The sequence below is a fragment of the Notothenia rossii genome (assembly GCF_949606895.1).
Source record: "Notothenia rossii genome assembly, chromosome: 5".
NCBI classification, from domain to species: domain Eukaryota; kingdom Metazoa; phylum Chordata; class Actinopteri; order Perciformes; family Nototheniidae; genus Notothenia; species Notothenia rossii.
Genome location: NC_136903.1, coordinates 86,669,072 through 86,929,071, shown reverse-complemented (window position 1 = coordinate 86,929,071; position 260,000 = coordinate 86,669,072). Strand labels below are relative to the sequence as shown.

The window sequence follows — 260,000 nt, the reverse complement described above, 5'->3', positions numbered from 1 at the left end:
AGCTGATCAGATTCTGGCTACTTCATGACATAACGATGTTTTGCCTTGTGTAACCATTAGCCAATCACCAACCAAGGTAACCGCCCCCCCCCCCCCCCCCCCCCCCTCAGAGGGGCGTGGGGAGGGGCTCCTTATTTTCATCTAAAGTAACAGACAGAAAATCTGCACTTTTGAAGCAGGGCTGAAACAGAGGGGATTATGGGTAATGCTGCAATGATCTGTTTGGTGTTTCAGCCAATCAGAGACAGGTTCTGTATATATATCTGAGACCTGTGATATATTGATGAAAAACAGTTTAATAGGGGACCTTTAAAATATGGTCTTATTTCTCCAGCTAAAAAACACATTTTCTATTCTACTCATACCACTCACTGTACTGCAGCCATAGCAACGTGACTTCACAAGTAATCTGTAAATCATATTTCCAAAGTAACCTTTCCGTTAATACAGCAGAAAAAACACTTAATCTAATGCACAGCCATTCGTAAAGCGGTGGCTTTGTGTATGATTTTGTATAGTAAAAACGTTTTGACTTTAATTGTTGTGTTTGGACTCAGTCTTCATTATAACTTTAATAACTCAAATACATTTTGAACAGCGACATCAGAAGCACTGCGGTGTTTGAACTAACCCATACCCTATGTTCACCTTGCTATGAAAAGTATTTTGCGATTGAGTAATCTTTGTGTTATCTGTTCTTCCCATGATTATCTTTTATATATTAAGTTGCCAAGCTGTCATGTGTGCTCAGAGTCAAAATAAACTACAGTGCCCATGTTCATCAAAATGAAAGTGTCTTAAATGTTTATCCTGATTACATGCGTTAAAGGTGGGGTATGTAATTTTGGAGAAACCAGCTGGAGTGCGTTAGAATTTTTAAATACACAGCCGGAAACTATCTGCCACTTCCTTACAGAGCCCCTCCTCCAACACACACGACCAATGAGGGCACGAGATAAGTTTGTGCACAGATGGAAGGCTGACAGGCAGGTAGGCCATCCAGTTACTTTAGCCGGGCCGGCTCAGATGATTGGTCGGCTTCCACAGATGACATTTTTTATGGATTTGTTGTCAAAGCACTTCAGATATTCATTGCTATCGGGATGTTAAGAGCATTCCATGGAATATAACAACAAGTGTATCTAGAGCCGGTTTCTCAAACTTACCTACCCCACCTTTAATAGGGATGTGGAAAATAATCACTACAGCTTTAAAAAAGAAATCTAATTAAAATGAAATCTTCTCCAACACATCTTTAAGTCTGATTAATATAGTCCCTTGGAAAACGATTCAACCAGCTAGGTGGTGATTCGTAATTTGTCATTACTCATAAGTGAAATCTCTTCCTGTCTGACAGTGGTATGAAAAAACACTACTCAATCCGTATTTTTCCGAGAAATGGAGAAACCAATCATCTTCTTGCATTTCCCTGCACTTCTCTAGCATGCACTTGAAAGTGATCTGCCCTTCCCTTGATCAAAAACCTGCACGAAAGCGAAGGCTGTGAGTGAGTAGAGAAGTGTTTGAGATTATTTCTGTTAAACTCCTTTTAGCACGTAAGTAAGTAAAATGTATTTATAAAGCGCTTTTCACTGACAAAGTCACAAAGTGCTTGACAAAAAGAACAAGTGTCTCCATCTTCATCCCATCAGTGTCCTTTTCATCTCCACTACAAAAGTGGAGTATGTTAATTTATGACAGAAAGTGTAATACCCAGGTTCGCAAATACCAACTTACTACTCTCAAAGGATAATTCCACAACACACAGAAAAAGCCATTATTTGAGTTGTCAGAAAAGCACCCCCCACAACCCCTGATGTGTTACACTGTTGTTACAGTCAGCTGGTGAACAAGCAGGTGACTAATTCAAAAATCTAATTGGATTTTGAGTTTCAACCGGCACATATGTCATTATCAAGCTTTTTTTATTCATGTGTGCGTGAAAAACAAATCAACGTATAACTCCCCGGGCTGAGCAGTGTAGCCAAAGCTGCTATAAACATCTGTACCATCGCTTTCTCTCAGCCCGTACTGCAGGAGGTTTGCTCTCTTTGCAAATATATTCTTGCACTCAGCAGCATATTAAAGCTGTTTTAGGTCTGCATGTGATGCAACGCTCCTGTTTCCAGTTAGTAGTTTATTTCCAGCCACCTCTCTAATCCATATAGGCCACATCACGCTTTGTAAAGTGAGTTTTGTTCCAAACTGATAAGCGGCAGGGTTAGTACAATAATCCTGTTCTCCAGTTTGAAGATGTAAGACTTCTCCAAGATGTACATTTCCAGCTCAGCAGAAAACACATAAATGTGTTATGGAGGTCTGAGTATACGCATCCCTGCAACATTGTTTAAAGCACATGTTCACGCCTAGTGATTTTTGAAAGGAGGATAAACCAATTTTAGTCTGAGGGCGACCCTTTCAAGGCTGTGTTTCAGGGAGTCTGCTCGCACACACTGCTCTCGCTCTGTTCTTTAAAAATGTAGGAACTGTCCTCATTAACCCTGATTTTCCCACGCTGTTAAGCGGCTATGCAGATCTTGTAATAAAAAAGGGTTACACAGATATTCATATAAAGAATATACGGTCTGCATATATTAACGTCTCGTTATGAGCATGAACAAATCGGTTTTGATTCTCTCTCAAGTTAGACTGTCAGATCATTTTGGGGCTAAATCTGTGATTCCCATTGAAAGTAATTCAGAAATATATAACATTTCCCCCCTTGTGTTTAAAAATGTTGTTATTGTTTGTGTCTTTCGGTTGTCCTCATAACTACCAACAGCACAGAAAACACTGCAATTGTTTTGGAGAGAAAACGGTGCAATCGAGACGTTAACATATTTTCTGGTAAATCCCATTGAGATTCATAATATTGCAATTAAATAAAAAAAAAGGCTAGCGTTCTTTTAGCCTCATAAAAAGCCCTTTGGCAGTGAAACATACAGTTTGATTTGTTGGCTCAATTATCACATAAGAAGTTGGCAACATTATTGCTAAGAATCTTTTTTATTGGGAAGTGTCAAATGCCAATGCTACTTACAAGAATTCAAGCCTCAGAGTTAAATGCCTTTGTCAACAAGTCAAGTTGCAGTTAATATTACATTACATTTTTTGGGGTGAAGTGTCTCAGGGACACAACGACATGCTGACTGCAGTGGGGTTTGAAGTGGGGTTTGAACCTGTGACCCCCTGATAATATCCATGCCTGTCCAAGATTTGTGTGAAATTGTCATTGTCAATTTCAATGACGTTGACAAAGGTCATTGTTAATGACATTGACCTTTGACCACCAAATGATATTCTGTTTAGAAAATATTCTGTTAAGATTCCCGCAAACATTTGGAATTCTCAACATTCATCCAAAAAGGTGCACAATGCATACTGTATGCACCAATAGACTTCTGAATTGTGTCAAAATCGTTCCACCCGTGGTTATTTTCTCCAAAACAGAAATAACCTCCATGAGGTGTCAGCTGCAACATTCAGCTACGCTCAAAACACACTGTAATTATCACGCGCCTGCTGCTGCATGATTGTTTGGCATTGTTAGAGCTGGAGACACATAGTGACAAAACCACAAGGCCCATGCAATATAGCTCAGGGTTACCTTAGACCAGGGGTGTCAAACTCATTTTCATCTCGGGCCACATTCGCATTATGGTTGCACTCAAAGGGCCGGTTGTAACTTTGAGACTATATATAAATATACATATTTAATATATATAAAATAATGTATTATATTACATTATTGCCTCTGCATTGGATTATTATCGGATAGGGTAATAACTTCATAATTAACTCGGTCTGAAAGCAGAAGTCTAGGGCAAATAATTGAAAGTCTCTTCAGTGAGAACGTCACAAAATGATTTTAAAAGAAAAGCAAAATAAAAAGTGACATTTTGAGAAAAAAAGTCAAATCTGAGAAAAGGGCAAATTCTGAGAAAAAAATGCATATTTAGAAGAAAAAAATCAAATTCTGAGAAAAAAGTCTAATTTGAGATGCATTGTGGGACATGTAGTTTATGGGCAACGTGCTTCTGTAAATCGCCATGTAACCGTATAACAAACATATTCTTTGCAAGCTCTTGTGGGGCCATATAAAATGAAGTCGCGGGCCGGATTTTGCCCCCGGGCCTTGAGTTTGACACCCCTGCCTTAGACAAATCTGATACATGTGCACAAGAGGGCAATGGGTTCACAACAGGCCTAATGTGTGTTGAGTAATGAGAAAGAGGGTTTGAGCCAGAGCTCAGACCTCATCAATAGAGCCTTTTCAGCGTCTTGATTCGTATAATACCTGTTGATTAAACAGTCTGAGTGATTCAAGGGATGCTCTCTGGTGACCCCTCCTATTTGTAAAGGAGACAAATTAAAGTCCTCCATCAAAATGTGATCAATGCTTGAGAGCCTCTGGCGAAAACGGGCACCATGGTGTAATGAAGCTATAATTCAACTTTACTGCCCTGTAAATGAATGATGGACGTTAGGAATGGATGATTTCCTGTTAACCCATTGCCTGTTGGAAACTGTATATCAACTCGAGAAATAACCTCATTTTGACCCTTTTACAGCATTTCCTGTGACAAATAATTACTTTAGGCACAATATTAAGTATGTTTTCTAGATATGTCCTGATTGAATGATTTATGCGTTGATTTACTGATTGAATGGTGACATAGTGTATATAAAATGGTGGACGATTATTAAAAGGCCTATTAAAACTAACTAACCTTTATTCACTCTGCTCCTCTGCACTACTAATGGGCACGATTCAACAGTGTATGCAATTACTATGGAGCCTTTAAAATCAATGAATGATTTCTTTTTTTATTTTTGCTGACTTGGTTTTGTGTATATTAAGTTTCATTTAGCTACTGATTTTATTTGAATACTTTAGAATAGGACATTTTCCATTAGAAGTCGCTTATAAGGTTTGTACAAAAACATTGTAATATATGCTAAGCAGTTTTTCCACCAGACCAGGGCTGAGAGGGCGTCCACCCCGAGAGCGTGGGGGGGGGGGGGGGTGCTTGAATTTTGACTCGAGCCGTCCCTTATAGATACTGTCTTTTTACGTTAGTGAGTATCGATCTTCAATACTCCGAAAATAATCACACCGAACTCCTTCGCCCCTCCAACAGAGGGATGTCCTTGTCCTTTTTCCTTTTCGTCATTTCAAGCGATAAAAACTCTCGATCTTCTCTCGAATTATTAATATTTTTGGACGCCATTGGCTCGAGATTCAGGGCGCCCCGAGCTGAATAAGTCAAATGACGGCAAGACGCCCCCCTGGCGGAAACGCTGATGCTAAATTGAAGGTAGTAGTTCATCAAAACATTACTGTAGTTCCAACTCATAGTCCAGCATAGGGCCCCCCCTGAGGTTTTAGAACTAGGGTTACAATACGTCACCTTCATTATAACTCACACAGGCTCCGCCCTCTACTATAATCTATGGTAGAGGGTTCAATATGTGCTTAAAGAACTGGGTTACAATACCTCCCTCTTGATTTTCCACTCCAGATAAATTATGCCCACAATACCTGATCTATTGAACCAATTGAAACTGATTTTTCCTCCCACTGTGATGTGTTACACTCCTTTATTTTCATTCAGGCCAAAACCGCTAACCTTTTCCGAGTGCCAACTACGACACGAGGGCAAAACAATCTGTAATATTGCTTGTGCTATGACATCTTTAGCTTTCTTTAACAAAAATGTCCGTGTTGAAACGATGTTGCATTCGAGTTGTCTTACATCGGTGTTAAAAATGTGTTTGCTTATGGCTAATCTTTGGGGCTAAACTACGGCTTTCATACTGTCCCCTGCCCCAAATACATATGAATAAGGTCTGCACAAAGGCAGCTTTGACATGCATCAAAAGTTCTTAATAAGACACTTTACCTGCGAGGCACCCCATAAGTGAATGCAGCACCAGCAGTTTCCATAGCAACATCATCTTCAATTTTGTCGGGTTAAAGTAGTCTCACATCCAATCACGAAGGTATGGAATCCGATTTGCACCTTCCTGGTTCACAATCTGCATAAAAGGTAAAAAAATAAAAAGAACAAGGTTTTCATTAGCAGATTTCTATTTCAAACATCAGTGAGTACAGCAAGTGTTAATTATGCATGTATAGCTCATATACTTGGTATAAACCAATGACTTTATGGCATATTTCTTATCCAGCATTCACAATAAAGTATTGTAATGTTGTAATCATCAAATCCATAGTCCAATTAACTCCTTTTTCCACTTTGCTGAATGTTGTTCTTTAGAAAAAGGGATTTATGTGTGGATGGTGGGCATGAACACAAAACATCACATACACATTCATTTTCATATCTCCAGCAACTCCAAGGAGAGCTACTTCTTTTTTTTTTTTTACTAATATTTGTATTGGTATTTCATTTTTTCAGCATAAGACATTGCACAAGTATATATCCCATAAAGGAAAATCAAAGACATAATAATCCAAGAAAGTACAAGAAAGAAATAAAAAATAAATACAAAGAAAGACATATATACACATATATATATATATATATACATACGCGTGAGTGGACATGTGGTAAATATTGTAATTTAAACATTGCAAGTTACAAGGCCGGTAGACAAGTAGCCATATCACATCCAACCATTATAGAGGACAAGGTCAATTAGGAGGCAGATTTATTTCCAGAAAGTGCAAGAATTCCCCCCATATTTGATGGAACACTTCAGGCTTTCCCTTTATGGCAAATGTCAATTTTTCTAAGGCTAAACGATGAGAGAGATTTTTTAACCAGTGATTGATCGAGGGGTTTTCTGGGTTTTTCCAAAAAACAGCTATTGTGTGTAGAGCTTTGAGAAGAGAGAAGACTACCCCAAGAATACAGAGTTTTGGGCATTCTGGTAATGTGGCGGAAATTCTTTTTGATAATGTCACCAGAACATCTTTCCAAAATGATTTGGGAAGTCCCATAAGCAGTGGAACAATGGTCCCTTATCATTATCACACTTTACACATTGATCTGGAATATTTGCATGAAGATGGTGTAGTAGGGATGGAGTTATATACTGTAGGTACGCATAATCCATTTGTACTGTAGGAGTCTAAACCTGGGAGAGCTACTTTTAAGTCCACATGAAAGCAAAGCTCCTCCTTTAAATTCTCATAGCATTTTTCTTCATAGCATTTATGCTCATAAAAGTGCAGCCCTAATGATGAAAAAGATCGAGAATGATTTCTACAACAGTCGTGAGCTTCTCAACACGAGACATTATCTCCCAGGAGTGAACACATTGAAACTGGAAAGTTTGCCAAGTGTCAAAGTGACGGGAAGGAAGCTGAAGGTACGAGGTGAAGAAAAAACGTGTTGTGTTAAAAGTCTGTCAGCTTATGACAATGCTTTTAATTTCTTTGTCAAAAAAGGAAACCCAAACGTTGTAACATTGTTTTGTTGGAGAATAGATACTCGCTGATACATGACAGTGAGTTTGAAAAACATTTCATTACGTTGATATGATAAATCATGTTCTGAAAAAATAAATAATCTGCAGCACCGTCTTCTAGTCAAGGTGTGCAGATTTCTTACCCGTTTTGGTCAGGTTTGATAGGCCTTTGGCTTGGGAACAGTATTCTAATGTTATTTATATAGGTGACTAAAAGTGAAAGGCTTGTGAATAATAAATGGCACAAATATTCACGTGAAATAATTTGGTACTTCCCAAATTCAAAATGTAGCGATTATTTGAAATAAATACAAAATATACAGTATATCTTATGTTAATGGCCATTTTGGGGGGAATTTGTACTGATATGGTCGTCAAATTGGCTTTTGTGATGAACCCATATTGACATCATTCAACTTCACTTCAGACAAAATATATAACTAGACAACACAGAATACTAGATGTGTGTGAATATACTTATAATATGATACATCACTAATCATCTAAGAAGCATTTTGGTTGGAAATTAGGAATTTTGGAATATGACATTTTGGTAAAAAAACTGCTGTAATTGGGTCAAACAGGAGAGTTCCTGTCATATACATGGACTCTATATGTGAATGACTTTTGACTGATGTATAATCACAATATAATGTACGATTGAATTTCATATGAGCATGTTTTTTCATGTAACTTCTGAAAGGTAAGGACCTTTATTCTCAATGGACATCATTATCACTTTTTCAAAGATAATCTCTGCGGTGTTGTTATCTAATTGGACAGTGAGTGGTTAAAAATAGGGATAGAAGGATATAGCATGCACCAAATGAGCCTTGCTGGTATGGATCCATGAACTTTGAGGTTAAATAGTAGGCGCTGAACCACAACCTGCTTAATGGTTATCAGTGTAAGCTAGCATTTAGACAATAAAGGGCCTTCGTATAAAAAAAAAAAGGCTAAATTGGTTTTGCTTAAGCAAGACATAAGACACCATCTGGTAAGCGCAGTCTGAATCACACATCTGTGAGTTTTAAGTGTTTTCTGCACCTGTATTCTCATAGCATAGCAAGATGCACTGGTAGGACTTCATAACTCTGCTCTAAAGCTCCTCTGGCAGTCGAACGGTACACAAGGTGTGTCTGTTTGCCCATTTCTGGGTTAGGAAACTACATTCTAACACTGGAACCAATTTAATAGGCGTGTGGTTGAAAGGGGATGTTGAGTAGAGGAGGTTGTAAATAGGACGCAGTGACAGGAAGATCTTTCCAGTTTCCAGCAACTCTGAGGGAAGAATAGAGAGAAAGTTTGCGGGAATGTCAGCTAATCCCTCTGAAAAACTAGCCCTGATGTAAGAATTGAAGCCATACAAGCAGAGTGAAATCTACCTTTTGTGGGACTGCTCTAAGAAACAGGGGGCTTTAATTTACCGTCTCCTGGGTGGAAATATATTTAGAGTTGAGGCATGTTCGACACAAACCTCTCACAAACTATTTGTATAATTTTGCTATTAAAGAGAAGCACAAAGAAACTCTATTATCGCCCCCCCTGCTGTGATTCAGCCTAGACAGCTCAAAGCTTTTCAGTGAGTAGCACAAAAACACTGAAAAAACATGTACAAAAAGGCCCCAGAAACTGTTTGAGTATGCCACATTCTCATTAATGTGAGATTCTCTACCTTCCAGCTCTGTCTGCTGTCTCCACCTACAGAGGCCTTTTAACTCCACAGATCTTAGAGAGGGTTGTCAGAGTCTGTCTTGGATACATCAATGGAGCAACGCTGTGCCTCACTTTCAGAGAGCAGTTTTATGCATATTAGAGTGTGTCTTATGAAAGCACCAAGCCCCGCGCCTATTAGGCTAATGCCCGGTTTGTCTGCTGTGATGGTTTCAGTTTAACATGTCACATCAGCGCTAACTTGATAGATGAAATGAGTACAATGTATTTAATATACTGCACAGGGCCACTAGTACCAATGTGTTCACTAAGTTGTATTTCCATGCTGGGTCTCATTTGCTTTTCCACCAACCAGTGCCAGAGAGGAGCGTTGCCATGACGTCACGTTTACGCATGAAAATCCCTCTCAATAACAACAATCTACATTGAAACTGGGCTCATGTTGCTATTAAGATTACATCACATTTCATTTCAAGATTCAAACTCTGAACATCAAAGAAAGTGCAGATAATTCACTTCAAGCAAGCCATACCGTTGAATTGGTTACAATGCCTTTTTTTTGTTTTTTAGAATTTAATTGTCAAGGTACAATCGAAACATATGGGTTTTTTAAGTTGGCGACAGAAGATGTTGGAAGGGGCTGATCCCCTCACAGCTCGGTAAGCCAGTACAAGTGTCAGAAGCGACATATGGGCAGCCGTATTTAACTTAGAAAGCTCGATTGAATTAAAACTACATCTCCAACTTTGTGCTGTTTTCCAGAGTGACAAGGCTTTAAATGATCGGGACACCGCTTGTGCTCCACTGGCATTTAGCCTACCATCTGCTAACGTCAGAAGCTACGTGATTCTCTGCCTTACCGTTACATCAGTAACATCCTTGGATGCATATATTAGCCTGAATTATTATTAATTTGTTCAGTTGTATTTAACCGTGTTTGGGGACATAGTGCTTAAATAACAGACTGCATAATGTGAATGAAGTTAGCCTAAACACCAAAGCCCTTCTAATTGTGTATAGTGTATTTTAAATCAAACCAAGCACAATAATCCACACAGTGATCTGATATATTTTTAATCTATCCCAAAATAACATGAATCAAAATGCTCTGGAAATAACCTGGAAGTGATTTATATAAACATTATGTATGCAAACTAAAAAATATAACATGCAAGTTGGGATTTTAGTAACATCACTTTTGGTCCAAAGAGAGACTATCCTGTCATTTATTTGTTTTTATCTTTTATATTTAGGTTTCATCTTTATTTCACAACTTTCGTTTTAATCACAGAAAAAACATTGAAAAAACAATATATGACACATAACTGTTGTTTTACATAGGCTTCACTTCAAGGTAATAGTATGGATCTCTTACCGTTTGCTTCCATTAGCCATATCCAGTGGTGCAAAGTCACTAAGTATACAGTATTAACTCACGTACTGTACTTATTCACAGTGTGGGATCAGGCTTATATTGTTGCTACTTACTCCCTGTACTATAAAAAGTGAAGATACTTTACGAATATTCCCTTTTTGTAATGCTGATATTTCCTCATTCCTTGTAATACAATTGCTAATTTGCAATTGGCATCCCACTCAACCATCAGATATCACAGATAGTATGCACTCAAACTGCCTTCAGCTAAGGAAAATGACTGATGATGCTTCGGGGTACAATAGGCGGAAATAATCAATGTATTCAGTCAGTAATAAATTACCAGAAAATTGAATGATTGATGGATTTTTGCCCACATGCGGTAAACATCTTAATTTAATTTTCTATGTGCAACATGAGGACAATAACCACAAGTGTACTCAAAGGACCTTTTTTCTCTGGCACTGAAGTTGTAAGGTTTTTTCTGGAAAAAAAAAACCATCCACATATTTGTGGAAAGATATGCAAGCTTATACAAAACATAAAAAAGTATTCATTCAATTAAATTACAATCTAGAATTACCGCATACTAGAAGTACTTTTCCACCAATCAGTCAAGTTGCAATTTACATCCAAGTGTACTCACTTATTTTTACTTTTGGAGGAATTGTCATACTTAAACCATATTATATGATAACATAATTCTTGAGTTGTGCCCAAAAACATTTTTTGTGACTTCGCCGTTGACCACAAAATTCAAATCAATTCACCCTTGGATCAAATTGGATTTTTATGCCAGACGTATTGAAATTCCTCCAAGCATTCACTTCAATGAGAATCGAAAGCATTGAATGACACAGTGGCTTTGACCTTTGATCACCACATTTGAAAAGTGTATCCTTGTGTCCAGCTGGAACCTTTTGCAAAATTTGAAAAAGCTCCCTCAAGGTGTTCCTGAGATATTGCGTTGACGAGAATGAGATGGAAAAGGACAGGCTGACGGACTAATGGATATCACAACAACCTTGTCCACTGCTCTTGGTCAATGTTTTTCAAGATATAAACAACATGTTTTCTCCCCTTGAACATCTATGCACTGCTTGTCCCACAACATTCTGTGGTGCAGAGAATAGTCCAGATCGATCTATTGCAAAAGCTTGTTCCAAGAGGAAACTGATTTCTTTGTGCAGGAGATGCAGAACTGCACCCTGAATTAAATTAGCTTCTGGGGAGATAACACTTGGTTGGTTAATGTACTGCAGTGGTCCAAAGAGATCCATCGTCCAATGCTCAATGGTATCAGGGCAAAATGCCAAGAAAAAACACTGATAAAATACAGCCACCTTTTACGACTTCAATGTACAGATTGCTTAGTTGCATGAAACAAGGGAAATTCAAAAGTTAATTTATGTCAAATGGGACAGAATTTTACACTTTATGGAAGCTTTTGAATGAAATCACAATCATTGAGAGCACACATTCCTACAGCATTTCCCACCATGCATATTATGACAATTATTTCAAGTGGGACATTTTCCAATGCACTGCTTTATTAGAGAACATCATGGAAATGTGGAACAGGAAGTTAAATAATCTCAATATCAGTGGCTCTAATATTTCATCAGTCAATTGAACACAGAAATATTTGTGTACACTGTTTTCAAATGGAGAGGGGTAAGCAAATGATCTAAGAGGCTGTCAAATGTACATTTTTGAAAAACTAGATGTTTTATACTTAAACAAATGTTCATTATTCTTCTCTTGAAGTTCTAACAACATTTTTTTTTGGTAACAGATAGTAAGTTAGAAACATCTAATCTCATCTTGATCTCCAAACCGGAGCATTTTTTATTTCTGCAGTTGTCGCAGCTGAGATACCAAAACCCAGAATCCTCGTTCAGAAAGATTACAGAATCTCTCGGGGAAACATAACATGAGAAAAGTTGCACAAGGACATGTTCTCATCTTGTTTGGGAAGAAGATATGTACCATCCTACACGGTCAAAGCTTGCTGTTGTCCCTTCTATTGCCTCTGTATAGTACTGCCAAGTAACGAGAACTGTCTTTTCTGTGTAGGGTCAGTGAAGCAACCTTACCTGAAGATTACATAGAGACTTACGGTCCATTTAACTAAAAGCCAGACATATATGAGCCATGAAATTCCATTAAAAAGGGGTTGGCTTCTTTTCACATTTGGCCTCTTGACATCAATGACACTCATTTAGGAGGTCAACTCCATCTGAGCTCTTTTCTAAATCAATGTTCAAATTGAAACGCCCACTAGGCAAAGAGTAGTGACGTAGGCTACCAAGGTTAGCTCATCAATAAGGTTAGAATCGTGTGGACGCTGGCTCTAACTGAGTCGAGGTTTGGAAATGACCAAAGAGTTTTTGAGAGTAGGGTTGTTACAGAAGATGGTGGGTGGCACGCTTAAATACATTATTTCTGTATCACAATTGTGGGTATTTTACTTAAAACAACGCATCATTTTGTACCTTATTAACTACAAATTACCAAAATGTTGAAAAACAAAAATACTTTAGCGCATTCTTTTTAGGCTACACATATCACAGCCTTCAATGTTTAATTTTCCTGGAAAAGCACAGTATCCAGAATGCTTCTCTAATCGATATATTGCTTTGAGGCTTAATCCCTCATCATCATTTAAGGCTTGTCAGGTTAACTTTATCAATATAGACTGTTCAAGTCAAAGACATAATCAATAAAATACACACAGTGTCCCTAAGCAAGTAGAGGCAGTTTATTGCTAATACCTACAAAACAGCTTGGTCCATTCAGACAGTTCTCCAAGTCTTACTGAATTGAAGCTCAAGCCTTATAGGGTATATATCATGAAAACACTTTTTGGTGCAGAAATATTTGTCCATTTAGAGAGCCGACCAACTCGAAAGAAAAAAGCATAAAAGTCGGATTTGTTGTGGCCTGGCTCTGTAAGAAAACATCAGATTCAACAGGTCATTTAGCTGCTAATTTGCGTGTTCGTTACAATATATACCGCCCCCATCTGATTATCTTTACCAATGGCTTGAGAACTATCTTTAAAGATGTGAACCATGTTTTTCTCGCAAGCCAATTCGAGCGGACAGGCAGTGAGAGACAGCTGGTATGAAAGAATATGTGCCCTTTAAGAAAACAACTTCAATGTGTTTCCAGTAAAGCACAATTAGTGGCTACTTAATTATTTAGTTTAAAGGGGACCTATCATGCAAAAATGTTGATGTCTTTTATACATAAATATGTGTCCCCGGTGTGTCGGGGAACTCACGCAGCGTCAGAAAATAAAAGCCTCTCTCTTTTCCTCTGTACCCAAATCGCTAAAAACGGGGCTACAATGAAGCTGATCCAGATTTGCGTCCGATATGACGTAATATCGGAAATGTGGGCTGGCTTTACACTCACGGCCCTATCAGAAACGTCGCTATCAGAAACAATGCCCGACTGTTTTGGACCTAAAATGGTCGGTGCATGTTTACATTAGCATCGCTAACACTCAGAGCTAACCTGTACTGCACAGAGCATGTGTGTGAAGAAGCAGGAAATTAAACGGAACTCACCTTGTGGTATAACCGGCAACAGAGAAAGCCTTTGAGCTCCATACTGTTTCATAAACAATCCTTGATAATCCATGATATGGCGTTTCATCACGGCAGTATCTGCCGGTAGAATCTCCCGCATGAGCTCAGCCCCCTCCTTTTTTTCGTTTCACTTTTTTTATTTTTTCAAGCTTTATACCCCAAATCAGCACTTTTGAAACAGGAAGTGAAATAGAGGGATATGAGGCATGTCTAGAATGGGTGACCCGTTTGGTATTTTGATCCAACACTTCATAGACATGTTTTTTATATATTTGTGTATATCTGAGACCTATGCTATTGCCTAAAAATAGCATGACAGGTGCACTTTTAGTTTTCTTGGTCCAGGTCACTTCAGCAAAAAACAAACAAAGGGCAGGCTATCTGGGGACAACATTTTAAGAATGAGATCACAATCAGAATTGCATTTCCAAGAAAACTGTCAAACGTTGTACAATCCATTTCCTTTTGTAAAATAATGACACACCAAAAGTGGGTTGGCTTTGGCCAAGGTTGAGTTGTCGTCAACAGGTCGAAGTGTCCTTTGTAAAAATACTGATCCATAATTGTGGTCAAATTGTGTCCGTTCGCATGGCATGGTGTACGCGTTTGAAAGTTAATCACTATTGAAGAGCAGGAAGCACCTTATCAGTCTCTCCCTCTGTGTATATGAATGGGTGAAAGCTAACATGTAATGTAAAAGCACTCTGAGTGGCCGCAAAGACAAGAAAAGTGCTATATAAATGCCGTCCATTCACCTTTCAGTGACATTATGAACAAATGTCGACTCTGAGTGCAACCCCCCCATAGAAAATACTCGGCACTGATTGACAGTATCAATTTGTGTACTGAATACACATTTCAGTTACAGTAATTATCAACATTTGATAGGGGATCCCTGCAGTGGTAATTAGTAGCTTCCAAAGACCAAGATAAATCGAAATTAAACTGACTAATTGACTAACCTAGATTTAAAAATGTACTTGGAACATGTTTTTACAGATGGCCAGAACTAGGCAAGTAAAATACCACATCATCACTCACAAACTCTGATACTTCAGACATATTTCCGGCAATGTATAGTATTAAGACCTTAAGTCAGGTGATGTCAATTTTAGACAGGATGGCAATGAGTTTTCAGAAAGGTATATGTGTGTAGCATATGCACTGATGTCTTAAAGACGAATGGCTTGATTGACCACCTGTATTGATATATAATTGTCTTTCACAAAGGAAAACGGTCATGAGGTTCAATGGATCATCATTTCTAATTGAATGATACTGTTCCATCACACATCCAAGCCAAACAGTCATTAATTTGTAATATATTCTTAGAGGAAAAACTAATTGCACTCATGACTACAGAATGGCTTTTATCTGATCCACAGACCTCTGACATGGTCCACTAAACAAACAGTGCCTTTCCGAAATGCCTAATTATTACATCTGAGAAAGAGATTAGATTTTTGAATACCTGCTGAACGCTGAGTCATCTGCATGTCTCACCAAACTCAAATGATCATATAAAGATTTTCTCTAGAAATGGCACAAAGGAAAGTCTGTAGGGGATTTTATCAAAACAATGCAAGTAATGGTAATGACAATAGACACCACATCATAATATAGTTTCCTCATTTAACAATTACAAATCATCCATTGAACAGCTGCAACACTTGTTATAGTTTTTTTTAGCCCTGAGCCCAGGATTAGCTGAAAAGAGTCCAGGAAGCCTATTTACAAGCTAACTGCGTTTAATCAAACAATGCTACAATGATACAATGAAACTGCAAAATAGCTGCTGTCCCACATCCGTTGGCTTGGCGATCAGCTGGGAAAGAGATCGATTTCCAGCTGGCTTCTCATTGTATCAGTTGAAGTCTTCTCCTATTGGCTTAGCGTTGACGGGGGCGGGTCCAAGGCACGTCCAGTTGTTTTCTGATGTTAGTTTTACAATATTCTAATATCTGTTGGTCATTTAAATATTCCCTAATAACAGTGTTGCAGCGTCAATAAGTGAGGTTTAAAGAGTAAAGTGTGTTTAGTGTGCAACAACACGTGTAATTTTCTCCTTAAATGTACGTACACAAAACATAATATTAGCCACTTGCTAATGCTAACCGGAACATGATATTTACTCGCGAAAACCGGAAGTTGACGATATGTACTCGCGAAAACCGGAAGTTGATTGTGAACATCCGGTTTTCAGAATAAAGCAGCTTTAAATTAGAACAGTGTATTAATTTAAAGTTAAAGCACATAATATTGATTTTATTTTTCTTACAGTGTCCACTAACTAATCGACATATTACCAAATTCATATTCAAGATAGTTTTGTTGCCCAATCAGGCAACTGGCTGATACAGACCGGATGTTTATTAGACTCTTTCTGTGTTACTTGAGTTTTACAGTAAGGGATACCAGAGGCAACTGTAACATCTCAAATTGCACCAATCAGAACAAAAAATGAGGGGAAATTGTTATTGAATCATATTTTTGAAATAAGCATTTTATCTGTTTAAACCTCCCCAATTTATAGCAATCACAAACAGTTAAAAAGAGGAAACGTTAAACGGAATCCAAATGACTACTGGCTATTCAGACCGCAATATTATCTGTTAGATAATAATGATGTATTTTATTGTATGAAATAATGGACTTGCGGCATGTATAAAGTTTCATTGCACGGAATTCTTCAGGTCTGTTGTGAGACGATGACTGATCTGTTCAACTTAAAGCCATAGATATATCCAAAATATACAGAAACTCAGTGTATCTTGGGACTGAAATATGTCCTTTAGGCACTCTTGTAACATTCTCCAGAGGCCTTTAGTACTTGAATACTTGGCATTGAGCAGGACACTTCACACTAGGGCTGCTCAATTAATCGTATTTTAATCGCGATTACGATTATGGCTTGCAACAATTACGAAAGCAATGTAATCGAAATAAAACGATAATTTTTTTATTATTATTATTACTTTTTTTTTTTTAAATATTTTTTTTTTTTGGGGGGGTTTTCAATTGAATTATACTTAAAGTTCGACCCTAACCCTAACATACTGTTCACATTTTTTTCTCTCCAATAAATGGATTTTTTCAAAGTCAATGAATAATCACATTTAATAATCGCAATTACAATTATTGACCCAAATAATCGAGATTATGATTTTTGCCATAATCGAGCAGCCCTACTTCACACTAGTGGTGCTCAGCGGGTCTTTGTTTGTGTGTGAAGCCACATAGCACTCAAGAATGTCACTTGTAACTTTGGATATTTAAAGGTAAAAATGTGTTTTTAATTCATTTAAATATCTGTACATACATGTGCTGGGAGAGAAGAAGAAACCTGCATAAAAGTAACTGATCCTGCCTCATATGTTTCCCTCGAGGCGACAGAAGCTGTACGAAGACAGTGTGCATGAATACTGAAAGCAGTATGCAGTTGGCAAAATAAATCAGAAGAAAGTGAAACAAATACAAAATCCCCCTTTTTTATAATTTCAAACCCAATTTGAAACACATATCTTGAAAGTATTGTTTAATTTCCACGGAGCGTACTATAGTTATAAATGCGTCTATGTCAACAATAACAAATATTTTTTAAATGTGTTGATTTGTATTGCATTTTGTTCAATGGATTTGATGGCAACTTGCTCACTGCATCTTTACCACTATGAAAGTAGAATATTAAATTATTTTACAAAAGAACATAACACGTTGTGACTTAAACGTTTACCATTGAGGGGTTCAATCGAGTATTGCGCTTGAGAACGAGATATTGAAGTCTTCATAGGTCTAGTTCTAAAATCTCTGAATTAAATGAATAATACGATCAAAAACTGACTGATTTTATAATTTCTCATTAAATTATTGTATATTTGTGGATGTCAAAATGTGTATTTTTGGAAAATACGTAAAAAATAAAAACGGTTCCCTATCAAAAACACTGTTACAATGTCCTAATCAAAATGTGTTGAAACTCATAATGCCATTGTTACTTATTCTAACTGTATGTAGTTTGTTAAATCTAAAAGAAATGTCTTATGATTAAGAAGAATAATTACCTGACAGACATAACAGAAAACTTGTATAATCACCGTGCATAATATAATCTCAATACTTTTCCTTAATTTCTATCTCTTGTCCTATTTTACTCTTTTGACTGAATATAATCCTCTTATTCTTTTAACATGATCTTCAAACACTGTTTAGTCTGGTGCTCCAGTTTTGAGCTCAAAAGTCTTTTGTTTGCTCCAAAAGCTCCTGACAAGGAAGATGGACGGACATTTTGTATTTACAGAGCAAAACAAAGGACCACCTTTTATTACAGAATTGTGTGTGTTTATAAAGTATTATTTTGACAGTAGACTCAGGGTACATCAACATGTTTATATGACATTGAACCTTAATGAGTATGATTGTTTTCTTGGCATGAATTATAAAAGAAAATGTAAGAAGATTCTCCCCCAAAAAGAGATCCATAAATACGTTTGCTTGTATTTTATCCTGTGAAGAATGCGCTTAAATAGAGTGGTGCGTGAATGAGTCCTGATACCCAGAAATAAGTTAACATTTTACAACTTCCGAGTTTTTTAACGTGTTTTATTTAGGGGCCTGAAATAAGGTTGGTGGTCCACACAAGGTGAAGAGATTTTCATGTTTTATTCTACGAAAGTCAGTAAATACCACACCCGTGAATGTTTAAAGCTTCCATGTGTCATAACAAAAACAGCGGTTACTAACGTGATTAAATAGACCACTTCATGTCATCACGCCGACACGAGTTCGCCTTTAGCTTAGCGGTGCTAATGCGCAGCCATGGTTAGCTTTTTACTTCTGGCAATTGCATTTACGCCTCAAAAATCACAAAATTGTGTTTATATGTGGAGATTATCCTGCTGAACAAAACCTAAAGGTATCATAAACATGTGTTTTCCAAAGAGCTACATTTAAGCAATAGACTGAGGTCCAATTGATCGCCGTTTCTGCTATGAAAATGATGGGGGTTAAAAAACACCCATCTCTCCAAAACATATACGAGCAGTCCATCATCAGACAGGCAAAACAAACTGTGTCTGATCCCACCCACATACTCCACCCAGGATTCCAGCTCCCACCTTCTGGTAGGAGATTCAGGGTTCCCAAGAGCAGGCTGAACCGCTAAGCACTCATTCCTACCTATGTCCATTAAGCTTCTCAACATTCACATGAAATGAAATGTAGTCAAATGTACTTTTTGAATGTTGGCCACGAGGGATGTGCAATAGGTCGCCATTGTCAGTCTGTGTATTGTGTTTGTTCAAACGGTGTATGACTGATGATATGTGTATGTCTCTTAATGTCTACTATGCTTGTATATGTACATGTATGCGGAACTGCAGGACGGAGTCCAAAACAAATATCCTTACGGGGACAATAAAGTATATCGTATCGTATCATAAATCCTACAGTTTTTGTCAAGGGAGCCCTTGTGATGCTTACTTCCGGGTCGGCCTAAAAAATACGTCATGACTGCATCACTCGTCTGCATATTGTAAAAAAATGAAATACTTGACATTGCATAGTAGGGCTGCACGATATTGAAAAAAACTGACATCGCAATTTTTTTCCCCCCTGCGATATATATTGCGTTTTTTTTAACTATATTTAACCGGATGAAGGCATTATCCTCCTGTGCCTCGCTCATTTTTTTTTTTATGGTCTGTAAACTAGCGGGGCGGGGCCTGCTGTGATCTGATCAAGAATGATTGTGATTGGTGGTTTGCTGTGCATGCAGAGCCTGCATGTCACTCACTCAAGTACCCCTGACATGAGAGCCGCGCAAGTTTTCCTTTTATAGCAAGCAGCCACTGCAGCCCTGCTGCTCTACTGGCTTGTAGTTTGGATTGGGCATATTGGTCTGCCCATTCACTTTGAATGGGGTGACGTCACGTTGCCTCGCTTTTCGCCGAACTGAATTGTGGGTAGCAGAGTGGAGCTTTCCTGGCGTTTCAGGCTGCAAAAGTTGAGCAATGTTCAACTTTTGAAGCTTCTGAAGCTTTCGGTGGAAGCGTCAGCCAATCAAATCATATGCCAGTACAAGCTCTAGCCAATCAAACCGTGGCTTGTGTGTCAGGGGCGGGAGATTCATGTGATTGGTTGTTGGTCGAGCTTCAGACGCGCCCGCCGGCAAGCTTTTTTTTAAGCTGTAGTGTGGACGGGCCGTGAGAGTGACGCGTAGCCAAAACCGGAAGCTGCATACACTCTGGTGGCTACAGTTAGCAGCTAACTTTCGTGCTCCGATTTTTACATAAAAATTGAATTATGGATTATAAACAATTGCTTCAAAGCCACAGATATATTATTAACCTATGGATCAACCGATTCAGCCGCGTTTTTTCTCGTCTTAATGCCATTGAACACGTCTTTTGATCAGATTGACAGCTACGGTGAGACGATCTCCCGTAAAAGCTCCGTAAAGGTACGTGTTGTGATGTCTGTGTTTGCTTTCCCTGTCGCGAGATCGGATCGCTTAGTGATGATACTATACTTAAATAATATGTGGAGTCTCAGCTTTAATCGGATATATTGTATGTGCAGTTTCGATAAGTAATAAGGGTATCTTTATTTTGAATTCTGTGCAAAAGTGCGTTTGTGAATATCGCGCATGTGCATATCGCGGTTATCGCCATGACACGATATATCGTTCAGCCCTATAGCATAGCAAAATATACAAGCTGCTGCTGCTGCTATGAGACAGTAAGGATATTGAATGAGCCAGGAAACATAGCTCCAACATAAGGACCACATCCAGTGAACCACAGTAGACCCTTTGAAAGAAAACGTGCTCTTGTGGATCTTCAGTAACAACAAATCCTCATCTAGGGTCAGCTGTCTTATTAAGATGAATCATGAACCTTGGCAACATCCTGAGATTGCTTGGAAAGAAGCTGTTTGTAGGCCTTATATAAGTACATTAAATAATGCAGTAGTCCCAGTGTGCATCCCCCATCCTCCCCCCCCTGAAGTCGGCTGCTGTGTGGCGTTGCTCTTATTAAGCACTCAATTAAAGCCGGTCCCAAGGAGAGGCGGCGTGCAACAATGTTTGATTTAGGAAACGTTGCAGGCTGAGACAATCTGTGAAGACTCACCCCAAAGGGCCGCGCTGCCTCGGAACCAACGGTGATGAAGTGACAGAGCATCATAAAGCATCAGGAAAGCAGAGAAATTATTCTAATATGATTGGATTACAAATGGGGCATTTACAGAACCAATGAGACTAGATAAATAGAACAGGAAATGGAGCTGTCGCAATGAGCCTTCTAAGATCTTTTTCTCCTTCAATCTAAATATTAAAAATGTACAGAGTTGGGACTTGGTAAACAACACTGAGGAGCTTTGCAATATTTTAAGTGTACTAATTCCTGACAGTTGTGCAAGGGCTCCCAATTCACAGAAGTGAGCTCATAATTTTTTTTGAAGATTAAGATTAGATATAATGTGGAAGTTAAATTGAAAAATTAGGCAACAATTCTTCAGACTTTTAACAGAAAAGTATATAAAACGTGAGATGTTAACCTGCATTAAATGAAATAAATCATTCAGATAACTTTTTCATTTTATTTAGAACTACTATTTTTATTATAAGCAACATTTTCTATGAATACTTGCAAATGATTTATCTTTGTTATTGATAAAATAATGACTTGTTTCCTCTCTACTTGATGGACCCAACGAAGAAAAGCTAATGCTTAAGCTAATGCTAAAGGAGATCCCAATAAACAGAGGAAGTTGGTGGATAATTTTCAGGCCAGAGATCATTTGTTCTAATATAATCCAGTCTGTGCTAGACAGGAAAACGACAAACTCAAAGCAAATAGTTTAGTTTGTTTATTTAGATGTTTCCCAAATGAAATTCTAATTAACAAAATGATACAAATGTGTGTGGGGGGGGCATAGTAATCAGCAGCGAACCGCTTCAACACGTGTATTTCGGTTTATTCACGGCATTCATTTTGTTAATCTACAGTATTGTTGTTTTATAGTTATTTGTTAATGTAACCCAATTTGTGTTCTTTGAAATTGAAAAGGATATTGCATTGTTTTTGTTACTTTCGTTGCAGTTGTATATGTCTTATGTGTAATTTGGCTTGGCTTCCTATTTTGTATGGACATGCTTTTATTTTGAAGGAGAGGTAGCGCTGTTGACAGGAAGTTGTGGTTGCTATGGAAACAACGTGACGGAGATTAACGGGAAAAAAGTCATATCTACATATAAAGACGGAGAAAGTAAACGATAACGGTTATGGTGAAGTGTTAGCCCCCCCCCCCCCCCCCTGAAGAGGCACAAGCTCTTACATTGATATTGGAGATTTGAAAAAAAAAAAGAATATCCGAAGAACGAAATTAAAACCCAAATAGTACTCCAACGAACGAATATTCGGATATTCGGGTACAGCCCAATTATATAGTTTGCTTTCATGCTGAACATTCAAGCTCCAGTCTCTCTGAGACATAATGTGTATCTGCATCTGCTTGATTATACACATCATACCTTTTTAGAAAGAATAAACATGTACTTTTCCAGTTTCCTGCTTGACAGGCAAGATTTCATCACCACTCAGCTTGTCAAACAACTCTATTATGCCAGATTCAAAAGAGTAATGCATTGCGTACATAAAACCTCGCTGCACTCCGGTAAAGTGGTATCAGGGGTCCGCAGCTTCCTCATCCATTATTGTGTTGTGGAAAATCTCGGAGCACTGTTTACTTTGAAAAATCCAGCAGAGTGAAGCAAACAAGCAGCGCTGCTAAACAACTGACACCAGGCATTTGTTTTTATTTGCTTCTCGGTTGCCGTGTTTATCTGTGAAAGGAGTTTTATCCATCAGCCAAGATGGGTAAATACATACTTTAGATTGTTTATCGGGGTATATGCAAGGATGATGGGTACTCAACTGCAGGGGTAGGAAGACAAATCAAATCTACATGTTGGTGTTTCTTAAACTTCTCTATCAGGTGTTTTTATAAGTTAGTGTTGAATAAAATGTTCCAGTTGGATTAAAATGTTGCTTTTTATCTCTGTGAAAAAGTGAAAAGTTGGCCATCACAGTTTTCCATTGATAGAAAGAAAGGATCTAATTTACTGACAAAGCTATTTCAATAAATCATTTATTGACAAGAAATTGATACGCACATTTACCGGGAAGTAAGAAAATTCTCTTACGATTAATTCAACATTTAAAGATCTTCTTTGGGCCAAAGATTGCCTTAATTGGAAAAATATTGTTAAAATGGGTACAGAGAGGGGATGACTTTGCTTGAACTTTTCCACAGGCTTGGGAAGTCCGTCTGTGTAATGGGTAGCGGACACCATTCAAATGTATGGTAGGGCTGTACCCGAATATCCGAATATTCGTTTGTTGGAGTACTATTCGGGTTTCAATTTCGTTATTCGGATATTCGTTTTTTTTTTTTTTTTGATTGAATTTATTGAAATCTCCAATATCAACGTATAAGAGCTTGTGCCTCTTTGGGGGGTGCTAACAGTTAACCATAAACTGTATTGTTTGCTTTCTCCGTCTTTATAAGTAGATATCAGTTCTCTCCGTTAATCGAAAGTAACAAACATAATGCAACATCCTTTTCAATTTCAAAGAACACAAATTGGGTTGTATACATTAAAAAATAACTATAAAATAACAATACTGTAGAATAACAAAATGAATGCAGTGAATAAAACCAAAATACATGTGTTGAAGCGGTTTGCTGCTGATTACTACGGCCCCGCACCGAAAATCCGAATATTCACTGCTGATTACTACGCCCCCCCGCGCGGGCCGACAATCCGAATATTCGCTTAAAATGATTAAAAGTTGGTTTGGGAAGAATAAAACATGAGGTAGAACTGTTCTGGGGACAGGCAAGGCTTTACTGTACACACAATACAAGTTTAGAACTATAGTTACAGAATTGGAGTTTATTTGCTAAATATTTTTGCTTTTTTCCACAATTTTCTGAAAAAGTCTTAATTGTGTCAAATGTCCTTTTTTGTTTTTTAGCAAATTTAGTCAAATTCAACCTTCAGTCATCATCAACTTTACAGTTACTTACCCTAACCTAACCATTTGAATTTTATGTTAATAAAAGAAAACCTTAACTGTTTTTGTATAGTCCTCTTTAACTGTCAAACACATGTACAGAGCACCCCACACAGTGCAATCGGATATAAGGAGCAGTAGGCAGAACGCCCGGAGCAGTGTGAGGGTCTGGTTCTTGACTCAAGGGCCCCACAGGAGAGCCCAGGAGGTGAACTGACACCAATCAGTGAATCACAGCTTCTCCCCTTGGGTTGGAGGTTAGTAGTCCCAAGGTGTAGAACAGGTGTAGAACAAAGCAATGCAAAAACACCTTTGTTCCAGCAGCCATTGCTCAGATTAATGATTAAAGCACTGATGCAACGGCTATTTGTCTGTTTGATGGTTCATGTTTGTTCTATTGGTTCTAATGTGGTTCTTCTTTTGGGCCAGAGAGTGCCTTTATTGGCGATAAATAGAGAGTTAAGTGTTGAAAGGAGGAGATGGAGATGATGATATTGCCTTAAACATTCGCTGGCTCAGCCGTTGCCCCACATACATGATAGCAGACACTAAATATGGGCCATACCACCAGCTCTAACCACTGATCTATCTTTTTCGGCTCATACAGTATGCGTTGTTTAAACTGTGTGTCATGATGTATCCCTTGTCTTTTAACTACAAACCAAATTGACCGACAGGCAAAGATTAATAACCCGAACCTGATTTTTAGTAAAGAAACACATTTAATGCGGCTGATGTACTCCCAATATAGAGTGGACCAAAATAAACACCTGCACACAAATGTTGTAAAGCAAATCTATAATATTACAATCCCTTTTTGGTAGATTGAACTAAAGATGGATTCAAGTTTTCAATTATAAAACAAGATTTGAATGTATGTTCTTGTTTCAGCAACATTACATGTTAAATCAGTTAGAGTAGTGGGAAATTACGTTGATGCCATCTTGCCATCATTTTGTCTTACTCATCGACAACGTTGTTGACAGGCAAATTGTTATAGTTTTTATTACTGAAATGAACACCTGCTACAGCTTCAGTTAAATATAATGAATTAGAATCTATTTGTAAGTAGTATCATATAGTAAGGGGATGGAAAGCAGCTGGAGGCAGGGTAAAAGATACAGCAACAAGTAGTATTACCTCCAACCTCATCCCAGCCTACGCACTTCAAAGAGCCTCATGGTGATTGTGAAGTGTTTGTGTGGCTGACTTGATATCCTGCAACAAAATAAGTCCACGTGAAGAGTTGTTCTGGGCATAGAATGTTCTCACACACACATACACATAAAACACACTATCCCCTTCTTCTCTTCCTTGAGGTAGCTTGCCTGGAGAGACATGAAATAAAAATGACCTTGGTGACATTGGCGGCTGGTGTGTGTGTGTGAGTGAGTGTGTGTGTGTGTGTGTGTGTGTGTGTGTGTGTGTGTGTGTGTGTGTGTAATACTTGCCAACCCTCCCGATTTTCGCGGGACACTCCCGCATTTCTCCCGATTTCTGACAAAATCAGATTTACTCACGTCTGTTTCCACTCAGACTTTAATACAGCTACACCATTGTTTGGTTTCCATGGTAGCGCGTCTCTTTAGCAGCGCGCGCAACTCAAAGTCTGAGAGGGTGAGGAAGATGAAAACTGAACAAGAATCGACAACTCGACCCTCTGATCACTCCTTTCCTGTAAAATACAGGTCCAGCCCACACATATGCTCCATGGTGCCACAGGCATTGCCTTTACAACTACAATAAGCATGCAAATGTTAATCTAAAGCTCCGGCGATCCACTAGCACCGGAGTCTACACCTGCAGAAGCAGCCATCCCCTACAGTTTACAGATAGCAACAGTCAGCTTGTTGGTTGCAGCTGCTCTGGCTGAGGGCTCTTTTCTACCGCCCGGGCGAGAGAGGGTAATGATACACGCTGCGGCCAGGCAGGAAACATGTGACTTATCAGTAACTTTAGACATCGTAAAACAATTTTAAACGACATTTTATTGTAGATTATACATTTTACTGATACCAACTATATAATATTTACCTTGTTCTTTAAAAATAAAAATAAAAAATATATATTTTTGGGAAATATTTGTTTTAATTAATTTGTAATGACAATCAAACATGTGGTAAGAGGGGGGGCGGCGCCCCTAGCATCACGGGCCGGCCGCCACTGCTTGGTGACACAGTTCTTTCGATACTTCCTGCAGAAACTACTTGATAAAATCTTTATGACGCGCCTCTAAAAGCACCTTCACGGGATATTTGTAATGTCACTACTGTGCTTTGTCACCTATTGCAGGAACGTGGCTTCCAGGACGTCAACCAAGAATTAACGGGCTGTTTTCCTGTCAGTCAGGCTTGCTGGGCTGCGTGACGCAGAAATGTCAACGTGTTAACTAAGCTTCAGTTTGTGCTTAAATGTGTTTTCATGTAGAAACATAGTTAAATCTGCTCCTCAGACTTTAATTCACCCATGTCTTAAAACCTTAAATATTCATGCTTAGATCTCAAGAGAGAACTGTTCTCTTGTCTCAGGCTTTTATCAACGCTCATGTTTCACAAATCAAGACTAAACTGTGGATTAATCCGTCTGGACACTTTTAAGGTGAAGTTGTATCTTGTTTTCCCCCTCCTCTAACCTTTAAAAGAAGTTCAGCTCTTGTCAAGTCCGATGAAAAGTCAATGCAACAGATCACACGCAGACTTTCCGGAGCAGCCTCAGATTTAATGGTGAATGAACAATGTGCGAACACCATCAGATAGATGCTCATTTGCAGCATGATAGCACTGCTCTGACAGGTGATGCTTTTTCCTTCCTGTGCTTGCACACACTAGGTTTACTTTTGTGTTTCCAGAGAAGAAAATAAAATAAAAAGTCCACGGGAATCACTTGATGCTATAATTTGAGTGAGCAGTTTTAACAGAAGTTGGCACGCCCAATGTGCTGAAGCTGCACAGATGCTCATATCTATTAAACATATTAAAGTAGGTTTATATGGCATTTGCTGGCCATCACTCCAGCCCAATCACAGGCTGGCATTGGACACTTTACATAGTGAGTGACAGATGCTTTAATAAACATTAGAGCAGTGGCATGAATCATTATGATACCCTTTTAGGAGCAACAACATAAACAAACTTTCATTGAAATAGTTGAATTTAAGTGCATTAATAAACATGTTGTTTCCTCACATTATTCACTACTTATTTTTAAATATGTCGTTTTAGGGTTGAATCACAAATTTGTTTGTTTTTTTCCCCGCATTTTCCGGTTAAATCAGGCAGTATCCAGGACGATACGGCAATGTGTGGTCAACACTGAGAGACGGTCAGCATAATCTGCTAAATCCGCGGGGATTATTCATGCGAGGGTCAACGCACCAGGATTACTAAACATCTGCACGGATGGGAGACACTCTCCCACACACATACACACTCACAGATTACTTTGCTTCTATCATGATAGTCCCACAACAAAGTAGACTGGCAAATGAGATCAACGCAGGGTGAAATTCAGAGAAGGCAATTTCTGTACAAGGTTTTAATGTAATCTGTGAAAAGTTACTAGACTGGGGCTCATGTGTCTGAAGTGCCGCTGATGGAGATGCCATTTGTTCCCGTATGGAAAATAATAATAATAATATTCTTACCTGTCCTTTCAGCAGTAACGTCTCCAAGGAATTCACAGCCTCAGAATAATCCGTATGTTATCACTGAAGACAATTGTGCTCACAGACATCACTGCCGAGTCTCGGCGACGCTCCCGGGCAAAAAAAGAAAAGAAGTATCCGTGTGACTTGCGCGCAAAGATGCTGCTCTTTCTTTTGTGCAGCGTTACAAGGACGGGCTGTGTCGTTGTGCGCGGTTCCTACTGTCCCTCCATGCTTCCTCTCTTTCTCTCTCGGAGTCAGGAGCCTAGTTTACGGCGTGGCGTCTCGCAGGTTGCATATTGTAAAGTGAAGCCCTGGTGTGCTCACTCTCTCCCGATGCGTCAAGAGGCTCACTCCCTCCCTTCCTTTTACCTCCCTCCTTGAGCCGAGCTGGAGCCCGAGCGGGACGCACGCAGAAAAGAGAGAGACAGTAGAAGAAGAAGGAAGAAGAGAGAGAGAGAGCAGTGTTGTCTGTCTGCCTCCACCCTACCAGACTCCTCACGGCTCCGGTCATCCAAGCGGAACAGACTCCCTCCTCCTAGTATAACTCCTTCCCTTCCCCTCCTCCTCCACCTCCTCCTCCCTCTCCTCCTCCAGCTGCTGCTGACGGGATGTCCAGGCAGTCTGGAGTGTTGATATTGTAAGATATGTCTCAGATGGATTGTTATAGGGGGGTAAACAACCAGTAATTCCTTTAGAAAGTGGAACAACAAGGCACAAGTTTTAGCTATAACAAAGTGCTTGGCAACTTGGAGAAAAACCTAATCTCACCATGTTTGAGTAATATCATGATGTTTGATGACAATATTTCAGGTTTGACTTTAGAGCATCACCATTTGGAGAACAACTATAATTTGTTGTTGGTTTTGGAGTTAAATTATAGGAGGAATTTTTCATTGTTGCCTGATTCATTGATTATGGTGTGATTTCTGGCATATTATGCCCCCAATAGGAACAAAGATTAGATTAGGGATAACTTTGTACACAATCAAGGTTACTAAAACACAATAATAAACATATAGGTAACATACAATTATTTGTTGAGAGCATATTCAAATTGACAAAAAAATATAATTAAAATTAATTGATACATTATAAGGAGCATAATTGAGTTGAGTGATATAATGTCATTTATTGAAATTGTCAAATATATACATAATTTGTTATTATCAGGTGATATTATTCTTAAAAAGACAATCTTGAAATGTTTAAATTACCTGCACTAAACTGTTCATAATACGATCTATGACTAACCCTTTCAACAGGTTGTGATGCCTTTCAAATCACTGGCTCCACTGGCTCCCCGATGTCAACATTTGCAGATGTGATGTTGAAGTTGCGATGTCAATTATTAATAAAGTGTTTTAATTCCCTCTAGAAATGTCCTATCATGAGCTCATTAAAATTAACATCACATGTTTACGCAGTGTGAAAGCGAATCATATTGTGGCAAGCTAATTAACTGATTTGCAGTAATCATGTATAAACTACCACTTTTTTATTCACATAAATATTTAAACACTGAACAGCATTCCTAATCTATCCGAAAAAACATTCTCCATGGCCAAACGTACACTAACACACTAATTAAATTGCTTGTGTTGTGTTTACGACCAACTTTTTAAAACAATTTGCAGTGCATCCATCGTTTAAGCAACAGGATAGCTGTTGGGCTTTTACGTCAAATGTTGTGATTAATATACGGTAAAATTAGAACTTCAGGTTCAATCAAGATGCCAACGGATCCATCAACACTTTCCCATTTGACTTACATTCGGAAAAATACATCTGTTTATCAGGATGATAATTTTTTTTAAATGAAAATCAATTTCCTAGTACAAACAAGTCCTTTAAGTTGTACAATTTAGAATACAGGGTTAATTCCCTGAGCACAATAAACTGTCTTCATGGGAAAGAGCTCAAAATGAAGCAGGGAGGCGGATTAAGGAAACGCTACTGTGCTTATGCTATCTAGATAGTACTAGAAAGTACTTTTCAAACAATAGATTTATTGGTATTCAGTTGCATCAACTTGCACACTAAATATTAGATTCAAGAACGCAGCATACATTTTTACCCAGTTTTCCCACCGTGGGTTTCTATACTTTTATTGCTTTTCTTATGCACCATTTTAGGTTAATGCGCCACTAGGCAACTTTCATATGACTGAATGTGGCTGTGCTTTCAACACTGTATCCAGGTCTGTTGATACACTTGTTTTGTTTTTGAATAAATAGATACATTCCTGTTTTTGCATAGCTTGCCCTGATGAACAGATATGTCGAATCAATAAAACATATCAGGTGGGATATCGGTGTGTCCGGGCAATACCAAAGTAAAGGGCTTATGTGTGTCTGTCAGACGGTCTGAGGGGATATCTCGGAGCAAAACTTAATGCACAGAAGACTACAGGGCAGGTCGATTTTCTTCTTGGAATATTACTTTAGTATCATTAAATTATAACTCTATTCTTCGGATATTACCTGTTCCCCAAAAAGCAGCTTTACACTTGCAATAGAGAGCACAGATATATATTCGATACGTTTTGAATGTGCAGAACGTTTTTTTACCATGAGTGGGAACCTGATGTAACGCCTATGAGCTGTCAGAGTTCATGTGTTCATGAATTATTCACGAAGAAAAGAGGTTTCTTAACACAAACTAAAGACACGCAGGAGGAGGGAAGAGTGAGACATGCCTACATGTGTGTTAACTGAGCAGGGATAACCGAAATGTGTGTAGGTAATCCATAAGACCTTTCTGCATTATAGCTTAACATATTTAACATTAAATTGTCTCTTGGATTCTACATTTAGTGTTTTCCTTTGCATAATTAGATATCAAATATACACCCTTGGTAATGGGTTTATATGAAATGCATACATCTTAATACAGTTTCACTGAAGTAGTCATTTCAGGCATGTATCTTTTTGAAAACTTTGCTCCAGCCTCTGGTTTTCTAAGTGTAGAAAGAGTAGCATACCACTTTACATTTGAAAAAGGTTGAAGCCGTGTGTGGCTCCAGAGGGAGCTGTGTGCGGTCTTGTAAATTACCGGTAGTGAAGCCACTTCAGTCAGAGTCAGTTGGTGCTCAATTGAAAATGATTTTAAAATATCTCTGGATGTGGGGAAAGAAGGAAGTAAACCATACAAAATGCTAGAGGTTTCATTACCAGCAGAAAACACACAAATCTCAGAGTGCACGGTCGAGGGTCGAGGAAGAACAACGCATGGAAAAAACAAAGTCAATTGATTTGGTTCTGCTGCAATAAAGGCCTAAGGTGGTCCAAGTTTGTATTCATGCATTTAGCATTTTCTTTTGCAATTACTTGACTTTTCTTCAAACTTTTGTAATAATTCTTCAAACGGTTGTTGAACCTGAACCCACTTCCTTTTTCTAGGTCATACCTAACAACAAACCCCCACAAAGATACAAAAACAAAATGTAATCAAATGAGGTGGGCCTGTATCCTGATGCATATCTGATAAAAGGTCATATCAAGTATGAAAAACAACTTGTTTGCAAACATATGTTTGAAAAAACCCCAATCTCTCCTACGCTCGTATCAATTTGTATTCAGGACTGACTGTATCCCAGCTGGAGTCATTCAAATAACTTGTGATTGGGTTTTTCAGAGGACCACCCACAGGAGAAGCAGGGCAATTTAAAGGAAGTACTGCATTCCTCTAATAACACATGCATTTAAGGTATTTCTGTAGAACATGATGTGGTTACTACAGAAATAGGAGTTTGCTGTAATGAGTATCATGAAGACGGATAGTAAATTGCTATAATTGGGGACATAGTGTCACCATGACACAGTCATTATGACCTCAGTCTTGAATGCCTCAGGTACAGTCCCTAAAGGGATTCCCAATGGACTAATTCCACCCACTGTTCCCATTTCTGTGAAAACAGAACACATCTTAAGTGAAGTTTTCCCACAAACAACCCGGGCAAATTAACCACTTCTCTCCCCCATGTGGATAATACCACCTCACCATCAATCATCTCTCTCTCTGACCATTCAATAGGAAAAAAAGGGGCTCCCTTCAATCAAGCCGGATTGCTAGAAAGGATCAATGTTTGCCACGAATATTGACAGGGGATGCAGAGGCAGGAGGTCAAACGGGTCCATAACCTCCTTGCATCTCCACCTTAATCAATAAACTGATTCTACTAACACCTGTGAGTCTGTCGGTATTCACTGATTCCAGGCACTGGACTGTCGAAACCGTGCGGTGAGTGAACGCTGGACCGGAGGCCTCCACATAATCACACAGGCTGCCAGAGATAAAGAAGTGCAGTGAATCTATCAGTGTATGCAGGATATATCAGTGTCGGTGAAGGAGTATCTCAGTAGAGTTAGGCTTAAAATGTGTAAAAAGTAGTGGTGTCAATCAATCACATATGTAATAACGTAAATTACCAAAATAGTTTGTGATTATTTATAATGAAAACTACATATTCTGCTAATTTCCAGGTGCTTGTACCACTTTTTTGACCCTCTTTTTGAAACCAGAGCCAAGTCTGCTCTGATTGGGCAGCTGGCTCTGTTGTGAAACACTTAGAGATGTCCCGCCCCTTAAGCTGGCTACACACCAACCCGATTTTGGGAGTCAGAGGCCGTAAGAGGCAGTCGGGCATTCGTGGCGCCCTACTCAGGTTGGTGTGTCCCGCACGTCCCGCACCATTGTCTCTTAACGGCACCTTTTCACACCTCCCACGGCCGATTCAACATGCAGGCGACGTAGCCATACTTGTCAACCCTCCCAATTTTCGCGGGAGACTCCCGATTTCATTGCCCTCTCCCAGTTTCCTCCCGGGGTCATATTTCTCCCGCATTTCTCCCGATTTCTGACAAAATCAGATTTACACACGACTGTTTCCACTCGGACTTTAATAAAGCTACACCATTGTTTGGTTTCCATGGTAACACGTCTCTTTGCTGAGAAATTCTGAGAGGGTGAGGCAGATATTCACAGAAAACAGAACAAGAATCGACAACTACTCTACTCTCTGCTCACTCCTTTCCTGTAAAATACAGGTCCAGCCCACACTTATGCTCCATCAAGGACGGTGCTACAGGCCGCAAGGCAGTGCACTTACAACTACAATAAGCATGTTAATGTTAATCTAACAGCTCCGGCGATCCACTAGCACCCCCCTCCCAATTTTGCATTTTGAAATGCTCCCGATTTCTGAGGTCTAAAGGTTGGCAAGTATGGACGTAAAGTAGCTGACGTAAAAGTCGGGACGCCTTCGGTACGCGTTCTTTGTTGTCAGGAGGGTGTATAGCGGCCTTTAGGCTATCACGTACAATCTGTTGGAGTGCTAGCCAATAGAAGAGTGTGTTCTGGTTTACATGCACACAAACCTATGTAACACACTACAGGAAAGGAACAATCTCAGAAAGCATAGGGCTCAATAGGGCCTCTTTAAAAAAACATGACATTCTGGTAAGAGATATCACAGAGTTGTTTTTACTTCATTATAACATAGTTTCTGAATCATTGGTATGAAACAAACGTACAGCCGCTGTAATCAGCCTATGTACGTATAACGTGCGTTACACAAGGAATATGCTGCTATCATATAGTGAGCACTATCAGTTCCTACAGAGGGGACCGTCTCCTCTGTCGATCACTTCTGTGTAGCTCCAAGAAACTGGTTTGGCGATATTTCTTTCCTCAGTCTACACCACACCAATAACGAACGAGGGCAGTTGCCATTTGTCAAGGATTGGATGTGCCGCTATAGTGATGGTTCTTACTGATGCCTTTTCACTGGCATGCATTTCATGGTAAACATCAGGGCTGGAATTAAGGGAGGAAGTTTGGGTCAAAATTGACGTTAAGGTTTCCAGTTTAATCGCGAGCATAAACGCTGACAGCCTTAGTTAAACGCTTTAAAGGATGACACCCAGCAGCTTTGACAGGTCAATCCTACACTGCATCATTCCTGCCTGCCTCAACAGGATTTTACCGAAACGCTGCACATCATTCAGTATTTTTTACCTAACACAATTCGTGACATCCATTTACTTGCTGAGTCATGCCTTCCATATGATACCAGTGTGTTTCAAAATGCAGTTAAGACACTTCAGATGTGCACACAACTATTTTTTGCATTTTTAAACACTAACATAACACTGTTTGTTTGTTTCGCGAACACTTCATTGATTTGAAAATGAATTCCCTTGAGGCTTCCTTGACCTTAACCATAACTTAACTCAGAAATACAACTTTTTAGCTGAAGTTAAATGCAGTTTTAATGGCCACACGATTATGGCCTTAATTAGATGCTCTGTCCAACTTCCAGCTGGTTTAAAGTCAAAAAATTGCCCAAAAAGTGACATTGTACACACACACACACACACACACACACACACACACACACACACACACACACACACACACACACACACACACACACACACACACACACACACATACATACACACACACACACACACACACACACACACACACACACACACACACACACACACACACACACACACACACACACACACACACACACACACACACACAAAGCAATAACAACACCCAAACCCCTATTCGGCAGTTCCATGTGCATTTCAGAGGTGTGACTTTGCAGAGAAGATGTCTCGCTGAGCCATAATTTATTCCCAGAGGAAAGTATTTATATTGATTTCACCTCCCTCATTAACTAGGCCGGTAGTAAATATATTTATGACTCCCTGGGTTTTAGGCAGCACATATCTTTTTGAGATTTCAGGCTTTTACATGTAGGGGAAATGATGTGTTTATATCAGAGGATTTGTGAAGTTGTAAAAAAGTGAGGCTCTTTAACGCTGTTGTAGAGTGACTTGCCACAGCAGACTCAGCCACAGGTGACTCTAATAAAAAACGTTCATAATATCCAACAACAATCCAGTATCCCTTGGAAACACCATCATGAGGAATATTTGGTAATTTAGTGAAATAAAAACATACTTATAAAAAGTGATGTGCCACACGGGACTTTTGGAAGTGTTATTCCGTTAGCATGGACAGATTTTCCAACAGTTGGACGGCGTCACGTCAGCATTTGAGGCTTGTCTGTATTTTAGTTCGTTAGAGATCAAGCTTCTCATCCAAATCTATAATTGGTTTGACTCGTGATTTATCTACCTATTATGATTATTTTCAAGTTCATGTTGCTTTACACTTTGTCTCACACTGCCTGTGCTGCAGCACCTCTTTTCACCCTCTGTCTGAAACCAGAGCCCAGTCTGCTCTGATTGGTCAGCTGACCGACTCTGTTGTGATTGGTCGACCGTTTAAAGATGTCCCACCTATCACGTACAATGCGATGAAGCGCTAACCAATAGAGCGCGGGTGTAACATAGTGATGTCACAATGTTTCGGAAGTAAACAAAGGAGTCCAATGAAGGTGTTTCAGGCAGGGAGCGAGTGTGTGGGACTTTTTCCTTTCAACCAGCTTGCTTTCATATCAAGGTTCCCTCTTGTATGTCTTTACTCTCAGTACCTGAATTACATGCCCAAGCCTGCAGTTAATTCAACCTTTGATCCACCATTTTTCCATTATCCAGTTATAAGCCTTAATTATAGCGAGGGGGATTTAAGAAGATCTAAAAAAAAAATCAATTTATATGCAAGACTAGTGCTAATTAGTCAGACTGTTTGAAGGGTATTCCTGGTTGACCTGAGGAAGAAGAGACAAATAGAGATTATCTACAGCAGGAATATTAACTGGGGGAAACCTCAAAACAGCAATATTAAGAAATCCATTGATACCTTGGTTGTTCGGCAACGAGAAACACTTTCCACGATGCAAAGGTTTGATTCTAGATCTCTTCTCTATGTGTGCCATCTCCATTGTGAAGCACACTCAAAAGACTCATCCGAGTAGACGGCGTATGTAAGATGCAATTGCTTTTCACCCGAGAGTGTACCAGAGAGTCGTGGAGATAGTGCCAGATGACTGAAAATGGAATTTCTCATTACTGTCTCTCTGATATCTCGGGTCATTTTCTCCCGGAGAACTGTATCTGGAAGCCGGCTGCGAAAAAAAGAGCTCACACTGAGTTTTCAAAGCCCCCCCACCCCCCCGAACACACTGAGCCTCAGAACCACAGAGCAGCATATGATATAGAGCAGAGCTGTCATCCCAGGCAGCCCCGGCTCTCATTACTCAGGCCGTATTTATCCTTCCACGCTCAGGAAGTCCACGCTTATCAGGCCTTTTTATCGATGGCCGTCGGCATCATTACTAGGGATGGTCAGTATTTCCTGTGCACTCGTAATTAAGTCATAGTGCTGCAGTCATTCATCAGTAAGGCAATAGTTTGACTGAAAGCTGTTAACGACCTTATGGCCAGCTTCTCTGCATAGTGTTTTGCAAAAAATCAATCATCAGAGCCGCTTTGTCTTTTTTATAAAGCCCTGCCAACGGGGCGTTAGATTAATTATTTGATGTGCACACACACGTTGCCTGATCTGTGAAACCCCGGTGTATTCATTTAAAGAGGCGCTATTATGCTTTTTGAGGTTTTCTCTTTCCTGTAGTGTGCTATATAGGTTTTTGTGCATGTAAATTGTCTTCAAAGGCTAAAATCCCAAAGTTCCCCCCCCCGCCTAAAAACGCCTCCATGGGACTCCTTTGTTTACTTCCGTAACAGAGTGACATCACTATGTAACACTGGCGCTTCTATTGGATAGCGCTCCAACAGAATGTACGTGATAGGCTAACGGCCCGTCCACACTACAGCTTTGACAGCTTCAAAAACGGTTTCCAACGCTTCTGCCCATTCACTTTGAATGGGGTGACGTCACGTTGCCTCGCTTTTCGCCGAACTGAATTGTGGGTAGCAGAGCGGAGCTTTCCTGGCGTTTCAGGCTGCAAAAAAGTTGAACAATGTTCAACTTCTGAAGCCGGAGACGCCGGAGTAGCCAGCGTCAGCCAATCAAATCCCATTTATGCAAATCTGACAGTTCAAGCACTAGCCAATCAAACCGCGTGCAAGCTGGGAGAGCCAGACCGCAGTTCATTTCCTCATATTTCAAACGAGAAATTGCGGTAGCAAATCACCCGGTTATTTACGACCAGAACTATTTACCGGGATACAAACCAGAGGAACCAGGCATGGAGGGAGGTGGCAGAGACAGTGGGTGAATCTGGTAGGTTTTCGCCTGTTTGGGGAGTTTATATATATATATATATATTGCTTGCATAAAATCCCCGGGTTTTTTTGCTTTGTATACCGGGGGCGGGACATTCATGTGATTGGTTGTTGGTCGCGGTGCTCGAATAAAATCCCCAAGCTTCAGACACGCCCAGCTCCAAGCTTTTTTTGAAGCTGTAGTGTGGACGGGCCGTAAGGGGTGGAACATCTGTAAGTGATCGACCAATCACAAAAGCTAACAAATCAGAGCAGACTGGGCTCTGGTTTCAGACAGAGGGTGAAAAGAGGTGCTGCAGCATAGACAGTATGAGAGAAATAAGGAGCTTTTTGAACATTGAAGCATGGAGACATGTCCCAGTAGAGACACAACTACTAATATGAAACTATAACATTAGCATAATTGGGCCCCTTTCACAAATGTCTTCCTTCCACGTGAATTAACATCATTTTGTCATGCAGTACACCCGAGTCATCACCTCTCCAACCCCGGGGGTTTGGATCCGATTTATAGGCGGGAGAGTTGAAGAACATGGGGTGGCTCGTGCAAAAATTGAAAGCTCAGTATTTTAGAGGCTAATCTCAGCATTACTGTCACATTGATTTTGTCTCTGTTTTGACTAAGAAAATAAATATATATATGTTTTCCAAGACCAGTGAGGTGAAATGGTAGGACACACTCTTGTTAAATACGGTTTCCAGACGTGAGATTGTTGTCAACAGAATGGAGAATGGATCACTGCTTTTAACCTTGCATAGAGCATGAGATGCGAGTGCAACTAAACCCCTATGCAATTCACGGCATAAGCAACGTGTAAATGTACAGTTAAATCTCTATTCATCCCTTGATGGGGGAGCATAACCTTGTTTTATGGGCTGCGCCACAAAGCAGAAAATTAGTTCCTGAAAAAAGTCATTAGCAACTTGCTTGTTTTATAGGGCGACATACCCTCTTGTGACCAATCATTTACATGTTTCTCTGAAGAAGCTTTCAGATACTTAAGCACATGAGAAGTCTATGAGTGGAAAATACTTACAGACACTACCAGATGGTAAATTAGTCTGGTACTGGTCTGTGAAAGTGTTCACTGGAAACAACTGGTTTGACACAAAGGTTCTTTAATTTGCATCAGGGGAATACCATTAGTCCGTTAAAATCAAATTGCTGGGAGCAAAAAAGCTGTGAAAACAAGTGGTCTAGATATGAATCAAAAAATATATATGGAAGCATGTTTTTGTCATTTGGTCAAGCTGAATGTCACTGTGTTGATTGGAAGTTATTCACATCACCTGTTGGTTGCTAATTAAGAATTGAGACCAGCTTTTGTGATTTCCCCCTCTCAGCCAATGAGAGTATGACTACGCTCTTTCTTAAGGGCTTAATAGACGTACTGAAATACACACAAAGGGCTGTTTGCTCCTTCCTCAACTTCATACAGTCCTCATTTCAGCAGATATTGTCAGTAACTTTGCTATTTAGGCCCTTTAAAGACTTGTTTTCTACTTTAGGTTTGATCGTGGGCATTCTGAAACCTTACCATATTGAATATTAAAGATATCCACTAGTTATTAAACCACATTATTTAGCTGTTCTGCTCACAACTTTACTGTTTTGATTCACCTCAAGTGCTCTCATGAAGCATAAAGCCGTTAAACACTTGAGAGTATCCAAACTAGTATTCTGAAATGTAGGTATATTCAGAGGACTCAAAATGAATAATGTTGCTCCAAAACTAACCGCTCTTTTCGAACAAGTATTTTATATATAAACTGTATTTTTTAAACTAAGAAATTTGACTTTCAAAACCAAATTCAGAAAGTCAGAATACCTCTTTAAGATCCAGAAAGGAAGCTCTTTTTTCCAAAATAGTATGAAGCCAATGAAAACATGACACCTTCAGAAGACTTGAAACCTCTGGGTAAATCGAACGTTACAAAACACTGCTCGAAAACAAGGCAAAAAAGATCCTGTAACATGTGTTGTACGCAAGAAAATCAATGCTATAATATGTTCCTCCTCTCAGACTCCGTGCCTTCTGCCCTTATCAACCCACAGAAAGGAAACACTACATCTCATATCAGGAAAACACACAGGTGGAACAAAGTCTGACTGGCCTTGTCGTCACGTATTTATCCAAATGAAAGATAATTGTCTTTAAAAATAAACTTCCCTCTGTTATAAACACATTTGAGTGGATTTGACTACTTGTACAGCTCTCGTGCCCTCGCTGTTCATTAGCTGTTAATGAACAGTGGCGGAGGGATCAGAGATATTACAGACAAACAATTAGACAGGCACTCAAACAGAGGCTGCACAGGTCAAAGTGCGGCACATTAATTACCTCTGTCACATGCAAATGAAAGTGGAAGTTACAAGACGGTCCACTGGCGAAGGATGTGCCTTACAACTCTGTGCCAAGATGTTTCCAGGCAAAACGGGAATTTGATCTTAAAGATCTCCTATCATGCTATTTTTAGGCATATATTACGGGTTTTAGATATATACAAATATATAAAAAACATGTCTCTGATGTGTTTTGCTCAAAATACCAAACAGATCATGCATTTTAGAAATCCTTCATATCCCTCTGTTTCAGGCCTGTGAGAGAAACACTGATTCTGGGTCCTTAGCTTAAAGAGGAGGGCGAGCTAATGTCTGCTCAGAATTCTACGAGACACTCAGCTAAATGCTGTCGTGATGAAACACCATAAAATGTTCCAAACCACATCAAGGATTATTTCTGAAACAGTATGGAGCTCAAAGGCTTTCTCTCTCTCTCAGGGTTACCACAATGTGAGTTCCTTTTTTGATTTCCTGCTTTTTTACACACACTGGGTGTTTCTCAATCGCGAGTAAAGCTGCTCCTATTTTTATTTTTTTAAATCACTATTTCAAGCATACTTGCGTCCAGCATACTTGGAATTCTACCGAGCCCGGCGTACTTCGTAGCGAGAAATTTCGAGGCTGAACATGTGTAGACTCCGTGGTCTTAAAATCCCCACAATGCTTTGCGCACGGACCAATTCCCCCAAATCTAAAAAAAATCTAAAAAATGTAAGACGGGGCCTCGCATATGACGCACACATGCACACTTGCTCTCCTGTTCCACTCTTCGTTTTCCCGAATGCCAGGAAGGATTCTTGCCTCGCTTCTGAAGCAAGTGACTCGGAAGACATGTGCTACCAAGCAAGCGTACTCGACATTGAGAAACACCCACTCTCTCCAGTACAGGTTAGCTCTGAGTGTTAGCGATGCTTGCTAATGTAAACAAAGACAATATTACGTCCAAAACAGTCGGGCATTGCTTCTGATAGCAGCGTTTCAGACAGGACAGTGGGTGTAATTCCAGCCCACATTTCAAATTTTACGTCATATAGGACCATACTTGTCAACCCTCCCGATTTTCGCGGGAGACTCCCGATTTCATTGCCCTCTCCCGGCTTCCTCCCGGGGTCATATTTCTCCCGCATTTCTCCCGATTTCTGACAAAATCAGATTTACACACGACTGTTTCCACTCTGACTTTAATAAAGCTACACCATTGTTTGTTTGGTTTCCATGGTAACACGTCTCTTTAGAAGCGCGCAACTCAAAGTCTGACAGGGTGAGGCAGATAGTCACAGAAAACAGAACAAGGATCGACAACTACTCTACTCTCTGCTCACTCCTTTCCTGCCCACACACATGCTCCATCAAGGACGGTGCTACAGGCCGCAAGGCATTACACTTAGATCTACAATATAAGCATGTTAATGTTAATCTAACAGCTCCGGCGATCCACTAGCACTCCCCCCCCCCCCCCCCCAATTTTGCATTTTAAATGCTCCCGATTTCTGAGGTCTAAAGGTTGGCAAGTATGTATAGGACGCAAATCTGGATCAGCTCCGTTGTTCCCCCGTTTTTAGAGATGCAGGTAGGGAAGAAAAGAGAGAGGGGTTTATTTTATGACGCTTTGTGAGTACCCTGACACACCGGGGACACATCTTTATCTTTATCTTATCTTTAAAGGACATTAAAAAGTGCATTTTGCATGATAGGAGACCTTTTAAGAGTAGAGCCTTTTTAAATAAGTTGTACATAAATGAGACTTCGATGTTCCTTTTTACCCAGATTGGAAAAAGATCATGAAGGGAGGTAGAGAGTAAGGAGAATGTAGTATTTTAAGGCGCACCACCTCATTGCCCACGAGTGACGCAATGATCCTAATTTCCCTGCTCACTGTAGCACATCTCATCTCATCACACCTTTTCCAGAGCGCAGTCTCTTTGAGCTGCTCCCTGGTGTTGGCTACGCCCGCTGAGCTGCCAGAGGACATGCTAACAAGGAGACGTGTGATAATGTGGGGCCTAGTTACTCTCAGGATAAGCTCACTCATACATTTGAAGCGTTCACCCATACTTTGTTATTCTTGTTTAAATTGCATGTCATTGGTATTCAATGGAAGACTTGTATGTACATGTTATATTGCCCCTGTGGCCATGCATGCAGACCACCATGGATAACTCCAGCTTAACTGTGTAGTCAGAATGCTATCATCACTGTAAAAAAACAACTTATTTTGTGAGTCAGATAAAGTTTCTGGCCCATACAACAAAACTATGAGCTGAAAGATGCTCCACGGACCTGAGGTTTACTGAGGAGCATGCTGTGCTTGTTCAGTTATTAATTAATACAAAAAAAGTGTAGAATTTCTCAATTTATTTGTAGTGTAAAAATAAAAATCTTATAAAACTAAAAATGTGATCAGTCAAAATACTTAGCTTTGGTCTTTGTTCAGGGCATGAGATGGGTAGCTTACTGTGACCTAATATATTCACATAGAAAATACTGTGTGAATATATCAAAGTATATTCAGCACAAAAGTCGTTTTGCCTTTCTCCTTTATTTTTCAGAACGTGTGTGAAATACCTACTTGTACATTTTTGAATCTGTAAAGCCTGTGTTTGTGCGTGAATGTATAAATCATCTCATTATCTTGTCGTATTGTTTCTTGACTCCTGTATTTGTCCTTCTAACCACCTCTCTTGTCCTCTTGACATTCTCTTTCTCATTTAGTTTTCAAAGCTACAGTGATGTGTCAGCATCAATAGTTTTCTCTTAATTGGCCAGAATCAGAGAGAGGATGCACACTACTCCCAGAGTAACTTTTGATTCAAAGTATGAGTATCCAGTATGGCCATATAAACATGTGTACACTATTTTATAATGTTGTGGCTGATGTGTTATCGAGAGCAGTACCTTAAGGTGGTTTGAGTCCTGTTCTTCACATCTGTTTCCAGTTTTCCCTTGCTCTTCAATTGCTTCTAATTTACCAAGTTGCTAAGTGGAAGTGGTAAATATGGAAATTAGGCAGCGGTAAAATTAGGTGACATCAACACCTCGGTAAACTGTGTTCATTGTGTCATATACTCTAAGTTATGTTAATTATTGGGGGTGTGACAGCCCAGTGGTTGTCCATTGTAGTAGTGGACTGGTTGCTACGTTACACCAGCCCTCCTCAGTTTGCATTTTGTTATTTGTGACGAGTTTTAAGGTAAATTAATTATTGTTTTTGGCAACTTTGGTTCAAACTTCCTTTCCTTTTGTTGCAAGAAGGACCCAGCTTGTAATGGGTGGAATGCATTTTATTATATTTCAATCCTTGTGTACCTGAACGGCAACCTTAAAAGTTATTTGGCACACTACCAACATCACACTAACAAATACCCTTAAGCAAACGCAATCAATTAAGCAAAGCTAATTAGAGCACATATCCATTAGTAGCATCTTGTGAGGGGGTTGTACAATGTTGTTTTGTGTACTGTAACAATAGTACTTTGTCATTGTTTGTATTATGTTTGACGGAAAGTCTCTCTAGTACAATAGTTGTACACCTCCATTGTGGAGCATCTGAAAGGAGTTAGGGGGATAATGCAGTCTGATGTTTCGGCTAATAGAGACTTTTGTTTGCATGATGAATGAGCTTTGAAAGCAAGAAACTGCAATGGCTTTCCAAGTGATGATTCAATGTGGGGTTAAAATTGTATAATCTTTTTGTTTGAGCGTACACATCTGGCATTACAGATTCTAGGCCAGATTTAATTTAACTCTAGTAATAGTCTAGTACAAGTAAAACAGTTTAAAAACAATAAGACTAAGACTGACTTTTTTCAATTTGAATTAAAGGTGGGGTAGGTAATTTTTGAGAAACCAGCTCGAATGCGCTAGAATTTGAAAATACACAGCCGGAAAAAATCTGCCACTCCCTTACAGAGCCCCTCCTCCAACACACACCAACGCTCACATGACCAATGAGGGCACGAGATAAGTTTGTGCACAGATGGAAGGCTGACAGGCAGGTAGGCCATCCAGTTATTTTAGCCGGGCCGGCTCAGATCATTGGTCGTGCTTTTTACAGTACTACGGCTTCCACAGATGATATTTTTTTATGGATTTTTTGTCAAAGCACTTAAAGTGGACCTATCATGCTATATTTGAAACATATATTGTAGGGCCATACCTATATAAAACATGTCTGTGAAGTTATTTTTTCAAAATACCAAACAGATTACCCATTGTAGCCATGCCTCATGTTGCTCAAACCCCTCTTTTGCAGCCCTGTTAGAGAAATGCAGATTTTGGGTCCTTTGCTTGAAAAATTTTATAACAGGAGGCGGAGCTAATGCCTGATCAGAATTCTACCGGATTCATAGATATTCATTGCTATCGGGATGTTAAGAGCATTCCATGGAATATAACAAAAAGTGTATCTCGAGCCGGTTTCTCAAACTTACCTACCCCACCTTTAAGTAAACCAATATTTCTCATCACCCTATAGGTATTCTTCTTTATCCAGGAAACATGTGATATCTGAATGCACCACGTTTTTAAAAGTAAACTTTGTTTCACAAGAACTATGCTGTAGAGGAAGTGGAAGAGGTCAATAGTGTTTACAAGATAGCAAAGATTGTAGTCAGCTTATCAAATGGATAAAGTTCCTCTGCATTTTTCATTTTGCCCTGATTGTTTCCCAAAGTTTGACTTTCCTCACACCTTTCATGGTTTTGTGCTTCCTTAGTGCTCAGTGGCAGAGATAAGGGTGTAAAAGCCTGTTTTGAACCTCAGCACAAAACAGCCCTAATGGTCCTAGATCATGTTCCCCCTCTGACACACCATTAAGTGCTAAATGTTAGGAATTGCATTACTGCAGCTTCTAAGATTAAGAGTGATAAGGAAAAGCTGTTATTCGCTTTCTCTGTGCTCACCCGCGCAGGCCATAGCTTTCTGCTGATGAATAATTCACACGGCCAAATCATCCGCCGCAAAAAAGATAAAGGCCCTCCAACCACTCCTCAAGTGTATTGATCTTAGTTCCCTTTATGTGACTGAAGAGTGTCAGATGGATAATGGAAGCACAAACTGTCAGAAAAAAAAGTCATAAGCACTTTCAATGACTTATTAAAGGTATTTCTTTCAGACACATCAAGAACGAGTTGCAAGAAAGACGAATGTCTGGTGTAAGATGTGGCTTTCCTCGTTAAAATCAGACCTTTTTGATTCTATTTGGTTCAAAATTGATTATTCAAATGTATTTACTTTACCATACACACATTAAGGTGCTCAGACCTTCTCGAATAATTCTGGTTTAGGTTGCTGTGTCTCATACATTTGGTTTAATCTATTAGATTAGATTCAGATGTTTGCCATTGTCTTTTGTCAATATGTTTATGTTGATTGTATTTCATTTTTTAATTGCATCTTCAAGTTACCTGAAATAACAAAAGTTACAATTCCCTGCATTAAACAAAAACCATGCCACAGCAATGTTAAGGTAAGAATCCATTTGTGCTGAGACCTGTAACATGGATGTATAAATAGAGCTTGGTACAGCACCGCTCATTTGTCCCAGTGGTCACTCAATCGGCTACAAAAAAATCCGCCACGGCCCAAAAATAATTTTCCCAGAGATCATTATAGTAAAAAAAAAAGACATCTTTAAAAAATGTTGACAGGACAAAACTTTTAAAGAACAGCAAACTTGGCAAATTATTATTTTCTTGTCCATTTGTAACCCTAACCTAACTCTGACAACATGAGCATAAGACGAGCACCCAGAGAGTAGATACCTTTCCGGTCTGTTGTTGAGCAATTTGTGTTTTGAATTAATTGTCAACATCTGCCATTCATTTCTTATAACTCAATACATTTGTGGCCAGTAAGATTGGCACATCAACTCGACCTCTATGACCTCTTGAACATAATAATGAGCAAAGCGCATTCAAACGTGCTTTCTGGAGAGAACTGAGGCTAAACATACAATACCAAGCATTCACATACAAGAGAATATCTGCAGTACATCATTAAATTGAATGTTATGATGAATTGATTGATGAACAAATATGAATAGAGTATTCCAAATATTCTATCAAGGTCAAATCATTTTGAATTTACATTTCATCAGAAGCTATCTTTGTGTCTATTAAGAGCTTTAAATAGTGACATTGGCAATGAGAATTTAAGAATATATAAATTGCAGTGGCATCAACGGAGGTTGTGTAACACCCCCGAGTGGGGGTCGCGAGATGATTACAACATAAAAATGGAAAATAAAAAAAATAAAAAATAAAATAAAAAATTGATTATATATTTTTATAATTTTTTTTTTATTATTATGAATAATAACGTTTGCATAGACATTTTCAGGGGCGGACTAGCCATCTGTATAATTTCCCCGTAACGAGGCTCCCCCTTTGACAATCTGAAAGTCCCCCCCCCCCCGTCGACAGGGGTCTCTGGCACTGTTATTTTGGGGGTCGCGGGCTGAAAAGTTTGGGAACCCCTGGTGTAACAGATCAGAACATTTGTTCAAATGCAATTTTCTGTCACCAAAAGTATTTTAATTCGTTCAAAATGTGACTCACTTCACTGCATGTGCAAATTGTCTCTGCAGCGCCTCGTGGTTTAAAAGATGATTATAATTCGATCCTGTGAGACCCAGCTCCAAGGCGAAAAGCCACCTTGTTGGAACATGGATCAAATGGATGGCTCCTCTTCCAATACACCTGCTATACCCTTTGGTTCTTTTAATATCAATAAATACATTGCTTTCGTGACCGTTGATCACCGGCCCTTTCATTCACACTGTTCTACTGCAGGCCCGGGCTATAGGATCCCCTTCAGGAACTAAGTGCTAATGAGACATTTCATGCCATCTATCTCTGGGTCTAATGGGAATAGCGTTGGAAGGGAAGAAGTTTTATATTAAGAACTTTGTCCTTTCAACTTCACCGAGAGTTTGCACAAGTCTGCAAAGAGAGAAGATGAGGGATGCAGCATACATTACAAGGAAGGGAGCAGAACCCTTTGCGGGCTTTGTTACAGAGAGATAACATTTATTGATGAAATAGTGGAGGTCTATTGGATTTATACGCTCACAAGAGGAAGAAGAAGAAAACTTTAGGAAGGCAATTGCAGTACGGACAGATGATATTATTTCAGCATGGCTTTGCTTTGCTAGTTGCTATGGACCTAATACAACGAGGGAGAAGACAGGAGTAATGAAGATATGTGATCAGAAAGGTAACTACTTGTATTTGTATTTGTATTCTATTGTCTTTGTTTTTACTCTGCTATAAATGCCTGAATTTCCCCACGGGGATAAATAAAGTCCCATCTGATCTTATCTCTTATCTTACTTCATTTATGGCCCTAAGAAAAAACACTTTGAAAAAGAACAACAACACAGGGAAACCCTTCAATGTAAAAAATACCTTAAAGGGGACCTATCATGCAAAATGCACTTTTTTAAGTCTTTTTTGCATAAATATGTGTTTCAGGGAACTCACAAAGTGTCAGAAAATAAAACCCTCTCTCTCTTCCTCCGTACCCAAATCTCTAAAAACATCCGATATGATTTAATATTGGAAATGTGGACCCACGGCACTATCAGAAACGTTTCTATCATAAACAATGCCCGACGTGTTTTGGACGTAATATGGTCTTTGTTTACATTAGCATCGCTAACACTCAGAGCTAACCTGTACTGGAGAGAGTATGTGTAAAAAAGCAGGATGTAAAAAGTCTCCATACTGTTTCAGAAATAATCCTTGATGTGGTTTGTAAAATGATATGGCGTTTAATCACAGAAGCATTGAGCTGTATCTGCCCGTAGAATTCTGAGCAGGCACAAGCATGCCCTTCTCTTTTTTCTTTTTCAAGCTAAGGACCCAGAATCAGCATTTCTCCAACAGGCCTGAAACGGACGGATATGAGGGATGTCTAAAATGCATGATCTGTTTGGTATCTGGGTGTGACCCTAGATAACAAACTGTCCTTCACTGCAAACATCGCTGCTACAACCCGCTGCTGCAGATACACTCTTTACAACATCAGGAGGATACGTCCCCAGCTGACACAGAAAGCCACGCAGGTTCTGGTCCAGGCTCTCGTCATCTCACGCCTAGACTACTGCAACTCCCTCCTGGCTGGTCTACCTGCATGTGCCATCCGACCTCTGCAGTTCATCCAGAATGCAGCGGCTCGTCTGGTCTTCAACCTTCCTAAATGTTCCCACACCAAGCCGCTCCTCCGCTCCCTTCCCTGGCTTCCAGTAACTGCTAGAATCCACTTCAAGACACTGGTACTTGCGTACCATGCTGCGAATGGATCTGGCCCTTCCTACATCCAAGACATGGTTAAACCGTACACCCCAGCACGTGCACTCCGCTCTGCATCAGCCAAACAGCTCGCTGCACCCGCACTGCGAGGGGGACCCAAGTTCCCATCAGCAAAAACACGTGGGTTTGCTATCCTGGCTTCAAAATGGTGGAATGAGCTCCCCATTGAAATCAGGACAGCAGAAAGCTTACACATCTTCTTCAGACTGAAAACTCATCTCTTTAGACTCCACTTCGAGCGATAGAATTACTAACAAAGCACTTATATACTAACAAAGGACTGGCTTATCTAAAGCCAGTTGAGTAGCACTTGAAATGTTTTAGCTCTATGAAACCTGATGTACTGAAATGATTCTGTTTTCTTCAAGGTTGTATCTTGTTGGTCGTACGCACTTATTGTAAGTCTCTTTGGATAAAAGCCTCAGCTAAATGTAATGTAATGTAATGTGAGCAAAACATATCATAGACATGTTTTTTATATATTTTTATATATCTGAAACCCATAATATATGCCTAAAAATTGCATAATAGGAGACCTTCACTATAAATAACATTACCATACTGTATAATGTGTAGCTAAACATGTTAAGTAAGGGATAATGTGCAGCGAGGCGGTCATTATGGGGAAAAGAACACCCGACGCGAAGCACAAGACTACGTTCATTTAGTCTTGTGTTAATCGCCTTTGCCAGGTTTTTTGACTTTTTTTCTATTCAAAATATTTAAAATCGTAGGATTGTTCTGTACTTTTGCGTTGAGTTGTTGCATTTAAGTCCAAGTCATGGTTTCACGTTCCTGATACGGCTGAATGAAGAGTCTTTTTTCGGGCTGAGCGCCGTTGCCTTGGCAATGGAAACACGAGTAACTGGTTTGAAGTCGGGCACCAACTCTGATCGGCAGCACTATCAGAGGAGACACAAACTATCTTGATCACTGGATTCCCATACAAAACATATCACAATTGTCTGCTGAGGATGATAAATGACTCGTCACGGTCCATTAAGCACACACCAGTGAATGTTCCATGGAGACAATTTAGACTGCAAACTGTCCATACACTAAGAACCACAGTCAAGCATAGACTATCGTCGGCATTACTGTTGAAGAAAGGGAAATGGAATTGACTTGTGCCCTCACCACATCCTAATCAATCTTTTGTTATTGAAGTGCATAATATGGAAATGCATGTACAGGAAGAGGAAAGGGAAAGAGGAGATCATAAAATATCTAAATGGCCGCATTGACGAGGCTATACAAACACTGTTCCTCATTAGGCATTGTTTGCAGAGGTATTTGTTTACTGACACAATATGAAGAACCCTATTTAAAAAAAGGTGTAGTGCTAACTACAGCACGTCAGAAATGTTTTTCAGACTGCAGGGTCATATTAGAAGCGGTAAAAGAGAGGCCAAGGAAAGCAAGTCTCTTTGGGTTCACTGAAATACAACACAAAATCAATTATATTCCTTATTCCAAATATAAATGGACGTGAGAAACATCGCAATACTTCAGTATATTTGGATCTGTAAGAAATATTCAGACGAAATGTCTTTCCTAAGAGAAATAATGAAATGTTTGGCTGCCCAAAAACTACTCAATAATATAGACATTTCCACTCAATAACTTTCAAATAAAATATATATGCCTATTTGGCCAGAAGCTATAGACATTGCTCTCTCAGACTGCTGCTGTGTAGGAGAGATGCTGTGTCAAAGCGTAGCACAAACAAAAAGTCACATTTTGAAAAGATTTTGCAAGTGTGTCCCTCTGCCCTTTGTGTCCAAGTTATCATAACAATCCACAGTTTGACCATTTCAAAATGTAAACAGTGGCGATCTTTGTAGACATGCAGGGTTTATAAACAGTCCCACAGGCATTCTCAGCTCCGTGTTCCCTCTAGATATAAACTATTCAATCCCAGTTCACTTTCTACAAGAGCTCTCCCAGGCTAGCAGAGAGGCTTTAGGACCACTTATGATACATAACATTGAGAGTTGCCAAAGGCATTGAGAAGAAAGCATTTGGCATTGCTAGGAAAGAAAATGGTGTGGTCAGTTGTGGTCTGCATCACTTGTTAAACGTACACACACAGTTTGATGAGCAGTGGTTCAATTCTTAGAAAGGGCATCACCATTATGCACCTTTTTTCTTTATGTTTTAAGAAATCAAAGTCTATTGATCGTATAGGGTCAAATTCAGAAATGTTGTTCCTCCAACCATTCATGCTGACTATCTTAGAGGTTTTACTTTGTACTCTAACAACACACTATCTTCAACTTTTGTCGGAGATAAGAGATTCAATATTATCAAGATTCTTTAGTAAAGATATATGTATAATTTCAACTAAACAACTAAAGTCTTAGTCAATTCTTTATATGCTAAGCAGCTCTAGCACATAGGGAAATGAGGTGCATGAAATAGACAAAGCAAAGTCATAACAGAGTCTTAAAGGTCCCCTATTATACTGTTTTTCATCAATATATTATAGGTCTCAGATATATACAGAGCCTGTCTCTGATTGGCTGAAACACCAAACAGATCATTGCAGCATTACCCATAATCCCCTCTGTTTCAGCCCTGTTTCAAAAGTGCTGATTCTCTGTCTGTTACTTTAGATGAAAATAAGGAGCCCCTCCCCACGCCCCTCTGAGAGACATTTGGTTACAAATAACTCAATGGTGCTCTGGGAGGAGATTCAGGTGATAAGGTGGGGGGGGGGGGGGGGGTGCCTTGGTTGGTGATTGGCTAATGGTTACACAATCGTTATGACATCATAAAGTGGCCAAAATCTGATCAACTAATTTTCAGACAGGTTTTTATATAAATGGATCAGGACAAAAAGTGAGCAAATCTTTTTTTCCTGAAACTTCTAGAATCTCTTTCCACATAGGGGACACATGTTGATGTATAAAAGACATGAACAAGTGGATTTTGCATAATAAGTGACCTTTAAGTTGTGTACATTCTTCAATTTGACTTTCTCCGTATCCCTGAAGGTGTTGACTACTCTGGTTTCATCGCCAGTCATATAAGAGTGCATCATCACCTTGTGGACTGCTGCTGTTGGACCTAATTGTCTCTGAGTCGGGTCATCTATCTCAGGGTCCCCTAAGGAAATTATACAATTGTCACCTTTGACCGTTGCTGTTGTTTTTCTCGTGAGTTTTCAAGAGACAGCCAATAGGCGTTCACAACCGGTCCAGTTGCTCTGCCGTTGCAGTGGCTCTGGCATATTTGAAATGTTAGTTCACTTCCTTGGAAGAGCATCTATATGTCACTGTTCAGAACTAATAAAGGAAACAAAGCAGCTTTTCAAAAATGTTTTCCCCAGAAGAACTTCATGCCCCAGGAACGCCCTCAGCATTGAGAGAAAAAAGTATTTTGAAAGGTTGTTTCAAGTCTACTTTGTCATAAAACTCAGTGAAAAGTGACAGCGTGGTGGAGATAGAGGGGGTGAGAGGACAGACAGTTCCAGAAGAGATGTACACATTGCAGATAGATGTGTCTGCAGTGCTGTTTTTCAGACATTCAGTCGTCGCTGAATGCTGACTTCAGTTATAAAAGCACTGAAATGTTGCAGTAACTAAAAAGGCGCTTCATGAATGCAGGCCGTTTACCATTTAACTCATATTTCCATTTGGGAGAAAGTCCATGAATCGGAAAGGAATGAAAATGTTCCACAGTGCCTTCATTTTCACTAAATGCACTTGACTGCATTAGTAAAATGCTTTACAATCATTGTGTGCCAAACAGTTAGAAGTACACAAACCAAAACATTCTTCGTAAAGTCAAATAGCTCAAGAGATTTTGTTTGCAATAAAATTCCTCCAAACAAAAGCTATTCTCGCTTCTTCAAGCTGATGCTGAGCGAGAGGCTAAGTTCACCCTGGACAAATGCAATACAAATAATTCAGTACACAAGAGGAATTTGTGCAACGTTGAGCCATTAACAAATTCAGAACGGTATTTTGTAATCTAAGGATACCGAATTAGACTTCATGTGAGAAAAGACTAGGTTTTAATGCTAAGTTTATTACAGTAAGAGCAATTCCAATGTTGTGATAAGAGACAGTAATTTGGCTCTTAATAGACACAAGCGTGGAAAATGCATATTAGTATGCAATGTACAAAAAACAGTTGACAACCAAACACATGTATAGTCGAGACTTTTAAAATAAAAATAAATATTTTATTAATCAGAACTTCTCCCAAACCATAAAGCCTTTGAGGAGCCTAACCTTGAAGTTACGATCTCTTCTGCCAGCAATGACACGTCGTTTTTTATATTACAAGGGCTTCGATAATGGGACCTTGACCATCACCATTGGGTTACCTCTTTTGGATTGAGACGGTGACTTAAAGGACTTGTTTTAAAATAAATATCTCAGGAAATACTTTACTGTGAGCTTCCCTTGACTTTTTCTCAACTAAATGTTCCTTTTCAGACATTGTAGGGAATAAGAAAAACATTGGCGTTCAACATAGGCCAAGATTTTGCTGAATCATCATTATATTTTGCTTATATAACACTCCTTGACCATTGACAGGGATAAGAAAAAAACTGAGAAGAAATAGCAGAGGAGATATTTTGTTTTGCAAAAAGAGAAAACCGAAGGAGGGAGAGGGAACAAATAAAACGTTACTAACTATTTGATAAGTTATCCGGTACTGTGCTGTATTCTGAGTGTCGTTGTGATAAGCATGGAGGACATATTTGTGTAATAAAGTGTAGTTCAAAATATTCGAATTAAATATTTTGCAAATCAATGATGCTGGGCACACAGGCTCTTTCATTTGACCTTAAAAAGTTTCACTTTCACTGAAATGTTTCAAATAATTATGTGGTGTCTCCAGGGCTAAACCTTAAAAAAAACTAAAAACTTTAAAAAACATACGCCCACAGAATTAATAAATCTGTAGTCTTGAAACTTTTTGCATTCATTAGTCAGGTTTTTTCCCTGATAGATGTGCGGCATAACAGAACCCACATTCCTATCAGACCTCCATCATTAATCAGCAAGCAGAAGAGAAAGGGAAATACCTCCCTTCCGTTTCTGAGCAGGTAAACTAGAGCAGACTATTATTCTTCAAAAGCTTTACAAAAGTTAATGTTCTGTGGCTAATTACCTTATTGTCTGCTCTGCAAATATCCCATCATGCAGCCCTAAATAATGATGTTGAAGCAAGGTGGCTGGGCTCTGTCCATGAAGCATTAGTTTATTGTGATTTAACTGAGCAATACTAAATAATTTGTAAATGGTTGTTGTAGAGTCTTTGTCTGATTTTGCAAGAACATGTCTATACCCCTATATAAATGAGTGTCCAAACTTTTGGATACCGAGGGCCACATACAGAAAGATATTTGAAGGGTTGGGCCACTGACTAAACCAATCAAATTGATTGATTGATCGATAATTGATTAAATTATGCTTGATAAAACAGCCTACATGACAGCTTTCCATCAGTTATTTTGTTAGCAGCTCATTCCTTAAAACATAAGCCTCAGATTGCTTATCATAGGAGGAAATAGGAAGGGTATATTTCAAGGTTGTTATATAAATAAGTTATTCAGCTTTTTTTTCTTATCAACTTAGATTTGTTAGAACATATTTTCAACTTGAATTGACTGATAGTGGGCTCATTACCACATGAACACTACTGTGTAATATATGTTTACAGATATATTTAAGAAATACAATACAAGACACTTACTTGTTGAATTTGCCGATTCAAAATGGCCGTAGTTTGGACACCCCTGGTTTAATGGTACCCCTGTCAAAACATCTGATGACATTTAAAAAGCAACATTATTAAATAGGGAGCATCAGGTGATTCAGAGCCTGTTTCCCAAACTGGGTATGGTCACCTTAAGAAAGTCCTGTGACATCATGGCACAGGCTCTCTATAAAGTGACACAATTATAGGAGTGACAGCTTGCCAGACAACGTGCTAACCCTGAGGGCCACCAGCCTTCCAACATGCTAATCTCCAAGATGGAAGAGCTGTCTAAACCGGAATAACACCACTTCCAAGCGGTCAGCAAATAAAGAACCCTAACCCAGAATGAAAATAGATCAAACCATCGCCAATTAACAACAAATAAGTGTAAATTAAATGTAGCGCCTGGGGCTGCTCAGAACATTATGTACGTTTATGAAATGGCATATTTGTAAGTCACTTTGGATAAGTAAACTAAATCTAATAAAATAGTTTTATTATTTTTAAAACAATGATCATCCACTTTGAATAACACACTCACCTTGAAAGGGTTTTATTTCTCCTTCGATCTTTTTCATTCGCTTTCTTCAGTTCATTTTATTAAGTGATTCTTCTAAAGCTCTTCCAAAGGCAGCTAGAAAGTAATAAGAGATACACTCAGCACTACAGTCAAGGTATTCATTCATTCCAACATAAACAGCTTCTTACATCGTTCTGTTCTGTTCTCCGTGGACTTGAACTTGAATAGGTCAAACTCTAGCTCTCATCTCTTTCTTTTAGTGTCAGAAATGTTTGAATGTGTTGGGGTTCATTTAAGTGAAATTGTAATGTCTTCCTCTTTGATGCCATAAGATATGTTGTGACCACAAGGCTATCATTTCAGGTCAAACTTTAGCATAGCATACAAAACAACTATTGTCTTAGACCAACATGTGAGATGGCCTTCCTGAGTGTCATACATATTTGAATAGGTTAGGCATGAACACTATCAATGATATACAGTACTGTACATCCACCCTCATACAAGTCTATGTGGCACAACAAGATGTAGGACTAGGAAATTTTTAGTCAATGCTTTATTGTAAATGATAAGACATGGAATTTTGCTGAACAGGAGCAACCACAAGGGATGATTATGGGATGATGGTCGATCGTAAAACATTATGTGACATTAGCACTTTTACAGAAGATGAACTACGGCTGGTAGCACAACCCCAAATGTTACTGGTCCAAGCAAACATGCATCTTATGAATTCAATGTCCTTTGTGTGAGGAACCTTTACCTTAGGAATTCACTTATGGACATATTGTGTTAGCTAGCCCTGTATGTTAATAGGCAACTTGAACATGATGGACACACGCACAATTAACCATAATCAAGGAAAAAGAGTACGATTAGAAATATAGTCAGATGTTAATGATACCTCATTCACACCAACGCAACTCCGGTTCAAACTCCGTGCTAGAGCTTTTCAGGTTCAGAACCGGTTCTTCGGTTTAGCTCCGGCTCTTTTCACACTGCCCAGAATCCGACTGGTGCTGCGTCATCGTTTGCGTCATGACGTAACCGTTTGCGTGCCTGCTTCATAAAGCCAAACCGCGCGGAAACCCCTCACAGCTGACACCGACAACAACAGCAATGGCCGATTGTGCTCCAGCTTCCTCTGCACCTCTTCGGAGGACCAGATTCCCAGTAGGTAGCTGGTCTCTTCAGTGGACCACTGCTGCTTGTTAAGTTTCTCCATCGTTGTGTACAAACTGGATAAAACGCCGGCTTTTTGTTGTTGTTCAGGAGTTGATCCCGCCCCTACCCCCGCCTCGACGTAAACCTGACGTATGCGGTGCTTTTGCTCTGGCCGGACAATTTTTTGGTGCTCGAAATGAACCGGATTCCGGAGCTAAGAGGCGGCTCCGCTGCGGTGTGAACACGAAAACCCGGTGCTTTTCAAGCTCCAGCTCCGAACCGGCCCTGAAACACCGTTGGTGTGAATGAGGTATAACAGCTACTTCCACCTTTGGTGCCACATTGGTGTCAGCAATTTAGCAGGGGCTGATTGCTTTCAAAAAGGGGTGTCTTCAAAGCTAGAATCACCTATCATACTCTTTTTTTCACAGATCAAAGCTATGCTAGTATTCCCTCTTTACGAACAGTATAGCAATCGTTTGTTTACACCTACCTGGCATAGGCCAAGGGGTCCAAAGTGTCAGGGCCCCCATGGCAGTCACTTGCAATATGTAATTATTAGAGAAATGTACTAACAACAAAGAGATACATAGGACTACAAATCAATACAAAATAACCACAACAAAAGGCAGAAGGACTACGAAAAGAAGCAAAACAACCAAAGCAAGACTCAAAATGGCCGCAAAGAGACACAAAACAAAAACAAAGGGGCTAAACAACTATTAAGTATTTCTTTCTTCGTCCTAGAAGAGACATCTGCAATGTGTTTGAAACCTCAGTCGAACCTTTTTGTTAGACAAAGTATACAGAAAAGTATAAAGAACAACCCCTCCACTTATCCTTTGCCGTTAACAGAACACTGATGGTATCAAAGGTGTAAGTTCTAACAGGGCAGATGTTTTGTGAAACAAAAGATTGTTATTGACATTTCCTCTGGGCTCTCTTTCATACAAAAATTGGAGTCAACAAAACAATATGATGGAAGCCAGTAAAAACTGCAATTACCATTCTATTGTGATAAAAGCAACGAGTCGTCGCTGAGGTCAACACTTTAAGGGCCTTCCTAACAGGAGCTTTGAATTGATTTGTGTCGAGGTATTCTAAGATAACAATTATGCCCACATTGAAATCCTGTGACACGACAGAAACCAAGATCAAATCCACATGTTTCAACCCCAGTGATCCAGTAGACAAGAACATATATTGTTCTTGCTTCCTTGTAGTCTAAATTATTTGTGTATCTGCTGTGTGGAGATAGGCTCTTATCTTATATTGAATACGTTGACAGGAAGCAGCATGGTCTGTGAGGTGGATCCGATGGGAGGGCATATCTGTAAAGCAGACAATTCCCCATGTGTTATTTGTTCCAGTTCAACTCTTGTGCAGTTCTTGTTTTAACCATGTAAGCAGTATTTGTTCTCCTTACTGCTGAACATCAGTTATCAGGCTTCGGGAGTAATGGATTACATGTGACAGGATTACGTAATCAGGATATATAAAGAATCCTTAATCAAATCACTGTCACTGTCACATTTCTAAAAATAGGTGATTACCAGCAGGTTGAAGAGCTTAATGTGATTGTTGTGAAAGGATCATATTTGTATTTCTTCTTTGTAAGCTGTACTGTTCTGTAGGCGGGAAGCTGCAGTCTGGAAATGATGGGACATGTCTTTTTTGAGTTTTCTATTTAATACTGTAAATTGAATCAAATGACTATGTGTGTTGTCACTCTTTGGACTTCGGTGTGTTTTGAGGTTTCAAGGCTAATTGTTTGAAGACATAGTTTAAATAATAATAATATATTTATTTTGTAAGCGCTTTTACAGGTGCTCAAAGTCGCTTTACAGAGATAGTGAAAAGAAAAGAACAACGAATAAATATAGTTTAAGTCCAATTAAAATCAAGCAATATAATCACATCACACATTAAAAGCCAGATTGAAGAGGGGAGTTTAAACTAAACTGTTTGTCTAGTCTAAATACTTTTGAAAGTTTGTTGTGCATGGGTTTTCCTTTGCTTTGTTTTTGGTTTGTGACATCACGAGACACAGTGTCTTTTTAATGAAGAAAACAACCAGAATTTGCATTTTTGTCGAGCATGTGCTGTGAAGTGAAGTGAAGTGCTGACAGGCTCCATTAAAATCTAACATGTACTGTCAATTTCGCTGTGGGGTTAGTTTGGACTTTACCATGGAGTCTTTTCAAAATGTAGCATTTGATGTGACATGACTGTACTCCACGTCAAACTATAAAACACTTCACACCAATATTTCATTACAGCTGCCAATAATTTGTTTTTAAAGGTGACTAAAAACCTTTGAACGTTTGACTTGAACATATCTGTAGTAAATTGCTGCTGCTGAAGCTGCTATACATCTCTGTATTTTCACACTTAGCAGATAAGTGTGAATGTGAGAGCATTGACTCGTATTTACTTATGTGTGAAAGACAGATGAAAAGACAGAGGTGTGCTTGCTATAGGAATATCTGACAATCCCTCAATGTGTCAATTTGCAATGTTGTTCAGACTGAAAATAGGTGTCAAAAGCTGTGAGTTAAATATGCCGTTAGTTCTTAAGCTTACATTATATTTGTTATATATTTCTGCATGCTTCAGACAACTATGTTTCACTGGGTGATGCAGGTTGGAGTTTACAGCTGCTCTCTGCTCACTCCTTTCCTGCCCACACATATGCTCCATCAAGGATGGTGCTACATGCTGCACTTAGAACTACAATAAGCATGTTAATGTTAATCTAACAGCTCCGGCGATAAACTAGCACCCCGCCCCCCCCCCCCATTTTGCATTTTGAAATGCTCCCGATTTCTGAGCTCTCAAGGTTGGCAAGTATGCATAACATACTAGAGCAGAGTAGTTGTCGGTTCTTGTTCTGTGACTATCTGCCTCACCCCGTCAGACTTTCAGTTGCGCGCGCTACAAAAGAGACGTGTTACCATGGAAACCAAACAATGGTGTAGCTGTATTAAAGTCCGAGTGGAAACAGTCCTGAGTAAATCTGATTTTGTCAGAAATCGGGAGAAATATGACCCCGGGAGGAAACCGGGAGAGGGCAATGAAATCGGGAGTCTCCCGCGAAAATCGGGAGGGTTGACAAGTATGATGTTGTGTGAAGATTAATCCTGGGTTAAATAACCAACTATTGAGAAACACAATCTCTCAAAGAAGTTTGTATAGAGATGTAGAATGCATGCATTTAGTTCTCACATGCCCAAACGTTGTAATGTGCTCATCAGAGGTTTCACCAGCAGTAATGAGTCCTAAAACCTGGAGAAGACTTAAAATGTTTCCATTTCTGGTTCCCTTGTCTCAAAGTCAACTTTTATTTTTAACGTGTTTGTGGTTCGAAGCATAAAATAAGGTCTGTGATTAACAAATACTGATGAGATTTTCAAGCTTTTTCCTGCAATTTAAAATACATCAGTAAATAACCAGAACATAAATGTCACAAGCATCTATGCGTCATGAAAAAGACGGTTGCTAACGTGACTAAATACGACTACTTAACGTGTTCGCGCTGACATGAGTCCGACAGTTAAACGGTGGTGACATGCAGCATGCGATCGTGGTAATATTATGTGGAGATTATCCGGCAGAACAAAACGTGTTCAGTATCATAAAGAACATGTATTCTGCATTATACCGAAATCCAATGTGGAATTTATTTTTGCCGAGGGAGCCCTTGGGGGGTTGGCCTACCGAACACCACTCTATTCAGGTGTACAATTCAGGTACATTTATTGAGGATCTTTAGTTAAAGAATGTGATAGAAGTTATATAAGATGTACTTACTCATCTAGCTGCTGCAGTAACTATCTATCTTTTGATGAGAAGAAATCCAAACTAAATACTCCAACTAGCAAGTTCAGCAAGTGGAGCCTCAATACATTGTAATACAAAAAACTGTTTTCAAATGTATAACGTTTTCAAAATGTATTGAAGAGCTTATTTATTTCTAATTCATTTTTTTATTTTTTATTCATTTATTTATTTAATATGAAACCCAAGGCTCAAAAGCAATCGTCATGTCATTTCTAAAGAATAAGCAGCCCCTTGATCTAGTAAATGATCCCATTAACAGTCAACCATTAAGAATTACCAGCTAAATATGACTAATGTTGACGTGTTCGCAACATTATTTACACCTAAAGATTACACCTACTTTTTTTTTTCTTTCCTCTTCTACAGATTCTACTGCGATAACGATGTTGTGGTCTTCCAGGGCTTTCCTTGAGACAGTGAGGCTAATACATCATGTTGCCTCGACCTGCCATCCAGCACTGGTGAGAAATGTGCAGTTAGAGACCGACGAAGCCACATGCTGAAGATTCTTTTTAGCTTGTAAAAAAATGTAATAACTTCATCCCCGTACAGCTTCATCCATATCACGACTTAAGTGCATGCTTTAGCACATTTGCTACATGTATTCCCCTTTAAACTGTTTATGTTTCAACTTAATGTAATCATCAGGCACAGAATCTGGGAGCAACCTTATATAAATGTGTTAAGAGTACCCTCCTGTGAAAAAAAGTTCAGGCCATCAAGTTGTCATATTGTTAACAGGCCTTCCCACATTCTGTATACAGCAGAAAAGCCATTAACAGGTCAATGCTGCACTGTGACATGGATTGAAAAGTGGACTGGCTGGCAGATTGGCCTCAGGTGATACGGCCACATTCTTCCCAGCAGCAGGGGGCTGCATTCTATAATGGAGGACTTGTCAGGGCTCAAAGGAGGATTCATGATGATATCTTTAACAATAGACTGCCTGACTGCCAATGGGCTCCTGCCTGTCAGAGGAGAAGAGCCAAACAAGATGCCAGGGAGGTGAACAATCTGCTTGGAAAATAATGTGAGGTGAGGTTTTTCCAGGCTTCTAAATCTAGAGCCCAAATACTAATTTAAACCTAAAAAAGTAGGCAAAGAGTTGTGCCAATTTTTTTTTAAACGACAGTGAAGCTCCCTCCAGTAATAGACACAATTCTTGATTAAATAACAGGTTTTAATTTTCAACAAGTGAAAAACAAAAAATATATAAAAGTGAACAACACATAATATACATGTTTGTATGTTTTACAAATGACTATTTCACCAAAAACTGTACAACAAGCTAATGCTAACACATTATAGCAGGAAGCCGATCACACAACACATTTACTGTAGCACTTCTCACATGTTAATACATTTATAGTGTGGATGTCGCACATGCTGACAGATACTGCACATAGCATAACACACATGCAAACAGATTATTAGCACATCGCATAAGCTATACAATGCACAGCATGAAGCAAGTTGCACATGTGTCGTGGCGTTTTAATCCGTTTCTACATTTAATATCCACTTTTCTCTATCAGGGTTGTGGGTAATGATGACAAGCCTCCCTTTGCTTCCAAATAAACTTTGCGGAGATCGTTGTAGCGTTAAATCTAGAGATGTCCCGATCCGATCACGTGATCGGGGATCGGAGCCGATCACGTGATTTTCAAAAGATCGGAATCGGGAGGAAAAAAATCGGGGATTTCTTTTTTTTTTTTTTTTTTAAATACTTTTTTTTTTATTTTGTATTCAATGTTACAAAACAAAAATGACCATGTTCAAGTCTTAAAGTCATCCTGAGGCCTTAGTTTTGGTTTCAAATTACAGAAAATCATGTATGTGTTGCTTCTTTGGGGCTTGTTTTCATAGACCTGGTTGCTTATTTCTCTCAAATCTGGCAACAGAGTGGGCAGGGCGCAGTGTCTAATTGTAGCAGTAAGCTAACGAGTACAGATAGCTTTATTTTGTTTTGATCCAATGCTGCACAACTGAACTGATCCAATGCTGCTGTGAAAGAAAGAAGCTATATCCATGTTGGATAGAATATCCAATTTAAATAAAAAAATAACCTTAAGGGACAACTTGAATGCTTTTTTTCTCTTAATGCATTGCATAAAGATCGGATCGGGAAAAATCGGTATCGGCAAATTGTCAAAATCAAATGATCGGAATCGGATCGGGAGCAAAAAAAGGTGATCGGGACATCCCTAAAATCACATCAGATGTATTCTTTGATCAAGGCGGCATAGAAACATGAAGACAAACTGCCTCGCTTCAAAGTAACTAAAACTTATCCGTATCAAAAAATAACAAAAATAACACGGTCAAAATACTGTACCGCTTCCCGTCTAATCACAAACACACACCCAACTGGGTTCCATTGTAATGCCATATATAGGTATATAGAAATGGTCGTCATATCTGACGTCGCACATTTGACAGCAAATAAGTGAGACTTAAATTAATATCGTTAACATGTTGAATCGGTAGGCTGTCGGTAAAAGGCCGTCTAAGTCAATCACTCTGATTGGCTGTTCAGCTTAGTGAATCAGTGCATGAGAAGCGAAACGGAAGTAAGGGACCCAAAGAAACTATTAAGAAGACAAATCTGAGATGTCATTTAACTCCAGCTCTTGACACAGGTTGGGGAAAGCCCCATGACCTTCTCGCTGTAGAGTGAAAATGGAACCCACACACTATTTGTTGTTTGTTTATATCACGCAGTCTGTTCTTCTTCTCTCGGTTATCACGCAGTCTGTCTTCCGGTTGTTGCCTCTTTTGAATGACAAATACACACTACCGCCGCCTGCTGGTAAGGAGAGTTATTGCCACTCACGCATGCGCAGTTCGTACATGCTACTTGGCCGTCGGCTGAAGTCTTTGTGGTGTGTTCCAGTGCGACTGTTGGCCAAGACGCAGGAGACGTGAGAACGTGTTCTTTGGTGTCAGTTTGGTGTGTCGGGGCCTTAAGGCAGTTACAGACAGTGTTTGGAGTGACTTAAAAAAAAAAAAAGCTTTAGGTCTTCTCACTCATTCTTCTCTGTCTGCCCAGAGATGCAAAATAGCCCTGCTCTGCCTTACTTGTGATAACACACCCAAAGTTCACAGCTCTTCCCTGACATTATTATTACACACTGCCAAATTGGAAGAATCTCAGGAGATGGAGATGACATTCAAATATCCCGTCCAGCTGTATTCATTATGACCCGTCTAAATGTTTTCCCAACTGGGAACGGACCAGGTGAAAAACTCTTCTCTGAACCCTCACCTAATCAGCTCTTTAGAGAAAAATCCAGTTTCTGTGGATGTGATGCATCATTAACGTCCAATCTGTTAAAAAAAAGTTCTGTACAAACTCCTGATTAGTGACACGCAGCTTTGGACAGGTCGTTTTAATGGGTTTTTTATACTCTTTCCATTATACTTTCAATAGGAATAGGAGCTATGACAGCTATTCAATACATACCCACTTATGTATTTTTTTTTAGGTAGTGTGATATTACCCTGAGGTGCCATAGCAGTTGTGTAAGTTATTGACTCTATTTAACAGAAGTGCTTTCTTCCGCTGCTTGTCCCCTAAATATCCTCACACTCGCGAACATGGATGAAATTTCATATTTTTTGAAAGAGTACACTTTGCATGTCACTGTAGTGTGCCAATCAAATGAATGGCCTATGGGTTCGGATCCATTTATGGGTTTTCAATTGCCTCGAAGCTAAAATCCCAAAGTGGATGCACTCAGCTCATATTTCTAAATGAGTGTGTCCTTTTTTCGAACGCAGAAAGGAAAAAGCAGAGGATGTTAGAATGCACACGACTCACCCCTTTCCTACGGAGGGATTTTTGGAGCGTATCCCTTCCGACTGGCAGCGAAATAAGTGGGCTACAGTATACTAATTATTTTAAAGTTATAAAAGAGACATTTTTTAAAAGAAGACTCATTTGACCTCTGGTGTCTGAGGAATATGAGCAGCATGTAGGACTCTTTATGAGTAATACTGCCGTGTCTTTTGCAGACAGGGAACGGGCAGCGTCATTATCTCCCGGGGGTTCACTTAAATGTTAACATCTCCGTACTGACCGAATTTCCAAACCACATTCCTGCTCTGTATGCTGGAGGTAAATCAGGACAATGCGAAACACCTGCAGCATGAGTTTTAAACTGTATTTTATTTTTAAACTTGTTATTTTACTGACACTTTTGTCCAAAGCAACTTGCATGCACTTCAAATCTTTAGACATGCCGGCGGAAGCAATTTGGGATATCTTGCCAAAGGACTTTTTAACAGGTTGAAGTGGGGATCAAACCACTGACTCTCTGATTGGTAGATGATTAGTTTTCTCCTGGTGCTTCAGTTTCCCCATCATGTATTTCTCATTTCCCCATATTCGTGTTTATTATTTGTGCATTACATGTTATTTAGCTTACAGTTTCATCCAAGGCGCCTTTCATAAACACCATCAATACCACAAGGATTAAGTAGACGCATACATGTGTAATATGTTTTTTTTTATTCTCTAATATGAATTTCAGAACATATTAAGAAACTACTAATATTTAAAATGTCGCTTTTAATTCATTAATTAATATTTAATTGATACAATATAATTATATTTTTGGGAAGTATACAGGCATCTTCGAAATCTGAGTAAAACCAAAACCCGAAATGCTAAATCGAACCACTATAAAGAATCTCTCACATCGGGCTTTAAGAATCCCAAGCAATTTTGGACTAAAATTAAATCTATTTTAAATAAATCAGGTAAACATTCTATTAATAAAATAAGAACTGCTGATACAATAATTCATGACCCATTATCCATTGCCCAAATATTTAATCAGCATTTCGCTAATGTATGTTCCAAACTAATATCATACTCCTATTTGACGACTGGCATTTCTAATAGTAACTCATACTGCAACAGTTATTTTTCTTTTAAGAATTCAAAATCCAAATTCAAAAATTCAAAAGCTTTTATTGTCATTGTACAGAATACAACAAGATTTATAGTCACTGCTCCAGCGAGTGCTTTGAAAACAGACATATTTAAAAACACAGATTGAAAGGTCTGACAGTTTCGACCAGCAAGTAGTGCACACAGCCTCGGACGGTCCGATTAATAAATAAATAAATAAATGAATAAAATAGAATTATAATAAAATATATATGATAAATATTACAGTGTATAGATAGAGACAGATCATGATTATTGCACAGTGGGGATATGGGGAGTTATTTTTGTGTGTTTAATGTCCAAATGGCCCATGGGAAGAAACTGTTTGTGAATCTAGAGGTGCGGGCTTTCAGTGAACGGCAGTGCCGGCTCGAGGGCAGCAGGTCGAGCAGATGATGGGCTGGGTGGGATGAGTCCTTCAGGATGGAACTGGTCCTCCTGAGGCAGCGAGAGCTGGTGATTTCTTCCAGGGAGGGCAGAAGAAGATTCTACCACACAAAGTTCATAATGCTATCACAGAATTAAAAGTGGATGGCAGTGCAGGACTCGATGGTATAGAAAACAGGTTCATAAAATTGGCGTCCCATATTCTCATGTACCCACTTGCTGATTTGTTCAACCTGTCTTTGTCCACCTGTGAGTTGCCGACTATTTGAAAATGTGCACGCATCATTCCACTGCATAAAGGTGGTGATTTACTTGATACAAATAATTATAGACCAATCTCTATAATCTGTTCTAATAACTATTTTATCTCCGGTTCAATCTGGTTTCAGGCCTAATCACTCCACAACAACTGCCCTACTTACATTTACGAATGACTTGTACTCTGCTGCAGATGATGGTGAACTCACAGGTGCCATTTTTATTGACTTGACAAAAGCCTTTGATTGTGTTGATCGATATCTGCTCTTGGATAAACTTCACGGCATTGGCCTTTCTAATAATACAGTGTTACGGTTTAACTCGTACCTTTACAGTAGAAAGCAATGTGTGGTTGTTAATGGAAAACAGTCTGACCTGTTGATCCAACAAAAGGGTGTACCCCAAGGATCAACTCTGGGCCCACTTTTGTTTTCTATTTACATAAATGATTTATCTTCTTGTCTCATTAAGTGTTGTACTCACTTTTACGCTGATGACACTGTCATATATACATCCACATCTGATTTTTCACAAATTCAGATCTCTCTTCAATCGGATTTTAATATCTTACAGGACTAACTATCACACAATAAACTACTGCTTAACAAAACAATATCTTATACCATGGTCTTTGGTACCAGGCAGAAGCTCAAATCCAAACCTAATGTAGTAATAACATGTAAGGATGGCACTTCTCTGCATAAAGTTGATAGCTTTAAATATCTTGGTGTATGGCTAGACTCTGAACTTTCATTTAAACTACATATAAAGCATGTAATACAAAAAGTCAATTACGGAATTGGTGTTTTACACCGCTCTCGCAATTGTTTTACGCTCAGTGTCCGAAAGAGAATTGCTTCTCAACTTATTCTTCCGATTATGGACTGTTGTGATGTTGTCTACCAAAATGCACATACATCAGATCTTGCTCCACTCAACATAGCCTACAATAGACTATGCAGATTTGTCCTTGGTTGTCCTTTTCGTACACATCACTGCACAATGTATAACCAACTTAAATGGCCTTCTTTAAATGTAAGAAGACACACATTGGCTTCAGCTGATATTATTATTCTTATTTTATACCCTACTCGCCAAATCATCAAGTTAGACATTCTGTTCTGATTTATTTCTCTGTCCCCTCTGCAAAAAAATTGATTTGCAGAAGAGCGTTCATTTTCAAAGCCCCAACAGACTGGAATACTTTACCTGCTGCTATTAGATCTCTTGCATCATTGGGTATATTTAAACATGCATCATCATCTCACTTTCAACTGGTCTGCACTTGTTATTAATGAAACTGATATTGATGAAACTGATTTGCTCGACTGTCTCAAATTGTAATGATTGTATGCATTGCTTGAATTGTACTTAACAGACTGTATGTGGTTTGTCTTGTGTGTCATGTTTTGCATTTTGTATTTTTGTTTATGTACGTCTGTAAATTGTTGCTATTGTCGGGACCCCCTTGAAAACGAGATGGTGCATCTCAAGGGGTTTATCCCAATGAATAAACATTTCTATATATATATATATATATATATATTAATTCAAATACTTTTCCACAGCAATGTTTATGTATAATTTAAACCTGTTATTAAATAATTTCCTTGTTGTATTGTTATCAGTGTAAGAACATAATCAACTAGATTTACCGAAGTACTCAAGTACTAACTAAATGTAGAATCATGAGACATGCCGGTATGGAGACATGTAAAATGGAATACACCCCAATAAGTGATACAAAGCTTGAGAATAGGGGCCCAGACATTAGACGTAAAGTATTTAGATTATACATTATTAGTACATTTAGAATTGGAGAGAGTTCATGTACTGTATAGTATTATATATAAACATTACAAGCCAAAAAAGAGACATACAACTAAGCGAAAACCCTACAAACTAAACTATTCTAACCCTACTAACTCAAACTACTAATTAGTTGCTATCTTTACTAGTTTAAGTATTACATCCGAACAATTCTTACTCCAGTGATTAAACCTTTAAAGGACTATAATCATTGCTTTACTCACAGCTTTCTGGTTTTGATTCCCTGTCATTGCTGTAGATTCTTTCGCTGCCACCATGTGGTAACATATCAGGTATTAAGGGTTAAATAAAGGATATCAGTACTTCAACACTAATAAACAGCACTGTGATTGTGTTTTATAAGAAAAAAGCTAGCTCCATTATGTAATATACCTATTATGCAACTTTCACAATTACAAATGTGTCTCAGAGTGTTATAAATCAGTCTCTGAAGGAAAAGCATCCCTCAGGGGGGGAGCTTCAGTTCTCTGCAGATGTCACAGCGAGACAGCCAAATCCATGCTCAAATTAAAAACACAGTGTAAATCCTCGGTGTAATTTTAAAAACCTGCAGCTGTACTTCCTCTTCGTAGCTCCTGCTTACACTAACCTGCTGACCCCAGGCATTGTAGCTGCTGAAAAGAAAATCTGTCTATCCCGTCTTGAAATGTGCCCCAGCAGCAGATTCACTCTGCATTTAATGAAACACACAACACAAACATTTCATCCCGGGGTCTCAAGGTGATAAAAGGATTTGATAAGTATTGATTTACGCAAGTAATATGAGGCCGTCCTACATAAACTGTGCATCAAAAGTATTTGACATCGCCCTTATTTGTTTGAGATAAGGCTATCCATCATGGGACCCTCAAACCTGAAAGCTGTAAGACTTGGAAAACAAAAATCTCTGGAGCTGAAGATTCATTACGCTTTGACTCCTATGCAATTTCCTTCCCCTTTTTCAGTCTCAGCAGTCAAGGAAGTTTCTATCCTCTGAAGAGCTTTCCTGCTGAAGTCGCGTTCTGGTTTGAACTAACGAAATAAACCCCCAAAATCAGCATATCCTCAACAAATGTGCTTGCAAACGCTCCTCCCTCCTCAACATCCAACACCTTTGACACAAACTATAACAACATCACGTAACTCCACAGTGCGCCCCTCCAAAGGGAACAGCCTATTTCATATTTATACCTAGTGAGGAGATGGTGTACTTTGCTGCGCTTTTGAGCGAGAGATTTCCCTAGCCTCTCACAAAAAACGCTGCCACCTTTTAAGCATTCAAGTCATGGTTCAGTAAGGTGCCTGCTGTCAATTTTATTTATAAACCTCCATGGCCTGTTCTTTCATTCAGACAAGCGCTCCAGCACCCCCTCCGTCCACCCCCTTGTATATTGCCAGGAGGGATGCAGACAGCACCTACAAGGCATCCTCAAAGGCAAAGGGTAAACACGGCTCACAACAGCACTTAATGCAATCACTGGGCGAAGAAACACACGGCTCAGCAACATCAAGCTACAACACTCTGGGAGGTGTTAAGGTGAATAAAAATGCTTCGCTACATCCCGTGGCTTTGGATGTGTATATTTCTTTTGAGAGCCACATCCCAGGAATTACCCCCTTCCTCTGCCCGGTGTTCTGCAGCGGTAGTGATGATGACTCCCCGGTTGTGCGTCTGACAAAAGCCTGTGATACTCACAAACCAAAGTGATGGGTCCCTGTGTGTGAATGCAAAGAGAGGAGCAGCAATGAAAACAGTGATGTGCCCTGGAGGATGCCAGAGGAAAACTCAAAATGTGCGATTTTAATGACATAATGAGGGCAGTTGCATGCATTTCCTATTAATTTGCAGTTTCATGAAACGCAATTGGAATAATAGCAACCATGTGAGCAAGTAACTGTCGGGGTGGGGAAAATAGGACCCAAGTGCAGTTAAAAAAATACAAAAAGATTTGCTAACAAAAAGCCGAAGACATGAAAAACAAGAAACTAATTAACAAAAACAAAACCGGAGAGCACGACAGACAGGAACAAACTTACAGACAGGAACAGGCAGGAGACATGGACACGAAGAGACGACAGGTAGCATGGACATGAAACGACGACAAACAGACACGGAGCACAGGGGAAGACAAGACTAAATACACAGAAGGGCAATCACAGGACAAGACACAGCTGGGCAGGGGAGGCAGAAACACAAGGGCAACAGGTGAACACAATCAGACAATCAGACACACCAGGGCCGTTTCTCAATCGCGAGGATACTTGCTTGGTAGCACATGTCTTCCGAGTCACTTCCTTCAGAAGCTAGGCAAGAATACTTCCTGGCATTCGGAAAACGAAGAGTGGAACAGGCTAGCAAGTGTGCAGGTGTGCGTCATATGAGAGGCCCCGCCTTACATTTTCCACCACAGATTTGGGGGAATTGGTCCGTGCGCAAAGCATTGTGGGGATTTGAAGGACGCGAAGTCTACCCATGTGCAGCCTCGAAATTACCCCCAAACCAAGGATGCGGCCTCGGTGGAATTCCAGCTGGAGATTGGAACAGTCCTTCGGCGGCACTCGATGACGTAGCATCCTTGATATATTGGCTTGGAAGCCAATTTCCTCTTGATTGAGAAACGGCCCAGGGAAACTAAAGACAGGAAGGCAAACACAGGAAGTAGGACAAGACACAAGAAGGAAAACATTTCAAAATAAAAGGTGGAAAATGAAAACATAAATCCAAAACCATGACAGTAACACTGAAGGAAAAACAGAGGTGGCCATTACTGAGGAACTTGTTAGCGTCATTTGAATTATCATTAGTATGTTTTTATGTTAGTTTGCAGCTGCACTATAGTACCTTGTTTTTACCACAGCCAGCTTTGCTCCGATTCCTTCATCGTCAAAACTCTGAGAAATGTTATTCCAAGCCCATGGGTATATGGCTATATGGAGGATCTCCATTTCTCCGGATAACCTTTAAGATCTATGCTGCTGCAAAGAGTTTGATAAATGGGTCTACAATTATGAAATAAACAACATTTTGAGTATTATTTTTGTTATATAAGGACCAGCCCATGAAGTTCATGACATGTCCAAAAAGATTTGTGTTTTTGAATTACTTCTGTCTTCCCAATAAAATACTATTAATTTGCAAATGGCCTCATTCGTGATTATTGGACTACAAATATGTATGTTAGGATTTCTAATGTATGCAGAGAACAACCAGCCTATAAACAACAGCACTATTAGCATATACATCAATATTTCAATGTGTTTTTATATTAATGCCCCCATTACTAGACTATTGGACTGTGTATGTTGGAGATAATTCCTCTCTTGTTGAAATGTATAGACTAGAGAACGGTACCTTTTTTTTGAGGATGTAAATAGAATTTCCATCTAAACTTTTTTTGCATTCACCCAACGTGATCATCTTATGTTCCTGTTGTTTGATGTGAAGAAACACTTTCATGTCTCACTCTGAGGTGAGCACATTTCCCTGTCAGGGCGTGTGTATAGCAAAATCTATCTAAATTCGATTACTTTGATCTTGGATAGTGTGATTAACTTAATGAACAGGGATTTCATTAGCTCAGAAGTTGGTCAAAGTTCTAAGCTTTACATTTTGTGAGTCAGATTGTGTTTTTACACAAAGAGCTGAAGAGTACACTTATGATTGTAGGAAGATGCATGAACTCACATATGGTGAAGATGTCACAAACAGACTGTATGAGCGTTTGATCACAGAGCTCCCGTGGTGCTTGGTTTATGACAGAGTCGTGACAATCTCTGACTGCCTGTAGCACACACGGGGCACGACTTATTGAGTGTCAAAAGTCTCCAGAACTGCCTCTTTTTCCCTGTGTTTCTCGCCTGTTTTTCTTCGCTCTGTGTGATGGGGTTTTATTTATGTTTGTCGTGTTTCCATTTGTGGTAGAGTGCTATGGCCGGCTCAGTACTTGTTACTTTGAGCTCTTGTCAGTTTCGCCTTTATTTACCCTGTGTCTCCTGTCTTCAGATTCAAGAGATGGCAAAAGTACACACATCCTTCACTCAAGTAGAAGTACAGATACTCTTGTTTAAAAATACTCTGGTAAAAGTAGAAGTACTGACTAAACTTCATTACTCAAGTGAAAGTAAAGAAGTATGGGCTTTGAAATGTACTTCAGTAAAAAGCACAGATAACTACCAACAGCTTTATAGAGTACCTGACCTCTGATTTTCTGTAGGTGGGGTTGTATGAGGTGCTACGCAGCGTCCACACGGCGGCGTGCGTTGAAGCTTGCAGGTGGGCGTGTCTGAAACTCGACCAACAACCAATCACATGAATCTCCCGCCCCGGACACACAAGCACGCGGTTTGATTGGCTAGAGCTTGTACTGGCATATGATTTGATTGGCTGACGCTTCCGTCGAAGCTTCAAAAGTTGAACATTGCTCAACTTTTGAAGCGAGCAACGCGACCAACGCGTAGCGACACTCCCACAATGCAGTTCGGCGAAGCCTGACGTCACCCCGTTCAAAGTGAATGGGGAGAAGCCCGGCACGCAGCCGTGTGGACGGGCCGTTAGTGTAGAGGACTAGTCTGAAGGATTGTTTGGGTTATTGTGTGTTTGGTGAATCCAATCCAAACCTTATACCAAACGAATTAAACGGCAGAAGAACTCCAGATTGTGTTAAATGCAAGTGTTTGTCTCTGATGGCTTTAGAAAAAGCAAGGATGACAACTTTAGTTCCCTGTCTGAAAGGGATGTCTGATGGCAAGGTAAAGCAAATATCCTAAACACACACTTCAACTGAATTTTTTAGGTAGGCTTTGTGTTGGATATGTTTTGCTGCTGCATCCATTGTAAACAGTGCATTGTCTTTCTCCATGCTGGTAATCCGTGTGATGCAATCTGGATTAGCACTTCATCTAAACCCATCTCAAATCATCCAAACTTTCCCAATATTTTCCCTTATAATTTGGAGAGCAAATAAGAAATAGCGCAGATTAGGTACAGTAGCTTCAACTGGCTTTAATTTCTGTGCAAACAGTCAGAACGGCACGGACAGAGCACACTTCATTGTTATTTTTTCAAGCTTTTCCCTGATCCGACATGTACATTGTTGAATTGTCAGCGAACCATGGTCTGTGTTCCCTTGAATAAAATATCCTCGACTTGGTTGTATTTGCTCTGTGATGCATCAAGAGCATTAACTGCCCTGGCAGATGGCTGCTCTCCTATAGCCTGGAGGAACATATTCTGGGTTGAGTTAGTATTACAAATGTATCGAGAAGCGGAGTATATTTATCCCCCACTGACAAATATAAAATGAGAGGACCAAGAACACTTGAAATTCAAAGTGAATGCTTGTACGTTTCTATGTAAGAACCTCTGGATGCGCTCATTGGGTTAATAAATCATGATCTGTTATTTTCGCCTATTTTCATCCCACATCGCCTCGCTATTTCTAGTGAATTCATGAAGCAGTCATGTAGAGAAACTTCTGCTTTTCCCCATGAGAGGGATGATGAGACTAATTCAGGACCATTCGATCAAATGAAACTTCTCAGTCAAGCCATTTCTCAAAGTCACATTTCTTTATGTGTGATCCATGAGGTGGGCTTGTCTCATTGGCAACATCTATCATCATCAAGCTGCGCCACCAGGCTCTCCTGACCACGGAGCAGTCGCTCTCGGGAGATGGATGCCTCAGAGGAACATCTGTCAATCAGAGACTCGAGGAGGCTTTGCTGAATTTCCACCTGCAATCAACCGCAGAGAAACTCATGAGAACTATATGCTACAATCTAGTCCTGGTATGCATGCAAGTGATCTGGTATTCAAGCATGGGCAGCTCTCTTTAACCAAGGACGTAAGTAGAATTCAAAGTGTACCCCTTTTCAGCCACTACTGAAATGGCCTTGGAATTGTTTTGAATACAATTTAAATAAATCCGGACAGTGCATTAGTACAAATTAAAAGAAGAAATAAATATAAAAATATAAAAATTACAATAAGAAAATATATTATACATTGCAATATCAAATATGTTGAAAATTATTACAGGTTGTCTTTTCAGAATATTACAATTTCTTAATTTAAATACAATACCTTTTTCTTGTAATATTATGAGGAAAAGATGTGATATAATAACTTTTTTTATCAAAATGATATAATCTACCACAGAACAGGTATATGGTATATTTTATAACTATGCACACTGTTTTGAACATGAACTGAAATATTGCTGAAGCACATACTATATATTAAAGTCCAGATGTTTAGACATGGTTAAACCGTACACCCCAGCACGTGCACTCCGCTCTGCATCAGCCAAACAGCTCGCTGCACCCACACTGCGGGGGGGACCCAAGTTCCCATCAGCAAAAACACGTGGGTTTGCTATCCTGGCTCCAAAATGGTGGAATGAGCTCCCCATTGAAATCAGGACAGCAGAAAGCTTACACATCTTCCGGCGCAGACTGAAAACTCATCTCTTTCGACTCCAATTCGAGCGATAAAAGGAAAAAATAAGAAAAGAAAAGCACTTAAATACTAACTAAGCACTTAAATACTAACAAAGCACTTACATACTAACAAAGGACTGGCTTATCTAAAGCCAGTTGAGTAGCACTTGAAATGTTCTGGCTCTATGAAACCTGATGAACTTATATGATTCTGTTTTCTTCAAGTTTGTGTCTTCTTGGTCGAATGCACTTATTGTAAGTTTGGATAAAAGCGTCAGCTAAATGTAATATAATTCATTTTAAATTAATTAAGTCAAATAGATTTGCCACGCGTTTATATTAACGTTCCCCCAAAAGAGACACAAAAGCCGGAAACAAACCGCGGTAAACAGGCCTGCATGTGTTCTGATTTACAGGAGGATAAATATATGAAGGCCAAACACAACACCTGAGAGCATTACTACATTATAGTTTATTATATTAAGAATGTTCACCTGGGTCCTGGTTTTTGAATTTTCTATTTATTTGAACATTTATTAAGACATTTCCATCCTAAATTGTGGAATAAAAGTTCCTCAGCATGCGGGAAATTAGGTGGTTTTGACTCTAAACATTCCCCTGGGGAGAACTCCCAGACCTCCCGCTTCAACACGTCCCCCCAAATACTTTTCATATGCCTTCACAGATTTGATTCCTTTCCCAAACATTGTTTAGAGTACAGCATCCAGCCCAGATTTTGAAATGAGCCTCTTGGCGTAGAGTCTTGAAGCCAGGAGTGTAAACATTAATTATAGTTAGCATTGACACCTTTGTTTGCAGATGTGAGTTGTGTACTCTGACATCTACATTCAGAAGATTTGTAAGATGCAGTAATTGCTAAAAGATGAATGCAAAACAAGACAAGCCTTCTGAGGCGCCAGGGCAGCAGTTCATCCTGTCGCTTGAGAATCATTTTTTGAGCGGCTTTGAAGGTTAATCAATGCCCGCCGACATCTAACTACAAAGACTTCTGATTTAAGCTGTGTAGTTAGCAGAAATGATCTAAACATGCCAGCGCTGCTCACCTAGATGGACTGACTGAGTCCTTGAAATATCAATGCATCGAACAGCTGCTGATGAAGTGCTGACAGCAAGACTGTAGCAGCGAAAATCCGTGATCGAGCCGTCCCCCGCAGACAGGAAGGACAGGCGCCAGATTTGGGGGTCTTTGCGCCCACCGAAGGCCGTGCACTATTCAGACACGGAAGATCACAACGTTAATTGGTGTCACACCTCCGGGACATCCCCTCCTTTCAGTGTAATTTTCTTGGGTGGATGATTTGCCCGCAGGATCAAAAGGAGAAAGTGGCTTAAATTAGCACATTTTTCATTATTTATTTTTTACGAGTGAAATGGGAAACTGGGATAATTTCATCAAATCACGTCTGTGTTTCGACACAATGTGAAGCACTGCTCTTTTGCCAATAATAATAAGTACTACTTGCCAAGTTGCAGACACCATATCATTAATCTGTTGTGCGCCACACTCAATTACACCGTTTCTCCAAGGAGATAGTGGCCTTAACTGCGGTTTTTACAACATCTATAATTAGAAAAACAATTATTCACTTCCATGAAAATCATGATTCCCACCCTGTGTAACCACCGAATCACTCCCTGTACACAACTACAGTGTCTTTGTCACGGCTCAGTCTCACCTTCAGAGTTCATTTGGGGCTAATGAACACCGCTCATAAGAGCTACATGCTCCCCGATGGTTAAGAAAGATATGCCACTTGTTTATGTTCACCATATGGTTGATGCAATGTGTCAGTGGGGAACTGGGAAAAGGGTTACCTTCAAAAAGGGGTCCCTACACACACATGTCCTGTTTCAGAACCTTTTATTTTTCAATGCTTCTTTTAGGTTGCTTTTAAGGGTAATATTAGTTTTCTTTTGGCAACAAAAACACATTAATCTTTTTTAAATTATTAATCAGTGTAGCAGATGGTGGTTAAAAAAGCAGAAGCAGAAGTCCATGCAAAAGAGGAAGTGATCATTATCAATATATTATAACAAATAGGAACAAATAAAAGTACAAGCATGAAAAATATACACAATAAAAAATACATTTGTTAGATAGTGCTGATAAAATGAGTTACCATCGTGCAGCCACACAGAGTGCACCAGCTTTAATGCCGCCATGATTGATAGTCTTTTAAAGAGCAATATATCACATGACAATGTGAAACAATTTGAAATGGGTCACTCATAGTGATGAACTGTAGGAGCTGAATCTGCAGCAACTCCAGGCTTCACACAGCTTTAGAGTGAGTTTCAGCTCATTGTTCAGCTCTCCAGCACACAAAGTGTTTCTTTTGATACGATCTCATTGTCTTTATAGTGTCTTTATAGCACTTCCTGCTGTGGCCAACAAATCTACAGTACCTGCTCAGCACCAAACTGCAGACCGACACAGTTTGAAGCTAGCTGATAGACCGGAAATTTCCCTCAGGAGTTGGTGGAGACCAAACACAGAAAATGAATATTGGATTTACATTAATCAGGGAACCAAAAACACGACTCCAAATCCATATTTCCATTGCTCCAAAACTGCTAGATGTATGACTGCTCTCAAAAGTTTCAAATTGTTAACTTGCCCAGTTATCAAACTACCATTCTGACCGTTCAGTTTGGAATAAATGGACAACTTTTTTTAACATTGGGCATTGAAACAAAAGATCTTGTAGTATGCGTAGGCAACAAAAGCTCATGGTTAGGTTCAAAATACTTATATTTGACTTACTGTAATGTACGTTGACGTTGGTTCGGTTCCACATGGGATACCTAGACAGTCCCCTGGGTTGAAGTCCTGTGCTTATTAAGGGGAGGTTGTGGCTCACTGGTTCGAATCCGGTTCAAATCCCGCTGCAGTCAACATTCCGTTGTGTCCCTGAGACACTTCACCCCAAATTGCTCCTGTGGGGATTGGCCACAGTATTGAATGTATGTAAGCGTCTAACAAGTGTCATGTAATGTAATGTCATGTAATTAAGGAATCCATCAATTCACGCATATTTACAAATGCTCCCCGACAGTAATTAATTACTATTCTCACTATAGGTAGATGTTATCAACCAGTTAACTCAAACCCCAGGTAAGAAAGTGATAATTTGGGACTAAAATGAATAAATGTTGAAATAGAGAGGAGAGCAGCCTTCATATTATTTACAGTTATTATAAAAAATACAAATATATGTGCAGTTGGCATGGGAAAGTCAAAACTCACCCCACGGCTAACCCTAACCCTATATTGGATTGATGTGTTATCACAAGTAACAACAACTGTTCCAATTAGAAAATTAACAAGAGTGGCTAAAATCAGTGATTAAAAATTAGTCTTTAACAGCCTCCAATTAGCATTGGGTATATGTATGTATTTATTTATAGAAGGACCATGCATACAAATACATTAATCTCAGCAAAGAGAAGAGATGCAATATGCCAGAATATAGCTAATAGCTAATTTTCATCTGTGGTCCTCAGGCAGGTTCATAACAATCAATAAACAAATAATAATATAATGCATTATCTCAATCAGTCAAACAATTTTAAAACCTGATTTAAGTACAGCTCAATAAATTAATACATACACTTGAAATACACTTACATGATCTCGGTCACTCAAATAATTATAAAGCCTGATTTAAATACAGGTTACGAACATAATATTTAGTACACTTCAAATACACTTAAATAAAATATCTAAGATATAGTGTGACAATACAGTTCAAATTTAAAAAACTCAGATTACAGTGTAATTAATGTAATTAACGGGTAGTGCCGACACTGTCCAGATGTCAACACCGTACACACACTGGTTACCTAGGAAACAATAAGCAATACAGTATATGCATTCCCAAGAAGAAAGCCAGGATCAGAACAGAGCTTAAGGACAGGAAGAAGAGAGCTCGGAAATTAAGACAGGGCAGTTAAGGAGTACTGCCAAATGTATATTAGAAAGTGTATTCAAATGTTTTGGTTCTAACGTTTCAAAGTATTATTTTCCAAGTCTACTAAAATGGCCAACAAGCTCAGTTGTTTCTCTAACATCCAAGCATCTTAATGATGTTGAAGCAATTGGTTGTCTCAGTAATTGCATCTTTGAAGACAACTGCTTCACAGAAAGCACAAATGGCAATCTTCAGATTGGTAATTAAAAGACTGCAGTGGAAGCTGGGATGTGATGATTAAGGCAGAACACAGCCTTTACTGACAGATGATGGAATTAAGTTGTATTGATAACAGTGTGGAGGCTTTATCATCGTGGCGCTGTCATTCATCCACAAACAAGTTTTAATAGCTAACGTTCCAGCATACTTTTTCACACAACTAGAAAAGGCAGCCCTACCATTAGCACTCTTTTGGAGCTGCGTTTCTGTCCATCTTACAAACTTTTCCTTTGAGCTTCGTGTTGGCCTCCACCAACTTCAACTTCCACGGTTTGATTTAGTTTTGCAGTCCGGTTCCATTACAAACAGTTGGCCATGAAAGTGAAATGGTTTGTGATCGTCTTGAGAGTTCGAAGGATAATTCACCATTGAATTTAGTTTCTAGAGGTTTCAAGGCTTTTATTTGTCATATGTGCATAACTACAGTGTAGTTATGACGATGGAAATGTTAGGTCACAGGCTCCTCCAACAGTGCAACACAATAAAACGGATAAACACAACAAAATAGTGCAAGTAATAAGTAAATTCAAAAGGACAAATAGATGGAATGATATATTAGATAAATAATTTCTAAGTAGAATCCAGATTAATGTTGTGATATTGTTTCCAGTTCAAGTGTTTGACAGTCTTATGGCCTGTGGGATGAAACTGTCACAGTTTTACAGTCAACACAATCTGAAGTTTCTCAGCCTTCTCCAAGGACCATATTCTTTACATATGTTTACAATGAAAAATGTGTTATTATTATTATTATTATTATTATTATGTAATACAATGTTAGTTTATCCTTGCACACACTTAATGTATTGCATTACTGCCTGTCCTTGGAAAATGATTGATCCTCAACCTGAGATTTCTCTTTCATGTTTTGCCCGTTAAAGGCAATTTAAGAGGGAATTGTTCCTTATCTGATTCAAGGGTGTAGGACAGAGGGTGCTGTTCAGATTGTAAAGTATCTTAAAGAAAACTGTTTGTTGGGCTATATAAATATAATGTACTTGAATTGATTCAAACAAACGGGCATAAATGAAGGAATATGGCGTCTGCTTTTGGTCAGACAGCAAAGTTTGGATGTGGACCCCATGCAGTTAGTCACCATATTACTGGGGGCTACTCTCGGTTTTTAGTGAGACACAGAGTTTGACTCATGTAAAAAACATGTGCATTTCCACACTAGGAATGCACGATATTGAAAAATACTGACATCGCGATTTTTTTCCCCCTGCGGTATATATTGCGTTTTTTTTTAAACTGTATTTAACCGGATGAAGGTTTTGTCTCCACAGATTATTTAAGTATAGTATCTGCGATCCGATCTCGCGACAGGGGAAGCAAACACAGACATCACAACACGTACCTTTACGGAGCTTTTACGGGAGATCGTCTCACCGTAGCTGTCAATCTGATCAAAAGACGTGTTCAATGGCATTAAAACGAGAAAAAACGCGGCTGAATCTGTTAATCCATAGGTTGATAATGTGTCTGTGTTATAATATTTTTCATTTATAATCCATAATTCAATTTTTATGTAAAAATCGGAGTGGAAAAGTTAGCTGCTAATGGTAGCCACCAGAGTTATCGCAGCTTCCGGTCTTTGCTATGCGGCAGTCTAACACACGCACATTACCAAATAAGGACTATGTGGCAGTTCCCCTCGATTCCATTGGCTCTGACGGTTAGAAAGAGATGTCACATCTCAAAATCCAGCAAGGGGGGCCAGAGATATGGAAAATCCACCCAAATGGCCGAAACAATTGCATGGCACTGTCTACAAAGTACCTCTGTTTGGTCACCATCAAGCTTTTTGTATCCAAATAGTTCCAGATGGCAGATGTTGCTTTTCTTCTTGGAAGTAAATCTTCATTTTCTCCGGTATTGTCCTCCTGTGCCTCGCTCATTTTTTTACCAGTGTTTTGATGGTCTGCAAACTAGCGGGGCGGGGCCTGCTGTGGCAGGGGAAGTTCTACACACACCAACACATGAACAAATAAGGAGTGAGAGTGACGCGTAGCCAAAACCGGAAGCTGCATACACTCTGGTGGCTACCATTAGCAGCTAACTTTTGTGCTCCGATTTTTACATAAAAATTGAATTATGGATTATAAATAATTTTCTCAAAGCAACAGACACATTATTAACCTATGGATCAACCGATTCAACCGCGTTTTTTCTCGTTTTAATGCCATTGAACACGTCTTTTGATTGGATTGACAGCTACGGTGAGACGATCTCCCGTAAAAGCTCCGTAAAGGTACGTGTTGTGATGTCTGTGTTTGCTTCCCATGTCGCGAGATCGGATCGCTTAGTGATGATACTATACTTAAATAATCTGTGGAGTCTCAGCTTTAATCGGATATATTATATGTGCAGTTTTGATAAGTAATAAGGGTATCTTTATTTTGAATTCTTTGCTAAAGTGCGTCAGCATTTTTTTTTAAATGAATAAAACCGCACGTCCCTGCGGTGTGAATATCGCGCATGCGCATATCGCGGTTATCGCCATGACACGGTATATCGTTCAGACCTATTTCACACACACATGCATGCATTAACGCCACAGCAAATATGAAATAAACCCATCTAATCTAGCTGTAGAAGCAGCATTATAGTATATGAAGGCTGTGCATTGTCTTCATATATCATTGCTTATCTTCATAATCTTCAATCATACAGGGCATATTAAATAAGCTGTTTGTTTGTAAGCCAGATAAGTCCACAGAAGATCGATTCAGACTGTGTACACAAGTGTAAGATATAAGCCTAGAAACAATATGAACAAATATAAATAGTAAATAAAGATGTACTGTAATTTGTGTTTTTTTAGAATCTGGACTCTAGAACAGAGATAAAGTGTGTAATTATTGATGCCGTAAGAAAATGAAGAAAAATAAATGTGGCAGAATTGAGTGAACATCAACAAAGTAAACAATTATTAAAACTATTATTATCAAGCACAAGTATGGGCACGAGCAAAAAATAGGACTCAAGAGCACAACCAGGCAAAAAGGTCTTTAGTCAAGTGTTTAATCGAAAAGGTAAAAATAAAACAGGCAATGATCAAAAAATATACTGACTGGAAGTAACGAAAAACAACCAACTAAGTTGGCGGAAAACGACTAAAGAAGCAACAAAAACAAAAAAAACTAGGTTGGTACAAATGCTAAGCAGCTAGAACAATAGCTTACGTCAGGAGAGTAACATGGAGCACTTTCTGCTATACACAAGTTATTGAGCCGTTTCCGCTCTACATCCTGAACTCCTCCCTTCGATGCAATGCACTTCCGTTTTGGCGGACTGGGTTTGTTTTGCTAGCTAGCTCCGTTGTGCCGACAAAGCACTGATATCGCAGAGACAAAGAGGATATAACAATTACAACATGAAGAAAAGTGGTTCGGGAACTACGTGTGCGGTAGTTGGTTGCAATCACTCGAGAAAGCACCTGAACGAGTGGTTAGATAGAGAGTGCTACGACCACAAACCAGCACCCAGCACCCAGCCATGTTGTTCATTAAATACAGATAAACACAACAAATACTGCATGCATTGTATTTTTTAATATTATATATGAATATTTTCATAGTGATGTAATTGTGTGGGCTGCTTTTATATTTTAATTTGTAATACCTGTTAGGATTAAACATGTGATCTTTCTTGTTGAAGCCATTTCTTTAGTTTCCTCTCAACAATTAATTAATTCAGTGTTATTTATGTACAGTATGAGCTTAATATGAATGATGAACTGTGTTAAAAGAAATTGTAGCACTCTAAGGAACATATGAAATGCAATAATGCAATAACAGTGCAATAATGAAATTAAATTACATCAAACTTTATTTCCACTCAAACAGTACAGGCACATATGATATATTGCACAGCATAAAGAGATCATGTAAATTGTGCATTATGTAAACAACAGACAACTGTTGGCTCCTGTGGGCATGACCTAAATAAGGCAGTTTATTTTGGTTTTAAAATGCTGAGATATTTACTGCAGAACTGTAACCTTCCCTCAACAAAATCGTCAACGATTTTCGGGAGCATGTGGGCAAAGTAGAATGTGCGCAGCCTTATGATATGCCTACAGACTGTCCATTGCTTTTCCATCTATTGCCATGGATTGAACGAAGTAGGAGCAAATTTTGCTGTACGTTATGCTGGGCCACGTCGTCATGTTATCCTCCCAGTTTTGCACTGAATTCGGGTGGGGGAGAGTAACGCCATCTCCAGTCAAAGAAGTAGAATCGTGTTCCCAAGCTAGCATCACTGTTAGCATCGAAATCGCTGTGTTTACACCAGTGCCCGTCTGACTGTTTACACCGACAGACGCTGTGCAAAAGACTTCCGGCGGAAATGAAGTGCATTTGTGTAGGGTTATGGCGCTACCCGTGGTTTGTCGCGTAAACTTGTCTATAGGCTACAGACAAGACGAACTGGCACTGACCAAGGAAACAGCACCGACTAAATACAGGTGAGGAGTGATCATTAGGGACAGCTGAGACTCATTGAGGCCAGGCAGGTGATCAACAGGGAGTGAAAATACACAGGTGAGGGAGTGAGGCGATCAGCCAGGGCCAGGATGTGACAATTATTATAACTTGCATGAAAGGAAGAATTATGTTGAATATTGCCAAAGCATCAAGAGTGATATGTAAGGCAAGAAGCAACAATGAAAAACATTGGAGAATCCCATAAATCAATGGGTGTTAACGAAATGAAATCACAAATGGTGGATTTAATCAAACTTAAGAGGACATGTGTTGTGTTATAAGAGAGAAGAATTTAGTTTACTCCAAACTGAAAACCTGCTCTTATGTGTATGTACTACAAGCTTCTGTGGTAAGTAAGATGACATATTGGTGATACGATGGCATATAAACTCCTGCTTTGCTGAACAATAATTGACAAAGGAGTGAACAACATGGTGACTTCCAAATCCCCGGAGATTCCCGAGGTTAATGGCATACGTGCAGTATATAACCGATAAGAACACATGTTTGCTCTGTTTCAATTCGAAACCGCTTCAAAGGGCAAAAAGTTCACACTTTGCCTCAGGAAGAAATAAAACATTTGACAGTGGATTCATGAGATTATTGTTTTTTCATAGGGCTAAAGCACTTAATCAATAATGCAGGAGTGAGAGAATATGAATATTTACTCACCAGGAATTTTAAAACGTAGAAGACATGCTGTATTGTTCGACAGCAGGTTGTATAGGAAACATTCAAAACTACAGAATCGTATTGTCAAAGTTAAAATAGGCCACATTCACAAGGCGGACCATTGCTGCTGTTTTGGATGTATTTCTTCATGTCTATTCTAGGATGTAACCAATATGACACCGATGTGAATTGACAGCCATGTTGAAAAGACTTCGTGTACAGTGATATTAACAAAAGATGTCACAGCTTGTTTTGAACCGATTCTGGTTTTGATGTCTGTTCTCTATTTCTGACATAAAATGGATGCTTCTCTCCAAATATCAACCAAGCCATCAATTTCACCTCCTTTCCATAGTCTGTATTGTCCTTCAGGAGAGAGACACACTTGGCTAAACCAGGCGGCCATAGTAATAAGGTCAAAACACTGGTCTGAGCTAGGGCTGAACGATATGCCGTGTCATGGCGATAACCGCGATATTCACATCGCAGGGACGTGCAATTTTTTTTAATTTTTTTTTTCAGGGCGTTCGATATTAAGTAGGTACTCAAACACGTCATGTTACAATTATTTTGCTGCTTGCTACAAAAGGAAAACTTGTGCGGCTCTCATGTCAGGGGTACTTGAGTGGAGTGACATGCAGGCTCTGAGTCTGCATGCACAGCAAACAACTATTTCAGATGCCTTTGCCGGTGTTACACCATACTGTATGAGAAAGGTTCAAAACGGCATAAAGGAGCTGGTGTATAGCTGTTCTTCATTTTATTTTTATAATGTTGTTTAAAAGATGTCCACTACTTTGCTGTTATTTGCACAAAAAAGGTTTTAATTGTGGAATAAAAAGTTAAATTACCTATTTGGTCACGTATGTTAATTCCCTAATGTGATAATGAAGCTTCCTATAGTTTAATGTAATACGTTTAATCTCTTGGATCCCTTCTAGACACCACTCTTCTTCATTCACAGGTGAACCCCCTTATTTGAGGGTAAGCAACCTGCATTATCATGACATGTTAGATCATGACTTAAGGTATGATGAGTCAACCAGTTAAGATCCAGACGTCCGTGACTAAAATCCTTCATCCGGTTAAATATAGTTAAAAAAAACGCAATATATATCGCAGGGGGAAAAAATATCGCAATGTCAGTTTTTTTCAATATCGTGCAGTCTGTCTGAGCTGTATCTCAAATTAAGATCATCTGTATTAAAACACACCTGACATAGATTACTATAAAAACGATACTTCAACTCGTTATATATCGTTCCCACCCAATTCCTTGGTGAAGGTGGTTCAAAGGTCTAAACTCTACTTTTAAAACACGAACAAAACCAGTGTGTTGTTATGGCTACGCATGAGTGTCGATTGAGAATGTGGTTACATTGAGGCAGATACGTTTCTTCTTTTTTATTATTTTATTTTTTTAACAGGATGAGTGAGGGTAAAATGACATTACATTCAAGACTTCATGACACCAAGAAATCAACTGCCAACAAAACCAGACCCAAATGAGATAGTACCAAATAGGCGCTTTCACACCGGAGTGCTTTTCCCTTTTAGTTCCGATAGTTCCTGGGATTTTGTGTTCACACCAAAAAGAGAACTTATTCATGAGAACTTTTCCCCCATTTTCAGTCCCTGCTAGAGAGCAGGTACTTTCCTGGGGAGAAAAAAGTTCCAATTTCTGATTGGCTGGGCGAATTGCAAATCACGCCCCGTAAAGCTCTGAAACGTTTTGTGAAGCCGCCATTGTATTTGCTGGCATTAGCATTATTAGCATTAGCATTAGCCAGGGGCAGACTGGCCATTGGGAATACCGGGAGTTTTCCCAAGTGGGCGAGTACCGAAGTGGGCCGGTCAGACAATTCAGTAGCAAATTATTCTGACTGAATTAAGACAAAATTAAATACTTGATTGTGTTATATCAGCATCCACAGCACAATACCTAGACTAGAGTCAGATTGTTTAAAGAACTGTGGCCATCCATAGACCGTAGAAAATAATGATAGTGATGAGTGCAACGTTTGTCAGTCCCAGCCTTCAACAGTGGTCATCATCCACACTATAGGGCCTTTCCCCTGTGAACCTGGAGGAGAGCTCTCTGCCTGTCAGCTGTCCCATGGTGCTTGGAGAGGGCTCATGGTCTTTTTAATTCCCAGCCAATCTTCTGTCCATCACACCACTTTATCCCTACTTTAGAGCTCAGCTCAGGTCCACACACTGTCACTTTCTGACACACATCGCAGCCTACACCTCCACAATGCCATAAAATGTTGTCAGTTCCTCCCCACCCCCAACGCACTTTCAATATGAACATCATATTATATTTTCAAACTCGATGTAGGAACAGAACGCCCTGCATACCTCCTCACACCAATCCACTCCATATTTGACTCTTCCTAGCTGTGTTTTAGAGTTTGCGTAATGAGAATGTTTCCATGCGCTGACTAAAATAAGAGCTTTTGGGTTTAGTTTATGACAGATCATGCCTCGCTTATCAGGTGACCAAAGCCGTTCCTAGGGATTTTCCCACATGTTGTTAATAATGAGAAAAAGGTGGATTTTAAGCGGCACAACATGCACAGCCCAGCAAAGGTAAAGAAGCCACCCCTCGTATGCTGCCATTCTCAGGAGATGCCATGAATAAGGGATTAGCTTCAAGCTGTGAGTCAAGCTCTGGTTCTTTTAGTTGCTTTACATATTTAAGGCCGAATTTTGCACTAGCAGAACAGTCGGCTTAAAGTCAAAGGAGATTGTGCAGCAGTTGTGTAAAGTAGAAACGAGTTGAAGGCAAGTATATATTGATGTATGTTCGTGGAGTTCTTGACGTTTATCACAGTTAATCATGGACCCTGACCTTGTAAATGTGCAAGTGAAAATGTTTAGTTGTAGTCTTAAAGAAAGCCAAATATATCCCACCATGTTGTATGTTCACAGTAAATGAATTTCTTTATGATATAGAGATGTTGAGCCAAGATCAGGAAGCTTCCGGTGAGCGCCATGGAGTCATATCGCTGCTGATTTTATCTCCCAAGACTAATGCCAGGGATAAACTGCCTAATCCATCATACATTTAATTGCCTCAGCTATGATCTCTGCTACTGATATCAACTTTACGAGCGAATGTACATAACGTTGATTAAATACCCTTTCCCTCGAAATGCCAAGTGATAATATGAGAATGGAATTCTGAAATAAAGTCGTTAGAAAAAAACAGTTTGATAAGATGATGGTTTTCTTGGAGTTATGAATGTTTGCCATATTACTGGCTGTATAAATAAAGACTATTGGTGTTATTAAAAATGCTCCAGCTACTGTCTCTTGTGGTGTTGTAACATCTGAATGTCAGAACCATTGTCCGAACCAAGGATCATGTTTTTTTTTTTACATTTTGTACGTTCGATCCTGTATCTTTTGGTTCCACATTGCAATGATGTGAGAGCTATAAAGAACTCTACTCAATATATCCACGTGATGTTGTCATTACCTACGTCTGTTTGCTATTGGTTGGCTTTGAAACTGGCTTTTCCAAACTATGCACTTATCCATGCGATTACTATTATATATTAATTGACACAGGAATTTTAATTGGATCTTGAGGAGGAGCTGCAGTGGTAATTCAAGGACAAACTGAAACAAAACACTGTTTCTATAGCAACATTGAACAGTAAATAACTATTTTGCTCCAATCAACACACCTAAAAGTCCAAACCATTCCAACAATGCTTTCATACTTGAGAGCTATGTTCAGTTTCATCAGCACCAAGACTGCCACTTTTCCTCAGAGTTCTTTTTGGCTGGTTGGTTTCATAGCTTTTTTTGGGGTTTGGATAAAAGTGCAAAGTCACAAAGCTCGGATAAAACAATGTAGGTAAAAAGTTCCAGGTCCTGTCTGAATGCACTGTATGAAATAACTTTAAATATATCAGTGAGTTAATTGTAAGGGATAGGCTTAGGGGTGTGACATCTCTAGGTGGTCGACCAATCACAATAGAGTCCGCCAATCAATCAATCAGAGCAGACTGGGCTCTGGTTTCAGACAGAGGGTGAAAAGAGGTGCTGTAGCACAGGCAGTATGAGAGAAATAAAGAGAACATTAAAGCATGGACTCATGTCACAGTAGAGACACTAAATACATATATGAACCTGACAAAGTGAATATGTCCTATTTTTAATAACCTAAACCTACGAGTACTGACATATTCCTCTTCTTTTGACAGTTTTACTGTACGTGTGACTGCATTTGTTTGTGACTCATGGAAAAGCTTCTGAGTCTGTGCATTCTCACATATTCCGTTCTTTTGCACATTTATTTTCTGTCCTGAGGGAAAACTTCCTCTTTTTCTCTCACTCATATAGCCTGCTGCAGTCCCGCAGGACGAGGACCCCTCAGCATACTTACTCACCACATTTCGTGTGATTCCCCACTCCGCTGCACAGCAGTCTCAAGAGACCAATCAAACCGTCTGCTCGCTCCCAGCAAGGTGTATGAATCACACAAGATAAAACACATCCAGTGATTAAAGAGTTTCAATGTGAAGAATTTATTCTGTTTGCCATCTCACAGAGATATCTTATAATATTAATACAATGGTATTACATTACTGAAGTAACAAATCGCAGTTTATGTTGAAGAAGCAGGTTAATAAGAAATGAAAGACATCATACACACATTTGAGACATCATATTTAGATATTCAGACACTTTAAATGCTAAAGTTAAACAAAAAAAAAGTAATATTGGTGATAATGAAACAACACAAAGTCAATCCTACAAAGCAACAACATTTCATGAAGACGTGAGGTCGGATGTAGGATCTTCTGAACCATAAAACACACATAAATATAAATGAAATAATAATCATTGTTATTGCACATTTGAATCTATACTCCTAAGTTTGTCAATTCAAATCCTATGTTTCCTCTTTGGGATACAAACTATTATTAATGACAGATGTTGTTTAACGTTTTTTGTGATTAACCTACTGTTAAAAAAGAAATGCCCCAAAACGTCACACGGATTGGTCGAAACAGACAAACCCTTTGAACATGATACAAACACAACAAAGAAAATTGCACAGAGCAAACAAGTGTGAAATAATGAAGTCTTTACATTTCATCACAAACAACAGGAAAGACACCTTGTGTATTTCAATTTGAATAAATCAGAAATGTAACTGAGAACTTGTCTCCTACAAAGTTTGCTCATTAAAACGATTTTGCATCCAGGCAATTAGCCTTTGCTTGAATGTGATAATATTGAAATGTAGATTATGTTCATCATCACATTAGATATTGCTGAATGCCTTCCTTATAAATTATTCAGCGATATGAAATGTTATCCTGTTAAGTTATGTTAAATAGCAAGACTAAAAGCCTGTTTGTATTTAAAATCATTTGTTCAGATACAAATGTTGTCTTAGATTAAATTATATATCAGCAAAGATGGAAAATTCGATTTTTACTGGGTTATAGAGGATGCTAATAGGCGCGTTCACACCGGAGTACTTTCCCCCGTACTTTTCTCGTTTAGTTCCGTTAGTGCCTGGAATTTTGCAAACCACGCCCTGTAAAACTCTGAAAAGTTTTGTGAAGCCGCCATTGTATTTGCTGGCATTAGCATTATTAGCATTAGCATTAGCCCCGCGCACCAACGGAGAGAGACTAACTTATGGCAACACAAAAGAAAACATGGGAGCGGTGGAGATGAGGAGGTGTCGGCGTTCTGGCGATTTACTCGGGAGGCTTCAGTAGAAGCTGCTGGGAGTCCCAGCAGCTTCTACTGAAGCCAGTCCCCAACTCCAGGGACTTCGGTTGGCAGTATACGCCGTGAAGTGGTTTGCGGCCTGCCAGTAAACTCAAAGCAGAAGAAGAAGAAGTGACGTCAGCGGCTTCATTTCATCTTCATTTGTGTAATCTTCCCTTACGGCCTGTCCACACAGCGGCGTGCGTTGAAAGCTTCCCCATTCACTTTGAATGGGGTGACGTCACTTTTCGCCGAACTGCATCGTGGGAAACGACGGGGAGCGTTGCTGGCGTGGCTCGCTGCAAAAGTTGAGCAATGTTCCACTTTTGACGCCTCGGCAGAAGCGTCAGCCTTTCGAATCATATGCCAGTACAAGCTCTAGCCAATCAAACCGCTGCTTGTGTGTCAGGGACGGGAGATTCATGTGATTGGTTGTTGGTCGAGTGTCAGACACGCCCGCCGGCAAGCGTCAACGCAAGCCGCTGTGTGGACGGGCCGTCAGGGACTTATTCCGGTGTGAACGCGTTCTACTCTTTAGTTCCATGGGGGAACTAAGTGCTGGGCACTGAGTACAGCAAAGTACTATTAATGTTAGCGTTTTATGGTAAGGTCAATGCATAAAACAATCCTTAAAAAAGGAGGTAGGGTACACTCCTAGTTTCTTTTTAGATTTGGGGTTATAGTATATAAATAAATAAAATGTTTGCCGATTTATCACACAAAATACAATTTTACAAATAAAGCAATGAAGTAAATAACATATTTCACGTTTGATAAGCTTGCACTTAAGGAACAATTATTACAATTTGTATATCTTAAAGAGTGGTATACAACATTTTTTTTTTTAAATACACTTGATAAGGCAAAACAGCTTTGTTAAACATTTCATGAATTCACATACATTTGCATCTGCCACCTATTTAAGCGGTAAATTCAAGAGTTTCTTGATAAGTGTTTAAAACGCTTCCTCGCAAAAAATCAACAAAACATTCACGGTTGTCTTTAACTCTCAGGATGACGAAGGCATGTATTGAAGTGTTGATGGAGATTGACTGTTCTAATGGATTCAGTGACACACGGTAATTGGGGTTGAAATTAGAAGAAACTAGAACACTGTACAGCTATAACCCCGAATAAACCAGCAAGTACAGAAATGTTAACTAATACAGAAAGCACCGCTATGGGATGTTTCAATCCAGGAATAGACACCCTTCGTATAAATAAATCTTTTGAGGAAGGATGACGCTGCTTAATCAATATTTGCCAATGTGAATTAATTCCATTTTTTAATGAAAATGTCAGGTCATTGTTAACATGTATGTTCCATCCAGAAATAACCCTAGCTAGGTTTTTTTTTTTAAGTTTCTGTTTTGTAAAGAAGTGTTGCTGTGCTGAAAGTAGAATTTGAGATTTTTCGACATTCAACATTCTTATAAATTGGCATTGATGATTTCACTTGAGTCAGTGTATGGTGGGGCTGAAGACAGATTAATAAAACACAAATAAAAAAACGAAAATATGGAGTAAACTTCTGTAGCCTTTTCCAAATCTGCTTTACTAACGCTAAGGCTAGCAGCTTGAAGCTAAAGCAGATTCTACTAGCATACTAGCATAACAAACCCAAATATTTTGCTGAATCAAATATTACTTTGTATCTTTGTAACTCTCCATTGTGACTTAAACATAATAACAGGTGCGATTAAAACAACGAAACCAGTTACACTTTTGAGAAAAACTTCTGTTCTGTTTGTTACAAAGGCTAATGACGAGCTAATGCTTTTAAGATCTATTAGCTTAGCCTACTTGTGATGTGCTTTTTGGTTGTCATCATCAGGTATTTGTTTCATGTATGAAATCAAAGGTTGGACCAGTGTCATTATTTATTTTCCTGACATTATGAATAGAGAGGTGAAGTCCCTCCCCTTTCGGGGGAGCTCCATGGGACCTTATTTCGGAAAATTATGTATCGAAGTCAATGGCGAGAGAAAGATTATCTTTCGATCCCGTTTGAATTGTGCCACGAATTACACATATGATGTTTATCAATTTAAAAGATGATTTTGCAAGTCAACATTTTTTAAATGTGTCGTAAAACTGTGAAGTAACACATTTTTTTGTGTGAAACCGCTCAATGAACTACATCTCCCGTCTCGCACCACACTCCAAGACGGCCGTCACGTTGGCACATTTCACTTCTTTCTTTCAGAATGAGGCGAAAAGTATTAAAAGAGGTGAAAATCACTACAAGTCTGGGCATGTTGAGAGCCGTACATACACACAAGGGGAGTTAGTCGGTTCCGTAACGGCCCCTACACACGGCGGAGTGCGTTGCCGCTTGGCAGTGGGCGTGTCTTGAGCTTGGGGAGTTTACGCGACCAACAACCAATCACACGAATCTCTCCTGTCAATTGCATAAAAGGTTTTACATGTCACACTTTATATGATGAAAATGTATGACATTAATGTCTATGGTGCTATTTTACGCACAATCCATGCTGGCTAAATACTGTCTATGCCTGCTAGCTGTCCATTCAAACGAAGTACACTGGATATAAAATCCCCAAACAGGCGAAAACCTACCATTTTCACCCACTGGCTCTGCCACCTCTCTCCATGCCTGGCACCTCCGGTTTGTATCCCGGGAGGTGAACAGGGACTGATCCTAAAGCACCGGGTGATTCCCTACCGCTACGATTATTTTCTCCTCCATTTTGAACTGCGGTCTGGCTCTCCTAGCATACACGCGGTTTGATTGGCTAGCGCTTGTACTGGCAGATTTGCATAAATAGGATTTGATTGGCTGACGCCTCCGTCGAAGCGTCAAAAGTAGAACATTGCTCTACTTTTGCAGCGAACACCGCGAAAGAAGCTACGCTTTGCTCCCATAATGCAGTTCGGCAAAATGTGACGTCACCCCATCCAAAGTGAATGGATAGAAGCGTTGAAGAGTCAACGCACGCCGCCGTGTGTAGGGGCCGTAAGAGCCAGCATGCGGGACCGGCTTGACAAGGTTTCGGTGAGTAACACGAGTGTAATGTGTAACGTTAATGACATCACTTACGCGACTCTGGGATTTGTAGTCTTTCTAGTTGCGTATTTTTCATAGTCTTATATTTCAACAGTTTTACGACAAACTGACTTTTTTGACATGGAAATTATTTTTTAAGATTGACAAACATCATATGTGTAATTCGTGGCACAATTTTTCCGAAATAAGGTCCCATGGGGCGGAAGTAGAAGGGCGGGACTTTGCCTCTCTATGTATATAGTTTAACGCAGAATAATGTGCAAGTAATGCAGATGAAAATGAAACATAATCTGCACTGTTCTATTCTACTCTGTTTCTTCTTGCACTATTTTTATTCTTTAATCAGTTTTATTGTTTTAAGTCTTATATAACTAGATTGCATTGTTGGAGGAGCTCGGGACTAAAGATTTTCATTGCCATTTCTACACTGTAGCTAGTGTGCATATGACATTAAAGCCTTTGAATCTTGAATCTTTCAATGGTGTTAGTTGCTAGCTTAAGGCTTTCTACAAATATAGACAGAACATTAGATCCTATACCTGTTTCTGATGTTTTGAGTAATATGCTTAAGCCAATTTGGTCTGTAACATTCAGATGTCACAGCAAGCCAATAAATAACTTGGCAAAATAGGTGGAAACAGACAGTGAAAGGGGGAGACTGAAATAAATAAGAAACTCATATCCCCACGTTTATCAAACTCATACATCCTGGAGGGTTGCAGTGGTCCTGAAAATAGGCAGATGAAAATGTTTTGTAACTGTGCTCTTGCCTGTGAGTAGTCCAGACACATTTTGTGGACATTTGACAACCTGTCAGAACACACACATCGTCCAGTTTTCATTTACAAACCAGAGGTTGAAAGACTGTCAAGTTACCTTCTTATTCCATACATCTGACGTGGAGAGAACTATAAACTATATTCATTCTAGTGCCCAGAGCTGGATATAGAGGCATAGAAGCTACATAATGAACATTACAAATACAGGAAACATCATAAAACTGCAAATCTTCATCGGAACTTCACACACGGACCCTTTTGAGTTCAGACCTATAAGAAGAGAAAAAATACACATTAACGGCAAACTGTCCTTTTTGATTAACACTTACATTTGCAATCTAAATGTGTATCATACAGATTACAATATGTGAATGTGTTCTTCCTTTAGGGATGCATTGTCCAAGACAGACTAGAGACCACAGAGTAATCTAAGTAATTTGTTAAATTGCTGTAATCAAATATCCGCAACATGTTGGCCTCACCCAGTGATTCAAAGTCATCTAGATTTGGTTGCAATCTTCACTTAATAAGACTTCTGCTTTCATGTTGATGAGGCCTTGTCTACTTCGGCATGGAACTACAAAAACAATATATGTCTATTGAGTATTTGATGAAACTTGCATTACAGTATACGTGGTAGAAATCAGGTTTTTCCAAAAATGTAAAACGTTAATTTGTTTAGATGGAAATAGACGTGGTGTGTTTGTATAGAAATGAGTTAAAATCAAGAAAATTCGAAAAATAAGTTATCGCCAATTACATGATTAAAATATCATAATGATTTTTTAAAAGTTTAAAGGTCACCTATTATGCAAAATCCACTTGTTTATGTCTTTTATTCATCAACATGTGTCCCCTCTGTGTAAAGAGACTCTGAAAGTTTCAGGAACAAAGATTCTCTCTCTTTTTGTCCTGATCCATTTCTATAAAAACCTGTCTGAAAATGAGCTGATCAGATTTTGGCCACTTTATGATGTCATAACGATTGTCTGGCTTGTGTAACCATTAGCCAATCACCTTATCACCTGAATCTCCTCCTATCACCATTGTGTTCTTCTTTTTAACCAAATCTCTCTCAGAGGGGCGTGGGGAGGGGCTCCTTATTTTCATCTAAAGTAACAGATAGAGAATCAGCACTTTTGAAACAGGGCTGAAACAGAGGGGATTATGGGTAATGCTGCAATGATCTGTTTGGTGTTTGGAGCCAAACACTTCAGAGACATGTTTCTATATATATATCTGAGACCTATGATATATTGATGAAAAACAGTATCATAGGGGACCTTTAAAAAAAAAAAAAAAAATTAACTATGGAAACATACTTTTGTTACAATACCTAATTTAGCCTTAATTGATACTAAAAACTGTTTCTACTTTGACAAAATGTGATTTTATTGTGTGCCCTGGGACAACAAAGTGAAAACCTGTCCTGAATGGAGCAGTCTTATTTTCTACATGTGTATTCTGAAGGTCTTGTTCAAGCTACGCTGAAGCTGATAACAGCATCAGTCACACGGGGGATTAGTTGCACCCAGTGCACCCATCCCTCTGCTTCTCTGCTTGATTCCAACTCTAATCATCTGCATGCTGCCGAGTCTTTACAACTTACTGGACATCTTTGGTATGCGAATGGGCCCGCTGCTGGTGCCATCGCCCCCTTCAGTCAGAGCTTTGATCTCAATGAGGTAGTCCTCTCCGGAGGGGATGTGGAGCTCCACACTGGTCTTATTGGTTTCCAGTACAGAAGTCCTGCTGTGCCAGTTCTGACGATACACCACCTGGAGGGGAGTCGGAGCCTTTCAATTAACATTTCATCTTTGATTTCAGTTGGAAAATACAACTTGATGACCCCATCCCACAGGCCATAAGACTGTTAAAACACCTGCACTTTTGAAAGAACTTACAAAGACACTTGTTTTTACACTGCTATGGACAATCTGCAATAAATGCACATTTTATGGACAATCTTGCACCAAAGATATTGATATTGAAGTGACTATTATTTTGTATATATTGATTTTTTGTGTTTTTTTATCTTAATGTGTGCATATGTGTAAATGTGTCTGTTGATTGTGTATATAGGATATACATACTTTATACATATTATTATACATATCTGTATACTGTATAATTTTACATTCGGGATGGTTGGAAACGTCATTTCGGTCTCTCTGTCTGTAAACACAGACAACTCACATATATCATATCAATATTACAATTACTGTATATAGACTATTCTGCAAAGTTTCTATCATATTCTGTTAGTATTATATTTAAGCAATCATACACGAGAGGCCGTTCTTGCCGCAGTACTGTCGTACCAATAATGACGTTCAAGAAGGCCTCAAGTGTATGATTGCGATTCTATTACACAAACTATCATTGTAATCAACAATATCGTAAAATAATTTCATAATGTGGGCTAATTTGCTCCCAAACCTACACTTTCTGCTTGAGTTAATCTCCGTCAGAAAGTAGTTCCTAGAAAGTAGTATTCAACTCGTCAGTTGAAACAGCCGCAAATCTTTCGTTGGTTTTGTGGTCTGTGTCCATGTCCAACCATTCATCAATAATGAGGCCCCCCAACAAATCAAAATTAACTTTAAAATCTGACATTTTGTAGCTACCGATTTCCAACGAGAGACAATGTATAACAGTGTAACGGCTGTGTGTCGCTATACGTCGCTATGGAAACCACACGATGTAGGCTCATGGAAGTAGTTTCGGTAGGCTAGTGGCGTGTGTAGGCCACTGGATACTTTGTGATTAGGCACGTTCTATTTGATCGTTGTTTGATCGTGGAATCAAACACGCCTATTGACCAATCAGAGAGCTTGCTCAAACCTATGTGTCATAGAATCTATGTTATTGTATTTACTTGTACTATTTTATCTGATTTATTGTGTTGCACTGTTGGAAGAGCCTGTGACCTAAGAATGTCATTGTCATAACTACACTGTAGCTATGCACACATGACAATAAAAGCCTTGAACCATAGCAACTGCATGAAGGACTTAGTTCGACAGTCCCAATATGTGTGTGGGAAATTAATTAATTAGAAATCAAATCAAAAGCAAGAAAAGTATATGTAGGGAAATCTGAGGTTACACAGTCCCTCTATAGGAGGTATTTGATTTAAAATGCCTTGTGAGGTGCAGGTCTGATTGAAAGTGCACAAACATATTTTCATAACTGTCAGGGTTTGAGTTTTTGTGTGTCTAGTTTTGGGGTTATTTTGCTGCTCTGTCCTCCCTGTCGTTAGTTTCCCTGGTGTGTCTAATTGTCTGATTGTGTTCACCAAAAAAAAAATAAAAAAATAAAAATACCTGTTGCCCTTGTGTTTCTCCTCCCCTGCCCGGCTGTTTCTCGTCTCGTGATTACCCCTCCCTGTATTTAGTCTTGTCTCTTCCTGTGTTCAGTGTTGGTTGATTTTTTGTCGTTCATGTCCCCCTTCGTGTTGGTCACAGTCCCTTTTTGTTGTGGATTCTACGTCGTGCATTGTACCTTTTTTGGATTCTTGTTTTTTCAGCTTTTTGTGATTAAAGCTCGCCTTTTGTTCCATTTTGAAAGCATTTGGGTCCTATTTTTCCCCATCCCGTGACAATAACACAATGTGAGGCATCCTTTCTACACATTTTACTCACTTCATTTTCATCAAAATCCAGCATGTTTCATTTCATACTTGATGAGAAACACGTTTTAACAACATGAAGAATATGTGATGTATTTTATTACCTTTGAATCACTGCAGTTCCTTTGCAAAAGTATGAATCTATTTCTGTCAACAGGCAATACTTATCATTAAATAAGCATGGCTTCATTTCTCTAGAGAATAAATGATACATGTTTATGGAAAGCATTATCAATGCTATGTCTTTCCTACAGCAAAGTAGAAAGAGGGAACCAAATAGGATTCATTGTTGTGCGAGTTGGAAGAAGCTTAAGCTGTCTGTGGCATGACGCCTTTGGTTTTATCACCTGGAACAGATCTTTTAATTTTGAAAGGCCAGACAGGGCCAATCCATAATGCACACTGGAGTGCTGAGGTCTATCTTTCCACTGCGATGAGAAAACCATTTATTGGCATGACAGCTGCTGACGCTCTATTTGTTTCTCCAGTTCTGGAGTTTCTGCTTTTATTCTGACAAACTCACCTTGTATCCCGTCACCTCAGACTCATTTTCCATCGCTTTCACATGTTCCCAATTCAGAAAGATCTTAGAGTTGCTCAGGTTCCACTCAATATTCCCCGGAGGCTGACTTGGAGCTACAAGATGTGTAATTATATAGACACAGGGTTCACAAATGAATGCACAAACCACAGCTGTAATCATCTGGTGGTGCAGCCGCAGAATACATTTCAAACTAAATACTCGTTAACCTCCTGGAACTCACCTGGGAGAAACAGAGGTCAAGACGAAGAGGAAATGCATGCTCTTATTTATGTGTGCGAAAACACAGCTAATTAGGATCAAATGAATTGTTCAGCCTGAAGCAGCAAAAGTCTTACTGCGTCATAATCTTAGGAGTGAAGTGATCCTGATTTAGGAAGTATTACTGCGGTTATGTTGAAAAACATCAGATACATATATATAAATTATGAATCATGAAATCATTTGTTTTTCACTGTAATGTTCATACTGTATTAAAAAGTATACAAATGTAACCATTATTATTAGTATTCGCCTAAAAACATCCATAATATCATAATAGTCTGTTACACAATGTAATATATATAGTTTGCAGAGGAGATGACTCCCGGCAAGTACTTTAAATATACATTTAAAATACAATTATTTTCCTATAACTATACCCTCTATAATCACAGATAGTTGAGAGGACATTACCTCAATTGTATCTACCATCTACTCCATGGCCCAGTATAGACAGAAGTATTGAGTCTAGCAACCAATGAGTCCAACATACATTCAGTATGGCATTGGAGTAAATGTATTTAAAAATACCTCTTACTGTGGAACGGGATTCCACTAAAAGGCTAAGCAAGAATAAAGACATAAAGCTTTTGTGGTTGGCCTCACGTGGTTTCTTGGTGGTGATGTTGAGAGCGCGGCTGCAGGGTCCGAGGCCGGCGCTGTTCTGGGCTCTGACTGCGATCTGATAGGCTGAGCTGCCCTTCAAGCCGGAGAGCAGAGCCGTGGTGTCGATAACCCTCGCTGCCTCCGCTTCACTCTGCTCAGACCCTTCCTCCCAGAAGAGAACCTTGACCAAAGATAGGAAGGTTATCAACGGACCTTCAGCATCTTTCAAACCTTTTCCATTTTCCATTTATAAAACACAAGCCGGTACAAAATTGTTGAATCTGTGTCAAATCAAACCTTATTTATTTAGCCAATTTCCTATTAAGAGACACGAATCTCGTAATCTATTCGCTGTCAATTATATGTTTTGGGGGCAACAGGCCAATATTCGGCCAATTTGTTTTCAGTCAAATCAGAATAGAGTTGTGATACGACGTCTACAATTGGATTGTTTCACAAGCAGCCATTTTACAAGCAATTTTGGGCGTTTTAAAAAGTGAAATCATTGTCTGACGATATAAGATTGATTTCAAGATTGTTCTTCAGACAATGTGTTTCTTCTGAATGTGATTGGTCATTACTGCTCTGACTACAAACGGGAAACTACCACTACCAAATGACTGTGTTACATATAGAAGCAGACATTGTTCATAATGGCGAGATTAGGCTGTCGGAAACTGTCTTAAGGAATATGACAAGAAGACATTCTCTGCAAAGCTTATACAAGACTAATTTATTCAAACCAAAGACTTCTGCGGTTTGTCTCAGTTAAGTCTTTTTTAATATGCTTAGCCAGTGTTTCAAGGACCAAAAAACTTCCATACTATCAGCTCCTATACTGTAATTCCTGAGGCAGTCAAACCTGCATTTGGAATGATACTGTATCTAACAATACCAAAAGCATGCACTGGGAGCAAGACATGATAAGGAGCCCTTTCAGAATCTGTATTCATAGGCAAATTATTTATGACCGTGACACGAGACAGGAAACCCAGACAGGAAAATGTCAAACAGATGGTCGGAGAGTAGGTGCTTATTCAATTGGCTGCACACAGGTTTTCAGCGATCTTGCTCGGGAAAGCAGATTAGCGACAGGGCCTGGAGTTGCTGATAACAGATGCATCTAGGGGATTTTTTCTAAAACCAGCAGTTTAATTAAAGCAGTTACACCATCGCTTGGGAAAATACCTGAGCAGAAGGAGTTTAGTCAACTTTGCTACGAATCTAAAAACACCGATAGAGGCATGAAAGAGAAGGACACTTAAGCTGCATCTTAAAGTCTTATAGAGACTGTGGCAGGAAAGTCCATCATACGGTACCTCCAGTGTTTCAACAATACCAAAGCTTGTGTGTATAGTAGAGATATTTAATCGTTATGTTCTTATATCAAGCTTGAATTTATATACACAATCCAGTGGAGATCATTTAGAGATTGGGTGACTTTGCCTACAGTACAGTGTCAAGTGTAGACTTTCAATGTTTTCAGTTGATGGCCTCCTATTATATTTCTCTGCATAGTAGAAAACATCTGAGATGAACTCAACAGAACCCCAAATTATCAATAGCAGCTGAAGCTACCAAAGAACATGCATAAAAATCCGCCTAATCATTTTGGAATTTCTTCCAGAAAGTGTGGGAAACAGGAGCTTTTCTGTTAATGACAGGAATGTTTGCTAAAGCCTTTGTCCAATCAGGAAAATACAGGAGCAAGAGTGTAATGAATTAAGTGGATACTGCTCTAATGAAAGCTGTTAGAAATTGGCTTACCTGGCCAACAAATACATCACAGTAGAAACCTAGTGGTACTTAAGCACCACATTTGTTAAATAACTACATGTTGTGGTTTAGAGTCATGTAAGCGACTCGCCCTGCTCTGTGACATCCATTGATCTAGGGAAGGTTACTGACTTGTGTATAACATGACACACTTTTAAAGAGTAAGTTGGATAAGTCAAAATGTAATACATCTATTTTCATTTTAGCCCAAAGTGGTTTGTTGGCTTAGAATCAGTAGTCTACTTTTCTTCTACAGATAAAAACGATGACCCTTGGTGTAAAAAGCACCGGCCATTTGGAGTAGTAATGTGGAAAGTTGGACATAACTGAGGTTTCAGGGCTTAGTGAAATGTAGGAAGTCATGCAGGGCTGTGCAGTAACATTAAAACCATTACTGTTACATTTTCAAACAGAGACAATGCTGGTGGGAAACTTACCAGGGACCCTTTTAGCCTGGCAGGTGGGAATTAGCTACCTAACATTGGCATATTTACAGAAATAGTGATAAATGTGTGTTAGCCTTTATGAAAATAAATGACAATGCATGGCCACATTTCATCCAATTAGTCTGGTACCTCTCCGAGGGGCGTTATCAACAGTGTGAAAATCAAGTACTATTCTAACTATATAGCACCAGATCGTAACAGAAATAAATGAAAGCCAAATGTCATTATGGGAATGATTAGATTGTTATTTTTGCAGAGATGCAGTGTGAAAGTGTAGCTTTTGCAAACAAAATAAATTGTTTAATACTGCTATCAATAGAAATGTACACATCAGCTTGGTTGAAAATGTCATCCTTCAAACACGCCACATAACATACAAACTTTTCTAATTAACTCTTTCAATCTGAACTTGCTTGAAATCTCTCCAAATAGGAGGAGAACAACTCAAACATGACCTTTTGAGTTTATCTGCGAAAAATAATAGCTCGGTTTTTTTTGTTTGATAAATATTGTTTAGGCAAGGCAAGTTTATTTATATAGCACCTTTCAACACAAGGCAATTCAAGGTGCTTTACAAAAATGAAAGACATTCAGACAAAGGCATTTAAAAACAGTAAATAAAAAGAAAATATATTAAAAGAAACAATACATGAATAAAAAGTTACAGTGCAGTTTCAGATAGAAATAGTTCACACAGAAGTTCCACTTTACTGATGCCTTTCTTTAAGGTTTCTCCGAACATGAGCTGTGTACGCTTGTATGGCACATACGTCCCGAGCAGCATACACAGAGAAAGCAGCCAGGACAAAGTCCCCAGACTCTGATTCCCTGGGGTTACCAGCCCCAAATGTTCATTAACCAAAAACGAAACACAACCGCTCAGTTTCAATTAAAAGCAGCGGCAAAAAGAAAAGTCTTCAGCCTGGATTTAAAAGTGGTAAGAGTTGCAGCGGACCTGCAGGTTTCTGGGAGTTTGTTCCAGATATTTGGGGCATAATAACTGAACAAAAGACATTTAAAAACAGTCATTAAAAAGCCAAGATCAAAAATAATAAACATCAAAAGAAAAAAAATACATGAATAAAAAGTTACAGTGCAGTTTAAGATATGAATAGTTCACACAGAAGTTCCACTTTACTGATGCCTTTCTTTAAGGTCCCTCCAAACATGAGCTGTGTACGCTTGTATGGCACATACGTCCCGAGAAGCATACACAGAGAAAGCAGCCAGGACAAAGTCCCCAGACACAGATCAAGTCTTCAGCCTGGATTTAAAAGTAGTAAGAGTTACTCTACAGTCCAATTATTACACAGCTTAGTCAAATACTTAATTCTTATTGTTCAATTTGGACATTCCAGAGGTTTTGACCGACTGACAGACCGTTGTGAAGGAGGTTCAAGGGACTATGTGCAATCATATCAATCCGCAGGAAGAAGTCCGGTCAATTCGACGTCAGATGTGGACAACAAATATTTGTCTTCTCCGTCAGAAACACCATGGAATACCTGTTATATTTATGGGGAGCACGATACGTTGGATTCATGATGGCTAATCTCTCCCCGTAAAGAAAAGAAAAAGAGCGCAAGAGAAGGAAAGAGGCTGAAAGACAGAGCGATGGACGTCAGAGAAATCTACAGAAGAAGACAGGAAGTCAACAATAACGGGAAAACAGTATGGGCTCTGTCAGTGTTTAAAGTCTGGTTAATGAAAATGTGAAAAGACTTGGACAGTTACAGAAAACCCAGATCCGTCACTTCTGGTTACGTTGCTATCGTAAACAACTTGGACTATTGTTTTGTCTTGGTGGAAGCAATACGATGATTTTTTAAATCAATGCAAAAATGGTTTGATTAGTATTCTGAATCAGTCAATAGTTTATTTAGTAAGTTGCCAAACAAGAGCCCTCTCAAAAGTTAATCCTGCCATGTTCACGACTTTTGTAGTGGTGTTTAGTTCTAGACTAAAGTGTGTGCTTCAAAGTGTTGAGAGGTTGAGTTTCCTGGAGTATTTTATACTTTCTCAGTCTGTTGGAGCTGTACTTAGGTTCAAAGCGTTCAGTCAGTGAAGGGGTACTCTGAGCGCTCCTGCTATCTCTATTCATATATACAGAACAAGAACCAAAAGGTTGGGTGAAGTGGAACGTAAATTGTAGGGGGTGGTGTTGAGTCATCATCCTCTCAGCCAGTGGAGATGCATCTCTCATCACTTTCAAACAGTTGTTCCAATCAAAGCAGTATGTGACTGTTGTGTAATGGAAGCTTCGAATGAAGAACCAAGCGAATCTTGTCCAAACTGAACGTGTTTACTTTATATTAATTTAACAGTTTCCAACAAGAATGGTGGAAGACGGAGAAAATGCACTCAACATACTCTTATTCATTTCCAAATCCTAACAGGAAGGTGTAAGAGCAGGACACATACTAGCAGTTCAAAATAAAAGCATTTCCTGTGACGTTTTTACCCGTAACTTCTCTCAAGAAGCAAATAAACAAATGTGTTTACTGCCCTAAAGGTGACCTATCATGCAAAATGCACCTTTGTACGTCTTTTATACATGAACATGTTTCCCCGGTGTGTCAGGGAACTCACCAAGTGTCAGAAAACACAAACCTCTCTATTTCCGTCCATACCCAAATCTCTTAAAAAGGGGCTGCAACGGATCTGATACAGACTGATCCAGATTTGAACACTTCTATGACGTCACAGAAGTGGCGCTATGGCTATTGGGCCAACTCCACCAATCAGGAGGAGACAGCCACGGACATTGCCGTTGGAAAGCGCTGGAGACGCTGTAGTACATATGCCAGGCCTGTAGATGGTGCTGTTCTCACAGAATCAGCCCATGATGCAAAGACAGTGTTAAATTGAGCGAAATGAGGAATGGCAAAATTGCATGATCTGTTTGGTATTTTGAAAAATGAAAAGTATAAATATGCCTTATATAGGTATGGTCCTACACTATATTATTCAAATATAGCATGATAGGTCCACTTTAAATAAAAGAAGTTACACCAGTGACTGAGGAAATGCTTTACATGCCACCTGTCCTCTACTTGTTTTCAGTGACATGAATGTGTATTTGTCATCTTCTAACACGTCCAGTATGTTAAATTACACTTCTCTAAAATCAAAAGGCAATGATTAAATATGATTTGTTTGCCACTACGCATGGAGAGCCCTTTGGGGCTGATCTATCCTGCTGGGACCGGAGTATTATCCAGGCGCTCGGCTCCACAGGAGAGGATTTTATCAGCTCAGACTGCAGTTTTAATTCTTTTTATTTACCATATCCTTTCTTTGTTGGATCCTTTGTTGAAGATAAATGCATACAGTTTTTTATAGAAATATATGACTAACAAAGCTTTTGCTCTGACAAGGACCAAACTTTTTGATAAAACGCAACACAATAAAACATATTGGCTGTTGCTCATTAGTTAGAGATCAGAATTAGGGTTAGCATACATCCTAGAGCAGGGGTGTCAAACTAAATGTAATCGCGGGCCACATCAGCATTATGGCTGCACTCAAAGGGCCGGTTGTAACTTATATATAAATATATATATAAAATAATGTATTATATTACATTATTGCCTCTGCATTGGATTATTATCGGATAGGGTAATAACTTCAAAATTAAATACGTCTGAAAGCAGAAGTCTGGGGCAAATAATTGCAAGTCTCTTCAGTGAGAATGTCACAAAATGATTTAAAAAGAAAAGCTGGTAAAGAAAGTCAAAAACAGAAGTGACATTTAAAAAAAGTAACATTTAAAAAAAAGAGTCAAATTCTGGGAAAAAAGTCTAATTTGAGATGCATTGTGGGACATGTCGTTTATGCTCAACGTGCTTCTATAAAGTAGCATGTAACCGTATAATATAGAAATATTTATTCATTGGGATAAACCCCTTGAGATGCACCATCTCGTTTTCAAGAGGGTCCCGACAATAGCAAAAACTTACAGACATACATAAACAAAAAGACTAAATGCAAAACATGACACACAAGACAAACCACATAGAGTCTGTTAAGTACAATTCAAGCAATGCATACAATCATTACAATTTGAGACAGTCGAGCAAATCAGTTTCATCAATATCAGTTTCATTAATAACAAGTGCAGACCAGTTGAAAGTGAGATGATGATGCATGTTTAAACATACCCAATGATGCAAGAGATCTAATAGCAGCAGGTAAAGTATTCCAGTCTGTTGGGGCTTTGAAAATGAACGCTCTTCTGCCAATAAATTTTTTTGCAGAGGGGACACAGAAATAAATCTGAACAGAATGTCTAACTTGATGATTTGGTGAGTAGGGTAAAAAATACTGCTTTAAATAAGGGGGATAGTTATGATAAATGCATTTAAATATCAGCTGAAGCCAATGCGTGTGACTTCTTACATTTAAAGAAGGCCATTTAAGTTGGTTATACATTGTGCAGTGATGTGTACGAAAAGGACAACCAAGAACAAATCTGCATAGTCTATTGTAGGCTATGTTGAGTGGAGCAAGATCTGATGTATGTGCATTTTGGTAGACAACATCACAATAGTTCATAATCAGAAGAATAAGTTGAGAAGCAATTCTCTTTCGGACACTGAGCGTAGAACAATTGCGAGAGCAGTGTAAAACACAGATTCCGTAATTGTCTTTTTGTATTACATGCTTTATATGTAGTTTAAATGAAAGTTCAGAGTCTAGCCTTACACCAAGATATTTAAAGCTATCAACTTTATGCAGAGAAGTTCCATCCTTACATGTTATTACTACATTAGGTTTGGATTTGAGCTTCTGCCTGGTACCAAAGACCATGGTATAAGATTTTGTTTTGTTAAGCAGTAGTTTATTGTGTGATAGCCAGTCCTGTAAGATATTAAAATCTGATTGAAGAGAGATCTGAATTTGTGAAAAATCAGATGTGGATGTATATATGACAGTGTCATCAGCATAAAGGTGAGTACAACACTTAATGAGACAAGAAGATAAATCATTTATGTAAATAGAAAACAGAAGTGTGCCCAGAGTTGATCCTTGGGGTACACCCTTATAATAAATTATAATATTCTTTGCAAACTCTTGTGGGGCCACAGAAAATGAAGTCACGGCCGGGATTTGGCCCCCGGGCCTTGAGTTTGACACCCCTTTCGTAGAGACAATGATTAACACTGTAAAGCGGAGGAATCAGTAGTGTTTGCTATATCATTTTCAATAAATAAATCAATTGTACGTGGTTCTAAAAAGAAATCACATCTTTGTTTCCAAAACTACTGCTCTCTGATGAAATATATTTTTGGCGAAGTACTGTGTTCTGGCAGACCATACAGACAGTACATTATGAATGAGCTGTGCTCTCCAGTTTCACCGTCTCACTCTCTCAGGAGGTTCTGGATATCCTCGTCTGGGACATCAGGTAGAACTACAGAAGGAAGCTATTTCAAGATTTCTTTCAGGGGACCATAGATAATAAAGTTTTTATTCCAACTATTTATTTTGAAACTCAGGAACAGCAGGTATTCTTTTCATGTGCTAGCCAACAAGCCATCATTTCACGTTTTAAATGCAAGTCTTTTGCCGTTTTTACTGACGAGCCACTTGAACTAATCCAATGAAGTCGTTGGTACGCCAACTTACTTAAACACCTTTATGTCAGGGAGAGTCTCTTCAATTTATCTTTCTATAGAATAACCTTCATGAACAACACCACTGACCCCTTTGTTAGCAGTATGAAGATATAACAATAAAGTCACTGCAGTCTACATATATACTTTCCAATAGCCCAGCACAGCGAGGGGGTCATGCTTATGGTTTTATTTATCTGTTGGATGGGAGAATAGTAGCAGCTTAAAACGTGATGACAAGTCACTTTTAACAACCCTGTTTCCAATGTGGCAATCAGTTATTGTGTGTATAACTGTCAGTGCCCCCTTTAAACCATTCCGTTCTAGGCAACTAGGAAACTGCAGGGAGAACATTTGAAAATAATTGGCAAATTGTTTACTTATACACTCCACACCTTGAGATTGTCTTCTTTGTATCAGCACACATATATGCCCTCAGTCTAATTGCAACTGCATTGGCCAAGTTCTCACTCTAAGATTTAAATAAATGAAGCCCTACATGAGACATATCTGGAAAAACACATGGGAGCCTGTCTGAGGTAACAATCCAGAGCAGTGTTGGGGCTAAACTAATTTCCTCCTTCTTTCCCAACCTTTAAAAAAACAGAAACTACTATTCATGTCCCTAATGAAACCAAGTCAATTTACCACAGTTCAAATATACAACTGTGACTTTAATAACGTACCAACTGCACTATTTTTACCTATCCAAGTACTTTTGTTGACCAAAACCAATTCGACTCGTCAACCATGTGTTCAAAACTGTATCTGTAACCTGTAGAATTCTCTGTAAAGCTAATACGTTTTCCTCAAAAGCTTATGAAGAATGTTATGGGGACGTCATATTAGAGGAGCCCTTCTGGGTATCAATGAAAAGTAAACTTTGTTGTTTAGTCAAATCAAGTTTTGGTTGTTCAGTTAGCAAAACTTGTGTTTTTTATGTTTGATTCAATGTCAAACTCTTTGTATAAACACTCAATGTTTGAATATTTCTGAAACTAAATACGTTAACTTAACATTAAATTAGTCACTTTCAACAAATTGATTCCGCATATGTTCATTCAGAATATATTACTTGATAACTTGACTAAAATTGGCAACTTAATTGCTGAAAAAAATGCACCAGGTGGCACTGTTTAATGATCCATTGAAACATTATTGGTGAGGCAATTTAAGCTTAAATTAGATAGATAAAAATGTGTAAAAAAAAAAACAATCAACTTTTTTTTAGAGAAGTTTGTTATTACGGAAATTAGAATTAATATCTACCCACAAGACAAGCCTTTCATTATGTCGGATGAAGCTGGTCCACCCAGTTGCAAGAACTGTGTTAAATAGTGTTTTCATTTTGCATCATGAATATTCATGCAAACATTTGTCTCACCTCAGCTAAACTGCTCCGTCTAGCGCCAAAAAACTGGCATTGTCGTGTGTCAAACCCGTTTTATAACAATATGTAGCAAACACTTGCAATGACCTCGAAGCTTCTCAGCGTAGTTCGAGCCACCTGGGCATACCCTACCTTGGAAAGTATCTAGGGTTTTAGCAGAGAATGTTATTTTTATCTAGGTTTTCCACAGCCAAATCCCCCAGGGGAGTGTAAGTTGTACAGGATAGTGATGTATGATGTTCACACTTTCTTTTATTTATTTATTTTTCTGAATAGAGCTCTCAGGCAGCTCTTGGTATCGAGGTGTTTTGGAGACTGGAACGGCTGCCAACAGACTTCTTCATCCCCTAGATTAGCTCACTGCCGCTTCACCACGTGCAGTATTTCAATGTCAGAACATTTCCACGTTGTCGCCACCGGCGGTTCTATTCTAATGAACACCGGCTTATTGTACTGTCAGTCATTCTGGGATTTTTGTCTACTCGTTGGAGTTTTCCTTATGGCACTATTGTTTCAACTTTTATTTTACATACCTCATATGCAATGATCTTCTCGCTGCTGGACCCGGGGGCAATGGGCTCCCAGTACACCTCGATCTCAGACGCTGACACAGCACGGGCCCATACTCTGGATGGCGCCTCCGAGGGCTCTAAAAACATGAATTATGCATGTGTGCAATTAAGAGTGCAGTCACTGTGATCAACTTCTGTTTGCAGCATGTGCAGGTTAGTTCTCTCACCTTCTTCTGCGGATAAAACGGTCAGGATCCGGCTGAACGGCCCCTCTCCCATGCTGTTGTAGACTCCCACCTTCACTTCAAACTGGGACAGAGGAGCGATGCTTTCGTTTCTGTATATATATCTGGATGCATCAGGCGACACCAGCACTGTCTGGATCCAGGTGCTGCTGCCTAGTGGGCGGAAAGCCACAACGTAGCCAAAGTCCTCTCCGCTCTGCTGTTCCTCTGAAACCGGCTGAGAGAAGACAGGAAAGTTACGCCTTTGACCCACACAACTGTGAGCAGAAATTGAATTAGGGGAGTTGTAAAAGAAAGTCAAAGAATAGTGTTTTATGTCTAACAAACTATGGAAAAAATGCACCTACCCAGCAACTTTTTACTTTTAGAAACACATCAAAAACATTGTAAAGTTGTCACCTCATTCTGGATTTACTCGTATGAAATTTGCACTAGCTCTGTGTCCTTACTCTGATTTACACAACAGGGGGGAGTCAGCAGGCAGGCAGCAAATCAGAAGAGCTCTGCCTTTAATTAAAAGCCATTCCACTGAAGCCAGGCCAATGCAGGAACACAGTGACTCTGCCAAAAGTCCTTTCTCCTCTAAAGATTTAAAGAATGCTCTGTCACAATGAATGCCCACTCAGAAATGTTAATAATCCTCTTACCTCCCACATGATGACAAGTTCTCCTCGAGCTCCTCCGCCACCACTCACATTAACTGGTGCAACCTTGGGAACTAAGCAAAAAAAAAAAAACATAATCATCCCCTCGTTTGGGTTGTTAAGTCTCAGGCAGGTGCTGCAGAGCTTTGAATAACAGTTCTGGTTTACAAAAAAACTTGTTTATCCCACGGCGGAGGAATTGGGTCTTTATTGACAGTTGCATTACCGCCCATGTAAGGTGACGCTAATAGCCGAGGCGCCGTATGTCAGCGCCATGTGTGAGACACGGCAGGAAACTTGTTCCCTTGTGATTCAACCGGCGGGATATAATTACTCAGCTAACCAGCTCGAAAATAGACGCTTTCATGTGGACGCCTCATGTGCGGATAGTTCACACATTTCTGTCGATTAACTAAGCGTATGGGCAGACAAACACAAAGTAGTGTTGATATTAAAAAGTGGACCGCAATTTCATGAAAACGAACAACACAGTTGAACAACACATGGAGCACTAAAGGAAACGGTTGAATCACGTTTTCCAAGGAGGACTGATTGTTATAAATAGGGACAACAAACTGAGAGGGTACCTGCTGCTTTGGTTCGGGTCTGTTTTGAAGGCGTGCTGGGTTCTCCAACTCCAACACTGTTGATTGCAACCACCCTGAATTCATAATCCACCCAGGGGTTCAAATCTCTCACTGTTGCACGCATCATCTGTCCAGGCACAGAATCAGGAACTAGGATTAAAGAATTTAAAGTTTAGATGGTTTGTTTCACTGAGGCACATTTCACATTTTGTTTCCAACAAATAGAAAACATTTCACCCAAACTAAAGTACATCACAAATGAAATGGATACATTTGATTATATATTCCAATAGAGTGGTGCAGCGATGATGTATTTGTGAATGCCATAACCAGAAGTTAGCATAGCAAGGGTTCCCTCAATAAAAAGAAATTGGGTTTCCTCATTGGATTTCGATATATTTAATATAAGTTTTGTGGCCAACACACTTTATTTTATACTTTCTATACCACGTTTTGTTCAGCAGCATAATCTTCACATTTTACCAAATGTGTTCTAAAGCGTAAACGCAATCGGCAGATCTAAAAAGCTAACGTTAGGCTCTAAACAAACTACATCGAAGTGGCATGGCCGCGCGTCACACCCACTATAAGTAGTCTCATTCAGCCACTTGTTAGCAACCATCGTTTAGATTACACTTCGGACTCAACTTCGGACATTCACCGGTGGAGTATTTGCTTATGTATTTTATGTCGTAGAACAAAACGGCCAAATCTTTTCAGGAGGTCTTGTTAACCACACATCATGTTTCACCAAAATCATTTAAAAAAAACCTTTGACTTCGAGACGAGGGAAGCTGAAGCGGTAAAATGCTAAGTCTTTTCCGCGTTTTAGGGCTCATTACTGCACAGCTCTATTACAAGAAGCATGGTCATTTTACTTTCATTTGTAGTCTGGTAAATATGGAGCATTAGCAATAGAACAAATGACAGGAAATACATTATTATAAAGGCAATAATACTTCCTATTCCATTATCACCAGAGAATACAGATATATTTTGTTCTAATACTTAGTTCATCTCCTGTATCCTCCTGTGTTTTTAAAGAACCTTTCATAATCACACTTACAACAATCTAAGTTGAAAAGCCTCTGACATACTGTACTCAATAGAAAAATGAATATCATTAATTTCACAAAGGTAGGATTTTGTATACGGTTATATAGTGCATTAGTTGATTTTAATTACTTCATTGTGTCTTTAATGTAATCCAGTCTGTTACCTAACTGTCAGCTGCTGTGTTATTTCTTTGCTTTCCAGCCATCGTTGGTCCTAACGGCTGTGATTGGGAATGATGCTTTTTGTCGTTTTATTTTGAAACACGTAATTGGTATAGCAGGCACATATACTGTACAGTGGCTGTTTCAACAAAAGCTTGACAGATGACAGCTACAGTATATCTGTATTGATATCTGATAGAAGAATAGAAAGTGGGAAACTTAAATAAAGACATTATTTTTGATGAATTGCAGTGTCTTCATAACATACATTTCAATTTTATTTTCAAATGTGCTCAAATCATTGTCAAATATATATTTTTTAAACGTTCAAATTTGAAAATAAGGGGGGACTTCAGGTGTTTACACACAAATATCAGTTTACTTGTAACACAGATTGCTCCTCTAACTGTAAAAGCAGGTGTTAATTGGCCTCTTTAGTGGTGAATGCAACTTTCTGAGAAAATGATATCAGAAATCTGAGGTTTTAAACAGAAAGTATGTGTTACATAGATGGGTTTTGGAGTCTTGAGGCATTTGCATTTACTGTTCAAACAATAGAAGTTATGCGTCTGCGTACACATTTAATAAAAGCTGGTAAATTAATATTATTGGATATCTTTTTGAACCCCTAACCCAAACCCCAATATCAGTATCTCCATAACCCTAACTCTAAATGCAATATGATGAAATACAGAGCCTAAAGCGGGCCACTTTAACACTGATCATTTGTGTTTGTCTATACCAAGCAGTAAGTATTTGTCTTATGTATCAAATTAAAAATAATTAGCTGTTACCTGTTCTCACTGTCTGCCAGCCTATGGAGAAGGGGGTCCTGGCCTGCACCATGTACCTGGTGACAGGACTGTGGTTGTCAGGTCCCGAGCCCCAGGACAGCTGCACAGTGGTATCGGTGATGTCCGTCACCACCAGGCTCTCCGGGGCACCAGGGGGTCCTGCAACATCAAGAAACATCCAGAAACATCCAGAAACATCAAGCAACATCAAGAAACATCCAGAAACATCCAGAAACATCCAGAAACATCCAGAAACATCCAGAAACATTCAGAAATATCCAGAAACATCAAGAAACAGCCAGAAATACCCAGAAACATCAAGAAACATCCAGAAACATTCAGAAATATCCAGAAACATCCAGAAATATCCGGAAACAAGGACAGACACCTGCGTCAGTTGCATAGCAGCTGAATCAAATGAAATCACTTCAGGGTGGCACGGCAGACTCAAGGGTGATTCATAACTCCGATAACAGCCTCCATTCAGGGCTAGTGAATATATAATGGATTCTATTGAGAGTATTAGTCAAATCAATATGCTGATTAGTGCAGTTCACTGAAGTTAGAACATCTACTGTTCGAGTGTTCTTATTTTAGAGGGTTGAGAAAGGTGATGGTACACTAAGAGGTTTTTTTCCTGTATTTGTGTCTTGTCAGTTATACCAACACTAAGCACCTTAAGGGAATCTATTTACTCCAATGGGAGAAGTGAACTTAAGCAAAGATTTGTACTGATTATGCTGCCCCATTGTGCCAAATTGAATATTACACATAGCATATATCAGTATGCAGGTATGAACCGAAGAGATGGAGGGGAGGTTGATTTAGATTTATGTAGAAAATGAAATATAAGTAATGTCCCCCCCGTCTCATCATGTGCAACATAAGATCATTGGCTAATGAGAATGGACAAGCAGAGTTAGCTAGGAGTCAAACAAACAAGCTAACAGTGTTAGCTAAGAGTCACAGAGAACATCTTGACCGCTTGATTGAAGGTTGCTTTGGATTAAAGTGTCAGCTATAAAGCATGTGATGTAATTATTCAGATGGACAGACCACAAGAAAAATTTAGTTTGTGTTAGACACGAGATTTGGCAATTCAGAGATAGCCAAGGAGCACAATCACGTTAACTTGTATTTTTTAATGCTAACCATGTTGTTATTTTGCAACCATATAATGTTGGCTAAAAAAATATATGCATTAGACTGTACCAAGACAGATGAGTATATTATCTAATACCAGTGGCATAGCTCGCAAATGGTCATCTTTTGTTATAGAGCCTATTTGGCGAGTGATTTGTCAATTACACATGCACAGTTGGTTATTCTCCACAACTCAAAGAAACCACAGGTGCACACTTCATGACCGACTTTATGATTAGAGTGCTTTGCAACATGTGAAAATGAACCTCGTAATTTTGAACGAGTTGCACTGTTTCCCCATGCTATATTCCTCTTGGACAATTTGGCACATTGTTGTTCAAAAAGGTTTGCACAAATGTCCTTATTGGAAATTAAAAAATGTTAGAAAATACATGCAGAGAACAGCAGGGTCTCAGCATGAGCTTCAACCATTTTTAAAAAGGAACATCTTACTCATTCTTACTTTGAGTTAAACTGAATTCTAATTCAAGCTGAAAATATTTCACTCTAACAGCAGTCTTTATAGAGCCATGGTTGACAAAACAAACCAACCAAGAGTAGAGAATTAAACTTTGAATGTTATTCAACAATAACACAAGAGGTAATTAATGACCAGGGGTTTAGCCAGGATTTTCAATTGGGGTCTTATTAGAATTAGGGAAAGCAGCAACATGAGACCAAACAAACAGAAGGGACTTTGGTAACTGACATGAGATTTCCTGCTAAGCCCACAAATCTGCAGAAGTAGCTCTGAGCCCTCAGCGGGACTACCTGCTGCTGGAAGGAGATCACTGGGTATCAACAATGCTTGGTTGTAGATTATGCACACAGTAACATACAATTCGTACATAAAAGCTGCACAGTCTGACTTTGGCTGCCAACTCCTGATGTCATGCTTTGCCTTTCTGACACACAGACACACTACAAAAACTTGAAATCTTGCCAAGTACATTTGTCTAATATCTAGTCAGAATGTGTCTTTGCACTTGCTATAAGACAAAATAACTTCAGAAGTAACAATGCAGTGAGATATAGGCTCTTGTTTTTAGACAATGCATCATCTTGTTAAGTCAAAAATCTTATTTTGAGTTGTATCTCAGGTGAAACTTATATTTATTAAAAAATCACCAACTAACATCAGAAAACAGAACACTTCTGAGCGTTTGCGGCTTATATTGTAACACAGAATTTCCTGATTCTGGTCAAATATAGTTCAAAATGAGTTCTCCTGGCTAATTACAGGATCTGATTTATCTAAATATCCCATCTTGTTTCAATAAATCTTACCAAGCTAATTTTCACTTTTTCTACTTATTTCAAGTGAAAACAGCTTGTTTTCATAATTTTTTCAACTTGTTTTTGGAGCAGCATTTTTTCCAGTGTAACAGTATTATTTTGCTCTCCATTTGGTAACCAATTTCAATCGTGGATTGACTGGCTGTGATTTGTGTTTACAGTAAGAAGGATCAGGCCAAATGTGTGACTGGATGAGTGAGAACATAAGCAGACATCACCACTCCCCTCCAATTTATATTCCATGACCTGTTCTGGAGCACTCTGTAGAGCACGGCGCCTCGTGAATGAAAACAGCAGTTGTCCTTGTTTATATGGAGGATGTCTTGGCACTCACAACCTCCCTCTTTCATGACTATCAACATATAATGTTTTATCCATCAAAGTCCTACCTGAACATCAGCAGGAGAGGACTCTTTAAAGTAGAGACACTACATACTGATATGAACCTGAACATCAGCAGGAGAGGACTCTTTAAAGTAGAGACACTACATACTGATATACACCTGAACATCAGCAGGAGAGGACTCTTTAAAGTAGAGACACTACATACTGATATACACCTGAACATCAGCAGGAGAGGACTCTTTAAAGTAGATACAATACATACTGATATACACCTGAACATCAGCAGGAGAGGACTCTTTAAAGTAGAGACACTACATACTGATATGAACCTGAACATCAGCAGGAGAGGACTCTTTAAAGTAGAGACACTACATACTGATATACACCTGAACATCAGCAGGAGAGGACTCTTTAAAGTAGAGACACTACATACTGATATACACCTGAACATCAGCAGGAGAGGACTCTTTAAAGTAGAGACACTACATACTGATATGAACCTGAACATCAGCAGGAGAGGACTCTTTAAAGGCACTACATACTAATATACACCTGAACATCAGCAGAAGAGGACTCTTTAAAGTAGAGACACTACATACTGATATACACCTGAACATCAGCAGGAGAGGACTCTTTAAAGTAGAGACACTACTGATATACACCTGAACATCAGCAGGAGAGGACTCTTTAAAGTAGAGACACTACATACTGATATACACCTGAACATCAGCAGGAGAGGACTCTTTAAAGTAGATACAATACATACTGATATACACCTGAACATCAGCAGGAGAGGACTCTTTAAAGTAGAGACACTACATACTGATATGAACCTGAACATCAGCAGGAGAGGACTCTTTAAAGTAGAGACACTACATACTGATATACACCTGAACATCAGCAGGAGAGGACTCTTTAAAGTAGAGACACTACATACTGATATACACCTGAACATCAGCAGGAGAGGACTCTTTAAAGTAGAGACACTACATACTGATATGAACCTGAACATCAGCAGGAGAGGACTCTTTAAAGGCACTACATACTAATATACACCTGAACATCAGCAGAAGAGGACTCTTTAAAGTAGAGACACTACATACTGATATACACCTGAACATCAGCAGGAGAGGACTCTTTAAAGACACTACATACTGATACAGTATACACCTGAACATCAGCAGGAGAGGACTCTTTAAAGACACTACATACTGATATACACCTGAACATCAGCAGGAGATGACTCTTTAAAGTAGAGACACTACATACTGATATACACCTGAACATCAGCGTTATATATGTCGTCTTTAAACATTCTATTCTTAATGATCAATTTTAAAATAAAAATACAAATTGTATATTGGACATATTTTATGCTGAGTCGCCCTATCAGTAAACTAGGCTGCTTTATTTCTCCTTTTGATGAAAACATTGAGACAACTCAAGTCCTGCTGAGAAGATAATCATGACATCATGTTATCATAAACATGCAAGATGAAAACAATATTGCAAACTTCCATTTCCTAAAAAATATGCAAAGGAAATGTGATTTAAAGTGCATGTCCATCCATTGCTGATATTCAAACCGAACCTTGCAGATAAGACTTGAATAAAATATTGCATTTCTTTTTTTTTCACATGGATTTGAAGAAGGTCTGCTTATCGTTCCCATACCGATATGATCTGATGTCTCATCTGTGAAGTGGAGGGAAAGTTTCAGTTGAAGTTTTTCACATTTGAGATGAATCGATCCACCAAGTCTTGTATTTCAGCCTTACTTCGTAATATTTCACCTATTTTGAGCACTTTCACACTTCTTTATGCTCAAATTGCAATAGTGCATAAAAACAGTAACATCAGGCTGCCAACCACAGTGGATTGAGGGGAACACAGTACTAGGTACATTAGCATATTTTTGAGCATTATACCTATTGGGGACTGTCAACATAGAAAGAATATTGCATATCCAAAACGATGCTGTCAAGATATTTATATTTTTTTAAGTTAGAACTGATGCGTTAAACAGAATAATTCATTTCAAAATGTTCATGTTGTCAACCGGAAAGTGTGTTTAAGCAGTTTTTCTCCAAATCTCTGACATCTTGATGATACAGCTCTAACCTGGCAGCAGTGCCATATGTCTGTTAAAAAAAAAAACACACTCCACAAAAAAAGGAATATAAAACCTCCATCGTCCTGAAAAATGACAAGCACTGTGAGAAAGGAGGAAGAGGCATACCTCTGACAATTAAGTCTGCTGCTGCTGAGACAGTGTCAACTTCAGTGTGCACCATACACACGTACTTCCCAGAATGCTTTAGCTGAATGTTCCTCACCATCAGGTCACCTGCAAATCCCTAAAGGCAAAGAAAATATTCGTATTAGAGTCTGGCAGAGGAAGAAATACAGTCAGGAAAATCACACATACAAATCCTTGCTTAGTCATAAGCAGTAAATCCTCCACATAAGAATCTAGGAGGAATTCAACACCAGCAGAAAAAAAGATTATGTGACAGTCTGGCACAATTAATTCACCTTCTTACTGTAACGAAGGCGACATAAAAATGTTTCTTCTAAGGATCAGTTTTGTTTATTTTTACCCTTACAGCTCGGATAAATGGCTCTAGCCACAATTGTTTGTTTCTTTTTAGCAGTGCGTGTGCAGTGCACCCACACACAGCTGTTTTTATTTTTTCCCAGCAAAATGCAGTGATTCAGAAATCACTCCCTTTGTGTTCAAAGCAAAGGCAAGTTAAACAGCTGTTGTGATTATGTTCACGGTGGAAATGTCAGTGCTGTGCTGCGACTTCAGAGGGCCTGGTGTGCAGAATCACAGGAAGCATAAATCTTGTTATTACAAACATTTAGGCTCCTTTGTTCGGGGAAAAATTGATTGATTTACTCTTAGAGTGAAATCACCTCGGGGAAAGAGAAATGTCATCCCTGTTTGGCTGTTTGGTTTCCCCCTCAGACACAACATACAGTGACATCAGCTGACATCTGTGAACTAAGTGTAGCCAGTTTCTGTCACATGGGCTTAAAGGTAAAATCCGACCTTAAAAAACACATTCCCTCGGTGCGTTTATGTTGTCATTCATCCAGTTTGACCTATACTTACAAGTGGAGCTTGACATTGTGAGAAATACACATATTACTACGTTGCCAAGAAAAACATGAAACGATTGATAACATTCTGGAGCGAGTGCTAGCAGGCAGTTAGCCTAGCTTAGCATAAAAAAAGGAGGCAATTTGATAATGTTCCTGCAGCACCTGATAGCTCACTTTTTAAATTATGTTTCCATCTGTCCAATAAATGTTGAGCTACAGCCAACAGCAACTTATCTTGGAATAGCATACTTATTAAAGAAAACGTTGTACATGTACAGTATAGCTGTCCAACGTAAAGGTTACAATGGGTCAAACAGATGGATCTTTTTTAAAGTGATATAATAGTAATAATATGATAATATAAGTGAGCTTACATTAGGCTGGCAGGTGGATTTTGTCACTTCAGGACAGAGTCAAGCTAGCTGTTTTAAGATGCTTTAAGTATACACAACCACAGAGAAATGTGACGATCCAATTAAGCCGCTAACTGCCTTTTTGTTCTGATCAAGTAAAAAGTGTTAAAACCTGTGTTTTACACGAACTACAGAAAAAGCTAAGTTAGCCATTTCTGCCTGGTTTCAGTCTTTATCCAACTCCACTGGCTCCCTGTTCAATCCCGTATCAAATTCAAAAGCCTACTGCTCACTTACAAAGCCCTACATAACCTGCCCCCCCCCCCCTATCTGGCTGACCTTCTTCAGGAGTACACCCCCTCTCACCCCCTCTGCTCCTCCTCTGCTGGTCTGCTAACCGTCCCCACCCCACGCCTCGTCACCATGGGTGCTCGGGCTTTTAGCTACACTGCTCCCAGACTCTGGAACGCTCTCCCCCCGCACATCCGACAGTCAGACACAATCACCATATTCAAATCCCAATTAAAAACCCACCTGTTCAAATCTGCCTACTGACTGTAGTGCCCCCCATTATATGTTTCATTTGTGTCCACTTGATTGTCTCCTCCATGATTTCCTGTTTCTGTTTTTATCATGTTCTGTTGCCTATTAGTTTTTTCTTTTTTTTTAACACATCGTACGGTGTCCTTGGGTTTCATGAAAGGCGCCTAAAAATAAAATGTATTATTATTATTATGCTAGGCTAACTAGTGTTTGGCCCAAACCCAATACTTAAAGCAGAGGCATGAGAGAGGAATTAATCTTCTCAAGAAAGCAAGTCTCCAAAGCTATTCCTTCAAGATCTTTCCCGATGTCAGTAATCGTCAGTTTTGTTTAATTGAATAACTGGGTGAACTTATTACAGTTCCAGGTTTTGTTGAGGAAATAGATGATTTAGAAGAACACAGATTTTTTTTTAAATGAATAACATTATACTCTCATAGACAGGCACAAAAGCATAGTTCTCAAAACCTTCAATATCAGCTCTAGCTTGAACAAAACCCGATGTAGGTCAAATCGTTGGCGCTGATTTAATTGTTACAAAAATAGCACTGATATAATACATACCCCTCCTATCATCTCAAAGTGCTCCTGCCTGTTGAAATCTATTGCTTTCCCGTTGAAAAACCACTTGAAGATGGGACTCAGGGACGAGTCACTGGAGACCTCGCATGGCAGCACGAGGCTCTGTCCAACGCTGGCATCCAAACTCAAGGGTGGGACTATAATCTTTGTTGGATCTGCAGCATAGTGGAACATAAAAAGAATCATATTTGTAACTGTATCTCTATACAATCCATTAAATTGAAGAAGGTAATAAAGCTTAATTAGCCCAGATTAGCCAGACAGATTCTGCTCTATCGGTGTAATTAAGTGACCTTAAACAACTTCACTTAGCGAGCCAAACCCTCCCATAACTCAGTGATGAATAATTAAACACACTGCAATCACAATGTCGAGGAACCCCGCTTTATAACAATCATCATTTAAAAACCCAAATCTGAAAATGCGACAGCAGCTCTTTTTTAAATTAAATGTTAGTGACAAAATATTCCTCACTCCCAGCTACCAGACGGCGGTGGTTTGCCTCACTCAGCTACATGAACAATAACTCACAGCTGACAAAACCACGGATGACTTATACGTCTGTCAAACCCGCAGGAACATAAAACGGTTATATATTTCATTATCAATTTCATGCTTGAGTTAGAATTTATTTTCCCTTAACAAAAGTTTAAACCCTAGGCTTTAAAAAGGCACAGCAGTGAAAACCCGTGAATTTTTTTTTTTTTTTAAATACCTTTTACCACCAGCGTTCCTGTGCTGCTGGATGTTCCAAAGACGTTTTTGGCCAAGCATGTGTACCTGCCTCCGTCAGATTTGGAGATGTTGGTGATACGTAGAGTCCCATCCTCCGTGATAGCCTGTCTGAGGAGAGGGACAAAACTGAAACAGCCTGTCTTGAGTTTCCATTGGCATAATTAAAGGTGACCTATAATGCAAAAAGCACTTTTGTACGTCTTGTATACATGAATATGTGTCCCCGGTGTTCCAGGGAACTCACCAAGTGTCAGGAAACACAACCCTCTCTATTTTCCTCCATACCCAAATCTCTTAAAAAGGGTCTGCAACGGATCTGATACAGACTGATCCAGATTTGAACACTTCTATGACGTCACAGAAGTGGCGCTACGGCTATTGGGCCAACTCCACCAATCAGGAGGAGACAGCCACGGACATTGCCGTTCCAAAGCGCTGGAGACGCTGTAGTACATATGCCAGGCCTGTAGATGGTGCTGTTCTCACAGAATCAGCCCATGCAAAGACAGTGTTACATTGAGCGAAATGAGGAATGGCTAAAATGCATGATCTGTTTGGTATTTTGAAAAATAAAAAGTATAAATATGCCTTATATAGGTTTGGTCCTACACTATATTATTCAAATATAGCACGATAGGTCCACTTTAAGTAAATGTTTATTGTACAATGTAATGACTGTAGAATAGCCACCATTTAGAATGGTTCCCTATAAGCCTCGTGTTATCCCGCCGGTCACTATTGTTGCCGTCAACATGTTTACTCTTTCTGTTCCCAAATTGAAAAAAGTTAAGTTATTGCAAATGCATTTATCAATATTAGATACCTTAAAGATTATGTTCACCAAAAATCATTGTACTATCTTTACGTTAACATTCTTTACCAACCCTTTTTCTGGGAGCTTTGAGGCAGCCATTCTCTTGGTGCAACCAGGAAGTGAACGGCTCCAGCCATGTGACAATTTACACTAAACATGTGACACTGCACATATTTCATTGAGACCCTTTATTTATCCAATATTTTCTGGAAATACATTGATATATAATTCAGTAACATTTATAGAGCCTTATAAGTGAAAATATGTGTTACGGTCACTATTGTGATCAATAGAGAGGCGAAGTCCCGCCCATCTACTTCCGACCCATGGGACCTTATTTCGGAAAAATTATGTATTGAAGTCAATGGGGAGAGAAAACGTATCTTTCGATCCCGTTTGAATTGTGCCACGAATTACACATATGATGTTTGTCAATCTAAAAAATGTATTTCCATATCAAAAAAGTCGTAAAACTGTTGAAATATAAGACTATGAAAAATACGCAACTAGAACAGTGGCGAACCGTGTCTATCACAACTGGACCTTCTGTAGACACACACACCTTTGCCTCTCTATGGGATTAAATGGGTTAATTAACAATTAACAATTCCATCTGCCTTTGGGTCCCATCCTTCCTTTCACAATAAAAGCCTTCGACAGATTGGGCGACTTTGGCTTTGAGGTCGTCTTTAAATCAGAAGGTTTTGGGTTTGATCCCAAACAATGCAGTCAACATGTCAATGTATCCTTGGGCAAGATACTTTCTGTAAAGCGTTCTGAGGACTGGTTAAGACTGGACAAAGCGCTATATAAATACATACCATTGATCATTACAAACACACTGCATGACTCCCTATCAGAGAGCATTTTGCTAAGGGGCTTCTCAACAAAATAGCCTAGATTAGACGTAACAAAAAATGCCGTGCTGTTGCTTTGAGGAAACAAAAAGATGCATTTCAATAAATCTACTTGAAAACGCTGGGAGTTTCCCCTTTAATTTGAAATGAAAAGTGATAAAAAATATATGTATCTATCTAGCTCAATATAAAGAAACTACTTCATACATGTAATATGATGTATTTCTTTAAGCCGTTCAAACCTTTTATCTTATTTATTTCATTTCGAATGACGGCTTCAGAATCTATTCCAAAAGTATATTTTCACGCCTCAAAAGATAACAATTATGTTATGTGAAGCAGAACAGATGTGCTGTAGGGTCAGCATCAGTATTGACAGCACAATAGCTTAAATGCACATATTAATTGGATACACAACAGGCCAGGATAGGAAAAAGAAAGCAACATAAGAGAGGCAATTTTACCAGGCTCCTTACCTGCAGCGTTATTGCTCTACAACACGTGGAGATGCTATCAACATGCTGAAAGCCTTTTCTTAATAGTCATAACATGGAGACATACCGTATTATATCTGGCTCTAGCTAAAGGAATCATATGTGAGTGTGATGAGCGCTTGAAAGAGACGTGACGAAAGAAACAACGACACAAAGGAAGGTTAACCCTATAGTTGTCTGGTTGAAACAGATTGTGACTTCCTTTCATGAACTGCATTTCCCTTTGTTGTAACATTCGCTAGAGATATTGTGGCCATTTATGGTTGATTCAAAATACAGAAGCATCTTTTTTTTTTTCTATATCATGTTGTTTAAGCGGATGCCAGTTTGCAACTAAGTGCAGGATTTTCTTTTCTTACAGTCCCGACACCCTTCACCAATAAGTAGGGCAGCCTGTATGTAGCCTGAGAGGCCAAACTGAGGGCAAAAAAAACACTGGGATGTACTTGTCGCAGCATTAGCTATCGCTTATTAATCTCATGTATTTCAGTGGTCAGTCAAAATAAGTTTGTATCAACAACTCATATATTTTCTCATCTGAACTTTAGCATGACAATGAGACACTATTCAGAGAGACTTTCTTGAGAAATGTAATCTTAAAGACTAAAATTGAGGCAACAAAAATAGGATTTTGGTACCACTTTACAATAAGACTACCCTTATAAAGGATTCATAAAGGGTTTATAACTAGGTTATGAACTAGGTTGTAAACACTTTATTAATCATTAAGAACCATTTATAAACCAGTTCTAACAGTTTTAAAACATCAATACAGGCTCACTATTTGGCAAGATGACTAAGTCTTATATTGGCTACTTAGCGAGAATCAACTCAGTGAGCAACAGATACCAAGGATGCTAGCTGATGAAGGAGACGAAGTAAGCTAGGTAGCCAATATAAGGCTTAGCAGTACAGATAAATGTGGGCTCACTATTTGGCAAGCAACCGGTCACAGTTGCCCTGTTTATCTCATGTCTTATAAAAGCTTATTAATGATTTATAAAGTGTTCACAACCTAATTAATTAATGAATTACAAACTATCCGTAAACCCTTTATAAGGGTAGTCTTATTGTAAAGTGGTACCGGATTTGAATATTGTGTATACAGTATATATTTATAATACATAAAAGTTGATCCTAGAGCACTTATTGTTCATGCCATGGAAAGCATGTAAACATTTGCATTAATGAGGGAACTAATGCGCTCCTGTGTTGACCTTTGGCTTGAGTAAATCAAACAGAAATGTTGCGAGCAGCCGGCACAAAAATCTAACAATTCCACATTGGCTCTACATTGGAATAAATATGTATTCACTGGGGCCAATCCGAGACGCTGTGAGCATGTCTGACACAGGGTGCTTTGTGCTGATTTATTGACGAAAATATCAAACACTGAGGGATGGAGGCGCACTGAGAACATGACCTGAGGGGCAATGAGCTGCGGAACAAATAGAAACGTGAAGCACTATCTGCTTTGTCGACAAACTCTCGTAATGCGGTAAATTTGTATTCTTTGTCCATGTGCGCTGCCTCGGTAATGCCTGGGTAATTTTTTCTCCCTTTCCTCATGACTGATCCAAGGAGAAGTTGATAACTAATCAATCTCATTGGTCACATGTTGCGAAAGGTCACGTGGCTTACTTAGTCTATGGAAATATGGCTGTACATATTGATCTGAGCAAGAGCCCAAAAGAAAGCAGAAAGAGAATAACAGCAGCTAGCCTTTACCCCTTATCTTAGAAATAAGCAGCATGCATAGCCGGCATTCATATTGAAACTACAAATTAAGAGTTATCATATGCCACTGTTATAAATAAGTAAACTTACTGATAAGAATGTCATTATTTTGTATCTCTTTTATGCATTTGTTAGAGTTGGATCCTGAATACATAGATAATATTTGACAAATATACCACTCGACTAATATACAGTAGGTGCACTAGTATTCAAGTGTGATGATCGTAATTAACTAGGACAACATATGTTTTTTAATATCCAATTCAAGCAATAACTTAAGAAATTGTATTCCTATGCATGTATTCATTCACTCATGAACTGTATTAACCAAATATATGATTATTGTACACTTTGCTCTGAGCTAATACGTTTCATTTTACACATAGGGTACTTAAGTTGATGAATTCCTTTCAACCGTGAAAGACTTATCTAAAGTATTTCCACTCAAAAAAGAAATGTTGTGACCGTGTACAGGGCTGTTTAAGGTAAGACTGTTTCATTTAGAAACACAATTTAGATCGTCAGGTAAAATCCTCTAAAAATAATCTCAATTTTGAGACATTTGAAACTTTGACATGGGTTTCCAAAAGACTATCTTTGGTCGGGTCACTTAGTTCAACAAAGTATCGCTGTGTTTTAAGTTTGTAATACAACATACATTCCCCACAGGAGCATTTTGGGGTGAAGTGTCTTGCCCAGGGACACAACGACATGCTGACTGCAGTGGGGCTTGAACCTGTTTGAGCCCCCCTGATCCTAACACCAACGCGCTAGTCCACACGCCTCCCATACCTTTATGTGTATGGGTTCAGCCCAAAGAGTCTAATGCCTCCTTTCCACTGCCCGTTCATCTCAACTCATCTCGACTGACTCACTTTACGACTGACTATTAGTTTCTCCATTTTGTTTCCAGCTGCTGATAATATCCCCACAGACAAGATGTTCTGTGTTGACCGAGTGACAATTGTCTGAAGAGTTTTAACTCCACCTTTAATATTTTTTAATGAAAGTGGCTACAGTTTAAAGTTATGCCAAATACTTCAGTTTTTCAAACATATATTTCAAAGCTTTCTTCCAAGATGGAGGCTGCAAGTTAATCTCGCCCTATAACTAAATGTCACAAGGCTGATGACTTTTCACATAGTCTCATTGGTTCCGTATTGATATTTACAACCTTGTCTTAACTGTGTGTTAATAAACCATCTAACTCAGGGGTGTCAAACTCAATTCAATCGTGGGCCACATCAGCATTATGGCTGCACTCAAAGGGCCGGTTTTAACTTTAAGACCATATAAAAATACATAAATATATATAATAATGTATTATATTACATTATTGCCTCTGTATTGGATAACTTCATAATTAACTACGTCTGAAAGCAGAAGTCTGGGGCAAATAATTGCAAGTCTCTTTTGTGTGCATGTCACAAAATGATTTAAAAAGAAAAGCCAAATTACGGAAAACAATCAAAAAACAGAAGTGGTGTTTAAAGAAAAAGTCAAATTCTGAGAAAAAAAGTCTAATTTGAGATGCATTGTGGGACATGTAGTTTATGGGCAACGTGCTTCTGTAAATCATCATGTAACTGTATAATAAACATCTTATAGTCTTTGCAAGCTCTTGTGGGGCCACATAAAATGAAGTCACGGGCCAGATTTGGCCCCCGGACCTTGAGTTTGACACCCCTGACCTAACTGCTGATGATCCACATGGGTATTCTAGAAATCATATTACTTTGCATGTTCCCTTACATATGATTCCTTTCACAGGAAGCTGTTTTAATGTTAGTTTAAAATACCTGTTATTTAAACAACAATCTTCTTAGAGTAGCAAAAAAAAAATTGACAAAATGTTTCAAACAAGCAAGCTCAAGACGTGTGCATTCGGGTAAAAAGTAGAGATCTCAGACATCGGACTAATTTACCATTCCCAAAGTCTCCTGGCTGAGGAAGTTGTTATAACTTATTAAAGTTGCTGCCTGAATAAAACAAAGTAACAAGGCTCTCAGAGAAAATTGATGCTGTTAAAGTAATTATACGGCAGGAGCCTGACAATGCTTCACGATGGTTCTTTACATAAAAGGCTTTCATTGGAGCGTCTATGGTCTAGAAGGGAAACACCAGGATTCCTTTCAGGCCAAAAAGTACAAAAAAGCTCCCATTTGATTTCATTAGGCTGAATATTATCCACATTGGGGGTTGATATCAGCGTCTTGAGCGTCTACAAGAGGGTCGGATCTGCCTTCAGCCTCACAGTGCTGCAAGTGGATTCCTGCTGGTTCTGATTGTCACTGATTTTTGACATTGATTGTTGTTTTTGTGTTTCCAGCTAAAGGATATCAGAGCCAAGTTTTCTTGTTCAGTGCGTAGGGCAATGTCATCAGTCCTATTCGCTTTTTGGCAATGGATTTGGAGCTAAGCAGATATCTTCATATGAATGCCTATACAAAAAGGGCTAATAAGACGCTAACCAATGGGTTCCAATATGCTGTCCAATGAGCTCCATCTAACAAATACAAATATAAGCCTGGAGCCACCTTTTAAATGAAGTTGAATAATATTGTCTGTAGACTTTGAGACATTTTTCTCATAATTGTGTCGTTGTAACAGCTGTCATGTTATGTTGCTTATTTTGTTGACCATTTAGAAAAACAGTTTTTTTAACCACCAAAATGTATTTCGGGGTCGAAGTGAGTGGTTTTGATAGAGAAAGTCCCAATTGGTCAAAACTACTCGGACTACAAACGGTAACCAAATCCAACGCTTCCGGTACCAACATCTTGTTTCATTCTCACAGTTTCTACTTCCAGATTCAGATATGTGAATTGAAATCAGCACTTACCGAGACAAAACCCTGTTTCTCTTAACCGACCTGAACATTTACAAACAAACTCTTTCACCAAACATTTAAGAAAGCAGCAATTGCGCTTGAACTCTGTTGGTTCCTTGTGTGAGTGTAACTCCCTGCTAAGGCCAAGTGCAACTACAAAATGTTTCTTTTAGCTCCTTTGAGTTTCCTCAGAGCTTAAATCATGACATGGTCTGGCCTGTCATGAAGACTGAGGTAGAGTTTCGCTCTAGGATGTAGTGTGATAGCTTTTCCTCTGTGGTTTTCACACAGAGACTGTGCCTACACGTTCTCTGTTCTATATCCAGCACTTTGACTTTCTTGCAGAGCCGTGAAACTGTGAGACACTTTGAAGTTTCAAGCGGCTAAAACATATTGCACTCTCTATCTTGTGCTTTGAAAAACTGATTGAGTAGGGGCCATGGCCTCTTTATACCATCCAGTGAAAAAGGCTTAGGACAAACTACTGTGTGTCAACAGAAAACCAACATATTACTCTACGGAAGAACAAAGTGTCTATCTACAAAAGGAAACGTTCTTGAACCGAACAAAGCTCTGAACTCAATTGAAAAGTCCCCTTGATCAGGGGCATACATAACAATGAGTCCTAGTAATGAAAAGGACCACATGAGAAAGCTCTATCCTGAGATTGAAGCTCAAGCCAGTGACAATATGCCATCAATTGAATAAACAGCGTTGCATGCAGTACCCTACCTCTTGCCCCCCTGGAGGAGTTCCCCCCCTCTCCACCAGGAGATTGCGGCCCTGGGGGAAGCGTGGGGGCGACACTCCAGCACCACCTCGCCCCCCCGCTGCATCACTGTTGACTTCTTCACGGGCCGTCGGGTGAAGTCCGGTGGGGAGGCTGAGGAACAGATCCGTGTTTTAAGGCCGTTTGTCTCGCTTCGTGGAGCGGGCAACAACCGTGCATCAGCAAAAATGTCAAGTGCATCACCAGCAATTACGGAAATGTTATTTGGCCACCAGTGTGCCTTATTGTATGAAAGAATTATGGAAATGAAGAAGCGAGGCCATGGCTCAGTGAAAAGCCAGAGCAGCCTCTTATTATTTATTTACACAGGAAGCACTTTCGTTCCACTAACACAATATGTGTACAGTGTATCTCTACCTCTGGTTCAAATGGTTGTAAAACAAACTGCTTACCAACAACCTTGAGCTCAGCGCTGGCGTAGGCAGCTCCGTGCTCAGTTTCTGCCACACACTGAAACATCCCCGAGTCCAACAGAGTGATGCTGGATATGGTCAGCCTGCCATCTTCCACATGGATCCTCCCCTGTGAACAAGGTCATCATTCAAAGGTTTTTTTATATTTTGATTTGATTTGATTTAATTCAAATGTGTAAAACAATAATACAAAAATTTAACATGAGAATTATTATACAATACAAAATTAAAGGTAGGGTAGGTATGTTTTAGAAACCGGCTCGAGATACAGTTTGTTATATTCCATGGAATGCTCTTAACATCCCGATAGCAATGAATAAATTAAATGCTTTGACAAGAAATACATAAATAAATATCATCTGTGGAAGCCGTGGCGCTGTAAAAAGCTCGACCAATCATCTGAGCCGGCCCGGCTAAAATAACTGGATGGCCTACCTGCCTGTCAGCCTTCCATCTGTGCACAAACTTATCTCGTGCTCTCATTGGTCATGTGCACGTTCGTGTGTGTTGGAGGAGGGGCTCTGTGAGGAAGTGGCAGATTTTTTCCGGCTGTGTATTTTCAAATTCTTGCGATCTCGAGCTGGTTTCTCCAAAATGACCTACCCCACCTTTAAGCAGTGTCAAATTGATATACAAAAATATTACTGATTCTAAATTATGTATAAACAAATAATCTACTTTATTACACATCCGAAAAGGGGTGGGAAGAAGTGTACACGGATTTAATCCCACCCCTTCTCCCAACAACTACATTATTAACACATATATATAAAAAATAAAAAAATTCTTAAAGAAATACATTTGTTATTGAAAAACAAACAAACAAATAAATAAACAGATACATGAAAAAAACAAATGCATATACAATCCTTTGGTTTATAGGTTGTCAGTGTAGCTGTAACAACAATATAAGATGTATTACTGATTTACTGCTGAAGGAGAGCTTTGTTTGAGAAAAAAGGTGTGTGTCAAATCTAAATAACTTGAGCAGTGTTACCTCTGGTGTCAGCGGCTGACCGTTCTTCAGCCATCTGTACGCCGGCCTCGGCTTCCCACTGGCTTTACATTCCCACTGCAGATTAGCATCTATTGCCATATGAGCATCTTTCAGTGTCTGGACCCAGTGCAGATGCTCAACATCTGTGAAAAATACCAACACGTAAATATTAATCGGAAAAGATTTCAACATACTTTGCAGCTCGATTTAGTTTTACCAATATAATGCAATAAGAGGTCAACTTCATTATTTGGTAAAAGAAACCCAACTGTTTTTAAACTAAAGGGACTTCACTGTTTCCTCTTATTTTTCTGTCCTATTTTCCCTGCTTTAATGTTTGAGGCAAGGCAAGGCAAGGCAAGGCAAGGCAAGGCAAGGCAAGGCAAGGCAAGGCAAGGCAAGGCAAGGCAAGGCAAGGCAAGGCAAGGCAAGGCGTACACAATTGTAAGGCCAGGGATGATTTGAATTTGTTTTCTGCAATTGTATACACATTGCACAGTAGGTGCAGTTCAAGGATTTGAGAGCAGCAAGTTTGAAGCAGAAATTAAAATGCTTCAAAATACTACCATAAACTATAGTCTGTTTATTTATGCTGCAGTTGAACTCCTTCAGAGAAAGAAGTAATTTTACTCATTAAAGGATTTATTTCATGTGGATTTGTTAGTAAAGGTTTATATCACGTATCTGCTTTGAATTGAGGACCTAAAGCACCTTGAATGGCTTGGTGTCAACAACCTCTTACGCCTTCATGTTTTGCACATCTGACATGAGATGCTATAGAATCAGAGGCAGGTAAGTTAATCAACGTGAAACCAAAACTCATCTTTTCAATTTCGATATCAACAAGTTCAGTAAACGAGGACTTTCTCTCATCCCTCTGTCTACAGAACACAGTTGTGTACATTCACCGAAGCAAACGGTGACTCATTTCAAAGCTCTCAGTTTGAAAGCTGGTTTATTTGATTGTATGGAAGTCACCAAAATACCCTGACGTTTAAATCCTATCGAATTATTACCTCAATGACGCGGTTAAAATAAATGTTCAAATATTTACATCACCATCACAGTAAGGACGACAGGCAAACTGAATACAAAATAACTACATGTTGTTTGGCTAAAACTCATAATCAAGCATTTTAAATTAACGTCCAAAAAAACACAAAAACTACATTTCTGGATTAACCCTTTAAGTTATTTATTAAACCTGGGGATACAATAATTTAACAGATTGTCAATGTGTAATATTGATGTAAAATCGGTGCAATAACAGTGTATTGTGGTACAGAAAAGGTGTAATATAGGTGTGTTTATGGTGTTATGTAGGTGTAATATTGGTACTATTTGTGTTTTATCTGGGTGAAAGAATGCGGTAATAATGGTGTAATAATATGTGTGTAAAATAATAAGTTAAGTTAAAGTATTTTATTGTCATTATACACAGAGTATAACGAGATATGGGTGTCATAATGGTGTAATATGGAATAATATTGGCTTTATTTGTGTCATTTGGATGTTAAAATGGTTTTATAACGGTATAATACGGGGTTAATGATATATAAATGTATACCCAAATGGTGCAAGATGAAAAAAAAATTAATTTCAGAATTATTCACAAGTCCTTGTCCATCTAAGGATTACAAAGAAGTTGTGCAGGCATCTCCGTGAAAACAGGAAACAAAAGTTTACAAGGCTCTTACTCTGGAATAGAAGCTGCCCTCTGGCTACATTTCGTCCTCTGCTGTTTTCGGCAACACACTCGTACACACCGGCATCCTCTGGGCGAAAATATGGGATTTCCAGAACCCCACTGGAGTGGTTGATTTTAATCTTTCCAGGGAGTGGATTTCCATCAGCTCTTCTCCAGGAGATGGAAGGCACCGGGCTGCAGAGGTCACACACAAAAGGTCACGATGGCCACATGCTCCTGCTTACACTGACCAAAAGAACTGCCATGACAATTGTTTCCAGTCCGTTTGTTGTAAAACAGTATGTCTGGCAACTTCATAAAAAGTTGTAAGAAATAAATCAATATATACGTGCCGGAACTTTAAAGTACATTATTTACTGAAGCAGTGCTTCTCCCCGGGAAGTGTGGAGTTACACACTAGACACACCGTGTTTAACTCTCACTTATTGACCCTGCATTACCGCTATTAGTATGTGTGTATGAGCTATAAACATAAGAAGAATATGAGAAATATCGCGAGACGAGCCGAGGCTACGTCACCGCAAGACTACAGAATAAGACCCGCCCCGTTGAAGCCAACCAATCTATGAAGACTACAAAATGATATAAATGACAATGTACGGGGAAAATAGTTTCTCTGTCATTCTTCGCACCACAGATAGTCAACTGCTCTGATTGGCCTATGGACTAGTGTGTATCATTTCAGAACCAGCTGTGAACTTTTGTAAAAACCGACCACATCATAGTTTTAATCAATACCCTTACATTTTCCGAGGAGTTTCCTTTCCTCCTGGACTTTGGACGAAAGAACACTTCAACCAATGCCGTGTGAGTGTGCTAATGTTCCTGATACTTACTTTCCTAAGGCGAAGCATTCCAGTTTCACTGATGATCCTTTCGAGATGTGAAGGGTGTTGGGAAACTGAACCTCAATTTTTGGCTCGTATTCGCCCATCACTAAGAGGAAGGATAAATGCAAATCAAATCAGTCGTAATACAGAACACATGCAGTTTCCTGTAATTCTAATTGGATGTGGCACGAGTTACACTGGCAAAGAGCGCGTTGGCATCGTGAACAACAGCGTTTGGCTCGGCGGATGGATGAGTTCGGATTACATATCTCCCTCAGCTCAAATCTGAAGTGGTTCACATAAACAGTCATGATGGGAGTTAGTATGTGAGGCGGGCTGCTTGCTGTGTGTGCCTACATGCATTTATGTCAGCACGGACTACATTTCCTGTTATGTAAATATGTGCCTTCATGCTGATAGAGAGCGGATTCTCGAAGACATAACCCCGTATAGTTCCAAGGATTTGAGAGCAGCAAAAAAAACATAGCTCGTAAACAAAAAGCAAAAACATTGTCACGCTCGAGACAAGCAATTTATCTCCCGGGCTCGCGTGTCAGTTCAGGAGGCAGCGGAGAAGAACCGAGGGGGCTTACCGTCTCTCCGCACCACCACAGGGGTTGGAGAGCTGAGCACTGTGGCGTTGGTCATCATGTTTCTCACCGCACACGTGTAGTTCCCCGCGTCGGAGGCTTCAACTTTGGCCACGTACAAGTTGCCTGTCCTCTGAGAGATAAAGCGACGGGCGTCCTGTTGCAGGAAGCTCCGCTGACCGTTGAAAACCCAGGAATATTTGATCTCTGAAAAAAAAAAGGGAACAGGGTGTAACAACAGAATCCAGTGACCTTCCCAAAATGACCTGCAAACAGGGAGAGATAGTTTTACAAATAAATTGTATGATATTATATTCCTCGGCTTAAAATATAAATATTAGGTGACTCCAAAGAATAAGGTTTGTGACATTTAATATTATTATTTAAGAAAAAAGACCAAAAACATAAATGAATGGATTATAAAATGTATTTCTAGGGTAGCCAAAGCCTGTCCAGCGAGATGATGTTGGCTTGAATAAGCAAGTGTGCTACTTAGGTACGATAAGAATGCTATGTATGAACTTACTAAAGTTAGCGTATGTATGGTCAAATATGTCGACATTGAGGTTTAAAGGTCAAACATGAGTCTCCTGGGTAAAAGTCCTGTTTGTTTGACCCATTCATTTGAACATCCTCTCAATACAGACTGTGTTGCTCTCTATAATACATCACTTGGAGTCCTTGTTTGCTACCGTCATGTTAACTACGGCACCTAAAATTCACAGCTCCTCTGTAAGGAAAACATGCTATGCAATAAACGGCTTACACAACTGATGTTAACAGCTGGAAGAAATTCAAGATATACTAACAAGTACACAAAGTGAGAATTTGTCCACAGTACAGATACTGTATGTACCAAAACCTCCTTTAGATTTCATTCCATTTTTCAAACCGAAAGTCTTCAGTAGGAATGAATTGGCTCGGAAATGAGTCTGGAAGTCAGAGATGGACTAAAGTAGAGTTCAGACAGACCGTGTGAAATAATGGGACTCCCTTATTCCTCTGAATTGCACCGCTGTGTTGCTCAGCGGGGGGGTGACCACACAGAGGTCTCCTTCAACATCAGGTTCGTGCTGAAAAGAAGTAGCTACCTGAACTTCCTCCTGCAATGAACATGTGTAAAGGTACATTTATAGTGGACTATGTGGGCGAAGCATTTCTGCTGTTTATTTCCCAACTGTCGAAGCAGAGAATGAAATGATTGCACATTAATGTTAAAACACAGTTTACAGCAAATGGCAGTGTGTTGGCATCTTACCAGCCTTTAAACTCGTGGATCAATTGCTCAAACCTGCTCTCCTGGATTTTATTTCATTGTGTCACTGGTCCCTGAAACAGCACGCCTCCACCAAATCAGCCCCTAGCGCCTTTTAACACAGCGCCGTTTTCCATCTGAACGCCGAGGTTTAACAGTTTGTGTAATGGTATTTTTTTTTATGTGAATTGTACACAATGAGAAAAACAGAATAACTCTTGCCTTATCTTTGAATAAGAAGCAACGCTAGGAACATCAAGCAACAATGGTATCTAAAAAGCAGGTCAAAAAGGTCAAACACTGTGCTACCTTTATCATAGTCTGTGTTTAAGATAGAGCAGGCATTATCTATCCTAGTTGAGCCTTAACTCTTGTCACACACACACACTAACGAGGAGGATTCGTGTCATAGTAAGGAAAAGAAGGGAATGATGAGAATGTGTGAAACAGACACAGCGGGAGACAGCGAGGCAGAGATGTCTGCTGGGAGATCAGAGGCTATTAGTGCAGCCCTCCTGTATTAGACACATGACATTCTGCAGTCAGCCCTTTTCACTGGGCAGACGGTAACAATGTCCTGCGCGCTTCCTTGAGGGAAAACAGTGAATTAGAATCATTACAGGGAAAAAGTCGGGGCAGAAAGTGACAGAGCTATTATGATTAGAGACCGCGTCTGTTTAAGAGCTGCAGTCTCTCAGCAACAGAGGACTCGCAGGCAAATGTTCAAACGTCCTCTGACAAGAGTTTAACTCTCAGCACGGCTCCTTTTAGACCACTAACGTATTGATTGCACAAAAAAGCTTCAGATGATTCCCTTTTTTTACTCAGGTTTTTCATCAATATATTATTGGTCTCAGATATATACAGAACATGCCTCTGATTGGCTGAAACACCAAACAGATCATTGCAGCATTACCCATAATCCCCTCTGTTTCAGCGCTGTTTCAAAAGTGCTGATTCTCTGTCTGTTAGTTTAGATGAAAATAAGGAGCCCCTCCCCACGCCCCTCTGAGAGATATCAGGTGATAAGGTGGGGGGGGGGGGTTACCTTGGTTGGTTATCGGCTAAGGTTACAAAACCCCAAAAAACGTTATGACATCATAAAGTGGCCAGAATCTGATCAGCTAACTTTAAGACTAGGGCTGCTCAATTAATCGTATTTTAATCCCGATTGCGATTATGGCTTGCAACGATTACTAAAACAACGTAATCGAAATAAAACGATTATTTTTTTATTATTATTATTACTTTTTTTTTTTTTTTAAATATATAAAAAAAAAATTGTGGGTTTTTCAGTTGAATTATATTTAAAGTTTAGGGTAATCAACTGTTAAAAACATACTGTTCCTTTTTTTTATGTTTTCAAAGTCTTTATTTAATAATCGCAATTACAATTATTGACCCAAATAATCAAGATTATGATTTTTGCCATAATCTAGCAGCCCTATTTCCGACAGGTTTTTATATAAATGGATCAGGACAAAAAGAGAGAGGGGTTTTTTTTTCCTGAAACTCTCAGAATTTCTGAACACAGAGGAGACTTATATAAAAGACATGGAAAAGTGGATTTTGCATAATAGGTGACCTTTAAAGGCACCATTTTTCAATTTCCCCTCAAGCTAGCTTTAGCGTGTGGTGTTTAATCCCATCATATGTGCGGTAATGCTGTGTTTAAAGAGGAGACATATAAAGAGGGAGGGCTTTTTTTTAAAAGGATGGGGAGGCTGGCTGGAGGGAAAAATTGCTAAAGAGTGGATTCCCCTGTGGCCGTGGGGATTCGGCTGGCAACAGGGAGCTGAGAATGGCTGGTTGCGCCAGCGTGAAATTGCGCTGGTGGGCACCGAACGGCTGCAGGAGTGCGGACCACTTTGAGGGTCTGCTAATCAGCAACACACAGACACATGAGCCGACTCGCAGCTGTGCCACGGGATAAACGCTCCCCCGGCCACAGCAGCCACAAGCTGACTTTATTACCCACGGATAACCTGCCCACAGCCATGGAGGAAAAAATGGCAGTTCAAGGAAGTGGAGCACCGGAGACCTTATAGATGACAGCACGGTCACAGATCACATGGGCGAAGAAGAAGTGAGCTCAAGGTTAAGAAGTGCGAGGCTATGAACTATAGATGTGAAGGCGTGAGTCTGGGCAGGCAGAGCGGTGGCTGATCATAAAAAGTCTGGCAGATAAGGCGGAGTGAGTAGAAAAGCAGCGTGTCAGAGAGTCAGAGAGGAAGGTGGCAAGGTATAAAAACAAAAGAGACACAGCGCGGTGTTACAGGGAGATAATAGGCAGCAGAGTGAGGAACAATAAAGACTGCTGACGCAAGCAGGAGTGTGTGACTACAGCAGATAATGAAGAAGAGTTAGGAGTGTACCTCCGTAATGGGGTGGAGGCCCGCACAGAAGAACCACGGCTTGACCCTCTCTCACCGACACAGTGTTCCTGGACTTCATGCTAAAGTTCTGCAGAACTGTTGGATAGAAAACAAACACAAGTTGTTTTGCAGCTGAAATAACTCAAAGGTGACTTCCAGGGAGGGCATTTCATTCTGCAGAATACACTTCCTCTGTCTGATTATATCACAGTGAAAGCAGGTGATTTGGCAAAGGGTGCACCAAAGCGCCCCGAGAGATTTATTTCACCTTTAATGAAGAGAATAAACAGTGGGAAGACATATCCATCCCCAAGTCTTAGAAATACCAACTAAATCCCAGGAGGGATCGAGCAAATATCAGCTGTGGTCAAATCAAAACTGGTCGGATAATGAATCCTACAAATTACAGAGTATGGCTTCATGAAGTCTGTATTAACCAGGAAGTTAGCTCGTAAATCAATCTGAAGAGTACTTAAGGTTTGATTATGGTAAACTGGGATGATTTATTGTTTTTGTGGTTTCATTATCTGGGTCTCCTCTATTAGGCGCTTTCACACCGCAGTACTTTTCCCACTTTAGTTCCGATATGGTTCCGAAATGTCGCGTTCACACCAAAAAAATCCGGAACTAAAATTTGTTCATGAGAACCTTTTTACCCCCTTTTTTTTCTGCTAGAGAGCAGGGGCTTTCGCTGGAGAAAAAGGTTCCTATTTCTGATTGGCTGGGCGGATTGCAAACCACGCCCCGTAAAACTCTGAAAACGTTTTGTGACGCCGCAATTTTATTATCCTCGCATTGCATTATTAGCATTAGCCTAGCGCACAAACGCAGAGAGACTTCGGATGGCAGTATACGCCGTGAAGTGGTTTGCGGCCTGCCAGTAAACCCAAAGCAGAAGAAGAAGAAGAAGTGACGTCAGCGGCTTCATTTGCCTAATCCACCCTCAGGGACTTATTCCGGTGGGAACGCGATCTGTACTTAGTTCATCAGAACTAAAGAGTTCTGATGAACTAAGTTCTCATGAACCTTTGTGGGAAAAGTACTATTCAGTCCTCATTTCCTCATATCACTGGGCTAGTAAAAGAGGTAACACTGTCAATTGATAATTGACATGCAGATTGACATACAATCAGAGATGGCACACTTGGATACAAGGTGTGTTCAGAAACAATACATTATGACTATTATGATTATTATGACATGCGACAATCACATTGTCATGCCCTACCCAGAGCTCTCAGCTTCATAATGCAGTGGAGGCTTTTACTGAGACGAAGCTTATTGTCGTTTGGATTGTTCAAAGCAATAAATATGAACACAGCAGCCCAAAAAAAACTGGCGAGAGCAGATGACAAAAAATGTTCCCAAACAACAAACCTGCATGGCCAATTTAGTTTCTAGGGCAACGTTTGGTTTGAGTTATCAAAAGAAAGAAGACGTTTGGGGTGGATGGTCTGCAACGCCATTTAGTAGACAACAGGGTTGAACCAGTAGTAACCGGTTGAACAAAAAAAGGAGCATGTTACCAATATTGGATTTTAATAAACTCTAATAAATAAACGTGAAAATTAGAAAATAGATCTATAACCCAACTAGCACCCATTGAGCATAATGTCTGGCATGTCAGCATGCATATATATAACTAGTTTTACAAATGAGAGTACCGTGAGGTAGTTTATGTGATATGTAAGATTAAGAAAATGGCATGTAAGACAGGCCAACATGTATCCAGATATTTGTCAAGTGTTGATTTACAGACCATTTTACAGACCAACTACTCTGCTGCTCCTAGAAACACACTTATAATACATACTGTACGTACATGGTCAAAAAAGTAGTCCGTTTAATTTAATTAGAGTCACATTTGATTATTGAATAGTGGATACAGATCAACATTCTTTTTTCAATCCATTATTTATTAAGAAATGGTTAAATTCACAAAATGCTCTGGGTTCACTGGTTTGGCTACGCTGTTATGACATGTCACTTCATATTATTGGTTTTTAGGTTGTTGATCTGATGGTCTATGATCAATTAACCACCAACACATGAAATGTAGCAGCCCTAGAAAGAATATTTCATTCTACTATTTAGTTGTGCAAACTTTCTGAACAAATCAAAGAGGAAAAAGTTAATTAAATGTGTCAGTAAAAGTATTCTCAGAACGGAAATCCACTTAAAACTCACATGCAAACTGGACCTTTGCCTCCCTGCTGACGACAGTCCCGAATGTGTTGGTGGCGATACACTGATACACTCCTGCATGATCCATGACACGAGGGTCACTGATCAGCAGGTTCCCTTCCACCAGGCTGAAGTTCGGATCCGACTCTGTGTTTATCTCTCTCCCATCCATTTTCCACCTGTAGGAACATCATCAAAATATATAATCTTTCCAATGAATACCACTGAATCCACTGAGTACCCATGGGTAAAAAAATAATTACTCTCTGGCTACGGCTGCAAGACTACATTGAAATGCAAATGAAGCTAACACAGCAACACGGCCTGGTATCATTCGCAGCTCAGAAGAGTGCTTTGTACCATCGTTTCCACATACACTGCGCCTTATACGCGGTCAAAGTGCAGGCAAAACACGTACCTATAATTAGGAGTTGGGTTTCCTCTTGCGTTACAATTAATGAACACCTGCTTATCGTCAATGCTCAGGGGGAAAATGCTGTCACTCGGCTCCTGGGTGAAGACAGGACCATGGCGTGTGTTCTCTGTGTGGGGAAAAAAAAGAATTAGCGGCACAATGATGATGTGCAAGTGACATTGAATTAATGTAAAAATAAATCACTCAGTGCTCAGAAAGCTGTATGTTACTCTAGACCCATATAATTAGCTGCCAGCGCTGCACTTTGGGTGGATTCCGCATTTAATAAACCGTCTTGTTCACATGTCAAGAGGCAGGTGCGATGAGAGAGCAATTACCAAAGATAACCCTGCACTATAACTGGCATTTGAGCTTTAAACACGAGTCATGAAGTTATCTTGTATTTGTTATAAATTTAGGATGATTTTTTTGAATACGGAAATAAATGTTTTTTTTATACTTCTAGTCCGAATAAAAAGACAGCAATAGGAAGTGGAAAATAGGTTGTTTTTTTTTACATATTTTTGTTGCACTTTGTCTAAATCCCTTCCCCATTCGTGATGATTGAACGGCTGTGTATGAGTTACATTTGTCGTTTTTGGTAAAACATTTGATATTGTTCCTTCCAGACAATTTAAAGGACGAGCCTTGGCACTTATACACACAATATAAAAATACAAACATCAAAAAATATCACGACATTACTGAAAAAACACTTTTATAATTTGTGGTTTGACTGGTGCTTTTTTGTGAATTTTTTCATATTTTTGCATCCTCTACTACAGCAGTGTTTTTCAAACTTTTTCTGTCAGGCCCCCCCTTTGGAGAAAAAGAAAAGTTGGGCCCCCCCCCAACACAAGTCAGGCTCAGTGTCGGCGCCAGAGATTTATTTAGGGGGTGCTGTGGGATAGCTTGATGTTTCATAGAGGGTGCTCAAACATTTAGGGTTTCCCATTAATGTACCGGGCGCTACAGTGGAATTTTCTACTGCAACAATCCCCACGCATATACACAGTGTACCCGCGACTGTTACAATGAAGGCTCGATAATCAGCTCACGGCATATAGGTGTAAGCAGGGGTCAAGTGCTATTTTTATAAGTGGGGAGTGGACCTAACATAGGGGGGTCCGAGGGCAAGCTCCCCCGGGAAGATTTATTTCTAAATATTGAAGATGAAAGCATCAATCTGGTGCACTTTGAGAGCAAAATGAAGAGATCTATGGATACCTCTCTCAACACCCATATGAAACAGAACTGTAAACAGATTTACTTTTTCTTTGTGGATATTTTACAAATCACCCTTTTAAACGTTATTCTTTTTTTGCTGTCATAGTATTTCATACCTGTTTTTCATTTATTCTCCTATTTTTTATAACTATAGTGATCATATAAACGTGTGCCTTCGGGAAATAATTGTTTACATCAAAACGTTTGAGACCCACTGAGATAACTTAGACTAAAGTTAACTATCTTTGGTCACTGAGGCTCTCAGTCTGACAGGAGAGGACTCTCCTCCACTTTGTTGTTGAAAAAACTCCTTATATCCGTTAGCGTAGCTCGCTAGCACCAGAAGCTAACAACAACGATCTCTGGTGCCGGTGCGCTCTCTCTCTCTCTCTCGCACACGCACACAAAATGGCTCGTTCCACACACACGCAGAGCCGAGCTTTAATGAAACACAGAGACCCAGACTTAATAGTACTGTATCATATTATTTTTGAATCAATAATTTTTGAAATGATGATTTTTTTATTTTTGAAATCTTTTTTTTTTTTAATAACCATTTTTCCTCCTGGTCTCTTGCGCCCCCCCTCTCATGCCTCGGCACCCCCCAGGGGGGGGGCGCACCCCCAACTTTGAGAACCACTGTACTAGAGACTGCTTTTCTAGATATTTTGTAAAAAATTGAAATGTATTTGAATGGTTCCTGGCTAACGTCAACATAAGCACATTTTACAATACATCAAGTTCATAATATTACATTATATTTAATCATTAAATTTAGGAAGTAAATGAAATGTTACCTCCTTGCCTTTGAGGTAACCGTGTGTTAGGTTAAAGATGTGTTTGGTAAGCTAGCTACCAAAAATGCAAACAGTTGCTTATGTTAGGGAAGATTTAATCCATTCTGTACACCACTGATCGTGTGTTTTTCGGTGTTGTAGACTTTATCAAAAAGAACATTATCCAAACTCTGTCATAGTTTGCCCAAAAATAAGTGCCATGTACAAGAATAACATCTTGACAGGTCTGCTGTACTTGGTATGGTTGCTAAGCTAAGATTGAACTATTTTATCTGGAGTGCAAGGGCTTTACAATCTATCTAACACTGTAAACTTACCTGTACGTGCACAGAATCAAAAATACAAACAGACATTGGTCAAAGCTTTATTACATGCCAACATGGATTACAAAGAGTGTCAAGTAACCCAGCTGGCTAATTGACTTACGCTTTATTTCATTATGATCTAGATGCAAGTAGCATAACATGGTTAAGGTATTTCCATGAGTTGCAATATCAGTGTATTGCCCTACTATGGATATAATCTAATTATCAGAGAGCCTGCAAAGCTGTGTATGCATGTTTCTGTGCATGTGTGTGTGTGTGTGGGTGTGTGCATGTGTGTGTGTGTGTGTGTGTGTGTGTGTGTGTGTGTGTGTGTGATCAGTCGAGCTTGACTTGGTTAGCTCCAGCAGAACGATCAATACACAGGAGTAATTAACCGATGTTGCACTAATTATCCCGGTGGAATCCAACATTTCTTCAATGGACGCGCATACTGCCGTTATTCTAACATCGTGTGTCATACGCCTCACGCCTGTGTTTTCCTCTTGGAGGACCTGCTTGCTTTTTAAATTCTTGCTGCTAACCTTGAATAGGACAAAGAGTGCTCCCTCCCGTATCATCATCATCATCATGGGCACTGCCATTATAATCCTAATGAGAGTGGGAGTTTTTGCTTCAGGTAAGGGCCCTGTCTCTGAGGGAGGTGGCTCATTTTTACCCTGCGCGTGATGTCCTTTAAATTAAACAAATTAATGAGCCTTTAATAGTCGGGCTATTTCACCTGGGAAATGATCGGGTGGATGGTGTGTTTGCCTCCCTGTAAACACACCGACTGGACTGACCGCTAGCACACCGAAACACACACACATGCAAAGGACTCTAAATTAGTTTTCATGGGAATGCATTCAAATGTGAGCTCAATAGCAGCTATATATGTATGTACAATACAGCACGCGCCGATATTTGCATAGCACCGCATTCTCGTGTGGTTTGTTCCCAGCCTGCACAGATACACCCGCAGTGAAAGTGCTGACTCGGGATGAGATGCTAAATCAATGGGAATAGAAGCACAACACAACAGACCCCACTCCATTTGCTGTATGAATTTAAATGTATTTATTTTGATGACCTGTAAAATGCTGGCTTAGGTTCGGTATACAGTTTATCCGTTAAATGTGACTGTTGAATATAAATCTCTAACTCTCACTTTGTGGAGGTTTTAGTGTTCAGACATAAAGTGAGAGCTCTTGGAGAGATTTGGACTCCGTGGCTGTAGTTCGTCTATGTATTAGGCAGCTGAAAGATACTGTTACTCGGCTGCTGAGAGAGAGTGCAGAATAAATTAGCGTTAGGAAAAGAGTTGTTGATGTTTATAGTGCTTACCACATGTGATGTTAGCGGCAGCAGTTGGACGTAAAGCAGGGATATTGCATAGTAAAACAGGAAGGTGTGGAAAGAGGAGAGATGGTGAATGCCTCTTCTGTCTTCCTTCAAATGTAGATCCAACAATGGGTCAAGTTTATCAGAGCTGATCTGAAGAAAGCATTTAAAGTCGGGCTGCAGAGTTGAAGTTAACTAATCTTTAGAATGGCGGTTTCACTTGAACTTCATCTTGTTAAATAAAATAAACTACTCCAATTAATTTAAATGTCTGCCTTTGTGGCTTTTGTTTACCCTGAAAAGATTCCCTATCCTTTAAGAATAGATTAAATTGGTTTTGAAATAAAAACGACATGTTCACCAAATAACAAAGCTCTAAAATGTATGATCACTTTTGAGACGGCAATCATTAAATATTCCAATCCAACTTTATTTATATAGCACTTTAAAACCTCCAAATATTCAATTCTAATTGTGTATTATTATTATTTAAAAAATGCTCACAGATTTATAAAAATGTACAGAATTGTTTTAATATCACAGTTTTTAAGAGTAAAATATATTGGTTTTGAAGTTAGAAACATTATTGCATGATGAAAATGAACCTTAGATTTTAATTGAATACAATTTAATAATGGTGGTGGCATTTTACGCCTTGAATTATTCCATTCACATGTATGCTGGATGTATGGATGGATGTTTGTTGCATGGAGTACAAAAAAGCCACCAAACGATATTCAGTATTGGTATTGCCATCACGTTAAGGGCACCCATATTGGTGCTGGTATCGTCAATTTTTAAATGACACCCAGCCTTATATGTATGTATATCAGGTGTATAATAACGTCTGGACTTGGCATCTTACCAGCCAGGCACTCTTTGAGTAACAGAAGGATTAACAGTTCCCATGGCAACAACATCTTCATTTTCCAAGGTCAAAGATTCTCCTTCTTCCCATCCAGTCCAGAGAGCGTAGAATATTTCCCGGGCAGACGCTCCTTTCCGTTTGGCTCTGGAAGAAAAAAGCAGGGCAAATGAGTTATGTGGAGAACAGGAGATCCCATCTACTACAAGCCTTCTGGAAAGAAAAAGGAAACATGCTGGAATTTGTGGAAAATCGGTGAGCCATTAATAATTCATCCAATCAAATAAGCCGAGCCAAGATCCCATGCCGAAGGGCCGGCTAGCAGCTGATACCGGGGAGCTGATATTTAGTGTACACATATCGCCGCTACACTATCTCCCAGGAGCAAGTCAAGCATCAAAAAAAGAAAATAGAAGAAAATAGAAGAAAAAGGTGCTCGCAGCAGCGGCAACAGATGAGCACAGCCGCCTGCCAAAAGTAACGCTAAGCTCTCTGAAAAACTGTTAGTTCAACATATTTACTCTAGCAAAATGTGTGATGTACTCATATACAGTCTACTGTATATCACAGGGAATGAAAACTACACTGAAGTCGGAAAATCCTTCAAACCACTTCACAACGACACCATGGACCATGATGCCAAGAGCCGTTGATTTAGAACTAGAAAAGACAACGTAGCCAACACCGTCAAATACAACACCATGAGACTTAATGCAGTCTATGGGTTAGGGTTAGGGTTACAGTGCAGTCTGTGCTCCAACACATCTAGGTGTTGAGTGCCCATTAGCTTTTATAATCAGAATTTCAAGCAGAGAACTATCATCCGAATCTGCATTTTCCCTTATGAAAGTGAGGGGAGGCCATAACATGACTTCCAACGAGGGCTTAAACAAATCAAACCCCGACCATTATTGTATCATGTCACGGGTTGTGACAATAAGGATATGTTGGCTTACAACATCAAAGTTAAGACTATATCAGTTTTCTGTTTGCGCTGGCTAGCTATCATATTAACACCATAACATCATTTTGCCAGAAGTATAAAGCTATTGTTTGGCTATAAACAAAATACAGTTGAAAGGCTGCCCATCACCACCGCTAGGCTAAAGGCGGACTGGTTCGCCATGATAACGCGTAGTAGTCTTTTTCAGTCACCTGTTAGCAACCAACACTTTTATGAAACATAGAAGCTTCACACATTGACAAGTCAGGTATTTACTGACGCATTTTATGTCATAGAACCAAACATGAAAACCTCTAAAGCTTGTGTTAACCACAGAGCTTATTTCAGGGAATCTAACCACAAAAACGTTGACTTTGAGACAAGGAAACCAGAGTGCTGAATATATTTTGAATTCATGGACCAAACTGTGTTGTTTCCCTTCTGTCTATAGATTGCTAAATTGACAGGAATACAATTAGGGTAAAATATGCCATAACAAACACGAATAATATGCGGGCTAGAGAAAAATGTTCCGTCTCTTTTTTCATTTAAAAATGACCGTAAATAGTAAGTAAGAAAGGCATGATTTGATGAGTTGATGACTACACTTCACCAATGAGATTCGACTACATCATTTTTTAGTCAGGGACACTCTTATTAGGTTTCCGTCATTGCATGTGAAGAACTTAAATTCCAAAGCATATTTCCACTGAGACATGTTTGGAAGTAGATGAAGTTGTTTGATGTTTGCTACACCAGCAGTTCTTCAACTCTGACGCTCCCCCAGACAACATTTTGACTAATGCCACACAATTTAAAGTCAGGGTATATGCAGGAATCCTGAAGTCAAATTTAATTCTAATTCTGTGGGCCCCTCGAACCAGCTCTCATCACCATCAGTGGCGCCCCAAAACACTCTTTCACCACCCCCCCCAGCGGAGCAAGGCACCGAAACTTAAAATAAGAAGCAGAATTTTACGGCGCGCTATGCATGGGGCCGCCTTGAGGGGGTTTCCCGACATGTCGTTGCAGTAAATTAAAGGGTGTTTCATGTTGTCGTTGCTGTGGACCTTCTTAATACCGTGGAAAATGCCGTTTAATACTTTTTAATAGCCTTAATTTTTGCTAAATTGATTTATCAACTTTTTAAGCCCCGCGGACCCCCTGAAAGTTCTTAGACCTGCATACTTTTACTAACTTTCGTTAAAACAAAACACAAAATGCTCAAAATTTCTTTTCCTGCGGTTTCTCTTTGCCTTTTGTTTCAGTGCATGTAGTAAATCTTTTATCAGACAGATGGATCCAACAAAACAAAATCACTTATCACGAAGAGAAGAAGGGAGGAAAACACATTAGCGGTGTAGGGAGTGAAGTAGATTTATCCCGCTCTCCATTATTTATTCTGAGGAGGTTGCAATGCGGATCATTCACGCTCCATGTTGTCAGTCATCATTATTGATTTGGTTTCCGCTTTTTTTTAACCTTTTGGCCTTGTGTTTGTCCTCCTGCCCACAGTCTTGACATTAGTCTCAATCAAATATGGAGAGATGGATCGATGGAGCAAGAGATTTGGTTGATGTCTCTCCTTATGAGATGCACTGGGTTGATATATTCGCCCTGTTCCGGAGTAAGCCAGTGAAGAAACTTTATCCATGTAACACGAAGACAAAGCTGCATTTCTCATTTGACCTACTTGACACTCGGAGCTTTCAAGATGTTCTTAGATATTCTTTCAATTCACCGTTCTTTTGTACTGTTCTCAGTAGAGTGAAGGACTCAAAGCTTCATATGGCAATTACAGTTAGAAGCAGACCTTTTATATTGGTCTCTGAGAAACTTTTTAAATCGATGTGAAATGTTTTCCAGACATTTTGTCAAAATGCCTATCCGCGATCAATACTGTTATAGGCCAGCACCTGTAAGTAATTCCAAATCAATATGTTTTTAAATTCAGATGCGCTTGCCAAGCTCCGCAGAAACTCAGAGCGGTTCAAATTAGACTCGGATAGAAACTTTAGAAATCTCACATCTTGAAAGTGTTCTCATTTTGACTGACGGATACAATTAGCTACTTTATAAACTCATACATAAGTTATTTTTATTGATCAGGCTTATTTGGTAGTCATGCTCTGTTCCTGAATTTGAGTTTAAACCACTACAGTATAATGATAATCATCCACTCCTCGTGAGATAGATCTAATGGCACTATTTGAGCTATTTATTCTAGAAAACATCAACATTAACATCCATGAGAATCCAAGGCAGATCATTTGCCAATATGAGGATGCTTAATGAGGAATTTTGGCCATTGGTATTTAGTGGATTGCAAGGATATGAGAGCCATTACAGTCCATTGCAAAGGTTGTCTAACAAGCCCCTGCAGCCTTGAGTCATTAGCGTTCGGCGCGGCCCAGTGATCGATGTTAATTTATGTTCGCTGTAGTCAGCTGTTCGCTTTCACTTTCAAGCTGATCAACTTTATTCCGTCTTCCCGCAAACTTGTGTCCCGTGTTCATTTAGCATTCAAAGTCAGACTCAAGGACCCTGATTGCATTTAGCCTTAGACAGTACCCATTATGCATATTGTGGGAATGCAGAGGCCACAATCCCGTGAGGTATACAAGTGAGGGAGCTGGCACTGTCCTCCTGTCGGATAGCACAACTCCATTTTAATGATGTGCAGGCCCTTGGCATCCTTGGGGAGGATGTGTTACTTGGTCACAGTCCAGAAATGTAAAGTAGTTGCTTGTGATCTCCATGATTAATTCATATACCCTAAACAAATGCAATGGTAATAATTATTGTGACCGGCCGATGGTGTTTCGCAGGTGTTGGAAATACCAAATGGGATGAGGCCAAGCTAATGGTGCCTGGAAGGGAAACTGTCAGTGATAATCCCTAATAATGTAACACCCCGACATAGATAATGCGCTTCCCCCGCCTCTCTCACTAGCCCGTGATATTGAGATAGCTGTGGAGACATTATTAAAGGAGGAATGGATATTGACACGGATACATTTATGCATCCAGAGCGAAGTATTGCCTGGTTTAATGTTGTGATGATTCCTCTAGAATAGCCAAACTAGGCTAGGAGAAAGGGATGCAGAGGGAGTCCTGTGAACTCTAGTGAGCCAAGTTCCACTTCATTACACTCTGAGTAATTGCTTGAACATGTGACTCCAGAAATTAACTTCAGCAGCCTTGTGAGAGGTAATTAAGGCTTTTGGTTTGCCTTTTTTAGGAGGGTGAGCATAACATGGTTCAGCGTCATGCAGGGCCCCATAAAGACATCACCCTGACCAGGGCCGGACTGGGACAATAAGTCAGGCCGGGAATTATACACTCAGCCAGGCCACTACCAGTTTGTTTTTGTGCCATTTTGCTGAATTTATTTGTCAATATTTACAGCGTTGCTGCCCATAGTGATAGCCCTATAGTTTAAATCTAATACCCAAAAATAAACATATGGACATGGGTTACTATTTTAAAAAATGTGCAAATGTATTTAGGAACCTATCCATGTGAACATATTTTAAGTAAAAGTCCTTAACCTCACCTGAGCTGTAGTTATCAGCCTCTCAGTCTGACAGGAGAGGACTCTCCCTCCACCTTGTGTTGTTGAAACAGCTCCTTAAATCTGTTAGCACAGCTAGCTAGCAGCAAATGCTAACAACAACAATAAAAGTAACCGGTGCGCGTTCTTTCTCTCTCTCGCTCGTGCCACACACACCCTGCCGAGCTTGAATGACACAGACCAATCGAGGGCTTTGATTTATGATCGGTATGGAAGTGGCCATGTCGGCAGGCCATATCATGTAGACAGCCAGTCACCCTGTGTGAGGCAGAACCACATTTGCGTAGCGTTGCATAGCGTTGCGTTCAGAAATACATTTTTTTTTTAAATCCTCAGGCCAGCAGGCCACTTAACAGGCCTGGCCATCGGGAGGACCGGGAGGTTTCCCGATGGCCAGTCTGGGCCCGACCCTGACACCACATTATCAGAGTCACAACAGCCTCAAAACATATAGCCTCCCTCATCGTACTAAGCGTTCAATAAACCACAGCTTATATCAAAGAATGTCTTATCTTTATAGGCTTCAGATTTCCTCATGGAAGGCTGTACATATCCAGAAAAGCCTCCAGATCTCAGATTACATTGCCTCTTAAATCCAGTCAGCCGCAAGGGAGCATGAGCATAGCTGCAAGCTGGGGTAGGAAACTGTCACTCAGTGTGTGAGTACATACTACTCAGTCACGAACAGAAGGTGAAGAATATTGAAAGCTAACATCCTGTCGATTCAATAAAGACTCAGCAAACAGAACCATACATGACATGTGGGCAAGGAAAGTGTGGAGTAGACTTCAGATGTGAGATGAATAAATATGAATATTCAAAGTAAGCAGATGCACAGAACCTCGTCTGTCTTTTGTCAGCTTTTGATTTTGTTGAAAGGGTGTTAGGTGCAACCAAGTTATAACCAGCTTTGGATTCTTGACCTTTGCATACTTGAGTAATTGTACATTTTGTTTCTTTTTCTAAAGAAGGTGAAAAAACATTGTCAGTGCTCTCTGAACAGTGCCGTTTGTTGTCAATTTCATGTGCATACGGTGAAGAATGATGACAATTGGTTTCTGTGTTTATATATCTCTGCAGGTTGATGAGGGAGTTTAAGGGTGTGGTGTACCAGGTAAAAACTATAGAAATAACAATAAAATAATTTTGAGGACATTTCATCACATTGGAGAGAGAAAATTAAACAAATCTGAAGTGCCTTCATCCCTGATCCAATTTTCATATAATACAAAATGTGGCCACATTATGTTTTGTGAGGTCACAATGACCTTGACCTTTGTTCACCAATCAAATTCAATGATACCTGCTTCTATAAGAAAAAAACTCTGTTTTTCAGCATAGAAACAGCATTTAAATAAAAAACCTTTCTTTAAAAAATGCTTGGTTTCATTTCATAATGTCGTATTTATTAATTATTCGACAAATGGACAAATAGCTTTGGTCCAGATTACAATATCTGTAAACTATTTTTTTTAAAATAATTAATAAAAAAAATCGGAATGCCTCACTTAAGATATTAAGTTCTTCATAAACACCAATCAGCAAAAGGAATAAGAAGAAAAAGAGAAAGTAAACACACACACACCATTTACATGCATTTCCCGGAGACTAATCCTAACCTTAACCATAACCAACACATGCCTAACCCTAACCATGTCTTCACCCCCTCCATTTTGTCCCCATAGGGGAGGCGAGTCCCCACACGTGACTGTGTAAACAGATTTAGGTCCCCACAAGTATAGTAATGCTAGGCCACACACACTTTGAATAAAAGGAGATTACTGAATGCTAACACAGCTCGTCCACCTGGAAAAACGGCCCGAGTTGCAGTCATTTATAGCATGGAATAAACCACAGAGCCAAAAGTCAAGCATGTTTGCCACTGATTGAATACTCAGAGTAAGTGGAGTCTGCTCGCTCTCTGCATCCGAGCCAAGACACAATCAGCCCTTTGGGCAGCTAAAAAAATAAAAACGAGAGATAGAAAGAGAGGGAAGTATTGTTATGAATTCCTTGTAGTATTAACCTACAGACATAGGAAATGAAACAGTCTGACTTTAGTTAGTCTGGTGCAGGAAGGACACAATCTGCAGAACACAGCATGTTTCAGGCTGCTTCTTCAATATGAAGTAGGGTTAGGGTTTGCTCTCACTGGCGCAAATGCAGATTGATGTTTGGTTACAAATATGTAAATATGTAGAAATAATCTTCTGGGTAGATAAATGGATAAAGGCTTGGTTTTACAACAATGTAGGACCGGCGATAATGACAATAATTAAAAGATTGCCGCCAAAAGTTAAATCAACAATTTGTGCTTCAACCAAATGCGACAACTATTATTCAAGCAGTATTTAGAGATGAATTAGTCGAGTTAGTTTATCATTCTTCCACTATAATCCTGTAATATTCGTTATTTTATATATTTACATGCTATAAGCAACTAACAAAGAGTCTAAATAAAAGCAGACCCAATAGTTAGTCGATTTTTCCAGCAACATTTAATCTGTCAGTTCATACCATTTATTCACTATGAAGCCCACGCTTCTCCCCTTCTTGAGTTCTGTTCTGTCCATGAGAGAAAAGTCATATGTAAATCAGGCGGTATGCCATCCAAGATTTAGTCAATACTCGATGAAGCAAAGGATTACAGTTCATGAAATCTTATTGGAAATTGGCCATCCAGCCCATGAACACCACACACACACACACACTGTATGACCCAGAACAATCACTCTATTCGTATTCAACCTCTTTGGATGATTGACTTCTTGCCAAACTGCTGAACATACCAGGGGGTTGTCCCTTGGGATCATATATAATGTTCCTCAGGATAGCTGGGTCGGTGAGTTGAATGGACGCATAGATGATCTTTGTTGTTCATGTGATACCCATCTTCTCCACTGTTCCTCAGGCTCTTATCTAAAGTTGGCAGGAGGCGGACCAGCAAAGTTGCGATTTTGATAATCCCGACAAGCGGCTTGGAGTCATGTCCCATCAACATCCAATGGCAACTACAACATTTACAACCAATATTTAAACCATATTTTACAGAGAAAACGACTGAAGGGGCGCAATTTAGACACTTTTTATTGGCTAGTATGGCTACGATACACTCTGAAAAACATTTGGAGGCTTCATAATGATTCATAGCTTCTTATCCAGCACAAAGCCTTTTCATTGGGCTCCATTGTGTCAGCAGCTGTGACCCATTGAAAAGGGCTGCCTCTTTCGATGAACCAGAGCAACCAAGGTGTTGCCTTCATCCGTCTGAAGGCTACCGTGCAGTGCAGCTGCACCTCCTTCTATAAACCATAGCACTGTATCTAGGACTGTACTGCAGCAACAAACATTAGTGCTACTTTTCTGATTATGAAAGTGCACTTCCACAAGATATTCTATTTATAAGGTGGAAAAAAAGTCAGGCATCTCAAACCCGTACTTCCAGAAACACACAGGAACTAATCATAATGACCTGAATGTCTGCACTGGCACCATAGAGGCCATTTACTCAGTGTAATTTGGTTTCTAGCAAGACAGACTCCAGCCGAGCTATCACAAAAAGACTGATTGATTCTGCAGGTGGATCGAGCCCTGCTCACACTGGCCATAAAAACACTCTATATTCAAAAGATTGCACTGTAAACATCAGAGGAAAGGGTGTCTTTTCCTTGTGAGAAGCAAAATGGCATGTTTACACCAATGAGCATATCTTTGGTGTTATGAAAGAGCCGTGCTTGATGAAGAAAGAAGAGCCTTGATACAAACAGCTTCCTTTGGGAACTTGTTAGGGAGTGGAAACATCACAAGACGTTGAAGAAATAGATTCTTCTTCAGTTTCAGATGGAAATATTCCAGTTGGTCACATATGGAAACTAGGTTGTCTTGATTTTATCAACGTTTTTTAGTTCTTAAAAAATTGCCTATTAATGTCTTTAAAGCCAAACATTTAAATAATAATAAATTACATTGATATAGTGCTTTTCCTGGTGTCCTAGAAACAAAATTAATCACATGACAATATATAAAGTACATAGTCACAGTGACAAAACCATCAAGCATTACCACCCAACTCTTTAGCCCGCTGGAATTTTTTACAACCTCTTTTAGTCGTTAAAAACATTTTAGTCTAGCTTCAGTCCACCAATCCTCAACCCGCAAGCAGGTAGGCCTTTTGACCGCTCATTACAATTCTGTTGTGAGGAGCATTACTGCATGTTAGTCCCCTTTAGGGTATTTCTGTTTTAAAGATAGACCTATCCACAAATAAAAGTCATTATTTGTTTTAATAAAAAATATGTTTTGGACACATGACAATTGACGAAGTTACTAGAGTGGATGTTAACATTGGAAACAGTTGGACAGGAAAGTATGGCAGCGCTGGAACACCTCAAGTGCAACAGTTTTTTGCTGACGTTTAGACATCTCAGTTAAAAGGGTCTTAACTCTTAAACACAAATACTCTACCCAAGTATAGGCCAATAACGTCCAATTCTGGCGCCTGCCGTAATATTGTTGAGTTTATTACTTGGCTTGATGTTGTTGCTATTACTTGTTTCTTCCCATATAAATGTATTTGCTAGACAATTTAAGCACGTTTTAAGTTGTGATTATGAAGGTTGAAATAGTCAATAGATACGGGCAGATAGATTTCACTTTCAAGAGTTTCCATGCTGATAATTAAAAAGTGATCAATAACATGAATTACCCTTTTTTCTGGTTGGGGACCCTTCGTGCTTCGTTAGTCTTTGTGGCTGTCACAGGGACTACAGAGAGATGAAAACACATGAAACAGAACTTTCTGGATGACGGTGGCAACATATGCTTTAATTATATCCTATGGAAAATAAACAATACCACTAACATGGTCATTCAAGGTAAACCTCTGAATATAGCTGCTTGTTGAGCAAGCTATATACTGTTAGTTAGGAGTCTATGTTAGACTACCATTCATAAAAATACAGCCCGATGTACAGTATTACTTGAATTCAACATTTTGAATCCCCAGATTTTGCCGATGTTGCTATTCCATATGAATGAACACATCAACCATCCTCATTGAAAGTGAAAATGTAATAACATAATAAAAGAAGAAAGTCTTTCAATCAATTTGAGTCACAAAAATAATCATTATCTCACTGCCCTTTAACACGACTTCATAGAGATGTAACATAAAGTTGAGTCCAACAAAAGTGTCAGGACCTCGACACAAACTGATGAACCCAAATGCACGACCCAGAGACAAAGTCTTGAATGTAACAAAATGTATTAATTAATTCCAATGATCAGGAAATCCCTCTTAACAGAGTAGGTGCTGGAATAAACTAAAAGCGCTCACAAGGAGGAAAAAACTAGGCTTAACAAAAGGAGAACTTAAAGGTGGGGTAAGTTTGAGAAACTGGCTCAAGACACACTTTTTGTTATATTCCATGGAATGCTCTTAACTGAAGTGCTTTGACAAAAATCCATTAAAAAATATCTTCTGTGGAAGCCGTGGCGCTGTAAAAAGCACGACCAATCATCTGAGCCGGCCCGGCTAAAATAACTGGATGGCCTACCTGCCTGTCAGCCTTCCATCTGTGCACACACTTATCTCGTGCCCTCATTGGTCGTATTTTCAAATTCTAGCCCACTCAAGCTGGCTTCTCCAAAATGACCTACCCCACCTTTAAGAAAAAACTAAAGCCTACAAAAATCAACAAACTAACATAACCTGACATGAGAGAAAGCAATCCTTTCTGAGCAGAGGCTTGGCACGAGCATTCAGGGAAACAAACAAGACGAACTGACACAGGACAGGGGAGAGACAGGACTATTTAAATGAGGTGAGTGGGGACAGGTGGAAACAATCAGGGGCGGGGCAGACACTGAGGATGGCGGGAAAAACACACAAAGGAAGGAAGAAAACGGCCTGAAATGAAAGACAAGAGGTAAATACAAAATAAAACAGGAAATGACAGACAAAAGGCATGAACATAACCGACACATTTGACGAGATGTGTTGACATGCGGTCTGCTTGAACAGGTAGGAAAAATACTGTATGAAGAAGTTATGCCTTTTATTATTGAAAACAGGAGCTTGCTCTGAACAAGTAGAAGGCAGAGTAAGTACAACATGGCGGTCCAGACAAAAAAGAACAAAGATACCCTTATAAAAAGTGATAAATCAATGAAAATTCACATTACTTTTTCAATGTCTCAGCGAAAATATATCATATAATTGTGTCTGAAGGCGGGCTTTACGATGCTTTAAGGCGATATAAATTGATTTAGCACAACTTCAGAACATTTATCACGATGCATTACTCATGTCATCATTCATCTATGTCCTTCCTCGTGTCCAGCAGGTTATTATTCTACAGCTCTGCATTCCCTTCATACAATCATATATATTTCCTGCATCTGAGCTCAATCTCATTTTTGAAAATTGAGCAGAACGTCTCAATAACTCGATCTTTTTTATTGCCTTCGATGTTATATTTGTAAAAGGATCCTGGAATAGTATGAGATAAGTTCTAGGTTTTTCTCTATCTCTGCATGCTCTGAACATTTCATTTCCCTACTTTCTCTCCGTGCTCATGTATCACGTGGCCGGTTGGAAACCCCACTAAGTGCCCACAGCTAGAGAGTCACATTACAGCAGCTGCACAGATTATGAATGATAGGGAAACTCTTTTCACATTCATTAGAGGGGCGCAAATGAATAATTCATGCTTTCAAATTCCAGGCCTCCAAAAAAATCCAAATGTGTTGCATCAGGCCTTTTTATCTCAAATGGATTGCTTCCAGGACAAATCATATATTTGCTGGTCAGGAATCTATCACCCATTTAATGGAGTGACCCAGAAAAGCCCCATATGTTTCTGAGAATTATGACATTTTAAGTACAAAATCGCATGAAGTCACTGAAGCCACTAATTTAGTCTAGTGTGAATAATAATACAGTCAGTGTTAGTTGCTAAAGTTATATTTCAGAGAGCCTCTCTATATTATTCGGCTGAGGTGTCAATCTTAATAAGTATGTTGTTGCATTTATTCATCTTTACAAAAATGTTCTACTCAAGGGAAATGCTGCTGAAAGGAAAAAACCACCCACGAGAAACCATGTCAGTTAGTTTGTACCTGGAGCTGTAAGAGACAGCAACATTATCCTCATAATCTGCCCTCTGGCCTGCAGATACGTGACATATGAACCCCGCTTGCATAAACTGCATAAACACCAACCTCCTCTAGACAGATGAAGTTCATTTTGACAGTTTTCTTTCTCGTTTCTGATACAGCAGAGATGTGGTGATAGCTATTATTATAATTATGCATTCAGAGGTTTCTTAGTTTCCTTATCACAAGCTCTCTAATGAACAATGTTAACACACCCACTGTACAGACCAGCAAGTTCATAAAACACTGTTGCTTTGGGAATATACGTAATTTAAAGAATGTGTGTCTGGCATCATTCCAGATTTACATTCAGAGAGTGGCCAGAATCTAAATCAAGAAAATGCCGTTATGTTATGCTGTACTGTGTGATTGTAAAGCATAAATGACAGTCTTCAAAGGAGACATCTCCGCTGTTGTTTTAATTCGTCTGTCACATACAGTACATGTCAGATGGAGCAGGTGCACTTATATGTTAATCAATGCAGCTGTCACTTTGTAACAAGTTGTGTATAGCTGCTGCTATCGAAACACAATGGGAGACACTTTTTTTTGCTATTTTACAAACATAGCTATTAGAGCATTCACAGTATGTTATTCGTACCAAACCTTGTCAGTACAGGACATTACCTTACGCCAGTGGTTCCCAAACTTTTTCAGTCGGGACCCCCTTGGGTAATTGGAAATATTTTCGGGACCCCCCAACCCGGTTCCCATCTATACTGGTAGGATTAATTGTATATTGTTGTAAAAACATTACATTTTCCTTGCTAATAATAATAATAAGATACAAAGATACAACTATAATTGTATATTTTATTATGGATTACACATGAACAAAAGTGCTTGTAATAGATGCTGTGAATTAATTTGGCCTAATTAAAACTAGCAGGCCTTCTTCCCAGAGTAGTTGATTTTTAAATTCAAATGTCTTTAAGGAAAAAATATATTAATGAATTACTATTTGTACTGCAGGTTGCAAACGATCACTTCACTTTGCCATTCCTATTCCACACATAGCCTATCAATTACTTGTGTGTGCTTGCTTTCCCTTGCAGATCTTCTCAAACCGGGGCTGTTGTTTTGAGACTCTCACTCTCAGTTCATCCTCAATGTTCAGCTTTGATCTGTATTTCGTTTTGATGGCAGCAAGAAAAGCCTATCTCACATAAGTAGGATGTTGCAAAAGGCAGCATTATGCCCACAGCTCTCTGACCAATGAGATATTTTCGAGCAGTGTTTGTTTACAATTGAATAATAATAATAATAATAATAATAATAATACATTTGATTTATATATCACATTTTAATAAAAACGTCATCTCAAGGTGCTTCACAAAGCTAAAAGGAGAAAATAATCAAATAAAAAAATCTTCCCGCGCCCCCCCTGCAGTACCTCCGCGACCCACCAGGGGTCGCGCCCCACAGTTTGAAAACCACTGCCTTACGCCATTTATGTCCATCACTTGCATGCAAATAAATACATTTAAAAAGGCAGCGCAGCTATTCTCTTGGAGTAGCATGCTAGTGGACTTTGAAAATATTTCCTTTACAGTTCTTGCCAAAATCTACATCGAACAAGATCATTTGAACCAATCAAGAAAACGATAACTAACCTTATCCCAATATTGCTCTTTACTTAAATAAACGTACATGCATCGTAACATTTCTCCATTAAAACTCGCTATCACTGTATGTCATTACCTTTCCTGCCGATTTCAACACGGTTTGGTTGTTCAAAATATGGCAATATCTTTCAGGACTAACATATGTAGTTAGCTTTTTTTCTGTTTTATTTTGAGATATTGTCATTCTGTGCCAAGTCTGGTTTCCTTCCTGTCTCTGTGGGTTTTCCCGCCTATTTAGATGGTCTGTTTTGGCTTTATTAGTATTAGCGCTGCACCTGACCTACTGCACTTGACCCTCTCATTAGTTCAGTTTGTATTATTGTGTTCTGCTCAGTCTTTGTCGGATTAATGTCGGTCGTGCAATATATAGTTAATTGTTTCTTACCTTACCTTGCTTTGCCCTGTATGCATTTGGGTCCACCCTGACGGTAAAACTAAGAACTACATTTCATCCTATCATGATTCTGTGATTAATCTGCCATTCATGTTTGAATGAGGAACTGTGGGTAGGTTGGACCTTTAGAAATCACGAATCAAATGCAGTCCATTACACCACAAGATACAATTATACTCCACTTTACTGAAACTGAACATCAACTACTTAGAGGGACACACAATAACTCATTACCAATGTGGAAGTAATACATTCAAGAATGTTCCTATTATTTCGAAAGACTGCTTTGTGTAAGGGAAACTTCTGTAGCAATGGAGAGTTACGGCCCGTCTACACTACAGGCATCAACAAATCTTGAAGCTGGGCGTGTCTGAAGCGTGGCAATTTTTTGCAAGCAACGCGACCAACAACCAATCACATGAATCTCCCGCCCCCGACATACAAAGCAATAGCAATGTTAAAACGAAGTAAACTGGATATAAACTCTCCAAACAGGCAAAAACCTACCAGTTTCACCCACTGTCTCTGCCACCTCCCTCCATGCCTGGTTCCTCCGGTTTGTATCCCGGTAAATAGTTCTGGTCGTAAAGAACCGGGTGATTTGCTACCGTAATATCTCGTTTAGAATATGAGGAAATGAACTGCGGTCTGGCTCTCCCAGCTTGCACGCGGTTTGATTGGCTAGCGCTTGCACTGGCGGGATTTGCATAAACGGGATTTGATTGGCTGATGCCAAGCATCGAGCCTCAAAAGTTGAACATTGTTCAATAAATGCTCGATAGTTCGATAGATGCTCGTGATGCTTGCAAAGCCATGCTCCCCACAATGCAGTTCGGCGAAGATTAAAAATCTTCTACGTCACCCCATTCAAGTGAATGGGCGAAGCGTTGAAAGCATTTTTCGATGCCTGTAGTGTAGACGGGCCGTTAGGACTCAGAGAGGAGGAGAGTTGGAGCTTTGATGTCAAACACGGATCTTTAATAAAAGCATCGGCCGGAGAAATTCACATCACTAGTCACACAGTCAATTTTTTTTAAACTAAATAAACCACCCAGTATGAACACTTGTATAGCCCTTATTAAAAACATTTGTTCCTCAAGTTGTAAAAATGTGTTAATAACGTTATTCTGAGAGTTATTTCCCTCTGCATTATGAACGCGCATCTAACCCACGGGACCGCGCCGCCCGGCATGTTCATGTGAAATGTTCAGTACTACTGTACATGAGTTTAATCTGACCAGCCTATCTCTGATAGACCTTTTTAACTAGTTTACAGAGAGAATTCACATATTGGGGGAGGGTGCGTAAACACTGGGAACACGGCAGATATCGCCGATATCTGGAAATATTCAATCACCTGTCTGGGGAGCTTAGAAAGCCAGCGTTCGCACAGTCGTAAAACCCTCTATGACCGATAATAAAACTGAGGATAACATCACGTGATTCCATTATCACATTCCTTACGGAAGATAACAGACTTAGGATTCGTCGTAAATGTCAACAGGCAGAAAGGTTAAAAATCTAAAGTAAAGACAGAATTAATCACTAACACTGTGTATGACAAAATTAACCCACTTTTAATATTAAAGAACTCAAACAATAACAGAAGGAAAATGTCTTATCTAACACATTTTTGGTGCTCTGAAGAAACGGAAATACATCTCGCTGTCTGACAAAGAAAACCAACAACACAACATTTGATGAACAAAAATAGGCTCAATCATAAATTGTTGATGTCGGACCACTATATCAAACAATACAGTATTATCACAGCTACTCAGGCTTCAGTCAGCCCTGCGCCACGTCTTGCAGGCTGGGCAATTCTAGCTGTCAGTCACCTGAATAATGTGAGAGACAGCGGTGGTATTTCAGACAAGAGAGAGTGGTTTTGATCGTCTTTTCTCCAGTAGGTCATAGAGCAAATGACTAATTTTAGTAAAGGTGGCGTGTACACAGCGACGGCTTTTTTGACAAGACTTTGACAGAGCATCACTATAAGAGAACTCATGGCTGTCTTATTATACCGTCTGACATCCACAGAGTGAGTCTACAAGGGATGGGAGTCTCACAGCAAGAAACTTCAATAGGAAATGCCGCAGGACATGGAGAAGCCCCACAAAAGCGCAGTATGCTCAACATAACTATCAAACACGACATGCAATAAAGGAAGGTTTGCATAACCCAAATCTAAATCAGATATGGGACAGAAAACATTAATGAACAGAGCCAAGGTCAGCTGGAATTCTTTACCGGTCCATATCATTCACGAAAATTACATTTCAAAAGGTTGCTAAAATTGAACTGTGCCTGTGGGTGTGTATGCATTGTTATATACAATTATTTAAATGTTTTAGTTTGGCCTTATGATGGCTAAAATTGGATGACCATTTTAGTTTTCATTTCATATAGCACTGTAAATTGCATGATGAGCTGTTTTGTTTTGATTTAGTTTATTTGTATGTATGTGTTGTGTGTTTGAGGACCCCAGGAAGAACAGTCAATGCTCATGCTAGTGCTAATGGGGATCCTAATAATGAATAAGAATAAAACATAACTACATAAAAAATTCATGCCATTTTGTTGCTTCCACGGTTGAATCTCTTTAGAGGTTCTGTAAAGCAGCTCCTTGGAAGACGCCATGATGAAGAGAGAAGTGTGCTGTCAGTTCTCAGGAGGTTTTAAATGTCAGTCTCAGTGAGAGCTTTCAGGAAGGATCTGTACACACACCAGCTTTGAGCGACCGTATAGATTATGTGTGATGTTGTGGAGTCTTTAACAATGGCTGTTTGATGTGCATTTCATGTTTCTGCAGCTGTGTGTGGATCAAATGGCCGCTCGTCTATTAACTTGTTAAGGGAAAGAGAGAGATTGTCAAAAGGAAAATCAACAGCTTGAAACCTGTGCAAAATGCTCACGTCTAAATTTAATTTGTAAGGAGAAGGAGGCCTTAAAAGCCTCTTAAAACAACAAAGACCAATGGATTTAAGGGTCGGTGAACATCAATTGATAGGAGTCCTTCTTCTTAACCTCCTCTCTTCACACACACACACACACACACACACACACACACACACACACGATGGAGCTTCGTGCCTACAGATACTCCATACAAGGTTATGTTATAATTATTTAGCTTGTGCTGGAAGGCAGAATTTGATACCTTTGTATGAAGCCAGGTCAGCTGTTACCAGTCCTAATGCTAAGCTAAGCTAACTAGCTGCTAGCGATATAAGTAAATGGTAAATGGACTGTACTTATATAGCGCTTTATCCAGTCTTTAAGACCCCTCAAAGCGCTTTACATACTACATGTCATTCACACCCATTCATACAGAGCAGTGTACCTTACTCTATAGGACCTAACATTCACACACTGTTGGCCATGCCATCGGGAGCAACTCAGGGTTAAGTATCTTGCCCAAGGATACATCGACATATTGACTGCATGGGCTGGGATCGAACCCACAACCTTCTGGTTGAAAGACGACCGCACTCCCTCACAGCCACAGTCGCCCTAAGTAAGTAAGTAAAATGTATTTATGAAGCGCTTTTCACAGACAAAGTCACAAAGTACTTGACAAAACATTAAAACATCATAGGAATCATGACATAGTAAATGACCACACAAGCCACGTGTTAAGAAGTGCTAAAAACACAATAAAAAAATATATAATAAAAACATAGGAATTAGAATAAAATAAGACCTTAAGACCCACCTGTTCCGCACCACATTTTACTGACTGTTACTTATTTATTTTTATTTTAAACCTTTTATGCTCTTAACCTTTTATTTTTTATATTACCATATTCCATTCAATATGCTCCTTTAGATATCATTTTCTTTTATTTTTTTTATTATTTTCTCCTTATAGCTTTGTGAAGCACCTTGAGATGACGTTTTTTTTAAAAGTGTGCTATAAAAATCAAATGTATTAAAATGTTTCTTTATGTACAAAGTGAAAAACATAAGGGCACACAGGGTGACTGTGGCTGCGAGGGAGTGCGGTCGTCTTTCAACCAGAAGGTTGTGGGTTCGATCCCACCCCATGCAGTCAACATGTCGATGTATCCTTGGGCAAGATACTTAACCCTGAGTTGCTCCCGATGGCATGGCCAACGTTGTGTGAGTGTTAGTTCCTAGAGTAAGGTACACTGCTCTGTATGAATGGGTGTGATTGGGGGAACGACATGTAGTATGTGCTTTGAGGGGTCTTAAAGACTGGATAAAGCGCTATATAAGTACAGTCCATTTACATAACACTGGCTGGCTTTCAGACTGAATGCAGAGCAAGAGTGGACAGTCAGTGGACAGTTATATTTCAAAAAACACTCCTACGTCTGAGTCCCTCACCCTGTTCCAGCCCCGCCTCAAAACCCACCTCTTCAACTCTGTATCCATAAGCCCCCCCCTCTCAACCAACTTCCTCCTGACAGCTTTTTTGTTTTGTTTCTTTTTGGTGTTGTTTGTCCACCCTCCCTCCCAAATGTAAAGTGTCTTTGGGTTCAAGAAAAGTGCTATAGAAATAAAATGTATTATTATTACATTGGAAAGTGTTGTTACAGGCTGAATGGCAACTGGACGTGATGAGTACAATCTTTAAAGTGCACCCCGTCCTCTTGAAATGTATGTATTATGATGTGTGGCCAGAAAATCTTGGTTAGCAAACTTCCCCTGATCCATGATGAGAAGTTTAGACTGATAGCGATCTCTGTGGGAAATGAGGTAATGAAATTAAGTGATGGAGTACATTATTATCTGTTTTCATTACTGTGGTGCTGAATCGTGGAGCCAACCTCGCAGGGGAGCAATTGTCTCTGTTACTTCTTCATCATTTCCAATTCATGAAAACCCTCAGATTAATTTAGATTAATGCTGGAAGGCTTGTTTGCCAAGTGATGTCCCGCTGTCAAAGCTCATCAAAAAGTTTTCATTGCAGAGCTGTTCACACAACAGTAAAACGATGAATACATACCAGTGTTATAATATTCAGTTATACAGTGGCCACCAAAAAGAAAAGTCTACCCACAGGTTTCAAAAGTGTCTTGTGTTCCAGTCATTCAATTGCTGTCACTAAAATGTCAGATCTCACATCTTTTGGGGCAAAATGGGTTTGAAAGAAATACATATATTGAAAATCTGACAACAGTGGTCTGTAAGCAAAGTGGGTTTGGAAGAAGTCATAGAGGGCAACACAGCACCTGTTTTGAAAGCTGAGACATTTCAATTTCAGAATGTAAACAGTTTGGGATTTACACTGCTGGGGTCATGCACTGCAAAAATCACCTCCTGGAGAGCAAAACAATGTCTGCACACATTACACTTTCACAAGAGGATTAAAAAAGGCTCCACTTCATAATCTCAGCTGAGCATTAACTCAAGCCAGAGCCATAGAAATGTCAAAGCTCAGAGAACTATTGACTTGTTGTCTCTGCAAAGGCGAGGGATATTATTTACATGACATGCTCCCTGAAATAGTGATTCAGGTTCTTGTGTTCTGTTATTTTGTCTGAACTTCCAGTCACATGGGACCGAACAATTTGAACAAAAAAGTATGATCTCATTCAAATAGCTTTTTCTTCTCCCAATGCCTCTACCTGTTTGTATGAATCGGACATTTGGCCACTTAGACATTGCCAATTTGTTGCGGGAATACAAAATGTAAGTCCCCAATTTGACGTTTGTCACCATCTTGTTTTTTGTGGGCAGCCAGAAGTTACCGTATCTGGATTAAAGGTCGATATCAGGAGGGAGAAGCATTCAACGTCTCTATCTTGATTGACAGGTCACAGTTGTAGCCACTTCTAGATCTCCAGGTAGCGCTCTTAAGCATTCCTTTCTTTATCATCTAAATCCTCAGGTAGACATCATACTGCTTGGATTTCTAAAATATATAAAGCCATACAACCAAACCAAATTGTCAATTCTGTTGCGGGGGAATTATAAATGGACATTGCTTTGGCACCAAAGAAGATGTGTTATCCTCAAAACATAATTTCGAATGCAGATAAGATGTATGTGATTGTACTTTTGTTGCAACAATTTTAGTGCCCTCGCTTTTGGTTTTAGCTTTCAAACTTTCTTCTGCACTTGTTTGCAGCAATGTCATAGTATTTCATTTGTCATAACCCATGTCCATGAGACCAACCTTTAGAAAACAGAAATCCTTTATTCATCCCACAGCGGGGAAACAAGCTACAATGTGGGGGAAACTTCCTAAGCAATTGGAGTCAGGACTCAAAGAGAGACACGATGGAGAGCTGGAGCTTTGATGTCAAACACTGACGGTTTATTTGGAGCTTCGGTCGGAGAATTCACACGACATGTCACGGGTCACGATCGGACCACACGGTTGAGATGCCACAATCAATTCTGAAGAACTCTTCTGTAGCTCGAGGTTTTAGCTAGTTCGGAGTGTAATAATCAACATTCTTCATCAGCGAGACTAAACAAATATGGACCCTGAATTTAAATAGAGCTGTCGTCCAGAGAAAAGAATGTGCGCCAGGGAACCTACGTTCCAGAGAAAAGACGGGCCTCTGAACAATAAACCTCATGGCGGCTTGTGCTCGGTCATAGACTGGCAACAGCAATGCGCCCAGCTGCCCCTTCTTAAAGGTGACCTATCATGCAAAATGCACTTTTATACGTCTTTTATACATGAATACGTGTCCCCCGCAGGAGATATCCCGATCCGATCACGTGATCGGGGATCGGAGCCGATCACGTGATTTTCAAAAGATCGGAATCGGGAGGGAAAAAATCAGGGATCGGGATTTTTTTTTTTTTACTTTTTTTTTTTATAAATACTTTTTTTTAAATGTTGTATTCAATGTTACAAAACAAAAATGACCATGTTCAAGTCTTAAAGTCATCCTGAGGCCTTAGTTTTGGTTTCAAATGACACAACATCATGTATGTGTTGCTTCTTTGGGGCTTGTTTTCATAGGCCTGGTTGCTTATTTCTCTCAAATCTGGCAACAGAGTGGGCAGGGCGCAGTGTCTAATTGTAGCAGTAAGCTAACGAGTACTGATAAGCTTTATTTTGTTTTGATCCAATGCTGCACAACTGAACTGATCCAATGCTGCTGTGAAAAAAGAAGCTATATCCATGTTGGATAGAATATCCAATTTAAATAAAAAAATAACCTTAAGGGACAACTTGAATGCTTTTTTTCTTTTTTTTTCTCTTAATGCATTGCATAAAGATCGGATCGGGAAAAATCGGTATCGGCAAATTGTCAACATCAAATGATCGGAATCGGATCGGGAGCAAAAAAGGTGATCGGGACATCCCTAGTCCCCGGTGTTCCAGGGAACTCACCAAGTGTCAGAAAACACAACCCTCTCTATTTTCCTCCATACCCAAATCTCTTAAAAAGGGGCTGCAACGGATCTGATACAGACTGATCCAGATTTGAACACTTCTATGATGTCACAGAAGTGGCGCTACGGCTATTGAGCCAACTCCACCAATCAGGAGGAGACAGCCACGGACATTGCCGTTGGAAAGCGCTGGAGACGCTGTAGTACATATGCCAGGCCTGTAGGTGGTGCTGTTCTCACAGAATCAGCCCATGCAAAGACAGTGTTAAATTGAGCAAAATGAGGGATGGCTAAAATGCATGATCTGTTTGGTATTTTGAAAAATAAAAAGTATAAATATGCCTTATATAGGTATGGTCCTACACTATATTATTCAAATATAGCATGATAGGTCCACTTTAAGAGAGATAGCAGCAATACCCAAGGCCGTAGAACTATGCCATGGGAAAAGAGACAGTAAAATTATTCCCTAACATACATGTTCTTTTCTATCATTGAGGGTCACATTTAAGAAAGATTGACAGTAACAACTATAGATCCCCAATATTTTCCGAACCACAGTATTCCGAAAAGTTTGGGTTTCTTCCATCTTGAAAGTCCAAGTACAAACTACAGTATCCTCTACAGTCTCCTTTACCCTCGTCCTCTAATGCACCCCAAAATCACATCCCCGGGCCTCAGTGGTTTCAATTAGTTTGGCTCTCAGCGAGTCTCAGCCTGAGAATATCAACCCAGGAGACAAGACACCCATTACTGCCAGGTCTCCATACGCCTGAGAAAGGGAAGCTCTAATTCTCTGAGGATTATAAAACTTTTATCTATACCTTGGAATTAGTGTGGTATACTACGATACGTGAGTTCATGATTAAAGATCTTCAATTACTTTTGGGTTTTTCTCAAATAAATGGGTGTGAATGAGCGCGTCGGTGCACTTCGGGGTGATTGTTCTATATTTGAATAGCAAGCCACCTGGATCCTTTGTTAGAACAAGCTAACTAGCTGCCATTTAAACAAGGGGTTCATGTATCAAGCTGTGAAAATATGGTTTTCTAAGAATAATGAGACAGCAAGCACAATGGTCGAAGGGATTTGGCAAAGGTGTCATGACAATTATACAGCTGAATGTAACATTTTCCATGCAACCAAATACTTGAATTCCCCTCTTCTACTGAGCTTATTATTTTAGCAAACAATATCATTATATTTTAAACTATTAAATAAAAAATGAAAAGTAGAAAAAACAGCAGGGGCTATTTATCCATAAGGCTAGTGCTCTCTGGTCTAATTTAAATACTTAATTACAATGTCAGATCAAACACATTTTAACATTAGCTATACATTTATTTCTACACTGAATTTAAAAAATCACATGTGTAAATGCCTTTTTTAATAGTGAAAATGTATGATCTGTGAACATACGAATTATCTTTCTGTTTGCTTGAATTGTTACTTTTTTGTAGAAAGGTCTCTTTGAAAAAAAATCGCAACGAGACCACCTTTATAACTAGATAATGAAAAACGTACCGTAGGTTCAAGATGTTTAATGACCTGCGTAAAATCACCCTGTACGTTCTGGTGTTGACCCTGAAAAACTGACTAAAGCAAAACCATGTTGGGTTTTGCCTAATTAAAAAAAAATGTCCCGACATTGCTTAAACCTACGAGTTGTTAACGATACTTCCTGACCCAGCACAAGCTCTCGAGGAAAGCAGCAGGAACACTTCTCCGTGGTAAACACACACACTGCTGCTGGGTCACACACTGTGTTTTTCATGCAGTAATCATGAGAGCAAAGATCGCTGAAGTCATGCAACACATTTCATCATCCATTATACATGAGACTATGGCTAAGTAACAGCTCCTGGGTCTCAGCTGCTGTTGCGCATGGAGATTAAGAGTCTGTGTGAAAATGGATGTCTCTGTGTCTAAGAGCCTGCATTCCCTGAAAGCCTGCTTTTACTCTCCTGAACTCCGGCATGGCTTTGCCCTTTATCCATGCTAAAGTCCTGTGACTTTGATCTGCTAGCCGTCATTTAAGACAAGATTTTCTCTAAGTCTTTTCGCAGGCTTCACCGCTCAGACTGCCGAGCCATTCACATTCATGGCCTCTGTATATTCCTCATGTTACCGCATCATTAGACAAGTTCGGCTCCTAATTGCAGTGGCACAATCTGGCACATACAGGCGAACCGTGTTGCTGGCGCCAGCACTCAACACGCCTCATTTTCACCACCCTTGTGCTGCTGAAGAGTTAATTCCTCTCGAGACACCTTCGACATTCTCTTGTCACTTTAATTGATCATAAAATTGCTACGAATGATCATTAACAGCTCGGAGCTCTCCTGACTGCAGGTGGCTACACATTGAGACGTTTCCACTCGTTTAGCATCCACTGAACCTGCTTTAATTAATGGTAATTAATGCAGGATTTTTCTCCAAATATGTTAGTAATTATCATATCAGTTAATGATGCAACAATAATAGCAGTTATTAACAGAAAATTCGGAAAATGCTACACGCCTACTGCGCTAGCATTGCATGTCGTGGCAAGGTAACTAGCCCAACCGTCTTTAAATAGCAAATTAACACTAATCATATAATAAATGAATTCCACATCATCAACAAAAGGGGGAATCATCAATGGCATGACTTAGAGCTACATTTACATTGATTTTCCTTTGCTTGATATGAAGCTCAATTTGAACGCCATGGCCAAACATTAGTCCTGCCAATATTTCAACATTATCTCAGGGTGTGGTACAGTCAGAACAACTTCTAGTTTAACCTTAAAGAAATGAGGAGAATAAGAAAGAAGTTGGTTGGTGTTTAGAGGGATGTGGTCTTGTTTCACTGACAATATTTTAAGAAAAGTTTGGTGTCATCAGCGTACATAACATAACCTTAATGAATGAAGTGCTAATCGAATCTTATTTTGAGCATTAGCATGGTGTCACTCAATACTGCAGTTATGTAATTGTGAAGTTATAATGTAGACCAGCATTAGATCCATGCAGCGGTGTCGAAGCATCTTTTGTTGTCAGGGTTTAAGCACCATGAAGATTCTAAGTTTCTCACTATAAGGAGCCCTATAAGTACCTCAAACCTTCGTGACTACTTTGAGAAATTTGAAATTCATTGGGCCTATTGTCAGGAAACCGAAGTATTGCCTCATCTTTTAGGATACATCATCCATGAGTGAGTATTATGTTTGCAAAATGGCTTAAGAGATACATTCAGGGGGCCCTTACTATTGCAGTTGCAGTTAAGCACCAAATAATGGATCTGAGATAACAAGAAGACGCAACAAAACTGCTAACATGGCAGGAACAGGAACTTCAGGAAGGTATGGCTCCATAATGCAGACGGTAGTGTTGAAAAAAAATCAATTTTTCTTAAATCCACTGTATCCATCTCAAAGATAGACTCTTATTATATATATGTTCTTTAAAAAAAAATGCATGAACTAATGACATGTGTGTCCAAGAGAAGCTGAACGTAGGGAACTAATGGTGCTATTCAGGCTAGACGTGCATAAGTGGATGATGGGCTAACCTCCATGCACCAACAAAACATCAAACACTGCTAAAGAATTGGACCAATGACATAGACCATGATGCCGTTTGTTAAATACTCATATAATCACCAACATTTCTCCAATTCATCTTGAGGAGGACATGACTGTGTGCACCCATTTCATTGCACAAATGTCTCCCTTGCTCCAGTCGTGATGACAGGAAGATGAGACTGAAGCTAAGCGACTGGGAGGCGATTGTTGTGGTTCTATTTATTTTGGCAGAAACATGTTAGTTCCAGGACTTCAGTGCTGGTGTGTGTTTTTTTACAGCCAGGCGGACATGCAGGGGGATGTGAGGTCAGACAGGCCGTGTGCCTCTCCAAGGATTTGAGTGGCTTCAAAACAACAGTAAATGAGCCAGCTGCAAATCAGCAGGCCAAGTCCCTCGCTGTGAGTAAAGAGTAACTGGCAGCGCGGAGACATTTGGTTAAATAACACTGTTTTCCTCAGTCAGATGGAATATACTGTTCTCTGTGTGTCTGCAGTATTTCAGCAGTGACATTGCAAAATTCATGCTATGTGTTGATTTAGAAAACTGTGAGTCATGTCGTGTCTTACTTTGGATCCTTAATGTAATGGGACTTATTGCAGAACTGTAACTATTATAGTCACCTAAAGGGTGTAGAAATTACAGTTGAAAGCTGCAATGATACTCTAACGGTCTGAGAAGTGATTATATTTGGATGTTCATTTGTGTGCCTTGCTTATCAATTTATGATTTAGTAAATTTGAGTGTAATTAGACAGTTGTAAAATGTAGAGTATTATCTGAATAGCGAAATGTAGAATGGTTCATATTTGGGATGTGGTCGGTGAGTCGCATGACCCAGTCAGGTCATAAGGCATTGCCATGGCAACGCATTCCGTTGGCATAATTCTACAGGGTTCAAGAGGCGCACACGGTAAATGTTTCTCTTTTGTGATATGTGTGTTAATATTTAGTGTGTGCTTTGATTTTGCTAATATGTTAGATGTTACGATTTAATGTAAACTTTCAACTGTTCATTTCTTATAGTTTACAAGTTGTCTTCGGAGAATGAGAGCGAGAGGGAGAGAATAAACCGTCAAAAAGACATCAGTATGTTCGTGGCCTTATTTATTGGACCGGTGTAGCTACAGATACCTTTTTTTCTTGTAGAATTATGATAAAAACTTTCTTCTACCATGAGTTCACAATTAAACAAATGCAGGAATCTGGTTCCTAATTACAAGTTTTCCAATTATACCCAATTATATGTTGAAATATATCTTATTGCATCACAGTAAATGTATTTACTTTAACGCATTTCACCAAAATAAGCTACATATAATATACAGCACAAATAACTTATTGAAAAAGTAAATATTTCTTTTAAAATAGAATATAAGGAATAGTTATAGAGGCAACTTTTACTTTTAAAATGTGTTATATCATGATTTTGACATGTATGCCCATTAGCAAACTATTAATAGTGGATGTGTATGCAACGTTAAATAAGTGAAGTTATACATCTAATTGAATATGATTAAGTCAAGCTTAACTAACACCACGCTCCACATTTTTTGTTATTACAGGTGAATATTTGCCCTGTAATTTACAAGATTCTCAGCACCCTCGAAGTTGTTCAAGTTTTACAAAAAGTATTACAAAAAATACCCCAAAAAGTATTTAAAAAAACATCCCAGAAAGGTACTTCAAAGTGCACCACAAACTTCTTCAAAAAAACCACAAAGCCTTTTTTGCATTTCAGAGACAAACTGTTCTGAGAGGCAGAGGGCTGCTGAGCGCAGAAGCCAACGTCTGATGGCATTCAGGGTTTCCAACAACGCAGCAGGAACTCCAGCTGTGGGAACAAAAAGGCAACTTGCAAGCAGACAGACTTGAGTAAGTGTAACCTGAACCAGAGCAAAGTCGAATGTCTGAAGCAGTTAAATCTATTTGTGGGGAATTTGTTTTTAGTGCATTTTATGATAAGCCTGTTTCCTCCCAAAGTATATTAACTTCTCTCTGCTCAGAGTTATGGACACGTGCCATACGGGTTTTATTGAGTTTGATCCTACTTACACATTGTTAACATTTGCTTTGTTCCTACTTTGGTTTGCTTATTATCCAAATGCCCAGTTACAAGGGATTGTAGAAGAAACACAAAGTCCTATTGACTGAGAATGTATTTGGGTATTGGACAGAATTCAGCAGTTGCTTTTGTATTTTTTTAAGAATTGATGAAAGCACAATGGAGTCCTTTTTTAACTTTGTAATGCTATTTTATTTCTATTTCTATTTCTGAAATATATTGGACCATTTGTTTCTGTGTCTTAGTTTCTCTTATGTACATTGCCTTGTGTTTTATTATGCTGCTGTAATGGAAACATTTCACAAATTGGGATCAATAAAGTATATCTATCTATCTATATCTATATCTCTCTATCTATCCATCTCTCTATATATCTATCCATCTATCTATCTATCTATCTCTCTATCTCTATCTATCCATCTCTCTAACTATCTCTCTCTCTCTCTTTCTATCCATCTCTCTAACTATCAATCCATCCATCCATCCATCTATCTAACCATCTATCCATCCATCCATCTATCTATCTATCCATCTATCTATCTATCTCTCTTTCTCTCTAACTATCTATCTATCTATCTATCTATCTCTCTCTCTAACTATATATCTCTCTATCTATCTATCTATCTTTATAAAACGGACAAGTCAAATCAAGAAATATGATTGGTTCTTAGCCGTGATATACTGAGCGTATACCACGGGTAGAATTGTAAGTTACTTTTCACAACAAGTCAGTATCCCTCCGCGTCTGAGAAAAACAGTATACCTTTGGGCTTTTCATACTGGAACAAGAAAGCAGCGGAGAAGTAACGGGGCAGAAACCCTCCTTTTTACGCAGCGGTCCAGACATAGACATCAAACGGCAAAACATATTCAGTGTGCAGTTCCTTTGGCATTAGGGCAGGGATATCTAGATACTTTTGAAGGTTTAACGTAATGAATTGTGCTACTTTTAAAGCAAGCAACAATGTTTTCAAATCTGTAATCAAAGAGGTCTGCAAAAACGCTATCGACCAATCAGATTGCTTGATTTGACTTGTCAGTTTTATAAATATATTTAAATTTCTTCCGTTACGAAACAAACTTACAATGCATAAGATGTAAACATTTAAGATTCACTCCGACCTCCGGGGGGGTCTTACTATGGAGGTGTGGATTGAGCAGTGCCTATATCTCCAGAAAAAAAATGCACCTAAACGACGACATGCAGAGCTACGTGAAGAGCAGGTAGACCGACTGGAAAAGTAGCACCATTCAAAAGCTTTCTGATGCAGGTGCGAAAGCTCTCTCCAGAGCTACTGGAAGACCAATCTCGGGGACCGGAGAAAGTGGAGCAATATTCTCGAACAACCTCAACCTATACAAGTGACCACGTAAGCCATGCTACTGATGCTGGACAGTTTTTCAGTGGGTGCACAATAAACAGCAACATACACATTAATGTAAATAAACAGCCAAATAATGGATCAACGCTCTCTGTCTAATAAGTTCGCTAGCTGTTAGTGTTGTTGCATAGCAACCACCTTGCACTATGTTTTGTGCAGAAGGCAACGGAGGGACTATTTTATTTTGAACATCATTATTTACTAATAAAAACTATTTAAATTAGAGTGTGTATTTTTCTTTCATATTGCCACACTTGGTAACCGTTTTCGCGTCGGGCCGAACCACGCCCCTTAGCTGTGATATAATGAGCATATACCACGGCCTGTCGTGAGCTATTGCTTAAATAATAAATGCCTGTTCAAGTTTTTATCTGTGAATGTGAAGAAAAGAAAGGTGATTATAAATCCAGCTTCCCTGCAGACAGGAGACTGTTTTTGGTCAATTGCTGAAGTTGGCCTGATTATGTCTTTATTCTTAATAGACCTCGCAGCAGATCACCTGGAGGAGAAGGTTTAAGATTAAGTGCCATGTAAAGTCAAACGGCACTATTTTCCTCTCCCCAAATAAATCAAATGGAATCAGGTAACACTTCGGTGTTGTATCTTACGACGTGTGCAGCGTTTACAAGGCTCTGCTGCCATCTGTTATTTAAGACCACAGATCTTCTACATTTATTTAGTTATACCTCTAAGAACACTAACATATTTCATTTAGACCACGCTTCCCCACTTACTGTATGTCACAAAGAAACTTACTACTTTGACATCTTTACAAGTGTTGCATCACTTATCATGACTTTTTCTTAACAAATAACCTTTTGAAGGGATTTTGGAAGGCAACACAGTTGACCAATTAACCAGAATAAAAACCGCACCACCCGCAAGGTTGTCATAGTAAAGCACAAGGTTATCTCACACGGCTATGGACTGTCCATACCCCAGTGTTCTTCTAGAGAAAGTAGAGAAAACATGCATCCACTTAAACAATCAGTGTCAGCACAGAGAGCAGAAACTTTTCAACCATTCCCATGCTGCTGTTTGTGTTTCTTGAGAAGACTCAGCCCAATATCTGCCGACAGCTGGCTAGCGTGACCCTATCAGACTGTTCTATATACATATTATTTTCAATATAATACTACAGTATATATAGTAGCTAACAACTATTTTGCTATGTAAACATATATTGGAGGAATGTCCACCAGAGCAGAGTTTGATGTTACACTGAGCTAATAACGTGCAACTGCCAATTACACTTCCTGACTGTCAGCACTGTTTACTATTTGTTACGTTTAGGAAAATATCATGTTTTTGGTTCAAATATAAAAACAAAAGAGCCTATCTTCTGATGGGATCAAATAGCAACGCCAAATACAGCCAGGTCTCCTAACTGCAGCGCCCTTGCTAAGACTACACTCATCTTGAAACTCGGCCTTCACGTTGATCTCAAATACACAGCTGTAAGGTTTTATGACGCCAAATTCGAACAGAATCATTCAGTGGTTGGGCAATTTCCTCCGTCCTCACTTCCTAGCACCTTACTCCCTAACCCCATTCCTCGATACACCGATCTTCAAACCCTTAACTTTGATCTCACTTACACACCGGTAAGGGGCGGTGACTGTATCTTGCGCGATGTTCACCAAAACAAATGAAGTGTTGCTGTCAGGGCTGGTCATTGATTGCATGTGTGTGTTAGAAATGCATGCTCTCTACTCTGGCGTGAATATCAGATGTGCTAAACACCCTGATCTTTGCTTTCACCTTGCCACACAAGGGGCACACTACTTCCTGCATATGCTCTTACTGTAAGTTTGGCATTTCACAATTCTACAAATATAGAATAATTCATTGGGATAATATGTTGCATTTCCACAACGATTGCCAAAGCTACCACAAACATATGATATTTATTGAGATGTTCTTTTGTCTGAAGAGTTTGAGGTTAATGAATACATCTCATTTTGACAGCACAACACCTCTCTGGCTCTTTGGTTTGATCCTGACAGAACAACCACCCTCCGCTCATGCGCTTTAATACAAGCTGTCCCGGTCGATCATAGCAGCCAATTAAAAGCCGTGCTTCACCTTTGTGTGAGGACAAACATTTAGCATTTTATAAGGGGAAGCAGCAGTAAGTGGAGAGGTGACTAGGGGATAGGTTGGTAAAACACTCTTCAGGACATGACCACACCTGGATCCTGCTGCTGCTGCTGCTGCTGCTGCTTCTGCTGCTTGGAAAATGTGCTGAGAGTGGAATTAGTATGCAAAGCCTTTGTCCACTGAACATGTCGTTTGCAGCCTGTGACAAACCGTAATGAATTGAGCAGCGCCTTATCAACTGCACAGAAACTGGGAATCGCAGCTTTCCCAATATTCCACTGTGACGGAAAGTAGAGGGAAATATTGCAAAAGGGGAAAAGAGGCTTAGAGCACAGAAGGCATTGGTGGTTTGTGTGTGTTTGTTTATGTAATCTGAACAGTCACATATGTGTGCACAGCCTCCACCTGTCTATCTGTTCTCAATGTATTGCTACACTTAAAGCACTTTATTCCTTAAAAAATAGCTATTCAACTGCACTGAAAAGGCTTTTTTTAAGGATATACTGTGTTTGAAGATGCCACTGCAATTGGGAAGTGAAATATCAGGCAAACGCTAACAGCGATCAGAGAGCATATCCTGCCTCTGTGCTGCAGGCAGCTACAAACAATCATTCATTTTGAAATTCTGTTGGCTGCCCTATTTAGGAAGAGGCTGTAATACCAGGCAGCATGGCATATAGGATGCACACCTCTGATGCATACCTCCAATAAAAGACAATTGAAATGACAATAAGATTTACTTCATTCCTTCTAATAGGTACGGAGATGGATGTGAGCCTCGAAGAGAGAAGCAATCTTTCCCAATCCAATTATGTAAAGCTGGCAGGTTTCCTTTTTGCAGTGTAAGATCAATTGCACAGTGGATAAAATAAGATATAAACCACAGTATGAATGGGGCTAAGACACAGGGTCTGTTGCGTTAACCCAAGTGCAGCAGAATGGAAAGAAACATATCAAATAAGTGCATAGATTCTATATATAACCATTTCAATATGTGTTTTTCAGTGTAAACAGCCAGCATGTCTGGCCCCTTTGACCATGTTTTTCGGCTTTGTGTTTGTAAGGGTTAGGGTTGCTTTTATGGTTAACAGCACAATTCAGTCCTTGATATTGTTGATGTTGTTGAAGGAAAATAATTCATTTTCTTAGAATATGTATTTCATTGAAAGCAGTCGAACTTTGGGAAAATACACTGCTGCATCTTGTCAGAGGCTTTCCTAGTTGTCAAAACAGAAAAAGAGTGTGCTTCCTGTACCTGTGACAGTCTATGTTGCTGAACTTCACACACGCTTTTATTAAAGTGCATGCAACTGTACCAATCACTGTTTTTCTCCTGCCTGTCAGAGCCTGTTGAACTATTTGAGGTTTCATACCAAGCCCAATTAGTTTGGTGGCAAGACTTATTGGAATGGAACCGCCACAGCATTTCCTCGTGAAAAGGGAATGTCAATCAAACGCATGTCGCATGGCGTCAAGGATGAAATGAAACAAGGTAGATTCACACCGCTGCCTGTGGAATCACTCCTGAGTCTGCCGTCGATGTAGAAGAATACTCTGGCAATGATAATATTCAGGTTATTTATTGTGAAGGAATTGAAGCTCAACAACACTAAGCAATCGTATATGATGCAATGACTAAAGTATAATTGACAGACATAAGTATAGTGGGCTCAAATTAAAGTATATTATAATTTTCGTTGTATCATCCAGTCGCCAATTCTCGATTGTAGATTATTGATGCCACAGTTGCACACAGGAAGAAGATGTAATAACAATTTAGGAAGAAGACACGGGCCGTTTCTCAATCGCGAGGATGCTTGCTTGGTAGCACATGTCTTCCGAGTCACTTCCTTCAGAAGCGAGGCAAGAATCCTTCCTGGCATTCGGAAAACGAAGAGTGGAACAGGCGAGCAAGTGTGCAAGTGTGCATCATATGAGAGGCCCCGCCTTACATTTTCCGCCACAGATTTGGGGAAATTGGTCCGTGCGCAAAGCATTGTGGGGATTTGAAGGACGCGAAGTCTACCCATGTGCAGCCTCGAAATTACCCCCAAACCAAGGACGCGGCCTCGGTGGAATTCCAAGTATGCTGGAGATTGGAACAGTCCTTCGGCGACACTCGATGACGTAGCATCCTTGTAATATTGGCTTGGAAGCCAGTTTCCTCGAGATTGAGAAACGGCCATGGTATTTCTGTTCCTGCTTGAATGTAAATGATTGCCCAGGTAAATTATAGAATAAATTATGTCCACTACACCAGGTCCTTGCTGTTTGAAAACAATATAGATATTTAGGAACAATTTGAAACACATCTGGTGCGGGAGAAAACTACAGCAAAAAGGACATTTCTGGTTACTAAAGAGAAAAAAAAGATTCCAACTTCTGATCTTCTGATTTTTTGTCCCTCTGTTACATGCTGAATGTATTTCAAAAAATTATGAATATACTGTATATACATTACTCACTTTTACATTCCTTTAAAATACAAAAAACCTCATATTAATTATTATTAATATAATGTTTTACATTTCTCTGTGTGTATTTTCCTGATAGCACTTTAGAGGATTATTGTCATGATCCTGGTGTTTGGACTTTCTGTTTTCAAACACTCCCCTTGGGTCCTGTCTGTTTTTACTTCCTGTTTTTGTATTGTTTGCCCCGCCCACCTTTGTGTAATCACCTGCCCTCTCCAGCTGTCTCTTATCAATGTCATGAGTTTGTTTTATTTTTTTGTTTTATTGAGTTTGTGATAATTGTTAATATTATGTTGTTGGCCCTAATCCTCTTCCGTATAAATGTATCCTAAAGAAATGTGTTTCAAAAGTGCAATTGATAATCTCAGATTTGTGAATTTCTCCTTTTGTACCGGTGAAGAACTAAAATGGACGAACAACACAATCAGTCCTCTGCAGCTTATCTCTACATGCCCTAATAAACTTGTTCTGTATTTTAAATCTTTAAAAATATCAAATTAATATATATTTTTTCATTATAATAAATCTCAAGTCTTAGGGCGACTCAGGTGACTAAACCCTCATTTGATTTACTACCAACAAATGATGTGATAGTAAGGTTTTATGGTAAAGAAAACATAATTTAATTACCATAAAATGTGGAACATTATTGATAAAGGTTTGATAACCACTGGTGGGTAGAGCTTAGGTAAGCTAAATCATCAGATGAGGGCTCCAGAACTGATTCACGATAACAACAATGAGTAATCGTTGTTTGTGGAACAATTATTTTTGAAGCCTTTGCCCGCATTCAATGGGTGTGTCTATCACAGCTTCACACATGGTTTGATTGTGTGATACATTTAGCATCCTTTGCCAATGCTAATTAGGTGTTGCCTGTGTAGTAGTCCTGCGGATAACTTTTTAAATTTTAAAAGCAATATCTTCAAAATCTGTTTATTTGGAAGATAGAAAATCCACGTTCTTGAAAACCAGCTTGATAATGGCAATTATACAAATGAAGACATTATCTAGAAATAGCCAGAAGGCAATCTAGAGAAAAACTACATTATTTGTATTTCTATGAAGTGAACATACAACCTCTCAAGGTAATTATCCTTTCCTGTGCAAGACATCTAGTTTGAGAGCTGTGCAGCTCGTTTTATATTCCATTGAAAGTCCAGTCCTGTAATTGGATTTGGGAGCAGCGAGGTGTCTGTGACCTTTGGCGGGAGCCAGCTTGTTTAAACTGGAGATCTTGTAACCCTTGACATCTTTGAGTCCTCAGACAGTCTGATGACAGGTACGATGACAACTCACCCGAGAGGTTAGTTCAATCATTTGTAAACCAAAGGGTTGTCCTCTTGTGAATGGCAGCTGACGAAAAAACCCTGCAAAAACTGACACTACCAATGCAATACTATTCAAGCTAAAATGTAACTTCGTGTGAAATCAAAGTTTTATTCATTCTGCTCGGCTAGGTTGGACATTTAAGTAGTAAATAAAATTAACCCTCTGAGGTTATTTTAAAATGTGAATATGTATTCTGGGATTTCTAGCTATTATGAAAATTAATTATTAAAGCTTGTCCAGTGGCTGTGAATAGTAGCAGGGAACCTCTCACAGCTCAAGAGGATTTAACATGCATCACAGTTAATGGCCACCACATGAATGTTTAAATGTTTCAAAAGGTTATGTACCCTGTAGCCTTTTCAAAAGGTTATCCACCCTGCCACGTTGGAGCCATCACCTACTGGAGGTCCTGCAGATACGCTGCTGGTCTGCTTTGTGTGTCTGGCAGCAAACTTAGCTTCATTATTTACGACTTCACTGTTCCTCAGGACTGGGTTTAAGTAGATCTTTCCTTTGGAGTATGAAAGGAAACAGAGTTAGGATCTCAAAGTCTGTCAGGAGCGTCTGTTTAAAGTGGAATGACACTTTAATGAAGCCGTAGGTCCTTTTTTAGAAATATAAAAGCTAAAGAAAAAGATAGACTAGACTAGTCCTCAAAGATCATTGTCAAAATCAAGTCCTAAAGTTCAGTAGGCCTACTGTGATATATTGCAAACAATCCAGTAGTGTATTGAATCAGGTTATAGAAAATAGCATACTTTTTGCACCAAATATAGAATTTTGCATAATAATAATAATAATAATAATAATAATAGGCAATTTTACTTTTGATGTAAGATAAGATAAAGATAAGATGTACTTAATTGATCCCAAATTAGGAAATGTCTGCATTGCAGCAGCATCGAAAACAAGGCATTGCACATAAGTAGAAATGTAAAAGAGTAAAAATAAAAAAATCTAACATTTTAAAATATAAATAAAACAGCATTAAAAAGTAGAAATGTCCAAGTTGACCGTGAAGATAAAAAAATCAATACATTTTTGTAGATACAAGAAACCGGAAAAAATCTGCCACTTCCTTCAGACTTCCTCACAGAGCCCCTCCTCCAACACACACGAACGCGCACATGACCAATGAGGGCACGAGATAAGTTTGTGCAGAGATGGAAGGCTGACAGGCAGGTAGGCCATCCAATTACTTTAGCCGGGCCGGCTCAGATGATTGCTCGTGCTTTTTACAGCGCTACGGCTTCCACAGATGATATTTGTGTATGTATTTATTGTCAAAGCATTTAATTTATTCATTGCTATCGGGACGTTAAGAGCATTCCATGGAATATAACAAAAAGTGTTTCTGAAATAAAGTACATACCCTACCTTCAATAGTTGCACTTCCTCAATAAATGTGTCATCGGTGGACAGTTACACATTAAACATAAATTAACAAATTACCAAATACAAATTACCATAAATTAAATTAATAATAGACGTTCAAGTACCAATAGCAGCCCCTACTGCCAAGAAGATGAACGCAATCCAGAGTTAGACCAATAAGAAACAGTACAGTACATTGGCATGAGGCAGCTGTTTCAGAGAAAAGCTCTAAAAACCCAGTGTACACAGTACAGCAAACAGCAGACAATCAAAGTTAGCAACTAGCTTGTGAACATAGTGGATTGAGTTATTTCATCAAATACAGAGCTAAAAGACTGTAAATACTTGCCTGAATAAAAGGATCTGACCAATTCTTCAAATACATCTTAAGATCCATTGAGCAAACTCTCCATGGAAATAATCCTATCATTTTAAATCACAGCTGCAACGGAGAAGAACGTCCTACAACCAGTGGCGTCAGCAGGGGGGGGCCAGGGGGGGCCATGGCCACCCTGATATATTTGTTGGCCCCCCCACTGGCCACCCCACCACACACACCGCCTCGCCAGTCACGTATGCATATTGGTTTATCTGATATTTAACAACAAATACACTGCCAGCGAGTCGCTTGATTTGAGCTTCCAACGCTCATACTGCAGCCCCTCCCTCTCCCACTGCTACCATGGTAACACTGTGATACTCGCGCGCACCACTCTGAGATTCGCGGGCACAGACAGCAGCACATGTATACATAACATAAAACAAGGTTCTTTTTAAATGTTGTTTGAAGTTAAATGTTAACTATCCATATTATATTCACTTCAGATGAATAGTATCGGAAAATGTAAAATAAGAAACCAAAGTATATCAGTAGGTGATTCTCTTTGCCATTGTTTTCAATTAAATTGTTGGTTTTGGTGTGCCACCCCAAGATTTTCAGTGGCCCCATTTGGCCACCCTTATGAAAAATGTCTGGACGCGCCACTGCCTATAACAACTAAGAGCAAACTCAAAGTTTAACGCTGTTAATCTTAATCACATTTGGAAGTCAAGTATATTCTGTTATCAACCCACAGGAACTGAATCAAAGCGTAACTTACTGCAAAAGCAGGGGAATCAAACAACAGCATGTGTCCAGAAAAATAACACTTTTCTCTGTGTGTATTTTCCTGACAGCACTTTAGAGGATTATTGTCATGATCCTGTTGTTCGGACTTTCTGTTTTCAAACACTCCCCTTGTGTCCTGTCTGTTTTTACTTCCTGTCTATGTGTTTTCCCGCCTTTTTTTATTGTTTGCCCCGCCCACCTTTGTGTAATCACCTGCCCTCTCCAGCTGTGTCTTGTCAATGTCATGAGTTTCTCTCTATGCCTGTATTTTCCATTGTTCTCTGTCACTTTGTTACCTTTATTCCCTGCTGCGCTTTCCGCCTTGTTTCTTCCCTCTCTTCGTTCCCTGGATAATTCCTAGTGTTCCCTCGTGGCTTTGCTTCCCATGTGCCATCCCAGTGTGTTCCCTGGTTTGTTTTAGTTGCTTTCGTTTAGTAGTACCCAGAGAGGGAAAAAGTACACAGATCCTTTACTCAAGTATAACTACAGATACTCGTGTTTAAAAATACTCTGGTAAAAGTAGAAGTACTGACTAAACTTCTTTACTCAAGTAAAAGAAAGAAGTATGGGCTTTGAAATGTACTTAAAGAGCCTGTGACACGAACCCAACAACTGTTGTGCAATGAAATAGTGGGCTACTATTAATCTCGAACCGTCAGTTTAAAAAAGAAAAAGCGATACCGTTCCGATAAATATCAATAATTTCGAACATCGCGGGAAAATTCCTTCGACTCATTTTGAGGTTTTGGGGGAAGCCGGAAGTGACGTCAATGCGGGAACGCTTCACTGTGCGGCGAGAGAGCCAAACACGGACAAAGTGTGTTGTCATGCGTAGAAATGGTGAATTACTGAGTTTAGGCACGTTAATAACGTTTTAATGAAGTTGACTGCAGTATTCATATTTGTCAGTGCTTTCATGTCAATTCGGCGAACATAAACATAAATGATCGTGGTGAAGATGATGATTAAATTAGGATTAAAAATCGGTAGTGAGAGCTGCTGAATTTCCTCCCGTCTGATCTGATATAAAAACAAATCGATTATTTTTGTAAACTCAAGTGGATGAAACTACATTTATTAGTGCTTTCATGTCAATTCGGCGAACATATGATACATTAAATGATCGTGAGGATGATGATTTAAAAATATTTTGTTTGAGCCGGTCTGCATTTCCTGATGAGAAAACAAACCTTAGCTTTTTGTAGTTGCAGTCAGTGGTGTAGTGGGCGTTGGACGCGGGGTTACGCCGTACCCCCACTTATTTGAAGCATGATTTCTTTTTTTAATAGTCTAATACATCTAAAATCATTGCCAGTGTTATCAGTTGCAAGTGTCTGTTTGTTGTAATAATGACGAAAACATAATGGGCAGATTTCACAGTAATTATAATAAAAACGTAGCTCAAGCATTTATGCAACTTGATTTGAAGCGTGTGTGTGTGAGGGGCAGAACTGTGTGTGTAGGGTGACCAGGTGTCCCGCACTGTGCGGGACTGCACACACAGCATTTTTATTATTTGTCCAGCGTCCCACACATTGAGACTATGTCCCGCATTTGAGTGATAGTCGCGCAGAAAGGCCGGATCGGTTCGCTGACAGCCGGCACCGCCCTTTATTATTATATTGTCTAAACGGCATCATGTAAGTTGCGCTGACAGGCGACACAGAGGTCCCCAAGCCCCCCCCCCCCCCCCCCCGTTGACAGTTCACGAGCGCGTCCATAGTGTCTCCCGTCCACCCACCACCCCGTCCACCCAGTAAAAACATCCCCACCCCACTACACCACTGGTTGTAGTAGGCCTACACCAACATGGATTAAACGTGTTTTTTTTTACCACAATGTTGGGAAATTATTGGATAAAATGCACGGATTATTATTATTATTATTATTATTATTATTATTATTCCCACTCCGATCGGGACACTAGGTCCACCGTTTCCCCGCAGCGAGGCTCCCCCCGTTGACAGTTTACGTGGGCTGGGCTGGGTGCAGTGGCGGACTGGCCATCGGGACGAATCCCGATGGGCCGGTACCGAAGTGAGCCGGTCGGATAAGTCACTAGCACATCCCCCACTCCCCCCATTGACAATTTACTAGTGGTACCGAAGTGGGCCTGTCGAGAGTCCCGGGCTGATTTTTAGTCCCAGTCCACCACTGGCTACATGACCGTAGCCTATGATCGCCCATATTGACGCACCTAATTCCTAAACTTCTAACAGATACAAAATAAACCGATCCTTCAGCCTCATATGAGCTCTCAGACACGTTCAAAATTAAACTTTCATCGCTGTCTGAGCTTGCTGCTGTGTGCCCCATCGTGCGTTTACATGCAGATGCTGGGATCCTGAACGGTGCAGCTGGAGCGCTGTGCCCGCATTGACGTCACCCATAATTTGGCGGGACTTGAAGAATCCCTGAGAAGATCCAGGAAATGGTCAACATTGAAAGGCAGATTAATGGTTATCAAAGTACAACTATCCAAAATCAGTTAAGTAACGGTTTTCAAGGGGACAATATTTACTCAAATTGATGGGTTTGGATGATGGGGGGAAATCGTGTCACAGGCTCTTTAAGTAAAAAGTACCCATAACTACCAGCTGTTTTAAAGAGTACCTGACCTCCCTTTATATTAATAGAACAATAATGTCATTGTTAGCTAATGAATGTTTCGATGCTGAACAACGGCAAAATTACAAAGTTTTCATTGGTCGCTCTGCTTTAAGCCCGCGTCACACTGTCCAGAAATGTACACCAGATGGACACACGATAAAGGAAATGTTCAAATTTGGCTCTGATCGTAACAACATCGGGCCATTCGTGAGGGCATCTTAAGCCATCGTATGACCGCCGATGGAGTTTCTCAGGCTCCGACAGCAACTTCATGAGCGGTGGCAAAATCTTTGGCATGCCAACAAATTGCCAAAGGACCTTGCGAAGGTTCATTTTCGTGTTGAATTTGTGTGTCCATTTTGCCCTTCGTAAGGCACTCGTGAGGGCATCTTGTCAAATCGTGTCGTCTCCGCCTCACGAAGAAAATACGAAGGAAACAAGAAGCTGCCCGATTGTCTTAGGAAGGCAACACAACTACGTGAAGCCCTCGCAATGCCATCGTGTAGCCATCGTATTTTAGTGCGATGACATCGAGATGGGACCACGGTGTGCAATGTTTCCTTGCAGATCGCTTCTCTGGTTGTTTTATTGCACAACAAATGGATGGATATTACATTATTTTTGTTACTTCCGTTGCAGTTGTATGTCTTAAATGTAATTTAGGTTAACTAATTTAGGTTAACCTGTTTTATTTAGATGCTTTTATTTTGAAGGCGAGTTTACGCTGTTGACAGGAAGTCGTTGTTGCTATGGAAACCACATGACGGAGAAAACTTAATTTCTTCTATATAAAGACGGATAAAGTAAAGAACAAAGTCTGAAAATATCAGTGACAATTTTTATTATATACAATATCAAGTTTCCAAAATGTAAAGTCCCATAGTCCCTTAACATAATTGTTTTTGTTACTTTTGTTGCAGTTGTATGTCTTAAATGTAATGTAAATGTTGCCTTCGTATGTGGTTCGGGCGGCATCGTGTGGCCTTCTAGGCATCGTACTTGCTTCGGCTGTTGCTTGGCCGTTGACCAAGTTCGGGGCCATCTTCGTGTGAAATTCGCAATTCCATATTCGTGTGTCCATCTGGTGTCAATTTCGGGACAGTGTGACGCCCGCATTAGAGAAGACCAATAGGCACGCAATGACTCTAAATAATAATGATCACGCCACCAAATACAGATTACAACTAAAGGAACCAGCCTGTTTTGAAAATGTAAGAAGTAGAAAGTACAGGTATTTGTGTTCAAAATGTAAGAAGTAAAAGTAAAAAGTCATCAGAAAAATAAGTAGAGGAGTAAAGTACTGATACCAGGCAAATGTACTTAAGTACAGTAGCAAAGTATTTGTACTCCACTACTTCCCACCTCTGTTAGTACCTTAGCCTGCTGCCCTTGTTTAGTCCGTTTTTGTACCAGAGTTTTCGTTAATTATATACACCTGCCTTTTTCTGCATTGTTTGTCTAATAGTTTACCAAACCCTTTGACAATTTCAGCTCCTGCACTTTACATGTTGTTCCATTTTGTTAGCATTTGGAGTAGCTATAATTGAAGGTGGCTTGGTGCAGATTAGTTGTGAAAAAGTAATGTTTTGTTGGACAGGTATTGAATATAGTCGTACTCATTACAGGTTTGCCATTTAATTAAGATCTTCAAAGGGATTATCTACATTTTGCCAATATTTGATCTTATTTAGAACCATTTTAACAGCAACAATATCGCAGCGACAGAGCAGCAGAAGAGAATTAAAAAACAGCTATTTTGGTCGGTGAGGTCAGAACAGGATTCATCTGGTCAGTCAATAATTAGAGATTTAAGTATTGCATAAAAACAGGAATAATATAGCAATTAATCTTTCCTGGAACTAAAAGATTAATCAAATGATATTCATTCTCAGAGGGAAAACTAATTATATTAGTGTTTACATAAAAACCTAATTAACAAAAAAACCCAAATGAATGTGCCAAGCAATATGTTATGCATGTTAGCAATATTGTATCAGTGGGTAAACTGTACCATGTCTCTTTATTCCATACACATGTGTACAAATCAGAAACAAATGCAAATTATTCTGTGCAATTACAACTAAGAGATTTCTCAGCAAACAGCACTGGATTAAAGCAGTTAATGAGTTCAGACCCACATTATGCTCCATTAAAAGACTAATAAGGGCCTATACAATGTGGCTTTGATATGACTACCTGTCCATACATGATATGTTTTGCACTGAAGGTCAGTATTTTGAATATCATTTATCCCTCCGAACAATTCAAATGGAACCAAGAAGGAAATACTTATTTTAAGCTTCTGTGTTGTGCCAGATATCATTGAGATGCAGACCGAGACAAACCATCTGAGACGAATTCCCATTCGACATTTACAGTCCTTGAGAGTATAATGAAATTCATATCTTTTCAAACATACATATATCTCAGTAAGCCCTCAATGGAATTAAGAGTTATTTGACCAGCTGGATATTTGAGATAGATCTATCAAAATTGCTTGTCATTTTTAACTAATGTTTGACGGGGTAAAGTTGAAACTTTAGATTGGCATCTCAGACTCAAAAGATTTACTGGTGTTATGTTTCTGTGACAGGGATTAATGCTCAATTCCAATTAATTTTCCCAGATATGATCTTTCCTTCTAGACTGTACACATTTGTGTTTAAATTGACACATATCCGACTGTGAACAGATCTATTTTTTACTTTCAAATGCGTCCAATAACCTCGTGCACGTTGGAACCATACCAAAGAACGTCACATTTGCATTGGAAAGAAAATGGATTATAAAGCGATGCTATTGTTTATGTCCCGATTGATTTGTAAACGTCAACTGACAAATGGTTATATGTTATTAGGATAAGGCTTAAAAGACAAATGGCCTGTGTTCTGATATGTATCAGATTTAGGACAACGTATAATAACGGCTCAGATCTGATTTAAAAGTCATTTTTTTTCCACACTCCTCTGAAAAGTGTCAAATGAAAGCAGGAGAACTGAGATTAGGGCGACATTTTCTTTAAATGTTAATGAAGCCTTAGTATACAAGCTCTTCTAATGTTACTAATTTGGCTTATTCAGCAGTACAAATGATGCACCATTTTCATAACAAAAGGACAATTATTGCTGCTCATTTAAAAAGCATCCATTATGTAAATCTGCGTAAAGCTATAATTGATTACTGCTTATTAAAAGTGATGAACTGTTCGTAAACAAACCAACAGCACATCTTAAAGTCATCAAGACATTTGAGATCATCAATAATGACCAATGGATGCATGATTACAATGAGTAAAGAAATGACAAACAACACTGTGGCTTCATCTGTCCATATTAAGATAAGCGAGGAACGGGCAGATCCAGAGAGAGAGAGAGGCACTCACTCGGATGCTGATTTGAATATGATTAATGGAGGGCCAGGTCTTCAAATCCCATCCAGCTCCCGCAGCCAGTCTGCCTCTGATAGGCTAACACTCAAAGTTGCCTTCGCTATCACAGCTCACACTCACCGTCTGTTTCTGCCCAGAGCTCAGGAGGGGTGTCTGGGGGATGTCTAAGCCAAGATAAAAAATAAAGGGTCAGAGACGGTCGGTCCAACTGGACTTCAGTTCGGTATTACAACGACCCCATCAATAACAGAAAGCTCACACTGTCTTGTTTTCCTCTATTCAGACTTTACTTCATAAAATTGTCTACATTTCATGTTTTTACGCAATCAAAATCCAGCTGTGTGACTGAACAAAGAGTCACTCACCAGTGTGTCAAGTACATTCATGTCAGTTTACAAGCATGGAAATTACACCCATTGCGCACACCTGAAATGACAATAAGTAAAAGTGAAAACAATTTCCGCTTTTCTAAATATTCACCAAACACCAATGGTCAACACTGGCCAGTGGCGGTTCTACGGGGTGGCACGGGGTGGCAGCTGCCTTGCCACCCCAGTTGCCACCCTAAATGCAGGCAATTAATTTATTAATAATATTTTAAATGTCGATTATAAATGTTTGTGACATTTCTCCATAGTTTGTGGAAACGTTTTACGCAACAGTTTAGAATGAACACCCCCCCCAACCTAAATAATGGTTTCACCCGCCCCGGGAAAATCGTGTCACGTTCATCGCCTCGCTGCTGCGCTGTTGCACCCTGCTAGAAAAAGTCAACGGAGTCAGTCGGAGTGACAGTGGCTATGTCCTTTTTGAGAGCACTAAGAACCCAACACACATTTGTAGTTACACATAGAACCAAGAAGCAAACTCCTGGTTTTGAAAGTGAAACCAATGTGGACGTGCCATTAACCTACACTGTCTCTAATGACTAGCGGAGGACATTTCACTGGATGCAAAGATAAATCAAATCGTAATTATCAATTTATTTGTCATGAGTTTAACACCTTCAATAAGGCATAATTATTCAATTTGTAAATGATGATCCCATTCAAAGTTAAAAAGAAGATAAATATGAATATGCCTAAAGGCATGGCTATATGTTCATTTGTTTTAAGCATGAATTCCGCTCGCCAAAATTAGCATCTCGATAAATGTACAGCTAATGTGAATTCCACGTCCACACGTTGATATCAAGCTAGCTAGATAGCGCTAACTTTAGCTGATGAAGGCGCCTTATTGACCGGTCCCCAGATATCGTCACTTCTGGCACCATAACACAATTGAATGCCCTAAAAGGGTTCAAATCGCCAGTCCAAAACCAATTGGTGACATCAAGGTGACTACGTCCATCCACCTACTTCTAATAGAATCAAAAACGTAAAAAACGTAAAATGTTGTTGAGTTCTTTGACTTGAAATGCAGCCAACAATGGAATCGAGGTTGAGATAACTAATGTGCACATTGGCCAGTTCAATCAGTAGCAATTCTTCCAGCAAAACAATTGTGTGTGAACAAAATGTTCTGCAACCAAATTTAACCAAGAACTACCTTTTTCAAAAAGAAACACATTTAATTGTGCAACTTTGTGGTGAGGCTGACTGATCACTAAACTTTCACATCATGGTCCAATGGACAGGGTATTTGAAAGATGATCCACAGCAATGACCCTTGGCAGCCAAAATGATAGCTAAAAGAAAACCAAATTGTTTATTTAGCAAATGTTGTTCTTGCTGATTGCTATTGAATTTTCAAAATTGCCTGGAATTGAGCTTGTCATATTTCCCCTGATAGCATGGAAGAGAAAGCATTCGTATCGACAAAAAACACACGAGAGGGAGTGATCTAGAGGAAAGGGAACGTGGGAGAGATTAGAAAACGGTTTCCACACTTTGAACATTAACCATGCTATGTGCAAGCCTATTTTTGTCTTCCCAGGGAGTATGCGCAAAGAAGGTGAGGCTTGTTGCTAACATTGTGAGATGATCAAATGTATTGGTTTTCCTGCCCTACAGGTGTGCCAGATTCATTTTCATCTCAGTGTGCTGCACTGACAAGGAGTTCAGTGAAATGCAGCGTCGTCGTGGGGGAACTAAGCCACTTTCTCATTTGATGTTATCCCACCTCATGCCATCTGGCTCATGCAGTCCAATATGTGCATAGTTAAGCATATACTGGCCTTAAGATATCTGCAATGACATAGCTTGCTGTTTTTAGTAAAAATGTATTTTCTCATCCCCTTAGGAGTGAAGTATTAGTTTCAGCTGAGAGTGTATTTATGGGGTCAAGCTGGTTTGACAAAAGAGATTCTGATATGATGAGCTTTGTCCAGTGTCGAGTTATTTGATTCCAGCACTCTGTCATGTGTGCACAAACCAGTGACAGACAAACAAAACAAACTGCTATGACAGGAAACTTTAAACAACACAATCTGTCAGCTCTGACACTCGGATACAAAGTATTGAGTTAAAAAGGCAGTCCGCTGAAACCACACGTGTTTTACTCAGGCTTTACAACGAATACAAAACAACTTGGAAAATATCTGAGAAACCAAGATTGTCAGCGTAAAAAGCAGCTGTCACTTTCTTTGTACGTTGGATGGAAATCACAACATTTGTAATGATATATATTTACTACCCCATGACTCTTGTCTCTTCTAACTTTCAAGCTTGATCTAACAACCATTTGAAAGCATGGCTACAAATGCATTCCTGTCCTCATAACAACAGCACTCTCGAATGAATTTACTACACTTTTAGAGAGCTACTCTACATTTGGAAAGAGCTGTATTAAAAGCTGCGAGCACTATGAGTGAAAGTGGGTCCTTCCTTCTCCTTTGTGACAAGGCCTAAGTAACAAATATAGCAAAATAGAGGTAACTGTAGGCAGATGTTGTTGCCTTTGGACTGAGCCAGTCCAACTAACTCCCTTTTGTTTTTGCTTTTGTTTTGCTAAGCTAAGATATCTGGCAAGTTAAATCAAGTTATATTGTTGGTGCAGAACAAATACCAGTTTCCATTGATATATTATTCTGCCAAAGCTAAATCAATCACAACCAAAGACAACAATTAATTTAAGATTTAGCCACTGAAAGCTAGCTGTGGTTTGGGTTGTCTCAACAATACCCAGAGAGCTGAACTACATGCTAAAAGGAGAATACTGGTCTTAATACTTAGTACTGGTCTTAGTTTACCTTTCAAAAGTCCTCTTAACATCCATCAACAAGGCTGTTGAAGGCTGTGGTGTCAAAGCTAACTAACATTACATTTTCCAAGAAATAGGTTGAACTTGAGCAACATTCTACATGGATGTTCTGCAGTCTATTCTGGATGAAGGCTTAACGTTAGTACATATAAAAAAATAACAAACGTTTAAAATATGGTTAGCGTTGTGTGATCAGGCTGATTGATCACCTTACTGAGGCATGGCTGAGAATTCAGAAAGGCAGTACCGGCTTACAACTTATGTTTACTCTTATCTTGTATTTCTCTCTCTTTACCTTGTTTGTGTGTAAGCATTTTGAAATCCCTAAAAGCTGCTATACAAACAAGCGATCCTTGGTCTTTTTTCACATTAGACATAGCAGGACCCATATGTGTCACTAATGACAATAATGATGGCTCACTTCCAGTAGGTCATGCCATCATTAATTATATGTATGTACTGTACAGCTGTAGATGTACCGTTGTGGCAATACTAGATCGTGACAGTTTAATTTAAAAACCACCTACTACTGTACAACCAACATACAGACATGAGTTACAGTTAAAAAATGGTGAGGTGTTCCTTTAAGAGAAGACAGCCTTGTCTAATCAGAATCAGTATGGTGGCTGCTGAGTCTTACCTTCTAGTCCATGTCACTTTAAAGACATCAAAGGCAATGTCAGCAGAGAGCATGTCATCCCTATCAAACCATACATGCATTAAGGTCAACCTTCGCAGAGTCAACATCCTTCAGCTGCTGAACTTATCCAACCTGCAAACAACAGCTGACTGAGGCATTCTAGCTCTGCTCTTGTTACCCCATTGAAAGTTCAAAGCAAACAAAGTAAAGTAAATAGCTAAAGCACCTCAATTGAATTGAATTTATGAACATATCAGCAACTTTGGACAATCAGTCAATATTAACATCAATGATTAAAGTATGTCTATCATTTTTACAAGCTATGGTGATTAGCATTCATCAAACATTTCTTCAGTTCCTTTTTGCATGTAAGAAAATGTTTGTTTTTGAGATAATGTATACAACTATACAGGTCCTGCTTTGCCCATATGCCAACGCTATTCATTTAAGTGGGGGCCACAATCTAGTTTCTAAGACGTTGGTTGTACAAGTTGAAAAAAAAATGTGCTATCCTCATCATCACCTGTGAATAGTGCAAAGCATGCTAAATGTATAATGAAAGGCAGAAGGCAAAGTGTTCTTGCCTGGTTCCTCCAGTTTGTATCCCGGTAAATAGTTACTGGTCGTATAGACCCGGGTGATTTGCTACCGTAATTTCTCATTTGGAATATGAGGAAATTAACTGGCTCTCCCAGCTTGCACGCGGTTTGATTGGCTACTGCTTGTACTGTCAGATTTGCATAAACGGGACTTGATTGGCTGACGCTTCCACCTCAGCTTCAAAAATTGAACATTGCTCAACTTTTGAATCCTGAAAATCCTGGAAATCCTGGAAATCTTCGCTTTGCTTCCCCACAATGCAGTTTGGCGAAAAGCGAGGCAAAGTGACGACACCCCATTCAAAGTGAATGGGCAGAGAAGCGTTGGAAGCGTTGGAAGATTTATTTAAAGTTGCTGTGTGGACGTACCGTAGGGTTCAGTTCAGTCTTACAGTTAATGATAGTGAACATAATACACAAGGGATCAGTAACTTAGTTGTGACTGTTTCTAATACTTTGTGTTCTTCTGTCAAAATGTACAGACCATTTCTCTAACTGGAGTATTTTTTCCTTCCAACCAATATCCTAATTAAAAGTGAAGACAAGCAACATCTTCTTCTTACTGTGACTTTTCATTTAGGCTATAGTGTAGGTGTGCATCATTAAAATGCTCCCTAACATCTGTGTTTCATCTCTCCGATTTTATTTAACAAGGCCTAGTGAGATTCTGCGCTCTCGCCCCGCTGCACACTGTTAGAACATGAGGTGCTTAACTGTGCCACTCCGATATGAAGTTGTATCTCGTTTTAATTAGTGCACACAGAGGTATGGTAATCTGTGCTCTACGTGATCAAAGCCTTAACAACATCCCACATGTTTGATTAGTATATCTCCCTCCCAAAGATTACAATATCAAAATAGTTATAACTCACAAAAACATATGAAACAAAAGCAGAGAGCAGATGCTCACCATATGTCAAACGTTGAACCTGTTATTGAGATATTGTATTAAACATACAGTATGCTAATTTGGCATTCAAACAGAAGGAAGATGACATAATAACATCATTGTGAAACCCAACCATCTGCATTACAATTGACAGTCCTGGACATGTGCAGGTGTCAGCGCTTTGTGTGAAATTAATAAAAGCTAATTGTAGATAAAACTTACTCAATATTCATGAATTATTAATAATCACAACAGAAATTAAAAAAGCCTTCTAAATAATAAATGAAGGCAGATAAAAACCAATCTTCATATCCATTTTTCTAATTAGTAAGTCAATCAATCAGCTTTAGAATCAACCCATTTTTCTTTTACGTTCGATATAATCAATACACAAACAGCAGAGGAGCGTGTAATGCCTCTCACGGTGGAGGCTCTGAGGACCTGAGGGGCTCTCATCTCTGGGACTGTCCACTCGCACAAAGTAATGAGATCATCCTGGGTGAAGTGATGCTGAAAATGAATCATCTCCTCCCTATCCCCTGACGGCACAGTGGGCACATTTCTGCTGGACCTTGTACTCCGAGGCCATCCATCCTCCAACAGCATGCAGGGCAGTGGCTTCACTCATTTCACTCATCACACACACAGCCCCCAACCCCAACCCTCACCCCAACAAAAGCACCTGACATGAAGCCTGTATCTAATCCAATCACAGCCCTACAGGACAACTCAAGCAGTCGGATTTCTACAAGAAAACATTGGCACGTAAATTCAAGCACACATTTTTGCACGTCCAGTTATTGTTTGGACAGGTGACAATCTATATTTGTTTATGAAGGCAAGTCAGCACGCCAAACAAACCTCAAGGATATGTTTTATGTTAAAAAGAAATGGCTGTTTCAGTTAAACACAGTTTTGCTCTGAGTCAAAAGTATAAGAAACATTCCTGTGGGTAATGAAATCACAATGCACAATCAGTGCTGGGTTGAAGGATGGCCGTGGTCTTAATCTATTAGACCTTGCAGCCTGTTTTCAGTCTGCCCCGATATTAGGACAAAGCGCATTGATGAATTCCTGCAAGGCGAGGCTTTTTCCTGGACAGACACAAACATAAACAATCCGGTGCTAAGGAAAAAGAAGGTGCAATGTGGCCGTGAAGATAAAGCTTAATCTTTCACAACTCTGTAAGTGATATAGGAAAAGACAGTTTAAAGGTTTAGAATAATCACAGATGTCAGCGATTTTTCATTTTGCAAAAGCTATGAGACGTCTCTGAAATATGTCTGGAGGAGCCGTGCTGAGAGAAGGAGCCGGGGAAGGGACTATTTGCGGTGTAAGTCAGGGGGGAAACGGTGCAGGTCACAGGGCCGTGTGAGTGACAGCGCCACAGGAGACAGAAGCAACACAGACAGGCTGTGGGGACGGACACCTAACAGAGGACAAACAGGCCTTTGACCAGCCAACCTGCAGCGGAGAGCGAGGAGTACAAGAGTTCTAAAAATGTCCACAAGAAAGCTGAGGCCTCTGTTTGTGACGGATGACTCACTCTGGTCACACAAATCCACACGAATGAGCCTACAGTGGCCATTTGCCATGCAAATTCTCACATAAAAGAGCCGGCAGTGCCACGCTCCTGTCGAGGAACCAGTTTAATGCGAGTGTAAGCAGCTCATCACATGATCGGTTCATTGCAAATCCATTTAGTGTGCAGTGCATTAATCATGCTGCAGGCTGCCAAGGTTCACCGTTTATTTTGCCTTGTAGATTACAAGAGAGGGGCGTTGGAAATTCTCTTTAATGGCGAGGAAGCTCTCATTAGACTCTCTGCTTATTTGTCCGATGCGTGTAAAGTTACATGCATGCTCACAAGGTGTGATGGAGAAGCAGCTGACAGATACGGTACGTGCACGTAATAAGCAGGACATATTGCTGTGATGTTAAGCTTCGCTGCAAGCTAAGCATTGTGTTCACAAAGTTCAAAGGTATTACTGGGCCGTTTGTGGAAATAGCTTGCTGTACAGTAGGTGTAGATATCGTTATGAGATTCTCAATCCCACCCATCAAACTCCCCTGGGCTCTCTCTCAATTACATACTTTTTGCAGAGCTGCACTGAGTGGGGTTCTGACATTATACTCAGTGCTGAGGTGATGTTACCGCATCACAGAATTAGATTGCATTACAATAAGGTTATGAGTATTAACCCAGATGTAAAAAATAGCGCACACACCCGCTGCTAGCCCCCCACACACATACTACGTCAGTGTTGTAATTAGATTCATAGTTTGTCATTACACAAAGAAAGCAGGTTATTGCCAAGAGTGATCACGATCATTTAGCGCGTGTCACACTCCATCAGATCCACCCTTATCCATCAAGGCTGAATACGTATATATATTAAAAATAGCTACTCTGTATGTGTATCAAAAAGCACGTTGATTCATGAAACATCTCACAAACTTGCATTGTTCATCAGATAGGACTCAAGACAGGGTTTGATGGATGGATGTGCCAGAGGGAAAGTAATTTCCACTAACTTATTCTGTCTGCTGTGAATAAGAAGAGGCAGAGGCAAGGTGAACCGGGTGCTGAGGCAGGAAGCGTCAAGGGATGCACTTTAGTGTGTAGAGTGTAGAGCATTCAGTTTGAAAACCAAAACAAGAGGCCAAAAAGAGGGAGAGCAAAAGTGTAAGAAATTACATTTTACAGTATTGTCAGATTCATTGATGTGTTTGTGCTAACAGACTAACTAGCTCTTGAACGTTCTTTTCCTTCCTTCGTTTAAAACAAAATGCTTTAACTCAACACAAAGACTTTATATACAAATACACAAACACACGTGACATGTGACTGTTGAATAATGTAGCAGTGACCTCCATGATGCATCTGTTCCTCAAGGATAGATGTAACATGTCCCGTTAGCAAGATTAAAACCAGTACAATTTGCAACTTGCAATTCCCTGGAATGTGTTGCCTCATTTGTGACGCCTCACAAAAGAGATCAAAGCTCGACTTGTCCAGTCTTCAAAATTGAAAAAAATGTCTTCAAATATACACCCTCAACTAATTGTTATGCACCGAGACACAGGACACAGGACCCAAAAGCAGGACTCGAAGACAGTTGTACAAAAATAGAATGTTGTTTAATAACAAAACTAAATTGTACTTTCAAAAAATAGAAAGTAGTTAAATAACAAAAAAATTAAGTTGTACATAAAAACAAAACTCACTTGGCAAAAGGTCTAAATCTCAAAGTAAAGTGTCAGGAGTCAAAAGGCCCAGGTTCTCACGACATGAAACATAACGAGCTGACAAGGGAACAAAGAAACACCAAGGGCTATTTATAGGTGAGGGGGGGATGGGCACAGGTGAAAACTATCAGGGCAGGGCCAAGCAATCTCAAGGGCGGGAAACACACAAAGGCAGGAAATATGGGATCTGGAATGAGAGGGAAGGATTACTTTCAAAATAGAAACAGGAAGTGACAAGATCAAAACACAAGACTAGAGTACAAATCATAACTGTCGAGTCACAACACAAATTGTTGTTCCGAAGACCTGAAATGCCATTTATTCAGAAAAGAAGCCCAAGAATGCTTTTTCTTGGATCATCTGGGGATGATGCTGCCTCACATCCCGCTTCATGTGCAGTCTGAGAGCATGGTATATGAAGGCGTAATGCGCATATATACTGCAAGACCCTTTTTACAGGATTTTCATTTCAAAACGAGTCAGCCGGAAACATTAAAAAGTCAGACGGAGACTGTGTTGATGGAGCTAACTTTAGACCAATCAGCTAGCTACTGCTGATTAAATATCCCAGCATCAAAATGGAAGGTCGCCGGTCTACCTTCGTCTGAAACTAAGTACCAAATGTTTTGGAAATGACTACGAATTTTGATTGTAATAATACTGTGAACAGTGACTTGGAGAATAAGATGAGAAAGACAGTGTGAAATGACATCAAAGTGCAGGGAAGCAAAGAAGCAACCCAACTGTTATCTAGAGAAAAACAGAAACTGTCATTTAAAGACAGACCTCTCTACCACAGGGCACTCCTGGCTGACATTGTCCTCATGTTCAGCTTTAGATTGCTATAACGTGTGCTCCGTGAAGAATAAGAATCAGTCTCATTCAGTCTTTGTGAATGAGAGTGACGACATGGATACCATGCACTTAAGAGGACTTCAGTATCTTTTCATGTGACTTCGTGTAATTCAGTTTGTATGGCATATCCTTCACAGTAGCTCAAAGCTGCTGATGTGAAGTGAAATGGCTCATTGTTAAAATCACATTCTCCATGGGTCTTCCTCTTACTCCTCCACCTGGCTTTCTTAAGATGGTAACGATCATAATGAAAAGAGGGATTACAACCCAATTGTTTTGCATTTAACTTTAGTGAATCATAACATTGTGGGTATGGAATTCATCTGCACCGTTTCAAAATTATACCAACCTTTTTTTTTTTTATGAATGTCTGTTTTTCAGCTTCAACAAAGTCAATGTCTTTGGGTTGCAGCTGAATCTGGGTTTTTGAGAAGTGAAGAGTCGGAAGTCAATGTCATGAATTGATTTTTTAAGTTTTTACAAGATTTAAAAGATCCAATGTCATGCTTTTCCGGTTATTACCCGTCCCCTTGTGTGTTATGTAGCTTTTTCTGCATGTAAACGGTCTGCAGAAACCCTCAAAGTGCACCCTGTAGCGAGTGAAACTCTGACACAGAAAATACCTGTCTCTGCTGCCCCAGAACGCCTCGTTGGAGATTTCTCATTTTCCATTTTTTTCTTCCTGGGTATGGTGACGTAACCATACCCAAATGGACGTTAAGTTACGTCCGCGGAGCCGTTACGTTACACACACTCAGCTTTTTCAGATGCGAGCACACACACAGACTCACAGCCTGGCTGCGGGTGTGTGTGTGTGTGTGCTCGGGCTGGGTTTCACTGTGTCTCGCTGTCTCGCAGACCCCACACAGCAACCAGGAAACCACACCAGTAACCCAGCTCACACTGTCCGCTCCTCGCAGCAGCGAGCCTCACAACGTCCCGCCAACACGGCACCCAGACCCCACGCAGCATTCTCACCTGTTTGTCATTACTGGTGTCATTTTCTGGTTGCTAACAAAAGCCATTGTAACACATAATCACTGATGTGCTGTAACGGTGGTGATCTCATCAGAACAGAGTGGGCGAGCTGACCAATCAGAGCACAGTGGGCTCACAGGGAGGGGGGGCGGCAGGAGCTCCAACAAGCCGTTTAGGGCAGAGAGTGAATACACATGCTATACAGAGATGCTGGATGAGAAACCAATGTGAGTTTGGAACATTGAACAATGTAATCTAGACCTCAACAATGGAATTAGGATCAGTAGAAATTGCCATGTCATGGGACCTTTAAGCGAAAGTCCTTTCGGATACAGTCATAAAGGAGGACACAAATATTAAGCTGTTAGAGCAAGTAGTATTCAAGATGAGATTCGGACAGACGTACACACTCACTACTGCACACATGATCCCCACCAGGCGTTTTACGGTATAATAGCAGGAATGAATGTGAGGTCAAGAGATAAAATGTTTACTCCCATCACAGAGAATGTTTTTTGTTCCAGAAAGCAGAATCTATTCATTGTTCTCAAGGCTGCACGGCATTCTCCAGTAAGTCCAGTTTGTCCTTATTTGGGGGAAAAGTCATGGTTTTTATTAGACTAACCAAGTGCCAGTCCTATTTCCACTACAAAGGATCCACAACATTCATCATATAAAGAAATGCTTTAGGGTTAGAGTTGGGAAGAATTTGGATCAGGGTTAGGGATAGGGTTGATAACTCTCCCTCCAAAATACATGTTTTGAGATTTTTTTTTCAAAGGCAGAGCCGATATTCTGTGTTTTGACAATCATCTATGTTATAGTTGGGTCTGTGTGACTGGTTCATATAACAGGCTTTCTTTCTATCATAATTGTGCAGGTGTTGCTCGCCTCGAAGCTTCAGAAAACTTGCACAACCACGAATGTGTCAGTGATGCCTGGGCTACAGAAGATTATTTGGTGGAAACTAAGCTGTTCTTTCTGAGGTATTATCCTGAGTCATCTTTCCGTCACACCTCAGAGTCTGATTGGAAATCCTGTTTGTAAATGTGGCGTATTGGAGCTTTGTGATAGAAGTATCTGTAATTTTATTTAGCCCGTGGATGAAACTTTCCCTTAAATCATTTTATGAGCTTTTACTTTCAATGTTGTTAGACTGCAGTTATAGACTTTTAGGCATTCATTTAAAAATCTTCAATATTAACACTGGATCCAAATAAAGACACAAACTGTTACATTTACAATCTGCTGCCAGACAAACATTAATCATGAAATCACCCTCTCGACAGATTTCTTAGGAAATATTACACTTTACAAAAATATAAACGCAACACTTTTGTTTTTGCTCCCATTTTTCATGAGATGAACTCAAAGATCTAAAACATTTTCTACATACACAAAAAAAACATTTCTCTCAAATATTGTTCAATAAATCTGAAAAAATCTGTGATAGTGAGCACTTCTCCTTTGCCGAGATAATCCATCCCACCTCACAGGTGTGGCATATCAAGATGCTGATTAGACAGCATGATTATTGCACAGGTGTGCCTTAGGCTGGCCACAATAAAAGACCACTGAAACGTGCAGTTTTGCTTTATTGGGGGGGTCTGGGGGGGTCCGAAAACCCTAGGGTTAAACCCTAACCCTAACATGTCACCCATCTCCTTCGCATAGAGTTGATCAGGTTGTTGATTGTGGAATGTTGGTCCACTCCTCTTCAATGGCTGTGCAAAGTTGTTGGATATTGGCAGGAACTGGAACACGCTGTCGTATACGCCGATCCAGAGCATCCCAAACATGCTCAATGGGGGACATGTTAGGGTTAGGGTTTAACCCTAGGGTTTTCGGACCCTCCCAGACCCCCCCATTAAAGCAAAAATGCATGTTTCAGAGTGGCCTTTTATTGTGGCCACCCTAAGGCACACCTGTGCAATAATCATGCTGTCTAATCAGCATCTTGATATGCCACACCTGTGAGGTGGGATGGATTATCTCGGCAAAGGAGAAGTGCTCACTATCACAGATTTGTTCAGATTTGTGAACAATATTTGAGAGAAATGGATATTTTGTGTATATAGAAAATGTTTTAGATCTTTGAGTTCATCTCGTGAAAAATGGGAGCAAAAACAAAAGTGTTGCATTTATATTTTTGTTCAGTGTAGATCAAATAATAATCTGCTGCTTTCCAAAAACAAATATGTCCAATGGATTAGAAGATTAGGCTTAAATCATGGGTGACCAGCAAGTGAAGGTGGTCTTCTTACATAAGAGATAAACAATTCCCAATTTCCAAATCCTGATACAATAACTGATGGGTTCACAGCCAAGTTCATATGAATAATTAATTTTTAAAAAACAATTGTTTCTCCCAAACAGCTACATGAAAAGGAATTATTTATGAAATGGTGTATTTGTTTACCGATGTATAGAAAGCACTTTTCGGCAGTCGGAATATTTTTAGCGCACGGGAGGGTCGGAAAAAGAGATGAAAGCTCCCAGTTCGATGTGGTACAGAACATGGTAATTCCATTCGCTATCCTTCAAAACATTGAAAGTGAGGACTCTGATTTATTCATAAGCCAGGCGTCTTCTGCTCGAGAGCCATGGACAAAGGCGGATCACACAAAGGTAACAGTTCTGCTGAGAAAAGCAAATTACAAATCAAAACAAGGTGTGAAGAGTTTACATGTGGCACTGCACCGGAAACATCGCCTGTATAACGTTGGTGTCAAACTAATGTTTTGTTTCCATACAAACTTTAAGGCACTCAGGTTCTTCCATTTGTTTCACTAGTGGTGTAAAATGCTTCTCCTTTGCGGTTAGGTTTCTTGCAGCTCCATGTCAGAAATAATTCAACGTGATTCCTGCAGCACCACCTCCATCAAGCTTCTGTCAGTCCTTATCACAGAGTGAAGGTCACCACTCTGTCCTGCTCACCTGGCCTCCTGCAGAACGCCCACGTGTCCAAACCCCTGACATCTGTGGCCGCGATGAGATTAGAAAACATGGTGTTTATCTCAGCTGCTAAATTGATACATCTCTACTGCAATATTGGCCTGGACTAATATAGAGTCTAGCAATTGTTTAGTGTTTCTGCAGGATTCAATTGTTGTAAAAGCCTCTGAGACAATATAAGGAACATTGCTGGTTAAAATAAACCTGTTAGGGAACCTGATGTGTTTTGAGTCAGCCGCTTTTGGAGGTTTTGCAGTTATTGGAACGCTAAGTGTACATTCTCTCATTTGGTTGAACAGACTGTCAACTAAAAATGAATCTGAAAATACTTTGCACAGTTTTAATCCTCTTTAAAGCAAAATGCCAAATATATTGTTCCAGATTTATCACTATAAAAGATTAAATGACCAATCAATAAATCAAGAACAAATGGCAGATCGATTGATGATGATAATACACATAATGCTTTAGGAGTAGCTCTTTATCACAGTAAACTGACAGAGAATAACCAAATACCTTTTAATAGATTTTCGTGGTCCCATTGGTTAGTAAACTACCACTTTGAAGCCTTGAATTTGGCATTTTAGCTGTCGCCATCTTTGTTATTTTGAACAAGAAGGTTAAAGGGTGTTGATATCCAAACACTTCCAATCGATTTGTAGATGACAACAAGTTACAAAAAAGGGGTTTAAAGGGGACCTATCATGCTATATTTGAATAATATATTGTAGGGCCATACCTATATAAGGTATATTTATAAGTTTTATTTTTCAAAATACAAAACAGATCATGCATTTTAGCCATGCCTCATTTTGCCTCACTCCAGCTCTGTCTTTGCATGAGCTGGAGCTGGCCCCCCCGCCCCCCCTGCAAAGGAGGGGGCGAGGCACAAGCGTCATGTTACTATGCTGTTGCCATGCTGTTGCTATGCTGTTGCCATGCCACAGCAACTTCTCATTCCCCTGATAGGTGGAGAGTTGACCATAAAGGCGGAGTGCACCACTGTGACATCATAGAGGTGCAAATCAGAATCCACATGTATCAAATCCGTTGCAGCCCCGTTTTTAGAGATTTGGGTATGGAGGAAAATAGAGAGGGTTGTATTTTCTGACACTTGGTGAGTTCACTGGAACACCGGGGACACATATTCATGTATAAAAGACGTACAAAAGTGCATTTTGCATGATAGGTCCCCTTTAAGTTAACAGATGGAAAAAATATGAACAACAAAGCCAAACAACGGCAACAACCCTGCATTAAGGCATCAACAAAAATCAACAATAGTGCTTCATGTAGAAGACTTTGAACAAGAAACTTAGAACACACACTTATGCGGAAATGTTTACTGAGGTCATTAATTACATTCTCTCATAGAGCTCTATATATGAGAATTGTTTGCAATCAGTGGAGTCGTCCATTGTTGGCTATTAGAAATAATGCAAGTTAAAATATAGATTTTAAGATACTGGGTAACGTCCCCATTGGTGTCATTCTTTCAATCCGCTTTCATGGCAAGACGTGAAAATGTCTTTTCAGGGGTTGAAATCCTGAAGACTCCCAGTGTGGACCAACGTGACATTTTCCCGTCTTGCCGTGATACCGAGTGTCATTTTTTTCATCCAAGTTATTAATCTGCATGTTGACAGACGTCAGCCGGTCAATAGTTATAACAATCACATTTCCTCTCTGGATTCATCTTAAACTGACAACAATCAAATTAAATGACAGCTTCAAATAATGTATGCCGTCTCTGGTGTGCGTTGTTTCATGAAGTAACCCGAGCATCCTTGACCAAAAGGTTATTTCTAATAAAGAAAAATTACTTTTAATCTCGAGCCTGTGGGGGCTTTAAACTGTGATCTGCTCAAATGTGATGGATATCTCACTGGCCAGTCCTTCCTCCTACATTCTGATGACACATAATACATCTCTGATTTTCACAATACCTGTATTCCAATTAGCTCAGTCACAAAGAAACATATTATCGACTGAAGATTTCAGATACCAAGTTTAATTAAGCTTCAGGAGACATTTCAATCGCCCTTAATCATACAAATAATTTTATAATTTACAATTATCATGTAGTGACTGTCAGTATAATTGTCACATGATATTATTTACAATATAATGTAAACATTTGATCACAACTAACTAAATAATATGTGAATTAAATATGATTAATTTCACATCAAGATACACGTACTTAATGTATACATTTTGTGTAATACATGATCATTATACACATTTGGTAACCCTATCTATAACAATGAGTAATTCATAACACACAGAAAATTAGCAGTCCAGCATAAAATAAATATTTTTGTTCACATTTCACTTTGTGTAGTGTTTACCAAATAACACACAAATGATTATAAAGCATTATACGGATATTCATAAGCATTATATGTAAATGTACTTGCAAATATAAATTCAATGATTGACCAGCTTTAATGTATTACTTGACCTTCAAGAATCATTACAAAATGCTCCATAATGTGTTTTTTGACCATTGTTATGGAGCATTATAAATATTTACAAGTGCTTAAAATGTATTAGATCTGTATAATTATAGTTATCACTATGTCTTCATTGCATTGTACACATGAATGCCATATAAATTGTTACCAAAAATGCATTTGAGTGCAACCTCCCTTCACCTCACGTTCCATCAATGGCTTATTATACATGTGCTAGATCATAAAATCTATATTTACACGGTCATTACTTCACACTAATGTTCAGTAGAGGTGCGGTTGCGCCCCTGAAATCATTTCCAGGTAGAGCCTTTCCCTTTAGGAAAAACACTGCCGTCAGTTTTACAGTAAAATGCAACATAACCATGTCACAGCTGCCTGTCTGGCTGCCGGCCAAGGAAGTATTTTACTTGGAGAGGCGACGCGAATGACAGATGCCTGAGCAGCAACACAGCATTCATCAAGGCATCTGCAGGCTGTGAATACTCGCCTGCATCCACCTGCAGCTATTAAGACAAGCCGAATCCCAGGCATGAGAGTATCTGGGCTGAAGCAGTGCTCCGGTATCACAGGCCTGACCCCGCTACACAACAGTCGGCTCTGGGTGTTAAACCACCCCATCCGCTCCATACATCACTGTTATCTCTATCACCCCTGTGAAGATTAGCCTTCAGCCCGCGCTACCTACCTGTTCAGACTGCAGAAACCCAAAGAACCCCGGCAGCACGACGTGATAACCCAAAAAAACAAGTTTATATTCGGAAATGTGGAGGAATGCACTGACATGTAGGATGCCTTAACCTCATCCTCCGAGTACATTCAGGGCGACAGCACTACTGATTTATGAGTATGGGAAAATGTTGGTGTAAAATCACTAGGTCGGCACAATTGGGAACAAATCACTAGTTGCAATTAAAATGACTGCAATTGTGCAACGATTTGGGACATGCTGTTCACAATATTATTAAAATTGTGAGTACCAAACAGGGATTATTTATAAAGTCAATATTTGGATGCCTTCTTTGCAGCAACAAAAAATTATAGCAATGAAAAATACTTTTCCTTTTCCAAACATTGGGCTTCGTCTCAACTGCGGTTTAGATGTTACACAAGTCTTATATTGCAATTCATAATTTGATTAATTGTGTAGCCCTAAAATCTTTGAATATTGTCATAATTTCACCTTTGTTGAATTAATTAACGGGGAATTTAATGAGCCCCAATTTAGCTAGGGTTACCCCAAAACACTCTAATACACCCAACTGGGAAACATTGCTTTGTGTTAATAATTTGGCAATGCATATCGATAACGCTTTTTTATATATTAGCTCTTCTTTAAGCACTCAAAGACACTTCACAATGCATGCATTTGAACATGCATACAGAAATGCAAAAAAACAAAACAAGATGCAATGAAATGAGTTAGAAAACCAAACTATCGATCAGAAAGAAAAACTGGGGAAGAAGTTATTCAGCGAAAAGCCAGTTTGAAACAGTTAGTTCAAGGATGGGGTGTTTGACAGTCTGATATCGTTGGCGATGGCCTTTAAGAAGGAGGGTGGAGCAACTTAGAAGGTCCTGTCACCCCAGGTCGGAAGTTTGGCTAAAATTAACTCACAGTTACGCTCAATGTTGAGGTAACAGTTGTTTTTATGCAGATGACACTATTTGTGGTGGAAAACGAATAAAATGACGCTGCTGTGAGTTGCTAATTCATTGATTGTCTCTTTTTTTTGTCTCTGCCTGCCTCTCTGTCATAATGTGGTGATGAGGGCCTTAAGGGGCCCATATGTATTCTCCAGATGACCCTCCTGAGAGTAATAGACGGGGCTTCATGAACGTGGAAGGTTTATGGAGGCAATGCTTGGAAATTAAGCCACAAAGTGGAATATTAATCATAATTTCAGTGGACTAAATGACAGAGGAGTGTGATCATTGAATACATTTTTGTGGGTGGAGGGGGCTTGCATTTGAATGAGAATGGCTAATGGCACATTTATTATGCAGGAGTAGCTTCCTGAGTGGGAAAGGGATGAGTGAGCGTGTAAGTTAGTGTTAGTGTGCGTGTGTGTGGTGTGTGTCTGTGTGGATTTCTGTGTGTGTGTGTGTGTGTGTGTGTGTGTGTGTGTGTGTGTGTGTGTGTGTGTGTGTGTGTGTGTGTGTGTGTGTGTGTGCGTGTGTTTGAGGAGGAGGAGGGGGGTCATTTTATTTTTAATGATCCCTGTATAACTGCACAAAAACCTAGCCAAGCCTTACATGAATGGAGGTATCTTGTGACTACAGCACTTCAAATATGAGATAAACATCATAAACTGCAAGCACATCCATAACACACACACACAAACAAACACACACACACAAATACAAATACAAATATTATCCAGATAAAACAGTGTAGGTGTGCACTCATCAGCTATTTAATATCTGTCTTTATCACAATCTAATTTTAATTAATATTAAGCATATATATATATATATATATATATATATACACACACATTTATCTATTTATCATAATACCACGTGAGATTGATTCCTGCCTGGGCAGTGAAGCATCTGTGCACAATCTCTGATCTCTCGCTGCAGGTGACTCACGCGCGTCACGATCATCTAAATAGTGATGGATGAGGAGAGGGAACAGTGTACTTCCTTTCTTCCCCTACAGATGATGTGCACACCTCGTGAGTGCCTTGCAAACTGACTTATTCTTGCATTAACGGAAACCCACCTCCACAACGCGGGCTGCCAAACCCTCTCTAACTGTGCGCATCAGCCTGGCGGAATGCGCAAAGGATCACGATGTTTCACTCCGGTAAGGAAAACACTGTCAGCCCAAACTTTCTTTAAAAGGCACAAAATGTGGATGAATGGAAGTATAAAGTGCACCGTAGGGGGGACATCTAGCCTCCTACAGTTGCACGATACCTGTGCAAACGCAAAGCAAGGGGAGGCAGTGAATGCTCTGCAGCGTGCAGGCAGACACACACACACAAATGCTTGAAAAGATCGCACACACTATTGCATAGCACAATAACTTTGAAGTATGCCTTACCTGTTCAGGAGAGGAGACACGACAGCAGGCAGAGGATAGAGGAGGTCGGGCGGAGCACCGAGTGTGAGATGAGAGGACTGCTACGTCCCGGCACTGAACTCCAAAGTGCGTCTGGCTTTTGTTCCTCGCCAATAAAGGACAGCGAGATCCAGCCCCCTCATATCAAACTATATCCAACAGTTTCCTCCCCATCTCATCTGATCTGGAACATCCATGTAGAGAATTTGGAGGCAAAATGCTGCTCAATAAAACATGTTTTCACTTAAATGGGAACCTATACACATGTCTCTCCAATACCATTAGAATGAATAGTCGACAGGTGTTCAAAGCACTTCTTTTTTTTTTTTTTGTGCCATGGATTAAGGGATCATTTGTCATCTCATATAAGAATTCTTCCTCATTATATTTAGGTACCTAATTGTATTGGGTCATTTATTTAATTAACATATTTAACTTGATATACATTTGCATTTTGTTGAATCGTTTTGAAGAGTGCTCACAACCTACTGAATGTGTCTTTGTTCTCAATGATTAAAAAAGACAAAAAATGACAGATGATATTTCTGAGTTTTTAGGTCTCATATTTCTTTTGCATCTCAACGTGTGTAGGCTTTTGAATCATCCACTTTTCTGCAAATTGACCCCGATTTGAATGATTAGTTTACGCTCATTATAATGAGCTTAAAGTCAATTATTGAATTTATTAATTCAAACCATCTTCTCAAGTAGTGCCGTAACTACTAAGCTAACTCCACTTGTACTTATTAAAACTTGCAGTAACTGATTTGTATGGCCACTAGGGGGCAGCAGAAACACATTGTCAACTCAATAAACATATTATCCTCTTTAAATTTGAAAAAAAGCAAACTTGGTAGGTCATTTTGCTTAATCACATTCCCCAGTAATACAACACATATTATCATTGATGTGTGTATGAATATACCAATATTCACACTCTTTTAGTTCGGTTTTTAGTTTCTACCTAATTCTACCCGAGATAGCCAATACATTTGTTTTTAGTGGCCCTATGCTAATTTCTAGGTTTATGTTTTTATGTAGTGTCTCTACTGTGACACGTCTCCATGCTTTAATGTTCAAAAAGGTATTTATCTTTTGCAACTGCCTGTGCTGCAGAACCTCTTTTCACCCTCTGTCTGAAACCAGAGCCCAGTCTGCTCTGATTGGTTAGCTGGCCAGCTCTGTTCTGATTGGTCATCCGTGTAAACATTTCCCCCAAGCCTATCAAGTACAATGTGATGGAGCACCAGCTAATGGAAGCGCAAGTGTAACATAGTGATGTTAGGAGGGAAAGCAATGCGTCTCTTTTTGTAGAACGTCATTAACAAAATATCATCTCCAATGGTTTGACGTCACTCTGGCCGCTGCTGATCCATTTATTGGAAAACTGGGGTAATAGGAATAATTATAACTTGTAAAAGTCTGAATAAAAAAAAAAAAATTAAACTGATACAAAAAGAAGGATTTTTATTAATGGGTTATAAAACGCTCAAACATTTATTTCTAAGTCACTAAATAACAAATGGTCCATCTCTTTCTTCTGTTATTCGAATAGGCGAAACATTTGACTTTGTCTGAAAGTCCTTCCACATTTGACCCAAATCTAAATGAAGGTGCTTCATGGCGACAGCCTACACTCTGCTGAAAAGTGATTATTTGTTTGAACTTCTCCTTTATTTAACTCAAGGTAATGACTTTGATCTTAATTTATTTTTCTAAATGAGTTCTGGGCCATAAAAATGTAGATGAAACACAAGACACAAAGATTAAAGATAAATCCATTAAAAGTACTCAAGATAAATACAATCGCATTGAACTACAAGGGAAGAAAGATCCTTGAAACCCTGCGTTAATATTAAAGTCACGAATGATAAACAGATGATGTGATTAAGCTCCTTCTGAGAGAGATAGAGATAAGAAAAAGGAATTGGATGACATTATTATTTCAGTCGTATCTGCTGGTCGTGAACAAGCACTTATCGGTTTGCTTAGTAAAAGTATAAATTAGTCTTTAAATTAAAATGTAGCAGTCCTCTCACCTCACGATGCATACGTCCAACTCTATAACTGTACGTCCAGCATGATGATACTAATAATACACTGAGATGTGACACATTTTTGCGGGGGTTTTCTCCTTGTCCGGACAAAAGAGAGCAGGAACTGGGTATCCGACCTCATTTTGAGGACCTTGTCCAGCAAAGCAGTGTAAAGAAAGAGAAGTCATTATCTCTACAGATGAGAACTCCAAGGGCCATTCATAAAAGGACAAGTCCCAGAGGAAGGTATGCCTGCGGTAGGCACACCATTATCAATAGTCGACTCCCTTGTGACTCTCCAGGCCCCCAAAATAGAAAGGAAGTGTCCGGGGTAGATTTCAGTTTCATGATCTGTGGAGAATGTGCTTAGGATCCAGGAATACAAGCTACACCAAGGGCAAATATGCAGTTATCAGAAGTGTCTACATAATTAAAGTATTCATTTCATGTAATTACAGCCTAATCCGGTGGGACACCAAGTGTTACATTATGAACCTCCTGATATCGAACAACCTGGGTAAGTGTTGCAGAGCAGAGGAAGATGTTCAATCAGCTGGGGTTTTTCATTGCCTGACACTTGTTTCCATAGAAGCTAGTTATGTTTTGTTTCCTAGGATGCAGCGTAAAAAAAATATTAAACCGAATCACAGTTTAAATTATTAATAGAAGGATATTGTTAAGGGGACAATGAAGGCAACCCAGGTCCTGTTTAAACACCACCTGGGCTAGTTACTACTTTATTGGATAAGGTCTGGAAACATGCCAACCTGCAGCGTTTCCACATACAGCAATTTGTATGATGTCGTTATTTGGTTGTCCGTGTCCTCAGAAGCCCAAGCAGAAACTGTTTAGGCAAAACTTTTGTGGTGAAGTTTACAAAAAAACTGTAAAATAACTTTGGATATGGTGTAATTTAATCAAGGAAATTACGAAGCCCAATCAGAAACTGTTTAAGCTTTTTGGTGAAGTTTAGAAAAATAGTGGCTTTGGTTCAAATTACTTGTGTCATTTAATCAAGGAAATAACGTGATAAAAAGCGTGACTTCTGGTTTCCCACGAGACAAGAACAGTTGTATCCAGAGTTAAAGTCCTGTGTTCATTATATGGGTTACTTGTTGTGCTTATACGAACTGTGCATCAAAACAGCCTGTAACTTGCAATGTTAGACATTATTGTTGGCATTACAGAAAAAAAAATTCTGATTGACATTTTTGTAATTTCTTTGCTACAACTTTTCTTCAGGGTCGACTTAAAGTGGACCTATCAATCTATATTTTAAATATATATTGTAGGGCCATAAAACATGTCTGTGAAGTTTTTTTTTCAAAATACCAAACAGATCCCCCATTTGTAGCGATGCCTCATACTGCTCAAACCCCTCTTTTGAAGCCCTGTTAGAGAAACGCAGATTTTGGGTCCTTAGCCCGAAAAAAAGAAATAAGAGGAGGCGGAGCTAATGCCTGATCAGAATTCTACCGGAGATAAAGTTAAATTCGGTTGTGATAAAACGCCATCCTGTTTAAACCACGTCAAGGATTATTTCTGAAACAGTATGGAGCTCAAATGCTTTTTCTCTTGCAGGTTTATCACAAGGTGAGTTCTTTTTTTATTTCCTGCTTTTTAAAACACATGTGCTCTACAGTACAGGTTAGCTCTGAGTGTTAGCGAGGCTTGCTAATGTAAACAAAGACGAGATTACGTCCAAAACACGTCAGGCATTGTTTCTGATAGCAACTTTCTGTGGGTCCGCCACCGATTTGACATCAGATCGGATGGAATCTGTATCCGCTTGTTGTACACCCTTTTTTAAAAAGATTTGGGTACGAAGGAAAAGAGAGAGGGGACACATATTGATGTATAAAAGACATCACAAAGTGCATTTTGCATGATAGGTCCCCTTTAAAGTCAAATACATAAAGACACCATGGCTGCAGGTTTACTTCTAGGTCACTGCATCAGACGACATCCTTAGCCTAAAATCAATAAGGATTTTATTTTTGGGATGATTTTTATAGTTTCATTGCAAAGCTTTCTCTTAAAATTGATGGTTGAACTCCACTTATTCCATAAACGCACAGAGGTTTACTGGGGTGGGACTATGTTTTGACCGCAACACGTCAGTTTTAGAGTTCACCGTTTCAATTGGTGAGCTCTTTAAGCTTTGCTAACGGCCTGCAGGCATCAGCAGGCTTTCACAATAAAGCAAATATTTCTTAAAGGTCCCATGTCATGCTTTTCCGTTTGTTACCCGTCCCCTTGTATCTTATGAAGGTTTTTCTGCATGTAAACGGTCTGCAGAGTCACAAACCCTCAAAGTACACCCTGTAGCGAGTAAAACTCTAACACAGAGAAGACCTGTCTATGCTGCCCCAGAACGCCTCGTTGGAGATTTCTCTTTTTCCATTTGTTTCCAAAATGGACCAAACCCGCGGAGCTCCTCACACACCAGGACCTTTAGCGTACATTTTCAACTAACAGGGAGTCCCATTGACTTGCATAGAGCTCCCTGGTTGGTACTAGACGAGTCGGGATCGCAGACCCGTTCTCACAGCGTTTGTTAGAAATTAAAATCAATGTTGATATGGCGTAATTTGAATTAAATACACTATTTGATTTAAATCAGTTTTATTCTGAAAAACCGGAAGTTCTCACTATTAGCTTAACACTTTTATTCTGAAAATTCGTCACTTCCGGTTAGCATTTAGCATTTGGCGGAATCATACGATTTCAAACCTTGAACCAAGGTGAAATGACATGTGATGTTGTACACTGAGCACACTGGGCTTAGCACTCATTTATTGACGCTGAATAATGTGTAGCAGGGAATGTTTAAATAACCACAGACGCCAGAATGATGCAATTTAGCTACAGAAAAAGGCAGGAATTGCATTGGACCCGCCCCCCGACAACGCCGGCCAATAGGAGAAGACCTCAGATGACAACAGGAAGAGCAAGCCAAGAATTGATCTCTTCGACCCCCTGACCTGAACTGACCGGTCGGATGTGGAGAGCGCCTCCACTCGCACATTTCATTTTGTACACCACCGCATATTTTGTGTAATTAAATGCTGTTAACTTTTATAAGCTTCCCTTGACTCTTTTCAGTCTCTCTTGCCTTCAGGGTTCTAGAATTGCTTTCACGTTATAAACCTTTTTCTTACTCAATATCAAGCCACACTTATTGTTTTTACTTCGGCTGTGAGTGTTTGTGTGTGCTCAGGATGAGTTTCGCGCTGTCCCGCTGTATCGCCGACCCGGAAACCACACCAGTAAGCCAGCTCACTGAGCAGCGAGCCTCGCAACATCCCGACCAATCAGAGCACACTGGGCACACAGGGAGGGGGTGGGACAGGAGCTCCGACAAGCCGTGTAGGACAGAGAGTGAATACACATACTATACAGAGATGCTGTATGAGAAACCAATGTGAGTTAGGAAAATGTCACAATGTAAATCTATTTTAGTAGACCTCAACAATGGAATTATGATCAGTAGAAATGGCCATGACATGGGACCTTTTAAGCGATTTTATGGATATGTTGAGACAACACAAATCGCTTGGTTGGCTTTAGCTATCGTCAAGTATCTAAGTATCGTCACATTTGAATGACTTTGAAAGAATCAAGACAGGATCTATTATAAAAGTGTTTTGTATCAAGTCTTCTGCACATCATTTAAGTTTCTGGGGAAAGATCTATAAAGTTAATTCCCAAAAGTTTCAGGCAAAACTGTAATTTATGAGCAGAATTGTTTTGTAATTAGACTGATTAAGTTCCCCCATATAACAAATTGCACCTAAATTCTCACACAGGAGTGCTCATTAACATCCGTATAGCTTCACACCAAACGTGTGGCGGTGCCAGATGTAACATCCTGCTGCTGGCTGCTCTCTGTGAGCAAAACACTCGCTGCAGTGTCACCTGCTCTGCACCTGAAAGTGTTTTAATGCTGTAGTCTGCAGGTCTATGTTCTGCTTGAGATGTATCTGTGTGTCAAATGAACTCGACGCATGTCACCAGGAAGGGAGAGCTGTATTGTTATTCTACACGTATAGAAACAAAAAAAAAGTCCTGTCGGTGGAGTGCAGCTTTCCCGTCGTCCCTACTGTCAGAATAGTGGGGATGATTACATTCTTTAACATTATAAAAAATGCTGAAGATTGAATGTCAATTTGCGAGGTTAAAAAGAACATATTATGGTCCTTTTCAGGTTCATATCAGTATTTTGTGCCTCTTCTACTGGGACATGTCTCCAGGCTTTAATGTTCAAAAAGCTCTTTATTTTTCTCATACTGCCAGCACCTCTTTTCACCCTCTGTCTGAAACCGGAGCCTGCTCTGATTGGTTAGCTGGCCGGCTCTGTTGTGATTGGTCAACCGCATAGAGATGTGTCGGCTATGTCCCACCCCTTAGCCTATCACATATAATATGTTGAAGTGCCAGCCAATGGAAGTGTGAGTGTGTCTTTTCTACGGGGAATTACCAAAAAAGGGATTTATTAATTTATCTTACGTGTAGTTCACGATATAATTGCTCTACAGAGGAGAACACACTTTTCTATGGAGGTCAGTTTTAACACACAAGAGGAGAGGGACAAGCACAAAAAGCATAATAGGACCTCTTTAAATACTGAGGCTGATCCACTGTCTACAGCATGCAGCTTCCTGGATAAGTGAGTGCTTGCAGGAACGAGGATGAGATCCGGTGTTCAGAGAGTTTGAAGTGTTCTGCTCTATTCCCTGGGAGAAATATCCCTAACTTCAAAACCTAGGCTTCAGTAGTGCTGGGATTCAGTTTCTAGTTTAGCAACACAGCTACAGACTGCAGAAGGAAATTCAAACGGCAAAGAGTTGTCTCTCCGTGGCTAAGACACAAGTATTTGTAATATCGTATTGCCCATATTTGCCTGTTCAGACACAAGGACGGCAGTGAATAAACAACAGGAACACAATTATACCATAATTGTGCACAATATAGAGTGATGAGTTGTAGGCTGACCCGGAACTTAGCATGGGATTTTCCCAATGGATTTCACCATGTCGCAAAAAATACACTTATTTTAATCTCCACATATTAACAACACTTTGTGATAGATCCAATCAGCAGAAATAAGGTTAGGTTGTAAATGAACTGCTTCACAGTTGCATGGCTGCAAATCATCACCTCTAAGCTCAAGGCAGACTGATGTCAGCGTGATGTTAGTTTATTTAGATACTCATTAGAAACCATCTTTTTTATGACACATAGAAGCTTCAGAGATTCCCTAGTGGTGTATGATGACGTATTTTATGTTGTAGAACAAAACATGCTTATCTTGTCTGCTTGTCTTAACCACAGACCTTATTCTAACCTCCAACATTAAAAAAAAAAAAAAAAACATAGACTTTGAGACACGGGAACCTTTAGCAGTAAAATGCTAAGTTATTTCCAGGTCATTAGGACTCATATCAGCACAATTACATCAGGCGGACTGAAAGTTGCTACGACGGTGGATGTTATTGAGATGTTGCTGCCTCAAGGAATTGTGGGATGGCATTTTGTCTGCTAAACGATGGTCAAGTGTACTACATGCAAAAGGAGATAAGAATGGAAGCACTGAAGCGCTCTTCTTTTGCATTTAGAAATACATCCACCATGGATGCCACTTAAATACGTGCAGGTCAATTCACTCTGGGAAGAAGCCTTTCTAAGCAAAAAAGGCTATTCAGAAGCAGCCAAGCAAAAGAGGCAGGCATTCAGATACTTAGTGGAGGCCTAAACAGGTGCCAGCAAATAAGGATAACAGGCTTCTGCAGGAGAAGACAGGTAATTAGGCGGGCGGCGTGTGGTGCAGTGGGTTGTGCGTTGGTGTTCGGACCAGGGGGTCACAGGTTCAAACCCCACTGCAGTCAGCATGTCGTTGTGTCCCTGAGACACTTCACCCCAAATTGCTCCTGTGGGGATTGCCCACAGTATTGAGTATGAAAGTCGCTTTGGATAAAAGCGTCTAACAAGTGACATGTAATGTAAAAAATGTAATGTAGTTAGGGAAAAGGGGAGGGGCCAAACAAAGTGAAAGGCAGATTCTCTTAAAGCAGTTTCAAATCTCATGTTCAGAGACCCTTCATTCCAAACAAAGACCTTGCTGGCTGCTGTTATACTTTAGAATAGAGGTTTAATACAGAATTTGAACAAAATCTCATCGATTGACTTTAAAGAGAAGATGAAATAGCTGCCTTTTGTAACCTATTCTCATTTGCATGATGACATTCACTCGACGCGGGTTGAATTGAAAACATGAAGGGCAAAGACCTCCACCACTTTAATGTTCGAATCACAATTACATCTTACATGATTACATTTTTCTCACTGCCATTACAAAGAAGCATACCATTTCACAACTTGCCTTTTGTTGCATTATGATGTGATGAAAACAGAATCTTTTAAAGTGCCGACTCACCTATCACCCTCACTGTGTACGACACAGCACATTCCTAATTATAATTTATGGTTTTATAATCTTCGATACCGTCAAAGAGTCCCGCTGCTGCGTGTCTCTCCCTGAACATCTGTTGTACTTTGTGAATATTTATCCCAACTGGTTGTGATTCTCATTTATTGCACACCAGAATAAAAAGTCACAGTATTATTGCAGGAAGCTGTCGAGCGAGTATGGTTGATGATTTATTGCATCCATCATTTTTATCTCTTTCAGAAAAAACATGTAAGCCGGGGCAAGTTTATTTATATGATGTAATATTTGTTTTATCACAAAGGCAACTCAAGGTGATTTACATAAAGCTTGTGAGGCTAGACATTAAAAAACATAACCTGCTTGGTGGAGGAAACAAATGAAAGAGAAAAATGATTGATGGACAATAAAATTAATCACATCATTAAAAATATATATATATATATATATTCTGATAACTCTCAAACTAAAGTGGACATATTGGGTGTATCTTAAATAGAAAAATGTAATTATGTTATGAAACACTTTTGGAAAAATATGAGAATGAAGAAAGGTGTTTGAAGATGAGAAATTATTGTATATGTTTGTATGAATGTAAATGTATGTAGGAATAACTTGCATAAAGATTTAAAGGACAATCATTGATCAAGTACGGGGTGGGAATTATTAAGCATTTGCTTCCCCCTACTCCCTTTCGGACACATATGATTTATTATTATTAATATGAAGACTTTTTATTTTGTTTTTTTGTTGAATATACAAATATTACCATGAATGTGGATAAATATTGTATTTAACAATACGGTATTCTGTTTTTCAAATGTGTTATTTTTTATATGTTATTTTTTAATCTGTTCGAAATAAAGTTTGAAAATGAAAAAAAAAAAAAAAAGTTTAAATAGCATGCCAATAGATTGTGTATATATATATCAAATTCTTAAAGGGGTACTATTATGCTTTTTATTGTAGTGCCTTATAAGTTTGTGTGCATGTAAATGGTCTGCAAAGGCTAAAATCCCAAAGTTGTCCCCAGAGGGAGTTTCTCTCCAATTGGTTAGCGCTCCAGCACATTGAACTTGATAGGCTAAGGGGCGGAACATCTCTTAGCCATTGACCAATCAGAACAGAGCCGGCCAGCTGACCAATCAGAGCAGACTGGGCTCTGGTTTCAGACATAGGGTGAAAAGAGGTGCTGCAGCACAGGCAGTATGAGAAAAAGAGCTTTGTGAACATTAAAGCATGGAGACATGTCCCTGTGAGACTACACAAACAAACTAACTAACCTGAAAATGAGCATAATATGAATTTGGTGACACAAGGCAGTAACAGGTGCTACATTATCATGTGTTTCTATTTCTACATGTAAAATACAGGAGATGCAATGTGGAAGGTGTTCTTTCTTAAAATCAAACCACAACAACGCTGTGCTGAAAAAAAGGAACAGGAAAGGCAACTGATTTATTTTGCTGTTTAGTAATGAATAAAATAATGCAATTTGTATGTGGATGATAAGAACTAGATTTCAATTTAACTCTGCAAGACGTACTGAAATACAATAAGAGTTTACATATATCAACTCGAGGTTTCTTGGACAACATTAAGTTACAGTGTTTGCCTTCTTTGGGGTTTCTAACTATTCGGGATTTTTCAAACTTTGTGTGATTTTTGTGACACACTCTACGCAGCCTGATGAGGCTCAGGGCTCCTGTCCTGCAAGCTGTACTCTGCTCCGATTGATTCATGGCATGTCCTCCCGCTCAGTGTGAGCAACTTCTCACAAGGAATAGACTAATCTGAGCTGCTTTTTATATCTAGACCTTTCAATCGGGATGTGACCTGTCTGTCATTAGTGTCACCAAAGCCTTGCTGTGTAATTTATGGGCTGCCTCAACAAATTGCTTCACAAGGGACCAGAGGGCAGCCTTTCCTTTTCTGGAAGATAAAACCCGCAGAGACGGCACATCTTCGTTCTGACTTTAACGTCAAGCTGTTTCCTCCCTTTACATCTCCTCCCCCTTACAAAAAAAACTACGTTTGAACAGGATCACATGAATGCTTTCCCTATAAACAGCTGTACAAGGAACATAATGACTCTGATTATATAAAATCCTGCACCATTTGTCATATTATTATAGCTGTTGCAGCTTTAATCAGAAAAGCACTCGGTAATGTGTCTGTGGTGGCTTCCTCTATTGCCTTAAGTCACACTTCTGTCTTATTACATCTCTGGAATTGTATTTGCTTGCCGAGGCAACACAGGTTTCTCCCTCTAATTGTCTCTTCGGGGAAAGGGTTCCTCATGTGTGAAGGAAGGGAGCAAACATGGGGGGTTTTGGGCCGACTTTTTAACTGACCAAAGACAAAACATGTACATTAGAAACGCTGTCGAAGCTAAACTCGAGAAAGATGTTAGGTTCAATACAGAATGGCGCAGGCAATAAATAATTCACATTTAGTTTGGCCCGATAAAAGAATAGCTTATGTTTTGATTGAACTGTTATTTTTATTGTGCAGAAAATTCTCAAGAGCGCTACTGTGGTTTTTAAGTCACATGCACACAATACATTTATATTCCACTCTTGTTTCATGGGAGCTAAGCCAGTGTCAATTAAGACACTATATGCAGCCCCTATGCTGTAGTGTGCTGTTCCAGATTCTAAAGTGATGGACAATGCATCATTTTTTCATGAAAAGCTAACCTTGTCTCTGCTATCTTGTCTGACTCCCTCCCCCCTCCCCAGAGTATCAGTGAGGAATCTCCGGGCAGGAGAGGAGAGCACACTGGGAGAGTGAGATGTCCTTTAAGTGTTCCTTCTGAAGCACAGCAGTAAATCTTTACACGGATGTTCGTCTATATTAAACACAACAGGTGACTGAGCGCCGTGATCAGGCTCTGAGACAATGCGCCTGAGGAGAAGCAATTAGCGGGGACTTGAAAAGAAATGTATGCAACCTTGAATTTACAGCCTGTGATGGCTCTAACTGTGCAATAATAGTTATGCTTATTTTTTTTAAATGGAATCAAAGTTCTACCGAGTGGGCTGCCAGCGGTATCAATTGTCCTTTTAGTTTGCAGCACAGGTGTCCTCCGCAATCACTCCCTGGCTGCAACTGTAAAGAGGACCTCTTCCCCATAATAGACTTGTTTCCTTTCTTTTCTTTGTAATGTTGATCATGAAGTTATCCAAATGGGTACTCGGTGATTGCAGACCTCAGCAAAGGCCATTTCCATTAGGGAAAAAGAAAACGTGTTAGAGATATCACAGGCTGGAATAATCAGGCCGTGCTCAAGAAAAATAACATTTCCACTTCACGGACATTTGTTAAATGATTTCCAACTGTTGAACATGACTGAAAAACATGGAGTGCCCTTGCGGTAAATATTAAATAAAGATGGGATAGTATTTCTCCTCATTAGGACCATCCTAGTCATGCCCAAGCCCGGTTGTTTGGGGCTTGCCCGATTAAGGAAAGGGGCAGACAGAAAAAGCTGTAATGTGTGTATCCGCCCTCTGATTCTGATCCGCTTCAAAATGTAATGGGTTCTTCTTAAACCAATGTTTCACCCTTCCACATACTTGCCAAACTTGAGACCTCAGAAATCGGGAGCATTTCAAAATGCAAAATGGGGGGGGGGGAGATAGCCGGAGCTGTTAGATCAACATTAACATGCTTATTGTAGTTCTAAGTGCAATGCCTTGCGGCCTGTAGCACCATCCTTGATGGAGCATATGTGTGGGCAGGAAAGGAGTGAGCAGAGAGTAGAGTAGTTGTCGATTTTTGTTCTGTTTTCTGTGACTATCTGCCTCCCCCTCTCAGACGGTCAATTGCGCGCGCTACTAAAGAGACGTGTTACCATGGAAACCAACAATGGTGTAGCTGTATTAAAGTCCGAGTGGAAACAGTCCTGAGTAAATCGGATTTTGTCAGAAATCGGGAGAAATGCGGGAGAAATATGACCCCGGGAGGAAACCGGGAGAGGGCAATGAAATCGGGAGTCTCCCGCAAAAATCGGGAGGGTTGACAAGTATGCCCTTCCAACAGCTTTCATGGAAAAAAGGACTAATCATTTTTAATTAATTAATTAACATAAGCTCCTTGGCAGAGTCTTATGCCGCATTGGGCAAAGTCATGGATCAGTGATGGAACTGAAGATCATAAAGTTGAGCCATTGTTGAGCACACTCCACTTTTTCCTCTCTAAGCAAAAGAAGTAAGCCTAAAAACCCAGTGTTTCTTCAACTTGCCATTGAAACAACGGTTGTACTGTATGTTTGGGTTCTACAAACACTATGTCTACACAGGAGGTCGCAGAACATTAACAGGAAAACAGCTCCAGTCCTCCGTCCGTGTGCACACAACACAGAATCACTAAGCACCTAAAACAGACATTAAATTGCTGGAAACAACAATACAAAGATTCTGGTGTTAGGCAGGTGGTATGTTTACCATGTTAACATTTTCATTTGCCCTACTAGCATGCTAATGTCTGCATATAACACAGTACAGATGAGGCTCATCGAAATGACATTCACTTCTCAAGCATTGAGGCAAATATTGGACACATTCTGACCCGATGAAACACTATGGGTTAGGGTTCGGGTTTCAGTTTATCCAACTGTTGTTGAGACAGTTCAATTCACGCCCCAACAGGTGCAAAAGGAAGTCTCAGCAGCTTGTAAACATTGTCCTGTTTGGCCCATCAATGTTTGCACAACATTTCACAGCAAACAATCAAAATTTTGTGAGATATTTTTGTCATCTACTGACATTTCCACCCTGAGAGATACACTGTTAGCATGGCTCAGATATAACTTCTCAATCCACTTTTTTTAAATTATCCTGTGGCACTTTTACTGTCAAGTGCAGTCAAATGTGATCACATTAACAACATGTATTCTGCTAAAACCATTGTCACAGCCAATTATTGAATGTGGTTTAAAGAAAACAAACATATTTTTAAGAATTGTTTTTTTCTTTATTCCTCAAAAGGTACACTTAGTCCAAACAGTCTTGCCGTGCTGTTAGTACAACTGTGTGTATACCAGCTTATTAGCCTACATGCTAAAGTTCATAGACATTGTCATGAGTGTTTGCCTGTGTGAAGTTTATGGCTAAGACCACCTACCATGACACCAACAATAGATGGGAATGGAAACAGGCAGTAATCCTTACACACAGCAAGATAAAGGTGCCGACCTGGTCCCAAGTATACTTCACCAGCCTGAGGGGACACCCAGCCCAGCACCACAGAACGGTCAGTAGTCATGGAGGTGATGACAGGTAACTCTGCAGACCTCACTGCATTGTGAGAGCTAGCAGTTCTCTCAAGTGAAAAGTGCCCAATGGTGTATATAAATCCCAACCTCTCAATGTAGCCACAGCATGTAGCTGATGGGGAAACAGCCTGTAAGGAATACTGATGGTGCTTTTTAAAGTTTTTTTGGTTATATTTTTATGACGTTGCAGCAACAAATCAATTTTTCACATACAATGGAGCTAATGACGATATGTAATGTGAAAGGGGGAACTTGTATTGAGGAATCAACAGTGATTTTTCCACCTACTCGGCCGTTTCCTTCAACTCCAAAAGGCATTTGCAAGATAAAAGGTAAATATTTGGTTTTACGGCCTGCAACTTGATGGTTTTGGTCATCAACCTTTTTTTTGGTGAAAAAGCTCTGACAAACCCATTGTCCGTTACTGGCTTATCACCAGACAACCTTTAGCAGCTATAGTGAGCACATGTAGCAGCTAAAAGGCTAGGTATTTGGTGAAGACCAAAACAAAGCTAAAAGATGAGTGAAAGTTGGAGTTAATTAATGTTGCTTCATATTTGGCAACACATTTAGCATATTAACCTTATCCTGTTAAGCCTGTGACCTAAGATATTCAACGACATAATTACTCTGTAGCTATGTTAGTTTGACAATAAAGAACCTTGAACCTTGAACTCTGAGCCTGTTAAATTACTATAACTTCACTTCTAAAAAAGGGGTAAATTAATAATCTTTTTTCTCAAAGCAAGGTTACATCTGTGAGTTGGATGTAGAATCAATATAAATGTTCTTATTTTAAAGTAAATTCAGATTGAACATAGCAACAAAAAAAAATGATCGTGTCCGTCCAAAAATAAACCATTACTTACAGTGAAAACCACCCTTGAATGATGGGATAGTAGACTAAAAGCTTTAGGAATCCAAACTATAACATATAATATATGTCTGTATCAAGATTGATGCAAAACTAGTGACATTTGACCTTTTTAGAGAGGCTTAGCAAAAGAAAACCCACCTCTGAGGTCATTGGGGTGGATTTGCCGTTTCTCTGGAACCCATTGGTCAATTTTGGTGATTGACATCTCTTTTGAACCAATAGAATTGAAGGGGAAGTTCCACATACACACACAGGTTACCATTGAGGAGTGACAGTGACGCGCAGACGAAAGCTATGTTACGCTCTGAAAACTGAAACCTAGGCTCAAACTAGTAAATATGAAGATGGATTATCAGTAATCATTTCAAAGTGACACAGACACATTGGATTAACCATTGGATTAACCTTCAGCAGCGTTTTTATCGTTTTGATGCCATTGAACACAACTTTTGATCAGAAACAGCAAAAGGTAAGATATTGCTCCCGTTTTTGCTCCCTAAAGCTCCGTGTTGTGATGTCTGCGTTTGCTTCCCCTGTCGCGAGTTCGGATCGCTCAGTGATGATACTTATATTTCTGGAATCTGTGAAATCTCAGCCTGCCAATCGATATCTTGTTTGTGCAGATCCGATATGTAATAAAAGGTATTTATACCTAGAGTTCTGTGCTAAGTGTGTTAGCATTTTTTCGCTCAGTGCTCATTTAGACGCTTCTTGTGAGACTTGTGTTTTGTTTCAGCAAAAATGGTGGGGGGGGGGGGGCCTCCGGGTTGAACAGGTTATCTGGTGATGTGTCCAAATAAAGATATCCGTTTAAAATAGGTAATGTTCTTTATTAACAATACTGAACGGCAATTCCCCAAACTAATGTGCCCAGGATTTTCAGAAGTACTTTGTTGATCACTTCTAAAACTGTTCTAGCAGTAACTAGGAAGAGGTGTGGAAAAGGTTATACCTAAATTCTAAAATGCAAATCCCTATTGTCCTAATTAAATAAGACAATTTCAACTACAATGCAAATAATGTCCTTGTATATATATAATTCAAGAGAAAATAAATTGTGTCAGTTTAGCTTGGAGGGAATTATCATTAACAATTGTATGTCTGCTTAAATGATAGTTTAATGATAATATGTTACATTTTCAGCATTGGATATGCTTTATTATAAATGTCATCTACATTTCACAAGTTGCTCTTCATATGAACTTCAAAAACTTTAAATTAGGGCTGTGTGTATATTCACAATTGGGTTAGCATGTCAGCCATTGCTATAGCACACATGGGACAGACCGAAGCTTCTGGTTTCACTGGGCAACCTGTTTCCCAATCCCCTTCTGATCCCATGCAGAGACACGAGCAGATAAAACAGAAGCAAGGTATATGCTGAGCCAGAAACCCCAGCGTGACAGAGGAGGGAACACCGAGGCTCATTAACAGCAGCCGCCTGGACTGATCCCAGCACTCAGTCTGGGGAGTAAGAGCCAACTCGCTCCATTACAGGGAAGAGAGAGACTTCTAAAGGGCATGACCATCTGGAGCAAGCCTCACTCCGGTTTTTCCTAACCGCATATGGGTGGGAGGCAAAGCCCAGACTCATCAAGCAGGTTGATAATCAGGTGCCTTCGAAACTCATTCATGTTGATCTGTGTAGGTCAATTGTGGCCGCTGGTGAAACAAATCGATGATCAAATGAAGGAAAAAAGGTTTGAAATTATATTTATGCAGGGTGGAGGTGCTCCAGTGTGGATGAAACTCGAAGTAGCCCAAGCAACAAGACTATGGCAGGCTGAAGTAGGACATGTTTTTCTTTTTCTTTAAGTAAGAATAAGTCCCTAAAGCCTTTCAGTGTCCATGAAATATCAGTGCAACGGTGTCGGGAAAGGTGAGAACTCCAGTGTTGAGATGACATTCGTCCCCTAAGGACAAATGGCTGCTTATGAAAAATTGATACGGGGCAGAAAATAGACTTGCAGTTCGATATAGAAAAAGGGTGACCAGGAGACTAGGAATCTAAATGATAGCTTACCCAAATTAATTATTCTCTCGGCAGGAGCCTGGTATCAGTAGCTAGAAACACAATAACAAAGACACGGGGTCGGGCTTGTTTAAGGGTACATCCAGAACTAAACTAATGAGGACTGACTCACTGATTGATCACACAGTCCGGGAGCTATTTGTCTCTTAACCTGCATGAAGCTGAAACGCTGCCTGGATTACGCAGTATGTGGATTTTAATTTAGAACATTTAGGAGACCTTTTATGATTTGGGGGTTTTTCCTTTCCTGTCGTGTGTTAAATAGGTTTTTGTGAGGACAAAAAAAAAAAGCACTTTATGAACATAAATGTTACAGTAGAAGAACAAAACACAAATATGAACCTGCAAATGAGCTTAAAAGGTTTTGAGGAGCTTGTAATTGTAGGCTATGCTACCAATATTGTGCTGTTAACTCCACTTCATGTATGTGACAGAATTAACTTTACAGACACGTATAATAAGCTAAAATCCAAATCAACTTTTAAATAAACAAGGAAATACTATTATAGGTTAAAATGTCCTGCAGAATTATACAGGATATTCAAGTTGGCTCCCCATTTACCAACTGTGTTGAACACAAATGTGCATCCTTGTAACAAAGTATTTTTCGATTTAGTATTGCTATTTTACTTGAGTATATCTTCCACAACTGAAAATAAGCCAAATGATTGTATGTCATTTTACTTTTTTCCTATAAATAAAAAAGTATATATGTGTAAGATTTCTTAGAAACGAGTGCCCGTCGACGGTATTGTGTAAATGCTTGGGTAAATCCTTGGAGTCAGAAAAAAAAATGACAACCTCTTCAGGATAACACTGAAATTATGTACATACATGAAGTCCCCTTAAAATGCTGTTGCAGTCACTCCCGTTGCTCCTCAACTCAGGGGAATTGTTCCAACACGCTCACACAAATGACAACATGCCTTAATAAGTCAGCCAGCAAGCACACTGCATGGAACACTGACTCCGCGCTCAGGGCAGATACATAGATAATCAAAGCATGACAGCAGGTTTTACATTTCAAATAACCCACGGTGCATTACCAGCAGTTATTTACAGAGTAAGCACTGCTCATTAATTTTTGAACAGGCCCTGAAGGTCTGGTTGACAGACAAAGCTGGCGAGGAGAATGTACTGTTGTTGTTGTGCGACTCACAATCTGAAACATAGTAATGGCACACGGCAAAGTGCTGCAGAATGCATTATTAATGTGTTGATGATGTAATATGTAAAGGTCATGGCCGTTGTCTCTACACACAGCCATTCAGCTTTCACTCTTTCTATGTATGCAATATCGGCGTCAAATTTACTCGGGAGATATTTAGCAGATGCTTTGATTCTGAACATTACCGAGGATTCATACGTTGACCTCCTCGAAATCTATTGGTTTTATTTTTTATTTATTTTTTGTCATTAAGATTTGTATCACATTTTTCAACTCTTATACATAAATGCAGAACAAACATGAACATAACCAAAGGCATCCAACTTAAAGGCAGCATACACCCCCCGGCTCAATTCTTCTTACACACACACACACACACACACACACTGTACAGCATGTAGATACACATTTACAACAAATATATCATATACACGTATATATACACATCTACACATATACTTCCTGTACCCTCCCTAGGACAATCTATCAGTTATTGATAATCTGAAATGGAATTTTTTTTCCCCACATACTGCACTTAGAAACCCCACAGAAGATGGCAGATGGCAGATGTCTTATTTTTTGCCATGAACCTGACACCACTGGGAGTAGTGGGGGTCCCGGACAGACACCAGAAATTAGATCGCACAGCTGTCTTGTCTTCATCGCGCTGGCATTGTTGGAAATGTTACTCGGGCTGTGCGTGCAGGGGCAGAATTGAGGCTCTGACAGAAAGTGTGTACCTGGTAATCCTCCTTTCTGCTACAAGTTTAGTAATCTCATTACCCATGCATGTCTCATTAATTCCCGTCATGGCCAAATGGCACACCGCTCTGACTGTCACCACCTCGAAAAAATCCTCCAGCCACCGCGAGCAAACCCAAGGCCTCTAAACAAAGCAGGGGGTTAGGAGGGGAAATAAGGGCCTGTGTAGTAGCCACAAATCACTGATGAGGGTCAGACTGCCGCAAACTGCGAGAACTCCCCTTGGGCTCAGCTCTAAATGAAGAGAGTACACTTTGAGATAGACGGACTGCAACCAAATAGAAAAGAACTGCAGCATTAGTCTCCACGATAAGGGCTGTTTATAATGGCTGCACTAACATACTAGGAGACTATATTTAAATGAGTGGAGCTGCTGATGCTGACATGAGAGTAAATCATACTAATTACTCGAGATGACGAGAGCTGTTGCTTGACCCTGTTTTGTGTCGTGTAATAAGGGTGCCAACGATGGTTTTAAAGTGTTAACGAAAAGCCTGCCACTTAGTTCTTACTTCACTGTTTTATCACATAGCTTCATGACTAACTTCCATATCTTTAAATGGCAATAGCCCTGACTGCAAAGATGGAAGTCACTTCGCTGATACTGATTCTGCAACGTCAAACACAAAGGGAGTGTACGGGTAAAGATTGCTCTTTTTGAAACAAATGAATACAAATATTTTTTTCCCATCAACTGTATTGTTAAATCTAAATTGGATGATTTAAAGACATGTGCTCATATTAAGGTCGTATGTTGTGCCTCTCCTGGGACATGGCTTTAATGTTCAAAAAGCTCTTTTATTTTCCTCATGCTGTCTGTGCTGCAGCACCTCTTTTCACCCTCTGTCTGAAACCAGAGCCCAGTCTGCTCTGATCGGTTAGCTGGCCGGCTCTGTTGTGATTGGTCAGCTGTTGCGATTGGTCCCGCCCCTCAGACAATCAGGTACAATGTGTTGGAGCGAAAGCCAATTGAAGCGCAAGTGTTAAAAAGTGATGTCACTGTGTTACAGAAGAAAACAGAGAGTCAAATCGATTAACGATGGATTTCAGGCCGGTGTGGGAGAGAAACTCCCTCTGGAGGGAACTTTGGGATTCAAGCCGTTGCAGACCATTTACATGCACCTATATATAACAATGTGTTTAAGGCAATGTGTTGCTAAACTGCAGGGCAAAAAGCTAGGAGTGTAAAAAGCATAATGTCCACAAGGTCCAATCTCTCCCATTCCGGTGTCTGTGGAAAGCTCTCAGTCAAAGCTTTAGTTTAGCTTTAGTTATCATTACCCAACTGCTTCTTGGTTAAACCTCCCCAAAATGTTTTTATAATAGTCTGGTTAAACTGTAAACATTTGAACAATCTGAGTGATCATCAGACTTCCTAGCTGTCTTAAGCCACAAACAAGACTAAGTTGCATAAAACCATATGGAATTCAACATAAACAATCTATGCATAAGCAAGACATTGTTAATATATAGCTCACTTTTGTTCGTTGGGCTGATTGATAATTCCAGAAAATGTGTTTCAGCCTTTTGGAGCTATACAACTTTGAATAGAGTTCACCTACAGTCCAACAAGGAGCTTCATATGAGAAATAAGGAACAACAGCAGCTTCAACCTGAGCTCACCTCAGGCATTTTCTGACATCAAATCACAACTCGGCCTTTTAATAATGGCTCATGGTACCAGTTCTATCACTTTCATGATGAATTGGCAATGTATTCAAAAAACCTTAAGCACATCATTTCCATATACACCTCAGCTTTCTGTATGAAAATGAGCTTTTCATACCGTGTGCCAAAGGTTCACTCTACATGATGTAAGTGAAATGTTCTGACAGCCACTACACACTCCAAAAGCTTAAAACAGGCTTTTTTGAGCAATTCCAAAACCCTGTTCAAGTGTTGCCTTGGTGAAAGCATTGATTTGACAATTTCAAAAAGCATGAACCTTAAAAGAAAAATGAAATATGTTGTACTTGTAGAATAGCCATCTGGCATGTGTGAAATCTAAGTATTTACAGTTATCATATTCTAAGATTACCGTTATGGTGACGGGCTTTAATGCCAACTTGATGGCACTTAAAATAATGTTAATTAATTGAATTGAACTAAATCATAAACAACTGTGTCCTGTAAAACAAAAAGTGCAAATATGGCTCTGCCACTGGAGATTGATGATGTTGTCCTTTCTCCTAGCTAATTTTAGAAAACACAGGGAACCAAAAGTAAAACGCTAAATCAAATGAATGACATGAGAAATGTTACTTTCTTGAACTTGAAACAAACTGAGGAAAGTTTTACGTTTTTTAAACTAAAACAATGACAACACCATAACATTGGTAGGCACCTGTCAATCACAAGGTAACCCCGCCCCCTTTTACTTTTAATGGGGGAAGACTTGAAACCAGCATTTAAGACCGTTAACTCAAAAGGAAAATGTGAATTGAGGATATTAAGTGAAAAGTAGGGTCATTATTTCATAGACTTCTATACTTCTGTACCCACCTCTCCACCGCAACATATGAAATGAGATTATGACAGCTAGAGGAGTGAACCTAAACAGTTTTGGTGACAGCAATAAAAGGAAAAGAAGGAATTGAGAGAAGCTAACATGCGGGATAAGGCTGAGGGCAGCCGCAAAACTGGGAGCTAAGTGTAGAAGCAGACTTTACTTTAGAGTGTAATCATAAGTCCATAAAGGATAAGCTTTGTTCGATGATATAAATATGTTTTCTGAGTATGACAAAACCTTGTGGGACTTCAGGGTCACTTACATCCGGATGCCATGTACCTAACATATCTCCACTCCTACAACTTCATGTAAAGGTCTATCTGTTGGTGAAAGAAAGTTGAAACCTTGGTGTTCAGACGCATTCTCCAGAGATAATTGAAACATGTTTGCTGTCTCTCATACTGCTGTACAACAATATGAGCTGACAGCATAGACCCTCTGAAGACCAAGGACTCCATCAAGAAACCTTTCTGACTGACATAATCAGCAATGAGTAACATTTTGATGAAGAGGGTCGAGGTCGGTGATGTTCTGGTTTCCTGTGTGCTGACCACAAGGTCGGACACATGCAGTTCTGTGTTAGTCAAGCTGAGGCTGGTTTTGCTCCATCTTTTCACAGCTGGATGATACATCACAGCAGTGAGTTGAGTATTGAAGCTTTTCACATTTGTTGAACAACATCTGTCATGTTTCCTGTAAAAAAGTATTGCAGTGAAAGTGAGGTTTCCAACCGAAGGAACAGAAATACTGTCTGTACCAAATAGACAAAGCGGGTGGTTTGCACAACAAGTTCTCGAATCTAAACGACAAAATAGGTCATTTCTCAGCGTCTTGCACAAAACACATTGCAAGGAAACTGGTTCTGACAATGTGATCTATACTCGGTGTGTGTGCATTTTCTAGGGGACAAGTTAAGAATCATTTCCTTCCTGCACAAGTGGAAAAATAATGGAGAGTGTGAATTCAGGGTAGTAGTAGAGATGCCCCGATCCGATCACGTGATCGGGGATCGGAGCCGATCACGTGATTTTCAAAAGTTCGGAATCGGGAGAAAAAAAATCGGGGATCGGGATCTTTTTTTTTTTTTTTTTTTAAATACTTTTTTTTTTATTTTGTATTCAATGTTACAAAACAAAAATGACCATGTTCAAGTCTTAAAGTCATCCTGAGGCCTTAGTTTTGGTTTCAAATTACACAACATCATGTATGTGTTGCTTCTCTGGGGCTTGTTTTCATAGACCTGGTTGCTTATTTCTCTCAAATCTGGCAACAGAGTGGGCAGGGCGCAGTGTCTAATTGTAGCAGTAAGCTAACGAGTACTGATAAGCTTTATTTTGTTTTGATCCAATGCTGCACAACTGAACTGATCCAATGCTGCTGTGAAAGAAAGAAGCTATATCCATGTTGGATAGAATATCCAATTTTAAATAAAAAAATAACCTTAAGGGACAACTTGAATGCTTTTTTTCTTTTTTCTCTCTTAATGCATTGCATAAAGATCGGATCGGGAAAAATCGGTATCGGCAAATTGTCAAAATCAAATGATCGGAATAGGATCGGGAGCAAAAAAAGGTGATTGGGACATCCCTAGTGGGACATCCCTAGGTAGTAGTCTTCGATCCTTTTTCTATTGTCCTTTACCCTCTACCATCAGAACATAGGTTAAAGATGAAATGTTAAAATGCAGGTCGCCACGGGGGCTTTTCACAAGACACAACTGAAATATCAAAGCTGCATTATACACCCACTCTTCATGGAAAACTGTCAGAGATGAGCTAGAAAACCTCTACACTATAAAAACATGCGCTTGTGTTTATTTCTTTCGGCGATGAAACAGGCTGTTGTTAGAAATACTAAAGAGAAAGACAGTGGAAAAGGAATAGCTGCCTATATATCACAAATCCCATTTTGCAGATGACAGTGGCAATTGCTTTGTTCTGCTTTTATCAAGCTGTTCAGCTTTACTTAGATGTGCAGAAATTGTCAGCAAAAGCTAAATCTGACCCCACAGCAAATAAGGCGTTTCCCATTTCCTCAGTGTCAGCTGCACAGAAAACACTGAACAGCCCTGACAAATCTTTCTCCTCTCCATTTTCTTTTTTTCTATTCCCCCAAATCGACTGTCAACAGATCTTTGAGAATTTCAATTTTTGTGGACTGGCAATTCAAAGCCCAGACACTTTGGAGAAGAAGCATTGATATCCTCGGAGGTACTGAGAAAATGCAATACGTTTCCCCCGCATCAGAAGACTCTGAAATTGAAGCTTCAGAGAGGAGGCGGAGTTCTCAGACACAGCTCAAAGACACAGTTACTGGACTGTTCAAAACTAAACGAAGACTTTTTCTCCTGAGACCATTGAAGCCTTCTCGGAGCGCAGTGCTTCCTCTTTGGCAGCTTTCAAGGTGCAGAAGATAAGAAAGATGAAAAATGACACCGTGGGGAGGCTGAGCAGTCAAGTTCTGAAAAAGTAGACATGCTCTCTCGAAAGCATTGTTTATTTAGACATATTGTCTTCCTGAATAGTGTCCATTATACTCTTGACAATACCTCATTGAGTTTTCACTATGAATACCGGTAGATGTCTTGGTTCAAATGTTTCTATTTGAGACTTTAAATATCTCCAAAAATAGTTTTCTGAACCCATTTTGGAGGAATTGTATTTGCTGAATGGATTTCATGTAAAGCAACTTTCTTTTTTGAATTCACTGAATGTTGGTCACAGTGCTCCTAAAGCTGTATTTTGAAACCAAAGTCAATCAATGTCAATGTAATTTCCAATATGTACATGCATAGGTAAATCAACATGAAACTCTCACAAAGAGTTTAATTTCTTCCAAACGTCTTCACAGTGCTGACAGTGATAAGAGACGCTATCACATTAGCAGCAACGCTAAATCCAATTTTAGATAACTTTGCTGGGGTAGGCACTGTTCTGCTAGAAGAGATAGAGCATGCTCCACCGTCAGTCTGGAGCAGATGGTACAAGTAGCTTGGCTTGAATTAACTGTCAATCATAAAGTATCAGACAAGAGCATTACTTTTAGAGGATTCTGTGAAACTCAAAATCTTTCAATAACAATTATATTTTTATGCTAATGTTTTTTTAAATGATCGCTCATCTGCGAAAGATAAAGTTTAATACATATCATAAAACCCTAAGACAATAGGCTGCAAACTCTAACACATTAGATCAAAGTAGACTATTCACCAGCTCGACCTTCACACCTTAACTTTACGGTTTGCTACGTGTACATGAACGTACTTCCTAAGTTGGCACTTTACATGGGAACTGGGTGGAGCAATATCATTCGACATGAATGTTACAGATGGAAATAGTGAGACTTAAACTTGCTATCCCCTGATTCGAAGCTCAGCACACTACCCACTGAGCCACAGCCTCCCTCTGCAGCTATTCCCCCCCAATTATCCTCAACCAAGCTTAAAAAGTGGAACTGTCTTGAGTTTCAAAACAGAATACATGTATATATTATCCTTGCAAGAATGGAAGTAGTCATCACATACAGAGCATTTGGTACAACTAGTTCCTGAACAGTGTCCTTCACATGCTGTACATGGGGAGGAATACCGGTTCACAGCAGTATACAATGTTTAGTTCAGATTAGCTAAGACCCACGTCAGAAATGACCATGCTTGTCATAGGTCTGTCTCCCAAGAGGCTGAATCATCATGTTAATCACACAGCTATCATATGCCTAAAACAATGTTTGTTTCCTTGGTAATCATACATATACACTGTTATACACTTCGTTATAATGTGCACCTCTGTCCTTGAAAGAGTACATGTAGTATGTTCCCAACAGTGACCAGTAGTGAGTGATACCAGAATGTCTCTAACCATGGTCTTTCCCTAAACCTTGTTTTTTTGTATTAACCTAAATATATTTTTGGCAATCAACCCAAAAGGATAAACTAATATTATGTGGTGAAAATTCTTCCTTGACAAGTTAATTAATTTGTTACCAGACGTCAACTGTATTCACGTACCGTGTGTCATCATGTTCAGATATCTTGAGGCTTTATCACTGCCATGTTCAGCTGAGAACTATCTGATGCTTCTAAACTTTCTCTGGACAATAACTTAATAACTTGTGGATGACATCTTTGTGTTTACCTCTTTGCTTTCTCATCTCACCTCGGACAATCAGGGTTCATTTCCACAACGGTTGATTCTTCTTCTTCTTCTTCTTCTTTTCTTTAATGGCGAATCGCTTCCACTTGGAGCATATATCGCCACCTACTGTTGAGTTATTACATGTTCATATTAAATCCTTGTCCTCAGACCAGTGCTTTTGAGGAATTTGAAGATCAGCTTGTTTGCTTCATTTCTTGATTTACTTTCATATATTGCCTTGAAATCCATGTCCTTGATGTTGAGTTGTTCCAGTGCAGTTTTCAGAATGAATCTTTGTCTGTTATAATCCGGGCAGCTAAAAAATACATGATGTATTGTCTCTGGTTGTTGGCAATCATCACAATGGCCATTTGGATGTTTTCCAATCAGATGCAGTGATTAGTTTAGTCCAGAGTGTCCCAATTTGATCCTGCTGTTAATGCTCTGAACACAACGGTTGATTGTTGATGTTTAATTGTAGTTGAATGTCACAGTTCCCTGATTGCAGGGTATTCAGTTCACCTGTTGGCTCCTAATTAAGAATTGAGAGCAGCTTGCTGTAACTCTTTCGGCCAATCAGGTGTGACAATGCCCCTTTCTTAGGGCTTAACAGAGGGAGAAAATCCACACTTCAGGCATTTTGATCCTTCCTTCCCTTCCCTTCCCGCAGACCTCATTTTTGGCAGATCTTGTCAGTCAGAAACTCTGCTCTTTAGGCCCTTTTGGGACTTCTTTGCTGTCTTAACTTTTCTGATTTAGGGTACTTTTGAGCATTTTGAAACGTTTAGTACTGGAAGTGCAAGACTGTATGTCAAAACAAAAATGTTTAATTTAATTGCAACCCCCTTCATACCCATTCATTAATAATTGAATGTATCATGTAGGAGGCATTGTTTAATAGTGAAGGCAATAGTAAGATGTGTTTGTTCAAGTGGTTTTATTTGACAGTATGTGGCCAGGAACTGGTTCTCCGGGGTCCTTCAGATCAGATGTTATTGGTGCTGCCACCGGTTTATTACAACACAGATTGATTTTTGTCTTGGAAAAATAAGTAATTGTTAAATAAGTGAAAAACAGAAACTGACTTATGGCAAGAACAAGATATTTTGCCCAAGGGGAAAGCACTCTGCCTACGGCCCTCAAACATCCATCTTTTTCTATCCTTCCTTTATAACAGAAATGCTTCCCCTCATTTCTGAATTCAAGGCTCGTCCAAAGTAACGTCCTAATATGCCCGTCACAACACATCATAGCTTTTCTCAAGTTCACTTTATAATTTTATATTTCCATTCTCCGGTGGCCTTGTAATTAACCTCATTTCCTTCAACCTGCAGGCAGTGATTATCTGGTGAATACACCCGTTTAATAGGCGTTTAAACTTACTGTTTTGTTTTATGCCACATCTTGAGGCAACGATGCAATTACGCGTATAATTAGGTATTATTCTCGATATTACACGTCATTGGATTTGATTGTGGTAAATAAAGTCCATTCTTTGCAGGTAGACTGAAATAAAAGTTAGAAATTGAAAAGAATAAAACCTTGTTTCCATCACATGGGTTTGAGTAGAGCCACATTTGGGGGCCTCTCACCCATGGAGTCTTGCCCTGATCTGGAATCACAGCTCTCCATTTTGAAATTGGCTTCACAGAGGGCTTGGTAAACACGTGGAAGGCAATGGACAGCATCTGTGCTACCAGCTGAGTTGAATTCAAGCCTCCTGGCAAGCATTTCATTTGTGGCTGATGCCGAGAGAACAGAACAATTCCCAACATCTCCGCGTTTGTATTTTTATTACATAGTTTGTTTCACTCCTGTCCATCTCTTTTGGGCTACGCTTAGGACGTTTGAGGTCTTTTGAGAAGTGTTGCTTAGCAACAATGGCTGACAGTCAAGGCACATTTATTTATACAGCGTATTTGTCAAAGTGTGTCTGGCTGCTTTCTAGAACAAGCATGACAAAAACTACAAAGGAGAACACTTAGAGGATAAATATGTTGGAAACCACCTTTTTCTATTTTCTGTGCCTCGAAGTAGAAAAACACTATAATGACTGCTACCACTATAACGTGTAAGAATAAAAGTACTAAAGAAATTGTCACACCTATATCTGTCAAACTGCTCCTTTTGTATTTCAGTGGCTGTGAGCAGTGAGTAAAAGCCCTTTCCCGGTTGAGTTTCTTTAGTTCAACCTTTCACCAACAAAGAGCATCAATCAACCCAATGCACAAAGAGACATTTGGTGGTTTCAATAGATTTCTTTGGCTTTTTTAAAGGGCACCAAACGTTAAATCTCAGAAGTCCATCAACCAAAAAAGGAGTGCATGTATATTGTCTTTTGGTCTGTTCCACTATTCAGAAAACGAATACTTATACTTTAGGTACGGCTTTTTCTCGATTTCCTCTCCATCATTGGTTAAATTATAGACCGCCAAATTACACATTAGTAGCTTCGTATTCTTAGACATTTCCATCACATTTATTTCTTAACGTCTAATTATTCTATGTGTGAATTCAAAAAAAATCTAAACATTTATCTTTTGTCATTGTCTGCTTTTTATGAAGTCTCTATCTGTTCCATTTAAAACAACACATTCACACTCACATGGTGGCTTGTTGGTGACATGCAAACTAACCTACAATAATGTAAGCCATAAACAACATGGGAAAAGAAGAACAACATACGCAGGGTACACTCTTTATAAAATACCACAGTATTGTAAAATATATGTTTTACGTTGTCGTTGTTAAATAGGAGAGCAGACCGGTCAAATTCCTTGTCTAAATTAACTGGAGACATGGAAGTGAAACTCTATTGAGCCTCCCATTGAAATACTATAGTTGTTTCTTTGTATGCCCGGGGCCGGCTCTTGGAATAGGCAGTAAAGGCGAATACTAAGGGCGCATCAACCCATCGGGGGTGCCGACAAAAAAGAAAAAGAAAAAAAAAGTAGTTAGAAATTAAAAAGGTTTTTTGGGGGAATTTCAAAACAACACAATTTCCCGATTTTGTATCAACAAAGTACATCTTATTATCTTAAACTAACAGAACTACGCCTATATTGCGTACAGCGCCAATAAACTATGGCACCCACCCCCCCCCAAAATCAAGTTGAACTGCCCCAGCTCCAGTCAAAACCAGAGGTTTATATGGAATAGCTCTTTTTTTTTAAATAATGGTTTTAGTGTGCAATTATAGGTTTTAATTTTGTATTCGTGTTAATTTAAAATAAATCTGACTCCCTAAAAACGTATACAGCGTCTGTGTGCTTTTATTAACATTGGAATTTACTGTGTAAGCGTCCGCGGGGGGAGAGCTTGAGAGATCTCTCCTGAAAGACTGAGCAGCTCTGATAACCTCAGCTCAGTGAGGCAAAGGCACACCTTTATAAAATCATTATAGTTATAAAAAAATAGAGGAGGTTAAGTCCCCCCCCCCCCCCCCCCCCCACTTAAATGATAAATCATGTTAAAATGGATAGGAAACTAAATACATTTGCACACATCTTGTGTCCATATCTTTCTGTTTTGGTGGTCATGCCACAACCGTGCACGTGCATGCATGCGCGAGTCATAGTGAGTTTCTGCATTTTTTGGGGGGGGGGGCCTTGGTCAGGGCCTGCCCTGTGTATACCAGCAGAATGATGGAGGAAGTGTCTGATGAATCTTATTTTTAACCGATGTCTTGCTGTTGAAAGGTTAAAAAAAGGGAGCCCTGAAGCTGAATAGCTACGGCACTCTGAAGAAGGTGCAGCAGGAATGTCTGCATTCTTCTCCTTTATGCTGGGCTTTGAAGACAGAGCTGGATTCTCTAGATTAAGATGTAGAAACCTCTTTGGGAGAATGTGGCTTCGGAGGTAGAGCTGTCATCCACCAATTAGAAGGTCAGTGGTTCGATCCCCAGCCCAACATGTTGATATGTGCTTGAAATACCTAACCCCAGATTGCTCCAGGGACACGTGTGTGTGTGTGTGTGTGTGTGTGTGTGTGTGTGTGTGTGTGTGTGTGTGTGTGTGTGTGTGTGTGTGTGTGTGTGTGTGTGTGTGTGTGTGTGTGTGTGTGTGTGTGTGTGTGTGTGTGTGTGTGTGTGTGTGTGTGTGTGTGTGTGTGTGTGTGTGTGTGTGTGTGTGTGTGTGTGTGTGTGTGTGTGTGCAAATATATTAAAAGCTTTGATGGGTCAATAAAGACTGGTAAAGCGTCTGCTTTTTATTGCAATTTTTTAAATAACAATGCCTTTATTAACATTAAATCAAAGCGAGACAAGTTGATCTATGCCATTTCAGCTAAAAGCTCCTTTCCATCTGCAGTATTACTGAAGCAAAGTGAAATCTGTGCATTTTATATATTTAAAGGTCCCATGTCATGCTTTTCTAGTTATTACCCGTCCCCTTGTGTGTTATGAAGGTTTTTATGCATGTAAACAGTCTGCTGAGTCAAAACCCTCAAAGTACACCCTGTAGGGAGTAAAACTCTAACACAGAGAGGACCTGTCTATGCTGCCCCAGAACGCCTCGTTGGAGATTTCTCATTAAAAAAGAATTGTCTTCCTGAATATGGTGACGTAACCATACCCAGTTCCAAATGGACCAATCCGCACACACACACACTTACACTCACTTAGCCCTATCTTAACTCAGCCTGAGCACACACACAAACTCTCGCAGACCCCACGCAGCAACCAGGAAACGACACCAGTAATCCAGCTCACACTGTCCGCTCCTCGAGCCTCAAAGGGCGGAGCAGCGAGCCCCGCAACGTCCCGCCAACACGGCCCCCAGACCCCACGCAGCATTCTCACCTGTTTGTCATTACTGGTGTCATTTCCTGGTTGCTAAAAAATGCCATTGTAACACATAAACACTGATGTTCAGCTGTAACGGTGGTGATCTCATCAAAACAGAGTGGGCGAGCTGACCAATCAGAGCACAGTGGGCTCATAGGGAGGGGGGGGGGGGGGGCAGGAGCTCCAACAAGGGGTTTAGGAAAGAGAGGGAATACACATGCTATACAGAGATGCTGTATGAGAAACCAATGTGATTTTGGAACATTGAACAATGTAAATCTATTCTAGTAGACCTCAACAATGGAATATGATCCGTAGAAATGGCCATGACATGGGACCTTTAAAGTAAAACCTAAAATATCATAAAGCCAGAAAAGCTGAATATGTTTTGGCTAGTCAAGTTAATCAATATGTATAAAGCCCAATAACACAAATATCACTGTTATCTCTGGGGCTTTAAAGTGTGTACAGCATAAAGACACTTTGGACAACAACACAAGCGAGTCCAATGTTCAGCAGGAATCTAATTGAGTCCTAATTACAACAATGACATAACATAAAACCCCTCTGTATTGATCTGAGTAAGGACACTGCTGGGCTCTGAGGCCGTATCTCAGGGATGAGGCAAAGACAACAACTGTGTCCTCCAGCCTCTACAGTATGAACTAATACGCCATCCTTATTGTGCGCTCTACAGTTTCATCTCGCTGTGAAGGAGATGAATGATGTGTGAGGAAGCCCTGTGGAAAGCACGGCTCTGTTTACCATGCTTTGTAGTCGCCCGGCCCACAGCCATTTGTCACAGCGTCGGCTCATCGGCGTACAGTAGAGCACCCTCTCTCATTCATCAAATTGAAAGCTGATGAAAGACTTTTGACTTAAATGAGACAAACCTGAATAGAGCCGTCGTGATGTCCCAGCGCGAGCGTCCTTTGTCATTTAAATGCATAATTTCAAATGGCACACATTGCTGTCCCAGCACTCGGCTTGCAGAGGGAAATGCACAATGACACAAATTATCATTTAAATGAGAAGTATTCCCTTTTATTTGTAACAATATCATTATCTTCAAATATGCCAGGCATAAAATTGCAATATGATTACTCTCCGTTAAATTATAATTTAAACAAATTAGCGTGGCACTGATACGAACGTGGTTCAGTTTCAGTCGAGGCTAGAGTTGTTTGAGAAAATATGTTACAACGCAAAAGCAGGATAAAGAATAGAGTTACAACAGCAACTACTGGCAATACAATGAGCACAATGTATATCTGTATAGCCTTAACAGACCATAATGCATTGCAGCTAGAAGGGTAGACAATGCCTTTGCGACCCTTCTCCCAGTGATTTTTTTTTTTTGTTACTCTCTAAAGACATCTAAGAAATCATAGGGTGAATCTGAAAGTTTTTATTAAAACATATTATCATTAGGGCTCTCAGTCGATTAAAATAGTTAATCGCGATTAATCGCACATTTTTTATCTGTTCTAAATGTACCTGAGAGGAATATTTTTCAAGTTTTTAATACTCTTATCAACATATGAGTGGACAAACATTCTTTATGCAAATGTTTATTATAATTTGAACAATGACAAATATTCTGTGTGTGTGTGTGTGTGTGTGTGTGTGTGTGTGTGTGTGTGTGTGTGTGTGTGTGTGTGTGTGTGTGTGTGTGTGTGTGTGTGTGTGTGTGTGTGTGTGTGTGTGTGTGTGTGTGTGTGTGTGTGTGTGTGTGTGTGTGTGATGGATCGCTGGAGCTATGTGCAACTCAAGGCATATGCTCGAACGGGAGCTGCCTGGACGCTGCAAGCCTGTTGCGCGCACTATCCGTGCTGAGTGTGCTGACTTTTCGTACAATGTCCCACTGTCTGGCTACCTGCATAAAGTCAAGTGCTCGGCGCAGTTGTCGGCGAAATGTCACTCCTCTGTTTTCATTGAAACAGCTCCTTATATCCGTTAGCGCAGCTAGCTAGCACCAGATGCTAACAACTACAATACACGTAAGGTCTCTCTCTCGCGCCACACATACACACACCCTCCCGGTCCTCCCGATGGCCAGTCGGTGCCTGCCGGTGAGCGTGGAAGTGTGGTCTGCCGCAAGCGGACGGCAGGAGCGGGGCTGTCAGCATCAGCTTGTAGATGGTATTTTAAACTTGATGCGCTCTGAAACTACGGAGCCGCCGAGGACAAAAAATACACATGCGTTAATCGCGTTAAAATAATTAGTGGCGTTAATTATTTTTTGCTTGACAGCCCTAATTATTATATTGTTTTCCATACAAGCAACTTCTGAGGCCCGGGGCCATTTTGAAATGAACATGCTAATTGTATCATGCAAACTAAGCAAAGGAAGTTAACGACGCAATCGTTGTTTTGTATATAATATGCTAATTTAATAAAAAGGATTTGGTTTGTATTGTGTGCGATTTTAAAGCTTTACAAATCGGGTTTTTGTCTTTTTTGTGAGCTTTTCTCTTGGCTTGATTCAGGTAAAACTCCTCACCAATTGGACACATTTTCATTAAGACCTAATAAAGTTGATTTCCCTCTCTCTGCTTTCGCCTCCATTAGCTCTCGATGAAAATATGTGTGCCTCAAGATGCTCCACTACCTTCATTTGCTCATCACTCTTTGTCCGTCAGCCTGTTGGTGCTGTAGATATGTTTCTGTTCTGCTGCTGCTGTCACCGGGGTTAATGAGAAGCCCCTGCAACAGAAACAATGGGCTGTCTGGGCCCGTGGCGACATCAATAGTCATTGTTCATACACACACATCGATTAACACTGCTTTAAATGTGTATGTTTTGCTCTGAGGACAAAAATGTCTTGAAAGTGGATTCAAAATAAATGAGGTGCTGCATTTTATCTTGCACAAAAGTGTACTTTGACAAGTGAAAATATTTCTTTTAATCATGTCGTGCTTTTTATATGCTCCAAAAATGCTTGAGGGTGAAACAAAGAGGTGTCAATAATTAATTGAATGAAAATGCAAATCCAGATTGTGTGGTCCTCCTTTTCTATAAAACTCAAGGTAAATTAAGCTTGCCTTCTTTTAAAGAAGCCTTTTCATTGTTTTTTCTTAATCAACATCAACACGAGTGATTAAAGCATTTTTTTAAAGAGGCCCTATTTTGCTTATTGGGGTTTCCCCTTTCCTGTAGAGGGCTATAAAGGTTTGTAAATGGTTATATAGGTTTGTAAATGATCTGCAAAGGCCAAAATCCCAAAGTTCCTGCATTGGAACTTCTTTAACCTGTTAAGCCCTGAGCCTGTTTTCCAGGTCTCAGGCTCGAAAATGACATTCCCAGAACAAATGACTATAACTTCACTTCTAAAAGGGTTAAATTAATAATCTTTTTTCTCAAAGTAATGATAAACCTTTGAGTTGGATGTAGAAGTGCCAGAATCAATATAGTTATAGCTTTAGGAATCCAAACTATAACATATAATAAGTACCCTGTATCAAGAGTGATGCAAAACCCACTTCTGGGGTCATTTGGGTGCATTTTCCACATCTCTGGCCCCCCTCGTTCAACTGATTGACATCTCTTTTTAACCGTTAGAGCCAATCGAGGAGAAGTTCCTAAAATCCATCTAAACATTACCCATTGGTGAATGAGTGCTGCGCAGCCAGAACGACCCGGATCCGGAAGCTGCGATACACTCTGGTGGCTATCATTAGCAGCTAATATAAAATATCAGATTTTTACATAAAAATTGAATCATGGATTATCAATAATTTGTTCAAAGTTCAGCCGCGTTTTTATCGTTTTAATGCCATTGAACACGACTTTTGATCAGAATAACAGCTAAGGTGAGACGATCTCCTGTGAATGCTCCGTAATGCTACGTGTTGTGATGTCTGTGTTTGCTTCCCCTGTCGCGAGTTCTGATCGCTCAGTGGTGATACTAATACCTATAGAATCTGTGGAATCTCAGCTTTAATCTGATATATTGTATGTGCAGTTATGATAGGTAATAAGGGTATTTTTACCTTGAGTTCTGTACTAACTGCGTTTTTTTTCTTTTTTGCTCCGGGGTCATTTAGAAGCTTCTTATGAGACTTGTGTTTTGTTTTGGTCAAAATGGTTTATATCTTCAGTTAGCTGAGATTCTAACCGTTGAGTGAGTATTATAAATATTAAGAAGCCCTGAGACACAGTTTCGTGGAAAAACTACCCGCCAGACCCGGATTAGGGTACTCTCGGGTTTAACAGGTTAACATGGTGACATCATTACGTAACACTTGTGCCTCTATTGGCTAGCACTTCACCACATTGTACATGATAGGTTAAGGGGCGGGACATCTCTAAGCGGTTGACCAATCACAATAGAGCCAGCCAGCTAACCAATCAGAACAGACTGGGCTCTGGTTCCAGACAGAGGGTGAAAAGAGGTGCTGCAGCACAGGCAGTATGAAGAAAATGAAGAGCTTTTTGAACATTAAAGGAGACATGTCCCAGTAGAGACACTACATACTGATATGAACCTTAAAATGTGATAAATATGTCTTCTACTCTTTTTTATTTATTGTTTCTTGAACTAGTCTTCTCACTGCAGTACTTGTGCATAACTAAAGTGTAAAGTATACACAAAAAAGTCTATGATAATGGATAACAAGATTTCACTGCACATAAAATCGAACAAGCATAAAACCAGACAAGGCGGATAACAAAACATGATTTTAATTTCTAACACTCCCTGCAGTGTGAACACCAGCATTAGCACCTAAAATATCTCTACTTTCAGAGATGCAAAATGATTTCTTTGTGCTTTTACTCCCACCCTATTCAGCCAAAATCCAGAGGGAGGAACAAAAGCTTCTGTAGGACGGGACATAAAGGGACAGAATGCCTTAATAATCCCAAGTGGGGATTCAGTGTAAACATCAGCTAAGGTACCGTGCGAATGATGAACAATGCACATTAACATTAACAGAGCTGGAGGCGCATGCAAGGAACTGTAATGGTGTTTTTTTAAGGGCAAAACTATACGTTAAAATGCACTCTATTTTTCATTGCGTAGAATCTCCTTCACCTGTAAAATGCTGAAAAGTATGTTGTAGAAAACGGATCCAAAACAAGCAAATGGAAATAATGTGGGAGACAGATACTGATCTTACGCTCTACAATCTACAACATTGAGATTCTCATCTTTATATTTTTGGCAACATTTGTGTCTTGGTGGCAGTTAAAGGGCAAAATCCCTGCAAATCTCATTGAAGATTTTCTATCGTTGCGTCCTGCTGTTCAGCCTTCTGATCAGGCTTTGAACCATATGTTCCTCATATTTAACTCCTCTAATGTTAACCAGGCAAAGGCGGGATGGTTTGATATTTGATAAGACCACCTGTGGAGATCGCCTCGGAGGAGATCTGGCCATATAGGCACATAAAACAGGTAGGAAATCAAATGTGAGCATATTCATCAGATCTGGACCTCGTTACCAATGAGATGAAAGACAGACTGCATATAAATCAGCAACAACCTTTATCTGCTTATGGATATGAAGGATACTTTGGCCTTTTACAGTCTAATTAGCAACTTGTGACGAGAAAAAGGAGTTGAGAAAAGATGTTGGAGTGGTGCGAACTGTCATCTCTTGCAAATTATGTTAGTTTAGTTAAGTGTTTTTTTGTCTTTGTCTAGTGATTTTCCCCTTTAATTTTGAATAGTAATCTTTCCTCTCGTTTCAGATACTCTGACCTCCCTTCCTTGTGTGTCTCCTACTCCTGTGATTGTCGACCACGCCCCTCATTGTTTCCACCTGTTCCCCATTACCTGGTGTATTTATTGTCCTCGTCTCCCTCTGTCCTGTGCCAGTTCGTTTCGTTTCTTGTGACCGTCTACCAGCGTATCATGCCAGAAGGAATCCCAAGTAGAGCTTTGAGCCACGTCTTGCCTAAGTATTCTGATATTCATGCTCCTAGTGTTTTTTCCTCATTGGAGTGATTTTGTTTTGATACTGTTTTTCGTCGTTAAGAGTGATTTAGTTTTTGTTTCCCACTGTCGTGTAGTTTTGGTTTGAATAAAACCTTTTTTTGTAAAAACCTGGCTGAGTCGTGCAATTGGGTTCAAACCCGTCTATTCAGTCGTAACACGAACTGAATCCTAAAACCCAGCATGAGACAGAATTTGACCACTTCCGGTTCCTTTGTCTCAAAGTCAACATTCCTTTGAACATATCTGTGGTTAGAAGTATGAAATAAGGTCAGTAGTTAACAAAAGCTGAAGAGACTTTCAAGTTGTATTCCATGACATAAAACACGTCGGTAATCACCCCGTTTGTGAATGTCCAAAGCTTCTGTGTGTCATAAAAACGGTTGTAGTTCACAAGTGACTAAAATATACTTCTAAACATCATCACACAGAACATCCGGAGGTGATGTCTAGAAACTGTGATATAGGTTATGTATAGTCTAATGCAGGGGTGTCAAACTCAAATACAAAGTAGGCCAACATTTAAAAAACCGTACTACTCGAGGGCCGGACTGGTTCAATGTTTATTGCAACACTTATTGAAATAACTTATTGCACATATTAAACCTGGAACTAACAAAGCTTAAATGATTGCCTATAAAAACAACATTAAACATTAAATAATCAGTTGCATTCATTTCTTATGGCTCTATCTGCAGCTTTTCCAGAGTCATTTCTTATGATTACATTTTCCCACAGGCCAACAACAGCTTCAAAAAAACTATTTCCCTCAAAGAGAAACCCAACATGCCCTGTTGTCGTGAGAGAGAAAGTGCAGAAGGAAACATCCATTAAACTCAGTATGCTGCTCTGTGATGCTAGTTCAAGCAGATACTTGGCATCTCATCTTGGGTGCAAGGTCATCAATGTTTGGGCTCAGGCTCTGAGCTGAGGAGACCCTCAGGATGGAGTGAAGGTGTGCGTGCAATATACCAGCGGTCCAGATCTAATAGTAATTAGAAATTATCCTGCGGGCCGAAATTAAATCCACCAAGGGCCTGATTTGGCCCCCAGGCCTCGAGTTTGACACATGTGGTTTAATGTAAGCTTTTTACTTCTGGCGACTACATTACTGCTGAAAAAATAACGATGTGTGAAGATTATCTCATGAGCAAAACAGCAAAAGTGTGATAAATGTGTGTTTGCCACAGACCTCTTTTTCTTCAATAGACCGGAATATCACATTCTGGAGGGACACCATGCAATGCTAACTTTCGGGTTGGGCTACAAAAAACACATCATCACTGTTTCACCCTAAAGCTCAAACATACTTACTATTTGGACTACAGTTGGACTACAAATGGTAACCAGAACTCTTCCGATGTCAACATCTTGTGCCGTCACCAACACGTTCAGCTTTTATTAGCAGATATCTGTTAATAGAGATTGTTTAATATCCTCTCTATTAAGCTCTAGGCTTTCTTCAAATGCAAAACATTTCCTACTGCTGCTGCTTCTCATGCAAACCATTCAACTTTTTATTGTGAAGCATGCACAGATAATACTCAGACAGCAACATTTCCATTTAGTTTATCTTACCTGATATTATTGGGATAGAGTTTATTTTTCCTGGACCATATTCTTTTTAAATATCACTCCTATGGATACTTGTCAACCCTCCCGATTTTCGCGGGAGACTCTCGATTTCATTGCCCTCTCCCGCATTTCTCCCGATTTCTGACAAAATCAGATTTACACACGACTGTTTCCACTCGGACTTTAATACAGCTACACCATTGTTTGGTTTCCATGGTAACACGTCTCTTTAGTAGCGCGCGCAACTCAAAGTCTGAGAGGGGGAGGCAGATATTCACAGAAAACAGAACAAGAATCGACAACTACTCTACTCTCTGCTCACTCCTTTCCTGTAAAATACAGGTCCAGTCCACACATATGCTCCATCAAGGACGGTGCTACAGGGCCGCAAGTCAGTGCACTTACAACTACAATAAGCATGTTAATGTTTTTCGATTTCTGAGGTCTAAAGGTTGGCAAGTATGCTCCTATGTAAAAGGGTCTCGTCCAGTGATTTGATTGATGAAGCTTCAAAGCTACACCTGCATGTAGTGACCCCTACAGTAATATGTAGTGTCTTTGCAACATGTATTTGCATGAATTTTACCCAGTGAAATCCTAGCATCAACTTTCTTGTGGAGTAACAAATAATTGACTATCAGGTGTCAAAATTCAGAGGGTGTATGCCATGTGGTCACCCAGCAGGTAAATGCAGAAGGTGTGTTTTTATTTTTTGTGACAAACCGCCTTTTTGTCACTGTCATTTTGCTGTGACGGGGCGTGCTTCATCTTTTAAACATTGGTAAGCCTTAAATAATATTTGGCATCTTAATTATGACCTCTTTTTGGTGTTAAAAGATTGCATCAGAACTCCCGTGTAAACATGAGGATAAAGAAAACACAAATTCACTCCTTTATCTCGTCGCAAACATGGTACTCGTCATCGCTTAAGGCTTTTGCTCCTCAGTCAATTCAAAATGCCATCTGGGTAAACACAACTCCCGATGCCCATCTGTTTGCTCAAATTTACTTTTTGTTCATTCCAAAGACAGCCGCAGAGTGCTTATAAGTTGACAGGTGTGAAAGGTGTGAAGTTGGCAGAGTGCCACCGCATCACAGCCAGCAGCAGGTTGATCCTGTGTGATAACCTGCCGTGTGTTACTGTCGAGGAAGCCACTGGACACTAATGATAATCCATATGGAGTCAGAGGTAACTACATTCAAAGTTTGATGCAATGTTCTCAACTCAAAGTCGACTTTCCACAGTTCCCCACAGGTTTAAGATTCATCTCACTGTCTGCTGTCTGATGTGACACCAATATAGTCGTGCAAGCCCATTGGTCCCTGTACTGAAATGATTAAACAACATGTCTCATATGTATTCATATAAGCCCTGTATCTCCATATTGCATTTTTCTGACAGAAAGGCACTTGCGCTAAAAAATAAAAGTGTTCTATTGGAGTGATAATAGATTCCAAAAGATAACATCTCGATAATGTATACCGCACGTTGTCTGACAGACTATCATCGCCCCCTGGGATTTTATTATCTGTTTGTCCAATTATATATTTGTTTGACAATTGTTTTTTCACCTTTGTAACCGACTGGAAGATTCTAGCTTTCACATTTAGTTTGAAGCTGAGTCTGAGAGCCGTAGAGCAAAGAGGACGATTGGCGTACGGAGATAAAAAACATCCAGGATCCCTGAGGACAATCTGCCAAATAAATGGGCTTCCAGTCTTTATTGTGATAGTTTCCGTCTGAAAGACACGGTCAAAAGAAGCTTCTCCTCCAATTTCTATAGTGAGGTCACCGGCACTTTTTTTTCAACTTGAAAACGCACAAAATGGCTCATAAAAATGTGCTGGGTGCAGCGCTTTATTCCCTTAGCAACGGTCTGTTATCCTTAGCAGCGGTCTGTTATCAAAAATTAGCAACCTCTGGAATGTCCAAATGAACCAATCAGAATTGAGTATTCAACTAAACTGTTTCAAAGATTCAAAGGTTTTATCGTCATATAATAATAATAATAATAGATTTATTTTGTCAGCGCTTTTACAGGTGCTCAAAGACGCTTTACAGATATAGTGAAAAGAAAAGAACAACGAATAAATAAAAGTCAAGCAATACAAAAACAATCACACATTAAAAGCCAGATTGAAGAGGTGAGTTTTTTGAAGGTGGTGAGGTCAGTGCAGTCTCTGATGGGTTCGGGGAGTGAGTTCCAGAGGGAGGGGGCAGCGACAGACAAGGCTTTGTCCCCCCAGTTCCGGTGATTAGTGCGGGAGGGGATGGATAGGAGGTTGGCTTCTGATGAGCGGAGGCAGCAGGAAGGGGTGTGTTGGTAGGGGGGGGCCTGATTGTTGAGGGCTTTGTGAGTAATGAGGAGGACTTTGAAGTGGATTCCTTAACGGACGGGGAGCCAGTGGAGGTTCTGGAGGACGGGAGTGATGTGGTCTCGGGAGCGGGTGTGGGTCAGGAGGCGGGCAGCAGAGTTCTGGATACTTTGGAGTTTATTTAGGAGGTTGGATGGTATGCCATAGCATAGAGGATGCTATTGCAGTAGTGGAGTCGTGATGTGATGAATGCATGAATCAGGGTTTCAGCAGTGATGGGCGGAGACGGGCAATGTTTTTGAGGTGGAAAAAGGCGGTCCTGGTGATGTGATTGATGTGGTGGTTGAATTTGAGCTGACTGTCGAAGATGACTCCGAGGTTGCGGATATGGGGGGGGGGGGAGATAGAGTGTGGCTGTCAATGGGTGACGTTGAAATTCTGGATGGCTTTGGTATGGGATGGGGGGCCGATGATGATGATGATGTATGATTTGGCACTGTTCAGTATGCACAAAGCTACAGTGTAGAAATGGAAATGAAATTCTTCTGACCTGAGCTCCTCCAACAATGCAACATAAATAATAAAATACAAAAAATACACACTAAACAGTAGTGAGGTGTGTGGCGCAGTGGGTTGTGCGTAGCGGTTCGGATCAGGTGGTCACAGGTTCAAACCCCACTGCAGTCAGCATGTCGTTGTGTCCCTGAGCATGACACTTCCCCCCAAATTCATCCTGCAGTGATTGACCACAGTATTGAGTATGTAAGTTGCTTTGTCTAACGAGTAACATGTAATGTAGTGCAAAAAGTATACAATACATGTCAATAGAGTTGGAGAGGAGTGTAATAACTGAGATTATTTCATGTGAGGCAATGTCATGTGTAACAAACCTTCTCTGTCAGGATACAATACTAAAGGCTTCTTCTAAAGGTTGATCAGTATGAAACCATAACACCTAATGCCCCAGATAGCTCGATCACATTCGGTCAGAAACTGTCGTACTCTGCACATCATCTTAAGGACTAATAAAGGAGCTGATGGGTGGTGGTTCTGATTTGAGACCCCCCATCTTCCCTCTAATATTAAGAGCCTCAGCCTTGTAAGGACTGCAGTGTAAAAGCTCCATCATGATGGTCAAACGCCAGTAGAAAGCCTCCCTTTTGAAAACAGACTGAGATAAAAAGCATTTGTATTAGGAAGTAATGAAATACTCTTTCTCGTCTCTCCATGGCAATAAACTGTTTTCGCTGGCTCAGCAAACATGAGATGATAAAAGGGCGGATGGTGCACATTTGATTGTGAAATCTTTGCTATAAAAGAGAGGATGAAGTGATTCTAAATCAACCATAAAATTGCAGATGGTAATCCAGTGCACGCCAGTAAATATGTTAAATGACTATCATCATTATAGCCTCTTCCTTCCTGACCCGTGGTACACATCATTACCTTATCAATGAGATGGAACTTCTGGAGAGGGAATGTGTTTTATCTGATTTTCACAACAAAGCAGTCAGACATATTGTTTTGTTAATGTTGTTGTTTCGTTATAAATAGTCATATAAAAACATAATGTTGATCTGTGGTGGAAAGTATTTGTATTTACTCGAGTATTGTACCTTTTTGAGATATTTATATTTTCATTTTATGCTACTTTACACTTCTGCCAAATATTGTACTTTTTACTACAATATATTCATTTTAACACTCACAGTTACTTTGTATATATATTGTAAAAACACATGTATTAATTGACACAGTATATCTTAATTTGGGCCACATTGAAAAACAAATGCTCTTAAAAACAGGATAAATAATACCAATAATAATATAATACTTTGGAGAGATCCACTCTGCGTGACGAGTACTTTCACTTTTGATACCAGAAGTACATTTAGCTGATAATATTTCGGAACCTAGTGAGTGCAGAAAGAGTACTTTAACAGCTGCTCTGATTGGTCAATGGCTTAGAGATGTCCCGCCCCTTAGCCTATCACGTACAATATGTTGGAGTGCTAGCCAATAGAAGCGCAAGCAGGGCCGTCCCTGGCCAACTTAGGGCACCAAGCGACATTGTGAGATGAGCCCCCCCACCGCCCACCCAACAGACAGGAGTGAAAAAAATTGTTGGAAACAAAGTAATTTGCAAATATAATTCCTATTAATTATTACTATCAACACATTTACTTTTTTATACAGTGAGGTAAATGGTAAATGTGCATGTATGTCATTCAGTATGCGTTTACAGGTTATGCATTTCCTGCCAAATTCTAAAGCCTCAAAAAGATTAAAATATAATTCATGCAAATAAACTACTTCTACTAATAATAATAATAATAATAATCATAATCAATTCAATAATATAAATACTATATTATGTTATTATAATATAGTTGTAATATAGTCAAGACAAAACGTGCTTATGACATGCTCAAAAACTGATATTTCTTAAATCTGTATTCAAATCTACTTCCCTCTGTCAGCAATGTATCAACAACTACACACACATTTCTATCAGTATTTCTCTGTCTAGGAGTTAAGGGGAGAGGCTGAGCATCACCATGAAATGAGCAAATTGACATCAAAATGAATAAAAGGTGAAAATATGCTCCATGTTTTTTAGGCTGTAAACTTTAACTGTTATGTAAGCCAACTAGACAGACAGTTTATCGCTCTTCCTCCTGTACATTAGCAGAGAACTGCGCACAAACCGAGTTTATAAGCCGAGGCCCCCTGCTCAATGTGAGGCCCCATGCAGCCTGCATGATCGGCTTGTAGGGAGGGACGGCCCTGAGCGCAAGTGTTACATAGTGATGTCACAATGCACTGGAAGTAAAAAAAAGTGTAACACTGAAACACAGGGATTTTAGCCTTTGCAGACCATTTACATGCACTAAAACCTATATAACACAATAAAAGAAAGGGCCACCCCAAAGCATAATAAGGCCTCTTTAAGTAACATTTCAGAACTTTTACTCCTAGTGGAATATGTTAAGATCACAGTATTTCTACTTTTCCTACAGTTGAGTACTTCTTCCAACACTGCTATGAATATATTACATCCATGATGAGGCTGTTACTTTGGTTAAGGCACACATTTGCTTGAACTTTCTGAAGACACAGAAATACACACAAAGCCTCAGATTGATTTATAGAGCGAGATCAAGTTAAGATATGTGAGCTCTGCAGAAGCAAATCAGTAGCAGCAGGATTCCGGTCAGTTGGACAATGAAATCAGATAATCTGCTCCCAGCATCAGATAAGCGTCACCTGTTGGCTGCTTTCATCCCCTCTCGCGGAGAAGATCAATGTCAACGAGGTCATCATTCCTGAAAATAATCTTTCCTGTGGCACCGCTGCTGGATTATGGTTATTATTTTTTGGCAGAGCAAAAGTCAGAATCCAAAAAACAGCATTAGTATGAACTGCTATGCCGTTAATAACTGTGCGATATATACCTGGCTGCTAAATCCTAAGAACTGTTACAGGATGTGTATTTTGTAAATTGTGTAATTTAATTTATTATAACTTTTCTTCAACTTTAATATTTTTGTATGAATGCTTCTTCGTCAAGGCCCGGACACACCAAGCTGACACCAAAGAACTGACACAGACGGACCCCGACTGTTGTGTCGCACTGGAACACACCGCAAAGACTTCAGCCGACGGCCAAGTAGCACGTACGAACTGCGCATGCGTGAGTGGCAATAACTCTCCTTACCAGCAGGCGGCGGTAGTGTGTATTCGTCATTCAAAAGAGGCAACAACCGGAAGACAGACCGCGTGATAACCGAGAGAAGAAGAACAGACTGCGTGATCTAAACAAACAACAAATAGTGTGTGGGTTCCATTTTCACTCTACAGCGAGAAGCTCATGGGGCTTTCCAGAACCTGTGTCGAGAGCTGGAGTTAAATGAAATCTCAGATTTGTCTTCTTAATAGTTTGTTTGGGTCCCTCACTTCCGTTTTGCTTCTCATGCATTGATTCGCTAAGCTGAACAGCCAATCAGAGTGATTTCTTTTGCCGACAGCCTTTGGCTGACTGCCGTTTTCAAAAAAAATTGCAAAAAATAAAATAAAGAAATGCTACTGATCGCTATGCTACATAAAGGGAATCTTGCTTGGAAATGTATGCTTCTCTCCCCCCAAACCCCCCCCCCCCCCCCCCCCCCCCCGCCTAAAACACCTTCTTTGTTTACTTCTGTAACATTGTGACATCTCTATGTAACACTTCTATAGGCTAGCGCTCCAACACATTGTACGTGATAGGTTAAGGGGCGGGACATCTCTAAGTGGTTGACGAATCACAACAGAGTCGGCCAGCTAACCAATCAGAGCAGACTGGGCTCTGGTTTCAGACAGAGGGTGAAAAGAGGTGGTGCAGCACAATGGCAACTATCATGTTATTCAGTGTGACATTTTTCTTTTTGCAATTTATTTTACTTTTTTTAAATGTAAGTTGCCTACAAAAGGAGTGTTGGCCTTACTTTAAATGACACTTTGAATGAACTTGATTATGCTAATGCAATCTCATGAACACACACACCCTTATAAACACATTGAATCAGCAATTTACATCAAACAGAACATCTGTGTATTGTAGATTTGATGGCAAATTGAAAGTCTTGGAAAAATAGATTCTTGTTATGATATGTAGAGGTTTTTGTGTGTGCATGGGCACCTGTCAACAAAAGACATGCATTTATTCTTTCACGCTCTGTATAATGTGTATAGAACATTTTGTATTGGAAATATTTGAATAAATGCAGAGACGGTTCTATTAAAGCTCAAGATTCCTCAATAATAAATGGACATACATTCTGTGCACATTTCACCCACAGTAGCACCATTTGTTATCTGTACAAAACCATGGTGTCTTCTCTGGAATTTAAAATAAAGTAATGTGAGTTTGAACAATGCTTACATGCTCGACATGCATTTGTAATGACGCCCGGGCCATCCGCTTTGGCATAACGGGGGAAGATATTGGAGGAGGAGACGCTGCGCATGACAAATGTTTGCTGAGGGGGAGAGAAATTGGATTTTAATGTGTATGCCAGAGATGAGGTACAAAGCTGGGGCGGCATGTTAATGGCAGGTGGGAAAGGGTGCCGCCGGCGCCGGAGGACATGCTGCTCTCTTTACTCTCTCTGAAACACAGAGGGGAACAGACAGAAAGTGAGTTTTGACAACCTAAAATCTCTCCCTGAATGTATTATGTAGTCTGAATCCTCCCTCTGCAGATTGTGGTGTCTACATAAGATAAGAAGTACTTTATTTGGGAAATGTTTGTGTTGCAGCAGAATAAAAAGACATGGCATTGTACAATACAAATTAAAAGACACAGAAAACACACATGTTGAATATGTATATGTGTCAGCAAACATAAAAGCTTATTTCCTATTATTTCGTAGCTCAATATTTAATCCAATCTTTCTGAAGGTCAGAAGCAACAGAGCGTCAGCTGCTATGACTTTGGTGCATCGAGGCTGATCCTCTTAGAGAAGGAACGCATTTCAAAGGGGTGTCAACGTTAGGGGCTCGGCTCGGAGATTATCCCACAGTAACTACATGTGCACCGGATCTTTGTAAGGGCCTGTTCCTGCCTCTGTGGGACACAAACCCCGGTGAGGCGGCCCGTGAAGGTAGCTGGTGGACCAGGCAGGCTCCTGCAGATAACATGAGGTCTCACCTGATTGGATGAGAGCGGAGGAACTTGTATGTCAGCACTTTAGAGGGAGGGGGGGGGGGGGGGGGGGCACAGCCAGGCTCAGGCCACTGGAGCAACAGAGTCATTAGTCTTACCTCGAGCTAAGACCGGGACCCTCGGGGAACAGCTCGCCTCATACCGAGCAGAGTGTCAGCTTTTTCTGATTGATTGCACAACAGAAGTTTGTTTTTTGAGCCAGTTTTGCCTTTATTAGAGAGATAGACTCCAGAGTGGGAGATAGGGGGGGGATGACACGCGTAAAGAGACCACAGGGCAAAGTCAAAGGTTTGTTTGCTGCAGCTCTACGAACTGAGCGTTACGGTGCAGAGTTTTGTCATGACTCGGAAGATTGTTTAAGTTTGTTTTGTCCTGTCTTTGTGTTGTTTCGTGTCTTCCTGGTTTATTTACAAAAGTAACTCTCCCCCCTCGTGTCACCCGTGTCTGTGATTTTCTACCCGGTCACCACCTGTGCCCCCTCACCTCTTGTATATATTGTCCTATAGTCTCTTGCCAATTCTCTTGTTATGTCACGTAGACCAGTGTTTTTCAAAGTGGGGGCCCCGACCCCCCGGGGGGCTGCCAGGGGGGTCACGCAAAGTTTGAGGGAAAGGGAAAAAAAAAAAAAAATGTAAGTTACTTTTTTATTAGATGTTCTTTATAACTGCATATCCATCAATCTATGTGTCCTTTGATGCCAATCTTTTAATATTTTTTGTTTTTAAATCACACGACCGCCCTTCAAGCCAATCAGAATCGAGCTGCCGCTACTGAGAGTGAAACTGAGTATCTGCTCAGCTTTTGGGAGAGCTAGTGAATATTTGGCTCTGCAGCTGGATGAGAGCACGGATGTAGCAAATGTCGCAGAATTGCTTGCATACATCAGATTTATTTCAGAAGATAACTTTGTTGACAGTGGCGGCCGGCAGGGGCGCTAGGGGCGCCGCCCCTCCTCTTCCCACATGTTTGATTGTCATTCAAAATTAAAAATAAATAAAACAATATATTTCAAAAACATTTTTATTTTTTATTTTTAAAGAACAAGGTAAATATGTTATAGTTGGTATCAGTAAAATGTATAATCTACAATACAATCTTGTTTAAATCATGTTTCCTGCCTGGCCGCAGCGTGTATCATTACCCTCTCTCGCCCGGGCGGTAGAAAATATCCCTCAGCCAGAGCAGCAGCAGCCAACAAGCTGACTGTTGCTATCTGTAAACTATGCCGCCGAAACATAATTTCAGCCAATCAGCGTCGTCAGATCTGATGCTCAAAGTGCGCCCTGTCAGCGCCCTGGCCTGTGTGTCTGTGAGTTGTTTAGACTCGTATCCAAGGTGACGCTACAGTAGTTGTCTGCAGGTCGAGACTCCGGTGCTAGTGGATCGCCGGAGCTGTAGATTAACATTTGCATGCTTATTGTAGTTGTAAGGGCAATGCCTGTGGCACCATGGAGCATATGTGTGGGCTGGACCTGTATTTTACAGGAAAGGAGTGATCAGAGGGTCGAGTTGTCGATTCTTGTTCAGTTTTCATCTTCCTCACCCTCTCAGACTTTGAGTTGCGCGCGCTGCTAAAGAGACGCGCTACCATGGAAACCAAACAATGGTGTACCTGTATTAAAGTCCGAGTGGAAACAGTCGTGAGTAAATCTGATTTTGTCAGAAATCGGGAGAAATGCGGGAGTCTCCCGCGAAAATCGGGAGGGTTGGCAAGTATGACAGACACACACACACACACACACACACACACACACACACACACACACACACACACACACACACACACACACACACACACACACACACACACACACACACACACACACACACACACACACACACACACACACACACACACACACACACACACACACAATGTTCGTATTTATTCTCCTGATTTTAAATGGGAATTAAATCATTTGAGTCTTCCCAAAGCATCAGTGTTCTGCAGTTTGTGTGGGCCTACTGTACTGTTGCACAGGAAGATTCATAGCTAACCACACTGAAGACTATGGATTATCTCATTTTTAAGCCTCAATTTGTCCTCCTTGTTTTGCCCAGTGCCTTTTTCCTATTGAGTGTTTTTATTTTATTTGCTATTACGTTTTCCTCTAGTGAGTGTTTTTGTTTTTCCACACCTTAAGTGACGTTTTTTCCTCTATCGAGTGATTTTTTGTTTGAAACCTTGTATACTGTGCCAAACCTAGTACAGCGGTTAAGCCCTCAAATCAAGGGAAATTGTGCACTTTTTGAAAGAAACATGAAACTTCTACCATAGTTAGTTTATAACATGAGGTTTATTTTTAGATGTGGAGGGAAGTCAGATTTGACCTCTGAGGCCCGGGAGAGGTCAAATCGGGGATGGCCACCAATAATATTCAAAACTGACTCACTTTGGAACCGAACACTGTAGAAAAACACTTAAGGTGTCATTTCCCACAAATGTTAGGGTGCCCATTCTGTTGGTGATACATTTGAGACCAATATAATTCAAGAAAATGCATTTATGTTAAAGTCAAGGTAAAAATATATCAAAATATTTATTTTTTATGTACCCAAGAACATTCTTCAATTGATTTCTTTGTAGTCTCAGTATTATTTAGTTATAAGTTATTATTTCATGGGGTGTTTGGATATTTGTATGCATTCTCAGCACAGATTTATCAGCAGTTGACCCCCCTAGACCATTTCCACAGACTACCTGCAATACCACCGCGGACCACTGGTTGAAAACCCCCTGCTCTAAAGCTTCATTAGCCTACTTATTCGAGGGGTTGTTGCTAGACAACATGGTGAGAAGTATTCAGAAATGCCACTTCTGACACTTCGGACATTTCTAACAGGTAAAAAGATTGACTATGAACAAACAATATTATTAAAAACAATATTAATATTAATATATGCCTTTGAATGTGAATGTATTGAATTTGACTGTAGCCAGGAAGGAGTTTTCCTTGCTAGCTAGCAAGGAAAACTCCTAGCTAGCGTGATCAAAATAATTATCCTAGCTAGCTAGCTAGCTAGCGTGATCAAAATAATTATCCTAGCTTAAGTAGAAGACAGTCTGGAACATTTCTGTTTGAGCTGAGTAGTTTAATGATTGAACAGAGTATTTTCTAGAGATGTCAACTTGGTTATTATGTCAAATTTGGGTAACATTTTACCTGTCATAACAGTAACAAAACACAGTCACGGACATGTCATGAACATGTCATAAACATTATGTCAATGTCATATATATATGACACATATATGTCATATCATTGTCATTAAGTGTCATTTGGTTTAACCTAACCCTACAAAAACCGAATGACACAATGACAACAGTGTTTAATACAATGTTAAATAAATGGAATTGTAACCCTCACCATGTCAAAGCGTCACAGCTTGATGGTCCCTACCCAGCCCTCGTTATCCAAGCAATCCAAGCCACCCCCCAGCACTAACTGGGACATTTGTGTCCTCTGTCAAGTCAAAACAGATGAACCTTTACAGTGTCCTCTCAGAAACAAATATAAACAGTCTGTTGGTAGTGGCTATGTATCCCTCACAGAAGACCTTCTCCGGTTCCATACCCTTCAGCATATGCCAATGGACCTCAACCTGGAGCGATTAGATGATGGAGATGGCATAGAATCCACTTTGAAGAGACACAAGGCAGAGTGGCACAAGAGATGTCGGCTAAAATTCAACAAAAAAGCATATGATGAGCTAAGTCGGGGGAAATTAACTACAGCACAACAACAAAGTACCTCATCTGTACACACGCGATCTGCCCACAGCCATTCACAGTCCACAGAACCTACTTGCTTCTTTTGCAATGAGCCTGCTGCAGGTTCCTCAGGTTTGCATAATGCATCAACCTACAACATTGACAGAAATGTGAGGAAGTGTGCCCTTGAGCTTGAGGACACTGCTCTGTTGGCCAAGCTCGCAGAGGGTGACATGATTGCCATTGAGGCCAAGTACCATCATCGCTGTCTGTCTTCATTGTACAACAAAGCCAGGCAGGCTGCATCTAAACACAATGATGGAGATGATACTTGCCTACATGGCATAGCCTTTGCACAGTTAGTGGCATATCTGGAAGACAAGAACAGTGATGAGAACACTTCCCCTGTCTTGAAATTGACTGACATCGCTCAGTTGTACAAGACCAGGCTGGAACAACTTGGTCTGACTGTAGATAAACGGATTCACACCACCAGACTGAAAGAACGACTGCTTTCTGAGCTTCCACATCTGAGGGCACATTCACAAGGAAGAGACGCACTTCTGAGTTTTGAGAATGACATTGGACCAGCTCTCATGATAGCCTGTCAAACTGACAGTGATGCCATGCACTTAATGCGAGCAGCACAAGTAGTGCGCAAAGAAATCTTTGGTTCGTCTTTCTCTTTTGACGGATCATTCCAAGAAAACTGCCAGCAGAGGGCTGTGCCACCATCTCTCTTGGCTCTCGTCAACATGGTACTTCATGGTACAAACATTAAGCATCAGACCACCACAAAACCTGCCCTAACAATCTCCCAATTGATGGTCTTTAACAGTAAGAAGCAGGCACGGAACATGGATTCACCAAGCTCAGCACGTACAAGGCACACCCGAGAAACTCCACTCCCTCTATATCTGTCCCTCAAGATCCATGCAGTTACACGAAGTAGGGGGTTAGTTGACACACTGTTCAACCTGGGATTGTGTGTTTCCTATGACAGGCTGCTGCAAGTCACATCAAACATTGCCAATGGTGTCTGCCAGCAATTTAGGATGGAAGATGTTGTGTGCCCACCAAAGTTGCGTAATGGACTGTTCACAACAGGAGCTGTGGACAATATAGACCATAACCCAAGTTCTGCAACAGCCAAAGATTCCTTCCACGGCACTGGAATCTCACTAATGCAGCATCCATCACACACACAAAGCGGAACTGATCGTGGTGTACTAGTGATTAGTCAAGATGGCTCTTCCACCAAGTCAGTGAAACCTCTGCCAACATCATACACAGTCGTGCCACCAGCTTCCCTCCACAAAAAGGAATTTAGTGTGCCACCTGTACAAGGTCCTGTGAGACCCTCCACCCTCCTAGTTTCTACAGCCGCCACAGAGGATGAATATGCATGGCTCAGAAAAGTCAAGACAGCTGTTGAAACGTCAGCCATTGATGGCATGATATCGTGGTCTGCCTACCATGCCTGTGTTCACCATGCCGTCATCCCTCCTGCAGCAATCAATGCATTATTACCTCTCTTTCTTGACAATGCACATTCAGTAGCAATGATTCGGCACTCTATGGAAATCGTAAAAAGAGCAATTCAACATGTGAACCCTGGTCAGATTCCTGTCATTGCTGCTGACCAACCACTGTATGCTCTCGCTAAACAAGTACAGTGGACCTGGCCAGACACTTATGGAGAAGATCACTTTGTGATCATGTTTGGTGGTCTACACATCGAAATGGCTATGTTGAAGTTGCTGGGAGACTGGCTAGAAGACAGTGGCTGGACCAATGCTCTGGTCCAGGCTGATATTGCAAGTTCTGGAACAGCAAATTCCTTCATACATGCCAAACATGTCACCAAGACCCGCCATGCACACCAGGTCACAGCTGCAAGCCTCTATACACTACTGCAACGAGCATACAATGAAAATTGCATATCTGATGATACAGATGCCATGCCACCTGACAGTCTATCTTTTGAGGAGTGGTGCATACAACAAGCAAAGGCTAGTGTTCACTTTGACTACTGGCATAAGACCCTGTCATTGCAGCTTCTCGTTTTGCGGTACATGAGGTCCATTCGTGAAGGCAACTTCCAGCTGTACGTGGAATCCCTAACACAGATCATGCCCTGGATGTTCGCCCTGGATCACACACACTACAGCAGATGGCTTCCCGTACACATCCGTGATATGATGACTCTTGCGGACAGACACCCAGATGTCCTGGCAGAATTCAAGTCTGGACATTTCGTGTTGCACAAAACCAGCAACCAGTTCTCTGCCATGGCACTTGACCAGTGCCATGAACAGAACAATGCCATGGTCAAAGGTTCTGGTGGGGCTATCGGACTGACTGGCAATCCAGAAGCACTCAGACGCTGGATGGTAGCAGGACCAGAAATCGCCAGGATCACTAAAGAGTTTGAAGAACAGGCAACACACCAACAGCATGGACCCAGTGACTCTAGACACCATGACCAGCAACCTGGAGTGCAAGCCACATTCCTGAAGGAGGTTAAGGCACTTGTCACGGTGCTGGAAGAGATGGGGAATCCATTTCTAGAACACAGCCAAGATCTTTTAGTCATTGACACAAGAGACATCGTTGATACCCAAGTTGCTGATACTGTAAGAAGGATTTATACCATTGGTGAGGAGCAGTACACCGAGTTTGTGACCCAAAGGCTGGAAAGGTGTAAAACACCTATCACACACCCTCTTCCAAAAAAAAAGTTGCCACTATTCAGCAGACCACCTGTGAAGGTCAAATCAAAAGAGAAAGCACAACTCGCTGCACTAAAGAGTGACTGTGGTCTTTTTTCAAGGCTGTACATCTCATGTCAAACACGAGATGGAGACATCAACCACTTCTTTTCCCACGAAAACCAGGCAGCACCTCCAGCTCTGTCAAGTGGAGGAAAACTTCGGTTCGGGGTTAAAGCAGATCTGCTTCGCTGCCTGGAGTCAAATCTGCTTGAAATCAAGAGTGTTCCTAAGACTGATGCAGTAATTATAGATGGTGCAGCTGTGGTTTAAATGCTGAATCCAAAGTTATCAAGAACATTTCAAGAGTATGGAGAAACAGTGTTCATACCATACATCTCTGCTCAACTAGAGGTAAGCATCCGTGTTGACCTTGTCTGGGATGTATACCTATCTGCCAGCCTGGAAGCTTCAACAAGACAGAAGAGGGGAAATGGCAAGAGGAAAAGGGTGGCTCCCCTTACTGTGATGCCCAAGAACTGGAAAGACTTCCTTCGATGTGATGAAAACAAAACAGAGTTATTTTCCTTCCTGGCCCGAGAAGCCGTAAGTCTGCCAGTAGCACAGGGCAAGGAACTGTATGCAACAGATGGAACTGGAGTCCTCTGCTCTCCTGCCGATTCATGTGTGACCTGCCTTGCCCCATGTTCACAAGAAGAGGCAGACACCCGGCTACTTCTGCATGTGGCAGGCGCTGTGCATAAAGGTTGTAAGAAGGTGACCATACGTACCGTTGATACAGATGTGGTGGTGTTGGCAGTGGCTTGTTTTAGCAAAATAGCTCCCGATGAACTGTGGGTTTCCTTTGGTGTTGGGTCGAGTTTCCGGTTTATCGCTATTCATGAAATGGTTGCCACAATGACTCCTATCCAATGCCTGACTCTCCCTGTCTTTCACGCTTTCACTGGATGTGACACCGTGTCTGCATTTGCTGGCCGTGGAAAGAAGATTGCCTGGGAGAGATGGAAGTCTTTCCCAGAGGTCAGTGATGCTTTCCAGGAACTCCTGTGCATGCCAAGTGAGGTCAGTGAAGATTCCATGTTACTGCTGGAAAGATTCGTGGTGCTCATGTATGACCGAACGAGTGAGTGCATGGAAGTGAATGATGCCAGGAAACAGCTTTTCTCCCAGAAGTCCAGGAGTTTAGAAAACATCCCTCCAACCCAGGCTGCCCTCAAACAGCACATCAAGCGTACTTGCTTTCAGGCTAACGTTTGGAACCAGTCACTGGTCCTGGACCCAGAGATGCCAGAGCCATCTGATTGGGGCTGGACAAAAGAAACCACTGGGTGGCAGCCACTCTGGACAACTCTCCCTGAAGCAGCAAAGTCTTGCCATGAGCTGATCCGCTGTAACTGTCAGAAAGGGTGCACTGGACGGTGCTCATGTGTCAAAGCTGCACTTAAGTGTACAGATCTCTGCTTTTGTTCTGGGGACTGTTAAGATTTTTGATCACTACCAATATGTGATCCTGACATGAAAGGACTGTGGTGTTGTTAACCACTTCTCCGTCCCTTGATGATTATTAAAAAGTTAAATAATAAATCAGTTAAAAAATTACTTATTATTTCAATGACTGTTGTTATTGGCATTGTTATTATTGTTATTGACATCATTATTAACCTTATCATTACTGTTATTATTTTGAAAATAAACTACCTTTTTGCATCGTTCACCACCCTATGTTTGCATTATTTGACCTCCACATTGATCTAAATGCATTTTCTTGAATTCTATTGGTCTCAAAGGTATCACCAACAGAATGGGCACCCTAAAATGTGTGGGAAATGACACCTTAAGTGTTTTTCTACAGTGTTTGGTTCCAAAGTGAGGCATTTTTGAGTATTATTGGCGGCCATCTTGGATTTGACCTCTCCCGGGCCTCAGAGGTCAAATCTGACTTCCCTCCACATCTGAAAATAAACCTCATGGTATAAACTAACTATGGTAGAAGTTTCATGTTTCTTTCAAAAGTGCACAATTTCATGGTTATCCGCTCTACTACTGCCAAACCTTATTTTGAAAACACCCTTCTGTGTCGAGTTGTGCGTTTGGGTTCATGCCTCAGAGTTCGGCTTTGACAAGTTTGTAAGATAACACTACATTCAAAAGACAGTTTTTCAACCTATTTATATCGTTGGTACACTGACAACATGTTGACAACTCGTCCTACTCAGACACTTGTTCAAGACCAATTTAACACACTGGGTAACACTTGTTTTAAACCTACAGTCCAACATCTGATAAATGTCAACTTAGGCGTATTACAGAGATTACTTTACCAGTTCAGCACTTTACGTTAGCCATGTTATCATTTGCTAACATTTCACAATGTTAGTTTGCCCGATTTCCAAGGGTTGAATTCTGGCCGTGGGACCTTTTGTTGCATTGCTTACCACTCTCTCTCCCCCTACACTGTCCTCAAATCAGTGTGTGACTTAAGTTAAGAAAAGTAAACGTTACTAATTTAAAATAAGTGCTTTTTTATACCCAACCATTGACCTACTACTACCAACATGGATTTTCTGTACGGTTTATATACAACTAACTTTGGTCTTTTCTTTGAAACCATTTTTACAACCACTAGAGGCAGCTCCGCAGGTCCGAAACTGCGCCTTTACGGTTTGTGAATTTCTATAATTTGACACTTGGGGTCACAGAACACACAATTATTTTTGACGAGTTTGGAGAGAAAACAGCTGCTTACACAATTGGCTCTACACTATATATTGGAACATCAGTATTCAACCCTGCTTTAATGCATTATTTGGAGGTTGGGTCATTAGAGGATGCATTTTTTCCAGCATCCCTTGCTGCAATGCAATAAAGCTTTATTATAGCTAATGTATGCATTCACCCCCCCCCCCCCCCCCCCATATTCCAATCTGTCTGTATGTACTACACTTCCCAGATGGCCTGTACATTAAACTGATAATGCCCTGAGAAGCTTATGACAACAGATACATTAACATATGTACAGCCACACACTTACATTAAGGAGTCTATTTGTCCTTTGAAGAGGACACTGCATTCTGGGTAATAATTGTCAAACCAAAATACAGTGAGTCAGGATTTGCAAGAAAGCCGTTTGGACATTAAAGGAAATGTGTTCAGTGCCCTCAACAGCACTTCGATAAATAATACAAGCAGCTCTGAAATTGCATTGTTATTGAATACAAGCCGCGGGCAATTCCTGGATTACCCTTTCTCCCCGTGTATCAGCTCACATTACAGAGATGGGGAGTATTTAATACGGAGGAACTTTATGGATTTAATCATCGGTTGAACTTTTGACTTTCTATAATTATCCACTAATGTAGCTATAACATGTATTTAGTGCTGTGACAGTATTTTTATGATTTCATGTGAATTTAAGACATTTCCAGGGGGAATTATGCTTTCAAGTAGAGACCTTGCTGATAACTAAACCTGCAATTACTGATTTTTATTAGCTAGTTAGGGTCAACGGGGACAAGTTGGGAGCACAGAGTTGACCTATCGTCAACTTTGCTGTGTCTGATGTTCGGTGCTGAAAATGACTCTGAGAGCAGTGAGAGGGAACAGAAACAGAGCAGCTGTGGGCCAGACAGCTAAACAATGAACTGACACTCCATATAAAGCTCTGGAAATCTTAAAGGAGCTGCAAAATATTCTCCTTTGGTTCATCTCTACAAGCCACTCTTTGTATTCTGAAATGTTTTGATTTTGTTATTGTAAGAATATCAATTGCTGTAATACAGGTAATTAGATAAGATAGAGCGATCTTTATAGAGAGGCGAAGTCCCTCCCTTTCCGGGGGAGCTCCATGGACTTTATTTCGGAAAAAGTATGTATTGAAGTCAATGGAGAGAGAAAGATTATCTTTCGATTACGTTTGAATTGTGCCACAAATTACACATATGATGATTGTCATTTTAAAAGTTAATTTTGCAAGTCAAAAAAAAATTAATGTGTCGTAAAACTGCGAAGTAACACTTTTTTTGTGTGAAACCGCTCAATGAACTACATCTCCCATCTCGCACCACAAACCAAGACGGCCGTCAAGTTGGTACATTTCACTTCTTTCTTTCAGAATGAGGCGAAAAGTATTAAAAGAGGTGAAAATCACTCCAAGTCCGGGCATAACTGTTTCCCTTTGCGTTAGTCGGTTCCGTAAGAGCCAGCATGCGGGACCGGCATTCTGGGATTTGTAGTCTTTCTAGTTGCGTATTTTTCATAGTCTTATATTTCAACAGTTTTACGACAAATTGTGAATTTTTTGACATGGAAATTATCTTTTAAATCGTGAAAACATCATATGTGTAATTCGTGGCACAATTCAAACGGGATAGAAAGATAATCTTTCTCTCTCCATTGACTTCAATACATAATTTTTCCGAAATAAGATCCCATGGGTCGGAAGTAGATGGGCGGGACTTCGCCTCTCTATTGAACCCAGTAGGGACCTTTAGGTGTTTTAAGATAAAAACACTGGATAGGATAGGTAGGAGGCAAGTGACAGTATGGAATAAAATACAATTAAAAAGTGGTTTACTTAGATAAAATATGAACAGTTACAAATGTGTAAAATATTTACTTGTATGTAAAAGTGCAAATGATGTACATACAGAGCAGGTTGTTGTGATTTCTGCTGTGAACGGTTGAGTGTGTGTTAGCTCTATGCTGATAGTTCTCATGAGTTTTATGAGGGGGTCAAGCCTTTATTGTGGAGCCTGATGGCTAATAATACGTTTATTTAGTATATCACCTTTCACAGAAATAAAATTCACAAAGTGCTTCACAAGAAAGAACAAAAGTTACAATGAACTGGCACAAAGGAGTGTCCGAGGCACTTAGTAGTGTTGAGCTGAGGAGGGATGAACACAGAGAGACAAAGCCCAACAACACCATGGGAGTCACCTGTCAATCACAAGGTAGCCCCGCCCAAAGCATAAACTGCTTTTTCGTCTATTTTAAACTTAACGGGACCACCATTTACAAATACAACATCTTGTTGGTTTATAAAAAAAATTGCATACAAGGTACACTACACAAAGTAACCCTTTTCCTACAATTGCTAGTCCCAACACTTTTCTTATTTGTATTTTTATGGCAGTTTTTTGTAGTTGTTTCAGGCTTTTTATGTTTTGTCTTTTTTGCCTGTGGTTGTTTTACCCCATTCTGTCCTCATTGGTAAGTCTCTTTATGATTATTTTGGTCACTTTGTACTTGTTGTGCCTCTCTGAAGCTTTGTTTGTTTGTGGTCATGTTGTACGTGTCTCTTTAAATTAGTATTTTGTAGGTGAAGGCCAGTGGGGGAAAAAAAAAACCTATACATGCAGCTTTAAATCAAAACATGTTTTCTCAAATAAATAGTTAATGGGGAATAAAACTCTCTCTCTCTCTCTCTCTCTCTCTCTCTCTCTCTCATCTCTCTCTCTCTCTCTCTCTCTCTCTCTCTCTCTCTCTCTCTCTCTCTCTCTCTCTCTCTCTCTCTCTCTCTCTCTCTCTCTCTCTCTCTCTCTCTCTCTCTCTCTCTCTCTCTCTCTCTCTCTCTCTCTCTCTCTCTCTCTCTCTCTCTCTCTTCCCTAGCGGAAAGCAGGAGTCTCTTTTATATCGCTTGTCAACACAGCGCACAATAAGCCGTGGACAGATGAATAGAGGAGCGAGGTCAAACATGCGGCATCTGAAGAGGTCGCTGCTTCCCTCTCTGACCTGTCGGTGTTGGGCTGCGTCCAGAGAGAGCCATGGCTCTCTGAGAGGGGTAACATCGGCCCATCTGGCTCTCTCCCCTGGGCCCCCCCCCGATACCTTTGCCCCGCCATGTGTTCCCTCGTA

At 39.7% G+C, this 260,000-nt stretch overlaps 2 protein-coding genes across 3 annotated transcripts in view; both read right to left on the bottom strand.

Moving 5' to 3' along the window:
• cntn4 (contactin 4) overlaps positions 1-28,194 on the bottom strand; it is a 174,086-nt gene extending 145,892 nt beyond the window's left edge. The window contains 2 exon segments of the mRNA XM_079683091.1: positions 5,904-6,039; positions 27,799-28,194. Of these exon segments, the coding sequence (XP_079539217.1) occupies positions 5,904-5,958 (55 nt within the window). The 5' untranslated portion in view covers positions 5,959-6,039; positions 27,799-28,194.
• A 58,411-nt stretch (positions 28,195-86,605) lies between these two features.
• Positions 86,606-202,246, bottom strand: cntn6 (contactin 6). Of its 2 annotated transcripts, XM_079683093.1 has the most exons (24): positions 202,124-202,212; positions 150,045-150,102; positions 140,823-140,969; positions 136,294-136,417; positions 135,879-136,054; positions 133,692-133,787; positions 130,065-130,268; positions 129,478-129,577; positions 128,631-128,815; positions 126,934-127,076; positions 125,916-126,045; positions 125,466-125,616; positions 117,982-118,109; positions 117,249-117,421; positions 114,920-115,037; positions 109,897-110,055; positions 107,886-108,035; positions 107,302-107,372; positions 106,637-106,871; positions 106,431-106,546; positions 96,671-96,851; positions 95,786-95,898; positions 93,241-93,409; positions 86,606-91,901 (listed from the first exon to the last, which is right to left on the bottom strand). In XM_079683093.1, exons 3-24 carry the CDS (start codon positions 140,881-140,883, stop codon positions 91,813-91,815), a joined length of 3,072 nt encoding a protein of 1,023 aa, XP_079539219.1. In that variant the 5' UTR covers positions 140,884-140,969; positions 150,045-150,102; positions 202,124-202,212; the 3' UTR covers positions 86,606-91,812. The 2 variants fall into 2 exon arrangements, with proteins under 2 accessions (XP_079539219.1, XP_079539218.1); XM_079683092.1 differs by lacking the exon at positions 150,045-150,102 and having other exon boundaries at positions 202,124-202,246.
• Positions 202,247-260,000: the final 57,754 nt, after the last annotated feature.

What these genes read in the sequence shown, in the direction of transcription:
- cntn6 (XM_079683092.1), bottom strand. Translation starts at nt 140,883, where the DNA reads ATGAAGATGTTGTTGCCATGGGAACTGTTAATCCTTCTGTTACTCAAA. An exon ending in ACTCAAAGAGTGCCTGGCTG is followed by an intron (nt 136,418 to 140,822) that starts GTAAGATGCCAA and finishes TTCCCCACACAG; the next exon opens with AGAACACACGCCATGGTCCT. An exon ending in GACCCGAACCAAAGCAGCAG is followed by an intron (nt 107,373 to 107,885) that starts GTACCCTCTCAG and finishes TTTTTTGCTTAG; the next exon opens with TTCCCAAGGTTGCACCAGTT.